At 46.8% G+C, this 288,358-nt stretch overlaps 1 protein-coding gene, 2 long non-coding RNA genes, 1 other non-coding gene and 1 pseudogene across 4 annotated transcripts; 2 read left to right on the top strand and 3 right to left on the bottom strand.

Annotated features, from left to right (window-relative positions):
- Window positions 1-39,936: 39,936 nt before the first annotated feature.
- Window positions 39,937-40,070, bottom strand: LOC145519310 (small nucleolar RNA SNORA70). Its single transcript, XR_014063717.1, has one exon. It is a non-coding gene; the product is annotated as a small nucleolar RNA SNORA70 (small nucleolar RNA).
- A 24,931-nt stretch (window positions 40,071-65,001) lies between these two features.
- LOC145516508 (uncharacterized) lies at window positions 65,002-135,134 on the bottom strand. Its single transcript, XR_014061434.1, has 10 exons — window positions 134,952-135,134; window positions 98,570-98,859; window positions 96,404-96,750; window positions 94,940-95,151; window positions 79,513-79,750; window positions 76,174-76,250; window positions 70,532-71,723; window positions 70,369-70,423; window positions 69,974-70,241; window positions 65,002-65,988 (listed from the first exon to the last, which is right to left on the bottom strand). It is a non-coding gene; the product is annotated as an uncharacterized LOC145516508 (long non-coding RNA).
- On the top strand, window positions 68,791-69,131 carry LOC145516337 (small nuclear ribonucleoprotein Sm D2 pseudogene; annotated as a pseudogene).
- A 1,059-nt stretch (window positions 135,135-136,193) lies between the features above and the next one.
- SFRP1 (secreted frizzled related protein 1) lies at window positions 136,194-177,823 on the bottom strand. The gene is made up of 3 exons (XM_081517732.1): window positions 177,064-177,823; window positions 172,109-172,186; window positions 136,194-139,588 (listed from the first exon to the last, which is right to left on the bottom strand). The coding sequence occupies exons 1-3, from the start codon at window positions 177,587-177,589 to the stop codon at window positions 139,266-139,268; spliced, it is 927 nt and encodes a 308-aa protein (XP_081373858.1). The 5' UTR covers window positions 177,590-177,823; the 3' UTR covers window positions 136,194-139,265.
- Window positions 177,824-258,742: 80,919 nt separating this feature from the next.
- LOC145517701 (uncharacterized) lies at window positions 258,743-265,725 on the top strand. The gene is made up of 3 exons (XR_014062273.1): window positions 258,743-258,847; window positions 262,500-262,703; window positions 263,407-265,725. It is a non-coding gene; the product is annotated as an uncharacterized LOC145517701 (long non-coding RNA).
- Window positions 265,726-288,358: the final 22,633 nt, after the last annotated feature.

The following is a 288,358-nucleotide window of genomic DNA, read 5'->3' as shown; positions in this document are numbered from 1 at the left end:
GTTTGCAACAACAACAAAAAATTCTCTCTCATCTTTGCTAAGTTTTTACATATGAATTTCATAACTCTTGGGTAGACTAAAAAAGCAATGTGAGGGCCTATGTTTTGATACAACAAACATACTTGCTTTCTCAGAATGCAATGGGATTCCACTGTAACAAGGATTGAAAATATAAAATGAAATAACCTAGACCAAAAAGAGAATTTGAAGTATCTTTGAAAGCAAGTGGATGGGATTTAGTTGATGAATAAAGGAAGCCAAGAAAGAGGTGGCCTGGATGGGCAGGTCTCAAAATGTGGGCTGTCTACAATGTCGTTATTATATTTTGGTGATAATACTAAGATCCTATTGACCTTCTTCACTTTGTGGACATTTGTACTGATGATCCAAAAGCAATGAATCATTGCAAAGTAAAAGTGCAGAGGCTTCATCTTGAATCTAGGCAGAGGTACCATACTGCCCCAGCAGTCATTGTATTATTCACCCCCACCTCTCACACACTCACAGGAAAAAAGCCAATTTCACCTGAGATGTTACAACAATTGTTGCAGGTTGAAACCATAAGATTACTAGTTATATTAATTCTTACCTTTAAGTTTTGCTATATAATAGAAGAGTCCCTTGGACTGCAAGGAGATCCAACCAGCCCATCCTAAAGGAAATCAGTCCTGAATATTCACTGGAAGGACTGATGCTGAAGCTGAAGCTCCAATACTCTGGTCACCTGATATGAAGAGTCGACTCTTTAGAAAAGACCCTGATGCTGGGAAAGATTGAGGGCAGGAGGAGAAGAAGGTGACAGAGGATGAGATGGTTGGATGGCATCACCAACACAATGGACATGAGTTTGAGCAAGCTCTTGGAGATGGTGAAGGTTAGGGAAGCCTGGCATGCTGTAGTCCATGGGGTATGCAAAGAGTCAGACATGACTGAGCAACTGAACAACAATATAATAGAATATCTATACAGAATTGTCTAGAAAAGCTACTAAAATACTCCTCCCCTTTCCAGCTACACATCTGTGTAAAGTGTCATTTTCTCTAATACTTCAAGATTGAATGCAGAAGTAGATATGAAAACCCAGATGCCTTTTATTAACCCAGATATGAAAGAAATTTGAAGACATGCAAAACAATGCCACTCTTCTCACTAAACTGTTTTGACTTGGAAACTGTAGCTATTGTTCATGAAAAAAATATGCTTTTTTTCTATTAATATGCAATTAGTTTATTACTGATATTTTAAAATAAATAAATAAATCATTATTTTTAAAATGTCTCAGTTTCAATTTCTGATTCAGTAAACACTGATAGATAAAACCCAGAGAAGTAAAAGCTCATTGGCATCCTCAATAATGTTTGAGAATGTAGAGTCCAGGGACCAACACATTTGAGAATATCTAGCCTAGATCATCTTTCTGTCTGTTTGCCAGTCCACCTGGAGACCTTGAGGGCTGAGTCACCTCAAAGGGTAAGACTGAGAAATGAAGCTGAAAGCTGAGGATTAATGATGGGTCTATATGGGGGACAGTTCTGTCCTACCTACTCCCTCATCATGGAGCACAGACAGATCTTTCAGAGTAACTACTGCTTCACTTTGCTCAGGATATCCTGGATTTTTACTAAAAGTCCCATCACCTGGGAAATCCCTCCTGGATGTGAAAAGTCCTGGTTTTCCATTGTGAGTGCAAGAGATTTGGGAGAAAGTATGAAACCCATGCAGTGCCCCCCAAAATAGAGACTGAAAGCAGCACTGTCTTTGGTATCGAGTGGACACGGCAGGGATCATTTGCCTTCATAGAGACTGTCATCGTCAGCCATTCATTCTCCTGCCCACTGCTGTTGGTGACCACCATTGGTGGTTCCCCCGTAGTTTTATCCCCCAAGCAGTGTGATTTCAGTGTGCAATTCAAATGCAGTGGAACTTCAACTTTGCCATGAAGTAACGTCTGTGCTTTGTATTGAGATCATATTTGTTTACCTTTTCACACTGTGAATATTGTGATCACGTTTCCTAAGAGTTCATGTCATCACCACGAGAACAATGAACGACTCGCACCCACATGACCCAGACATTACTGAACCAGACTAAACAGCCGGGTTATGTTCCTGACAGACAGAAGGACGCATACAACTGGATCGGGACATAAATAACCAAAACAGAGCATACTGTATGACATGCCAAAAAAAGTTTGGTCATGGTGGAGAAGAGGATGTGAAAGTTCCCCTGGAGATTGCTCTGTGCTCCCAGTGCAAGGGGCCTGGACCTCAAATATCTGTGATGAGACAGGCAAGTACTTCTAAATCCATCCAAAGCCTTTTGTTTCCCCGAAGACTCCAATGTGCAGTCAAAAATAGCTGAATTCTCTTGAGTATACCATGCAAAATTCCTCATAGTATTGCATTCCTCTTTTGATTACCCTATGAAATTGAGTAAAATAATAAAATTACTTTTGCTGACCATGAAGATGCAACTGAAATGCCCTGTGGGCAAACAAAAGGGAACATTTTGATCAATTCTGTGTTGGCCCCCAACACTGCAGTACTCCTCTCATTCTGTAAGATCTTACCAGGGCTGACATTCTCTATTGTGCATCAAATGAAGCATTGAATTGCAGCAACTAAAATATTCTCCCCCTAGCTCCCAGGCACTTTGATTTCAAAAATGGAACTTCAGATCATCTTAATCGACAATCCTGTCCAAATAAAACACTCTGCTCCTCTAGCCGCATATTTGGCAGGCAACACAAATGTCAATTCTGGCAAATTCCATTTTGTCTGTAAAGTTCTTTTTTAAAGCACTGCTTCTTATTTAACTTTTCTTGGCATATAGCTGCTTCACGGTGTGTGTTAGTTCCCACTGTAGAGCAAAGTGAATCAGCTGCATGTACACATATATCCCCTCTTGTTTGGATTTCCTTCCCATTTAGGGGGGTCCGTGTGTAAAGTTCTTAAGTTCTTACCAAAGAAAATGAAAGATCTCAAGTGTCCTTTGCACCGTGTACAGAATATTGCTTTAAAGAAATAGAGAGGTAAGGGGCTTTCCTGGTGGTTCAGTGGCTAAGACTCCCAATGCAGGAGACTTGGGTTCAATCCCTGGTCAGGGTGCTGGACCCCACATGCCACAGCAAAGATATTGCAGGCCACAATGAAGACCCAGAGCTGCCAAATAAATAAATAAATATATTTTTTAAAAGATGTGATTTTCTAACCTGTGTGATACTGAGACTTCTGAAAAGGTTTTTGATCACTTTTCACCTTCTTCAAAACATGCAGAAGCACTTAGATTTTTGATATTTTGTAGCAGTAGGAGGTCTCTTCTTGCCCACAAGACTGCTATTTGTGTTACCAGTCACTGAAATTAAGTTAAAAGTTTGGCTTTCCCTATAATCATGTTTTCTAAATGTGGGAGGAGAAGAATGTAGAAACACAGGATGTCTGGAAGCACATTGGGGATGAGGCTAGAGGAAAGGATTACCAGAGATTTATTTGCTGTTTCTACCAAACAGCTTGATGATCTGTGAAGAGCCCCCAAGTGTCCTAGAAAAGGATACCTTCACTGCATTAGAGTTGTTTGATGTGAAATGTAGGTTACAATGAAAGTCACACAACAAAAAGAAATGACTCAGTTTTTTTTTTAGAAATAAGATTAAAAAAAAAAAAATGGTTACCCGAAAAGAGCAGCCAAGTTAAAAAGGAGTTTCTCAGTTTGTTTACTCAAATCATAACATTTGAAATACAGTTTTGATTTCACAAACTCAAATTCTTTCTGTGCTTTTGAAACATTTTCCCCCACAAAGAGAGATTTAATTTATGATGGCATTCAATGTGTTTTGGAGTGTTTAAAAATGCTGGACATTTTGGAGATGGCTAGCCTAGATGATGAAATTATAGATGCAAAGGAGCTGATTAGCAAAGAGGTGATATGCCAGGAAAATCCATAGGTACAAAGTGAATGAACATTTTGGGAAAGCTGTCGACTAAGTCCTACAAGTCTACAGCCTGCTGGTGCTAGTAAGTAAAAACCCTATCTGTCACATGGCCAAATGCTTTTGTCAAGGGGTTGTTTAGCTTGAGGCCATTACACTGGCCCCCAAATCAGTCTAACATGGACGTGGACTTAACAAGAGCCCTGCAAGGCAGTGAGTTTTGACCGTGTTCAGTTTTACTTCTACATAAAAGAAAAGAAGTCTATTTTTTTTTTAAGCTGTAAACAATTCAAAGAAGCATTATTAGAAAAGAAAACAGAGTAAAAATATCAAACTGTATCAAGGGACATAAAGCATACATCATTGTCATTTTTTATTAAATATAGTAATAACTACTTAATTATTCCTATTGTATTTCCCTTTTTTAAAAAAGTAATTTTATTTTTTGATTTTTGGCTGCGCTGGGTCTTTGTTGCCACTTGAACTTTTTCTCTAGTTGCAGCAAGCAGGGGCTACTCTCTGGTTGTGGTACGTGGTCTTCTCATCGCGGTGCCTTCTTCTGTCTCTAGAGCACATGAGCTTCAGTAGTTGCAGCCATGGGCTCAGGAGTCACGGCTCCCGGGCTCCAGAGCACAGGCTCAGTATTTGTGGCACAAAGGCTTAACCGCTCTGTGGGATGTGTGATCTTCCCAACTCAGGGATCGAACCCAAGTCTCCTGTATCTCCTGCACGGGCAGGCAGATTCTTTACCACAGAGCCACCAGGGAAGCCCTCAGGCATATTTTAGATTCCAGTTTTCCACATGCGTATCTGGTGTGAGAGGCCAGGCTCAAGAGGCCTGGGAGCTGGGAGTCCTCCGCTACAGTTCTGGCTCTGCCATCCAAAGCTCTGGGGCCTTGGCGAGTGCCTCAACTTTCCTGGGGCTGTTGCCTCCCCTCAAAAATGCCCTGCTGCTTGTTAAGTCATGTCTGATTCATCGTGACCCCATGGACTGTAGACCAACAGGCTCCTCTGTCCATGAGATTTCCCAGTCAAGACTACTGGAGTGGGTTGCATTTCCTTCTCCATGTGTTTCTTTTTTTAAAATCTTCACATTTATGCGTCTTTGGAATATACAATATAGCCTAAAAAATTAAAATATACAATAAATAATTTCCAAAAAGGGTTAAGATAAATTGTATTGAATGAGATAAAAATATGACTAAAATATTAGAATACTATCACTTTGTTGTACAGCAGAAACTAACACAACGTTGTAAAGCAATTATGCCCCAATCAGTCATTTCACTTGCTCAGTCACGTCTGACTCTTTGCGACCCCATGGACTGTAGCACGCCAGGCCTCCCTGTCCATCACTAACTCCCAGAGCTTACTCAAACTTATATCCATTGAGTCGATGATGCCATCCAACCATCTCATCCTCTTTCGTCCCCTTCTCCTCCCGCCTTCAACATTTCCCAGCATCAGGGTCTTTTCCAATGAGTCAGTTCTTCACATCAGGTGGCCAAAGTATTGGAGCTTCAGCTTTAGCATCAGTCCTTCCAGTGAATATTCAGGGTTGATTTCCTTTAGGATGGACTGGTTGGATCTCCTTGTGGTTCAAGGGACTCTCAAGAGTCTTCTCCAACACCACAGTTCTAAAGCATCAGTTCTTTGGTGCTCAACTTTCTTAATAGTCCAACACTCACATCCATACATGACTACTGGAAAAACCATAGCTTTGACTAGATGGACCTTTGTCAGTAAAGTAATGTCTCTGCTTTTTAATATGATGTCTATTGTCATAACTTTTCTGCCAAGGAGCAAGTGTCTTTAAATTTCATGGCTGCAACAGTCATCAAGACAGTATGGTACTGGCACAAAGATAGAAATATAGATCAATGGAACAAAATAGAAAGCCCAGAGATAAACCCACGCACATATGGACACCTTATCTTCGACAAAGGAGGCAAGATTATACAATGGAGAAAAGACAATCTCTTTAAAAAGTGGTGCTGGGAAAACTGGTCAACCACTTGTAAAAGAATGAAGCTAGAACGCTTCCTAATACCATACACAAAAATAAACTCAAAATGGATTAAAGATCTAAACGTAAGACCAGAAACTATAAAACTCCTAGAGGAAAACATAGGCAAAACACTCTCCGACATAAATCACAGTAGGATCCTCCATGACCCACCTCCCAGAATATTGGAAAAAGAAGCAAAAATAAACAAATGGGACCTAATTAAAATTGAAAGCTTTTGCTCAACAAAGGAAACTATAAGCAAGGTGAAAAGACAGCCTTCAGAATGGGAGAAAATAATAGCAAACGAAGCAACAGACAAACAATTAATCTCAAAAATATACAAGCAACTTCTGCAGCTGAACTCCAGAAAAATAAACGATCCAATCAAAAAATGGGCCAAAGAACTAAACAGACATTTCTCCAAAGAAGAAATACAGATGGCTAACAAACACATGAAAAGATGCTCAACATCACTCATTATTAGAGAAATGCAAATCAAAACCACAATGAGGTATCATTTCACACCAGTCAGAATGGCTGCTATCCAAGTCTACAAGCAATAAATGCTGGAGAGGGTGTGGAGAAAAGGGAACCCTCTTACACTGTTGGTGGGAATGCAAACTAGTACAGCCACTATGGAGAACAGTGTGGAGATTCCTTAAAAAACTGGGAATAGAACTGCCATATGACCCAGCAATCCCACTGCTGGGCATACACACCGAGGAAACCAGAATTGAAAGAGACACATGTACCCCAATATTCATCGCAGCACTGTTTACAATAGCCAGGACATGGAAGCAACCTAGATGTCCATCAGCAGATGAATGGATAAGGAAGCTGTGGTACATATACACAATGGAATATTACTCAGCCATTAAAAAAAATACATTTGAATCGGTTCTACTGAGATGGATGAAACTGGAGCCCATTATACAGAGTGAAGTAAGCCAGAAAGAAAAACAACAATACAGTTTACTAATGCATATATATATGGAATTTGAAAGATGGTAACGATAACTCTATATGCAAGACAGAATAAGAGACACAGATGCATAGAACAATTTTATGGACTCTGAGGGAGAAGGTGAGGGTGGGACGTTCTGGGAGAATAGCATTGAAACATGTATATTATCATATGTGAAACAGAACACCATTCCATGTTCGATGCATGAGACAAGGGCTCAGGGCCGGGGCAGTGGGATGACCCAGAGGGATGGGATGGGGAGGGAGGTGGGAGGGGGGTCCAGGAAGGGGAACACATGTAAACCATTGTAAAGCCATTGACATGGCTGATTCATGTCAATGTATGGCAAAAACTATTACAATATTGTAAAGTAATTAGCCCCCAACTAAAATAAATAAATTTATTTAAAAAAAAAAAAGTAAAAAAAAAAAAAAAAATTTCATGGCTGCAGTCACCATCTGCAGTGACTTTGGAGCCCAAGAAAATAAAGTTTCTCACTGTTTCCATTGTTTCCCCGTCTATTTGCCTTGAAGTGATGGAACCGTATGCCATGACCTTTGTTTTTTGCATGTTGAGTTTTAAGCAAGCTTTTCCACTCTCCTCTTTCACTTTTATCAAGAGGTTCTTTATATTATGCTCCAATAATAAAATTTAAAAATATATAAAATTATATTTCTTCACACAGTATTTATTTAATCACTATCACTTTTAATTTCTTATTATTTATTCTTTTACTGTCACCTACTGTTAACTGCCACTGTTAACTAGTCCTATTGTTATTTTCTTTAAGTAGCATCATGTAGGTAACAGAAAGTAAATATTACAGAATAACCTCTAATTGCAAATAAGCTTCTGTTTTTCATATTTCTGTGTTAAATTATAACACATTTAGGTATAATATTATACTATTATGGGGTTTTTTGGTTTTCTTTTGGTTTTTGTCTAGTACATGTTGGGCTTTAAAAAAGAATTGATAATGCATCTCGTGTTGGGCTTTAAAAAAGAATTGATAATCTACGTTCATCTCCAACACTACATTATCTAAATATTCTCTAAATAAATCAGAGAATTTGGGGGGAAAATTATGTTTATAGTTGGAATATTAGTGACCCAGAATAAGGTCCTTTTTCAAGATGGAGATGGAGGAAGCCCCAGACTCAGTGAGCTGACCCCTTTCACTCAACTGACTACCATCTGCCAGTTCACAAGTCCAGCTTTGCCTCACACAACAGGCCTGGTGAGAATCCCTCTTTGACGTAGAGTCCTCGCCTGAATCCAGGCTCCTTACACAGTCTTACCAGAGGAAGCCTCCCCAGCTACACAGTCCTTTTACATCAAATATGAGCAGAAACTAGAGGTCACCAGCTTTACTAAGAAAATCAAGTATCTTCATTCTGAATAAAGTTAAAAAAAGAAGAGCCTGAAGAACCAGACACAACTCAGGAAACAGGGAAACACCTTGAAATCATCCTACCCAGAGGGGCTTCCCTGGTGGCTCAGTGGTAAAGAATCCATCTGCCAGGGAAGGAGGCAAGGGTTTGGTCCCTGATCTGGGAAGATCTTACATGCCACAGGGCAACTCAGCCCACGCGCCACAACTACGGAGCCTCTGCTGTAGAGCACGGGAGCCACAGTTACTGAAGTCCCACCTTAGAGCCTGTAATCCACACGAGGAGACACCTCCGCGAGAAGCCTGCTCATGCCAACTAGAGTCGCCCCTGCATGCCACCAGGAGAGAAACGCTGCCCCCAGCTGTCAGAGAGGCGCCATTTTCATCTCTATTTTTAAAGGGAGATTTTCTTAAATTTAGATTTACAGAATAAAATTTTTGATTAGGACTCGTCCTCTGGATCGCTGATTCTTAAGTTTGTACCAGTCCCTCTGATACACAGCCATTCTCTCTGTCATGTCTGTTACCACTTCCTATTGTTCCGCCTAAGAGTGCTTTACTTTGTATCCCCTGAGCTTGGCTTTGGAAGCCAGAGTGTTCTCTCTGACTTTTCCCAGCCAAGAGGCCCTGATTGTTGGAGTCTACGTCTGGAGGCAACTCGTTGCCTGTTTGAGGACCTGGGCTTTCTTACTAACTATCCCAGATCCCCTGTGACTGTCTGAAGTCTGATTCTCTTCCATCGCATTGCCATTTTCGTTCTGAGAACTGCCACCTCAGTGTAGTCCATTTGTTATCATGGATTGGCAGGTCCATGACTGATGGCAATTGACAGGGTCAGCCAGTTCTCAGTCACACCCACAGAACCTACCAATAAAGTTAATAGAGAGAATCAGGGAACTAGATTTTTTTCAGTTGATACTGGGGCAACTTTCCCTACCAACTACTCAAAGGAAGCTACCAGTTACAATCCCTTCCTCTTCCCCTGTGCTTCCCAGGTGCTGCTAGTGCTAAAGCACCTGCCTGCCAATGCAGGAGACATAAGAGACGTGGGTTTGATCCTTGGGTTGGGAAGCTCCCCTGGAGGAGGGCATGGCAACCCACTCCAGTATTCTTGCCTGGAGAACCCCATGGAGAGAGGAGCCTGGCGGGCTACAGTCCATGGGGTCACACAGAGTCAGACCCTACTGAAGTGACTTGGCATGCACAAGCACGCCTGTTGCTCTACCGAGATGCTGTCTTCTACCACCCAGAACTATCTTCTCCAGGTCTCCTCTCAGTAAGTGCCAGGTATGACCCTCCCTCCTTCTCGAACTCATGCCAGCTATATGCTCGGTCACTCCAGCATCAGCTCTTTCCTTTCTTATTGACTTGAGTTACCGAGGATAATTTAGAAATTCAATGGCTTCTTTGAAAAAAACTTAATACCCCTCAAACTGGATCTTCCTAACCCCTTTTTCTTCCCATTCTGCCTTTAAAATTCCTGTAGTCACTTGAGCTTTAGGCTCTCTGCTTCATCAAAAGCCCTCAAGGGACTTGTGCTTGCATGCTTAGTTGCACAGTTGTATCCGACTCCTCACAACCCCATGGACTGCAGCCCACCAGGCTCCTCTGTCCATGGGATTCTCCAAGCAAGAATACTGGAGTGGGTTGCCATGCCCTCCTGCAGGGGATCTTCCTGAAGCAGAGTTCCAACCAGGGTCTCCTGCATTGCAGGCAGATTCTTTACCAGTTGAGCTACCAGGGAAGCCGCAAGGGACTCAGGGACCCCCAAAATCAGCCACCCCAAGCAAAAGAGACTAATTGAAAATAAACTGAACACCTCATCCATTCAGATGAGCCTGGGAGACAACTCGACAGCTGTCTGACACCTCCTCAGCCTCTGGCCCAAAATTTAGTCCACAGCCTCCATAAGATTACGTTATCAGGGCAAATGAAAATCTTAAAAATCTCCTCTACAAATACTGGTTAAAAAGCTTTAGCCCTTGTATTGAGCCGATGGAAGATAACTTCTACCATCTACCAGAAGCACAATTTGAATAAAAATATAAAACGGAGCAAAGATGAGAATGAACTCGTATATACACTAGCGAGTTTTCTGTTACTGTGTATATGCCCAACTCAAGCCAAAGACTCCTGTTTGTATCTGTTTGTATGTTTATGTAATTATGTATATGTGATATTTTCTTACCTCCAGATGGTATGCAAAATTAATTATAGAATCTTTTAAAGGAGCCATATTCTAATTGGCTTAGAGAAAAATAAGCACTTATATAAATAAAATATTCCTAAAATTTTCAGAAATATAGAAATTAGTCCAAATACTTTCTAAGTTCACATGATTTGGGTAGATAAGACTAGTCTGATATCACTGACTTAATAAAAAACAGATATGTCTTCAGAATTGCCAGCATTGTATATAATCCAAGCATACATCTTTATTCTACCTGTATTTATTAGTCAAATAAGCTAACAGTCTATCTCTTAGTTGTTTAAGATTATAAAATTTATAGATTTGAATTTAATCAAATTGAGTCCCTGTTCTATTAAACTTTATCTGAGAAATAATTATGATTTAGCATATCTGCTATTGCTAAAACATTTATTATGAATATGTTTAGATATTTTTACTTCTTATTTTTGCAAAGAAGCTATAGATATTTGGATCTGTTAATACACATGTTCTTTCCCTACATTAAATATGACTGTAAAAATTGTGAGAGAGAGAGAGAGATATATACACCCATAAAATATGCTGATTACCATATATGCTGATATATGACAGACAATTCACGACGTTCTACTTCTTGGTTTTCTCTGTATAATACAGGTTACTCATGGATAAAAATTATAATTAATATATGGAAATGAAACTACTAGAAATAAGAAATGGAGGGGAAACAATTTTGTGTGCAAGAACATAAGATACGTTTTTGTTAAGGGAAGAAGAAAGTAATTTTATTCTAAAGTAATTGTTTAGAGGTTTGTTAACGGTTGTTCCCAAATGAAAAAGACAAAAGAAGAGGACAAAAATCTGAACAGTTATAGAAAGTTATAAAAATTCTGCAGGAAAAAAGAAAGTGGCCAAACAGGCTCAGATCACATGAATTTTTCTGTGAGGTTTTAAAATGAGCTTTAGTATCAGTAGTATACTGATGTAAAACTAGTTTTCTCTCTCTTAAAATGACTAAATTTCAAATAAATAAATAAATAAAATGACTAAATTTCTTGGGTCATTAGTCTGCACTTCATAAAAGATCACAAAAATGTTTTTCTTTACCTTGTAAGTAATCTATCAAGGAAATAGATTCTGTGATTAATAAGAATAACTTCCCATGTTATCATTCTCATGTCCTTGATTTTTTAAGAGAAACGAATTTTATTACCATTCAAAGAGCTAAGTTATTTTTTAAATCAAAAATGTCACTTCCTTAAGTGAGAAAGAGAGGCAAATACCATATGATATCACTTATATGCGGAATCTAAAATATGACACAAATGAACCTATCCATGAAACAGAAAGAGACTCCCAGACAAAGTGAGCAGACTTAGGGTTGCCACGGGGGAGGAAGGGCAGGATTGGGAGCTTCGATTAGCAGATGCAGACGAGCAAATATAGACTAGGTAAGCAACAAGGTCCCTCTATATAGCACAGGGAACTAAATTCAGTACCTATGATAAACCAGAATGGAAAAGAATATATATATTATATATTATACATTATACATATATATGAGGCTTCCCTGGTAGTGCTGGTGGTAAAGAACTTGCCTGCCAATGCATGAGACATATGAGACACAAGTTTGATCCCTGGGTCAGGAAGATGCCCTGGAGAAGGGCATGGCAACCCACTCCAGTATCCTTGCCTGGAGAATCCCATGGACAGAGGAACCTGGTGGGCTACAGTCCATGGGGTCGCAAAGAGTCAGACACGGCTGAGGCAACTTAGCGCACACACACGTTGTTATACATTAGCACCTAAACGTCACAACCACGAGCACCGTGACAGTTCCTGTTTTTATTTTGCCGTGACAGTTCTGAGGCCAACCATAAAAAGGTCAAAAAGCGAGAATGGAAACCCCTGCTCTTTCCTCCCAAATAACTGGCACAATCCTCCCACTGCGTAGCCCATGAGATTACCCAGCCCATAAAACCTAACCATGCCATATTTTGAGGCTCTGTCTCTTCTTTTAGATGGCCCACACTCTGCCTGTGGGGTGTGTTTCTCTCTAAATAAATCCACTCCCTACCTACCACTTCATCCCCGAATTCCTTTGTGATGAGGCAAGAACTTTAAATTCACCAGCAACATATCCATGGGAGATACCCAGAGAAAATGAGTAACTCTGAGATGGTTTAAAATTCAGGCTTAAATACTATCTCCATAGGGGGGAAAAAGGCAGGAAGTAGACCTCTTAGGGGAGAGTAAGTGACTATTAGGAAAGATGAACCGGCCCTTGGAAGAACAGAGAGAAGATACTATACTTTGTGACAAAGTTTGGGTATGGTGTTGTTTGCTAATCTTTTCTCCTATGATAACAGTCCCTCTTCCCTGGGTGGATAGAACACCAGGAGGAGGAATTTAGGACAACTGAGCTCCTTTTGAAGGATCTGTCTGTAGACAGGTGAGGGAATTCTCCCAGCATTTGCTGTTTTTCAAGTTCCTGCAGCTAAATAGCCAATATGCCAAAAGTGGCATACTTTGGGATAGCATGTCCTGAGTTTCTATGGTTATATTTTGGGGTGACACATTCTGTTACCAACTAGTGGCAACCTCAGGAAAGAAAAGGTTCAAAACAAATATGTTATCACCAAAAAGAATTAGTATAATCACATTGAAACTGTGAACTGTTTCCAGCTAGTGATTTACAAGGCGAGTAAATCATGAAGTGTCTGATAGATGTCAGTTCTTCCAAATTTCACAGTATCTTTCAGTCTCCTATGGATTCGTTGCTGGGTGCCATCAACTTTAAAAACAAAAACAAAAAACAACCCAATGGCAGAGTTGTGAGTTAAGTTTTATTTGGGGCCAAATGAAGACTATAGCCCAGGAGACAGCATTTCAGATAACTCTGAGAAATTGCTCCAAAGATGGAGGGGGAAGGTCAGTATACACATGATCTTGGTGAAGAGGGAGTACATGTCATCAAGCACATATTTTTTTTTTTTTTTTTGCAAGAGGTTTCTGTTAGTATCTCAGTTGATAAAGAATCTGCCTGCAATGCAGGAAACCCAAGTTCAATGCCTGGGTCTGGAAGATCCTCTGGAGAAGGAAATGGCAACCCACTCCAGTATTCTTGCCTGGAGAATGCCACGGACAGAGGAGCCTGGCAGGTTGCAGTCCATGGGGTAGCAAGAGTCGGACACGACTTAGCACTATCTTTTGTTGTTGTTGTTGTTAGTCACAAGGAACAGTCATCACCATGAAGGATTTTATTGCTTTTCTAGATATGAGAAGATACAAGAATATGGCTCATAAAACCAGCTCCTGAAAATATCTATCTGAAGACCTGTTCTGCCAGTTTTCCCAGAGCGTAGAGAGCCTCATTCCTGATCTCACCTCAAGCTCTTTTCAGGGGTTTGCTGCAAGTCAACAGCTGCTGCAAGTCAACAGCTGCAGCAGCACATGATTTAATCCTTGCAGAGGTAGATGGCAGGTGCCAATCTGTAGTTGACAGTCCCTTGGCATACAGTGTGCGGATCACAGAACCACTTCAGACAAAGTTGAGGCCACACATAGACTTCTGAAAAATGAAAGTGAAAATCACTCAGTCGTGCCTGACTCTTTGGGACCCCATGGACTATACAGTCCATGGAATTTTCCAGGCCAGAATACTGGAGTGGGTAACCTTTCCCTTCTCCAGGGGATCTTCCCAACCCAGGGATCAAACCCAGGTCTTCTGCATTGCAGGGAGATTTTTTACCAGCTGAGCCACAAGGGAAGCCCTCTGAAAAGTTAGGTAGATGGTAAATATTAAGTGGAAACTGATGGGAATTTGAAGACTTCATCACAACACAAAATAATTGGGAATTTCCCCTAAATCTTTACATCTGAACTTGAATGCCATCAGAAGACCATTACTGCAAAAACTGCCAGAACATTCAAAATACTTCCTGTCCTAGAAAGTAAGCTCTCAAAGATTGCTTAAAGTAGGAAGCATGATGGGGATAAGGAAACCCATTTCCTCCATGTTTAAGCAGAGAACTTAATAACTAACATAATTTAGCTCTTATATACCAGTACATCAGTCACTGTTCTAAGTGCTTTACTGCACTAACTCAAGTGTCCACACCACAATTCCATGAATTGCTACTACTGTCATCATTTTATAGATGAGTAAACTGAGGCAGACAGAGGTCCAGAAATTTGCCCAGCAGGTGGAGAAACTGGCATCAGACTTCAGAACACCTGGTCCCCGAAGTCCAAGCTCTTCCTCATGTGGAAAAGAGACATGAATAAGATTCTTCACTAGATTGAGTTCAGTAGTTGACAATTTACAACGTGCTTTCAAATCAGTTACCTCCTCCAAGAGTCATAAAACTGCAAGGTGGGCGGGATGAATACTGTATCCAAATTCCAACTGGGAAAACTGAGGCTGGGCAGGATCCGGTCCCAGGTCAAGTTGCTACTGATTGATTGTGGGGCAAGCCCAGTTTTCTGGTGAAACCACAGTTCAGTGATTTTTTTTTTTCTCATACATTTTCTAAGATAATATGTGGATTAGTAGAAGAAAATTAGAAGACTATTACTGTTCACTAATCTTCAGATGGGTTTCCCAGGTGGCACGGTGGTAAAGAATCTGCCTGCCAAAGCAAGAGATGCAGGAGATGCAGGTTCAATCCCTGGGTTGGGAAGATCCCCTGGAGGAGCGCATGACAATCCACTCCAGTATTCTTGCCTGGAAAATTTCATGAATAGAGGAGCCTGGCGGGCTACAGTCCATGGGGTCACAAAGAGTCAGACACGACTGAGCAACTGAACCCACGCAGACACACATGCACAGCCTTCAGATAGAATAATAATAGCTTCAAGCATTGTGCCGAGCTCTCTACCTCAACAAGTCCTCTCCACAACCTTATAGGGTAGACACTTCCCCCATTTCACAGGTGGGGAAACTGAGGCTCAGAAGTCCCACTTCACCAGGTCCCTCAGCTGTTTCTAGAGCTGATTCTAGCTTTTAGAGAAGACTCTGAAAACTAACCTATGCTTAATCATTATGCAGGTTTTACAAAACCTGATTTGGTGAAAACGATATGCTTCAATTTCAGGAAGTAAAGAGAGTGTTTACTGGCAATGCTGTTTCCTGATGGGGGGAAAAAGAATTTATCTTACAAAATATAATTGTGACTTTACAATCACTATTTCCTGTTTTCAGAAATGGGTGAAAGCAACTGGAGAGGTCAAGAGACAGGGTCGTTATTTAATTTGGCTTCATGTGTAAGTAGAGCAATGGAATTTAAGGAGATAAAAAAAAACCACCAAAAGCTAGAATTGCAGACAGAGTAGCTTGGGAAAACAAAGGAAATGGACAGAAGTTAAATCCCTATGGTGCACCACAAGCCCAAGCCTGTTTCCTCCTCACATCCCCCAGCCCAGTAAGCATTTTTACTTGTTTATAGGTGAGGAAACTGAGGCTGGGGTGGTTAAGAACTATGAACCCAGCCAAGGTGCCACGGGAAGGGAGGGGGGGTGAGGCTTGAACTCCCAAACCTAAGCTCTTTCTCCTGACACCCGTTCACCTATTCTTTTACGGCCCTGAAATACGCTTTCTCTGCCCCAAACTCCAACGTTTCAGTTTGTTGGACCTCAACACGCATTGGGTACATGAACTTGCCTTGGATAACATGATCACTCCAAATTAACGTTGCTGTTATTGCTACTATCACTATTATCGTTCTGACACCCATTGATCTACACTGACATCCTGTGCAAGGCTCCAAAGCCAGAGCTTGCGATGACAGACAGGTCGTGGGACTTGAGCCTAGCTCAGCATCACTTTGCTTGTCACTCCAACCAAGGGAGCCTGTCCAGGCCGGGACTTCTCTTACAGCAGACTTGGCTTCAGTTTGCAAAATTCCATCGTCACTGTTGGAGACACATTCTTAAGTGCCTACGTAATGAATCTGAATTCAGCCTTTGGGTTGTTAAGAGTAAGTCACTACCATGTTGAACTTGAAAATCAGTTCTGGTCTAACCTTGAATTTCCAAACATGTACAACAAAGAGTAACCTAAAAAAAGATTAACTTGGTGACGTCTGTTTTTATTTCCGCTTCTTCTGAGATTAAAAACTAAGTGCAAGCAATATGTGAAGGAAACACAAGAATAAGGAGGAAGTGAGGAAAACATCACCATTTAATAAGAAGTCTGGCAGTTTTTAGCCTTCCCTTCCCTCAAAGTAACATGTCTGTTATATAAATTGAAATACTGAATACACTTCTGACAGAGACCAGAAGGCTGGACATGTATGTGTCACCTGATGCAATAATTAGCCCATGTAACCCTTTCTCTGGGGTTTCCTGGTGGCTCAGCGGTAAAGAATCTGCCTGCCAATGCAAGAGGCTTGGGTTTGATCTCTGGGTCGGGAAGATCCCCTGGAGAAGGAAGTGGCAACCCACTTCAATATTCTTGCCTGGAGAATCCCATGGATAGAGGAAGCTGGTGGGCTACAGTCCATGGGGTCGCAAAGAGTCAGATAGGATTGAGGGACTAAACAACAACAGCACAACCACAACCCTTTCTCTATGATTCTTTTGATTCTGAGTGCTTCCTCCTTTGCAGAAATTAAGTTGACTAATTTATCTCCCTCACCAGGCTGAAAACTCCTTGCTGAGCTTAGTCGATTTATTCATGTCCAACTCTTTGCGACCCCATGGACTGTAGCCCACCAGGCTCCTCTGTCCATGGAATTCTCCAAGCAAGAATACTGGAGTGGGTTGCCACGCCCTCCTCCAGGGTATCTTCCCAACCCAGAGATCGAACCCAGGTCTCCCGCATTGCAGGCAGATTCTTTCCTGCCTGAGCCACCAGGGAAGCCTGAAAGCTTCTTAGAAGTAGAGATTATTTTAATTTTGTACCGTCAGAGTATTCTAATTTGTGCTTTAGGACATAATAGCCTCTTGACAACTATTTAAATGGATGAGTTAAGCATTCAATGAGTATTTAATGAATATCCACTTATCTCTATAGTCCTATCTTGACACTCTGGGGGATACAGAGAAAGATGAGAAGCCATTTCCATCTTAAAGGAGTTTAGAATTGAATAGGATGGGTAAGATAGACAAGACTTAATACAGACAGATAGATCAATAGGGGAAAAGTTACCATAAGTTCTTCATGTTCAAGCATGCTGAATGATGAAGGGGGAGATGGTGATCTGGGGAGGGCAGCCACCCTGCCTTGTCCCATCCAGGAAATCCCTCACATTGTCTAGCATTACGGCAGGTGGATCAAAGTATGGGGATCAAATCAATGAACATAGCGTCAGCAGCCAGATTTGAACGAGAACTTCGAGTTTATGAAGTCACACTCCTCATTTTACAGACAAGACTTGTTCTTTAGTAGGGCTCCTCCCACTTGGAGCATCCTCCATTTTTTTCAGCTGTCCCATCGCACTTCAACTTCTTGGCAAGAAGATACTTTCCTGACTCCAAGCACAGTGACCTTGCAGCGTCTTGTAAATCTTGGTTTCTTTTATTGTCTTTGTTTCTTTTCTTCTTCCTGCCATCCTCCCTGCCTTTCTTTCTTTCCCTTTTCCTTCTTTCTCTGCCTCCTTTCTCTTTGTTTGTTTGTTCCTTTCCTCTTTCTTTCTTCCCTTCTTTCTTGTCCCTTTCCTTCTTCCTTTCTTTCCTTTTCCTTTGCTTTCTTGGGTCTCCATTTTGTTAGTTACATATTGTACATACTATTAATTTACAGTCTTCTAGACTATGAAGCACTTCAAGGCAACAGTGAAGTACAGGAAAAATGATGGAACAGAACGAAATACCCACTTTCCAGGTTTATCAAAAGCTCGTATTTAGCCACATTTGCTTCAGCTCTTCATTCAAACTTGTGTCATAAAGATGTGCTTGGAAGGATAGACTCCAATCGTGGTGCTGTCCTTACATCTGAGACAGGAGGAAGTGGAGAAGCGGTGGGATGGGGCCCAAAGGTTGGGGTTTAGCTATTAACTTCCTCTGAGAAACTGACAACGGCCAAAACATCCTGGGACCTGATTTCTGCTCCCCCTGCATGCTCCATCTCCTCTTCCAATGTAACAATCAGATGCTTCTTTTTCTCCGGCTAAGGCTCAGGCACTGTGATATACCTTCTCTAACTCTTGTCTGAACAACCAACTTGTTCCAAGCTCCTGGAGGGTATACGAGCCACATCATACCCACATTTGACTTCCACTCAGTGCAGAGCCATATGGAACACATTGGAAGCTTATTTCGTTTTATTAAACTGTGCAGTTCCTATGAATATGGCATGTGCAGCTCATTTGTTTTATTTTAATAAGGGTTTCTCTCTCAAATTATTAACTTTGCAACGTCTTCATTCATCATCTTATGCCTAGTCTTCCCAAGAATGTTGTAAATGGAACAAGTCAAATTTACATACGAACTTGTTTCCAGGGGATTCCCACTACAACGAAGATGAAAAATGGCCACAGGCAGTTTTCAACCCCATCTGCACACACCATGCTTTGGGGACTCATTAAACACATTTTCTTTGCTTATTTGGAAGATAAACTGTTGCAGTGTCTCCGTGGTGGGGCAGATGTAATCTTCCCTGGCTGGATCCGCTGCCGATGCTCAGCCGCCCAATGGAGTTGAAAGTCTCAGAGGTCAATAACTCTTCCTATCATTTTTCATTAAAGGGCTTGGAACTGGCAGGTCCTCAAGGAATAATTACTTGGAATCTGGCATACGATTCTAGTTCACCCCCTGGGTTAGCCTTGAGCATTCCAGCCCAAAGCCAGCTCTTGACAGGTTTTTGTGGGAGTCTCACCTCACACCTTGGAACAACTGAAATGTCTTACGAAAACCACATTTCCAAAGAGTTCCCAGGCTGGGTGGGAGACACAAAACACTCCCCAAATCACCATGCACCAGGGTGGGCTGACTCTCCAGATGGGGCGGGGGAATGGGGAAAGGAGGGACCATCCTGTTGGCCTTATGAAATGGCTCATTTCAAACCTTGATTTCCAATAGGTTCAGGGAGAGAGCAACCAAGCTATTATTATTCTAAATGCCATGCTCTGGTGACAGAATCCAGCTCTTAAGTGCAGCCTCAGCCTGACCCACACACCTTGGGAACCTCGCTGTCCTTAACCAGCAGAATCTCATGGTCCAAATCTCGTTCCCATGGCCAGAGCTCAAGTTCCCACAAACCAGAGGCAGAATCAGGGTCTGGGGACTGGCATGAGGGAGCTAGGTGATCTCATCCTTTCAGACCTTGAACACGAACCCCTGGGAGCATTGGAAGCATTCTCAGGCAGAGACATGGAAGCATCTGCACATCACTCTGGGAACAAATTGGTTCCACTGGTTTATCAGTCTCTTGGGCTGCAAATAATTCAATGTGCTCTGGCTCGGATAAACCGAAAAGGGAGAGGATGAAAGAGAGCTGGATCGACTCAAGGAGGAAAAGACAGCTGAATCACAGCCCACGCCTGCCGAGGCTAGTTACCACTCAGCCCCAAGGGCCTCAAGGAACTTTTCTCCAGAGCAGTTTTGTTCAAAGGAAATAAAATTCCAACCACATATATGTAATTTCCAGTATTCTAGGAGTCACACTAAAAAAAAAAAAAAGCAAAAAGAAAGAGACAGAAAGAATCCAGTTCAATACTATATTTTATTTAACTTGATGGACGCAAAATATTATCCTTTCAACATATAATTAAAAGAATGAGATATTTTAAATCCTCTTTTTTTCCACACGAAGTCTTTGAAATCCACTGTCTGCTTTGTGCTCACAGCTCATCTCAATTTGCATAAACACTCCATAGCCTCGGTAGTTTTCGTGTGTTGAGCAACACAACTCTGGGTGCTGCCATTGGTCCAAATTATTACCAGCAATTCTTGATATCAGTGCATCTAAGCTCAAAATTCAAAATTTCTGGGAGACAGAGATGAAAATGGGCATTTAGTCTTCTGGCTGCCCACTGGATCAATTAGCCATGGCAGGGCAGGACCACTGCACATCGACATGGTGGCTGAGGGTCCAGACTTGGAGAAGGTGGGAGTGGGGATGGGGCCATGAGCAGGCAGCCCCAGGAAGGGGCAGCCAGGACTGATTTGGGTGGGCACTGGGGGTTTTCAGGGCTTCCTAGGTGGCACAGTTGGCAAAGAATCTGCTGCCGATGCAGGAGACGTGAGAGATGTGGATTCCGTTACTGGGTCGAGAACCCTTGGAGAAGGAAATGGCAACCCACTCCAGTATTCTTGCCCAGAAAATTCCATGGACAGGGGAGCTTGGTGGGCTACAGTCCATGTGGTCACAATGAACACACATGCATGCACCTTGCTAGCACGTGAAGTGAGTGCAATTGTACAGTAGTGTGAACATTCTTTGGCATTGCCATTCTTTGGGATTGGAATGAAAGCTGACTTTCTCCAGTCCTGTGGCCACTGCTGAGCTTTCCAAATTTGCTGACCTATTGAGTGCAGCACTTTAACAGCAGCTTTAACAGTAACAGAGAGTTTTCAAAGTCCCTTGGGAAATGTACAATGGAGGAGACTTGGGAATCACTAGCTGTTATCCTTATTTTTGCAGACAAGAACTGAGCCCAGAGCATCCATGGAACTAGTGTGTATATCAGCCTCTCTCCCTGTCATGTCGCTGTGGTTTTGAGGTGAGAGGCAAACAGCTCAGATGATGCTATTTCTCCACTCACTGAGAAGGTCCTCTGTGAATGCTCCCAACCTCCGAAGGCCGAATTGGCCTTCCCTAAACCCATAGAATTGGGTAGCTTTTATTATGAACCCCGATACTTGAAGACACTGCCTAGACCACTTCCACTCTTCTCAGCCAGCATCAGGCTAAAGGCCTCAGGGGTACTTTCTCTTAGCTTCTCTTCTCTCTGTCTAGGGAGCTCTGATTTATAACACTTGCCAATTTCGGTGGTATAAATGCTCCCACCGTGACCAGTTTCAAGCTACCAGCATGGGATCAATCTCTCTGCAAAAATCCTGAAATTTTTCATGTTGTTTTTCCTTTTTTCTTGCTAAAGTATAGTTGATTTACAAAATTGTGCCAACTTTAGGCGTGCAGCAATGATTCTGTTATACATATATGTGTCTGTATATTCTTTTTCAGATTCTTTTCCATTACAGGTTATAACAAGATGTTGAATGTCGTTCCCTGTGCTATACAGTAAGTCCTGATCATTTATTTTATATATAGTAGCATGTATATGTTCATCCCAGACTCCTAATTTATCCTTCCCCCCAGTCCCTTTCCACTTTGGTAACCACAAGTTAGTTTTCAATGTCTGTGAGTCTGTTTCTATTTTGTAAATAAGTTCATTTGTAATCTTTTTTTGTTAGATTCCACATGTAAGTAATATATAACAAAGACACACAGATGGCCAACAGGCACATGAAAACATGTTCAACATCATTAATTATTAGAGAAAATGTAAATCAAAATTCCAGTGAGGTAACTCACAGAACTCAGAATGGTCACCATCAAAAAGCCTACAAATAATAAATGCTGGAGAGGATATGGAGAAAAGGGAACCCTCCTCCACTGTTGCTGGGAATGTAAATTGGTGCGGCCACTATGGGAAACAGTATGGATGCTACTTTAAAAACTAAAAATAGAGTTACCATATGATCCGGCAATTCCACTCCTGGACATACATCCAGAGAAAAACTTTGTTCAAAAGTATGCATGCACTGCAGTATTCATTGCAGCACGATTTATAACAGCCAAGACATGGAAGCAATCTAAGTATCCATCAACAGATGAATGGATAAAGAAGATGTAATATATAGATGTAGATATAGATATATACACAGTATATATGTATACATATACACAGTAGAAAATTCCTGAAAATTTAACAGTCAGATCTGGTGACCCAAGAGCAAGCTGGACCCAGCATCCCACAGCAGCAGAACTAAAGCCCTAACCCCTCTTAGCCCTGTCCATTCTCCCCCTTCTCCATGTCCCCCAAGCTCTGCAGAAATGTCCAGAGCTGGTCAGAACATGGCCTGCCTCCCAGGTCAGTCTCTTCCTCCCAGCTGGATTCTTTGACATTTGGGTTCATGTTAAGTAATTCACAGGACAGTGGTGAAGATTAGAGAAAATCATTGTAAAGCCTGCTCATGGGAAGTATGTCACAAATGCCACCGTTCCTATTTTCCGATTTCGAATTTTCAACAAGTAAACTCATGCAGCGAGCCAGGATGGAGCCAGCTTTGAACACAGGGCAGTCCCTCCAAAGATTTCAAATTAAATTACCAACACTGCCCAGTTAAAGATGGTGTACACACGTATGACGCTTGCTTCCTTTGGAGCACATAGAGAGAGGATCACCAGGGATGAGAGGTGAAATTGCCGTTAGGATTGTGACGACACAGAAATGAAAAATAGGGCTTCTCTGGTGGTCCACTGGTTGGGAAACCACCTGCCAACACAGGGGACACAGGTTCAATCCCTGGTCAGGGAACAAAGATCCCACATGCCATGGAGCAACCAGGACCATGAGCCACAGCTACTGAAGCCCGTGCACCCTAGAGCCCATGCTCTGCAACAAGAGAAGCCACTGCAATGAGAAGCCCATGCACGGCGACAAAGTAACCCCCCCTTGCCACAGCTAAAGAAAGCCAGCACGCAGCAACAAAGAGCCAGTGCCACCAAAAATAAAATAAATAAATAAATAAAAATGTAAAAGGAATGAAAAATAATATTAGGTCCTGTCATTTGTTTCGTAGGGCTGCTGTAAGGAAATACTACAAACTGGGTGATTTACAATCACAGAGTTTATTCTCCTAGTTCTGGAGGCTTGAAGTCTGAAATCAGGATGCCAGCAGGGACCCGTTCTCTCCAGAGTCTCTGGGAGTGGATTCCTCTCCCAGCTTCCCAGGGGGCCCCAGGCGTTCCTTGGCTGTGGCAGCAAGATTCCACTCCCTGCTTCGGTGTTCCCATGGCATGTTCCCTGCCTGTATGTCTCCCATCCTCACCTTACAAGGACAGCATCATATTGGATGAAAGGTCCCATTAACTTCAGTTGACTGCGTCTGCAGATACTCTGCTTCCAAATGTGGTCATATTCATGTGTATGGTGTCTGCTCAGTCACTTCAGTTGTGTCGGACTCTTTGTTACCCTATGGACTGTAGCCCACCAGGCTCCTCTGTCCGTGGGGATTCTCCAGCCAAGAACACTGGAGTGGGTTGCCATGCCTTCCTCCAGGGGATCTTCTCAACCCAGGGATCGAACCCAGGTCTCCAGCATTGCAGGTGGATTCTTTACAATCTGGCTACCAGGGAAGCCCAAGAATACTAGAATGGGTTGCCATGCCCTCCTCCAGGGGATGTTCCCGACCCTGGGATCAAACCCGCATCTCTTATATCTCCTGCATTGGCAGGCAGGGTCTTTACCCCTATTGCCACCATAGGCACACTTTTTTTTTCAACATGTGTTTAGGAAGACACAATTCAACCATAACAGATCCTTTGTAAGATGTAGCCACTAAACATCAAATCCCTACAGGATATTTTCAGCCTTCCGGCCTTCTTTCTCCAACAAATAGAAAAGTGTTTGGTCTACTTGTACGTTAAATGAATATATTGTTGAACTCTGTTGACAACACGGAAGGATGTGAGCCTCTTCTCTTGGTCCATCAGTCAAACTTAATCTGGCAAAACCTTGTCTGCAGGTCTGTTCTCAGCAGGAGGACGCCGAGTGCACAGACACTAGACTTCCCTGGTCACACAGTGTAAGAGTCAAGTCCCAGAGCTCAGACGTGTGGAGTGTCTTCTGACCGAAGCCAGCCCTGACCCCTCATTACACAGACGAGAAGTTGAGGGCTCAGGGAGGAGAGGGGATTTCCCCCACACCACAGACAGAGCTTGAACCTCGCATTCTCCTCCTCTGCTCCAGGGTCTCGTGCACAGGAACAGTTGGAATCAAATGCAACCAGCCCCCTCGGTGGGGACGGGTGGGCAGTGCAGGAGGCAGTGTGGCTCAGCGTAGAGAGGAAGAGCGTTAGCTTTGGAGTTGACAAGTGACACCTCAACCCCTCTCCTTGGGGGTTCTGGAGACAGAACCCCGGACATGGATCAACCTAGCCTGGTGTCCGCCACCCAGAATCCCGGGGATGATTCCAATCAGTGTCTCTGCCAAATGACAGATGTCCCAGGCCTTCAAAGTCATGCTCCAATGTCTGGAACCGCAGATGTGGAAATTGTCAATATTAAGTATTACTGAAATTAACCACCCTCTCACCACCCACGCGGCCTCCAATCAAGCAGAGCCCGAAGGCCCTTGAATTTAATCGGCCCTTGATGGATCTGAGTGACCATCTCGGGGCAGTATTTTTTGGCAACTGTTCCGCAGCATCCCACAGCCCTTCACTGGTGACGCTTCTGAAAGGAGAGTGAAATTTGCCAGGGAAGGACAGAGAAGGAGGCTCTTGGTGGGAAGAATTCCCCGGGGGCCGGGAGCAGGGTGGGAGTGGAGGATGATGGCTGGAGGGAACCGAGTCTAACGGGTGAGTTAGTTCCAAGAAGAAAAGGTGCCCTGGGGATCTTCTTGCTTCTAGTCACCCCAGTCACCTGCCCTGCAGGAAAGACAGTTCACACAACTGAACCATCAGCTGGCTGATGGGGCTTTAGAGGAAGATGGTTTCCTGGTGTGGCGGAGCCCCTTCCTGAAGTCCCGGGGGGCAAGGTGGAAGGTGAGTGGGGGGCTCACAGGTGATGTGGGGGAAGAAGGGTCACCTGGAGAAGAGGGATGCTGCCAAGGAGATGAGATCACCGAGCTTCCCCCAAGTACATCCAGGAGACTGTGTGGGGACCCTTTGTCCCCTCTTGGTTGGATGGGTGGGTGCCTCGGTGCCCTTAGGGCACAGATTGCAGCAGTCATGGACAGGAAGGGTGTCTGTGCTGAGTGGGCAGAAATGGGCTGTGTGCCCTGCCTCCTTTGTCCTGCACGGTCTCTCAGAGGGGCAAGGGTGGCACACCATCACCCCAGCTCACAGTCCCCTCCTAAGGTCACCCCATCATTCCACATGTGTGTTCAGTCGCTAAGTTGTGTCTGACTCTATGTGACCCCATGGGCTGTAGCCTGCCAGGCTCCTCTGCCCGTGGGATTTTCTAGGCAAGAACACTGGAGTGGGTTGCTGTTTCTTTCTCTAAGGGATCTTCCCGATCCAGGGATTGAACCCACCTCTTCTGTGGAGTCTTTACCCACTGAGGCACCCCGGAAGCCCATCAATCCACAGACTGTCCTAAGATCTCTTCCGGCTCCAGATCACCCTGCCATGCCATCCTCCTGGCTGTCATGGAGGAACAGTGAAAGTGAAAGTCATATCCGACTCTTTGCTACCCCACGGACTATACAGTCCATGGAATTCTCCAGGCCAGAATACTGGAGTGGGTAGCCTTTCCCTTCTCCAGGGCATCTCCCCAACCCAGGGATTGAACCCAGGTCTCCCGCATTGCGGGCAGATTCTTTACCAGCTGAGCTACCAGGGAAGATCAGGGAGGAACAGGAGGCTTCTAACCCTCCCACTGGCCTTCGTCCATGGAGGCTGGGGAGCTCAGCGGATGCAGCCCATCCTGATTTATGGTATTTGAAAGCTGGACACCTGTGTCCCTAAAAGAGCTTCAGAAACCTGAGGGTCCCTCAGGGCTGCTCCTCTCGTCCGCCCGCCCCTCCCCCAACATCCTGCTGGGCCTTTTCCAAGCGGCCCCAGATTGCAAGCCAAGGAAGAGAAGGGCAGGGGACACGCTGTGCTCTCAGCCCTGGAGCCTTGCCAGGCAGTGACTGATCACCCCACTTCCGGCTCGTCACTCTCCTCTCCCTGGACAGAAGCAATTGTTCAGGCTTTCAGAGTTCTTGGAGAGAGCATGGTCTTCAGGGCTTTTTCTGTGCAGGGATCCAGATAAGGAAGGAAAACATCCCAAGGCCAAAACAATGAGGGCCTTTGTTGCTGACAAGTCTGGGGACTGCTGCGCTCGCTTGCGGGGCCTGGCTGGGTGGGGTTGGCAGGCACTATGAACAGGAGCCTGACTTCCCTCTGCAGCAACAATAACCTGGGAAGGAGCCTGTGGGGGGGGGCAGGGGCAGGGAGTTGAGGGGAGAGGGGATGATGGGGGTTGGGATGAGGGTGCTGGTCTGTGGATTCTAAGAGCAAGGCTGATTGTCACTCCTCTCTGGCACTGACTGTGCTGGGACTAAAGGACAGGTTGGGAATTTCCAGGATTTCACATTTTTAAATATTGCTTTTCTTCCTGTGCTCTTTCTTCAGCTCAACGATCATTACTTTTTTTAAAACTTTCTATTTTATGTTGGAGTATGGCAGATTACGGGCTTCCCTGGTTGCTCAGATGGTAAAGAATTTGCCTGCAATGCAAGAGACCCAGGTGGGGAAGATCCCCTAGAGAAGGGGATGGCAATACACTCCAGTATTCTTGCCTGGAGAATTCCATAGACAGAGAAGCCTGTCAGCGGGGTTGCAAATAGTCAGACACTACTGAGCCATTAACACTTTCAGTTTCATACCAGATTACAATGTTGTGATAGTTTCAGGTGGACAGCAAAGGGACTCAGTCATACATGTATCCATTCTCCACCAAAATCTCTCCCATCCTGGCTGCCACATAACACTGAGCAGAGTTCCATGTGCTGTATGAAGGACCTTGTTAATTATCCATTTTAAATGCGGCAGTGTGTACATGTCCATCCCAAACTCCCTGACTACCCCCCCCCCACTTCTCCCCTGGTTACCATAAGTTCATTCTTTATGTCTGCATCAACTCAACAACTATTGAGTAGCTACTACTGGCAGTAAGGGTTGTGGGAAAGGAAAGGAAAGAGCTGGCTCATGATGGGCTCTGGGGAGATTAACCCTGAATTACCTGAGGACACAGTCAGGGTCTCCCCTGAAATAGGTGCCTCACAGGACCCTGCTGATTCCCCTCAGGACCCTCCCTCAACCCCTCTTTGTGTTTAGACCTATAACTAGATTCAACCCCAAATGCCCAGAGACCCAGAGAAGAGCCCATGTTGCAGCTCAAGCCCAATAGTCCCTCTCGCACAGGGAGGACAGTCTTGCTCCCTTCAGGCCTTCAGCTGATTGGGTGAGGCCCACCCACGTTAAGGAGGGCAATCTGCTCTGCTCAAACTCCATCAGTCTGAATGTCAACCTCATCCAAAAACACCCTCACAGACGCATCCAGAATAATGCTTGACCAAACATCTGGGCACCATGGCCCAGCTAAGTTGATACATAAAATTAATCCTAAGGGTTCACTCTGTGTGAGTTTTGCATCCACACATTGTCCTTAAACCATACTTAATCTCCAAATGAAGACAGTAACAAGGTTACAGCCACTCTCCCCCGCCAATATGATACAACTATCTTTCAGGCAAGGGAAAGCATGCTAGCCCCTTCCCCAGAAGAGGATGCAAAGTCCTTGGGTGATGCTGTACTTCTCCTTGATACCCTGTAACTTAAATATGATGGTGCAACATTAACAATACTTAAATACTATGATACAAATTCAATACATCTTATGTTACGTAATAAGGAGATAAAAGAGGAAGAAAATAAAGTTATCTGCATATATACATGTGCACACACTAATACATTCATTACAAAACAAGGAGAAAATACTCATGACAGTAGAGTCTTCATTCCTGTGACTGGTCATGTGGCCATAGCTGGTATTTATAACTACCTTCTTCCACTGTTCATTCTGTATTCCTTTTGCTCTCAGCAAGCACCTCAGCTGGTTGTGGTTCTTAACTTGATGGAGTGAACCAAACCTTCATTCCCCAAGCCTCTGGGCCATTACTAGTCCTGTCTGGAGGGGGTTGCTGTACTTTCCCATCAGCCTTAATTTCAGGGCATGGTGATACTAACAGATGCCCTAATGGATCTCCTCCATTCCTGGACATACTCTTCCTCACCTCTGTTGTGAATAATTGTCCAATTTCTCCTTGGTAGTCCACCCATCTAAGTAGTATCCATGCCCAGCCCCACTGCAGACAGTTGAGACCTTGTATTTGGTGCTGGAAGCTGAGTAATTGAAGCTTGAACAATCTCTCCAGTTAGCTTTAATATGTATCCAGGGCTGTGATCCATTAACCCAATGGGAGAGGCAGCTAGGAAGCAGGCAGAGGGAAACACCTTGTGGTTAAGGCTGGAGCAGGTGGGCAGGAAGGACAATGTGTGTGGCTATATGTGCTTGGGTGTCTTGGATGAGGGGTTTGGTGGGGGAAAAAAAAAGAGCATCACAAAATCTGTCAAATGGAATGTCCCCATCAAAACTCTACCTTGAGCCATAATGTCACAAGAAATTCAACACAGGAGATAATATTTGTGAAAAAATAAAACTAGCCCTGAACTTGAGGACTGTGAAAGCAGAAGAGACTCTTACCAGGACCATGATTCAGAAGATACTCCCACAGTAGCCAAGAAAGAGACCTTTAAGTAAGGTCCCTGGAAGCTGCATTTCCTCCAGATACATGAAGAGAAAGGTAAGTATTGAATTTACTCCTGACAGCTGACAAGGCTTCAATTCTGTTGACTAACAAGTATGCAAGATGTTCCATTTCCCGATAAGCAAAAAAAAAAAAAGCAAATTAAAGGAAGACACCAGCTCGCACTCCTCAGAGTAGTCGATGTCAGACAAGGCTCTTGCATGCGAGAACTGGGTCAGCCATCCAGAGACACCATCTGGCAGTGAGTCTCTCACATCAGAAATGCATATGGCGGCAGGTAAGAAAGACCTCCCTTGGGGGAGGGGGGGTGCTCCTGAGAACACACATACGCACATCCAGGCTTGTGTATCAAACACATCGGATTAGGTGCATGTGGGGAGAGGCGATGGGACTAAGGATGAGAAATGAGTGGAAAAAACTAATAAAATAAAGTGAGCGAGGAGCCCTACAAGACCACTGCTGGGAGCGTGCCACCAACTGTGGAGTTTAATTAACTAGATGTGCTCCATCCGAAGTCCAATTTCATTAATTACCTAATTAATTAATTACCTTGACTCAGCCTCTCAGGGCCAGCTCATCCCTTGGCACTGACAAAAGGCAAGTCTGAACCTTCCAGGCAGGAGCCAGTTTCAACCAAGGCCCGCCTTGGATGATGTCATTATGCACTGTGAATGCAGATCATCTCTACAGGTAATAATATTTTTTAAAAAACTTTTTGTCGTTCTGATGAGTGAAGAAGGTACAACTGCACTGTGAAAGAAACACGAGGATTTAAAATATCAGATCTTTCTTCAAAAGTCAAACGCATTTTATTTTATAAAGTGAAAATTTAATGCCCCCTGTTGATGCCCAAGAAATCCCAAAACTGTCACCAGGTGGGGCTTGGTCAATGCGGTAGATAGGATCACAGCCCCCAGATGTCTGCGTCCTCATTCCCAAGACCTGTGACTGTGTGGCCTTACGTGGTAAAGGGACTCTGCAGATGTGAATAAGGTCAAGATCTGGAGATGGGGGGAGAGGATCAGGGTCATCCTGATGCCTGTGTAATTATGCAAGTCCTAAAAAGGGTGAGAAGCTTTTCTGGTTGTCATCAGAGAGGGAGATGTGACCGCAGAAGGTCAGAGAGTTGTGACAAGGTTGACATTTTTAATAAAGTTTTATTGGAATATAGTTGCTTTACAATATTGTGTCAGTTTCTGCTGTACAACAAAGTGAATGTGATACAGGTACATTTATCTCTTCTTTTTTAGATTTCCATCCGATTTAAATCACCACAAAGCATTGAGTAGAAAAAGTCCCTGTGCTAGACAACAGGTTTTCCTTAGTTATCTATTTTATATATAGTAGTGTATCTATGTCAATCCCAATCTCCAATTCATCCCACTCCCCTTCCCTCCTTGGTATCCATGTTTGTTCTCTATTTCTGCTTTGCAAATAAGTTCTTCTGTACCATTTTCCTAGCTTCCACATACAAGTGATATTATATAATATTTGTTTTTCCCTTTCTGACTTACCTCACTCTGCAGCGCAGTCTGTAGGTCTATCAACGTCTCTGCAAAGGGCACAATTTTGTCCCTTTTATGGCTGAGTGATATTCCATCTTCCTTATCCGTCCCTCTGTTGCTAGACATTTAGGTTGCTTCCATGGCTATTGTAAATAGTGCTGCAATGAACATTGTGGTGCATGGATCTTTTTTGAGTTATGGTCTTCTCCGGATGTACCAGTAGTGGGATTTCTGGTTTATACAGTAGCTCTGTTTCTGGGTTTTTGAGGAACCTCCATACTGTTCTCCATAATGAACCACATGGTGGCTGTACCAGTCTACATTCCCACCAACACTCCCCTTCTCCACATCCTCTCCAGTATTCATTGTTTGTAGATTTTTGATGTTGGACATTGCCAACTTTGTAGACAGAGGAAGGTACCAGAAGCTAAGCACTGCGGGTGGCCTCCAAAACCTAGCAAGGCAGGGAAAGAGATTATTCTCTCCTGGAATCTTCAGAATCTTTCCCATCCCCCAAATTTGTATGTTGAAACCGAATCTCCAAAGTGATAGTATTTGGAGGCGGAGTCTTGGGGAGGCAATTAGGTCATGAGGATGGAGCCCTCATGAATGGAATGGTTAAAAAAGAGACCCAGAGAGCTCCCTCATCTCTTCTGCTATGAGAGGGTGCTGCAAGAAGACAGCCGTCTATGAGCCAGGAAACAGGCCCTCAGTTCAGTTCAATTCAGTTGCTCAGTTGTGTCCAACTCTTTGCAACCCCATGGACTGCAGCATGTCAGGCTTCCCTGTCCATCACTAACTCCCAGAGCTTACTCAAACTCATGTCCATCGAGTCGGTGATGCCATCCAACCATCTCATCCTCTGTCATCCCCTGCTCCTCCTGCCTTCAATCTTTCCCAGCATCAGGGTCTTTTCAAGTGAGTCAGTTCTTCACATCAGGTGGCCAAAGTATTGGAGCCTCAGCTTCAGCATCAGTCCTTCCAATGAATATTCAGGACTGATTTCCTTTAGGATGGACTGGTTGGATCTCCTTGCAGTCCAGGGGACTCTCAAGAGTTTTCTCCAACACCACAGTTCAAAAGCATCCATTCTTCAGTGCTCAGATTTCTTTATAGTCCAACTCTCACATCCATAGATGACTACTGGAAAAACTATAGCTTTGACTAGATGGATCTTTGTTGGCAAAGTAGTGTCTCTGCTTTTTAATATGCTGTCTAGGTTGGTCATAACTTTTCTTTCAAGGAGCAAGCGTCTTTTAATTTCATGGCTGCAGTCACCATCTGCAGTGACTTTGGAGCCCAAAAAGTTAAAGTCTGTCACTAATTCCATTGTTTCCCCAGCTATTTGCCTTGAAGTGATTGGACCAGATGCCATGATCTTAGTTTTAAGCCAAAGTTGAGTTTTAAGCCAACTTTTTCACTCTCCTCATTCACTTTCATCAAGAGGCTCTTTAGTTCTTCTTTTCTTTCGGCCATAAGGCCATCTGTATATCTGAGGTTATTGATATTTCTCCCCAGACATCAAACCTGCTGGCATCTTGATCTTGGACTTCTAGCCTCCAGAACAGTGAGAAATAGATTTCTGTTGTTTATAAGCCACCCAGTCTATGGTATTTTTGGTAGCATCCCTAGAAGACTAAGATAGATGCTATTTTTAGACTATAGGCACCTAAAAAATAGACTCGAAATACACAAAGTGATTGCAAAGATCAATCTTCAAGGAGAAAAAGGAAGTCCACCATCACATTGGAATATTTTTCTTGATAAAAAGAACTCCTTTTTATATTTGAACAATCCAGAAGTCAATATATATATATATACACACACACACACGCATATATATATATATAATCAGGGATTTAGAAGACTTGTAAAACTCAGTGAACAAGCTAGGCCAAATAGACATGTAATTCTGCACCCAACATTAGAGAATTCATATTTTCCCCTCAAGAATGCAGGGTAGATTTCTAATATTTTATTATGGAAGTCAGTCAGCCTTTACCTACTCATATTATTATACTCTTTTTTAAAAAAAAATTATTTTATTGAAGTATAGTTGATTTCCAAAGTCATATTAATTTCTACTGTACAGCCAGGTGACTCAATTATCTATATATATATACACACATTCTTTTTCATGTTCTTTTTCATTAGTTTATCACTATATATTAAATATAGCTCCTGTGCTACACAGCAGGACCTTATTAGTTATCCATTCTCTACATAATAGTTTACACTTGCTAATCCCAAATCTGTCCCCCCAACCTTCTCCCTCTTGGCAACCACAAGTCTGTTCTCTATGTCAGTGGGTCTATTCCTGTTTCATAGATATGTTCTTTGGTGTCATATTTTAGATTACACATACAAGTGATATCATATGGTATTTGCCTTTTTCTTTCTGACTTACTTCACTTAGTATGACAATCACTATGTCCATCCATGTTACTGCAAATGGCATTATTTCATTCTTTTTTATCTACCCACATATTACTCTTGCTTTGTCCTGGCAAGGAGGTAATGAGAGCCTTGATTAAGTAATGGCTTATTTTTAAAAGGTCCTGTTGGAATAGAATTCACACTTGGAGTCAATAGGCCTGGTTATACCACTTCTGGGTCATGTGGTTTGTCGAGTTCTCTAATTCAGTCGCTTCATCTGAGCAGTGAGACACAAACCTCACCCCCGACATCAGAGGGTGATGATGAAGGCCATGTGAGGCTGGGTATGGGTTATCATTGTGCTTGTCATCTTCTGATCCAGTCTCTCCTTTTCTAGAGGAGGACTCCAAGGCTGAGCAGTAGGAGTGATTTGTAAAGATGACCAACAGAGGAAATTCAGATGTCAGCACCCCCCAGGGCAACTCTGTACCTGCCAGTGTTACTCTTCCCCAGAGAGAGAAGCTGCTGCTGCTAAGTCGCTTCAGTCGTGTCCGACTCTGTGCGACCCCATAGACGGCAGCCCACCAGGCTCCGCCGTCCCTGGGATTCTCCAGGCAAGAATACTGGAGTGGGTTGCCAGTTCCTTCTCCAGTGCATGAAAGGGAAAAGTGAAAGTGAAGTCGCTCAATTGTGTCCGACTCTTAGCGACCCCATGGACTGTAGCCTACCACGCTCCTCCGTCCATGGGATTTTCCAGGCAAGAGTACTGGAGTGGGGTGCCATTGCCTTCTCCAGAGAGAGAAGCATTCCCCAGCAATTCAGGCAAAGCTGTCCTTATTGTTCTTAAGGGACAGCGAATCTGCAGCACCTCAGTAAGAAAGTCAAGTGATCTGGTCTCCTAGCCAAAGGAGACAATATCCTTATTTTTCCAAATGAGCGTAAATGTCAGGACCAGTGATTGCTTGAAAGTGTTGTGTTCATTACTTTTTCATGAAAAGTTTGTTCTTCTGATGCTGCAGTGAAGATTGGCTTTCCTCAAATAATGGAACTTCCATGGGAATTGTTGAGCTAATTACTGAATGTGATTGACTTTTGTATGAGCAATTGGCAGTAAAAAATTTTTAAAGTCACTGACTTGAAGAAAAAGGAAAATATGAGATGCCTACTTCTGCTGCATTACTGAGAGCACTTCCTGTTATGACTCAAAAAAGGCTTTTTCTGACTAATGATAATGTTATATTAAAGACTACAGACTAAAATTCCTCTCAATATTAACTAGCATTCAAAAAAGGATAACAACGTTGGAAAAAATATTTAAAGTGTTTCAAAGTGTCTTTCATTAGACCAAAGATAGAAGACAAATTTTATGACAAATTCTGCCTAAAGAGCAAGAAATTAAATGACATATTCTAGGTTTTTAAATTAAGAATAGCATCTCTCCATAGAATTATATCTGAATTTATCAATTTTTATAATAAATTCTATGCTTCTTCAAAAAAAAAAATTTAAAAAGTGACTTGCTTATCCAAAATAGTGTACATAATATAAACAAAAATAACTTGAAATGTGTGAAAAAAAAGTAAGACAATCAAATAAATGAATAAACCAGAAAACAAATGGACTCCGTCATTGTAAATTCTCCGTAGGATTTGACAGAAGCTGTATCAGCCGGTGTGTTAGTCTTGTAATAGAAAACCCTGAGCATGATTTTAAACTTTTTTTGCCAACTGAAATCACTTATCTGTGACTTTATTTGATAAAGTAAAAGAAATGGTCAGACAACACACAGAAGAGAATGCAACGACTGCAAGCGCTGCTTCAAAATAGTGAGGCTTCCCCGGTGGCTCAGAGGTCAGGAATCTGGCTGTGATGCGGGAGACGTGGGTTCGATCCCCGGGTGGGGAGAGTAGCAGCACTGTCTGCGGGGTGGGGAGTCTTTCCACTTCTCCTCTTCCCCCATGGCTGCAATTCCTCCAGTGAAGCCAGAGCAAGTTTAGGGTTAAAATAAGCAAGCCAGACTTGGAGGGTACCGTGGGGACAGCAGAAAGGAGAAACACCACTGGGCGTGCTTTCCCAGGCAATAGCTCCCGGGGGGAATCCCTGCTCCGTGTTTTAACTCCCTTCCTCTGGCACGAGAGATCAGTGTTTTTTCACATGGTTGTTGCTGTCGTTCAGCCGCTCAGTCACGTCCAACTCTCTGCGACCCCATGGACTGCAGGACGCCAGGCCTCCCTGTCCTTCGCCATCTCCCCGAGCTTGCTCAAACTCACGTCCATCACATCGGTGATGCCGTTCAACCATCTCATGTCACGTTTCATAATGAAATTGAGATCCTCAGTAAAACATCGCAAAACGCTGTCATCCCAGTCTCTTCCCTGATTCCTTCTACCCATCCCAGGACAGACTTCAGGGACATTGAAGTAAAGGCAGATATTTCAAGGAAAATAGGCAGTGACTGACCTTTATCCGGCACCCAGTCTATCGCCTCACTGGATCATGAGGACAACTCAACGCTTCAACGTCTCACCATTTGACAGACGAAGTTCAGGCTCCTGTCGGGTAGCTCGGAAGTGGTGGGGGTAGGAGGCCAGCCCATTTGTCAAAGCCTAAGTTGTCTCCAGAGCTTCTTGAACTTACTCAGGAGTGAAATATCCCTAACAAGAGAGATGCGTTCACACACGTTCCCAGGTGCTCTGGGCTCCGCAGACACACCCGGTGGTATTCAGCCTGAATGGAATGTTCTTCCTGACCGTTTACTGGGCAAGTTCCCTGTCATGCTTCCAAATCAGCCAGTCATCACATCCTCCAGGCAGCTGCATCCCACTGGCTCCAGTATCACACTCCATGTGGGCACTCCCCTGGGTGGTACCACTTGGTTATTTGTCTGTGTGGTCCCACATGAGGTCACGGACCACATCAGCCTTGTGCATCTCCAGTACACTGCCCAACACAGCAGAACTGCCCGATTAGCGCTTGCTGAGTAAGTGCTGACTCAGCTAAACTTTCCAGTTCATGAATGGATAGCCTCTGGAACAGCTCTGCAAGCAAGGCACCAAAATGAGAAAGCAGGGACATCCCACACCACATCCATTCTACCCCACGGTGTTTGCACTCCAGCCATGCGAGCCCTTCTGGACTTCCGGAAATAAGCCACGTTCCCCCGACCACTGGGCCTTTGCACACACTGTTCCCTGTAAGTGTGTGTATGTGTGCTCAGTCGCTCAGTTGTATCCAACTCTTTGTGACCCTTTGGACTGTAGCCCACCAGGCTCCTATGTCCATGGAATTTTCCAGGCAAGAATACTGGAGCAGGTTGCCATTTCCTCCTCCCGGAGATCTTCCCGACCCAAAGATCGAACCCACATCTCCTGTGTCTCCTGCTTTGAAGGCAGATTCTTTACGACTGAACCATCAGGGGAGCCCTAAAGTATGCCACTTCCTCTTTGTCTAGCTCTCTGCTCATATCACGTTCTTTTAGCACAATGCATCTCCACCACATCATTGAGCATGTGATTCATGTCTGATTGCCTCTTACACAGTGAAGGCAGGCAGGGGACCTTTTTGTTTGTTTGTTTGTTTGTTTGTTTACCCTGGTGACCTGGGCACTTATCACAGTGGCAGGCATGTGATTAAAATCTCATTACATTGTGTGTGAACAGTGAAGAGAGGCTTCAGTGGAGACCTGTGTGGGGCAATTCCTGCGGAGAGAGAGAGATCATCTGTATTTAAAACCAAGTGGATTCCAGTACGTCTGAACCACAGAGAATGAGGGGGTGAATGACACAGGTGAGGGCCCAGGGTCTTCCAATGCATGTTAAGGCCTTGGACTTGATCCCTGGGGTCATGGGAAGTCATCAACGGGTTTGACGCAAGGAGGTTATTCTCCTGTTCCCACAGGAACCCCGTTCATCTGTGTCATCACATGCCACTGTGCCTTTGAAGGTGGTCTCTGGACCAAGGGTCAGCATTATACACACAAACACACCCAGTGCCTCCATGTTTAACCAAGTTCATTGTTCTCACCTGCTGAGGTCATTTTGCACCTTTGTTGTATTATCTTGCCTTCCAGCTCAGCATCAAAAGCAATTTGGGGTGATAGAAGCAGTCCCCGCCATCAGGAAATACTAGAAAACCAAAGGCAGATATGTTCTTAAAGGCCTCCCTCCAAGCTCCTGTGGTATCATGAAGGCCAGCCTTAGATTTCTTGGAATGTGACCCTTGTCTGTTACAGACTATGAGATAACTAGCCTCACCCCTCCTTACGCTATAATTTTATGTGCATGTCCCTTTATTTCTTTTTTGCCCTTTCTGCTCCTTTAGTTGCTCCTAATCTCAGTTTTGTTGTTATTGTTATTGTTGTTTAGTCTCTCAGTCACGTCCAACTTGTTATAACCTCATGGACTTTAGCCCACCAGGCTCCTCTGTCCATGGGATTCTTCAGGCAAGGGTACTGGAGTGGTTTGCCATTTCCTTCTCCAAGGGATCTTCCTGACCCAGGGATTGAACCCGTGTCTCCTGCATTGGTAGGTGGATTCTTTACCACTGAACCACCAGGGAAGCCCACTATATCCAATACCTTGTAATAAACCATAATAGAAAAGCATATAGAAAAGAATGTATATATATATATATATATATATATATATATATATATATGTATAACTGAATCACTTTGCTGTATAACGTAATTGTTTGTTTACAACAGAAAATCAAAATGATAGATTTACCTTGTCAAATTGAGACTTAAAGAAAACCGATAAAGCAGAAGGAGAGGGTGGTGTTGAGGACAACACTGCCAGGTCCTCGGCCAGCCGGGGCCATGGCCCCCCCAGGGTCCTCCGGCCCATCGTTGGGTCCACTCATTGTCTCCTCCTGTTTCTGCATCTCTCCTGCAGGGAGATGAAGAGAGCACCCTGGGGAGACATCCTGCTTCCAGGGGACCAATCCAGACCAATCCAGACCAATCCTCACGACCCATCGGATCCCATAAGGCCCGTTCCAGAACAGGGGGCAGCCTAGTCCGTGTCAACGTCTCAGCAAATCCACCAGCTCCTGGTCACCCCTGAGCCTCTTTCCAAGTGCTTATATGAACAATTTGTTTTAGCTGCCTTATCACAAGTATTTATGAGGTTCATCACAGGAATCCCTGGCGGTGTTGACCTCCCCACCTTCTGAGCGCCGCGTCTGCGGCATCGTGCACCCAGAGCCCCGCCTGGCTGCCCCAGCAGCCGGTCCTGTGATGAGCAGAGCCTGTGACCTCCTTTCAGCCCTTCCACAAAGGAGCAGACATCCAAAAGCAAACGTCTTCATTCAGGAGAAAGCAAATTCTTCCTGCCACTATTTTCAACTCAAAGAAAGTGCCAGAATGTTTTCAGATCGAAGGTCAGATGTAGATCACGGAGCACACTCCACTGGCCAACGGGTGCTTCAGGCCAACCTTCTGGGCACAAGTACCAAAGACCCCATCTCCGTCACCGGCCCTTCAAGATCATGCAAGGCTCTAGAGAAACGGCCACAAGAGCCGCAAAGAGACCCCTGGGCCCACATCGGCTCCAGGATATTTGTTCCGAGTCAGTGCACAAGGAACCAGATTGTCTGGACTCTCCCGGCTGGCTCACGGCTCTGCCCTTACCTGGGGGTGGGAACGTGCGGGGGACCTGGGAGCCTGATTCTATTACCATCCGACTGATGAAATCCAGGTGCTCTGTTTATTTCGGAGTGCAAAAACACACACCAAGAGCTTGAAACTTACATTACAGACAGGAAACGCACGCCAGCGCCTGAAACTTGAAGCGGGGCCTCTTCTCAAACAGAGGCTGTTTCTTCCCTGACGGATGCCCCTCCCTTTGGATGGAAAGAGTCCTTCTGCCCCCTCACCCTGGGCAGTTCCAGGCTCAGCTCGCTGTAAGTTGCGTATTTTAAACGTACTTCATCTTCCTTTCTCCTCACGTCTAAAAGCAAACGGTTTAAACTTGCTCCCAGGCATGCTGCCTCCAAAGACACAGTCCTCATAAGTGGCCGTGAGGGGATCTCCCCCTGGCAGTCCGGTGGTTAAGACTTCGCCCTCCAATGCAGGGGGCACAAGTTCGATCCCTGGTCAGGGAGCAAAGATTCCACGTGATCCCACATGCCTCTTGGCTAAAAACAAAACAAAACATAAAACAGAAGTAATACTGTAACAAATTCAGTAACGACTTTAAAAAAAAAAGAAACCTAACCATGAAAATCTCCCTAAAAATGGATTCTTAACACACAGAAAAAACAAGGGTGGTAGCCAGCCAGGGAGAAGGGCTGTGCAGACAGGCAGGGTTTGGAGGACAGTCATGGCCTTTTTAGGTCTAATTACCTGCCTATGCTTTTCAAGCACAAGGATTGGAGGGAGATTATTTTTTTAATTTATTTATTTTTAATTGAAAGATAATCGTTTTACAACATTGGTTTGATTTCTGAAGGGAGAATTTGTGGGTGGGTTTTCTGAGCCCTTCGCATTAAAGTGACCCCTCGTCCTTTGCTTCCTTGTCCTGCACTTTCTCTCGCATCAGTAGCTCTGTGGGGATTTTAAAAAGACAAACAGAAAGGAAGCATCTCTTTCTTCCTGCTCCTAATACGAGCCTCTTCAGTATTTTCATGAGGATGTGGCTAAGAAAATATAAAATCCTGCTTTCACCTTGGAATGTCTTTTTTTTCTTTTTCCAACAGGAAAGCAGGATTCATCGGCGGGCGTGAGTAAGGAGTAGACAGCGCCAAGGCTCTCATGGGTCCAGGACTGGTCATTTGTCCAGGAGGGCATCATTAGGGATGTATTTGACTCCACATCCATCTGGAATGGGCAGCTTTTCTGGCACCATGTTTTCAAATTCAGCCTCATTCAACTTTGTAAACCCCCAGTTCTTGGACTCGTGGATCTTCTGGCGGCCAGGGAACTTGAACCTGGCCATGCAGGCGGCCTTAGTCACATGTTCCTTGTTCTACAGCCTGGTGTGGATGGACATTACGACTTGGCCAATGTGGACCCTGACCTCTGCCCTGGGGCTCTTCAAAGGCACCACGCACACCTGAATGGAGCCTAGACTGGGGACAGCATGCTAGTCATGGATGTCCACCGGGAAGGGGTGTCTCCGGGTCCCTCAGGGCCAGCCGTGCAGGCAGCAGGCTACATGCACTGCCAAGGAGGCTGCTGTTTGCAGCCATTGCACACGGGGCCCCCACGAGGAAAAGAGTGCAGTAGACTTCATTGGCCGCAAACTCCTTGGAAGGTCTTAATGCCACGTACACCTTCTGGCACAGACTGAGGTTCCTTCATTCGGTGCACAGGACAGTGCCCAGGATTAGCCACAAGTGCTGCTCGTAAACACACAAGCCCACAGTGCGGGGCCTCAGTCTCCTCTCCTGTAGAATGGGGCAAGGACAGACGCCCTCTCAGCTCTTCCTGCCCCAGAGCTCCAGTTGCCACGTGTGCTCCTGGTCAAGGGGGCTGCCTGCCTGTCTCTGGAGCCTTTGCAAGGCTCTCTTTGGTATCCAAAGAATACAAGCTATGCAGGAAAGACAAAAAGGAAATTAGTGAAGATCTCATGGTGATGGAGCCATTTCCCAGCATTCAGTTGTAAGCCTTAAAGTTCTATATTAACAACCTGAACCAGGAGAGTTAGCTGGACTGAAGGGAAAAGCATCTAATCAGTGGGACAATCAGAGGGACAGACTCAAGGGTGTATCTGGAGAATTTCTGGAGACAGCCCTGCACAGGATTCCCGTGGTGTTGCTGACACCACAGTGAGCCATCTCCAGCTGACTTCTAGTCCTGATGTCTACACGAAAAAGAAAAAAACATCTTTTGGATCCATCTGTGTTACATGCCTCCTCCTGTGGTTCTGGACAGGGTCCAGGGACTGATGGATAACCAGGACCTAGGGAGAGGGTGGGTTGGGGGCTCCTGAGGAAGGGGCCTCCTCTGGCCAGTGGGCAGCCAGGCTCTGGGAGGTGAAGCCCCTTCCGCTGTCCTTCTCAGCTCATGACTCCCCCGTCCCATTTCACTGGCTGTGATTTTGAGTCCTGCCAGGTTTGGACGGGATAGGGTCAGGGAGGAGAGTTGAGCCAGAGGACAGTTCCATCTGCGGACAAGCGCTCCCACTCTCCAGCCTAGCAGTTAGTGAAAGCTGACCCTCTGATGGGGACCCCAGGGGTCCTCTGGAGATCCCCAAGCTGAGGTCCTTCAAAGGGAGCCACTCAAATGTGGACCCTGCTCTCCACCCTCGAACTGCTCTGCTCTTGGCCTGGGCTCCCTTCTCCAGGCACCACGCAGCATCAAAATGTCCCCTTGGATGCAACCTGGAACGGGTCCCCATGACTCACATGTGGACCATAGGAAAAAGGTCCATGTTCGGAGAAGCTCCCCTCCGCCCCTCTACCCCGCCTGTCCATCACGGTCAAGCAAGACAAGTCAAGCTCAGTGCATGGAATTCTCCACCTGCAGGGAATACGTATCAAGTCTTGAAAGCTGTCCTGTTGGAGACGTTCTCTCTCTCCCTCTCCTTCTGTGTCCCTCATCTCCAGGAAAGGAGGAAGCACTATCAAGTTGCTGATAACCTGCCGGGTATAAATCGTGCCCAAGGCTGCCCCAAATCCCCTTCCAGGTGACTGATGCTGGCAATTTTTTTTTTTCAGAAGGAAGTAATCACTGCCCCCAAAAGTTGAAAGTCTGGCAACTTTTTAAGGAATTTAAACTTAGTTTGTTTCCCCCAATTCAAGAGTTTGCCCAACACAGAAGTTTTATAGAAATAGAGGAAAGAAGTAAAGAAGGAGATTTGAAAGAGACAGGAAGAGAGAAAGGAGGATGGGGGCTGGGGGAAGAAGGGGCTTCAGAGAAGGGAAGGAAGTCTTCCAACTCCTCCTGAACCCCTATATGGTCCCCACCGCATCCCACAGTACAGAATCCCCAGGACCACTGACTCCCAGTGACCAGAGCTCGGCTGGCCTGGGGCTCCTTCCTCTCCATCCCCACCTCACCCCCATCTGCGCCAACCTCATCTGCACCCCCAGCCTACTCAGGACCTTAACCTGCAAACGGGGCCACAGAAGCCGTGGTTTCCCCTAGAGCGTCCTTCAAAGGCATCCCAGGACAGTGTGTGAGGCCAGGAGGAACACCAGGGGGAGCGAGACCATTCAGCCCAGGGAGGAGTCGCGAGCCATAGTCGGCTCTTTTGGGTGGTGAGTCACCTCCCCCCCCAACCCACAATACTGCCGGGTCCAGTTGCTCCCCCCACCAGCCCTGCCCCTGGACTCACTGCCCCTGTGAGTGCCCCCGTCGTAGTTTCCCCTCTCCAGCCCACCTGCAATCAACTGCAGCATCTGGGCATCTTTTTTCTGGGTTAATCTTATCTCCTCAGGTTGTGTAGACTCACTGGGGCCAAGTCTTTTTAGCCTCTGCTTTGATGAACCACTCCCAATACACACTCCCTGACTGTAACAACGCTACTGATTCCAGCACAAAGTGGGTCCCTCAGATATTTTCTGGAGCCTGGGAGCCCCAGCCCTGTGGCCTGCAGGTTGAGAACTGCGAGACCACAAGGTCAGACCTGCCAAGTCACAATCCGGACCCGAGCTGGGGCCCTGGCCGGAACTGTCCAGGCCTGTCCCTCCCAAGTCCCCAGCTTGTTTCCTGTCTTGGCCATCAGGTGGCACCACGGTTCCACTGGTCACCAGGACTGTGGCGTCTGGGAGGGCGGCTGTCTCATCCCGCCGCCGGGTCTCCAGCCTGCGTGGAGGGGAGCCTGGGGCTGTGACCGGAGCCCAGGGCAAGTCAAGATCAGTGCATGGAACTCTTCCCCTGCTGGGACAGAGGGGGCTGTCCCACCTTTCCCAGGGCATGTTGGTTACCCCTCTTTGGAGGATGTGCTCTGTGCTGAGCAGGTGAGCAGGAGTTCAGCAGAGCTCACCAAACTCTAACCAGAGGGCTCGGAAGCAGACGCCTGGGTGTACCACCGATGCTCACCTCCACTGGGCGTGCCTTAGTCCCTACATTTTTTCTTTTCATCCCCACCTGCCCTCACCCACTCCCCTTTCCCAATTCAGGCAGGAGAGTCCTTTGTATTTCCTACAAAGGTTTCAGTGGAAACCAAAGGGACAGGGTACCAAGAGGACCCCTCTGCCCCAGAAGCCACTTTTTTCTCAAGTCCTACCACCTTTTCCCCCTAAAGCCACTTTGACTCACAAGACTTTCCATTAAACTCTCAACAAATTGATGAGAAAAAAAAAAAAGTACTTATCTGGTACATTTGTTTTTGCCAATTGACCATCTTCCTTAAAGGCACACAAATCAGATGATGTTGAATGATCCTGATTTTGCATCAGTGCCCAGGGCTATGACCACAACCCCACTCAAAAGGGGTTGTGTCCCAGGCAACCTTTATTTACAAAAGCACCTCCAACCTCACCCTTGGGTCTGTGTGTCCTTGTGTTCTGTGTCCACGGTCGTAGCAACACATACCACGGAGCCTAACGGTGAGAAAGAAGAAGAACTAAGAAGCACAGCTTTAAATGATTTACCAAAAATTTAAAAGATACATTTTAATAAATGCAAACTGCGTACCAGCAATGGCAGGGCATACGAGGCTCATCTATAAGTTGAGCTTTATTTGGCGTTCACATGTTCCCCAAGGCAGCTTTTATATTTGAGAGTTCGCTCTCTCTTTCTCAGTCTCTCTCTCTGTTTTGCACACACACACACACGCACCTGTCTTCCTTGTCAGATGCCAGTTGGTCACACGCCAGAAGCCCTTCCCTGATGCCCCCCAACCCACCAAACTGAGTGCTGCATCACTCTCTGAGCATCTCAAACTTACCCTGAATCAGGACGGTCCGTGGCCCCGTCCACACCGTGAGCTCCCTGGGAAAGGCGCTGGATTCCACCCCTCTCTGGTGCTGGCCTGTGATCTGTTACACGCATGAACACATGTGCGTGAGGTGTGCGCACACGGACTCATCCCTTTTCACAGGAACTGGACCCCAGGGCATCTCCAGAGATGACAGGGACCACATGCTCCCCTGCAAGACTCAGGGGTGCTTTTCCAAATGCCAGGGTGTTGAGAAAGGAGCTTCCGTGGCCAGGGGCAGCCTGAGACCTATGCCCTGGGCTGGTGGACACCCAGACACACCACTCATATCAAGTCAGCGGGAGTCTGACTCAGAACGGCCCTGGGGCCCTCTCTTCCCTCTAGCGCCCAGAAATACCCTCTTGTGACACAACCCAGAGGCCCACCCCCTTCCTAACGGCCTCCAGTCTGAGAACCCACTGCAAGGAAATTGCCAGCTTGTGGGGCCCCTCAGCCGCAGCCCCTTCCCCTCCCAATTATCCGATCATCCGAGGAGGGCAGCTGAAGTTCTCTGCCTCCGGCCAGGCCAAGGCCTTCAAGCTCATCCCTCCCTCTGGGGAATCTGAACCCCATACCTGCTCCCCAGGGTGTTTCCTCTCACCCCGGGTCCTGCATTTTCTAGGATGGCAAATAAATACGCAAAACTGTTTTAAACTGGAAGATTACAATCCTGCTCTTCCTAGGTCATTTCTCTTTGGCCAGAGTGAGCAGAGACTTTGGTCTCTGCTCCTCTTGGCTTAATAAGGAGACTGGGAGGCCAGGGTTGCTCTTTGGGGAAGGTCCAGCACCTTCAAGGGACCAAAAGGGCCTGAAATCATCTTCCCACCGCCTCACCCACGGCTCCCTCTAAGCTTCCTCAGCCTTCTCTTTCTTCCCAGTACTTACTCCCGCCTGAATTATATTATATATGTATTCACTTGCCCGCTCATGATCTGTCTTCACCAAAAAGATGTCAGCTTCTGGAGGTCAAGAACTTTGTGGTATTTATCGCTGTAGCTGCAGAGCGCGCAAGAGAGCCCAGACGCGGGAGGAATTTGCTGTGCATTTGCTGAATGGGTGAGTGAATGAATACATGAGTGAGTGAACTAATGAACGAGTGAATGAATGAATGCATGGATGATCGCTCCTGTCCCTCTGCATCTCCAGCTCCATCTCCTGTACTCTCTCCTCGGCCTCTGTACCGGGGCCACCCTGGCCTCCACTTCCTCTACTCACGTGTCTGTCCCAGGATCCAGCACACTTGACATGTACCTGCCCCTTCCAGACCTCAGGAGAGCCCCTCCCGACCTGCCCCGAGGGGCATCAGGCACCCACCACATATGTTCCACCTACCTGTACCTTTTCTGCACAGCACTTGTCATCCTGTGCAACGTTATACTTATTAGAGAGATTATTTATTTACCCAGTGACTGTGCTCTCTGCCCAATTACCCACAATGTGTTCCCCATTCTTAGGGGTACACAACAGGTTCTTAATAAATAATTACATCTGATATTTATGATAGCAATGATATTTGTTATACCTAAGTCTTATTTGTGATGATTTTATCGTGAATAGACATTTCCTTCCAACTCTGAGTTTAGGGGTAAAGGGTATGATTTGGAGGTGGTGGTTTAGTCACTAAGTTGTGTCCTCCTGTGACAACCCCATGCACTGTAGCCCACCAGGCTCCTCTTTCCATGGGATTCTCTAGGCAAGAGTACTGGAGTGGGTTGCCATTTCCTTCTCCAAGGGTATAATTTTCAAAGATAGAAGTCACATCCCAGGTGACCAAGAAGTTTTAAAAATCTTTCTAGACAGACTTGGCTAAATCTCCCTACTTTCAGAAGCCAAAGCACATAGGATTAAACTCATTATTTTTCTGCTCTTTGCTCACCATGATGTTGTAAGTTGGTTACCAGAAGGATGGAGAGGTGAGATCTGGAATGGGAGGCAAGGGGGTGATAACAGGGAGGGTTTGCCAGAGAATGAGGTCAAGATAGTTAATTCCGAATTTTGGCCTTCCCTCCCTGGGGACTACCTCCCCACCCCCCACTGCTACATTAGGAAAGGACGAAAAACAAGCCCTTATCGCAAAACACCTCGGCAGTTGAGACTGTGAAAATGTCTGCTTTTCCTTACCGCCACGAGATTAGCAAGACAACTTGGATCCGATTTCATAGCGCTGGGAACATGCAGATATCGGGGGGACGGTGCCCTGCAATCCTCTAACCGTACAGATAAGGGAACTGAGGTCCACAAGTTACCCTGGTTCACAAAACTCAGCCCTATCTCTTAGGCCACTCTCTCGGCAGCAAGCTTTTGTTCCTCTAAATTAGCTAAAATTTCCAACGTCATTGTTTGGATTAGAATACGGTCAGTAATGGGAGACACGTGACTGCCTATGAGAACAATGTGTATGTTAATAACCTGTGGACCCGGGCCACAGATAGCAAGTCTTCATCTGTGTTTCCCGCAAGGCAGGGCTGGGGGGACATGGAGGTGAGCTTTAGGTAGCCTCCAGGCAGGTCAGGGGGCATCCACATACTCCCACCATTGTGTAGGTCTGTGAGATGCTAAGCCATCTAAAGCATGACACTTCACCACTGATCTCTACAACCAGGGGGGCCTTGGAACTCATTCAATGAGAACTCACCAAACATTTGTTCCAGGTAGTCAGCGTTTTGGGTTTGGGGGTGGCCTGGTCTCTATCTGGGACTATTCAGTTCTGTTCTATAGTGAGAAAGCTGCCGTACAGAATATGGGGAAATGGAGCATGGCTGTGTCCCAGGCAACCTTTATTTACAAAAGCAGGGTGGGGGTAGACCTGGCCCTAGGCCACAGCCTGCTAACCCCTGATCTAAGCAAATCTTTTCGTGTCCGACTCTTTGCGACCCCATGGAGTGTAGCCTACCAGGTTCCACCGTCCATGGGATTTTCCAGGCAAGAATACTGGAGTGGGTTGCCATTTCCTTCTCCAGGACATCTTCCCGACCCAGGGATTGAACCCGAGTCTCCCGCACTGTAGGCACTGTAGGCAGACGCTTTGCCATCTGAGCCACCACCCAGGTTCAATCCCTGGGTCCTTTTTATTTTAGCTTTGAAGAAAGTAGATCCACCAAACTTATCCTGACTCAAGAGGCATAGTCAAGGACCTACTTCCTGAACCACACAGCAGGCTCATGTCCTCTCGCTTCTGGATGGATTCAGCAGTCGTCAGGAGGAAGCAGGGCGTTAAGAATGAAACTGTGTAACTCAAATTGGAACTTGAACCCATGATCTTCCAGCTCAATCACAAACCTGGTTTCAGGACTTCAGGAAGCTCAAGTTCTTGATGTCTCATTGCAGAAAAAATTCAGTGAGAGACAAAGGGATAAATAAGAAGTGAATGTATTTAGAGAGAAACACACTTCACAGACATGGGCCATCTTGGAAGGCAAGAGGCTGCAGGATTTGGGGCTGTCCATTTTTATAGGGGTGGGTAATTTCGTAGGCTAATGTTTGGGAGGAGTATTCCAGCTATTTTGGGGAAGGAGTGGAGATTTCCAGATATTGGGCCGCTGCCCTCTTTTTGACCCTTGGAACTTCTCATGGAGTCTGTGGGTGTGTCATTTAGCTTGCTGATGTGTTACAATGAGCATGTACTGAGGCTCAAGGTCTAGTGAAAGTTAACTCGTCTGCTACCTTAGACCTATTTGGTTCTAATCATTTTCTTCATATCATTGGGCTATGTCATTTTTTTTAAAGGTCATTCCCTGCCCCATTCCCTCCTGTTTTAAGATCAGGACATTTATACTCTCCCATGTTCGTCCTAAGAGGTCTCTGCAAACTGCACAATTCCCTCTAACAAAGGTCCATCCTGGCTGGTCCCAGTACTGACCTGCCCTCACTCCTTCAAGCATGGAGGTGGATAAGACATCCCCGGATGTCAGCACTGGGGATCTACACTTTCACGCCTCTCCTACCCTCTTCCCACACCTTTGCAAAAGTTCCTGTATTAAATATTCATGAATATTACGAAATTGCCCAACTTCAGTGTGCCATCTGTTTACCACTGGGCTCCTGGCTGCCAAGATATAATATGCATCAAGTGACTGTCCAAAGCTCTACATGCTGTGATACTCAAAGGAGAAGAAGAATCTTCTCCTCGTGGGTCCAGCAGGGGTTGCTGACTCTGGCCTTGAGGATGGAGTGCGAAGATGAAGCCATGTCTGGAGGCAGAAGGAGGATGGTGTTATGTGTGTGGTGGTGATCAGCTTCAAATCCTTTGCCTCAAGTGAGCAAGAGGAGGAGGCCCAGGCAATGCAGTCCAGATTTAGTGAAAAGGCCGGGAAAATCTGCCCTCTGAATGGGGAAAGAGCCTGCCAGCTGCGGCCGCAGAGCCAGAGGAGGAGATTACAGGATTGCCTGCCAGGGTGGCGGGAGGGCCAAGCAGACAGAGGAACCCCAGTGTGCACCGAGACCTTCAGTCCTTCTAAAAGTTCACAGAGCAGTCCACAAAGGCTTGTGATTCTTCCCAAGGAGGTGTGGGGTCAGAGTCAGGACCTGGTATCACAAAGTCCTGCCTTGCCTTTGGAGGTCAGACTCAAAGCCCTAGGAGAGGAACCAGAGGCTGAAGAAATCTGCAAGAAACCATGGCTGCCAGGACACAGAAAGAAGGTCCTTCTCTCCTGGCAGATTGGTCACATGCATACAAGTCACCAAAAGCTTGTCCCCGCTCCATCCCCCAGTACAAACACAGAAACCAGAAGGAAGGCACACACAGACGTGCAAAAGCCAGGATGCGTCATTTCCAAGTGGATTACACGGCCCATTTAGCAGCCTTCACCATGGATTCCTCAGACACTCTTAGAGCCAGAATCCTATAAATTGGATGTAAAAGTCAGGCAGGTTTCCTGTAGTCTATCAAGCTGGTGACTCCCTCAAAGTAGAAAACAGAATGTGCCAGAGCTGAAGAGGGAGGAGATGGAAACTTAATGAAGTTAAGACTGGATTTAGAATGGGAGGTTGAGCACGCTGCTCACTCAGCCCCTGGGCAGGGGTGGGGTGGGTGGTGATGGGGGAAGAGGGAAGGTTCTGGTTCTTCTATTTGACCTTGGCCTCCAAGGCAGGAGATGTTGCCCCTGGTTATTTTTTATGGATTCACCATGTGCAAATTTATTTTCCTCCCTAAACTGACTACCTTTGAAATAGCAGAACTTTTGTTTATTCTAATATGTACTTCTTCCAGGAAGGTCCTTAGACTGGGTATTCCAGAAACTCTTCTGTCTCTTCTTCCCATCAGCTTCATAGACTCTGATCCCATTGGCTTTAGACTTTCAGTCGTCTGGTTGATATGTGTACCCTGAGCACCTACTCTGTGCCCCAGAGTAGATTCTCTGGCCCCTCCCTGCTCATTCCTCGGGGGGTTTTGGTTCTTCTTTCCTGTTCCCCCTCCCCTCCTTGGTTAACTTCCTAAACAGCCTCTTTGACCTGCAAAGATGCTATGAGTGTGTCATCCCTCTCTTTGGCAAATGAGGCAGTCGCCGTGGCGCAGAGATATTTTATTCTTAGGGACCTGCCTCTGGGCTGCAATCTCCTAGGGAGAAGAGAAGCATTATAGTTCGCAAGTTCAGGCTCAAATTCCACCCCCTCCTGCCAACCAGCCTGATGACCTTGGATGTGCTGATGGTGAACTATTCCAAGCCTCGGTCTCCTAATCTGGAGGTTGAGGATAACGCCACTTCTCTCAAAAATACATTGGGGAATTAAGTGCAAAAACTTTTGCAGGTAATGTGGGAGCCACTCTTAGACGCACCCAGACCGCTTGTTGGCAGATGCGTGGACTTCCCACTAGAAGAAGGCGTAAAACTACAAAGAAGAAACGACGGGGTGAGGAAGACAAGAAAGAAGGATTCCCTGCTCTGCTAACACCACGCAGGTCACGAGGAGAGGTCAACAGTAACCTCCTGCCCAGCACGCTGGTGTCTCATGGTGGGGGCCCTTCTCCCTTCCTCCAGAGCCAGTTTTCCTGCAGAGAGCCTTCCCGCAGGTAGGCAGAGAACAGGGCTACTTCAGAGCCATGAAAAGATTAGGGCTTTATATTCAAATAATAGGTTGATGCCACTTCTGACCAGTTGCTATGAAGTTGTGGGAGGCGGTGTCTATTTTCCAGCCTTGTCTCTCTCCCTCTGGCCTAAGAAAGAGTTCCCTTCTCAACCAGGACCTGGATGTGGGAGCTTTGATATATATGTAGGACCTGCCTGAGAAGGAAATTCTTGTCTAGCTAGAAAAGCTCAAAGCTCTGGAGAAGAAGCTGGGGGCTTGCAGAGGAACCTGGCTGTTCAAAGTCACTCCAGATCTGGGCGGGTGGTGGGCTGGAGTCCCGGAGGGCAGGTGTGCAGAGCCCCTCAACATCAAGGGAGAGAATTTGGTACCTTCTGTGCCCTGTGGGACACGACTGAGCGACTTCACTTTCACTTTCCCTTTCATGCACTGGAGAAGGAAATGGCAACCCACTCCAGTATTCTTGCCTGGAGAATCCCAGGGATGGCGGAGCCTCGTGGGCTGCCGTCTATGGGGTCGCACAGAGTCGGACACGACTGGGGCGACTTAGCAGCAGCAGCAGCAGTGCCCTCTGGGTGGAGTCCGCAGTGACCATCGTGGACCTGGGCTTGTCCCCTGTGGGCTGGTTGGCAGACGACTGTGCTTCATGGTCTCCTTGGATCATCCTGTAAAACAAAAGACATCCGTGATTTGAAACTTTCAAGAATCACTGAGTGGCAGGTGCTGGGAGTTTGAAGCCGCCACTGTGACCCGCCCCGGGATCTGCTCTCACAGTGAAGCAAGGGGCAGGAGGGAACTGTCAACTGAATAAAATGCACAACCTGAAAATGGAAAGCTGTGTTTTATTCAGTGAAATAAAGCACAAAGAGGTAAGGGAGGAGCCAGGATATATTGGAGATTTAGCAAAAAAAAAAAAAAAAAAATCAGGTAGTTGGAATACCAAAAGATTAAAGGAAATCAAGCATCTTAAGTAATAAATTTCACACTTTTCTCTGCATGGGAAAATGCAAAAGTTTGAACTCATTGAAATGATCCCTTAGATGTACACCTGTCTTATTTTTCTGCATCCTGAATCCCCTCAGGGTGCAGGGCAGAGGGTCAGAGGTGGGCAGCTGCAGTGGCTGATGGCTTGATGGCCGCAACATCCTTTGTTTGCTGACGTGGCAGAGGACATTATCCGTCCACCAAACCTTGGGGGCATTGCCTCCATGCTTGATCTTCACCAGTCAAATTCAGAACTAGGTCAGTTTTTCTCAAAGTCTGGTTCTTGGATCACCCCTTCCAAATGACCAAGGTATGTTGTGACAGTGCAGACTCTGGGGTCCCCCAGGCTGATCAAACGATCCTTATCTTGGAACCCAAGACTAAAGAATCACTAAATCTCTTCTTGATCGTTGGTCATATGACCATGGGACCAAGCAGAGATAGCAGCCAACTCCACCCACTTCACCTTTTCATCTTTGAAAGGATCAGGTCTTCAGCATCAGAGTCTGATTAAAATACCACTCACAATAAAATAAAAAAATACCACCCACACTTCCCTTCCTTAGCTGAAAGCTGTTGCCCATATTCAAGCCAGATCTCCTGGAGATAAGCTATTATCAGTCGCTTACACTTGAGTCAGGCCAGGCTTCAGATCCTTTCTGAGGTTGGATAGAAACATGAATGTGCAGAAAAAATAGGAGCAGCAGGAGAGGGAAGGAGGTAGGACGGGGCAGGGGAAGGAAAGGAGAGGGCAGAGGAATAAGGGCTTCTCCTGGGGTGAACCTTGTCCCTTCACAATTATCAAGTAGGAAATCAATCTTCAAAAATCTGCACGTGCCTTCCAAGACAGGGGGCTGTTTCCCACTTTGCTACAAGTTTGGAGTTTAGCACCTCCGGACTAAAGCCTTCAACTCTCCCTGCAATACTATGTACTGCAGACTGGTGCTCGCCAAAGACCTTCCTGCTCAAAAATAATATTTGTGGAGGGACGGAGCATGTCTCAGAGATGCTCTGAGCGGTCCGGAAGCTTCTTGCTCACAGGCTGGTCCTGTGTAACCAGCCGCACCCCATCCACAACCCCATCCATCCCTCACGTGTTGGCACTTCTGGGGGACACACCGGCCCCTTCAGACACCCCAGCAGGAACCAGGAAACACTGGAGGGGGTTTAGGGCAGTACTATGAATACCCCCTCTCAGAAAGGACTGGAGCAGGCACCGGAGCTGTCTTAGCCTGAATTTAGTGCTGTTTTCACTTCTGTTTGAAACGACTTGGACCTTCCTCTGCACTCCTGGGCCTCTTTAGCCTCGTTTTCCCAAAGATTCAATTCCTTTTTCTTCATGTATGGCATGCCACCCTCAGAACTCCCCAAACCCCCAGGAAACCACCCCCATTCAGTGCTTCTCCTGTGCCCCCACCCCCTCCCCCAGAAGCCTCCCCCCTTCTGGTCTCTCGGAGGTGCCCTGGCCCTTCCAAGGGGCTCCTCCCAGCAATTCTGCCTCTGGCAGCAGGACCAGTGAGCAGCGGGACCATTCTGGAAGGTGCATCCTTCCGCTTCTCAGGATCAGGTAGGAAATAGTACACAAGACCGAAAGGGCATGGGTCGGTAGGTCAGGTTCACTGAACTCCTTGCTCCAGACCAGGAGATTCTGGGGAAAAACAGAGAACAGGAGACATGATTTCTGCTCCCAAGAAGCTCAGAGCTGGATGGTGCTGACGACCCTCCACTCCACAGACACTGCTGGCTGTTTCAGGCAGAAGAGCTCAGAGCCCAGACCAGGTGACTTCAACACCCCTGTCCTTCTCGCCATTACAGAAAGGGAGACCCCCAGAGGTGACACAGCCCCGCAGTGGGACCGGGACGGGCCATGATGCTAAGTCAGGGTCAGATGCCCCAAAGCCCAGGGGCCTTCCTGCTCAGGCGGCTGGGCCACCAGTACCAGGGTGGGAGGACTGGTGCTGAGCTCACAGGGACTGGCCCTGACAAGCCGAATGTGGACTTGAGGAAAACCAACTCTTTCTGGAAGGGAGCCTGGGGCCCAAGTAGGAGATACACTCAAAGGAAGAAGGGCAAAGACTCTTTATTGCCATCGAGGGGCTGCTGAGGGCGGGAGGAGAAGGGGACAACAGAGGATGAGATGGTTGGATGACATCACCAACTCAGTGGACATGAGTTTGAGCAAGCTCCGGGAGTTGGTGATGGACAGGGAAGCCTGGCGTGCTGCAGTCCATGGGGTCGCAGAGAGTCAGACACGACTGAGCAACTGACTGAACTGAACTGAAGGGGTTGTTAAACTAGACAACACGATCAGGTGACTTTGTGTACATTAATCATCTTGCAGGGCTGGTACTCTGATTTATGTTAAAAAGTATATAGTCTTTGTCCTGGTTCTAGCAGGAGCTCCTAAAACCCTTGAAATTTCCTAGAGATGAGAGCCTTAAAAATGCCTTTTATTATGTTAAGGATGTGACTTTTGGGATGCCCCCATAGGATGGGGCCTGGTTGCCAGGGGACCCAATCATGTGATTGGAGGGTTGGGCCTTTCAGTCCCACCCCGACTTCTGGGGAGGGGAGAGGGGCTGAAGCTTGAATCAATCGCCAATGGTCAATAATTTAATCAATGGTGCCTGTGTTATGAGGCCTCCATAAAAACCCCAAGGACTGAGTTGGAGAGTGGCCAGGGTGGTGAAAGCATCATGATGCGGGGAGAGTGGTACCCAGAGATGGAGTGGATGTGCCCTTCACCACACCTCGCCCTCAGCACCTCCTCCATCTGGCTGTTCCTGGGTTATATCCTTTTATAATAAACCACTAATCTAGTAACTAGGGGCTTCCCAGGTCGCTCAGTGATAAAGAATCTGCCTGCCAAGCAGGAGACCTGGGTTCAATCCCTGGGTCAGGAAGATCCCCTGGAGGAGGGCATGGCAACCCACTCCACTATCCTTGCCTGGAGAATCCCATGGACAGAGAAGCCTGGTGGGCTACAGTCCATGGGGTTGCCAAGGGCTGGGCATGATTTAGCGAGTAAACATTCTAATAACTAAGTGTCTCTCTGAGTTTTGTGAGCTGCTCTGGTAAATGGATGGAAGCCAAGCAGGGGGCCCTGGGAGCCTCCGATCTATAACAGATCAGTGAGAAGCACAGGGGACAGTGAGGACTTGCAGCTGGGTCTGAAGGGGGCGAGTGGGCTTAGCTCCCTAACCTGTGGGATCTGATGTTATCTCGGGAGGCAGGGTCAGAAGTAAGCTGACTCACGGGACAACCAGGTGTTGTTGGAGAATTGTTGCTGGTGTGGGGAGACCCCCTTGCCACCCCCATTGGACTCGGTACCAGAACTTTTTAAGGGCAAAATTCAAACAGCACTTTTGTGGGTAGATGGAATTAGCTTTTCCAAGTGAGCCCACCAACCCCCTGCCCTCACAGCCCCTAGGATGAAAGGAATGTAAAAGCAGCTCCTTGTGATGCTTTTCTTCCTGAGACCCAGGTCAGCTGTCCTTTCTGTAGCAATGAGGGGGGTTCCACATTCAGCCCTCACTGTCCACCAACCTGTCCACGCCTTGGGCACCGCAGCTGCGAGCATCTCTTCCCAGGCCTGGCCCCGCCAAGCACATGGCTCCACTCCTGGGAAGTGCCACCAAGTGGCTTATCATCCAGCTGCATTTGCTGAGGGCCTGCTCTCTGCCAGACGCTGTTCCAGGCCCTGAAATACATCCACCGGCCGAACGCCGTCTTCTCCTGCAGCCTTCGAGCTATCAGAGAGGGACAGGCATCTACAAGCAGGTAGAAATGAGACGGCCAGGTAGGTTATCACAGGTGGGGAGCTCTGTAGATGGAGGGCCACTGGAGGCCTTTTAAACTGGGGGTTGGGGCCTGACGGACAGAGAGGTTTAAGCCTGCCTAGAAGCTGGAGGATGAGAATGCCCGGTGGAGGGGGCAGCTGGTGAAACGCTCAAAGGCAATCAGTTTCTCAGTTTGAGGAACCAAATGGAGGCAGACAAGGCTGTACGTCAAGAGCATGAGGGGGCCTGGTACTCAACCAGCAGGCACCAGTGCCCACATGCTTGGTTTTTGGCTGACATCTGTTCTGATTGGGCAATCGTCCACTCCAAACGTGTTAGATAGCTAGTCAGACATGAGCAGTCCCGCCCCATCCTGGAAGGGGTCATCTTTCCCTCCCTCACCGGGACACTCTTGATCAGAGAAGATGCACAGAACTTCCCTCTCCTGGTCAAGGATCACTGCTAAGTTGCTGGCCTTGTCAGGATCAAGCAAGATGAAATCACCAGCACAGGCTAGTACAGACGCACCAAGACCTAAAAAGTGACTCAAAGTAACCCAGGGCTCATTATGCCATGATTATAATAAATCAGCACGGCGGGTTTTGCTCCTCGCTCATGCCATTGTGTGCAGGGCCTTGTGGACCATTGCAAGGAGTTCGGATTTATTCTAAATGAGGAGGGGAGACCCATGGAGACTTCTAAGTGCACAAGTGAAGTGGACTGTTCGTACTTGAAAAGGTAGCCTGAGCTGCTCTTTGGGAGCTGGATAGAGGGCAGTGTCTGCAGTAGTTCAGATGGATGAAAATGCTGGCGTCATGGCAGTGGGTATGTGGAGAACAGGGTGTTAAATTTGGTCATTCTCAGTGACGGAGGGGCTGGGGGGGGGAAGGGATGAGAAATTAAGGACTCCTGTGGTTTTGGCCTCAGCAACCACGTGGACAGAAATTTCATTTGCAGAATATGGCAAGAGTAGGTCAATGAATAGTTTTCAATAAAAAGTGTCATTGATTGCCTCCCAAGAAACCATGGTTTCTGGAGCACAGCAAACAGCCTGGATTGTTACACATTAAGCCAGTCAGAGTTGTCTAAGCCACAGCAGCAGGCTTTCATCACACCCACCCCAACTGCAGATTTGCACCAGCAGGATCTAACCTCAAGGATTTTCCATGGTGCACAGAAGACTTACCCCTAATGCAGACAGTGTGTCCTGAGGGTGGTGGTCAGGAGTGGGAACTGCTCTCTGCTTCCAGACTGAAGCAGTTACAAAGGGCAGGGCCTCCCAGGGCTTAGAAAAGAACATCTCAGATGAGGTCTCAAGGTTTGGCTCTGCCTCCTTCACTGGTTTTTCCCCAAAAGACTAGATGGTTTTGGTTCAAGGTCAACTTGTCCTTTTACCCCTTCAGCTCATCAACCTCCTGTTTCTCCCCTCTAACCCTCCTGTCTCTGTGACAGTAGCAAGATCCTACTTTGAACTGTGCATTCGTACACAGCTCTTCTGCATGTGTGATCTCATTTGATCTTCTCAACAATCCTAGAGTTATCATTCCCAGTTTACAGATAAAATGCTGAAACTCACAGGCTATCACTTGTGCAAGGTCATAAAAAGAAAACTCATGGCTTTCCCCTAGATATGCCCTTCCTCCAGTTTTCTCTGTACCAATGATGGCACGCACCAGTTATGCAAAGATTCATGCCAGAAGCCTGGAAAACATTTTTGACGCTGCCTCTTCCCCAGCCTCTGTCTCATCAATGGCCAAATCCTGTCATCTCTGTCTCCTAACAACCCTCCCTGTCTCCAGCTCTTGACTACCGGCTGAGTCACCACTATCTCTCCCTGGGATGATAAGACAGCCTCTTATCTGGTCTCCCAAACACCACTCATTCTCTACTTGCATCCATTCTTGACGCCAGGTTGAGAATTGTAGCAGCAATGCAAATCTGATTCTGTCGCTCTCTATTTTAAAGCACTTTACAAAGTCCCAAAGTCTAATAAAAAAAAGAAGAAGAAGAAGAAGAAAATCCATAATCTGGTTCCCAAGCTCCTCATGGTTGAGTGCCTGCTACTTCTTCATCTTCATCACAGCTGACTCTTCCCCTCCACGCCTAAGTTTAGGCACAACACCTTTATTCCCTTCTCCAAAGATGCTAAACATCTCCAGTCTCAGGACCTTACACCTGTTGTTCCCCCTGTCTGGAATGTCGTTCCATTCAGTACAATATCACTTCATTTGGTCAGTTCCTACTTAAGTTCTGGGTCTCAGCTTAAATATTCCTTCTTCAGAAAAACCTTCCTGGCTTGTCCAGATGAGATCAAGTTGTTCTCTTATATACATTTATATTTCTCCCCAATGACTAGTATCACAATTAGAATTCATTCATTATTTATGCAATTGTCAAAGTTGTCTATTGCCACAAAAATGCGGCATCACAAACAGCTCCAAAACTCATGGACTTCACGCAGTCATCAGATTCTCATGGATCAACAGATGAACTAGATGTGGCAGAGACAGTGTATGTGCGAGAGGTATGTGTGATGTGATGTGAGCATGGTGTGTGTGTGTGGTATATGGGGTGTGTGTGTGTGTGTGTGTGTGCGTGTGTGTATGTGTATTGGGACAAAGAGTCAGAGAACAAAAGCAAGGAGCTCAACTTGCAAGCATTTAAAAATCCAGAGTTCTGGTTCTCCAAGTCTCTTGACTTGAAATCTTAGTGTATGTTAGATGTTTTGCACAAAATTTGGCTGTCACACTCAGAAACAATTTACTTATCCCATCTGCCCCCCCCATGCCATTTACTTTTACTTCCCAACAGAGCACCAACCCCACAGGGACTGTGATGGCTGTACGTCAGCACGTGAACTCTCAGGGTCTCTTTGCCTCTTCTATACAAGGAGATGATTAGACTCAGTGTGCATTTAGGCTTATTAGGCTAAGTGGTGTAACAAAACGCTCCCAAATACTATGACATATAAGTTGAAAGTCTATGTCTCTTTCTCATAAAATCTAAAGTTATGTAGTTCAGAGTAGCGTGTTAGTCGCTCAGTCATGTCCAACTCTTTGCAACCCCATGGACTATAGCCCACCAGGATCTTCTGTCCATGAAATTCTCCAGGCAAAAATACTAAAGTGGGTTGCCATTTCCTTCTCCAGGGGATCTGCCCGACCCAGGGATCAAACCTGGGTCTCCTCCATTGTAGGTGGATGCTTGACTCTCTGAGCTATTAGGGAAGCCACTGTTCAGGGTAGTAAATCAGCTCTAATCAAAAGGTCAGGGACCCCAGCTAGTGGGTCTCCTCTCCCGTGGTCACACATGTTTCCACCTCTGGATTTACAGCAACAGAAAGGAGAGACAGAAGAGTCAGGCTTTGCTCTTTAAGGAGATGACACTTAAAGACTTCACACCTCATTCAGCTCATAGCCCTCTGGCCCATGACAAGCTGCAAAGCCCCTACACGGCAAAGAAGGTTGGGAAGATCAGTATGTAAGTGGATCATAATTAGGCAAAGAAGGTTGGGAAGATCAGTATGTAAGTGGATCATAATTACAAGCTAAGAGTAGGGGAAATAGTGGGCCAGGGGCTCTGTTTGTAAATAAGATAAACATAAGTGTGAGAAGAGAGCCTACCAGAGACAAGTGGATCTTGAAAGTTCTTTTGGCTCCTCCAACAAGAGGCTGTGTTCTTCAGCCATTACACAATGTTTCCCAATTATTGGCTTCATCTCATTGTCATGTCTTTACTCCAAATAGCCCATCTTGTTTTTTGGCACATTTCACAATCCATGGCTTGCTGTGATCTTGAATCACTCTGACATATTTCATATGGATTGGCCAGCTTGTGTGCTTTTTTCTTCCATCTTTTGCATGACCGCTTGTAAAATCTGAGCTAATTAGCAAGCTTCATGTGGTTATGCTCTTTCTTTGATGACTTTTCTTGTTCTCTTCATTGCTATTATTCCCAATTATTGGTTGGCTTTTCACATGTCATGGAATCTCTTAGGTTATTTTTGGATTTTTCCCCCCTTCGGGAATCCTTTCCTAATAACTGACGCATGTATCTAGCTATGCCCAATACCCTCTTCCTTTTATTTCCCCCAAGGCTCACAGACCATAGTGTTCAGCCTAGGAGAAAGAATTAAGGCCAGGGCAAGAGTTCCCCATATCCCTTACCCTACCTTTCAAAAGCTGAGAGATTAAGGCAAGTCAGTATCAACAGAGGCTTGATTTTCTGCGGATTATTCCCCATTGCTTCTTTAGTCTAGAGCAGAGGACCCCAACCTTTTTGGCACCAGGGACTGGTTTGGTGGAAGGTGAAATTTTTCCATAGATCAGAGTTGGGGGGAGGGTGGTTTGGGGATGATTCTCATAAAAAGCAGGAAATCTGGATCCCTCACCCGTGCAGTACCCAGCAGAGTTTGAGCTCCTCTGCAACCTAATGTTGCAGCTCATTTGACAGAAGGCGGAGCTCAGGCAGTAATGTGAGCGATGGGCAGTGGCTGTAAATACAGATGAAGCTTCACTCGCTTGCCTACCACTCACCTCCTGCTGTGCAGCCCAGTTCCTAACAGACTACAGACTAGGACCAGTTCATGGCCCAGGCGTTGGAGATCCCTGGTCTAGAGGGAAATTTCAACACTTTAATACGTCATCTGAAAGTGACCATAGCCAGATCCACATTTCCCAGTTTCTTGCTGTGGTTTCTTTCTGCTAATCTTTGAGCCCCACGCACTGTTTAGCGCTGTCCAACTTCATTGTCCAACCAACACAGCCAGCCCAGCAGTAACGATGCTCTTGACAGCACTTCTGAAGCTTCTGGGCTTTCCTGGACTCAAGCCACTTTCCCTCTACTTTATTCCGGGATCCTGTTGCTCATGATGACTCTCTTTGTCTGGAAAAGAATAGGAACCTTGCCTGGATGGAAGGGACAAAGAAGAAAGTGGGCAGTGCTCAGGGAAAGGGGACAGAGCCAAGGAGAAAACTGAAAAAGAACAGAGGCTTGGCTGGAACTCAGGCTCTGAAGGTCATGGCCAGCAGACCCCAGGAGCCCGCAAGCAATGGCAGCCAAGGAAGGAGGTGCAGCCAGCTGGCTCGAGGGCCCTACAAGAAGAGAACTCCAGGCTGATGGATCCTCAGAGTGCCCTGAGTGGTACAGGGGAGAGGAGTGAGCCTCCATCAGCCAGGCTCTGGTCAACAGATGGAGGAGAGAGATGGAAGAATTCCAGACGTTAATTCCCAAAGTGTGGATGACAAAGACAGCCAGTCCTAAGGGGGCAGAGCTGGCCAGGACCCACAAGCCCGTGTGGGCAGCTCAGGAATGCTGCCTTTTGGTGGAGAGGGGACTGAGGGGACCTAGCACCCTGGGGAGGCTTTGCAGAGGTAGATGTGGGCATTCTTCACTCTGCTCCAGAGTCTGCTCCAGACCCGTCGTGATTTTCCGGTGAGTGAGTAAGGGGAAGATCAGTGCTACCACAGAAAAGAGAGTTCAAAGAGAGTCTTACATTTCTCTGTATCAGAGACTCAAAATGAAAAATAGTGATGGTTGACCTGAGCCTGATGTTACCCTGGCTTGAGTTTCATTCAGGATAAGGACAGATATTTGAAACAGTTTACATCAGAACTTAGAATTGGAAATACTTCTATTGCAGGTTGAAAAGCATGCTCAGAATCAATTCCAGGTTTAGCAGGAGAAGGAGGGTCTAGGGTAGTAATGCTTTCGATCTGTGGCAGCCTTCCTTCACCTCCGGGAAAGAATAGTGTCTTCTTCTTTGACCACATTTTCTTTTTTTTTTTTTCATAATTTATTTGGCCACACTGTACAGTATGCGGGATCTTAGTTCCCCAACCAGGGATTGAACCCAGGCCCCCTGCATTTAGAGCATGAAGTCTTAACCCCTGGACCACCAGGAAAGTCCCTGACTACATTTTCTATCAGAGATGGTGTCAAGGTCTGAGAATCAAGGTCACAGGATAGCCTCCTCTGCTACTCAAGAAAAAGCAGAAGCAGAACCCCTGTCAATCAGTTGAGGTGCAAGGTTACATGGGAGCGCAGAAGATTTGCATAGAAAGACTTGGAGACAAGACAGAACATTTATAGGCATTGTTCTCAGAAGGGCTGCCTTGCCAGCCCCTGCCCCCTGGCACTTTTAGAGGCACAAGTCGCATCCTCCACTTTTTTGCCCTACCACTTTCTCACTATTCTGGAGCATCTCAAACTCAAGAAGCCTAGGACATAGTCTCCAGGTCTTGGGTGAACAGAGAAACCAGTCAATTTCCCAAAAGTCAAAACAGACCTCAAGAAATAGAAGCAAATCCATCTGTGAGCCTTTTTACATTCCCACGAATATTTTGCAAATGAAATCAGATGAAAACTTTTTAAAATGTGTCTGCTTCGCAATACTGACAATTGCCAAGATATGGAAGCAACCTAAATGTCTACATACAGATGAATGGGTAAAGAAGATGTGGTATATGTATATACAATGGAATACTACTCAGCCAATAAAAATAATAAAATGCTGTCATTTGCAGCAACATGGATGGACTTGGAGGGTATTATGCTAGTGAAATAAATCAGAGAAAGACAAATAACTGTGTGACGTTACATAATCTGAAAAATATGACAAACTAGTGAATATAACCAAAAAGATACAGACTCAGAAAGAGAATAAACTAGTGATTACCAGTGGGGAGGGGGAAAGGGAATATAGGAGTTGATGAGGGGAAGGTAGAAACCGCTGGGGGCTAAAGGATGTATTGCACAACACAGGGAATACAACCGGTATTTCATAATAATTGTAAATGAGTGCAACCTTTAAAAATTGTATAAAAAATTTTAATGAAAAAAAATGTGGCTGCTTTGGAAAAAAAAAAAAGTACTTTCCAAAAAGATCATCTGCCTGTGTTATGTTGGGAAAGTGTTAGTCGCTGAGTCATGTTTGGCTTTTTGTGACCTCATGGACTGTACCCTGCCCGGTTCCTCTGTCCATGGGATTTCCCAGGCAGGAATACCGGAGTGGGTAGCCGTTCCCTTCTCCAGGAGATCTTCCTGACCCAGGGATTGAACCCCGGTCTCCTGCATTGCAGGCAGATTCTTTACCATTTGAGCCACCAGGGAAGCTCCAAATGTTGGGGAAAGGGTGCATAAAAGCAAGAAGCTAACCTTGGCATGTGTCCTGGTGATGGTGGCCCAGAGGAGCTGTGGGCTGACTGGGAGGTGAAGGTACGCTTCTCTCGGGACTAGCACACAGTATAAATTTACTCCACAAATCATGGGCTCAAGAAGCAGCCCGTTGCTTTATTTCTCTAAGCGATCTTCAGCCTCCCTCAACCTTCTAAGTCAGTTTCGATTCCTTTCAGATCATTAAAAAAAGTTCTCAGAGTTCACAGCATCCCAGAAGTGGGGAAGGGTCTCCCACCTCAGCCCTGCCTTCCCCACATTGACGCTTGAGGTCCAAGCCCGCCCGGTCCCTTCTGAGACCCAGGCTCTGCTAATCCCAGCCCCTCCCTCCAAGCCTAGCAGGGAGCCTCGAGAACCCTTCAAAGCTCTTACAGACGTGGCACTTCCTGTTCGCCCCAGATTTCTCCACACGCTTTCCATCCAGGGTCCCGGATCTCCAGTCACTGGGTGCCCTCAGAGCACAGGTTCCCACCCCCAGGGGGCCAGGATCTGTCCACCCGTCCACTCTGCGAATCCTTCCCTGGGACGGGCCCCTCCTGCCCTTCAACCTGACCTGGGATTGGCCAGCTCCTTCCCTGCACAAGCCTGTGCTTGTCCCTCCCCTGGGGTGAGGGGGGTCCAGCTCCCTCAAACACAGAGCCCTGCTGCCCCCGAGGGGAGGTGGGACATCCTGCTCATTCCTTCCAAAGGCCCCCACAGCCCAGAAAACAAGAGGGGATGGATTCCTGAGTCAGGCGTTATGGCCAGCACTGTATGGGGGGAAGGCGTCTCCCCCCATCTCCCCCAGAGGTGATTTTTCTGACTCCCTGCCTGATGGGGGGAAGCCTGGCATCCACTGTGATCTCCTCTTTCTGTTAGGGTTAAGGTCAAATGCCCTGACTCAGGGAACAGGGGAGGCGGGCTGCTATCAGGGAGCTGCGTTTCTCTGGAGGAGGTGCCTTTAGCTCTGCATGGTCTTCGGTCAGCCCTGGACCTGAGTCTGCACACCCCTGGGTGTCAGGGCTAACTTAACTAGTCTCAACCCAGTGCTCCATGAAGCTTACACTTAGCACAGGGGTCTCATGAGGAAGGGAGAAGTGGGAAATGCTTCTCACCCCAGGAACCAAGTCCCCATAGTCTGCCAGCAAAGAAGAGAGCCAGCATGCTTGAAGGATGTGACCCGGCTCAGCAGGCTCCGAGGAGGGTCAGGCAGGGACATTTCTCCCCTCTGGACAGTCTCTTCCTAGAAACCTCTTCCCCAGCTGAACTGACTTACACAGTTTACTGGAAAAACCTCTGAAATAGGAATTGAGAAACTTGAGCTACTATCCCATTAAATGATCTTTGAAGATGATTTCTCTTGTCTGGTCCTCCATTCCCCCATCATTACACGGCCAGTGAATTTAAGGCTCTTTCTTGGTCAAGAAAGAATGAGGAGACAAGCAGAGAGGTTAAGAAAGTAAAGTGTTAGTTGCTCAGTCGTGTCCATTTCTTTGCGACCCCATGGACTGTAGCCTGCCACAGTCCTCTGTCCGTGGACTTCTCCAGGCAAGAGTACTGGAGTGGGTAGCCATTTCCTTCTCCAGGGAATCTTCTGACCCAGGGGTGGAACACAGGTCTCCTGCATCGCAGGGAGATTCTTTACCGTCTGAACCACCAGATGAGGCCCTAAGAAAGTACAGTGAATGTTCATTTAAGCAAGGGCTTCCCTGGTGGCTCAGACAGTAAAGAATCTGCCTGCAATGTGGGAGACCTGGGTTGGATCCCTGGGTTGGGAAGATCCCCTGGAGGAGGGCATGGCAACCCACTCTAGTATTCTTGCCTGGAGAATTCCCATGGACAGAGGAGCCTGGCGGGCTACAGTCCACTGGGTTGCAAAGAGTCGGACACAACTGAGCGACTGAGCACAGCACAGCTTGCTCTGAGGGAGAGCGGGCAGACAGGTGAAGAGCTGCTGCCCGGGGACTCTTCGGCAAGTGGCTTATGAGGAATGTACAAATGAAAGGGCGGAATATTCACTGGGGAGGGAGTCTGGGGACCAGCGTCCCTGAGTTTCATCCCAGCTGCATTTTCCTGAGGGGAGGAGCAAGTTTATCCCTATTTAGCTTAGCTCAGAGGTGTCAAAGTGCATCATGGGCACTTCTTATCTGTAAGGCCCATCTTATACTGAGGGCACTCTGAGCAGCAGGTTACATTCAGACTCAGGAGACCCCTGCCTTTCCCGACCTTTCTCCGTCCGCCCCTGGCACCCTTATCAACCAAAATGTGTGGCTTCCTGTCAATCTGAAGGTCCCTGCTCCTGTTGTCTGCCGATGGATCCCTGCTGTGTATAACATGCGTGGTTTCCTGCCCTGTGGCCCCTGCCCCCATTTCCCTGCTCATCCCTAGCTATCTGCCTGCTCTAACAGAATCCCAAGTTCCACTTACAGTAGTTAGACATCACACTAAGAAAGATGGATAAAACTGCTGTGCAAAGTACGAAGAAGTACACAAACGTAAATAGAAGGAACAGGAGTTCTGTTAGGTTTGAGGGCCTATGGACATGAGTTTGAGCAAACTCTAGGAGATAGTGAAGGACAGGGAAGCCTGGTATGCCTCAGTCCATGGGGTTGCAAAGAGCTGGACATGACTGAGTGACGGAAAAACAACCTCTTGTACTCAGATCTTGTACTCAGATCTTTGCTCCTATAACAGGCCCTGCACAGAGAGTGTAGGGGTCTCTAGAAGGATGCTGGGAAATGATAAGAACTTTTCTTGATACAAAACCAATGTTTCCCACTCTGTCTTGACCGGAGAGGACAGACGGACACCTCTAGGCTTTCTAAACTCTCAACCATGGTTTCCAGGAGCTTTCAACAATTTGCCCGTTTAGGCTGAATCTTGAGATGATCCTGGTCCCCATTCCTCTGGAGTCCCCCAGAGACAGCCACCCACCCCATGCTGACCCCCCTGAAGCCTTCCTCCTTCCCCAGTCATGTCCAGCCACGTGCCCAGCTCTGGGGAATAAAAAGAATTGATGAGGAATGGTGTTGGCACCAGGGATCCGGGGAAGGACAGGGAACATTGGTTCCCCTAGCCAGAGCAGACTTGGACTCTAAAAATAGTTTCGTGATGTAAACCCTAGAACAAAGTCTTCTTTGGCTCCAGGAATAAAAATTCTCCATTTGGAATTCAATCGAAGGCTTTGTTACAAATACTGTACATGACAGAACCTATGAATATCTCTAGCTAATTGCTCCCAGTTTTGTAATCTCTGTGGCAAGAATTCCAGCCAGGTCAATTACAGGGAGTGGGCGTGCTTTATGAGGGGGAGGGGGACCCAAGTTCCTGTAAATCAGGTCGTGTTTGGCTTGGTACCCAACTCAGAAGCCTGTTGTGTGACTTGCTCTAAATGCTCTGCTCCCAACCCAACCTGTTGGGATTCTCAGTCTGTCATGGTGGGAGTGGCAACACAGAGTGGGGAGGGGACACACAGGGACACTCACTTCATCGAGGCTTCAGATGAGGCACGGTCTCAGACCGCAAGCAAGTTTTCGTGAGTTTGGTGAGATGCAAGAAGGGGTTGCTGAAAGCCCCAGCTGTATGCTTTGTAAACTGGATCAATCCAAATCTACCATCTGGTTCTTATTAGGGAAGCTCCAGGACTGAGGTGGGGTAGGTGGCTCCATCCTCCCCAAAGGAGACCCAAGCTCCTCACCGTCAGAAACGACGGATATCGAGAATTCAGAAAATGGCGGCCAAATCATTTGGTCCATGGCTCTGGCCCAACAGAAGACTTACTTCAAATTCGTATCTGCAAGGGCCCCCCTAAGTGTCAAACTTTACGAAAACAAGTCTGCATCCCTTCTTCCATGATGTAGCACAGGTCGGGGCTGAGCGACTGAGAATTATTGATCTGTCGCTCCAGGAATCATCTGAAACAGCTAACATTAGTGAAGGTTAATGATATTAAAGTTTAGAAATAGTCTCAGGTTGGAGGGGGAAGCAGACCATCCCACCCACACATAGACTGAAGGGCGAGTTACTCACAGCCGAGCACAGTGGTACTTAATCTGGCTGCTCTGTTGTTCAGTCGCTCAGTCACGTCCGACTCTGCGACCCCCTGGGCTGTAGCCCTCTCGCTCCTCTGTCCGTGGGATTTCCCAGGCAAGAATCCTGGAGTGCATTGCTATTTCCTTCTCCAGGGGATCTTCCTGACTCTGAGATTGAATCCCATTGCAGGTGGATTCCTTACCATCTGAGCCACCAGGGAAGCCCAGCCTGGCTCCATACTGTTCTTTAAATGAAGTTGAAAATTCCCCTTCAGATCTTAGTCCCTGATTGTGTTGGTTTTGTTTGCTTGCTCCGTTTCTTTTCTTTAAAAAAAAAAAAAAAAAACCTTTTATTTTATATTGCAGTGTAGCCAATTAACAGTGTGGTGACAGTTTCAGGTGGACAGTGAAGGGACTCAGCCATACGTATATATGTACCCATTCTCCCCCAAACTCCCTGCCCACCCAGTCCGCCACATAACACTGAGCAGAGCTGTCTGTGCTGTACAGGAGGTCCTTGCTGATTATCCATTTTAAATATAGCAATGTTTGCAAGTCCATCTCAAACTCCTTAAGTATCCCTTCCTCACGTTCTTCCCCCGGCAACCAAAAGTTCATTCTCTATGACTCTGTTTCTGTTTCATAAATACAAGATCATTTGTATTATTTCTTTTTAGACTGCACATATAAGAGATATCATGATATTTCTCTTTCTCCGTCTGACTTACTTCACTCAGTATGACAGTCTCTAGGTCCACTGGTTTCTTTTCTAATTAATTATTTTAATGTGCGAACTTATTCATCAAGAATTTTTTAAGGGACTATTATATCTCAGGACTAGGTGCTGAGAATTCAATAAAGAGCAAGACTGGCCAGGACACCTGCCTTCTTGGAGTTTACCATCCAATTGGATGGTGATGTCGCGGGAGGCAGAGCTCCTCAGAGGGTACCAGGAGATGCTGCCTCGTAGATGGTGGCTTGTTTTGTTTGGAGGTTTGACTTTGCTTTGTTTTGGAAGATTGGCCTCTGACGATGGTGGTTTGGGATATAGTGCTTTCAATATGATCTTTACTTGTTTTGTTCTTAATCAATGACATCTTGGGCCGTAACTGAAACCTCCTCTTGGCTAAAACTACGTGAATGATCCATCCCAAATTGCTTGGAAATGTCGGGAAGACAAGCACATGGGCTGCTGTCACCAATTTAAATCAGCACTTGAGAATAACCCATCAGTGACCTCTGAGGCCAGACGCCATGGATTGTGGTCACCTTTTCATTGCCAGGCTCTGCAGTGGTCCCTGGGGAGCATTCGTCTAGGTGACTGCCCTGGGCAGAAGTCTCTTCTTTGGGGTGATGACATCTTTGCAGGGATTGAGCTGGCACCTCATACCAAGAGTTTAGATCTAAAATGAAAGGCACTTAGAGGGAAGGTTTGCACAAGACTTTTCCAAAAACGTCAGTTGCAGACGTGCAGAGAAGCTCCTATGGGAAGCTGTGGAAACTGTCGGCTGATTGAACACTCTCCCCAATGTTTTCTACACAAGCCGGGGAGAAGCTGCTCATGGGACACCCCTGGCCTGTATAGACTCTGGAGGCCACAGCTAAGAATCACCATTTAACCAGACCTCCCAGGTTAACCTGGCACTCCACCAGCCTTCCTTCCCTCCACGTAACAGAGCCTTTCCTCTGGGCCTCCCAACTGTGCATTCGCTTCCTTGGAGTCTCAGAAACCAGCTTCCAGGGAGATGCTGAGCCTGGAAAGAGCGGCTATCTGAGAGCATCATGTTTGACCAGCCATCACTGGGACTTGCTCATGAATACAGTGTGGGCAGAACACGAGCCATCTCCTAGGTTTCCAGTCCACAGCATCATCTACCCATCATCATCGTCTTCTGCAAACCTAGATGTGGGGTTTTTTTATTTACCTTCTGAAGAAAATCAGTTCCAAGCATAGAGTTGGCGGGATTCCTAAAAGCTGTTAATATTCATCCTTCACCATGTTATAAATCTTCTCTAATGTGTCCTCTTACGAGAGCCAAACAGACAGATTTCATATTCCTCGCTCCTTCCTCTTCTCCCTTCTTTCTTCTCTTCTGCCTCCTCGCCTCCCTCTCCCCGCTAGCAGGGGGGAGTGCGAAGGGGCACATGGGCCTCCGACTTTCTGTTTGTGCATAGAAATTACTCTCAAGGCAACAATTTTCCCAACAACGATGTAATTATGAAATATTACCCAAACACATTGGGTATTATTGAATGTGCCATTTCTGGATCCTGGCCAAAGGCTTTGGCAGAAATGGGACTCAAAGGAGGAGAAGAGGGAGAAAAATTATGCACACGTCTCCCTTTCCGCCCTGCTGTTGAATTAAACCACATGTAAGTTTTGTAGCAGCACACAGCAGAAAGGAACAGCTCCAAAACACATGTTTCGGAGCAGAGATCTTGTCTAGGGGATTTTGAAAATTAGTGGCTGAAACAATAGAACGTGAAGTCAGGGCATGTGGAAGTGATTGAGGGCCACTGCCATGTACAGTAAGAGCTGTTAATCAGCGCCTCACTACTGGCTGCTTGGAGACAGGATTTGAGTAAACACGGACCTCTGCTCAATCACTAAGCTGAGGGTCGTGAGGACCCCGGTGTCAGGGATCCCATTTACCCTTGGGAAGGAGGTAGAGTTAATGACGATGACGAATTCCTTAGCAGAGCAAACCCTAGATGGATGCTAGAGCAGAAACCTCATCCACAGGGTAGTAATTACATGTTCTCAGGGCTCCGAGGAGTCCTGGCACTTTTTCCAGCCTCGAGAACCAAACCATTGCCAAGAAGCACCCCAAAGCTAGGGTGTGTACAGTCTCCTTATATTTCAGTCATTCACCCATTGGTTCATTTATGAATGCCTTTATACATATATTTAAGCAGTACTGATTGAATAACTACTATGAACACTTACTGTGGACCGTGTAAGAATTTGGTCTCTACTCTGAAAAGACCTACTACCTAATGAACATAGAAAACCTGTCATTATAACCAGTTAAATTAACCATAGAAGACATGGGCTCTCCCTTGCTCTCTCTTCGAAACACCAAAGCAAGGCGGAGATGGTAGTGACTAGAGGGCGTGGCCACCACCATGAGCCTCCTCAATAAGTCCGGGAGGCAGATGACCCTGGAGGAGCTGCAGGAGTGGGAGGAGGAGGAGCTGAACGTGGGGCCACTCTCCGTGCTCATGCAGTCGGTCAAGAACAACACTCAAGGGCTCATCAACCACTAGAACAACAGAACGCTCCTGGGCTGGGTGAGGGCATTCGACATGTGCGGGAGAATTTGAAGCAGATGTGGACCCAGGTCTCCAAGAGTGGCAAGGACAAGAAGTCCAAGCCAGTCAACAAGGACCACTGCATCTCAAAGATGCTCCTGTGCAAGGACTCGGTCACCACGGTCTCGCAAAACCCACTCATTGCTTGCAAGTAGAGGCCCCCTCCCTGCCATCAGAACTTGCCTTCTTGTTTTGTGAAGACCCGCCCTTTGTACTTGGGATAATAAAGTCCTGAGTTTAAAAAAAAAAAAATAGAAGACATGATATCAGGAAACATATGTGTGAAAAGTAAAGTAATAATGCAGACAAGAAACTTTCAAGGAGTTTAGGAGAGGGTGCCGAGATTGCTGTGGTCCAGGGTCACCTGAAAGGCATGAGGGTGGAGCCGGGCTGTGGATGGGAGGGAAGGAGGAGAAGAGGAACTCCAGGTGAGATAGGCCAGCCTGAATGTGGGCGAAGTCCTTCTTCTTTTGTTCCATTCACATATAAAAAGCACACAAGAGCTTGGCCATCCAGGACGAGGCTGAGCAGAGGAACCTGACACTGACAAGCGCTGCTAGAAAGGATGGCCAGTGATGGTTTCATCCCGGCGGGCCCTAGGCTACTCTGACTGGTAGTCTTTGTAAGAGGAGGAGCTTAGGACCCACAGAGAGATACCAGGGCTGCGCAGGCGCTGAGAAATAATCTTGAAGAAGCAGCAAGCATGGGGCACCTGCAAGCCAAGGAGAGGGGTCTCAGGACACACCACACCCACTCACACTCTGGTCTTGGACTTCCGGCCTTCAGAACTGTGAGAATATTAAGTATTACTGTTTAAACCACCCAGTCTGTGGTACTCCATAATGGCAACCCTCACAGATTAATACATATGGCTTTTCTCATTTCACTTGCTGATGTAAAATATATTAACAAATATTAAAATGTTAATTTGTGTTTGCAGTCTTAGGATAGACCAAAGTGACTTAGGATGACTTAACATTGCTTTTTAAAAACATACTTATCTCCCTTTGGTTGCCCTGGGTCTTCATTGCTGCTTGTGGGTTTTTTCTAGTTGCAGAAGGGTTACTCTCTAGTTGTGGTACACAGGCGTCTCACTGCAGTGCCTTCTCTTGTTGCAGAGCATGGGCCGTAGGGCGCAATATCAGTAGTTGTGTCTCTTGGGTTTAGTTGCCCTGAAGCATGTGGAATCTTCCTGGACCAGGCATCGAACCTGTGTCCCTTGCATTGGCAGGTGGATTCTTAACCACTGGCCCACCAGGCAAGTCCTAAACGATATTAATCAAGACAGAAAAGTGTTGGTACAGGAAAAGAGAGATATAGAAGGGATTAGACAGTCCAGAAACACATCCGGACATTTATGGAAACCTGTTCCATGACAGAGAAAGTATTCACCGTTCTGGAAACAGGAAAGGATGAACAAAGTAGGTCAAATTCCTCCAGAGAGAATCTGAAAAAAGAAAACCCAAATGACCAATAAATATATGAAAAATGCCCAACCACATCAGCAGTCAAGGAAATAAAAAAGACCACAGTTAAATACTATTGCGTAACTTACAATGTCTGACAATGCGATGAATCGGCAATAATATGGAGCAACAGGAACTCATATCTTCTGTCAGGAATTCAATCTGAACAACCACTTTACAGATGGATTTAGCGATATATATAGTCAAGCTGAAGATGTACGAACTCTGTAACCCAGCTATTCCATTTCTATCAATCTATCATAGAGAAACTTGTGCACCAGTTTCACTAGAGGCTCAGAGGAAGTGCAAAATGTTCAAACAACACTATCTGTCATGGGAAAAACTGGACATTTTGTCTAAATTTCCATCAATAGGCAAATTTCTGCCTTGCTTCTGAATTCTCAACACTTACAACAATGCCTGATAATACTGCTCTAGAAATATTTGTTGCATCAATAAATCAGTGTAAAAGAAAGATGTTCCCAAGTCCTTCCATCCATCAGGAATCTAAGTGGGAAAAGAGGGCTTTCAATAGAATTTTCCATGATGTCTCTTAGTCTGTACAGTCTGGGGTTCACCTCCTCAGGGTCTAGCAATTTGTGATTTATCTCTTCTATAGCAAACTAAAAAGAAGATTCTTGTAGCTTCTCATTTTTCTGCCTCCACTATTACTACTAAAAATCACCATCATGGCCTTCTGGAAAAAGAATTCTCTCCCCTGCAGGCTTTGTTACCTATTGGAAAAATATTTCCTACCAAAACACATCTCCACCAAAGCAAGCACATTTTCTAAAATGTGACATAGCTCTCTCTGTATCTATCTATCCATCTAATCTACATGTATTAATGTATACTCTTACTCATGTGATCAGAGATATCAGTGCTTCTGGTGCCATATTTGTCAACAAGCCTGAGTGATTAGTATGAGTTCCTGAGGCTTGGAGACTTGTGACACTACCAATTGCAGGTCAGCGTCAACAAACTTCCGTGGGGACATTGATGCTGGGGGGCCTCGTTGACCTGTCCCTTCAGGATAATCCACAACAGAAGCTTCATGAAATCCCTGGCCCCAGAGTCTCAAAAGGGGTGCAGAGAGTTACTGCCTAATGCAAGTCAAGCCATCCATCAGTGATCCACATGAGCTATCTGCTCACAGGGCTTCCTTTTGTGGGAAATCACGTTGATATCCAGAAGACTGGGCTGTGCTGTATACAGCTTATCCAGGAATTCTTCACATGAAAGAACTGGCTAGACGCTTTGTCTGGTAGCCTGGATTTAATCCTGAAATGAAGAAGAAGTCAGGGGAAGTGGGTTTGTGCCAGACTAGCCAAGGGAAGTGATCAAGATGCCGGGGCTAATCACCCATATTCCTTTCTCAGGGATCATATCTGGGGAAGAATGTCTTGGTTTTGACCTGCTTCTTCTCTAGATCTCTCCTGATTGCGGTTGATTATAGCTCCTTGGGCATCAATCATGACTCTAAGCCAATTAATTGCAAAACACTGATAAACAGACGTTAGGATTTCTGACTGCGGATCTGGTTTTATTGTGTGGATATATCTCTACACGGCCTGCATTGTTCCCCAAAATTTTTACTCAAATAGTCTTAAACAAAGGTATTGCAGATGTTCTTAAACCAATTAATTGAAGGAGACTAGCCAAGAAAACTTGTCTGGTTTCTCATTTGCTATATAACAACTAAAGTCATTCTTGTTGAAGTACTAAAGAGGAAACATCTTAAATCTTGCCTAATATTTCCAGTCAGACTTAGATAAGACCTTACAACACAATCAAGGATGCATTCTGAATGTTTCTTAATGATGCTTTTTCTACACCTACTTTATTCTCCTTTTTACCACCAGTGTTCGCATGGTAGGAACCATGGAGCTTGAATCAGGAAATGGGCTCCTGATGCCAAAATGATGTGAAAGTCAGTGACATGGAAATCCAGAATTAGACAGACTGATATGGCACTGCCATATAAAGCTATTTGGGGTGTTACTTTTCATAATTTCTCCCTAACCTACACACCACTACAGTATGGAAATGAGCTTGGAAAGATCGGAAGTAAACTTCCCTAGGTACAGCTGCTAAGTAGAGCAATAATACAACCCCAGTTCTGTCTGTCTTCCTCCCAAATCCACCACACTAAGCAGACCATTCTTCAAAACGGCGGCTGTAGCCATGGTCCCCTTTTCAGAAAACTGCTCAACGCAACACATCCATTTGGAGAACAAACCTTAGATGCTTTCTCGAAAGCACTGTCCTGCTGAGGTCATTATTACCTCTGGCCAAGCTGAGTGGAGCAGGGGTGAACCCTGCCTCTAGCTTGCTCAGTTGGCCATTCAACAGGTTGACCGGCTGCCCGTGAAGCAGCTCAGACCAAAGCACATGGCCCAGAAAGGACAATTAACTTTGTACAGTCAAATGCTCCTTCTATTGGACTTTAACAGAAAAGACAGGAAAGAGAGTCAATAGCTAGTTTTGTGGGGAATGGGGAATACAAAAAAACACACAGAAAGAAGACAGACCACGAGGGCCCAAGAGTGAGCAGTGTTGACGAGAAGCTGCAGATCTGAGACAGCAGAATAAAACATACAAAGGATGGAGGGCGGTGGTCTGTTGGTAGTCACCTGTGTGCCGGAAGTGGAGAGGAAGGCACTCTGCGTCACCGGAACCGTGGGGACCAGGAAATCCCAAGGCCAGCGAGCAGCGGGCGGAAGGCAGAAGGCAACCTGGTGACTGCTGCTGCTAAGTCGCTTCAGTCGTGTCCGACTCTGTGCGACCCCATAGACGGCAGCCCACCAGGCTCCACCGTCCCTGGGATTCTCCAGGCAAGAACACTGGAGTGGGTTGCCATTTCCTTCTCCAGTGCATGAAAGGGAAAAGTGAAAGTGAAGTAGCTCAGTCGTGTCCGACTCTTAGCGACTAGAGCTGCATAGTTCCAGTTCCCAAGCTATGTTCCCGTGTCTTTGAGGCCAGCTCTGCACCTTTTTCTGAGAGTGCTATGACATCCCTGCCTCCCCTGTTACACATGTATTCTTGCTCTGAATCCAGATCCCTGAGGATCAGCGGATGCAAGCTGACCAGTACCCTCGCTCCCTTACACCATGTTCCTCTCAGGGATGAGCACCTGCTCAGCTGTCTCCTGCTCCTGCTGTGGCCTGGCCAGGGGACCGACCGTAGCATCTCTGCTAAGCTGGCCAAGTCTCAAGTCCTTGCTGGTACCCAAGAGGGGCCTCTGGTCACAACTGCTGGAGATGTAGACCCCGTGCATCCTATGACACAGGGACAGCCTAGAAAGAGTGCGAAATGATTTAACTAATGCAGAAGGGGTGGGTGGTTCCCCACCCTGCTTTTTGCTCCTTTATGGGATTGTGGGCACCTGCTTGTCTGAGATTCCTGATGGTCTGTGCTTTGGAGATACACACTCAGGGTGGCCTCGTGAGTTTTGCCTGAACTTGAGTGTCTGCTGGCTTCCTGCGTGTCTTGCTACTTGCATACAGCCAGAACTCAGCAGATGGTTTCTGATCAGGAATAAAGTTGAGAGGAGGGAAATGAGGAAGGATCAAAAACTCCATTTGAGACCCAGAAGAACAGGGGGCGCTGTTATAAAAGAACATGCTTGTCTTCCTCCTCAGGGCCCTGGATCTGCCCCAGAAAGAGGATCCCCCTCTGCCCCGACTTGAATGGGGAACGGCGGCCAGCAGCACATTCAAGACAGAGGACCAGGCATGTCTTTTGAACATCAAAGAGCCCACGAGCTTCCGGGTGACCTTGGCGGAGGGAAAGAGAAACAGGGAAGCCCCAAGCCCCGTGTTGATGGTATAAACATCAAACGGGACCCAGTGGAACATAATATTTCCCTTTATCTCCCGACTCCAGGAGTCTTCAAACTGCCCGCTGTGCCCTGAAGCTGGGGAATTAGGAAGGAATTGAGATGTCTTTCTTCATTTGGAGAGAGAGAGCAATACAGAAATTATAACTCATCTGAGGAAAGCCTCCTAAGGGATTTTCACCTTCCCTGTTCTGGGGAAAGTTTTTCTTCCAAGAAGTCTCACTCCCATCATTGCAAACCCCTGGCTCCCTGCTCTGGGGTTTCTGCCTCTCTGTCACTTTCATTGTCTTGGGACTCAGCGCCTAGCCCAGGGACTTGTCTTGAGACAGCACTAATAAGTATTTGCAAAATAAAAGCATGATGAAGGAATAAAAGAGTATCAGATGTCTTGTTGGAGGGGGCAGAGTATAAGCACAGTCAGTCCATCAGCATTTTATCATTTCACTCAATTTTGGTGAATCTATACTGTACACCAGCCAACTGCCTGTGTGTGTAGGGGGCAGACAAGAAGAGCCTTAGACATAGGACCTACACTCAGGAGCCTTCAGTTTACCCAAAGAGATAATATATGGACCCAATTACAGGAATGTGTGCAGTGTCTCAAACTATCATCCAGGGAGCACCAGTTAAAGTTGCAAGTTTCCCAAGCCCCATTCACCAGGGCTTCTGATTCAGATAAGGGCCCCCAAATCGAACATTTGAGCCAAGTCTGTATGTAATTCAGAAGCTGATATAAACCAGTCTACTCTTGGAGAAACACTGACATGTGGGGAGAAATAGACTCACTGGGAAGGTATTGAAGCTCTTTCCTGGTCTCTTCAATGACCTCCCGTGACTCCTGAGACCTTTCCAGCATCCTCCCTGCCCGTACTACCTAGCCCATGATGACTCAAAGCTCTAAACCCTGTATTAAACGGATGCGCTTGGATCTCTGTGCTTTTGTCTCTGGCAGAAAGGTTGAGATGTCTCAGCAAAGCCCATTGCTTGGGGGCTAGGAAACATCTTGGGAGAGTCAGCTCCATCCCCCAACTCCAGGCCCCTGCTTTAGCTCTTGCAGGATGTCCTAAGGGAAGAAGCAGCCAGTCACAGTGGGCTGGGCTTTCAGAAGTGAGGGACACAGAGAAGATGGGCTCTGGAAAGCTGACTTCCCTTCCCCATCCTCCTCTGAGTCACCTGGAGAGCAGTGAGTCTCTGCATAGCACCTCAAAGGACCATTTTATGAAAACTGTATAATCATTAGGAAATAAGCAGCATTCCTCTAGGACACCTAACACTGAAGAAGAAGGAAGAGACACTCCGCTCCCGCCGGCCCAGGTCACAGCTCACAGCCTGTGGGGGCAGAAGCACCCAGGGGGCGGTGGCAGGGGGGAGGATGGGACATGGAGAAACCACACAGGGGGCACAGCCATTCACCAGCACCTTCAAGGCAACCCTGAGAACCTCCAGAAGCACCAGGGAGGAGGTGGTGTAGGGTTACAAGGTCATCAGTGGGGCGACAGCCATTTAAATTTGTGTGAAGACTAGTTGTTACCCCCAAATGGACAAAATTCTACAATATCTCCCAAATCCACCTGCACGTCTGCCTTTGGATGACGATTCACCATCATGTTGGATCTTCCTGTCTCTCATTTCTTCCCTCTCCATTCTACTCACTGTACTGCAGCCATAATTATCTTTTTAAACTGTAAGACAGGTCATATTTCTTCCCCGCTAACTACAGAATAAAGTCCAGGCTCCTGCAGACCCTTCAGAGCTTGATTCAAGCATAAGGTCCTCCAGGAAACCGCCTCTGGCTTCCTTGGGTAGAATGGGACATCCTCCTTTGCCTCTGCTCTATTTTGTACCTTCTTTCCTTGAAGCTGGCATCACATTTCATGGGCTTTATTTATTTACCTGATTCTCCTACGCTGGAATCTCTTGATGGCAGAGCCTGTGTCTCTCATTCGTCTCCACCACTAGTGCCCAGTACACTACAAGTTTAACAAACGTTTTATTCAATCATTCATTCATTATTGCCCTCATATCAACCCCATCCAGAACTATTACCTCCTTGTCCTTAAGTATGCTTTCATTCACATCATTGAAACTTTGTTTCTCTTCTTCCCCTTGCCTGAAATGTTTCTATTCTCTTTTTCATTCTTCTTTTTACTTCTTTAACTTTTTCTGTAACCAATCATTGCAATACATCAGATCTTTGAGAGAATGACCCTGACATTTTTGGTGGTGTTTCTGCAGACTCTTCCTCACAGTGCCTTGGTTTTTTGTGTGGTTTGTAATTTGGGGTTATGAACTCATGTTTGGTAAGGTGCCCCAGGGCACTACCAATCAAGAACCGCTTCAAGTTAACTTTGTAGCTTGTAGTTTGCTGGATGAAGCAGGTAGTATAAGGTTAAACCCCAATCCCAGGTGAGACTACCTACAGTAATACAATTCACAAAGGAAAGAGTTTTCTTTTTTTTTTTAATCCAGAGCCCAACTTGATAAGACAAGTTTCTCTGTTTTTCTTTGCCAAGAACCACATTCTCCTAGACCATACTTTCCCTGGGGATCTTGTTTTATGTGTATGAGGGTTGTGTCCATTCTATCTTCTTACCTTGTATGGGCTCAAGATCAGAAGATTGATAAAAGGCATTCAACTCTAAGAGCCCAGATCAGAGATTGGCAAAGTGTGGCCCAAGGCTCAATTCCAGTTTACTGCAGGTCAAGCCCTCCTACACCTGTTCTTATGTATTATCTCTGACTGTATTCATGCTACAAAGCATTGAGTTGTTGCAACAGAGAACCACATGGGCTCTGAAACCCACAAATATTTACTATCTGGCGCTTTACAGAAGATGTTTGCTAATTCCTGCTCTAAACCACAAGGACTATCAAAAGCACCAGCAACTCTTACCTTTTTCCAAACTCAGTGATGCATTTCAAAGGAATTTTGATTCCAGATGGTTTAGCTGTATTATATGGGGAGATTTCCTAGGATGTCTAGTCTACCACATTGCCAGAAGGTGAAATTAACCTCTTCTTCCTTTTTAGCCTTTCAAAAGTCTCAAAAGGTCCAAAACAGAACCTCTCTCCTTCCCCAGTGATTTCAGTTCATGGTATCATTCCCGATGCTTCCTACACCCTTTGCAGAACCTATGGTTCAGCAGTTCATTGTATGTGTGTGTCCTCCAGTTTGCATCGAGCAGGTAATTATTCTCATTTGTGAGGCTGTCAGCACCTTGAGAACAGTGTTTATCATTTAGATCAAGACCTAGTATTGTGAATTTAGAGAACTGGAGCAATCCTCAAGGGCTATAGAACTCTAAATCTGGCGAGTTAGAAAAGCAACCTTGGCAACGGAAAATGAGCTGAAGGCAGAAATGAGTGGTTAGGCTTTGGGTTTAGATGAAACAGTCCAAATTCAAGTTCTGTCACTTACTAGCTGCATGATATCAGCAGTTAGTTTCTAAGTTCAGGTCACTTCATCTATGAAAAGAGAATGACATAACCTCCGTGGACAACTGGGAGACTTAGAATGGATGCACAGTATCTGATAGAAATAGGTGACCAATAGGCCATTATCATGTTGTTATGGAAGCAACTTGTTTATTAATGCTCTTGATAGTACACTTGAAGATGGCTTTAACTATTCTAATACTCGATGCATCCAAGCTGGAATTTGATCTGCATTTATATCCAAATTTGGAAACCTAGACCCTGGATAGGGAAATGGCAACACACTCCAGTATTCTTTTTTTTTTTTTAAATAAATTTATTTATTTTAGTTGGGGGCTAATTACTTTACAATATTGTAGTAGTTTTTGCCATACATTGACATGAATCAGCCATGGGTTTACATGTGTTCCCCTTCCTGGAACCCCCTCCCACCTCCCTCCCCATGCCATCCCTCTGGGTCATCCCATTGCCCCAGCCCTGAGCATTTGTCTCATGCATAGTTGGGGGCTAATTACTTTACAATATTGTAATAGTTTTTGCCATACATTGACATGAATCAGCCATGGGTTTACATGTGTTCCCCTTCCTGGACCCCCCACCCACCTCCCTCCCCATCCCATCCCTCTGGGTCATCCCATTGCCCCTGCCCTGAGCCCTTGTCTCATGCATCGAACATGGAATGGTGTTCTGTTTCACATATGATAATATACATGTTTCAATGCTATTCTCCCAGAACGTCCCACCCTCACCTTCTCCCTCAGAGTCCATAAAATTGTTCTATGCATCTGTGTCTCTTATTCTGTCTCGCATATAGGGTTATCGTTACCATCTTTCAAATTCCATATATATGCATTAGTATACTGTATTGTTGTTTTTCTTTCTGGCTTACTTCACTCTGTATAATGGGCTCCAGTTTCATCCATCTCAGTAGAACCGTCTTGCCTGGGAAATCCCATGGACAGAGGAGCCTGGTGGGCTACAGTCCTTGGGGTCACAAACAGTCAGACATGACTTAGTGACTAAACAACAGCAACAACAGACAAAGAGCATAGGAAACACAGGAAGTGAGGAGCTGGGAAGGATGCATTCCTAGATCTTACAAAAATCAGACTCCCAGCATCTCAGGTCTGACCACAGAATTTCTGCAGGGCTGGGATATGAATTCACCAAACAATCTAACCCACTTAATCAGTGAAAAGTGCTCACTGAGTTGTCACTGTGACAACAATCAAAAAGTGTGGCTGACCGCTACTGTAGTAGATAACTCATTCTTGTTTTGCATTTGGCATTGGCCTCCTTAAGCTCTGTGGGTGTCAAGACCCACCTTTCTAGCAGCCCTGAGCTCTGCTAGCTAGTCCTACCCTTTAGAGAAGAACAAATTCATTCACCTCTTCTTTCCTTTCTCTTAGCATTTGTAAGAGGGGGAATAGGACCCAAGGCAAGAACTTAAAAGAAAGGTGTGGTAGCCTGAGATTGTAGCCCTTACCCCCAGGGTGACTTTTGCCTACAACTTCAGCACTGGTATGGGGCTTCTAGAAGCCTACTCTCGATGCCCCAGGGAAGGGTTTGGACTAGGAATGGCAGGGGAAGAAGGCTCAGATTTACTATGTTCCCAGTCACGCAAGAGGTACGAGGCATTTGCAGCTGAGAAAACTGGTCCTTCTAGGCACAGGGCTTTGATTTCTTAACACTGGGCACATTTGCAGTACCTTAACCTCTTTAAGATCTTGCCCGTGACTGGCACAACCCCCAGATCACCACGCTGCCCCTGACCCCCTGGAACTCATCAACACCTACCTGCTTCATGCAGTTTTCTCTTCCAGACAGTGAAAGGGATTCCTAGTCCATCCTCACTGCACTCAAACATACTCTGCCCAGATCGTTCTCCCCACTTCCCAGCATCCTCCTGGTCCATCAATTCCAACTTGCTTGATTATGAATTTTTAAATCTACTTGTCTGTTTCTTGCAGTGTATAGTACAGGTGTCCTGTGTTTCTTGACTATTTCATCCATCGTTTAGTAAGATGTTTTGCACCTGACAAGGGAAGTTAAGCAATCAGGAATATGTAATTCCTGCAGTTTTCTTTTTTAAGAAGGTAACTATACTTTTCAAGTAAATAAAGTAGCAATACTATGGTTTACTAAGCCATCTAGAGTGATTTATAACAAGCAATGAAAAAAATTGCAATTCCAACTTTCCCAATACATAAAAAAGTATTGCAAAAAGAGATCAAACCACAGTAGAAAAATGACAAAGAATATGAATGGACAGCTCACAGGAAAAGATATAAAAATGGATTTTAAATATAGGAAAGTGCACACAACCTCATTCATATGAGAAAATCAACTTCAAACTATATCATCTAACAGTTCTGTTTTTTTTTTACTTTCAGACAGGCATAGATCAAAAATATTGATAATAAACCCTGTTGGCAACTTTGTGAGTAAGGGTGTGGGGAAACAGTCCAGCTCATGAGCTGATGGAAGGAGTGTCAAGTGTGATTTGGCAGTATTCATAGAAATGAATCCAACTTTGTTCAAGCACTTCCATTTGCAAGAACTTATCAAACACATGTTTTCCCACATATACATGAAATAATATATTCACAAGATTATTCATTGTAGCACTATTAATAATAGCAAGGATTTGGGTATAAAACCTCAATGTTCATCAACAGAGAACATTGCTAAAGTAAATAGCAGTATAGCCATACAATGGAATACTATGCAGTTGTCAAAAATGAAAGGGAGTTAGTTCTTAGAGAAACTTTTTATATTGTTACGAATATATGTTAAGTGAGAAAAGCAAAGTGAAGGACAATTTGTAATATACATGGTTGTCATCTCTACCAAAAATGTTGGGGAGAGGAGAATATATGCAGATACTTTTATATGCAAAGACTGTCTCTAAGGATACATAGATAGTCGACATGGGTTGCCTCTGGAGAATAAAACTGGATGTCTGGCAAAGAGAGACATCTATCGTTTTCTCCACCTTCAGAAGCAAAACAACTATGGGTGGTGGTGGGTAGAGGGAAATAGATGTTATAGATATTATCTATAACACCTTCAGTCAACCACTGCTGCTGCTGCTGCTAAGTCGCTTCAGTCGTGTCCCACTCTGTGCGACCCCACAGACGGCAGCCCACAAGGCTCCCCCGTCCCTGGGATTCTCCAGGCAAGAACACTGGAGTGGGTTGCCATTTCCTTCTCCAATTCATGAAAGTGAAAAGTGAAAGTGAAGTCGCTCAGTCGTGTCTGACTCTTCGAGACCCCATGGACTGCAGCCCACCAGGCTCCTCTGTCCATGAGATTTTCCAGGCAAGAGTACTGGAGTGGGGTGCCATTGCCTTCTCCGTCAGTCACCCACTACACTTACAAAAACACAATTTTGGACAACTCCATTTTTGCAAGGATTGTCACATTAAGTTCTTTTTACTTTGTAGCTTTCTTTATGGACCTTTATTAGCCCAAACCCATGAGACCTACCCTCCTGCAAATATCTTCAGCCCAGCCTGGTTCCAGCCTGCACTCTGAGCTGTATCAACCTTCCTAAGACACCTAAGTCATGTAAGGGAAACTGGCTGCACTGATCAGCCTGGAAAGTGGACAAAACATTCAACAAAGAATTGCATGTGTGCTCTGTGAGAGTCTCTGGGCTAAGTGACCTGTGGGAGAGAGGATCTGGCCATCAGGGAGCCTGCAGAGAGGTAGAGAAGCCACGTAGGGCCCAACATGGCACATGACACAAAATCTGCACAGACAACATCCAGTGGAAGTTCACAGCAGGGAGAGGCTCCAGCTAGTTGGAGGAAGCAGTAAGATATGAATCTGGTCTTGCAGGAAAGGTAGCATTTAGACCCATGGAGAAGGGCGAGGAGAGTCTGAGCCACATGAAAAGATGCTCAATGTCACTAATTATTAGAGGAAAGCAAAACTGTGATGAGGTACCACCTCACACTGGTCAGAATGGCCATTCATCAAAAAGCTTACAAGTAGCCAGTGCTGGAGAGGGTGTGGAGAAAAGGGGACCCTCCTACACTGTTGATGGGAATAAAAATTGGTGCGACCACTATGGAAAATCATATGGAGGTTCCTTAAAAAACTAAAATAGAACTACCATATGATCCAGCAATCCCGTGCTGTGCTTAAACACTCAGTCCTGTCTGACTCTTTGCAACCCCATGGACTGCAGCCCACTAGGCTCCTCTGTCCGTGGGATTCTCCAGGCAAGAATACTGAAGTGGGTTGCCATGCCCTCCCCCAGGGGATCTTCCTGACTCAAGGGTCAAACCCATGTCTCTTATGTCTCCTGCACTGGACTGGCACATGGGTTCTTTACCACTAGTGCCACCTGGTAAGCCTATATATATATATGTATATATATATATATATATATATATATATATATATATATACACACACACACACACACACTGGAATATATACATACACACACAATGGAATATTGCTGCTCAGCCATAAAAAGAAATGAAATAATGCCATTTGCATAAAATGGATGGACCTAGAGACTATCATACTAACTGAAGTAAGTGAAAGATAAATATTATGTGATCTCACTTATATGCGGAATCTAAAAAGTAATACAAATGAATCTATTTACAAAACAGAAACAGACTATAGACATTCAAAACAAACTTCTGATTATCAAAGGGGAAAGTGAGTCACTCAATTGTGTCCTACTCTTTGCGGGTTACCCCATAGACTCTACATTCCATGGAATTCTCCAGGCCAGAATACTGGAGTGGGTAGCCTTTCCCTTCTCCAGGGGATCTTCCTAACCCAGGGATTGAACCCAGGTCTCCCGCATTGCAGGCAGATTCTTTACCTACAGAGCCACAAGGGAAGCCCCAAAGGGGAAAGTGGGGAGAGTAAATTAGGAGAAGGTGTGAACGTATACGGGCTTCCCTGGTAGCTCAGCTGGTAAAGAATCTGCCTGTCAGTGCAGGAGACATGATTCAATCCCTGATCCAAGAGGATCCCACGTGCTGCGGAGCTGCTAAGCCTCTGCGCCACAACTGTTGAGCCTGTGCTCTCGAGCCTGGGAACCGAACTAGAGAAAAGCTAGTGCAACAGCATAGGCCCAGCACAACCAAAATAAGTAAATAATAAAAGAATAAAATAGATGAGCATTTACTGTATAATACAGGAAGCTATGTTATACTATCTTGTAATGACCTAAATGGAAAACTGTCTGAAAATCTATACATATATAACGGAATCAATTTGCCATACACCTGAAACCAACATAACACTGTAAATCAACTATATTTCAATAATAATTTTTTAAAAAAAAAAAAAGAGAGAAGAGCTTCAGCAGAGGTGACCATCTGAAGCATCTGGATGGGACCCAGAGCCCAGGAAGAGCTTGGTGGGAAAGAGCTAGGATAATAACCGTAAGACTACCATTTCAATGGAGTTCTTTCCTGCAATTGGTCACATGATGACCCCTTGATTTGGACACTTCACATAAAGCAACTAGGGCTCACAAAGATTGTTTGAGGTTAAGTCACCCAAGGTTCCTCAGTGGCAAAAGTTGGTTTCACGTTGGGAAACTACATAGTACTTTGCATGAGAAAGCACTAAAAATGCCATAAACAGGTGCTGGTTGGCACCCCGTGGCTCGAAGCTAATTTCTAAAGTTCTTTTCTGAAGTTTTAACATTCCCCTTGAGTAAATAATTTTCCAATATTAATTTGCATGATGACTCATTTCTTAAGGTTAAATTTCTTCTGGTAATTCCCAAGTTAAACTTCAGCCTGGACCCTCTTAGAATCATCCAGATTCTGAATTACTAGGAAGTGAACTATTGTCTATTCCTTCAAGTCAGGTGGCTCAGACCAGTCATTCCAGCCCCATCATTTTCACAGGAATTTGTTCACTGGTTTTGTGATGACTTCAGACTAGTTAGGTCATGCACAGGGAGACCCTTCATTTTTGTCTCCCTTTTTTGTTGCTGTTATCACTATTTTATTTTGTTTTGCTTTTCATGAGGATTAAAAGATGAAAAATGATTCTGATCCTTTAGGAGAGAAGGGACTAGATTTCATTTTACATCTATTCTGAAATTTCTCCTCACCTGATATAACTGTTGATGTAACTGAACTGGGTCAATTGCAAATAATCTCTTCCTGTGAGATGCCTGAGGTTGGGAGCATGGCTAAGTTGCTTCAGTCATATCTGACTCTTTGTAACCCCATGGACTGTAGCCCTCCAGGCTCCTCTGTCCATGGGATTCTCCAGACAAGAATACTGGAGTGGGTTGCCATGTCCTCCTCCAGGGGATCTTCCCGACCCAGGGATGGAACCTGCATCTCCTGCAGCTCCCAATTGCAGGCTGATTCTTTGCCACTGAGCCACCAGGGAAGCCCTGATGTTGGGTAGTGGTTTGCTTTGATTGTTCTTATATTCTGATTTCTGTTCCCCTATTAGTGAGTGGACTTTCTGTTTTGTTTTATTTTCTCTTGACTTGCTTTATCTGAGGTCAGGGAGCGTTGCTGGGTAAATACTCTAGAGACAGAGCTCAACATTGGACAGAGAAGACCTGACTCACAGGGTCACTGCCCTCATTCATGTCCTGGGTTTTCTGAAGACATCTGCTAAATGAGAGAAAACATCTTCACCCATGTGAATCTAGAACTTCCCAGAACTCCAGGGTTTCCTCACATCGTTACCCAGAGAGGCACTTGGGGGCAGGGGTGCTGACCAGTTCATCCTCACCCTCATCACAAGATCTGGATGAAAACTACACGGTCGGTTTTTATTATTCCTGGTGATGTTCTACAGGCTGTGTGTGGACAGCCCTACTGAACACTGAACCATGGCTCCCAGGTTCCTGCAAGCCTCCAGTGACAACATGTGCATCAATCAATTATTACATAATCTCATTTTAGGTCTGCTGCGGTTTAAAGACAGCTTTTAAGATATTTGTTGTTGATGCATTAATTCATGGCCAACAGCTGGGTAACTCATTCCTGAAGGAAGTCTATCTAAACTACATTCTTTCCAGGGTGCACGTCACAGTCTTCCTGTACTTGGAGGCCCTGGACAGCACTTAGCCCTCTGCTTGGGGGCCAATTTAAACTGTGAAATCACCAACACAGAAGCATCCAAAAGGTAAAAAGACATGGCACTAAATAGATCACAAAAAGGATATCTGTTTACAGGAGGAAAGAAGGCAGAGAGGGTCTCCTCATTTGACCTCCGCTAGGAACATGCACATCAGAGACCCCTATTGTTCACTGGCAGGTCCACAAGTGACCCCAAAGCACCACGAGTACTGGTTTGGGGTGATAAATAAATTTTAGCGAATAGGTGAGCTCACAAACTCAGAATTCGCAAATAATGAGCACTGGCGGAATATTAAAAGTGCCTGTGTGTGTGTGTGTTTACAGAAGGAGTGAAGGGGGCTGTCCGAGGCTACGCACTGTCAGGCTGGTGTCCAGCCAGATCGAGGCCACGACTATCTCTTCAGTGCCTTCCTGTGGACGAGAGGTGCCCCCTGGCAGCCTCAGACTCACGAGTCACAGCTGAGGAGCAGGCATAGGAGGGGAGGAAAGGAACCCCTTCCCTGAGGGTGTGGAGCTTCGCCCAGCATTACCTGGACTGTGCTGAGAGAACACAGACAGCATGCCAGGCCCTTCCCTGCCCAGGGCCCTGCACACTGCAGGCCAGATGCTATGTTGTAGACAGGCCAACTCTGTCGTGAAACAGAAATGAGCCCTTCTAACCAGCCTGTCAAGGAACCTCAGAAGGGTCCTCTTTGTCTGTATTTCCCTCCTCTGACCCATCTTTTGCTCCAGGTCTTAATTTCCCTAAAAGCCCCTGTTTCCAAGGGCTGTTGTAACAAATGGCCGCACACTGGGAGCGGGCGGGCAGCGGGAAGTTACAGCAAGGGAAATTTGTCCTCTTACTGTTCTGGAGTCCAGAAGTCTGAAATCAGGGGTCAACAGAACCACGCTCTCTATGCAGGTTCTGGGGAAGAAGGCATCTTTATCTCTTCCAGCTTCCAGTGGCTCCCCGCCCCCCTGGGGGCCCCTGGCTTATAGATGACAAGATGGCTCATAGCTTCAGTCTCTTCCTCGTCCTTATGAACACCTTCCCTGTGTGTGTCTCTCTTCTAAGAACACCAGGCACTGGGTTCAGGGTCCACTCTCATCCAGTGTGTGATCTCATCTTAACTAATTACATCTACAAAAACTCTATCTCCAGATAAAGTCATATTCTGAGTTTGCAGATGGACCTGAATTGAGGCATGTGAAAGCATTAGTCGCTTTGGCCGTGTCCGACTCTTTGTGACCCTATGGGTGTTCTCCAGGTAAGAATACTGGAGTGGGTTGCCATGCCCTCCTCCGGGGATCTTCCCAACCCAGGGATTGAACCTGTATCTCCTGCACTGAGAGTGGATTCTTTACGGTCTGAGTGGAAAGTATATTCAATCCACTACCGCATAAAATGAAGTCAGGGGTACATCCCGATAATAAGGACCTTGACAGTCATCTGACCTCCTTTGCCCAGAGCTCGAGATTATTCCCAGGGTTTCCACAATCACTTCCTCCCAGTTTTAGGGGCTCTTTGGTCCCGTGTCCTCTTCAGGCTGAAGGAGTTTGAATCCATGGTAGCCCAGGAAAAGAAAGAGAAGGAAAAACAAATGGCAGCCATAAAGAAAAACACTAAAAATACTTCACCTTGAAAGTTCATGCAAATGTGTGCAACCTCTTCAACAACATCTTAAAGTTTGCTGGGGCCCAAGGACAAATTCCAGGACTTAGAATTGCAACCAGAATAAAACAGGTTAGACATTAATGACCCCTTTGGCCACAGTGTTTTCCACGGACTCACAGAAAGAAACACGGCAAAGCACACCTTCATCACACAAGCTCTGACACATTCCCTAGATCAGCTTGCCCTTTCATCTGCTCTGAGCATCAGGATCTTGACCATGACCTTGAAATAAGTCCAGCTGGGTCAGGTATATTTCTGCCTACAATCTATCCACCAATATCTAAGCTTATGTCCTTTTTGAAAACAATGATATAATTTTTTGAGAATGATTCCATCTACTGCTCTGTAGAGTAAATAGCAAATCCAGTTGACTCCCCAGCTTTTCTGACTACTCAGCATCCTCCCACCCTCCCCCATCTGTCCGGGTGTCCCAGGTGGATTTCACTTCTGCCTCCAGGTGGACAGGTGAACCGAGACCGACCAATTGGAGCACCAAATACTTTAGGCCATGGCAACTGGATGAAAGCTGAATATCAGACCCACTGGTTAACAAGAAACCATCAACCAAGTCCAGTTTACTTACTCTGATTCAATCATGCAAACAGATTTTTTTTTTAATACACAGCCTCCATTGGATAAAAGTTCTCAGTTACTAAGACAGAACTTCCCTCCTGCTTCTCTTCTTGAGAGGGTCTCTGGGTGAGAAAGGGGCTAGCACACCCTGCACCCACAAGAATGGAGGGTGCCTTGTACTTGGCATCCTCCAGAGTCTGGATGCCCTCCCTGTCTACCCAGGGCAAGTCTGTGGTGTAGATCTCTTGCTGTTCTTGCTCAGATTCAAGTGTCTACCCCAGGCTGGCCCTGGCCCCACCTTGGCCGCCACTAGGGGCAGACGTTGAGTCTCTGCCAGCCCACCATCTAGTTCAGTGTCCTGCAAGTCCAACGCCAACCCCAATGGCGGGCCACGTCCACTGCCGCGGTGGATGCCACGACGGGTCTCCTGGCTGCGGGTGACAGAAGAGGAGGCAAGCCTCCAGGGCCTCCCGAGACCACCCTGTGTCACAGATGACCTTAACGTGGCTGGGCGCCAGGGTGGTGGGGGGCAAACTCTGCCTTTCATTGCGACCCTCCTCCAGCCTGATGTCTCCGCCCTCACCAGCGCAAGCCTGGGAAGGACAGGTCAGCCGACGTGAGTCCAGCTGCTCCCGGTCCCCACTCTGTCTCCTCCTGCCCGCATCCTCCAGGCAGCACACACACTCGGCCTGAGCTTCAGAATACACTCACTCTGAGATTGTGTTTTCTCCTCCGCCCTCTCTGCCCTCTCCCCCTGCCTCAAGTAAAGCCAGGCTGTCCTCTGTGCCGTGAGGAGCTCTCTGACCCCAGATGTCCTGACTCCGTGGCTGAAATGTCAGAGGGGGCGGTAAACAGACATGGACGTTTGTTTTTCAAGACAATGGTCTCACTTCCACAGCTCTGTTGTTGTTGAAGGATCTGATTCTCAAAATCCGGGACTGACGATTAAGTGGTTCTTCCTCTTCACATTTCTTAAATAACTTTTCTCATTTCCTCTGTGGCTTCCCACCCCCGAACAGAAAAATGTTCAGAGCCCAGCCGTCCAAAAGAACTTTCGCAAGCATGGAAACGCTGTCCATCTGTTCCCTGCAATCCAGTAGCCGCTGGCCAGATGTGGCTCTAGGGCTCCAGCGGTGTGGCTGGTGGGCCTGAGGATCTGACTTTGTACTGTATTTCATTTCAATTCATTTAAAAGGCCCAGCCTGTCACTACGATATTTAGACAGCACAGAACTATAGTTCTCATCCTCAGCAAGGCAAGGGGAAAAAAGGTTCAATAATCACCATAAAATCCGATACCCCCAGGCCTCTTGAAGATGGTTGCGTCATTCTGCAGCCCTCATTCCAGGGCAAGGGCTCTGTGTGGTTAATTACTTCACACTCGGAACTTTCCATCCTCACCCCGAGACACAGCTGCCTGTGTCTGGTTCTGTAGCATTCCACACTCCACCAGAGTCCCTACTCTGCAAGAGGTGCAGGCCATTTCCAAGAAACAGGTCCTTAATCTAGACCCCCTGACTTCCTCATACAAAAATCATCATCCTCATTTTTTTGTTTGTATGTTTTCTCTTTTTGAGAGTTTTGTTTTTTTTTTTTTTTTCTTAGCATCAGGTTAGCCAAAACCTCAGGAACCCTTAGGAGGAGGGTCAGTGGATAGCAGGAAGCAGCTCGTGAAAGCCTGATCTCCCAGGGCGTCAGAGGGTCACAGGAGAAGGGAAGCCTGCTGGTTTGATGTATTTTCTCTGGAAAATGTCGGTCATCCTGATCTCTTTCATCCTGCAACCCTGTAGCCACCCGTTGGACCAACCTCCCCCAAAGCTGTTGGTAGGGAGAGGGTCTGTGCCGGGTCTTCATCCTCTGAAGACCCCCAACTTCCAAGACACACCTCCCTGCCCTCTGAGTGCCCCCAAGACCTGGGGGCGCGGTCCCCTTCCACATCCCACTGAGGATGTTTCCTGAGCAAAAGCAAGTCCAGGGGGGCCGAGACCTGCCCAAGGCTACTTCCCCAGGAAGAGGGTGGATCAGCCTGGTGTGCACGTCCCCCGGGTTGAGGTGCTCTGGGAAGAGGCTCAGAGTTCCGAGTCCTGTGGGGGCACGCTATGTGGGCTCCCCTGACTCACAAGGCCCTCAGACCTGCTTCCCTGGAGCCTCGTGGGGAGAGGGGTGCAGCTCCCTCAGCCACGCTGCCCCCGGTCCTTCTTTTTTCTCTTTTTAATTGAGGTATAGTGGATTTATGATGTTATATTGGTCTCCGGTGTATAACACAGTGGTTCAATATTTTTGTAGGTGATACTCCATTTAAAGTTATTACTATTGACATACATACACTACCATGTGTACAACAGATAGCCAGTGGGGAGATGTTGTATAACACAGGGAACTCAGTTCGGGGCTCGGTGATGATCTAGACGGGGGACATAGGAGGAGAGTGGGGGGTCCAAGAGGGAGGGGATATAGGTATACTTAAGACATACATGTCGTTGTACAGCAGAGATCAACACAATATCATAAAGCAATTATCCTCCTATTAAAAATAAATTTTAAAATTAAGTTATTACAAATGAACTTATTTACAAAATAGAAACAGACTCACAGACTTAGAGAATGAACTTTGGGCTACTGGGAGGAAGGGTAGGGAGAAGGGATAGTTAGGGAACTGGGGATTGACATGTATACTCTGCTGTATTTAAAATGGATAACCAACAAGGACCTACTGTGTAGCTGAGGGAACTGTGCCCAATGTCCTGTAACAACCTAAATGGGAAAAGGATTTGAAAAACAACAGATACATGTACATACATGTAACCGAATCACTTTGCTGTACACCTGAAACTAACTCAATATTGTTAAACAACTATCTTCAGTTCAGTTCAGTCACTCAGTCGTGTCCGACTCTTTGTGACCCCATGGACTGCAGCACACCAGGCCTCCCTGTCCATCACCAACTCCCGGAGTTTACCCAAACTCATGTCCCTTGAGTCGGTGATGCCATCCAACCATCTCATCCTCTGTTGTCCCCTTCTCCTCCTGCCCTCAATCTTTCCCAGCATCAGGGTCTTTTCAAATGAGTCAGTTCTTCGCATCAAGTGGCCAGAGTATTAGAGTTTCAGCTTCAACATCAGTCCTTCCAATGAATATTCAGGACTGATTTCCTTTAGGATGGACTGGTAAACAACTATACTCCAATATAAAATAAACAGCTAAAAATAAAAACTAGTTATTACGAAATAACGGCTGTATTCCCAGGGTTGTATACCCTTGCAGCTTAGTTCTTTTATACAGAGCAGTGTGTAGCTGTTAATGTCCGACCTCTCTCTTGCCAAGGCTGCTGACCAGAGGCCTGTAGTGGGAGGGAGGCTTGGAGGCTAGGAGGTCGCAGCCATTGTCCTCGCTGGGTGACCACAGGCAGGCCAGGCCGGCCTGCTCCTCTGTCACCTGCCTGCCCCTCGGTCCTCTGCAGGGAAAGCAGAGATGCTGACCTTGAAGCTCCTTCATCCATCCTTCACTGAGTGCCCACTGTGTGCCAGGCATTCTGCCAGGAGCTGAGAAGATGCTCAGGGCAAACCCTCAGGGCCCTGCTCTCAGAGAGCTTACTGTTCAGCTTGCAAACACAAGAAGGAGCCCGCTCAGCTGTGCCGGGCACACATGCACGGGCACGCACACACACACTGTCAGCTCTCCCTAAATGTTTGTTTACTCTGCATAATTAACACATACTCCGGGCTGCTGTGAGGAGCTGTGGAGATGGTGCAGGATGAGCACTGTGTAAACACTAAAGGGATTACACACACGTCCTTCCGGGGTGACCCGATTGTGGCCGGACGGGAGCAGGGCTCAGCCAGGCAGGCAGCTCCCTGTGTCCCTGCGTCTGGTGGGAAGGACGGGCCCCTGTCCCTGGAGGAGCCCTGGGACAGAGGACAGAGGTGGGATTTGCAAGGTTCACTGCAGATGCCTGTGGGGGGACAGGGTTTCCCCAGACTCGGGGCAGAGAGGTCCTTTCAGGCAAAGAATATCCTCAGGCATGTAGGGGGCAGTTGGTTCAGGTGGTCGAAGTCTCCAAGTGTAGAAAGCAGAATTCTTTGCAATTCATATAAAGTGGTTTTTTCTCCAGGTCTCCAGGTCTGAGACGCAGGGTTCTGGACACTGGCTCTCACGTCTCTGCGCTCAGCATCCACTGAAGGCTCTGCTCCCTTCACTGCCCTGAGGACACAGGCCTCTCATTTCCTAAAACTGCTTCATCCTTTCTGAACTCAGCTTTGGTAAAAGCACAGAAACTCTGCTGCCATCCCCCAATGCCTCGCCCCCCAGGGACCTGCGTTCTTTCCTGTCAAATCCCTTGCATTCAGGCGACCATGGGTCCATTTGAGAGCCTGAGCATTTGCCCGTTTTCTCTGCCCCAGGCAGGTACCAGCGACCAGCCTTGGGTGGTGGGTGCGTGGATGGATCTGGGCCCACAGGGACCTTCTCATTCTACAGAGCAGTTCATCTCCAATGACAGGACCACCATTCTAAAACCACTAACCCACGAAAGTGAGCCAGAGCTCCAGGGGTGCCTGAGAAAGGGCACTGTCAAACACACACAACACACACACACTACACACACGTACACATCACACACCGTACACCACACAGACTACACACCACACAGACTACACACACCACATATACCACATACAACATATACACACCACACGCCACACAGAGCACATACACCACACATACCACATACACCACACACACACCACACACACCACACACACCACACACACACCACACACCACACACACCACACACACCACACACACCACACACACACCACACACCACACACACCACACACACACCACACACACCACACACACACCACACACCACACACACCACACATACCACACACACACCACACACACCACACACACCACACACCACACATGCACAACACACACCATGCAAACTACACACACACCACATGTACACCACACAGATCACACATACACCACACACAACATACATACACCATACACAACATACATACACCACACACAACATACATACACCACACACACAACACACAACACATACACCACACACAACATATACACACCGTACGCCACACAGACCACACAACACACACCATAAAAACTATACACGCACCACATGTACACCACACGTAACACACACAACACACACACACTACACACACGTACACATCACACACCGTACACCACACAGACTACACACACCACATATACCACATACAACATATACACACCACACGCCACACAGAGCACATACACCACACATACCACATACACCACACACACACCACACACACCACACACACCACACACACCACACACACACCACACACCACACACACCACACACCACACATGCACAACACACACCATGCAAACTACACACACACCACATGTACACCACACAGATCACACATACACCACACACAACATACATACACCACACACAACATACATACACCACACACACAACACACACCACATACACCACACACAACATATACACACCGTACGCCACACAGACCACACAACACACACCATAAAAACTATACCCGTACCACATGTACACCACACGTAACACACACAACACACACACCACGCAGATCACACCTATACAGCACACACCACAGACTACACACACACAACATATACACCACACAGTTCACACATACACCACACACACCACACATACATCACACACATACCACACAGACCACACATACATCACACACACACCACACATACACACCACACACATACCAAACGCACCACATACACCACGCACAACACATACACACCCCACACCACACAGGCCACACATACACAACACACACCAAACTACACACACACCACATATACACCACACAGATCACACACACACCACACACAGCACACACTGCACACCACACACCACACATACATCACGCATATACCACACAGACTACATACCACTCAGACCACACATATATACCACACACACACACACACACACACACACCCCATACCACATACACACCACACAGACCACACATACACCACATACACCACATTCATGCACACACCACACACATACCACACACATATCACACATACATACACACATAGCACACCCCTCACACATACATATACCACACACCGCACACACACCATACAATTAAGCCTCCATGGTCTCTTCCTAAAAGCCACTTGAGGCACAGCTAGGACTTGGGTTTGCTCTCATGACTCAGAGCCCAGCCTCCCCTTGGCCCTGGCTGCGGGGGGCCTTTCCCTCTCCCGGGGAGGTGACCTGTGCTGGGAGCTGCGTGGCCCCAGCATACGGCCTCTACAGAGGCCTCATTGAATTCAGCTCAGTCCGCGAACGAGCAGGCAGCCACTCCGGACACACTGGCCCACGTCCAGCAGCAGCGGCCACGCACCTCCTAGCAGTGAGCCCACCTGCTCCCCCAGGCCTAGGCCAGGCACTCGCCCGGTGACCTCAGCAAGCCCTCCCTGCTCCTCTGCCGCCAGCCAGCCTCCCTCCAAAGAACTGAAAAGCAGAGATGTCCCCCTGAACCACCCTGCACAAGCCCCTCACCTCCACCCCGGCAAAGCCGTAGTCCTCCTGGTCCCTCAGGAAGCTTTCCCGGGACCGTGGCACCAAGGCTGGCCGGACCAGAATTACCTGCAGAGCTGGGCCCACCCCCAGGGGACAGTATGATTTAGAGGTCAGGGCTGGGGGCCAGGCACCTGTTTGAGAATTTCATCAGAATCAGCAGTGTGTTCACGTCTGTGCATGTCTGTGGCGGGGGGGGGGGCGGGGAAGGATGGTGGGTTTAACATACCTTTACCAGGGCCCCATCGGGGAACCCCCGCTTCTTTCCAGCATGATGAGATATAAGCACCCAGGAAATGGAAGGCAGTTTGGTGGGCTGGAAAGCAGATCGGGTTCCAAAGTCCAGCTCCTCATCCACTAGCTCCTTGACCCTCAATGTATCACTCCACTCACGGGCCTGCGTTCCCTCTAGTCCAGGCCCGAGAGTCTACCTGAAGCCATCTAAGATCATCCCCAGCTCTGAAAGTCCATGGCTCTTTGATATAGTGACTCAGGCCTCTCAAACAGAACAGAAACAGAACTGCTAACTGCCCCATGCTCTTGGTGCTTTAAAATCTGCCATCTTGGTTTAAGGCCATCAAGGGAAAAATTCAAACTGCATTTTCCAAGGAACAGAAAAGATTAGAGGCCTCCCAGCACAAGGAGACAAGAAAAGGCTCTCACTTCTAGCGACTTCCACAGCCCAAGTCTCAAGTCAGTCTCAGCCCGACAGACAGTGTTGTTAGACTCTGATACCCTAGACTGCCTTTGTAAAAATTTGAAATGGGACTTCATCTTGGCTTCACTGGGGTCCCTGTTGCTTGCCAAGTTCACAGGAAACCATGGGGTTAACACTTCTGGCCTTCTTCCTTTTGGTTTTGAGTACCAAATCCTCAGTAGTTTTTTTTTTTTTAATTGGTTTACAATGTTGTGTTAGTTTCAGGTGTATAGCACAATGATTCAGTTTTATATACATGTATATACATGCATATACATGCATATATATATATATATATATATATAGTTTTTCAGATTCTTTCCCCTTATATGTTATTGCAAAACTATGAGTATAGTTCCCTGTGCTATATAGTAGGTCCTTGTTGGTTATCTACTTTATTTATAGTAGGGTGTATATGTTAATCCCAAACTCCTAATTTATCTGCCCACCTTTACCCTTTGGTAATCAGAAGCTTGTTTTCCGTGTCTGTGAGTCTCTTTCTATTTGATAAGTAAATTCATTTGTATCATTTGTTAGATCCTACATATAAGTGATAATCATATGTTATGTGTCTTTGACTTACTTCACTTAGAAGGATCATCTCTAGGTTCGTCCATGCTGCTGCAAGTGGCATTATTTCATGCTTCTATTACAGCTGAGTTATACTCTCATTGGTTTTAGAAGGAGCCTCACTGGTCAGAGTTGAGAACTGCTGAAATGGAGACACCTTTTCTGTGGTCGGTTTGCAGGGCCTGGGTCTACCAGATGCTGGTCACCATCCGAGACCTGCAGAGGCTGATAAGGAGGTGAGTGATGGTTTTCTGGGGAAGTTACAAATCGATGGAGTTTCCAGGCTGAGAAGTCTGCCCTGTCAATCCCTGGCTCAACCTCAGAGCTGTAATTGGGAGCAGATGGCCTTGTGCACCCACAGGCCAAATGGAACAGGATGCGCCCACAGCTCTTGTCCATCATCAGTTTGCTCTCAGACTGGCAATAGGAGCTTGACAGGGAGGCTCAGGACAGAAAGAAGCTGAGGGCTGAGTCAATTCCCAGAGGTGTCTCGGCCAGGCTAGGAGAGGACGCAAGCTCTCCAGAGGAGAGAAGAATGGTCTTGGGAGCACTGAGGGTGAAGAGCCGGTTCCTACAACCAGCTGAGGTCTTTGGGACCGAAGTCAGCATGCTGCCTGCAGCCATCTGGTGCAGCACATCATCTCACACACATGTCTTCTAGGGTCAATATGGCCCCACTGGCAACTGGCAGATGCATCATCAGCACGGCCACCCTGGGGCGGGAGGGCCCTGGGGCAGCAGCCCCCAGCAGCTGAGCTCATCTTCTGGCTTCAGTGAGTTCTTCCTCCCTGGGATCCCCCCCAACACACACACAGTGGGCGGGAATGTCCTCTGCAGAGCACGTGAGATGGCAGGCTCTCCCCATCATTGGAAGCAGTCAGCCACAAGCGATGAGGAGTTGTGGGAGGGCATGTGGCCTCGTTGGCCCATTGTTGAGAGCCAATTGCACCTCCAGGAACGACAGCCATTCTTGGCCCCTGTGGACGGCTGCACTCTGGCCCCAAGGGAAAGGAACTTGGCTCAGGGAAAGGCAGAGTTAGGGAGCCTGTGCTGAATGCTGCTAAGTCTTCCCACCGGGGTCTCTCTCCCCCGCTGCCCCCGGGCTAGGGACACTCTACAGCACTTACCTCTCTTCATAAGTTTGTCCCCCCTCAGAGGTCTCCCAGTGGCTTCCTAACAGAATGGATACCAAACTGCACCCCTGGATTAAAGTCACTCAAACGTGGTCCCACGTGACCGTCCCAATATGTCTGCCACCACTCAGCACAGATGTGGTCCCGGCTGACGCCCCACCTCACCCCGCAGTCCAAGCCAATGCTCGGGCGAACCCCACCCTCCAGCTCTCACCCCAGTCATTCCACGTGTGAATTCTGCTCCCCCAGCCCCCACACCTGTCCACGCTACCCCATTCTCTTAGCCAAGTATGAAGACCCAACTCTCCGAGAAGTGGTCCCCAACCACCCCAGCTGACACTGACCTGCCTCTTCTCTGAAACACTCTAATTCTTCTCATGTGAAGAGCTTCAAGTCCCAATGTAGCCCACACTTGAAAGTGAAAGTGTTAATCGCTCAGTCCTGTCCAATTCCTTGTGACCCCATGGACTGCAGCCTGCCAAGCTCCTCTGTCCGTAGAATTCTCCAGGCAAGAATACTAAAGTGGGTTGTCATTCTCTTCTCCAGGGAATCTTCCCGACGCAGGGATCCAACCCGGGTCTCCCATATTGCAGGCGGCTTCTTTACTGTCTGAGCCACCAGGAAGCCCGGTAGTCCATGCTTGGTAGTTGTATAATTCCCACTAGACTGTCAGCTTTGTTGTTCTTATTACCTTTTGGTGACAAAGCACAGCATACAGAATCTTAGTTCCCCAACCAGGGATGGAACCCACACCCCCTGCTTGGGGAAGGTGGAGTCTTAACCACTGGACCACCAGGGAAGTCCCTAAACTGTCAGCTTTGAAGGGGAGAAAGTCTTGGAACTTTTTAAAACATTATTCTTGTGAATGAAGGAACTCCAGACTCAAGTGCAAGGATCCTAGGCCCCTGCCATCCTCTGAGCGGCTTTCCAATCTGAAATTTCTGTGCTAGGGTGGGATGTGGGTGGGGCTGGCCTGATGAGAGGGGTCCTACTCAAAACCCCTCACTCGGGCCTTGCATACATCACCTTCAGTCAATCTTGCCCCAGTTCTTTGCCACAGAATTGCCCAGCTTGCTTCTGGGTCGATAGCTAACCTGCATCACTGCACAACTTGAAAGAGCACCGTTCATTTAGACTGCAGTGTGACTTAGAGTCTTAGATTTGCTCAGTGCAGAACCTGCACAACCACACAGGGCAGCACTGTGCACTTCCTGTGGCCATGTGGCCATAAGTCTGTGTTTTTAGAGCTGTCCAACTATGGCCACTAGGAAGAAATAGGACACCAGAGATGAACTGAGCTTGGAGTTTGGCTGCACAGCCTGTGGCCTGAGAAACAGCCAGCTTCTCTCCCTGGCATGCCTTAGCTCGTGTGCCAGGAATCACACTGAACCACCACCTGGCATCTGGTCTTGCCCTTCCTCCTTCCTCATGATGGAGAAACTCTGGGCCAGGCTTGGGTCCCAGCGAGGGACCAGAGGCCGTCTAGGTGCTGCCTGGGATTCTGACAATTAACACAATCTGGTTGAAATTTTGCCCCCCTCGCCGATCTTAGAAACTTCTGAATTCCAAGTGAGTTCCCAACATCCCGGCTCCTCTTCATTTTTTTCCACCCCAGAGAGCTTCCTGACCTCATGGGCTACCCACACCCTTGTGGGGACCGAGCCTTTAGTCTCTCCATTAAGACTTTCCAGACGGTGTGTAAGCAGGGGCCGCTCGACAGCAGGCAGGAAATTATCAGTAGAAGTGGAAGTGACAGGGTGTTTAGCAAACACTAAACCAAGGAAGCTTGAAAGGTCTTTGAGCATCGTTAAATAAACATTTAGGATGACTGAGAGGGCAGCGTATAAAATGGAAAGGAAAGTATAAACACTTTCTGTGGGTGGGGAGATCTCTCTCTTCCATCGTCTCCAGGCCATAGGGCTGCGAGGATGCAAGGAGGGATCTGAATGAAGCTATCGAACCCTAAAATGAAATTCCCCTTTGCAGGCAAAGCACTGATCAGCAGACATTCCGAGCAAAGGTATGAGGTCTCTTTGTCTCAGCAGTCAGATTTGGCTCAGGTATTTCTGCCCTGAGATGCTAGGTAGGCCCAGGTCTAGACAATCCTGGGAGCCCATTTGACTCAGGAGACCTCACCCTCCAGGACACCCTAGTTGGAGAAGCAAGGGGAAAACCAGTATGGGGACTGGATGAGCCCAGCTGAGTGCCAAATACATTAGTTAAGCTTCAAAACCGCCCCCATGACATACGTGTTCTCACCAGCAGGGGAATCTGAGGGGAGTTAAGGTTGCCCAGTGAGAGGTGAAGCCAGAGCTGGGACCTCAGTCCGTGTTCCTGCTCCATCCCCCAAATCACCAAGAAGTATCACAAGAGGCCCCCACCAACCTCTTCCCAGGGGGGTCAGGGGGGAAACAAAGACTGGGAGAGAAAGGGGGCATTGGGGGGCCAAGCTCAAAGTGATCAGAGCAACCCACAGAGTGACCGGGGCACCAAGGGCAGAGATCACAGACCTGGAAGCTTCAGGAAACAGTCTCTGCTGGGCCCTCCTCGCTTTTCCAGGGGTTCTCAGCGCCTGGTTTGCAGAAGGTTGATTTCACACATGGCTCCAATCAACCCAGGCAAAGGGCAGCGAGAGCAAGCCTGAGTCAGAGGAAGGCCAGCCAGCCTCGCAGATGTCAGGGTGGGTCCTGGCAATGTCACCATGAACAGAGCTGGAAAGTCTGCCCTCGTTTTCTGCCATGGGGGCTCCAGGCGGCTAAATAATCCTAGGGCTTCACGTGCTCCTGATCTCCTGAAGATACTGAGGACACGGGCACAAGATCAGAGAGTGTGTCTGCTGAGGACCAGCCCTCCAAACACACACACACACACACACACACCGCCCTCTCCCATACCAACCAGGAATGCTGAAAACACCAGGCCCACCATCTCCCCACTAAGGGCCTTTGGCTGTTCCTCTTAGATTTAGTAACTGGAGGACGTAAGAACTTAACACAGTAAAACAAAGCAGAGCGAGGCAATAAATAATAATTCAATAAGTGCAAGAGCAACCAGCATGGAGCCAGTTGCATCCAGCAGCGATCCCCCCGCCCCCCACCCCCAGAGCCTCGGTGAAGGGCGTGTATGGTCCACGTGTTTACAGACTCTTTCCACATCCCCAGCTGCTTCTCTGCCTGCCTCCCCACAGCTGCCTGAGGCTCCCCATGAAGCAGGGAGGAGCAAGGAGCTGCCAGCATCCAGGAGCCCTCCCTGCATCTGACTCCTGGAGTCAGCCAGCCTCTTGCGATCTATCCTGTGGCCCAGGTTCCCTCTTCATTCCCAGCTCCGGGTCCCCTCGGGGGGGACTTTCCTCCCTCCCTCCTTCTGTGTCTCTGCAGTCTCCTGCACTCCCCCAAGGCCCAGCTCCTCCTTCCCTTCAGGAAGATTCCCACCCCGCTGCCAGCTCCAGGGACACCCCCTCCTCCCCTGGGCCCCCCTAACCTCAAGCCTGGAACTTGGCTCTCTCCCTTCCCTCTGAGAAAATGAATTCTGACTCCTCACTTAGACCCTGGCTGCCTGGGCTCAGAGGCCACAGCTGCGGTGTCCCTGCCGCCTGGCACGTGAGGGCTGCCTAGTTGGCCGGGAAAGGAATCTCTATCTTTTCTGTTCTGTGATGAAGTCCAACCAGCAGCTTGACTCTTGCTGGATGGGCCCTTCCAAGATCTAAGTAGACACGCTCCAGGGACCCCAGACCATTGATGAAACCTTGGCGCCTGTCCAGATCAGCCAAGCTTCCACCTGGATCTCCGAAATCAAGCTCTGACCTAATTACTCTTGTGTTGAATTCAATCCCAATGACACCGAAAGTCAAGAAAGAATTTAAAAACAGCCTTCCCTGTGACATGTTGAATCAGTTATGAACTTCCACAAACAGGGTTCCCATCTTCTCCAAATTAGAGTCATTTTTATAGTATAGCACAAGGACTCAAAGAGCCTCTTGTATGATTACAGCAGCTGGCAGGATCGGTCTGAAGACTCAAACATGGACGTTTGCTTACTTGGCCTGGGATTTTTAACTCTGCTTTATTTTAAGGCAATGGTATGTTTTATGTGTGAGGCGGTCTCCACAAGGTCATGTTCAAGATGCTGTAGAAGAGCCTGGGTTGGAAACTGAGTTCCCCAAAGCATCCAAGAGGACATGGAGGGTGGAGGCCAGCTGTGTGCAGCTGAGAGGCACCCCAGTTGTGCGCAGAGGAAGGGTCAGGCTCTGAGTCAAGACGTGGGCTTCCCTTCCAGCTCTGTCACCAAGACCTGTGTGACCTTGGGCAAGTCACTGAGTCTCATGGAGTGTTTATTGTTATTCCTGTGAAAAATACTTGTATAAGTTTCCTGGGTGCCAAAACACCACCAACTGGGATCTTAAAATGACAGGAATGCATTCTCTCATAGTTCTGGGGGCTAGAAGTCCAAAATCAAGGTGTCACCAGGGCCAAGCTCCACCTGACAGCTCTGGGGGAGAATCCTCGCTTCTCTTGCTTGGCAACTTCCAGTCGTTGCCAGCTTTCCTTGGCTTGTGGCCGCGTCATCCAATCTCTGCCTCCATCTGGAATTTGGAGGTCAATTTTATTTTTCCATTTGATTAGGGACAATTGATTTAGTTGTTTGGCAGGTTAGCGATTCAAAAGAATGGACTAGAGAGAGGTCATGGGGGAAGAGGAAGAAGAGGAAGAGTCTTGGTCACCTCCCCCTACTTTTCCCACAGCCCATCCCTGCAGTGGGAGTGGAACCTGAGCGTTTCCAGTCCTGAAAACTACTCTTTCAGGGAGAGGAGCCAAGATGTTCCTTGAGGAGAACTGACTACAACAAAGTCAAGAATGCAGTATTCCTCTGGGTCATCTGATTGAATATGGACATATTTTTGTTACACAGAATCCAAAAGGACCTATGAATGATACCATCTCCTGAATGAATGTCAACATTGGGTGTAAGTCTGCTTTTCAAGGTCTCTGGGCTTCCCTGATAGCTCAGTTGGTAAAGAATCCACCTGCAATGCAGGAGACCCCAGTTCAATTCCTGGGTCAGGAAGATCCCCTAGAGAAGGGATAGGCTACCCACTCCAGTATTCATGAGCTTCCCTGATAGCTCAGTTGGTAAAGAATCCACCTGCAATGAGGGAGACCTGTGTTCGATCCCTGGGTTGGGAAGATCCCCTGGAGAAGGGAACAGCAACCCACTCCAGTATTCTCGCCTGGAGAGTTCCATGGACTGTATAGAGTCAGACACAACTGAGCGACTTTCACTTTAACTTTCAACAAATATTGGCAGATCATTATAACTGCATAGACCCATTTGCCAGGCAAAACCTATTATTAGAATAATCATCTCCTGGCACTAAGTGTCAAGGATAAAGAGTGGCACACAGCTGGAAATGTGGGCACCGAAGAGCCACACAGCATGCAAACACGCATCTGAAAATGTGATGGCCCCTCACTGATTTGTGTATCTTTGAACAGCTCTTCAGGAGACTCAACCACTGGTTGAGGTCCTCCTGGATTCGTGTCAAGGCATGACTGGTTTCGCAGCAGCTGCAGAAATAAGTGGTGAACATGACTGGGTCTTGATGCTGCAAATTTCCATCCACAATTTTCCAGGAGATTATTAATAGCAGCATAACGGCTCTTAGCCCTGAACAAGAAGATTGGCTGAAGGGAAAAATGATCCTGAAGTCCTGACTTGGGACCCTCAGGCCTCCTTGCCTCTTTTGGAGATGACTTAGATGTTCTGAGTTGAACATCTCTTAGTTTCTATGAGAACTGAAGGAGAGAATACGTGTGTGTGAAAGCACCTTGCCAAGTTGAGACAAATATCGTGGATTTTTGGATGGGCATCAAGAATCTGAGACAAAGCTTGACAGAGACCTTGCTTGGGGGAGACATACAGAGGGATACAGTCACGTGACTAATCTCCACCCTGAACCCCAAGCTCCCAGTCACATCGGGCTGGGTCTTACGGCTTAAAGCCCAGATGTCGGCATCCACACAGGGCAAAGCAACTTGTTTTCATTCTCAGGGCCAGATGGAAAGGTCCTTGTTTCTCAAGGTGTCAGCATTTAAAAGAACAATAGGGCTTTGGGAAGAGCACTTTCCCAGACTGTGAGACTATGGTGGGTTTCTGCGATGTCAGCTTCGGCAACCCAGAAGTAAAGCCGAAGCCAGATTCCTTCGACACTCAGCAAGTCAGGGCAGCACGCCAGGCGCTGCCTGCCTCAGCTCTTACACCATCATTGCCTGTGCCTCATCCCATTTCCACGGGAAAGATGCCACGCACAGGGCAGCTCCACATGCTGACGGATCCCCTCTCAGGCAACTTCAGCTCATGGGCCAGGTGAGTTTTAGCTCCATGATGCAAGACATTGATGTCTTCTGCCGAGCACCCCTCACCAAATTTACAGGTGCAGATGGTGAGAGACCAGCGAGGGCTCTAGTTCATCCTCATGGGTTCTAGGTCATCTGTGTAGGTCCCTGCTCGCCCTCACTTCCCCCACTGATGGAGCATCTTTACAGACTGACCACCTAGCCGGTCATGAGCCAGCATCAGTTTCACAAACCAGAGCCTCTCATAGAATCTCATAGAGTACCCACAATAGCCCATAGCCAATTCCCACGATAGTCCCCTGTCATGTAGAGCCCTATGTGGTTCTGCTTCTCCGGCTGAACCTTGTCTCGTACAAAATTTGGTACTGGAAAGTTCCAGGGGAACAAATCACAGGAATGGGTTCTCTGAACTGGCTTTCTGGTCTAGATTTAAAGGCATTAGTGGTCTTGTCTCCAGTGGTAAAGCGCATACTGGTAGGCCATTGTGAAAAGTAAGTGAAAGCGTTAGTCCCTCAGTCACGTCCAACTCTTTGTGACCCCATAGACTGCAGCCCACCAAGCTCCTCTGTCTTTGGGATTCTCCAGCCAAGAATACTGCAGTGGGTTGCCATGCCTTCCTCCAGGGGATATTCCTGACCCAGGGATCGAACCCAGGTCTCCCATGTTGAAGACAGATTCTTTACTGTCTGAGCCATCCAGGGAAGCCCCATTGTACTCAGTGTCAAAATAGTACCTAAGTGAACGAGTCTTTTAGTAAACAAGTTTTTGCTGCCACGAAAAATTTTAGTGAAACTAAGAAATGTAGTGCAACTGTTTGTTTCAAAGTGTAGTGGAGAAATAGGGGAAGGAGTGAATGATGAGATCAGGGCTTTAAATTTCCAGCTCAAGGTTCATACAAGCGACTCAGCTTCTGTTATAACCCTAAAATGATCCATCTCCTATAGCCACCAAATTGAGGTTTCTAAGAACAAAAACTAAACCAAAGTCTAGATCTGCAGGCGGTTAAATTGTAACATGGATGGAACTGTCACTCTCAGGGAGTCTCTCACGTTAGTTAGAGCCTCGACTTCGAAGAAGTGAGACTGAAAGTTGGGACAGAGACACTTGAGCAGATCCTAAGCCCTCAGTTCTGCCACACCTCCTTTCCAGAACTTTCACCCAGGAGTGAGGAGGGTAGTCTCCCCTTGGCCAAAGAAACGATGCTGATTTCACCTGCCTGGCAAAGGATTATGCTTCCCCAGCTCTACCTCACCCTTCTCAGCACATCCAGATTTATGGCCAGACTCAAAACCCCAGGTTTCAAGAGGATGAAGTACAGGGAGGGATTCGTGATGAAGTATGATGTACAATGAAAGAACTGCATGATTTTGCCAATTTATGTTGATAAGAACCAAGGAAACATGTGTGGAATGGTTCCAAATGCTGTGGGATCAGATTGGAAGGAAAAATAAGGTTGGCTCAAGCCAACTTGATTGATATGGACCACTAAGCAGAGATTTCAGATCCAGTGTGTTTGCTCTAGGGGCTGGGAGTGCCCTAACAGTTTGCACAGTTGGTGGAGAGAAATCTGAACCAAAAGGTGGCCCACGTTACATGTGGCTGAAAGGCCAAGATTGCCATGGCACATTGCAGAGGGATGTTACTGGCACGGTGACAGGTCTTGGGTATCTGTAGGACCGATAGGATGGGCCACCCACTGACGCCTTGATCCATACAAGCCGAGAAGGTCAAGGTCTGAGAAACAGTGGACTCATGGACTCTGCACTCATTCCCTACTAAAGCCAGTTCACTATCCAAGAGACGCTTGAAGGAAGGGGAGGCCAGGTCTTTTTGAGGAAGGAACTGCTACACCAAAATAGCCCTGTGAATCTTCCTCCTCATTCTCTCCAAAGGCAGCTACACACTTGCCAGGGAGATTGAACTTTGTGGAAGGAGAATAATCAAGTTGGGGGAGAGTACTAGACAGTGATTCTGAACTGACCGTAATTCCTAGACACCCAAAACCCCACAGCAGTAGACTAGTCAGTGTAGAGGCTTGTGGTGATCAGAAAGTGCAAAGGGATTTTGGCTCAGGTCCATCTCGTGATGCGGGGTTCTCAGACCCCAAGCCCAGTCTATAGCTATCCCCAGGCTGGGAATGCATAATTGGTATATACACTCAGCAACTGGCTGGATCCCATGGAGTGAGGGCTGTTACAGTAGGGAAAGCTGAATGGAAGTCACCATACCTGCCTCTATCTACTAACCCAAAGGCAATATCAATTTCTAGAGAAAACAAAGAGATTAAAACCACAATTGAGAACTTGAAAGATTTAAGGGTGGAGATTTCCTGCTGCACCCACTTTGAACCTGTGCAGAAGGAAAATGGATCTTGGAAAATGACAATGGATTATTGTAAACTTGATTACATGGTGACTCCAATTACAGTCACTGTTTCTGGTGGTTTTTATTTGACAGGGGAAACAATATATCCTGTAGAATCTGTATATAGTTATTGACTTGGTTAATGCTTTCTTCTACATACCTATATTAGTTCCTAGGGCTGCCATAACAGAGGACCACAACTGAGTGGCTTAAAACAGTCTCTGAAGCCTCTAAGGGAGGACCCTTCCTTGCTTCTTCCAGCTCTGGTAGCCCCAGGTGCTGCTTGGCTTGTGGTAGCATCACTCCAATCTCTACCTCCATCATCATGTTGGCATCTTCCCTCTGTGTTGGTGCCGCCTCAGGTGCTCTCTCCTATGTGTATCTGAATCCAAATTGCCCTTTTCTTATAAGGACACCAGTTTTGGTGGATTAGAGCCCAGAGCCCATCCTAACGACCTCATCTCAACTTGAAGACATCTGAAAATGCTCTATTTTCACAGGGACTGGAAGTTAGGGACTATATATATATATATATGTAGTGATATTTGTGGGCTTCCCAGATGATGCAGTTGGTAAAGACTCTGCCTCCTAGAATCCCTGGGTCGGGAAGATCCCCTAGAGAAGGAAATGTCAAGCTACTCCAATATTCTTGCCTGGGCAATTTCATGGACAGGGGAGCCTGGTGGACTACAGTCCGTGGGGTCGCAAAGAGTCCAACGTAACTGAGCGTGCATGCATATATATATATATATATATATATATATATATATATATATATACAGAGAGACAGAGACAGAGATAGAGAGATAGCACAATTCAACCAATTACAGGCTACCTTTGCCTGTAATTAAATTAATGTAACAGGATTATAATTTTAAGAGAATAAATTGATGGAAACCTACAGACAGTACTGTTAATGGCTCAAACTCTTCAAAAATGAGGGTCTGTTTCACCACACTAGGTAGGGAACCACAACCAGCCAAGGTGCTTGCCAAGAACAAAAGGAATAAATATGCACTGAGAAATGCAAGCAGATACATATAAATAATAGTTACAACCATGCACACAATTGCAGAATGAGAATTGGAATAGTTATAAATATTTGTTCTTAGTTTGATAAGAGTATATTTGTATATATAGTAACCAATCCTTTTCTCCCCAGAAGTTCTGGGTTAGCACTGGCCTCAAAACACGTTTTGTGTGAGATCATAGAAGCAAAGCTGGAGACTTACTCCTTTCATGCCCACAAACACACGCTGTCTTCACCTGCTGACTCGCCGGGGTGATGGCGAAGCAACTCCATCACCAGCCTGATCGCTCTTCTACCCGTCAGTTCATGGACCAGATGTGTTTAGCTCTGCAATCGCATGCCAGCTTCTCCTACCCATCATCAGAGATGGAAGCTTAGAGGTGACAAGGGATCAACACAGATTCCAGCCCGTTTTCTTGGCTTCCAGATCATCTGTGTCCATTTCCGTTTATCCTTTCTTCTCCCGTTTTATGTATTTTTTTTTCTTTTCAGTTGCCTGCCTGCTGACATCAGACTCCAGCACCAGACAAAGAGGCCACAACCTCTTAACCTTTATGAAATAAAAGTCATATTTTTACAGCAAGACAAGAGAAATTTATACAAAATTCTTCTCCACCCTTTGGTCTCCTCTGCCTCGCTCCTCCCCTCCACAGTGCACCGGGTATCTGCATCAGGGATCACTAAACCTCCCCCACTGGGAGGAATAACTGCTCAAGCGTCAAGGGCAGCATTGACCTAGCATCCCTAAGACAATTCCTTTTTGAACTTATAAAGGGTCACATGACCTACCGGGATGATACTTAGATCCGGGTTATGTGAACTGTCAATAATACATCATTGATGTCCAGCCCTCTATCTCAAAAAAGTTATACAAACTGTGTCTAGACTTGTAAAGGGGGAAGCAGTTCTCAGAACTTTCTGAGATGCTCTTTCTGGGTTACAATCCTCAAATTGGCTCAAATAGGATTTTTCATTTCATTCTTAGATTGCTGATTAATTTTTTGTCAACAACTTTTCACCAACTCCCAGAATTGTGGGAGGTTAGATCCCCACAATAAATTTCTCATATATTCTAGTGGGTTCTAAGTATTTCACTGTAAGAATGTTTGCCAGAAGCAGTTTCTCCACACAATTAATTGATCATAAGACAATTTTGATCATAGAAAATAAAATAAAGGACATAACAAACCAGGAAAAATTAGTAACAAAATTTTTAAAAGATTTTATTGTGAAATGAAAATACCAAAAAAAAAAAAATTGAATACATTAAAATGTCTGCAGGTTCATGGCAACACTGCCCAAATAATTGATTTTAATTTGTGGATTTTTGTCTCAGCACTTGTCTTCCATATCTTTCCTTCATTCATGGTCTTACACATTTTTTTGCTTGTTGATTTGCCTCCTAGTTTGGCATTGCATGTCTCCTTTTACCCTAAAATTTATTTCTTCATTAAGGCAGGTATCAGTTTCCAAATCCTAGGATGTACATTTGTAAGTGAGCTCTGCATCTCCTCATGAAAGCTTCTACACCACTGTGTGTTCTTGGCAGGTTCTAACATGTCTGCTGATAAACGTTCCCCAGTTCTATGGGAAGTGTGGTTTCAACTCTGTGCTTGGGAGATCCTCATCCTCTTCCTCTTCCAATGCCATGTATTTCAAAACATGAAACCAACTCTTGGGGCAAATTGTGGTCACCCGTCAGCTCAACAGAGCCACCAATAACATCACTGAAGAAGTACTAACATTACAATGCGTTTAAGTTTCATGTTAAATTCAGCACCTGTTTGATAGAGCAACATTGGTCCAATGTCAACGACTTTGCAGAATCAGGTTTTTTTTATTTCATTTTTTTTAATTTTTTGCCAAATAAAACAAACAGCTGCTATAACTGAGCAGTATCCTATAACCAAGGAGGAGCCTTCCCAAAACAACCACCACCCACGTCCTCCACCTGCCTTTTGTCTATAGAGAACTTTAGTCAAAGAATAAATTTAATCAGAGAAGTGAGAAGATGCAGAACGAAAGGAAAACAGTCAAGCAACACAAAATAATAATACTTTAGCCATTAAACAAGGGCATTTAGTTCTTACTCAAGGACTATAGGTGATATTCTGAGCCATGTCCTTTGAGCTGTCTTGCAGGTACTGAAACCCCCCTCAGGTGGAAGACGTTAACTCTATGCTGCCCACCAGCATGTAGACCCCAGACCAGTTGGAACCAGAAGGTTGATGTTGATTCCCAGTTGCCTCACCACCAACCAATCAGAAAAACGTCCATGAGCTGACCACGCCCTGTTCCTTGAACACTGTTGAGACTCCACACTGCCCCTTCTGGGGCAGGACACACAGTCTTGAGGGCATAAGCCCTCTGTGGCCCCTTTTGCCTGGCAAAGCAATAAAGCTTTCTTTCTAAATACATCACCCAAAGCTCTGTCTCCCAGATTGAAGCCGGCACCAGCGTACAGAGGCCAAATTTCAGCAATACTTATCACTGTATTCAGATATATCTTAAGGAAACCAATGATACTTCCTTTCTCAAAGTCAGTTATTAAGGATTTAGGACCTAATATCAGAAGTAAGTTCTTTACTATGTGTGTATATATATATATATACAAATTTTTCCAGATTTCCCTGGAAGTAAAATGAATAGATGAGGGACACTGCTATTCCTCATCGATATATGAAACATACATAATTGGTAGAATGTATCTGGGCTACATTGAAATATTCCACCACTTGTCCAGTCCTTATATTTTACCAAATCATCTAAAGCCAGATTCTATGAAAATATCAATTTCATGTATGTCATGTTCTCTGTTATCAGATAGCAAAAAAAAAAAAATCATCATTTTTAAGAAAATTACATTTATCAGAAATCAGGTTAATCATATCTTTTGGGAGGAAAGAGAAGGACTTAATATCTCCTTCGGTTTCAACGTCTAATTCTGCCAATATTGATAAAGTTGGTGAAGACAGCAGGAGAAAACAAGCTGGTGTGTCCAAGTCAGCCAATGAATTTATCATTAATTCTCTCGAAGACTCTTGTGAATTATGAGCCATGTCTTATAAAGATTTGTGGTTCTGAGGGGTTGAGGGATGACTGGGTTCTTGGAAGGATTTGCAAACTAATATGTTATTTTCTAGTGTGGTATGCAATTCGACTTTGTATGCTCTAATTTTACACTTCCAGTAAGTTTTCTTATCTTTGTCTTATCAAGTCTATACACAAGGTTATTATCATCCACTATTTTAAGTTGGCCAAGTCTACAGCTCTGTAGAGACCATTATGAGGCCTGAGATGTATATTACATAAAAAGAGGGGACATACAGCTGCTATGGAGAACAGTATGGAGGTTCCCTATAAAACTAAAAATAGAGCTACCATATGATCCAGCAATCACATTCCCGGGCATATATTCAGAGAAAACCATAGTTTGAAAAGACATATGCACCCCAGTGTTCATTGCAGCACTATTTACAATAACCAGGACATGGAAGCAACCTCAATGTCCAAAAGGAATCCATAAAGAAGATGTGGTACATATATATAATGGGATATTACTCAGCCCCCCAAAAAGAATGACATAATGTCATTTGTGGCAACATGGATGGACCTAGAGATTGTCATACTGAGTGAAGCAAGTCAGGCAGAAAAAGATAAATATCATATGATATCGCTTATATGTAGAATCTTTGAAAATGCTACAAATGAACTTATCTACAAAAAGTAGAGTTACAGATGTATAAAACAAACTAATGATTACCAAGAGGTAAGGAGGGGAGGGATCAATTGAGAGACTGGGATGGACACATACACACTACTCTATGTAAAATAGATAACTGATAAAGACCTACTATATATAGCATTACTCAATACTCTGTAATGGCCTATATGGGAAAAGAATCTAAAAAAGAGTCAAGATTATACACATATATGTATTTGATCCTTTGCAGCAACCTGAAACTAACACAACATTGTAAATCAACTAAACTCCGATAAAAAAAATTTTTTTAATGTGGCAACAGTCCATCACACTTCAAAAAAAGGGGTGCAGTGTGGGGGAGAGTATTGCATCCTTGGAGAAATGAAACCCAGCTGTCAACCCATTGCCTTATCTTTTATAGAAAAATTACTTTATGGCCAATTAGTTGTGCAGCGAAGCGGCCTGCGGCAAAGATGTTTATGGAGAAAATATGGATACCATCCTAGCAGTTCTGGTCCTTTGATTGAACCCTGCTGACACAATGCTGTCCCAGATCTTGATCTGCCAGCCTTAAAGGCACAGAGAGGCTGTAATCATAGCCATTGATCCGGCTGTAGAGGCTGCCCACTTTGTCAAACCTACATGCCATGGTGGCCATTGAGTGCTCCATGTTGAGATGGTTATGGTTCACACCTGTGCTTACCCCGAGGCCCAGTTGTTAATGTTTACCTTGTGGACACCTTCTCTTAAATGTATTTTGTATCCAAAAATTGAGTTTAGTTGGGACCCATTTAATTGTTTTCCCATATGTTATGGCTGAAAGGTAATCAAAGCTGCTCATCAGAGGCACAGGCCTGCACTGCAGTCCTGCACTGAGATCATTCCAGCCAAAGGCAAAGAGAGCTCACAGGCTGGCCAGCTCTTCCAGGAGGGGGAGTTGTCATATTGCCAAGTTTCCCTCAGAAAAGCCTGTGGGAAGAGAGGATGTGAAGATGGGTGAGCCCCCAAAACATTCCCAGTGATTTTCATCAATAGGGTCACGACAGTCCTCAGCAAGGAGGCAAAGAAAGAATGGGTGGAGGTTGGTGAGGGGGGAGCAGGGGCTCTCCTGCAGCATGCTGCCTAAAGGTGAACATGGAAGGAGGCTGCCTTTCTGAAACAGCAGGAGAAGGTGTCCAGGGCACTCAGAGAAGAAGGCATAGAAGGCTCGCTGTCGAAGCAGGACAGACCTGAGGTCCATTGCCAACCCCAATTCAGCTGGTTAACTCAGCAGAGCTTGGAGACTTGTGCAGAAAATCCAGAGAAAAGAGTCACCCCAGCCAGAGCTCTGCAGTGGAAGTGAACAGAAAAGGTTCACGTGCGTGCATGCTAAGTCGCTTCAGTTGTGTCCAACTCTTTGCAACCCCATGGACTGTTCACCAGGCTCCTCTGTCCGTGGGATTCTCCAGGCAAGAATACTGGAGTAGGTTGCCCTGCCCTCCTCCAGGGGATCTTCCCCACCCAGGGTCAATCCCATGTCTCTTACATCTCCTGCATTGGTGGGTGAGTTCTTTAACACTAGCGCCACCTGGGAAGCCCAAAGAAGTCATGCCATGAGTTATCTCCTTTAAAAAAGAAGAATGACAAAGAGATCTTAACAATAGCAACACTTGGCATGAGTCAGAGACCTCACTCAAGAGCTAACTCTGTTCTTAACTAAGTTTGTGATCCTGAGTTGATGGTGTCACTCTTGGCTTGAAATTGTGAAAGTTGCTCAGTTGTGTCCGACTCTTTGCGACCCCATGGACTATACAGTCCATGGAATTCTCCAGGCCAGAATACTGGAGTGGGTAGCCTTTCCCTTCTCCAGGGGATCTTCCCAACCCAGGGACTGAACCCAGGTCTCCCACATTGCAGGCAGATTCTTTACCAGCTGAGCCACCAGGGAAGCTCTTTAAATACAAGAAGGGCCATAGGGGCTTCCTTGGCAGGGATGCTAAATAGACCAAAGATCTGTACTCCACTGCCCCAGTCTAGGCTCTGCCGGAGAGGCAGCCAGGACTACATCTCCCAGACCCCTTCATCATTGGCTCTCAAGTGGGACAATGAGTGGAATTAGTTGGATGTCTTCCAGACTAAAATAGATGAGAAATGAACGTGCCTTGTCCAAACTCTCCTCGCCTCTGTCCTGGGAACCACATGTCCAGAGCTCCCATCAGCTCATGTCCCTGAAACCTCCTATGGAGCAGTGCCCAGTCCCCATGAATAGAACTCTGTGTGAGTGAGAAACAGCCCTTTACGTTCAACAAGTGAGATGATAAGGTTTCACTGTCAAAGCAACTAGAATGAACTGATACAGTCTTGAACCTACATGTTTATGACCAATTAACTGTTTACAAATACTTTAATTTTTGTGCTTAATTTGACCTGAGAGTGACCGCCCTGTGAAATAGGTCAGTAAATTTTTCTTTCGTTGAACCTTGAGCACCAGCCTCTGCCAGCTTCAAACTTTTCTTCTGCAGCTTCCTCTCCTCTCCCAACTTTCATAGAATTGAAGAGTCTTAGGATCTTGCTCTGGATTAGACTTTGGCTTAAGGGAAGATTGTGGTTGGTTTGCTCTTCTGTCCAGACCACTGAAACTTTCTCCATATCAGCAATAAGGCCAGTTTGCTTTCTTATCATTCATGTGTTCACTGGAGGAACACTTTTAATTTCCCTTAAGATTTTTTTCTTTGCATTCATCACTTGGTTAACTTGCATTAACAACAAGTTGCATTCACAACTTGTTTGTTGCAAGAGGCCTAGCCTTCAGCCTGTCCTGGCTTTCAACCTGCCTTCCTCACTAAGTTCATTTCTAGCTTTAGATTTAACATGAGTAATATTTGACTCTTTCACTTGAAACACTAAGAGGTCAATGTAGGGTTACTAACCAGCCTAAGTTCAATATTGTTGTGTCTCAAGGAACAAGGAGGGAGAGAGATGAGGGGATGGCCCATGGGTGGAGCAGTCAGAACTCACACAACTTTTGTCAGTTGAGTTCGCCATCTTATATGGGCGTGGTTTGTGGAACCTCAAAATAATTACAATAGTAGCATCAAAGATCACTGATCACAGAACACCATAACAAATATAGTGATAGTAAAAAAAGTTTAAAATACTGTGAGAATTACCCAAATGTGACACAGAGAAGTAAAGTAAGCAAGTGATGTTGGGAAAATATGCTGCTAGACTTCCTCAAGGGAGGGTTGCCACAGAGCTTTATTTTGTAAAAATCATACTATTTATGAAGAGCAATAAAGTGAGTTGTGTCTGTATACTGAGAAGTTTCAGAAGAAAACTTTAAGTTTAAGAAGATTGTCACTCAAGGTCTCTCTCCCCTCCCCAAGATCACTACCACTAACATCTGTGTGTCTTCCCTTTTAGGTTTTTCTCAGTGGATATTATAAATACAAACTATTTAACAATCCTAAAGGAAATCATCCCTGAATATTCATTGGAAGGACTGATGCTGAAGCTGAGGCTCCAACACTTTGGCCACCTGATGCGAAGAAATGACTCATTGGAAAAACCCCTGATGCTGGGAAAGATTGAAGGCAGGAGAAGGGGGCCACAGAGGATGAGATGGTTGGAAATCATCACTGACTCAGTGGACACGAATCTGAGCAAACTCCAGGAGATAGTGAAGGACGGAGGAGCCTGGCCTGCTGCAGTCCACGGGGTTGGAAAGAGTAGGACACAACTTAGGGACTGAACAACAACAGCAGCAAATTTTAAAATCAAATCTAATGAATCACATGGTGTGTTTTATTATTCTGCTGTGTTCTCTTAACATCCGATGATATTTTATTGCCATTAAATGCTTTTTCAAAATACCATATTTATAGCTGAATAATATTTTTAGACCTTCAGGTTGTTTATAATTTTTAACGATTAGTCAAGGACTGTGATGAACATCCTTAGACATAAGTCTTTAATCACATTCTGATTATTTTTTAGGAGTTACTTGGAAGTGGTGTTACTGTGACAAATGACAAATATTTTTAAGAAAATTCTTACGGCTAAATTGTTTCCAGTAATGTTGCATCGATTTATAGTCCTAACAGCGATGGCTTCATGTGGAAACACTGCAAAAACAAGTCACTGTTTTAAATGTTTTCCAGATTAATAGGAGGAAATGATATCTCATCATTTTGATTGATATTTCTTTGATTAATGATTCTATTGACCAGTTCTTAGGTTTGTTGGCCATTTGGATTTCTTCTATGAATTGCTTGTTCATTTTCTTTCATCATTTTCCAGTTTGGATGTTAGTATCTTTTTATTGACTTGATGTAATTAAGGCTCTTATTCTTTGTCAAATTTATTGTGAGTATTTTTTGCTATTTTTTTCATCTTTCTTTTAATGTTTATTATGGAGGGATTAAAAAATAATACAGACAGTTTGGGGTTTCTTGTTCGTCTTATGTAGTTAAATCTGACAGTTTCCTCTATGACTGATCCCGTGGCTTTATGTTTAGAAAGCTCTCCCCAACCCAAGATCAATTAAATGTTCCTCTGTTGTTTCTTTTAAATAATTAAGAAGATTTATAAAATCATAACATATAAGAATTGGAAAAACTCTATGTTCTTCATCTTATAAATGAGACAGCTCAAGCTTAGGAGGTAACATAACTCAAAAACCAAAAGACAGCCAGTTAGTAGCAAAGCCAAGATTTTATTTCCAATTAAAAGTATAATTAGCACACAATAAAAGTCACAAATCTTTGGTATTCAGCTTGATACATTTCAACAATTGTACAACTTTCATAACTACCACCCACACCAAGATACAGAATTTGTCCACCATCAACATTCCCCACTATATGACTTTTCATTATAGACTATATTTGCCTATTTTTGGATTTTATAAAAATGGGATCATAGAGTACTTTTGTGTGACTCCCTTTGTTCACTTACTGAGTATAAAATGTTTAGGATTCATTCATGTTGCTTGGCCTGTAAATAGGTCATTCTTTTTCATTGCTGAAAGTACTGTGAATACACTAGTAATTAATCGTATGAATATACTATGTAAATATAGTACATTTGTTCATTCTCCTATTTATCAGTATTATCAAGTAGTTTCTAGTTTGGAGCTTTTTTGAAAAAGACTGATGTGAATATTCTTGTAGAAGTATTTGTTTATGCATGTGATTTCATTTCTCTTGGGAATGGAACTGCTAGATCATCGAATAAATGAGTGTTTAACATCTAGGGTTTTGCAATCTGCCTCTAAAAAACATGCCCTAAAAACATGCCCTAAGCTATTCAGACATGTTGGCCCCTAGAGATCCAAGCATTAAGAGATGGAGTTCAAATCCTAGCTCCTCCATGTCCTTGTTGGGTAAACTTGGGCAAGTTGCATCACCTCTCAGGCCCTTGTTTCCTCATCTGCACCAATCCGTTAGGTTATTATGGAGATGCGTTAACACAAACAGAGCGCTCAGAATGGGACTTGGCACATGATCAGTTCTTATTATTATAAGAGAATGTGTCTGCATTTGCTCTCTTGGATACTGGATTCAGAGAATGGTTCTCTCAAAACCAGTGGGAAAGGCTTCCCTGTTGAGAGTATTTAAGGAAGAAGACTGCCCGTTCCCACAAATTCAGCTGGACCTGCCACCTAAAGGCCTACGGTCTGGACCCAGGGTCCTCAAGCATTCCTGCCGGCTCTGAGGCGCTCATTCTCTGGTTCTTGCACTTGCCCTCGCCTGGTTCTACATACACTTGGCCTCTGTACCTGCAGGTTCCACATCCGTGAATTCAACCATCACTGAGCATCCTCGGAGTTTGATACCCATGGGGGTCCAGGGGGCTTTCCAGGTAGCGCTAGTGGTAAAGAACCTGCCTGCCAATGCAGGAGATGTAAGAGACACAGGTTTGATCCCTGGGTCAGGAACACCCCTGGAGAAGGAAGTGGCAACCTGCTCCAGTATTCTTGCCTGGGAAATCCCATGGACAGAGGAGCCTGGTGGGCTACAGTCCACAGGGTCACAAAGAGTCAAACACGACTGAAGCTACTGAGCATGCATGGACACATCTGTATGATGATGAAGAAAATGATAAATACCATGTTCAGGATACAGGTCATGTCATCTGGGGCCAATCCGCATGATAAATGCACTTTATTTGTAGAGTGTAACTGAAAGTACGGGGGGAAAGATGTTTCCATTCCATATTCATCCAGTGACCATCAGCTGTCTGATGGTCATCACTGCTATAGACTCAGGGACCAGACAAGAGTCCCTTTGTCACTTGCATCCTTCTTGCTTCTGGGGCAGAAGCCCCGGTCTTAGGAGCAAACAGCTGACAGCTAATGAGGGCCTGGAGGTGTTGGGGGAGGGGAGGGGGGGAGCTCGAGCCCACCCTGGTGGAGTGCAAGGCCAGTTCAGCCTGCAAGGTCCTGGGAGAGGGACAGGGAGGCACAGTGTTGCAGAGGAAAGTGAGGTTTTGCATCTAGGTGACCCAAACAATGGGGCATCAGGACGAAAAAGAAGAGAATCCTGCTCCGGGCCTCTCCCTGTAGCTGAGCCAAGTTCTGCAGAGACTGGATGGTGTGTTCCCTGCCCCTAAAGAGCTCGCAAATTAGTTGTGACAAGCATTCATTCACCAGCCGGTTCAACAAACGCTTTCTTTGTTTTTTAATTTATTTTTTTATTGAAGGATAACTGCTTTATAAAATTTTGTTGCTTTCTGTCAAAGCTCAACATGAATCAGCCATGCTGCTAAGTCACTTCAGTCGTGTCTGGCTCTGTGCGACCCCATAGACAGCAGCCCACCAGGCTCCGCCGTCCCTGGGATTCTCCAGGCAAGAACACTGGAGTGGGTTGCCATTTCCTTCTCCAATGCATGAAAGTGAAAAGTGAAAGTGAAGTCGCTCAGTTGTGTCCGACTCTTAGCGACCCCATGGACTGCAGCCTACCAGGCTCCTCCGTCCATGGGATTTTCCAGGCAAGAGTACTGGAGTGGGGTGCCATTGCCTTCTCCGCATAGGTATACATATATCCTCTCCCTTTTGAACCTCCCTCTCATTTCCCTCCCCATTCTACCCCTCTAGGTTGATACAGAGCCCCTGTTTGAGTTTCCTGAGCCATACAGCAAATTCCCATTGGGTATCTATTTTACATACGATAATGTAAGTTTCCACGTTACTCTTCCTGTACATCTCACCCTCTCCTCCCCTCTCCCCATGTCCATAAGACTATTCTCTATGTCTGTTTCTCCATTGCTGCCCTGTAGATGAATTCTTCATTTTTCTAGAGTCCGTATACATGCATTAGAAGACGACATGTATCTTTCCCTTCTGACTCACTTCACTCTTCTGAATAAGCGTGCTGACATCCGCACTAGAGAACCCATCTTCCCAGAAACCCAGGCAGAACCTGACGCCCAGCCCCCGCCAGCGGAGATGGGAGGCCCCGGGGCCCAGACAGCAATGAACCTGAGAGAGTTACGAGGTGTCCTCGCCTCCCACCCGACTCAAGTACCTGAGCGTCTCTCCCTTAAACATTGTTAATTCCCCACATCCTGGGCCCTCGCGGCCTCAGCCCCCAGGAGCAGCAGGCCTCAGCCATAACTTTGCAAACTCAAAACATCCACTCAAGGAAGATAAATTTCTGGCTCGGGAAGGGCTGTTTTAAAGGCTCACCCAGGGCGGTTGGCTGCTCCCGGCGAGACTGAGCATCAGCCTGGAGAAGGGAAGAGTGTGTCAGCGCGTCAGGGATCTGGGTTTCAGTCTCAGCTCTGCTGCTAACCAGCTGGGTGACCTTGGGCAAGGGCTTAGCCTCTCTGGGCTTGTTTCTTCACTGGTAAAAAGACACGGTTGGAGCTCTCGGGAGCAGCTCTTATCACTGGATCATTTCCTAGGGCTACCGAGGGGCCACCAAGGAGCTTAGGACAACAGAAATGGAACATCCTACAGTTCTGGGTATGCAGATGACACCATCCTTATGGCAGAAAGCCAAGAGGAGCTGAAGAGCCTCTTGATGAGAGTCAAAGAGGAGAGTGAAAAAGTTGGCTTAAAACTCAACATTCAGAAAACTAAGATCATGGCATCCGGTCCTATCACCTCATGGCAAATAGCTGGGGAAACAATGGAAACTGTGACAGACTTTATTTTCCTGGGCTCCAAAATCACTGCAGATTGACCCACCTAGACAGCATATTAAAAAGCAGGGACATTACTTTGCCAACAACAAAGGTTCGTCTAGTCAAAGCTACTGTGTTCCCAGTAGTCGTGTATGGATATGAGAGTTAGACCATAAAGAAAGCTAAGTGCCAAAGAACTCATGCTTTTGAACTGTGGTGTTGGAGAAGACTCTTGAGAGTCCCTTGGACTGCAAGGAGATCCAACCAGTCAATCCTATAGGAAACCAGTGAATATTCATTGGGAGGACTGATGCTGAAGCTGAAGTTCCAATACTTTGGCCAGCTGATGCGAAAAACTGACTCATTGGAAAAGACTCTGATGCTGGGAAAGACTGAAGGCAGGAGGAGAAGGGGATGACAGAGGATGAGATGATTGGATGGCCTCACCGACTTGATGGACACGAGTTTGAGCAAGGTCCGGGAGCTGGTGATGGCCAGGGAAGCCTGGCGTGCTGCAGTCCATGGGGTCGCAAAGAGTCAGACACAGTTGAGTGACTGAATTGAACTGAACTGAACAGTTCTGGAAGCTGGACGTGCAAGATCAAGGGGTCAGCAGGGCAGTTTCCTCTGAGGCTGTGACAGACTCTGTCTCAGGCTCCTGGTGGTTTGCTTGGATTTTCTTATAGAAGCATCTCCCAAAGTCTGCCTTCACGTTCACATGCATTCTCTCTGTGTGAGAGTGTGTGTGTGTGTGTGTGTGTGTGTGTCTTCACACAGTTACTCTTTTTCTAGGACATCAGTCCTATTGGATTTAGGGCCCACTCTACTCCAGTATAACCTCATCTTAACCACTTATACCAGAATGACCCCATTTCCAAAGAAGGTCACATTCTGAGGTGCTGGGGGTTAGAATTCCAGCATGAATTTGGGGGAGATGACACAATTCAACCCATAATGACAACCCTGAATCTCTAATTCCTCCTCCCATGGGGCTCTACCTGGACCATAATGTTTGTTTATCAAATAGGACATTTTGAGAGTGACAAGGGTCACCATGAACAATTATGAGAGACAACAGGCGTAACTGGGAACTGACCCAGGCAGACTGGGACGTATGGTCCCCAAAGGGCCTGTCGGGTCCAGCAGAGGCATCTGCCATAGGCTGGAAAGCAGGGCTCGGGACTCTGCTCCTGCTTCCTGTTGGTCACTCTGCACCAGGCTGAAAACCACACCCTCTCTCAAAATGAGAAATGCACAGAGTGGAGGGTGGGGGAAGGCAGGAAATAGTGCCTGGGAAGTGCCGAAGGCTGGGAGAGGCTGGCACTGCGGGTGTCCACACACGGGGAGAAAAGTCCTCCCATTTCAACTCTTCCCTGAGATCCAGGTAAGGACTTGAGCCCAGGTGACACCTGCAGGGTGTATGTGAGACCATGTGATGCGTGGAAATGTCCCCTCGATGAGTTTTCAGTCTTTCCTGAGTGACACTGATTCACTCAGAAAAGGGAGCAGTCAGCCTTCCCTGGTGGTCCAGTGGTAAAGAATCCACCTGCCACAGCAGGAGACACGGGTTCGATCCCTGGTCTGGGAAGACCCCACAGGCCTCAGAGCGACTAAACCTGTGGGCCACAACTCCTGAGCCTGCACTCTGGAGCCCACGAGTCACAACTACGGAAGCCCACCGGCCCTGGAACCCATGCTCCCCAACAAGAGAAGTCACCGCAATGAGGAGCCCACGCAACGCAGCTACAGAGTGGCCCCCTCTCACCACAGCTAGAGAAAAGCCCGCGTGCAACAGCAAAGACCCAGCGCAGCCAAAAATAAATAAGTAAATAAAAATTATGTTCAAAGAAGCAATGAAAAGAAGGCAGTCAAGTGCTCTAATCAGGAGGTTTCTAGGTGGGTAAAAGTTACCTGAGACCAGAGGAGCGAAGACCAAAGTGCAAGGGACAATGACTAGGCAGCCTGAGGAACACAGGCTTCATCAAAGGGACAATGACGAGTCAGCCTGAGGAACACAGGCTTCATCAAATGAGTCCGTAAGTGTCCTCTCTTCCTCCGTTTCCTATTTATGGATTCAGGTCGTTTCTTCTTTAAATGTTGGATAGAATTTTCCAGTGAAGCCACTTGGGTCGGAAGTATTCTTTGTGAGAAGGCTTTAAATTATGAATTCAGTTTCCTGCACTGATTTAGATCTACTCAGATTTTTCCTTCTTCCTGAATCAGTTTTGGTTGTTAATGATTTTTTTATTGCACTTCCCGGTCATCTAGGATGTCAAATGTATTGGTATAAAGTTGAGGAAATAATATGCTCTTATTATTCTTATAATGCTGTGGGGCTTCTAGGGTATTCTCTTCCACGCTAGATATTGGTCATTTCTGTCTTCTCACTTTTTTTTCTTGATCAGTCCAGCTAGAGGTACATCAGTTGTATTGTTTTATGCAAGGAACCAGCTTGGAGTTTATAATATTTCACTTTTTTATTCTTTATTTTTCATCGGTTTCTACTCTTCTATTTGTTATTTCCTTCCCTCTATTTCTACAGTCTCAAAATGAACACTTAGGATTTTAGACCTTTCCTTCCTCATGTAACTATTTAAAGCTATAAATTCTCCTCCAAATATTTCTTTAGCTACATTACACCTGACAAATTTTGGTGTTTTGCAGCTTTAGTTTTACTCTGTCCAAAATACTTTCCAATTTTCCGTAAGACTTTTTAAAGTGCATCTCTTGTAGGTAGCATATGGTTTTCAACTCTAGAAGTTCTATTTGGCATCTTTCTCCTCATTCTCTTCTTATTTTTTACTAGATCTTTGAGCATATTGAGCATATTTACAATAGCCCTTCTATTTAAATAAACTATTTTGAATAACTTAAATTTACAGAAAAGTAAAGCACATTTGTGCTTAAAGATAAGTACAAATTCCCTATTTCCCAATTCCCAGTTTCTCTTAATAGCAACATCTTACATAACTATGGTACGTTTCTCAAAAGTAAGAAATTAACACTAGTACATTTTATGGACTAAATGCCAGACTTGACTTTACTGGATTTCACCAGTTTTTCCACTAATGTCTTTTTTTCCTGAATCCAGTCCAGGATATCACACTGTATTTGGTCATAGGAGTTCCTTCATTCCCTCTGGAACACAGTCCAATATTTATCCACCTTTCCCTGTTCTCAAGATCTTGACAGTTTTGCAGAGTACTGGTAAAATACTGTCTAGAACATTTCTCCACTGGCGTTTCTCATGTTTAGACTGGGGTTGTATATCTTGAAGAAGGTGCATGGCTTTGTAAAGTATAGATACGGACATGATCTCTCTCTCTTTCCAGGGTCAAGCAGTGGGGCTCTGGGGTGAGAGCAGAGGTCAGGCAGAAAGTTCCCAGAAGAGCACAAAAAGTGTCCCCTAGAGCTGAGAAGTCCTAGGGTCACATGTCAGACTCTCAGCGGTAGACCTCCGAGGGCAGAGGGTGGGTATTCATTTAGAAAGGCAGAGTGATGAGAGGGCTGCCCTGGGAGTGGCTTCGAAGGCCAGGCTTTCCCTCTGGGCCAGAAAAAGTGACTGGGAGAAGCCCATCTAAAGGCTGGGCTCCAGGAGATCCAGGCAGACAGCTCTGGGCTCTACTTCTAGAAGCAGTACCTGATGGGGATAGATTGTCAGCTGGAAGATGAGGGTCTCCAAGGGGAAGGAGGAGGATTCCCAGTAATAAAAAAAAAAAAAAAATGCGACAAGAGTCTAGTGGGAGGCACCATCCAAATTAGAGGGCCCTACTGCAGACACAAGAAAGACAAGAACTTCACACACTGGGGGGTCCCAGTGGAGGAGGAGGCAGGGCAAGGGGAGGAAGAGACCCCTGCCCTTTCTCCCCGGTAGGCTGCAGAGGCTGGAGGGAGGTTAGGGGAGAGAAGTCGAATTTGAATAAGAACTTACCACTGTTAGATAGTCTGGACTCTCATCCGTGAAAACAAGACTCCTCCTCTGTACCCACAAGGGACCAGAAAACTATGGAAGCTGCCTGAGTTCTTAGGATCGGATCCAACCGGGCAGGTGGGAAAATCAACGGTCAGAAGACAAGAGTCTCGTTTCCTGACTTCAGGACAAGTCCGGTTCATGCAGCAAACCAGTTGCAAATATGTGGAAACGGTTTACAGGAAAAGAGCTGGGACGCCAGAGAGTCAAAGACACAGGGCCGCTGCAGCTGGCCTCCCCTGAATCCACACTGGTGGCCTTGCGGTGGCCAAACGAGGGTCCAGACATGCCACCCCTGAGGCGGGGGTCGGAAACGGCACCCCTGCTGTCACAGACCCCGTAGACGCGGGCCGGCCCCACTGTGCGGCTCCACACGGCTGAGTAGACGCTGAGTGCCACGAGCAGTCCATCGGGAGAGGGGAAGCAGGTCAGGCTTCAGACCACAGACCTTGGCAGACTGTGAGGGAGAAGGGGGCTCATTTCAGGAAGGACCACGGGGGTAAGCTGATGGGGTGCTCCTCTAACTCTCTGTCATGAAAGACCAGTGTTTTTTCTTTTTTTTTTTTTTAACTTTTTTAATTTTGTATCGGCCTACAGCCATTAACAAAGCTGCGATAGTTTCAGGTGAACAGTAAAAGGACTCAGCCATACATATCCATGTATTCATCCTTGCCCAGACTCCCCTCCCATCCAGGCTGCCACACAGCATTGAGCAGAGTTCCCTGTGCTATATGGGAGGGCCTTGCTGGTGATCCATTTTAAATGTAGCAGTGTGTACATGTCCATCTCCAACTCCCTAGCTACCCCTCTTCCCCACTTTCCTCCCTTGCAACCACAATTTCATTCTTTTAAGTCTGTGTGTCTATTTCTGTTTTGCAAATAAGTTCATTCGTGTTTTTTCTTTTTTATATTCTGCATATAAGGGATGTCATATGATCTCCTTCCTTCTTTGACGTACTTTACTCTGTATGACAATCTCTAGGTCCATCCTTGTTGCTACAAATGACATTATTTCATTTTTTATGGCTGAGTAGTATTTTATTGTATGTATGTACCACTTCTACCTTATCCATTCTTCTTTCTATGGACACTTAGATGGCGTCCACATCTTGGCTGTTGTAAATAGTGCTGCAGTGAACACAGGGGTGCATGGGTCCTTTCAAACCATGTTTTTCTCCGGGATTAAGGCCAGGAGTGGGATTGCAGGGTCTGGTGTATCAGGGAACTGTATATTTTGAAAGCTATCATAGAAACAAATTGTTAGAAAAAAAAAAAGTGAATAAACACAAAACGTACAAAATACAAGCTCAACATCTGTATCCTTAGATTCGCCATGAAGTCACTCCATCAACTATCACGCTCTGCAGGTATTTCCCACGTACAGTGACAGCCCTCCAGGATCTTGCTCTACGTAGCACTAGCTGGGTCAGTTCTATAGTAGCCACTCGCTTCCCAAGCAGCAGTGGACAGACCCAGGCTGCGTCTTCCCTCCTCCCTGACGGCCGCTCCAGGCTCCTTGAAGTTCTTTCTCAGTAGGTCGGTCTCCGGAGCATCAGTGGTTCCCACGGCATCAGCTCTTCGCCCTGATGCTGTCTCTCGGTGTCCAAGCTGTCCCTCCTGCTGGGACACCCTCTTCCTGACTCGGCCTGTCCCACCCTCGCTATTCTCTGGGGCCTGACTCCACGCCACCTGCGCTCCTCTTTCCGGCATGCTGGATGGCATTGTTCTGAGGCTGCTCTGATCTGGTGCCCCCCTCTTTACACCAGCCCTGTGGTCATTAAGTCCATGTCCTCCCTCCCGGGGCTTCCCAGGTGGCTCAGTGGTAAACAATCCACCTGCCAATGCAGGAGCCACAGCAGACGTGGGTTCCATCCCTGGGCTACAGTCCATGGGGTCGCAAAGAGTCAGACACAACTGAGTGACGGAACACACTTCCCTTTTCTGGGAGACGGCGGGATACTTGGGGGCAGGATTCATTTCTGCTTTTACCTTTGCTGCCTTCATAATAGTGCCCAGGGTTTACCCAAGAAAGTTGGCTTTTATCAGCAGTTGAAAGCAACAGAACAGTCTCCCTCAGTCTGCCTGGAGCAGGCCGGGCGGAGAGAAATGGTCGTTTGTCCATTCTTCCTACCTCCGGGGCCAAGAAAGCCCAGGTCCCAATTGCCCCAGGCCAGAGAAATCCAGCAGCCCTAAGGAAAGGGGCTGACTGCTGAGGGAACCCTTTGGAAGGGCTCTGCGCCTCCCAGGGCTCTCCAGAAAATGAGGCTGCCAGCAGCCGCCTGCCTCAGTCAGGCAGGACGCTTCCCTTCATCTCCCTCAGGCCCCTCCCTGCCCAGCGGAGCGTCAGAGATTGAGGCCCGGTTGGCCCGAGCTGGAGATGCGGACCCGGCAGCTGGAAGACAGGTCGCAGTGCGTGAAGGGAAGCACTTTCGTTTAGCGTCTCGCTCCCATGGCACGCACAAGGCTTGATTACAGGGTGCTGAGCTGCGGGAGGAATGTGCCGCGTGAGCTGGAAAACCCATCGTGGCTTGTTTGTTTGTTTGTTTGTTTTTCCAGCATCCAAGGATGCACTGGGACAGAGGGCGGCACGCGGGCAAAATGCGCCACATTTCAACCCTATGGGAGCTGACCCGTGTCCCTCTGCAACTCAGAAAGACTGTCACCCCTTCAGTTCTGCTGCCCAGCCGGCTTGAAGGCCTCAACTCAGAGGCCGTTGGAAGAGGGTGACTGAGAAGCCTGAGAGGCAGGGCAGCCCCTAAAAGGACCTGGTCTGTCGAGGATCCTGACCTACTATAGCACGGACAGACTCCCGACTGCAGTCCTGCCCGCGGGAGGGTTCCCGCTGAATCACGCCCCAAACCAGAGTCTCCCAGCCAAGGACTGTGTCTGGCTATGAAGGGGAGACAGGGAAGATGGGAAGGTTGAGGGTGGGGCATCGGAGGGGCCAGAGGGAGAGCTATAAGGGAAGCCGATGCTTTTGTGCCTTTGAACATTTTTATTGAAATACATATGACATACAACGCTGTGTAAAGTCAGGTGTGTGACATGTTGACTCGGTACACATGTATATTGTCATATCATGGCCATTGTAGTAATAATTAACACCTCGATCATGCTATATATAATTATATATGCTTTTTAGTAGGTGGAATAATTAAGATCTAGTCTTTCAGCAAGTTTGATGATTATCCTATGCCACTTTTGTTTATATTCACTATACCGGCCATTAGATCTCTAGGGCTTATTTACTACTCGCTGTAACTTTATACCCTTATACCTCGTCTCATCCCTCAACACAAAAGGCGGGTTGGGCCATGAGAACATCACGCTAAATGAGTTGCACAAAAAGACAAATAGTGTGTGATATCACTGAGATGTGGAATCTGGAAAAGCCAGACTTGTAAAACTGGAAAGTCATTCAGACATAGAAAACAAACTTATGGTTACCAAAGGGAAAAGGGAGGGATAAATTAGGAATTTGGGGTTAACATATACACACTACTATATGTAAAATAGATGAACATCAAGGACTTACTGTATAACACAGGGAACTATATTCAATATCTTGGAATAACCTATAATAGAAAGGAATCTGAAAAGCATATATATAAACACAAATATATATATAACTGAATTGGTCTTCCCTGGCGGCTCAGCTGATAAAGAATCTGCCTGCAATGCAGGAGACCTGGATTTGATCCCTGGGTTGGGAAGATCCTCTGGAGAAGGGAAAGGCCACCCACTCCAGTATTCTGGTCTGGAGAATTCCATGGACTGTATAGTCTGTGGGGTTGCAGAGAGTCGGACACGACTGAGCGACTTTCACTTTCACTTTCATAACTGAATTACTTTGCTATACACCTGAAACTAACACAACATTGTAAATCAACTGTATGTCAATAAGAAAATGGAAGATGATTTTTTTTTAGTCATCTTCATTTTAAATTTAAAATTTTAGAATCATCATTTTAATTAAAAAAAAAAAAGAATGGAAAAGAGAAAAGACAAAAAAGAATCAGCAAGGAAAAAAGGAAAATAAAGAAATAAGCAGAAGCTGTGGGGAAGAGACGCCAAATAGGAGGCGATGTTAATAGAGCCTATTACCTCTTGAGGGACAGTGTTGCTTGGATGTGGCCCCTCCAAGAAGGGGCCTTTGGTTCAAGTTGCCTCTTTCTCCCACCAGCAAGGAGCAGGGCCACACAGGTGAGCCATGAGCTTCTCAGTGAAGCCCAAGGCAATCCGATTCCTTTCTCTTCCCAGCACAAGTTCTGGGGATCCAGGGGGCAAGTTCAGGGCTTCACCCCAGTCCAGCCAGGGTGCTGGGAAATAGTGCCATCTCACACAGCGCAAGATGTCTGCTGAAGCTGGCTGGAAAGTACATGCGTGTGTGTGTGTGTGTGTGTGTGTGTGTGTGTGTGTGAGTGTACATGCATGTGTGTGTGGAGGGACAGATGAGGAGGAGCTCAACCCCCCGGGTTGGAAAATCTTGCTCCTGAGAGTTCTGCTCACTTTCGCTTTGGGCAGAGCTGTTTTCCTCTTGTAATCCCCAGTGCAGTGAGCAGAGGGGGTGAAAAAAGCACCCCGGGAGGTTTTCTTCCATGAAAGAGGCCACGAAAATGTGCAAGGAATTCAGAAATATGGGACGGCTACACCCGTGGCTTCCAACTCACATCTTCCTGGGCTCTGGAAAACCTCCTTTGTCCCAGAAACGCCCAGGAGAAATGGAACCATGTTTTTTAAAAATTATTTTTAAATGTGGTAAATATACATACCAAAACTGACCATCTTTTTTTTTTTTAATTGAAGTATAGTTGATGTCCAACATTGTGTTCATTTCTGCTGTCCAGCAATGTGGCTCAGTTGTACACATATATACATTCTTTTTCAAACCCTTTTCCATTAGAGTTTATAACAGGATATTGCATATAGTTCCCTATGCTATACCACAGGACCTCGTTGTTCATCCATCCTGTATATAATAGTTTGCGTATGCAAATCCCAGACCCCCACCCCATCCCTCCCCTCCCCTCATCCTCCTTGGCAACCACCCATCTATTCCCAAAGCTTACCGTCTTAACCATTTTTAAGTGTAGAGTTCAGTCGGGTTGAGTACACTAGCTGTGTTCCCTTTTCATCTCACAAACTTGAAACTCTGTACCTGTGAAACAAGTCTCCATTTTCGTGGCCCCTAACCCCCCGCAACCTCCATTCTGCTTCCTGTCTCTATGAACATGACTGTTCTACAGATCTCCTCTAAGCGGAGTCACGTGGCACTTGTCATTTTGTGGCTGGTTTGTGGCTGAGACAGTAAAGAGTCTGCCTGCAATGCAGGAGACCTGGGTTCCATCCCTGAGTTGGGAAGATCCCCTGGAGAAGGAAGTGGCAACCCACTCCAGTATTCTCGCCTGGAAAAATCCCATGGACCAAGGAGCCTGGGAGGCTACAATCCTGGGGTTGCAAAGAGTCAGACACAACTGAGTGACTCACACTCTGCTCCTCTGTTATTTCACTTCACATAATGTCCTCAGGTTTCATTGATGTTGGAGCGTGTGTCAGAATTTCCTTCCTTTTAAAGGCTGAAAATATTCCATTGTATGGATACACCATGCTTTGTTTACCCACTCATCTCCTTTTTGGCTTTTGTGGATAACGCTGCTGTGAGCGTGAGTGCACCAATATCTCTTCAAGACCTTACCTTCTGTTCTTTTGAGTGTACATCCACAAATGGAATTGCATAAATCACATGGTAATTTATTTTTCATTTTTTGAGAAATTGCCACATTATTTCCCACAACCACCCCCCAGCTTGTAGTTTTGATTCACATTTTCCTGATGATAATAGTGATGTTGAGAATCTTTGCATGTGCTTACTTGAATATCTCTTTGGAGAAATGACTATTCAATCTATTGCCCATTTCTTACTAAGGGTCTCTATTTTGTTGTTTTTGAGTTGTCAGAGTTCTATATATATTCTAGGTCTTAACCCCTTATCATGTGTATGTTTTGCAAATTCTTCCATTCCATGGGTTGCCTTTTCACTCCGCTGTGTCCTTTGGTGCACAGAAGTTTTAAATTTTGATGTAATCCAATTCATTCATTTTTTTTCCCTTTGGTTTCCTGTAAGAAGAGGACTTTAGCCAATTTCAATACCATGGCTATTCTCAAGCTATCTTTAAGTGAGAGAACAAGATAACACCCTGTGCTGATGTGTGTCCTGGATCTCAGAGCAGTCCCAACAAGCAGACGTGGACCAGGACAGAAGCTGATCTTCTCTTTCTGTTGTTTTCCATGTCAGAATTTGCATGAGGTTCTAAGATATCCTTCTTTTTCTTTTCCGCAGAGACCTGTGTTAAACTTAGGAGTTTGGTTTTTGGCTTCTTTGCTTTGTTGTCGCTGGTTGGATTTTGTTTTGATGCTGGGTTATTGTGTTGTTTTTTTTTTTCCGTGCCTTATGAGTACACATTTTCAAGTTGTACAGCATGAAATTCTAAAGAATTAACTTCACATGTCAGATCCAAAACAAGCCACTTACTTAGGAGAAAACATCCCAGGCTTTCTGGCTGGTTCAGATCTCCATTACTTGTATCATCAGATGGGATCCTTCTGAAAAATCAATAAAGGGTCTCCAGGGAAGTGAGCCAAATGTGGACATTTAACTGCTCTGAAAGATAAGGAGCTGAAAGCATCTTTGAAGAAAGAGCTCAGCGTGCAGGTCTTGGCTCTGCACTTTATGAGTCCTAACTCTGTTTGGTGTCAGTTGCTGGGTCCTCTGCCAAAGAAATACTGGAAAGCCAGCTTTCTCCTAATTTCCTTGGTATGTCAGCAACTGATGGACACTTTCTGTGAAGCCAGACCAACCTTTAATACATTCCAATCTACTGGCATGAATTCACCACTTTCCTCTCATAATGGAAAAAAAACAAAGCTAGTTTAATTGAACTAGCTTCAACCCAAAGGAGCCCCAGGAGGTGAGGAAGCACTCCCTCTGAGTAACTCTCTTTTTTTCTGGGGGACCCCATATAGGATCCCATCCGCTGATTCAGAAGTCCAGGTATTTCCATTCATCCTCTTTCTAAACCATGAAGACATGTTACCCAAGTACTGGCAATACAGTGGAGGGGGTGACCCAGAACTAGCATCATGCAGGTATCATATGTATTACAATGCGTAATATAAGGTACAATGTATATTACAATAGCACACCTCACATGCCTACAAACATGCTAAAGGGTTTAAAAGACACTTCAGGAACAAGAGGGACCCGTGAGACAGGCTTGGCACTGCACAATTTAACACCTCACTATACATCAGGTATGGCGGACACTTGCAGAAGAGGAATCTGTGGTGGGGGGGGGAGCCCCCCATGGCCTGGTAGTGAAACCACATCACACACACAGACTCCAGCACCAGTGCAAGCACACAGATCCCAACGCCAACTCCTGCACACTCTGACACACACACACACACACAGCATCCATACACACCCTGAAAAGAGATGTGTTCTCCACACACCAGCTCAGGGCTTATTATGTTCAGGTTCTTCCACTGAAGGAAATAAGAAGTGGACAAAAGCCCATGGCTTCCTAAAGAGGTTTGGTGGCCCAAGAAGGCATGCCTGGCTGATTTTATTTTTATCAAATTATTGTTGATTTAGAATGCTGTGTTAGTTTCTGCCGTACAGCAAAGTTACTCAATTATGTGCTGTGCTGTGCTGTGCTTAGTTGCTCAGTCATGTCCGACTCTTTGTAACCCCATGGGCTGTAGCCCACCAGGCTCTTCTGTCCATGGGATTCTCCAGGCAAGAATACTGGAGCGGGTTGCCATGCCCTCCTCCAGGGGATCTTCCCAACCCAGGGATTGAACCAAGGTCTCCCTCATCGCATGCAGATTCTTTACTGTTGAGCCACTAGGGAAGCCCTGTGCAGCAACCTGTACAGCGAAGTGATTCAGTTATACATACATAGATTATTTTTTCATATTCTTTTCCATTATGATTTATTACAATATGTTGAATATAGTTCCTTGTGCTATCCAGTAGAATCTTATTGTTTATCTATTCTGCATATATATTTGTATCTTTTGATCTCAAACTCTTACTTTATCCCTCCCCTACCTCCTTCCCCCTTCGGTAACCACAAGTTTGTTCTCTATGTCTGGGAGTCTGTTTCTGTTTTGTAGACAAGTTCATTGGTATCATACTTTAGATTCCACTATAAATGATATATGGTATTTGTCTTTCTCTTTCTGACTTACTTCACTTAGTGTGATAATCTCTAGGTCCACCCATGTTGTTGCAAATGGCAGTATTTCCTTCTTTTCATGGTTGAGTAATATTCCATTGTATGTATTTATCATATTTTCTTTATTCATTCATTTGTTGATGGACATCTAGGTTGCTTCCATGTTCCAGCTATTGTAAATAGTGCTGTTAGGAACATTGGGATACAGGTATCCTTTTGAATTAGAGTTTTCTCTGAATGTATGTCCAGGAGTGGGATTGCTGGGTCATTTGTTAGTTCTATTTTTACTTTTTTAAGGAACCTTTATGCTGTAATCCAGAGTGGGTGCACCAATTTACATTCCCACTAAGTGTAGGAGGGTTCCCTTTTCTCCATACCCTCTCCATTGGCTAAATTTATAATAAGTCATCATCCTTTTGCCTTATTCCAAACATGTTGTATGTGTAACCCATAAGAAAATGCACCCTAAACTCCTGGAACGGTTGGGCTTCTTGGAGGAGTAAATTAGTGTCCATGGGACGCGGTCTCTGGAGTTTCAGATGAAGGAGAGAAGAGACAAGCATGGAGTGTTCATCCCTGATTGCGAGTGTTCTTGTGGATAAGTGTTTATTCCTGTGAACAGATGCTCACCTCTCTTTTCATGGACTCTGGCTCGTTTCCAGCACAGGTCAAATTCAAATGTTTCGTGCTGCCTGGACAGTAACTAGGCCATAAGAAAATCCAGGTGATTCTGATCAGGTCTGGAAACACAAGGCTTGTCCAGTAGAGATCTGGTTGATTCCAAAGGTAGGAATTCTTTGCCTCTGATCCAAGTTTCATTCCCAATGGCACGCTGCTTCCCGGTTCAAAGTCAAGACCTTCCATTCCTTCTTCCCACCTACCCACCTCACAAAAGGTCATATGGAAAAAAAAATGGTTGGCTCAGAATAGAGGCTCTGAGGTTTGTTTGTACATCACCCATCCCTTGTAAATCAACATTTTTAATGAGTTAAGTACACAGTAAGAAACACAGGGGTCACATTCCTCTGAAATACTTGGGGTGGGGATGCATTTAGCTTAATCCCAAATCAGGAAATAAGCCAGGCCCTTGTCACGTCTACTTTGTCCCCACGTTTGGCCCAGCATACGGAGCTCACAGCCCTACATCCTGTTGCTGGTGGGTGAGAGCCGCCTGACAGCCTGCCTGGGTTGGGGGCGCGGGAGGGGGAACACCTGGCTGCATAATCGATACCAACAACACCAACTACCAACCATACCAACAGCGCCCAGACGGCCTCCCTGGCAGGCGGGCAGGCAGAATAGGAGGCAAGCGATAATGAGAACAATGAAAGGGTCTGACATGGAAATTTCAGTAGGAAACAAGCAATTACATGAGAACAAACATTCCCAACGCCACTCACAATCATCTCAACACATCACAGTGATTATAGAAAGGAGAGCAACAAATTGAGACTCGGAGCTGTTTGCACTTTGAAAAAACCATCCTCCTGGGATGGCGCTGTGACCCTTGCCGGGCACATGTGTGACTCTTGGGGGGGGGGGGCGGGGGTGCTTTTGAAACACATGAATTTCATTAGACTTGATTTCAAGCTGGATCTCTTTCCCTTGCAGTTGAAACCTCTTCTCTTGGGAAAAAAAAAAAAATTACATTTCTATCTACCAGGCGGGGAGGAGACAGTGAGTCAGAAAAGAGGGACGACTTTCTCTGGGCCTGCTGTAGGTTCAGTGGAACCCTGATAGGAAATGTTCAACCCCAGAGAAGAATGGTCCCCAACGCAGAGCTGGGCTCTGTGGCTCAAGACTGGAGGTAGGATCACAGGGAAGGAGGGTCTAGGTTGCAGTTATTGAATATTTTGCTAGAGGCTTCACAAAGGCCACAGCTGACCTACTTTTCATCAAGATTCACAAGACAGTCAAGCTAGTTCCTAGGGTTTTAAAGGTGAGTTCTTTCCTTCCAACTCATTAAAGGGAAATAAAAGCAAGTATTTGGGTCTTGCTGTCCATCTCAACTGTCCCTGTGTATTCTCCATCAGGGGATGCCTTCATCACCCCTCTCCCACCTCCACATCTTCAACAGCCTGCAGAGAGGCGGCATCTGAAAGCAAGGAGGGAGCTCGAGGTAGTTATGGGAGAGCACAGAGAGTTTACACGTGGTAGGGGTCCATAAGCCAATGGCAGAGCTGGGAAGCTCTAGGAAGCTAGGGGCATCCCTGGTGGCTCAGACGACAAAGAATCTGCCTGCAATGTGGGAGACCTGGGTTCAATCCCTGGGTCAGGAAGATCCCCTAGAGAAGGGAATGGCTACCCATTTCAGTATTCTTGCCTGGAGAATTCCATGGACAGAGGAGCCTGGTGGACTACAGTCAGTGAGGTCGCAAAGAGTCAGACATAACTGAGCATCACAGGCTGGGGTTCAATTTTCCTCTAGCCATCTCCAAGCTGCCTCTTCCTCCTGCACTTCCTCTTCTGCAGTGGCCTTGGGGGTCTCCCCCAAGCCTGGCCCAGCCCACAGTCTGATTTGCTGTGCTGGAGGGGAACATACTGTTGCTAGATCATACTGATTGGGGATGGGAGGTAGTTTAAGGGTCTCAGCTGCAAGGATGGGCAGCCAGAGCTGGGTTCCCAGTGGCCTCTGCCGCCACCCTTGGGAGGGAGTGATGACCCCCGAAGAGTCCAGTTAATTCTGGGGAACCTCCCTTGGCTGTCTCTGGGCCACACTGTGAAATACGCACTTGGGTTTTGGCATTCGATGCCTTTATTCCTTCAGACAATGGGCTCAATCTTCTAAGCAAAGAGGCTAAATTACCCAGATCTGCACAAACTCTCTGGGAGACTATGGGGCAAAAATGGAAACTGAGACCCTTAAACTACTTCCCATCCCCAATCTTTTCCCAGGTACAAAGAGTACGGTGGAGGTTGGTGTGCATTGTTAAAAAGTACAAGAGTCGTGGGATCATGTTCAAGATAGGGTCTCCTTCTTTCTAATTCTCACCCTCTCTCTTTTTTAAGGAAATCTAAAGTGCAGTTCTGGGGTTTGATGGCTTTTTTTATCTTGAAGTCCTGACTTTCAGGGAATCTCAGAGCAGCCCCCAGCCCAGGATTCCACCTGGCTGGCTGATGGACTGCTAGGCTCCTGGAGTGTGCGGTTTCAGGGCTCGGGACTCGGGAAATCCAGGTAAGAGAGAAGGTAAAACCAATCCTTGTAGCTCATGGATGCCTACAGCAGAGCTCTGCTGAAATGCCGGAGGGCAGGGCCACGAGATTGCAGAATCCTTCACCCCTGCCCCATCCACCAGCTCACGCACTCAGGTGATGGGAAGGTCATCCTAATTTAAACCACGTGGTGGGGTTTCAGCTGTGGAAAAATTGCTGGATCCTGTCACCTACCTCCCACCTCCTGCTTCCCTCCCCTTAAACACACACATGCAACTTTCCTCCCTTTATTTAAGCAAACAACTTTCTCCGTGATTAAGTACAGCCTCCACTTATCTAAATAGTCCACAGATGTATAAAGACACAGGCGCTCTGGGCTCCTATTTGCAGCCTGTTCTGGTACCCATCTTCCCCAAACCTACAAAGAGCAGCCTTCCTGGGCCTTCGCTGACAGAAATTCCTCACGCCTGGTCCCCCAGTAAATCAGCCCTGTTGGGCAGGCTGGCCTCAATTTATCAAAGAGGTGGGATTTCCCCTCCAAACACCCCATCCCCCCACCTCCTCCACCCCTCTTTCCGTGGCCTCTTCCATAACCTGAGCTTGAAGCTGCCCAGATGTGAGCATCGCAACATGGAAAGTTCCCGTTCTGTTCTCAAATCCTGATATTGTTGGGTGGTGGAGGGGAACCCCAGCTGGAGGTGAACTCCAAGGCCCCCGCAGTGGGCCGGGCCTGGTGGGGGATGAGGGGTGGGGGAAGGTTGGTTAAAGGGCAGAGGCAGGATGGCTAATAGTTTGCTGAGCAATTTTTTTTTTTTTTTAAGGAAAGGACTTTGGGGGAAAAGAATCACCCCATGCCAAGCTAAGACAAGAGCGAACTTTGAGTGGACGGAGAGAATGGGCTCGCAGCTTTGAGTTTCTAATGGCGACTCTCGCATTTTTTCTTTCCACCCCAAAGTTTGGTTACTACTTTTGAGTCCTGACCCAAAAGACGGCATTAGTACCGCTGGGAGCCCGGACTCTGCTGAGTGGGCGGCCCTTCTCCGTGCAGCTTGGAGCCTCCCAGGACTAGCAGCATCAGCCCCGCCCCTCACTCTGCAGCCAATCAGAAATGCAGAACTCCAACGGGCTTCAGATCTGTCCAATCAGAACCTACATTTTAACGCGGTCTCCAGGTGACTCACAAGCACATTTGAGTTTTGAGAAGCCCCCTTGGAGAGCCTGATGGACCCGCAGTAAAGGAAAGAGTTAGGTTCATCACCTTCCTGGTGTACCTCTTTTGATTAATGCCTAATAAGACTAGAACTTCAGACTTGGCTGCCGCAAATACGAAGCGTGTGAGTAGGAAAAAGGAGGGATGCCGTGTACGCTCAGTCCCGTTGAATACTTTGCAACTGTAGCCCACCAGGCTCCTCTGTCCATGGAATTTTCCAGGCAAGAATACTGGAGCGGGTTGCCATTTCCTACTCCAGAGCATCTTCCTGACCCAGGGATCAAATTCCTGTCTCCTGCCTTGGTAGATGAATTCTTTACCACTGCCCCACCTGGGAAGCCCTGTAGGTAGGGAAAGGAGATGCCAAAATAATTGTCCACCTCTCAACCCCAAGCCCCTTATGCCCTACAGGATGTTATGGGAAGAACGATCCAGTGGACCGCTGGCGTCTGGTAAACCTGGATCACTAGTTCAAAGCTGAGATCCTAAGGCCCCAGGGAAAACCTCCTGAATCTGAATTTCTGGGACTGGGCAGCAGAAACCACACGTTAGCAAGCGGCTCGGTGACACATGCTAAGACTTAAGAATGAGTCTCCTTATTTCCTCCAAGTACTGTATGATGGCTGGTACAGATTTCTCTTTCTCAGGAGAGAAACTGAATTGCTAGCACTTGTGGCTTCATCATTGCCTTAGAACACCCACCTACTTTGGATAACATATTGATCCTTGATCTCTTTTGGCCCCTGAGTTGAAGAGCACCTACCTGTACGATTCCTACAAGAGGTGTGAGTGCTGTGCAGCCTGAGGGCAAGGCTGCTCTTCTTGGTGCTCCAGCATCTTTCAGACATGAGGCTCAAGCAGTCCTGACCCTTGTACACCCCAAACTCCAGGGTGACACCAGCTGCTGAAGCTAGAATGCCTTCATACACACACTTCAGCATCTTTCTGGTGATCTGATTTTTAAATAGTCACAAGAGCAATGAGAACATATGGGTCATAACGGTGGGGTTCCACTGGGATGACATTGACATCCACACCCAGCTTAAGAGATTTTTCTTATCAGCCAGAGGAAAACAAAAAGGAAATGTCAGTCTTTTCCTTGGTCAGGCTGGCATAAGTATGGGAAAATCTTTTGCTACTGGAGCACAACTTAATGGAATTTTTGCAAGTCCTCATACCACGCCTTAAAAATAGGGTCTCTGTGCTTAGGTGTGGTCTTGGGGTCACTTGGGAAAATTTGCTCACTTCTGGACAAAACTGCCAGTTGTCTGAGGTTCGGAAGTGCCTTGTTAATCAGGAAACAACATGAAGTTGTCACTGTCATTGCTCACAGAATACAAAGTCACACTGAAGAATTCCTTCGGGAAGAAATCTGTAGCTTAGATGAGACAAGCTGGGCTTGTCAAGTGCACTGCCTGGGTCCAGAGGGAGGACCCAGACCTTCTAATTCAGACCTTGTTCCCCCAGGACTGGGTTCTTGTTCCAGCAACACCAGTGACCTGGAAGCCCCAAGCTCTCTGAGAAAACCTAGCCATCTCCCATTTGAGCATCTCATCTGTTAAAACAGGGAAGATACGGTTTCCTCTAAGGCTCACTCCAGATACCAAAGAGTTTTCAAATCTTAGTTGGAATTTTAACATTGACTTTCTGGAGGGGAAAGAGCATCTGAAACCATCAACATAGAAAAGAAACTCAGGCAGGATTGAAAAATACATTCTTGGAGAGCAAATATTTAACCTTCTCTCTGATCTGGAACACACAGCCAGGAGAGACTTCTGGAAGTGATTCAGGGGAGCAGGTGGTATACATGGGATGGGGTGCTGGTGCCTTGGGGCCCCCAGGTACTCTGCCATCCCACCATGCCCCATTACCATTTGAAAAGCATTGAATGGGGGCCAGAAAACATCACTGGAAAAACTGAAAAGAAGGGGTATGTGTGTGGCAGAGGAGGGTAAACGGTGTGCCATTGCGGGGGGGGAAAAGTCACCACGCACATTACCACTGATTAATTGAGTGATTTTAGTCAAGTGAATATTGATACATGGCAGGAAAAGCATGAAAATAAGATGAACACATACGGGAATTACTATTAACATAAGTGATAACATCAAAACATCTGGTAAAATGCAGATAAAAAAAAACACACAAATGAAATGGAATGTAAAACATTTTCACAGTATTCCAAGCATTTATAAGAGATTTAGGCTCTATAAGAGGAGTGCTACACGGAGGAACTAGAGGAAACAGGAATCTTGTCTGTGTCCTATGTATCTGCTGGTGACAGGTCAGGGGGACCAGGACATTGTTCCAGGGGAACCTTTTCTGAAACAGAGCATCTAAGCCCGAGGCATCCACACACTTATGGCAGAGCAACTGGGTCCTTGGAGTCTGCTGAAAAAGACAGATTCTAGGTTTGCACAATGGCATCTCTGTCATTTCCCAGATGCCTTAGGGAGCCCGTGGTGCTAATTTACAGCCACTCAAAGCCAAGGGTGACACAGGATATTCTAAAAATAAAATATTCTTGGAATTCTCACCTCACTTTCTGTCTGCTAAGGAAAATACTAATACTCTTCAAAGATTTAGCTGACCCATGACCTCACTGGATTCCACCCAGGATGATCATTTTAAACCTTTATGAAGACGATCTTTGCACTAGCAATGATTACCAAATCACATACACATCCTTCTGGAAAGGAGTGAGCAAGCCCACGAATCTGCAAGTTGGTTTTGTCACACCCTTTGTTGAGAAAAACAGTGGTTTGTGATCAAATGCAGTTCTGGAGCCAGAGCCTCCCTTCACCCTAAACTGGCTGACAGGTTACAGCCCAGGCTGTCTCATGTCCACAGTGAACCTCAGGTCCAGGGCTCTGTGGCCGGGGTAAAACCTGCAGTTGCAATTCACATTTCCAATTTATTCTGAACTCTTATCTGAAAACACTGGTTCCTACCTGAGAATTCCCATTTAGAGTCTACCTATTCACTGATAACCTTTCTAGAGTAACCGCTGGGCCCCACGCGAAGCTTTCCCAAGGCCCCCACCCTGAAGAGGCCCTGTTACATGACACCCTCTGTCCAAACAAGCAGATACATGAGCACGGAGTTTTGGGTTAATCAAAACTAAGACCCAGATCCAGGCTTTCGTGAGTTGTTCTGAATTTCAGTTGACAATAGGAAAGGAGGATATTTCTAATTCACTAATATATATATACACACATTTTTTAAAAAAAATCATCCAAAATTACAGGCAAATCACATACAATCCCTGACACTTTATGATTAAAGGTCAGAGAGAATAAAAAATGTATTAAACGATGGATCACTAATTGTCAGGGGTTTATTAGATCAGGATAACCCTCAAGTAGGTAACGAGGTTGGCAGGCTGGTTTTCAGACTGTAGTTTAGGGAAGTTAACAGAATGAGCCACGGGGCTGATGAGTCCGAGTCCCACTGCAGCATCAGATTCACCCAGAGGGACAATCACTAAAGTCCTTGAGATGTTACAGAGAATTAAGAATCAGACGTGAGGAAGAAATTAACATTAATTTGGGGGGAGGGAATTACTTCCTATACATCGAACAAGAGGAGTCAAGTTGCTTCCATGAATGGGTTTATGTACATTACTTATTAACACAACGGCTGTGAGAATTATCTTAGGGCCCTCGGGGAAAAACCGCAGTTGCTTTGCTTTCGAAATTCCCTCCTTGGAATGGGGACCTTTGTAGCTTAACTTTCCCTCTGCAGAAATGAAAACAAAATATTTTGTTAAGTGCAGGAGGACAGGCAGGCAGGCTATTCTGAATGTCTCTGATCTCTAGGCAATCAAGTTCAAAGGAATCCATTCTTCACAAGAAAGACGGGAGTGGGACGCACTGTGAGTTTACATTAGCGTTGTCTTGGGCCCAGGGTGACCCAGAACCCCTCAGGAAGGAGAACCACAGCTACGCTTCCAGGAGAATCCACCTCCCACAGAAAATGCCCAGAAAGACAGCTGCTCAGCTAGAAAGTGACCTCAAAGGCACGCAGAGTCCCCCATCTTGCCACACCGTTCCAAATGCCCCATGGAGACTTTAAAACAAAAAAATCTTGAAGAGTCAGTGGGTTTGTTGGTTGCTTTAAAACAATGTGAAACAAACAAACAGGGGAATTAGATTAATAAGCTCTTCACCCAGTGACAGTTTGCCCTAGAGTAGCAATTTGCTGGACTGTTCTAAATTTTTTTTCTGTTTTTCTCCTTTAACTTTTTTGTTGTTGAAAACCACTAACAATTGCCTTCCCAGTCTATGAGTCATCACCTCTGTCACCCAAGGCAGGCCTGTGCTGCCCTCCACGTGTCAGGAGGCGAGATCACAGCCGGGTCTGATGGTAACCACCTCCAGGGCATCCAAGACAGGCTGGTCCGTGTCAAGGACCACACGGAGGGGGGGCCAGGCACTGCACTCCCTTCGGCTATTTCTCAAGCTCCCCCTGCCCCCACCGGTCACTCTCTGGAGCTTATCTTCATGGTGAGTGTGGTGTTGTGTTGGTTTCTGTCTGAACAATGGACAGAAAGAGAAATTCCTCTGGAACGGAAAGCCATGCCTTTTGCCAAGAGTTAGACTTTTCTAGTTCCAAAGGCATAGACTAGCTGATAGGTCCATAAATGGTTTGCAGTGACACCAAGCGCGTGGCGGAAGCTAGCGTCTGCTGCCCTCGCTAGCTCTGGCCGCCAGCCCCCTTTCTGGGCCGGCAGCGTTTCCTATTTAGTGACTGTGTCTCCGGTGGACCCGGCCGGCCTGTACTCTCCCTTTCCCCCCGGGGACGTGCTGCTCCACGTGTAGGTCTTGAGAAGTTTCCTAATCTAAGTGGGTTTCTCACTCGGGCGTGCGGCTTTAAATATTGGCTCTACGTGGGGGCGCTGCAGCCTGGGGAAGGTAGGAGGGTCACGGAAGCTGCAAAGCAACTGGGTTACGCTGCCCTCCACCTCGAAGGAGCAAGGGGGTGGGGGGGAACCGCTGGGGGTCCAGGGGCGTCCGCTCAGCCCTCACCCCCCCCCTCACCCCAGGCTCCCTCCCCAACCTGCCCCCCCTTCCAAGAATCACTTGAAGACCGACTGGAAGGTGGGACACTCGTGATTCTTCATCTTCTTCATGAAGTTCTTGAACTCCTTGTTTTTCTTGTCCCACTTGTGGATGGCCGTGAGCAGGTACTGGCTCTTGACCTTGCGGCCCATGATGAGGAAGTGGTGGCTGAGGTTGTCCAGCTGGTGGCAGGGGCAGTCGGCCCCGTTCTTCAGGTACAGGACCAACTTCTTCAGCTCCTTCTTCTTAATGGGCCCCAGCTTCAGGGGCTTCTTCTTCTTGGGGACAATCTTCTTGTCGCCGTTTTCCTTTTTCACTTCTTTGATTTTCATCCTCAGGGCTAGAGGGGCGAGGGCAGGGAGGGGAAGAGGAGAGGAGAGAGTTTTAGAACACGGCTTTTCAAAAGAGTGGGGAGCAGCTGGATAGCACAGGGGGCTCAGCTCAGGGCTCTGAGATTACCAAGAGGGGTGGGAGGGGGCCGGGGGAAGGGAGGTCCCAGAAGGAGGGGATATATGTACACATACAGCTGATTCACTTGGTTGTACAGCAGAAACTAACAGGACATTGTTAAGCAATTATACTCCAATTAAAAAAAAATAAAACACGGCTTTTCATCCGCAACCACAACCCACCTGGGGGCTGAAGAGCAGGAGAAAAAAAAGCAAAGAGCACCTCAAAGAGGGAGACTGTCTGTATCTATTCTACAGATAAGGACCAAGGTCTCAGGCGACCTTCTCACAGATTCTGCCCGTTAGTTTCGGTGTATCTGATGGTATCTTAATAGTTGCCACAGGATGCTATGAGCAGCTCAAACAAATGTTCAAAACCAAATCACGTGTTTCTTTTTGAAAACTCTGGGACTCAGACTGTCATGCAATGCTTCAAGAGAAGAAGGGGACCCTCTAATCCAATCAAGGCCATAAAATCTAATGGTACAGACCACGGCACTCAAAGCAAAAACTTACCCTGAGTTTGTTGTTTTGTTTTTTTTAGGAGAAAGTTATTGGTTTAGTTAGTTTTTTGTTTGTTTTTTTTTTTAACATCTAAGGATTTTTTAACATTTAAAGGACCTAAAATTCAGGCTCTGGAAATAAGACAGACAAGCCCTCTGTGTGTGCTGCCAGCAAGGGAAAGCTAACTGCATCAAACATCAGTGTCCGACTTCAGCATTAGGACCATGGTTCCAACCACGGTGCCTCCAGGAAGTTCAGACAGCAGGTACCACTGACATGCTGTCCGCCACTCATCAACCACTAGATGGCGCCACTAATGGGCTATCGTATCCACAGCGTAGACCTGCAGAACCAAACTCAATTTGGACCTTTCCACCCACTGAAGTGAGTCCTGGTGGGGGTCTGATGGATAAATCCAGGTGGCGGTTCCTCAGATCCAACATGAGACCCAGACTTCTTCCATTCTCAGCCTGGCCCCCTGCAGGGAGGGAAAGCCAATCCTTCGGCCAACTCTGCCTTCTCATCTTTCTGTCTCTACGGAGCTTCAGCCAACAGTGCTTGGGTGTTACTGTGTGGACAACACACTCCCGTGCTGGCTACACAGGGTTAACTGCGGAGGGTAAATTAGCATGGAGGCATCCTGTAACTGGAAATGCACCAAGAACACAAACACGGCATCCCCATAACAATCAGCTCCGCTCAAAAACTGGCCGGCCAGGGATCGCCCCAAAGGAGTTGGAAACCATTTCTAGATCCTGGTCACCAGATGGTATGTCCATCCTCGAAATTCCTCTGAATTCCAAATCACCAAGCCCTCTCTTTTAAACAGCTCCAAGCTTCCACCCACACTCCATGAGGAAAGACTTGAATCTGAGCTACAGAACAGTAGCTAGTGATTAGGAAAGCATCTGGATGTCAGCAAGTGTGTTGAGTATTCTCCACCCACTTCCTCCATGAAACCTAATAACTCCACATGGAAGGCACAATTATTCCCCCCATTTAACAGATGAGAAAACTGAGGCGTCAGGGTTACCTTTACTTGCCCAGAGTCACTGATCCTAAACTTAAACTCATGGACTGAGTGTCCACTTGTAATGACCATGCTGTGCAGCAGGCTGAATTGCAACATTCTTTATAATGAAGCTGACGTTTCAAGCATTGATTAAATGGACCAAGAAAATAAGGGAAAACAGTTAGAATTAGGGCTCTCTTCCCAGGTTCACCCACATTTCAAAATGGCTTTTACTTAATGAAATGGTTAAGAGTTCCTCCCGGTTGAAAGGAGCTATTCCGGCCAAGGTAACACTGCATTAGTGATGGTTTTATTATTTAATGTTTAGCTGAGTAAAAGCACATTCTTGGCCAACCCAAGAATTAGGAGGAGGGAGAAATACTAGAACAAATCTTCAAGGGATGTGTCAAAGTCAGGAAAATAAATGTGCTCCCATCACCTTCTCTTATGGAAAGGTTCTAGATCTGCAGCCTCTGGGTCCCATGTAACACCCCAGGCCCTCAGCCTGGATGAAAGACTTCAGTCCCAAGGGTGGTAGAAGTTTTGGGGACTAGTCCAAGCAGCAGAGGGCTAGCCCGAACCCCGAAGGCTGGACAGACCTGCATACACGGGGGTGTGCTGAGCACGGTCTCCCAAGGAGCTCCTGGCTTTACCCTTCACCACCCCTGCCAAACCAGTCACTGCCTAGCCCTGCTGATTTCACTTGACTCCTCCTCCCACTCGGACCCGGAGGAAGAGGCAGGAGGACCTGCAGGTGGTAAAGCATCAAATAGGAAGCAGCACAGATCACCTTCTGGGACCTGTGCCCGCTTACTCGTGTCCAAGACTTTGCGATCCCACAGACTGTACAGCCTTCCAGGCTCCTCTGTCCATGGGGACTCTCCAGGCCAGAACACTGGAGTGGGTAGCCATGCCCTCTTCCAGGGGATCTTCCCCACCCAGGGATCGAACCCAGGTCTCCTGCATTGCAGGCAGATTCTTTACCGACTCAGCCACCAGGGAAGCCCAAGAATACTGGAGTGAGTAGCCTATCCTTTCTCCAGGGGATCTTCCTGATGCAGGAATTGCCCCAAGGTCTCCTGCATTGCAGGCAGATTCTTTACCAGCTGAGCTACCAGGGAAGCCACGATGTCTGTCCAGACCTGCCCAAACAGGCCCACCCGGCTCGCTCCCCTGGTTGGTTTATAATCCTTGTACCTGGTGGGTCACCTGTGCAAATCTGTAGCTCACTGAACAAGAAAGTTCTCATGGGGACGAGCCCGAGAGACTCCCCGCCAGGCTTGGTGGGTTCGGCTCCATTTCTTTCCACCCCCTGTACTGCGAGGACCCACTGACCCAAGGAAGGCAACCAGGATTTCAGGGAGGCGAGGCGGTGGGGACGCGTGTCAGGTGACCCTGGACTACTTCCCAAGGTCTAAAGCCATGATTCCAGTGTTGCTGTAGGAGTGATCAATGACATCACTTGGGGGGTAGGGGGAAACAAGTGCATTTCCGGGGACAACTGGGCACCTCCTTTTCTGCAGAGAAGTGAGCCATCATCTGGGGGAAAGAACCCCCCATATGCCGAGCCCAGGATGGGCACTCTCTGTGTGGCTCCTGACATCACGCACAGCAACCATCGTTCTTACCGATGACAGTCAAGATGAAGGACTCAGGGTAAGTGGTGACAACACGAGGCCACGCTCTGTAAGATGAGCCTTGGGACTTGAACCCACATCTGACCCCAAAGAGCACGCTGGTTCCCACTACACCATGACGAGGTTTCAAATGCTAGTGCTCCAGTGGAAACTATTTCCCTCTTTTGATTGTGTTGCTTTTAATCACAACTCAAATCAAAAATTAATGTTCCTTTGCCATGACCGTGTCAAGGAATTTGGTTTACATAGGTGGGGAGAGGGGAGGGAGAAGCCAGTGATGGAAATGTGTTTTGCATTAGACTCTCCGCTTCTTGCCATTTGGCTCACTTTCTTTTTTTGAGGTGGGAAAGAGGAGGCACATGTGGCCAGAAATTACTACCATCTTTTCCATCTTCCAGGGGTTTATTTTAGCGATGCAGATTACCAGCAATGTTTGGATAGGCGATTAGCCGTCCCAGGTTGATTTCCCCCTGCCTTGTGGCCATGTGTGCAGCCCCCCACCATGCCACAACCAGGGGCTGCTGGGCTGGGGGGCGGGGTGGGAGGTGGGGGGCTGACCCCCACTTCCTCTCCTCCCGGGGACAGCCCAGAGCCCCAGGGACTTCGCCTGTGGACTGTGTCTGCATCGCACACGGTGCTGGTACTCAGGTAGGAGAAGCCCTAGGCTGGAGCGGCTGGGCTCACAGCTGGGGTGCAGCTGGAGTCCCCGGTCCTGGGTTCAAGCTGTGTTCCATGTCCAACCACAGAATCTGGTTTCCAGCTCCCAGAGTCTGCATTTTCCATCTGTAAAGCGCAGAGTGCCGTCTGGCTGCGGGCCCGGCAGGTTGACCAACCGGAAGGCCGTGCTGGGTGGTCCTGGGCTGACAATGACACCCACCCCCAGCACCGCACCCCCCACCCCGTCCCTATGCTTCTCTGTCTCCTCCCGGGGCTGTCTCCACAGGTGATGAGTCTACGTCTGCCTCCGGCCCTTGATCTCAGCTTCCGGTCACAGCCGGACTCTGAGCTAAAACAAAGAAACAAACAAAAACAAAACCCTTATTTGGGTTTGTTTTTTCTTTTAGCAACAACTTAACATCCTCTGACAGTAGAATAGGACTCCTGCCTCTCACCTTGCTGGTCACTGCCAGCAAGAATTCAGAGACCAGATACTATGAAAACCCTAAACTTAAGGTCACAATTAGGGCCATCTGGGTCTTTCTCCACAGCCTTAAAGTTAAATAACCCTTTCTATCAGAGAGCTCAGCACGAAGTGCTCTGTGATGACCTAGGGGGGGGGGAATGGGGGCAGGGAGGGGGGAGAGAGGCTCTGGAAGGTGGGGATATATGTGTACAAATAGCTGATTCATGCTGTTGTACAGCCGAAGCTACACAACATTGGAAAGCAGTTTTACTCCAATAAAAAAAAATTAAAAACAAACACAATCCCCTTCTATTCAGATAGACTTAGAAAGCTTCATTCCATGTGCAGTCACCAAAACCATATTTTTTTGCTTACAACTGATCCTCCCTCGGTAGCCTCCCCACAAGGCCTGGACATTTTCTGAGGCTGAAATGAGCAGAGGAAGTTCATTACACTCAGCCCAAACCCACACTGGCTTCAAAACCGTCTCTTTCTCCTGACCTGCTTATGCTAATGAGGCCGCCATCCTTCCAATCACCCGGACAGGAAGCCTGGATGAGAGGCCACAGTTGGCCAAGGGCCAGGCATTTACAGGATCCACAGTGAGGAACTGCGGCAGGAACACAAGAAAGGGCCCCGAAGGGGAAGGTGGGGAGGGGGCTGAGTCAGTCCCCAGCTTTGTGACTCATCTAATCACCGATGATAATCATTACAGTGAAGAGTGAAGTACAGAGAAAAGGAGAGATGGAGAGACCTTCCCTGGGGAGTTCCTGCAAAGTCATCGGAAGCATGGATGGAAAACCAGGCAGCCCAGTGTCTCTTGGGGAAGGTGCTTCATATGAAAGCAACACTCCTTGTTCTCCCTTGCTGTTGAGTTTAAAGATGAGTTTGGGACCAGAGCGCTGGCCTTGGCAATGGTGGGGGCGGGAGAGGGGGCGTTACTGATGACCTGTGGGAGCCAGAACCAGAGGGGTCGAGGGAGAATCCCAGAGAGCTTAAAACCAATGGGAAGGAAAGACAGAGGTTTTGCATCCTCACAACCACCAAGCATCTGGAATGTTTGTGAAGCGTTACCCTTGGCCACTTCTTGCCAAACATCTTGCCGAAGATTGAGCATACAATCATTTCCACTCCTCTAAAATTACAGTTTAAAAAAAGTTATAAACATATGCAAGAAAATGGTAAAGAAACGAGGACATCACATTTAGTATAACAGAAAGCAAATGGATGGTGGATCCCGGCTTGACGAGAGAAGAAAAGCAGAAACCCAGCTGCTGACAGAGGGGGCTGAGAGCAAGAAAGCAGCCCATTCACACGGCAGGACCCAGAAATGCCCGCGAGCTAGGGGCCACCGGGTGCTTCTGAATGGAGCACTGTATTAAATATAGGAATGGATAAGCCTGCATGGATGCACCCAGATCCACGAGCCGGGCCGTGAATCCAGATAACCACTCCTCACCCACTCCAGCAGCAGCCAAGAGCTTTATTCTCTACAGAAAGTTCGATCCAGACCGACTGGGCTTGTGTACACCAGACACACAGGAAGATGGGGTGGGAAGGAACAGCCCTGACGGCTAAGGGTTCAGTGAAAGCCTGCAGTGAAGAGTGAGACTCTGAGCTACAGCCCCAATCAGAGGATCCCGGAGGGTTCCATCTGAAGAAACTAGCAGCTCCAAAGAGAAGACCCACAGCTCCCTCCAACGAAATTCCAAAATGAGGCTCAAAACTCACAGGGCAGGCATACATACAGAGTTCCAACTAAGTGATTTACTCTTAAACTCAAAAGGATCAGCAGGCATTTAAAAGAAAGGCTCTAAATGTGAACAAGAGACTAAAACATACAAAACACACAGGAAAAAATAGAAATCAGAGATAACACAGACAAGGTAGGCTGCAGAAGAAACTTTTTTACAAGATAACAGAAGATACTGTATTCACAAAATGAGAACAGAATTCTTTGGAAAGGAATGTTCAGAGAACCCGAAAAGAATTTGCAATTTCAAAAGGTAAGAGCAGAAATAAAGAATGAAACGTATGTGCTTTAAGATAAGGGTGGAAACATTTCCTAGAAAGCTGAACAAAATGACAAAGAGATGGAAACAGGAGAAAGAAAGATAAAAGAGAGGCTCAACCCAGGAGGCCCAACGTCTGAATAAGAGAACCAAGAAAACAAATAAGAGAGAACCAAGAAAATACCAAAGAAATAATACAAGAAAATTTTCCATGAAGAAAGAATACAAGCTCTCAGATTAAACAGTGCCCACGTCAGGAAGATCCCCTGGAGGTGGGCATGGCAATCCACTCCAGTATTCTTGCCTGGAGAATCTCCATAGACAGAGGAGCCTGGTGGGCTACAGTCCATAGGGTCACACAGAGTCAGAAATGACTGACGTGACTTAGCACGCACACATGTAACAGGTCAATGAATGGGTTTCCCAAGCGGCTTAGCGGTAAAGAATCCACCTGCAATGCAGAAGACTCAAGACACGTGAGTTCGACCCCTGGGTCAGGAAGATACCCTGGAGAAGGAAATGGCAACCTGCTCCAGTATTCTCGCCTGGAGAATCCCATGAACAGAGGAGCCTGGTGGCTACGGTCCATTAGGTCGACAGTCAGATGTGACTGAGTGACTGAGCACACACAGGTCAATGAATCATGACATCTTGAAACACCAGGGATAAAGAGAACTTACAAGAATCCTCCAGAGAAAAAGACAGGATACACCTACTGCAAAGCACCAGGCATCAGAATAGCACAGGATTCGTCCACAGCAACTCTAGAAGCTGAAAGATAATGGAGCCATGCTTTTAAAATCCCCAAATTCAGGGAAGAAGGAATAGTTAGGATGTTTGGGACCCACAGGTATATACCGCTATATTTAAAATGGATAACCAACAAGGACCTACTGTGTAGCACAGGGAACTCCGCTCGATGTTACATGGCAGCCTGGGTGGGAGGGAGTTTGGGGGAGAATGGATGCATGTATATGTACGGCGGAGTCCCTTTGCTGTTTACCTGACATGATCACAACACTGTTAATTGTCTATACTCCAATATAAAATAAAAGGTTTTTTAAAATATTCAGTACTGAGCCAAACTATCAGTGGGGGTGAGGAGAAGAAAGACAACTTCAGATGATTTAAATAAAAAGTCTTTCATGTGTCTCTTCTTGGGAAACTGCTCTAAAAATTCAGAATACAACCCAGGATCAGGAAACTAAAGCTCTAACGTAAGATAAAAGCAATGGAAGCCTTAGAATGGTTGTCCAGGACAACTGTGTGATGGGCTTAAAGCTCAACCAGTGCAGACTGGAACAGGAGGAAAGAAGGGTCAGGCAGATTGGATGAAAGCCTGCAGGAATGTTTGGGGCTGAATTCATAACATAAGGAACCAGGTAAATAAAATAAGGTAACTGCTATCTCAGGGAAACCGTGTACAAGAAAGGAAATATAAATGTAGTACACACACGGCTCAACTGTAAACTATATTTACATAATTACAACAAATTAAACACTAAATATCAATTTAACCAAAAATGTTAAATTGAAAAGAATGGGAAGAAGAGAGAATAGACTATAAGATAGACATTACCAATCATAGAAAATCAATAGTGTCTAAAAATTAAGAATTTGATAAAAACTAAAAATTGTTTAAAAATGAAAATTAAGCAAAAGATAAGTCTTTGTCTTCAATTGAGCATCAATAAGTAATGTCTAAAAATTAAGTTAAAATTAAAAAATATTAAATAAAAAAATAATAAAAAATAAAAATTAAGTTAAAATTAAATATAGTTTGCAAATGAAGCAACAAAGGATTCATCTCCAAAATTTACAAGCAGCTCATGCAGCTCAATATCAAAAAAACAAACAATCCAATGAAAAAGTGGGTGGAAGACCAAAACAGATATTTCTTCAAAGGAGACATACAGATGACCAACAAACACATGAAAAGATGCTGCACACTCATTACTAGAGAAGTGCAAATCAAAACTACAATGAGGTATCACCTCACACTAGTCAGAATGGTCCTCATCAAAAAAATCTGCAAACAATAAGTGCTACAGAAGATGTGGAGAAGAGGGAACTCTCTTGCACTGTTGGTGGGAATGTACATTGATACAGCTACTGTGGAGAACACTGTGGAGATTCCTTAAAAAGCTAGGAATAAAACTGCCATATGACCCAGCGATCCCACTACTGGGCATACACCCTGAGAAAAACATATTGAAAAAGACACATGTACCCCGTTTGTGTTCAGTTGCTCAGTCGTGTCTGACTCTTTGTGACTCCATGGACTGTAGCCCACCAGGATCCTCTGTCCATGGGATTCTCCAGGTAAGAATACTGGAGTGGGTAGCCATTCCCTTCTCCAGGGGATCCTCCCAACCCAGGGATTGAACCCGAGTCTCCTGGATTCTTTACCATCTGAGCCACCAGGGAAGTCCAATCCAATGTTCACTGCAGCACTATTTACAATAGCTAGGGCATGGAAGCAACCTAGATGTCCATAGACTGATGAATGGATAAAAAATTTGTACATACATTACCATGGAATATTACTCAGCCATAAAAAGGAATGCAATTGAGTCCATTCTAGTGAGGTGGATGAACCTAGAGCCTGTTATACAGAATGAAGTAAGTCAGAAACAGGAAAACAAATACAGTATACTAATGCACATATATGGAATCTAGAAGAACGGTACTGATGAACCTATTTGCAGGGCAGGAATAAAGGCACAGACATAGAGAACAGACTTTGGACACAGCAAGGGGAGGAGAGGGTGGGACAATTTGAGAGAGTAGCATTGAAACATATACATTACCGTGTGTAAACAGATAGCTAATGAGAAGCTGCTGTATAACACAAGGAGCTCAAACCCGGGCCTCTGTGACCGCCTAGCAGGGTGGGAGGGGGTGGGAGGTCGGGGGGAAGTTCAAGGGGGAGGGGACGTGTGTACTCATAGCTGATTCCCGTTGTTGTATGGCAGAAGCCAGCATAATACTGTAAAGCATTTATCCTCCAATTAAAAATAAATTTTAAAAAACTAAGTGTGGTCTTTATTTACTCCGTTTTGCTAACTATCATAAAAAAACAGCTAAAATAGCTGAAAATTACTTCCTCTGGGTTGTGGGAATCAGTGGTTGGAAGGCATTGGGCAAAGGCCTGCAGTTTTTTGTTAAAAGCCTTTTAATACTATTTGACATTTTAAATTGCATTTATTCTAAAGCAAAAAACTTAGATTTAAAAAAAAAAAAGCTTGCTGTCTAGTAAAGAGCTGAAATGTATATAAAATGTCAATGAATCACAAACTGGGAGCTCTTAAAAGAAACACAAAGATTACAATTCCAGGCCCTTCAATCCCTATTCAACTAGAGCAGCTTGGCTTCACTCGGGGCTTCTCAGGAAGGGTTTTGTTTGAGTAAGATTTCTACTTTTTCCACCATTCATCTGAGAGGAGGAGGTAGCCTACAGAGTTTGTCAACCGATCATTTTTCAGATTAAAAAAAAAAACATCAGGTTAGCTTGCGGATTATTTACTTTGAACAGGAAGGGATGTTCAACCTGGTTCAGCTGAATTGCCTGCCCAAGGCTGAAGGTACTCACAAGCTCTGCTGGGAACCCTGCTCCCTGCCTCTCAGTCAGAGATCGTTACTTGAGGTCACAGGGCCTCCCAGCAAGGAGGAGGAAGGCATGGGGTCCTTGCAGATTCTGGGGACCACTGGCAAGCCATCAGATACACTGTCTCCAAGAGATGCTAATAAAAAATCCTCCTGGGGCAAGTAAACCCTGACATCACCTGATTCCTAGTGACTTGCTCTCCTAAGTTCCTTTCTCTGGCAGACAGGGCTGAAGTTCCCAAACAGAGGATCTGAGCAGCTGGGGTGGGGATGACAGGATTGACTAGCTCTTCTCCAAGTGTCCTGTTCGTTCCCGGCCCCCAGGACCAGGAAGGGACCACAGTTTACATCCCCCGTCCCGCCCAGCCTCCCTTTGGGAAAAAACCTGTTCAGAGATCGGACCTCACTGTGCAGTAAGACAGAGACGACCTGATTTTCTACATTCTGGCCCCATTTTCACGAGTCTCTTGCGTGGATGACCCTGAGGCAGCAAGTGCTGTCATCCCCAAAGCCGACTGTGCAAATGAGGTTCGGTCATCGCGCTGGGTAAGGGCGGGGCCCGGACAAGCTGCGACTCCTTCCAATCCTCCGCAGAGGGTCGGGGCAGCAGCATCGGATCCAAATGAGTCCTACTGACAAAGCCCCACATAGGCCGCTTCACAGACCTCTGTTCCCAGCAGGGGCCGGGGTTTGCATCATTAATGCCTTGAGCAAAGAAAAGGGGCTTGCGCTCGGTCACAGTAACGCAGACTCTCTCCCTCACCACAAACCACACATGGCATACTTACATGCATCTACTGACTACAGGACAAATGCTACCAAAAAAAGAAAAAGAAAGAAAAACCCAAAGAAAACAAACAAACAAAAATGATTGAAAGCAGCTTTTTTCTCTCATTTACAAAAAAAAAAAGCAGACGTAGAAAATGTTCCTGAGCAATTTATTTGGGGCAAATTATTTCATTGAAATTGTCCTGTTTTCTGGATCCCAGATATCTTGGGGAGTTGGGGGGGGTGGTTAAGGCAGGAGAGTGGATTTCACAACTTTATGGCCCCAGCCCCAACACACTCACAAAGCCCTCACACACACAGCCGGGCATGCAGCGTCCGTGCCAGCCATCCAGAATCTCACTGCCTAATTGCTTGATTTCATGGACTGTGTTAAATACCCACTGATTGAAGCTAATGGTGCAAAATGCAAGCCCCACTTTGAGAGCAAAGGGATGCCCGGTGTGGTTTTATTTGGGATGGCGTGTGCACTGGCGGCCCAGGCAGCAGGGGCTGGGGCCCCTCACCTTCCCAGGAGGACCGCGTCCCCAAGCAGGAGGCAGAGGAGAACAGGAGACTCGCTTAAATAAAGTCAGTCATGAGGATTGATGGAATCTTGGCTCCAAGTTCAGGCCAACTGGCCAAGGCAAACAGTCCTCCTTCCGGAGGGGTCACTGGTTTTCCCTTCCCCTGCATTCCAAACCCCAGGATTCGCCCACATGGCCTGCTGGAGTCTGCAATGGTCTCTTGGACAGAAAAAGATGGGGACTGGGTTTCAGAACCAGGAACAGCTAGCTCACTAGCTATGAGCTAGTCTGGACTCAGAGATGCTCCAGAGAGGGGTCCTCACGATCTTCAGGGGGAGAGCTGGTTAAAAATGCAGATTTCCCAGAAGCCCCCACAGCAGCACTGGGATGGGGTCTGAGAATCTGCAGTTCTAACCTGTTCCCAGGTGATGTTGATGCTGCTGGTCTGGGGACTACACTTGAGAACCACCAGTTCAAAGGGTTGGAGGGTGGGAATAAGGCGGGCTGTTTAGTCGATCACCTTGGTTATTCATACTGTTGCATTCTGAGGACACTTGCTTCAATGGTGTTTAAACTTGCTGGAGGCCCAGGACAGCCCTCCAAACTCGTTAAAGCTCAGGCTGAAGTCAGCATGGGCATGTCGGAGACCCAGCTGACCTCGAGCAAGCGGGTCTAGTGCCGTTTTCAAAATCACTGAGGTCTCAGGGGCTGCTACCCTGCAGGAGTGGAATCTTGCAAAGTCAGGAAAACCAAGACTTTGACAGCAAGAAGCAGCACATTTCAAAGGGAAGGACTCTAAGCCCAGAATCGGCCGACTCCAGCCTCTGGTTGGGACTCCATCATTAACCTCTGTACCAATCACTTTACTTCTCTGGGTCTTCATGGAGCCGCTTGGACCAGTTCCTATCGACGATGTCCATTCCAGCACTGGCCATCTGTCTAAACCTTCACGTCTCCTTTCTCTGTCTTGAAATCCAGCATAGATCCTCCAGGGAAAAGAACCCTCCACCTTGGGTGGGACGGGCTGCTCTCGCCTGCTCACAGTGTCCAGGGTCCCCGCTGACAGTGGCCACAGACCAGCCCACAGAGAACACAACGGCTCAAGAGGCCAGCGATGGCCGTGGCATCATCTAAACTCAAAAGACAGCCCCAGTAAAGCATGTCCCAGCTTGGGGGCAGGCAGGTCTTCACAGAATCCCATCTCACGGATACTAGGAGATGCCCTAACCCCTCAGCTAGGAGATTCCCACATCGGCCATGACTGTCACCTCTGAGAACCGGCAAGAGGCATACCTCAGCCCTTCACCATTTTTCTAGCTGATCCCTCTGAAGGCAGACGATGTGCTCCAGGCAAAACTGCTTTTCCTATCCATCCTTCCAGTCAAGCTCCGGGCCATCTTCTTCCAGAAGCCTCCCTGGCCCAGTCCAGCCTTGACCTTCACACCCCGCCCCCCACCGTCTGCATGGTGACTCAGCACAGGTGGTCGTGGCCGTGAGCATGCCTTCCTGCACCCTCCCACGTGAGCTCCTGCAGACCTGTCCATCTCCCCAGCCCCTTCCATGGACTAGGGGGTGCCCTACATGCCCCAGAGCTCAGCTAACACTGACTGGATACACCAAAGAACCAAGAGATGTAAACAGGACAGGCTGTCCTGAAGGTCACAGTCTCACTAGTGAGACTAGTGTTAATCACACGAACCCTGGCTTCAGCAGCAACAACGTTGGCCAACAGATACTCAGCAGGCCAGGCCCTGGTCTAGGCTCTTTCACACGTTAAGTCGCCGAACCCTCCAGCCACCCCATGGGGCAGACGCTTCTGATCTTACTGATCAGGAGGGATCAGTAAGGTGGGATGACTTGAGACGCTGGCCGAGGTCCCACGGGTCAATGGCAGAGCTGGATTTTGATTCCTGGGAGTCCAACTCGTAAATAATCTCAAGGGGAAACTAACTATGTCAGGAGGAGTGAGGCCTTGGCCGGCACCGTTCCCCACCTGAAGAACAGACGGTGCTCAGCTAAGGAACAAGTGAACCAACCTTGTATGCGTGCCGGGCAGGCGGCCACTGCACCGTGCGTGTGTGCGTGCGTGCGTGCGTGCGTGCGTGCGTGCGTGCGTGCGTGCGTGTGCGTGCGCGCGCATGCGCATGCGCGTGTGCTTAGTCACTCAGTCATGTCCGACTCTTTGCGACCCTGTGGACAGTAGCCCACCAGGCTCTTCTGTCCATGGGATTCCCCAGGCAAGATTACTGGAATGGGTTGCCGTGCCCTCCTCCAGGGGATCTTCCCAACCCGGGGATCAAACCCTCATCTCCTGTGTTTCCTGCATTGCAGGTAGATTCTTTACCACTAGCGCCACCTAGGAAGCCCTTATCAATGAGATTAAAAAATAAATTAATAAATACATCAACAGACCTCCCCGTAGCTGTGAAAACTGCTGCCCTCAGGGTCAAATGGGCCCAGAGGAGGCTCCCAGCCAGGAGGGGCGGGTGCAGAGCACAGCCTCTAGCAGGAGCCTTAATTGCACTTCTGATCTCCTAGAGAGGGAGAGAATACATCCGTGTTGTCTAAGCACCCCGGCAGTCAATGCTACCTCAGCACTAGCAAAGTCATACAAGCCGAGCTCAAGCCCGCTGCAGATACAGCCAGAGTCTCCTGCAGAGAGTACCCGCCACCTCTGGTGAGCAGGTGGATACTGGTAAGAACAGACTGGTATTGTCCATACCCACAGGGTACACTGGGTAGAGGCTCCAGTGTCCATCAGGAAGAAAATGCAGGACACGTATCTCATCGGATAACCGCAGCCCTTCTTCCTGGAGGTCAGACATCCTTCCACATACCTAGGAACCTCTCGAAAGAGTAAGGGTCAGTCGGGCTCTGGGAATAAGAAGTGGCCAAGTCCACGCAGGTCCAGGGCCCCCTCCTCCAGCCCAGAGGTCTTTGTGGACCTGTTTCTATGATGGAGGGCAGGGTAAGATTTTCGTTGAAGAAAGGTTCTGCTTCGTGGCACGGGTGTGTTTAAAGGACACAGAGTCAGGACACCGAAGCACATTCTGAGAGCAACATGGGGTTAGAGAGGCCATCTGGCCAAGCCATGTTCCAGAGATCAGTGAACAAGGGCTGGGAGGACCCTGGTCTCAACCTCCCACAGCTGATCGGGCGCTGGAACCCGGGCCCCCGCTGCCCCCTCCCCTCAATCCCCAATCACTATCCTTCAACACACACTCCGTCTCAGAAAGAAGACCCCAGCCCTGCGGGCTCCCACCCCAGAGGCCAGGACAAAATCTCTCTCTCTCTCTCCCTCTCTCTCCCTCTCTCTCCCTCTCTCTCTCTCTCTCTCTCTCTCTCTCTCTCTCTCGGATTCAGCACTTCCTGCAAGAAGCCCGGGCTGCAGTGAAGGAGGAGATGGGGGCAGGGGTCGCTATGCCGGCCCCCCGCCCCTTCAAGGAGAGCTTGGCCCCTCCCTCTGGCCCAGGACCACCCATCAGACAGAACAGTGGGCTGAGGCCTGGTACCCCATGCCTCCCCAGCCCAGGACACCCTCGTTGAGCAATCCTGGGGCCTGCCCAGGTGAGTCCCCGACCTGCCTTCCTCTGGGGGCCTTTTGGGGTGACCCAGGGGCTTGAACAGAGGGAAGTGTTCCCACACCTCCCCTCACTAGAGAGCCCCCCACCCCAGAAATGGGCTGTCGGATCTCACACCCCTGACGACCACACCCAGGGGGATGCCAGCAACCCCGAAAGCCACTGCATGAGTAGCTGCGTGTCAGTGTCTGTGCTGCAGTTTTGGGGTGCAGGCCCCCCTGGAATTTCCACACTGAGGGCTCCCAGGGAGAAGCAGGCAGATTCTCAGCTCCGGGCAGGGCTCCTCATGCTAAGGCCCCTGGGCCCAAGGAAGGAGCACAGAGAGTTCTCAGCTGGTGGATTCCACCCACCGACCCACTGAGAAAGGGGGTGACTGGGGTGGGATTCCACCCACCGACCCACTGGGAAAGGGGGTGACTGGGGTGGGGATGTGAACAAAAGCAGAGGAAAGTGCTGGTGCTCCCCAGTGTCTGACCATCAGAGCGAGGAAACCTGCCAGAAGACGCATTAGGTCCATATAGAGAGGAGACTGCAGGCGAAGAGCTGTCCGCCACCAGCAAACCCACACCGGCCACCACGCAGCCTTCTTCCAAAGCAACCGGCCGGGCTCCGCGACCTCCCCACTCTGCACACCCAGTTACACAACTGGCAAGGCCAAGTCCCCGGGAAAGCTGATCCCCGGAGCGGAGCGGGGGGGTGGGGGGGTGGGGGTGGGTACCAAATGGTCCAACCTACAGGGAGGAAAGGGCAGGTAGGAGGCCCGCCAATGCCTCCATTCAAGCTTCATCAGCCTCCTCCCTGGCAATCGGAGGACCAGTCCTGGGAGTCAGGGCCTCCAAACACTCTGGCGTTCGCCGCAAAGACGCGCATATCGATGGCTTCAAGGCTCCATGGTGCCTACCGGGGCCAACTCTGCCCTCCTGAAGGGTCTATGTGTGAGGTCGGACTTGAGGCTGGTACCCCAGGATGCTGGCGCCCCTGATGAGCTGGGGGCCCCAGCTGCTCCTCCACCGTCCTACAGAAAATCACGTAAAGTCCTCCTGAGAAGGAAGGTTCGCCCCACCCCCAATATAGCCCCCTCCCTGGGGAAACCACCCACAGGAGTTCAGCCAGCAGGTGCCCCGAGGACCCCCGAGCCCTGGACTCCGAAGGGCTGGAAGGGACCAGAGGGTTGTGTCTCCCACCTCCTGCCCAGTGCGGACAAGAGACCATCCAGCCGGTCAACAGCGCCTGGGGTGGGGACCCCACCACCTTGTGGGTCAAGGTTTTGTTGCCTCAACAAGCCGGGGTCTATCTGAGCAACACAGCACACGACTTCCCTTGGCGGAGCAAGCGGGTCCCAGCTCTCAACCATCGTCCCCCTGGCCCTTGTCCTTAGGGGCAAACGCAGCCTCATCATTTTAAAGAGGATATAGGAAGAGAATCTCCAGGCCCCAGGGAAAGCGGGAAACACCCAACCTTGACCCCATGGCATCAAAGAATGATGCTTGCAGCCCACAGGCGGACGTTTCACAGCTCCTGCGTACGCAGAACACCCGCTGGCGGCCGCCACCGCCAAAGGGATGCTGAGCACTCGCTCCGCTCGGCGGCATCAGCGCAGGAAACTAGCGCACAGGGCCTCCGGATCACGGTCTGTCACATCCCACGTCATCTCGCACAGAACTTTGGGGGTTTTAATAATTTTATTTACTGATTTTTGGCTGGGCTGGGTCTTCGCTGCTGCTTGTTCTCCAGGAGCGGTGAGCCGGAGCTACTCTCTAGTTGCGGTGCGCAGGCTTCCCTTGTTGCGGAGCTCGGGCTCCAGGGCGCACGGGGTTTCAGTAGTTGCCGCGTGGGGGCTCAGTAGTTACAGTTCCCGTTCCCGGGCTCTAGAGCTCAGGCTTAGTAGTTGTGGCACACGGGCTTAGTTGCTCCGTGGCTTGTGGGATCATCCCCGGGTCACGGATAGAACCTGTGTCTCCTGCACCGGCAGGCGGATTCTTTACCGCTGAGCCACCAGGGAAGCCCAGAAGGCTTTAGTTTTGTTTTACGGTTGAGTGGATATTTTGTTTCCAGGGGGGCAAACTTGAGTCACAGGGTGGTGAAGCGGCTGGCCCAGGCTGACACAGTAGGTGGTAGGACCAGGCCTTGAACTCGTGTCCGTCCGACGCCCCAGGCCCTGCCTGTTTCTCCCGATGGACTTTGTTTTTCTGTCCCAGGGATTACACCAGTGCCCTTTATGACAATCCCTCCGAACTGCTGGAATCCGCCAAGGAAGTGGCTCTCGCCCAGAGAACCAGCAGTTCTAAATGGACTTGCTGCAAGCACTGAAACCTAACAAAATCGGCCTGGCTAGCACTGGAGGAATAAACAAAACATGGGAGACTGGACCGCAGAGACAGCTGTTGGGCGTGCCCGGAGGCCAGCTGCCCAGGAGTCCCTCCCGGGCTCTAGAGCCTTCCCGGGTCCAGGGTGGGGGGAATCGTTGGCAGGTTCTGGAAGGCGCCCCTCTGGAGCGATGGGGGGTTGGGGGGGTGGGGAGGAGAAAGCCTCTGATGTTCACCCATGGAGGCTCAGCCCCTGGAGGGGTGGCTAGCAGGCATGCTCGCCAGGCAGTCACGCGGCGCACAGCCCCGCACAGGCGTGTGCAGCGCACGGCTACACCCACCCTCCACACATACTCAGACGTGAGTCCAGACGCACACACCGCGCTCGCACCCCGTCCCAGGCCGCCCCCTGGTCCCGGGCCTGCAGCCCCCTTGCCTCCCCCCTCAGGAGGCCCCAGACACCTGGGCCGACGCTGTCCCCGGCCGGCTCCCCCAGCGCCACATGTCCGCCACTAACGAGGTCTGCAGAGAAAGTCAGGGGGGTTTACGACGGCTCGTAATGACCGCCACTCTCGGTAATGACCTGCGCTGCGCTGACCCGCGTGCGCGCCGACGGCAGACTCCGGCTCCCGCCCCGCTGCGCCCAGAGGTCTCCCGGGGTCCTGACCGCAGCAAATGGCCCTGCCTGGCTGCCCGGGCCGCGTGCTGAGCTCATCCGAACAGACCGATAGGGTCTCCTTCCAGCGGGTGGCCCGGCCCCGGCCAGAGCTGCTCTGAGCCCACAGCCCCACCCCCCAACATCTCCCCGCGACGCCTGAGGTTTGCCGTCACTGCTGTGGATGACTGGAGCATCTCCCCCTTCACCTTCCTCCTCCTCCTTCTCCTCTTTCTCTCCCTGCTCCCTACCCCAGGCCTTTACTTTAAAATGGGCTCCCCACACCCAGGACGCCCAGCAAGACAAAAAGCTCCTTCCTTCCTCTCAGCATCCAAGGCCCGAGATGACCTTCCCCGACATCAGCCGTCTCATTTCGAGACACTCGCCCCCACATGCCTTACAAGCTGACCACAGAGGTTCACCACTACCCAGCACCCGGGTGACATCAGGCCTCTGAGCCATGGAGAGGCCTCCCCTTGGAATATTCTTCCGACATCCACCTTTTCAGTCTGCCGAACTTGAACCAGCTCCTTGGCGGACAGTACAAGGTGTCTTCTCTCTGGAGCCGCCCCCATCTCCCACCTCCTCCCCAGGAAGACCTGCTCCCTCCTCTGGGCGCCCGTGGCCCCAGGGCTTCCCTCCTACAGGGATTTCAGCATTGATGACACGATCTGTTGTTTGTCTGTTTTCTCCCCTCCATCCCTTCTAGAAGGTCAACCATCTGAAGGCAGGGACCACACCCCAGTCATCCTGCCCCACTGCACATCACCCGTCCTGAGTCTGCACAAGACACAGCCTCCATTCAATTCAATTCGCCTTAGACTAACTCAAGCACCTGGCTGGTTCCATGACCCACTTCCCTCCTGAGAGCAGGAACACCACACCAACTGGCACAGAGGTGCTGGGTGCCACGCCCCTGAGAGGCAGCACATGAGCCCCTTGGTGGAGCCCCCCCCGAATGATGCTCTGGCCTCAAGCTGGCTCTGAGAAGAAAGAGGGGGAGGTGCCCTGGTTCTCTTACGAGCTCATCTGGAGACACACTGTGCCCCCCCCAACACCCCACCCCGCCCCTAGTTCACCTGCACACTCACCAGCTCCCACCAGCTCCACTGAGGCCTGAGAACACGGGCTGCTCACCTCCAAGAGGTAGCTCGTGTGGGTGTGCCAAGTCACTTCAGTCGTGTTTGAATCTTTGCAACCTCATGACTGTAGCTCACCAGGCTCCTCTGTCCATGGGATTCTCCAGGCGAGAACACTGGAATGGGTTGCCATGCCCTCCTCCAGGGGATCTTCCCCACCCAGGGATCGAACTCATGTCTCTTAAGTCTCCTGCACTGGCAGGCGGGTTCTTTACCCCTAGCGCCACCTGGGAAGCCCCAGGCCTTCTCACTGAGAATCCAATTTGAAAAGCTGCACACGAAAAGATGGGTGGAGGCGCTCCCACTAAAAAAGCACCTGTGTGCTGGGAAAAGCTACCTTCTGGCTGAGGTTTGGCCTTTCTTGCTGAGGGCAGAGCACCTGCAGGGAGGAGACAGCTGCTCTCTCTGGCTTTGACCATGGGGGACTCCCCTCCTCCCAGACTCTGGGAAGAAACGATAACAATCACTTATGTTTCTGGATGGCTGTGGATCCCAAAGCCAGCAGAGGCAGCAAGGGTATCAGCAGGGCCGTGTCCTCAGCAGAAGCCCAACACTCATCTGTTGGATGACATCTGTGCAAGAGTGCGTGCCTTTGGTGGATCGTTAGAGTTTTTAAAGAAAAACACAGGCACGTATCACACCCCTGTCTTTAAATGAACACATGCTAAGAGTAAAGAAAGGTGCTGTCACCCTAGAGGCTGGGTGCTCGCTGGCACCTGGCACGTGGCGGGCATCTGAGCCTCCACGTCTCAGAACTGAGGCCGACCCATGACTCTGGTCAGCCCCTCCCTGTCATGGAGGCGGCTGCAGGTGGTCTGGAGGCTGCCCTCATGGGCTCAGTGGCACAGCAGGACCACCTCACTCCCCTGGCCGGCGGGGTCTCTTGCCTCTGGCCCACGGCCAGGCTGGGCAGGTCACTCCTATAACACATCTGCTCACTCCAAATCCTGCTCCCTCGGGGATCCCAGCACCCTTCCAGTGGGGTACCTGGAAGGGACCGCCTCCTCGCTCATGCCTCCACTCAGCCCTTGAGTCCCCCCTCCCCGAGTTTTGGCCAGTGTGAGCCCTAACAGGATACCGAGTCAGCTGCCAAAACACAGAAGACCTTCTCTACCTGTGATTTACCTGAATCAGGTTTTGTCAACTTAAAAAATACTATTTGACACCATACGATATGACTTATATGTGGAATATAAAATATGACACAAATGAATTTATCTACAAAACAGGAACAGATTCCTAGACATAGAGAACAGACTTGTGATTGCCAAGGGGGATGGAGGGTGGGGAGGGATGAATTAGGAGGCTGGGTTGAGCAAATGCAAACTATTAGAGACTGGATAGACAACAAGGTCTTATTGTAGAGCACAGAGAAGTATATTCAATATCCTAGAATAAACCATAATGAAAAAGATGTATATATATGTATAACTGAATGACTGCTGTATAGCGAAAGCTAACACAACATTGTAAATCAGCTATATTCCAATAAAATAACTTCTTTAAAAAAATTTGTTCAGTTGCGTTCGACTCTTTGTGACCCCACGGACTGCAGCATACCAGGCTTCCCTGTCTTTCACCATCTCCCAGAGTTTGCTCAAACTAATGTCCATTGAGTCAGTGATGCCATCCAACCATCTCATCCTCTATCACCCCTGCTCCTCCTGCCTTCAGTCTTTCCCAACATCAGGGTCTTTTCCAATGAGTCAGCTCTTTGCATCAAGTGGTCAAAGTTTTGGAGATTCAGCTTCAGCATCCATCAATCCTTCCAGTGAATATTCAGGGTTGATTTCTTTTAGGATTGACTGGTTTGATCTCCTTGCTGTCCAAGGGACTCTCAAGAGTCTTCTCCATCACCACAGTTCAAAAGCATCAATTCTTTAGCACTCAGCCTTTTTTATAGTCCAACTGTCACATCTGTACATGACTACTGGAAAAATCATCGTTTTGATTGACTAGATGGACCTTTGTTGGCAAAGTGTTGTTTCTCCTTTTTAATATGCTGTCTAGGTTTGTCATAGCTTTTCTTCCAAGGAGCAAGCGTCTTGGAAATTTTAAGTACTAGTAATATTTGTTTGGGGCTTCCCTGGTACTCAGACGGTAATCTGCCTGCAATGCAGGAGACCTGGGTTCAACCCCGAGGTGGGGAAGATCTCCTAGAGAAGGAAATGACAACCCACTCCAGTATTCTTGCCTGGAGAATCCCATGGACAGAGGATCCTGGCAGGCTACAGTCTATAGGGTTGCACAAGAGTCGAACACAACTGAGTGACTAACCCTTTCACTTTCAAAACTTGTTTTGAGTCCTAACACCTTCCCCACCCTCCTCTCCTGACGTCAGGATGCCTTTCTTGACTGCCTGTTGTGCTGCGCTGTGCTTAGTCGCTCAGTCGTGTCTGACTCTTTGCAACCCCATGGACTGTAGCCCACCAGGCTCCTCTGTCCATGGGGATTCTCCAGGCAAGAATATTGGAGTGGGTTGCCATGCCTTTCTCTAGGGGATCTTCCCAACCCAGGGATCGAACCCAGGTCTCCCGCATTGCAGGCGGATTCTTTACCGTCTGAGCACCAGGGACTGTCTGCAGTCATCTTCATTTCCTCCAGAGAACTGCTCTGGATGTATCCAGCTCCCCGTAGACCCTGCCATCCCACAGGCCTGCGAGTTAGAACCCGGCGCCAAAGTAAGAAAGCGGACAGACGAGCCTGGCCCTGTCCTGTCTCATCCTCCAGGTCCTCTGATCTGCTGACCCGATCGGGAGCTGAGACCACGGGAAGCCATAGACACAGACTGAGGCCCGAGAGGCCCCCGTGGAGCCTGCAGGAGGAGACTCGCTCTGCGGAGGGGCATCCAGTAGCTGCTGAGGGTTTCAAGTGCTTACTCCAGGCCCCGTGTCTAGCTCTGCAGCCACGGTCACAGAAGTAGGGATTTCCTTCAGCCCTAACCCTAAGGGCTTCCCTGGTGGCTCAGAGGGTAAAGCGTCTGCCTGCAATGCAGTAGACCCAGGTTCAATTCCTGGTACGGGAAGATCCCCTGGAGAAGGAAATGGCAACCCACTCCAGTACTCTTGCCTGGAGAATCCATTGGACGGAGGAGCCTGGTAGGCTACAGTCCACAGGGTCACAAAGAGTCAGACACGACTGAGCGACTTCACTTTCACTTTCTTTCACTTTCAGCCCTAAAGCCAGCTCCAGAAGCCAACTGGATTTGCAGGGGAAGACACAGCAGCCGGTGAACTCATTTTCTGAGGGCTCACAGAGAGCAGAGAACTTGTCTGAGGGCCCCCAGGGAGGAAACGTCCCGGGGAGGCCCCTCACGGAAGGGCTGGAGAAAACAGGAGAGAGAAAAATCCCTCTGGTAATCCCGCCTGAGTGAGAGCAAGCCTGGTTTAGGGAAGCTGCTTCCTAGTTTTTCCCCGCTGCCAAAGTACTGTTTTGGAATCTCTCTCCAGCTCACAGACATCCTTTCAGAAACTGTGGTCGATGATTCCCCTTAATTCCTGCCCTAAAGAAATACTCCTTTATTCCTCTAAGTATCTGCAGGCCTGGAAGATTCCATTTCCTGCACGTCAATCCCTGAAGCTGTCGAAGCAGCCAGGCCTCACACACCCACAGCCCCTCCAACGGCGAGGGGTGAAAGACCAATGCCATCTGCTCTCAAGACTCAATCGTGAGCGCAGACCCCCCCATCCTAAAGCCCTGACAGGTGAACAAACGTCATCTCTTCTCGGGTCCTTGCTTCTCCTCCCTGACCCACGAGGGAAATCAGGATTGGCAGGATCCAGCACAGAGCCTGGGTCACAGGTGGCGCCCGCAGACAAATTCCAACTCAGCCATGCCACGAGGACCCCGACCAAGACCAAGGTAATCCAAAACTTCCAGGCTCTGGGGCTGAGAACAAGCAGCTGATAACTCAGCCCCTCCCTGAAAGGTCACTATAAACATCGGCCGCAGTATCTTCCTCGGGAGACCTACAAGCTCTGGCTTCCTCCTGCTCCATCATCTCCATTCATCCATTCATTCCCTCCCACGCTCAGACAGGTCCCAGGCACACACGCCACTCTCACAGGGCTGGACCTGCCCCCCCTTAATTCCAAATGAAGCCCCCCAACCCCCAAGGAGCACAGCCAGAGACCCCAGGAAAGTATCTCAGCCTTCTGAGACCCTACTTCTAGCTCAGCAGAATCCAATAGGCACCACCCCGACCACCACACCCCAGCTCTCAAATCATTCAACACACCCAGCCCCCTGCCAGTTGGGTTCAAAAGGTCTCTGTTTGCAGAGGAGCCTAAACTGGCCACTTCTGGACGGGCTGTGAGTGCAAGGCAGGCAGGCGTGGCCTGAGGCTGGACCCCTCTGAGCCAGGAAGGCCGCGGTGCCAGCACTAAGTGGCACTCAAGCCCCGGGAGGCCCACGACGTGGGGGCAGCTCCAGCACACACGTGGACTCTGCCAGCCCGTGGGCCTGGTGGCCCCACTGGCCGGGCTGCAAGGCCGAGTCGGCCGGGCTGCAAGGCCAAGTCCTCCGGGCTGTGGCGAGAGTGACAGCGCTGGTGACAGGCAGGCCTCGGACACCGCAGAGCTGTAGCTCAAATATTTATCGTATGCATCTGGCTTTCACACGGAATTTGCCAGTTACCAGTGTTTACCTTGGTAGAAATTCACGGGAAAACTTCGTCTGAACAGGCCCGGAGTTTATTTTACTGCCAGATAAACAACTTTCTTTGATAAATCATCCATGTGACAGTGTTCCTGAAAGACTAAACAAAGATTTCAAGTGCAATCTATAGGCCTTTGAGAAGCCTTCCAAAGCTAATGCAGGTTTAATTGGCTGCTCCAAGCAGGCTGGGGCAGAGCGAGGGCCTGACGTCTCTTTGGCCACTTGCTCTCCTTTGAAAAATAAATACGGACTGGAGCTTCTGGCTCATTTCTGCAAAACTGGAAGAAATTAGCCAATATTTAAATGCTCATTTGCTTCTGAATATGGTCTATGTTTTGGCTAACGGGCGTGTATATCACCACTATCACAACTGCTGCAGGGAAAAAAAGTGAAAAACTACCCAGAGACAGTGCTTGGGAAAAGTGGACTACCCCAAGGGCTGAAAGATCTCCCTTTTACTCAAAGCATTATGAGCAGAAAAACTCTTATCAGGAATAAGATTTCTAAAAACCACTCCAAAACAAAAGAACAAAGTTCCGTGGGCGTGTCCTGGAATTAGCAAACACTCAATCCAAGCTCCGTGTGCCCTGTGGTCATCATTGTCCAATGACTTCAGTTTTACAGCGACTTTAGGGTGTCATTTAATTAAAGCCTGGACTGCCTAACTTCTAGTATGTGTAGGGTTGCTTTTTGTTTGGTTTGCCTGGGTTTTGGTTTGTCTTTGGTTTTGTGAACTTTAGCACCTTGAAGCCATGTCAAGCTTTTTAAAGTTCTCCCAAACGGGTTTTGTGCGAAGTCTCTCTGGTTTAATCCTCTACTAACCAGAAACCCATCAGGACATTCCATTCCATTTCCTAACATTTCGTACCAAGCAAGCTGATTTTATTAGCACTCCAATCCTCCTACCGAGGCCAGTTTCCACCCTGAAACAACTCTTTCCTATAAGAAGAGATAACACGGGTCACGACTGGATCCGCTGCCATGGTCCAGGAACTGAATCCACTTGACTGACCCAATTCTCCTCCCAACACAACCACACAGGAACCACTGCCCATAGACGATGGAGACAGGCTCAGAGAGGTTAACAGACTTCCTCGCGGTCACTCCGCGTATAAAGGTGGGATTTCATCCCAGTCTCTCTGGCCCAAAGCCTGTGTTCTTTCTGCTGGACAGCACGGCTCACCTCATGACAAAGAAACCAATGGACTATGGATCCCCTCCCTGTGTCAGGCACAGACATCAGTCCTTTTATACCAGGCAGACTCTGAAAGCACCCAGTGCCCCTTCCCGGAGAGCTTCCTCTCCCACTCCTGGCAGAAAGGGAACGCGATGGGCATGAGGGGACATGAAGGAGGAAGGGTGTGGAACCCGAACCAGCTACCCACCTTAGAGTTGCTGGGAACAAAAACGGTAAGGGATGCCAGGTGGAGTGGCCTTGGGCCATCTGATGAGTAACGCCTTTATCTGTAAGCTGACAGCCCTGGACTGGCTCATCTTGAGGTCCCGTCCAGCCCATCAGATCTTCACAACGACAAAGGAGTGTGGAGGAGCAAGACGGCACCCAAGGAAATGAGTGAGCAGCCCACCTCATCTCAGCTCATCCCTTACCCCCTCCTTCCGCACCCACCCCCAGAAAGGCTCCAGGGAGCACAGGTGAACTTGAGGGTAAACCCTTCCCTGCGCCCCCTTCTCCATGACTGTTTATACACACATCGCATGATAAGGAGGACACGATGCTACGTGAAATAAGCCAGACACGTAACAGGACAAACAGTGCAGGCTTCCACTTACATGCGGTACCTGAAATCGTCAGAGTCCTAGAGACAGAAAGTAGGGGCGGGGGGGGGCGCCCCGGGACCTGGGGGGGGCGGTCAGTGCCTGGGCACAGAGTTTCAGTTTGGGATGAAGAAAAATATCCCAAGAGGGACGGTGCTGCCTGCATCACACTGCATCACAATGTGAACGTTTTGGACGCCACTGAACCAACTGTACATCTAACAGTGATGACAGGGCTGCATCTCATGTTACGTGTATTTTATCATGGTAAAGCTTCCTTTCTTTTTTTTTTTTTTAAGGAGAGCAAGGCAGTGGAGCAGAGCCACTCAACAGGAGAATCACAGGATGGCAGGTTGAAAACCATGTCAAAGGGCACCCAGACCATGCCGTTTGGCAACTGACCATCTCAAGAAATGACCTCGGCAAAGCTGCACTCATCACCAAAGAGGGGAAGTCATCACGTCCTGATCCAACAGTGCCCCCACCTAAAGCAACCATCCCAGCAGGATGCCAGACACGGGGGAGCTAGCTGGAAACAGCGCTTGGTTCTGGAGAGGTTTCAACCGAGACCCTGTGAGCTGCAGCCCCGGCTTCTCTGGTGAAGGGAGGCCTCGCTTGCCGGGGACAGAGGGCTGGGCTGGGTTAGGCTACTCCACCCCTGCCAGGACCACCAGGATGGACAGTCAGTGAGTCTGGTCGGTGTGGGGGCCCAGGCCTGGGTTCCTTACACCAGCTCATCTGCTCCTGAACAACACCGATCCTGGGTATCAGCTGCCACTTTGTGGGGAAACCAAGGCCTGGAGAGGTTCCTGAGACTTCCCAGTGTTGCCAGGTGTACGAACCGGGGCAGGAGAAATGAACTCAGCTCCCGGGGTGCTGCCCTCAGCCAGCCGTGGATCCTGGCTTCTGAGTCCTCTCTCAGTTCAGTATACGTCCTCAGGGTCGAGTATGCTAAAGACAAGTGTTGCTATGGACTTCCGCCTCATCTAAGTATTTCCTGCCAGGAGACAAGGGGAAACTCGACTCCTTTCCCAGCTTCTCCTCATGGCTCCTTGACATGGCTTTGGAGGGCAGAGTGGCACCCATCTGCCCGGGGCCTGATGCCCCCAGTCAGGCCCCCAGCTCTCCACTCTGAGTCTGTGGGTGAGCAGGGCCTCACCATCACGACCCCCCAGGCCCATTCAAGGGCTTCAAGGGCCCTCAAGGTTTCAGCCATGGTCTCTGCACAGAACAAGCCACCCCTGAGTCCCTGGAGGACTCAGGATGGACCGCAGGCTGAGAGTGGCATTGCCAGGGCACTTAAAGGCTGACTCTGTGTTTCCCTGAACATGAAATTCCACACAACTCCTTCCAACTATTACCAGATCTGTGGATGGGCTGTGTATTTCAGAGACCTTCAGGGACAACAAAAACCAGTTGCTTTCAGCCCAACAACTCCACCTGGGGTTACCCTGCCTTCATCTGTGTGTCTATTTAATTTTACTTCAACTGAGTAAATCAGAGATAAATCAACTCAACTAGATTTCTGGATATTAGGATTTGTTTGTATTTTTTAACATATGCACTCAGTCACCCAAAACAGGGCATGTACTTTCCCTCAAATTTAATAAACCAATTGCACATACTTGTTTCCAACCATAATGGAAAAGAATATGAAAAAAAATATATATATGTATATATAAAAGTATATATATGTATACGTGTATACTTATGTATATAAAGTATGTATAAGTTTATATACAAATCACTTTTCTGTACAGGGGAAATTAACACAACACTGTAAATCAGCTACACTTCTTTTTTTTAAAAAGAAGAAAACTGAAAAACAAAATAAGACCAGTGTTCCGTTTTTTGCCTACAAGGTGCATTTACTACCAGAACAATATCACTTGTCTATTCACCAAGTTTCCATAAGTACTAGTAGAATGTAATAGTAGCCAAAAAAGAGACTATTGGTCAGGTCCAAACAGACAATGGTTAGGTCCAAAAAAAAAGGCCACCCTGTACAATGAGTTGAAATGTAAGTCTAAATTATCCCAATTTGTATTCATCTGGGGATACTTTAATATTAAATAATTTTTACATTGTTTTTCTCACTTAAATACAGTCCAATCTTATGACTTAAATGTACTTGTGCCCATTTAACAATTGTGAATGCTCAGGAAAGGCACTTTATGCACACTGTAGAAAATCTAGGATTTATACTCAGAAGTGTACTTCCCATCATAATATTTTTGAAGTTAAAAAATTCCTATATTCATCTATCTTTGTGGGTGATGCATCCTAAAATCAAGCTGTAGTTACTTAACAGAAAATCAGCTGGAAATTAAACCACTTAAAAAAAAAAAAAAAAGAAGGCCAATTTCCATCTCCCAGTCATATCCTGTCTTCCATACATGAGTCCAACAAACTTTTATTTTATGTCTTTGGAACTGTGCAATTGTCGATTTAAGTACACACAGGCCTTGTTTTGTTCATTCTAAGACACAGATTCTTTTCACATTTTAACACGAAGGATGTGTCCCCCTGTAGGCAAGTGATGGACGCACATGTGATAGACGGCACATCTCGCAATCAATGGGTGTCTTACATTAGGTAAAATATGGTACCAGAGACAGACCCTGCTCTCAAGCAGCTTACAGACGCTGCAATTACCCTGCTGGCAGCTACATCTCCTCCTCTGCAGGAGGAAGCCCAAGGTTTGGCTTGGAAAGGCCGAGCCTACTTTTTGCGAGTAATCAAACATTCCGAGTAAAACTCTGCGCCTCCAAACAGTAGCCCAGCCAAGACACCTTGAAAGCAGAGTGAGGAAGAGTGAGAACAAATTCGAGAAGGTCCAGGAATCGCCGAGAATGTTTCTTCTAGGAAATACTCCCAAATGCTCATGGTGAGAGCCGTTTTTTGTTTTCCTTCCTCTTTGACTCAGTTTAGTGTTGCAATGTACAGTTTTACTCTTTGTGAGGAAACATATAAATGAAAAAAAAAAATGTTCAGAAGGCAAGAAAAATTTCTAGGGGGGCCAAGAAATCTTTTTCCACAGCCAGAAAATACTGGACTAACAAAGCAGCCACCTGAACTCTCAGAAAAGAAGAAGCCAGCACAAGAGGAAGCTGTGAACTGTCTTAGCAGAAGTATACGATTCTGCCCGTTTCTAGCAGAAAAGCTTAAGCGTGTTTACGGATCCAGAAGCTCTGAGAGAGTGGCCAGAGGCGGGGGTCCTAGCCCCACAGCCATCATAAATCAGACCCTCCCATCCCCAGGATAAGCTGGGCTGAAGGAAAGATGGTTATGGGCGCTGAGCTGTTAACAGCAGGATTACTAAGTGTGGCAGCTCGCAAAGAATATATTGACCCCGTCGAAGAGAAAACAGCGGCACCCTGTTGTCACGGAGCAGGAAAAGCAGACCCAGAGCAAGCAGCGGGAGCCAGGCGTCCTGAATGGAGCCCAGCAGGCACCCTGGCCGCCACGCTGAATTCAGAACCTCTGCCCTGGCTAACTTTTGCTGCCACACATCTGGGGCTTGATCCGGGCTGATCCAGCTGCATTCCTGAGCATCAACCCACAGGTGTTTCTACTGAGGCTTTTCCCTGTCGGTGGGGGGGGGGGAGGAATGTACTGTCAACAGCGGAGGTATAGTGGAGGGGTGGAGAGAACGAGGGGGCAGGCAGAGCTTCGAGAGTCACAATCGCACCTCCCGGGGAGGCGGTAATGGGCCCAGCAAGCAGTCTGACGGTGACCGCTGGCAGGAGAGGGCTCGGGAGTGCTGACCCCGAAGGAATGTATCCCTTGTTCCCCGAGCTCCCAAAGAGCCTTCCAACAAGCTGATGTCTTCCCACCAGGGATGTCAAGGCCGCTTAATGCAAAGTTTGATCCCTCGAGTGGGGAGTAAAGCATTCTTTTTCTTCTCGGCTGTGTATCAGCTTGCCTCGCTGCATTTCTTTGTCTCCTAACTGAATCCCATCAGCGTGGCTCACTGCCTCCCTCACTTGAAATGAGCTGAGCTAGGAAACAAGTTTCTCAACAAGGCTGCATTCTCCAGGGTGCTGAGGAGGGCAGAGCTGAACTCAGCCCCTGCAGAGAGAGAGAGAAAAAAATATCCTCTCTATTGCCTTATGAGAATACAATACACACACACACACACACACACACACACACACACACACACACACAAACCATAAAATTCTCTCCTGCATCCAGATAGGGAAGTCTGGCGTCCAGCCCCGAGGCTGTTCATCTTAAGTGGGAAAGGCAGCATGTCAGAAAAAGAACACCAGGGAAGCAGGTCAGATTCCTTCTTTGTGAAATAAGTGGACTTGATAGGATGACCCAGAGGACCCAGGAGAACTCCAGAGTTCTATGCACTCAAGAAGGAAATCATCTCTGGGTGAAAGGAACACAGTCCCAAACTGCTAATCAGATTGGCTAAGCCCAGACTGGTTATGAAAATAAGACACACTCCTCGAGCCCCCGCACTCAGGGGCAGATGGCCAGCCAACCCACTGGGCACCCACTGGGTCGTGGGGAGGATTCATCTCCCCAGGGCGGTTACCCCAGCCCCCTGCAGACCCTTGCCCTTCACTCAAAGGTCAGCTTTCACATTCACATTTGCCTCTTCAGCCCACGCCTAGGGAATGACTCTAGATTAACGAGCTGCCACAAAGCCCCTCAACAAACTCAGGTTGGTGAGTTCCAGGGAATCAGAGCCGGAAGACAAATGATTCTCTTCCCAAAGCGCCAGCACATCTTTTGCCCTGCATCGCCAACAGCGCCCCTTTCAGGCGGCGAGTTGTATGACTCCACGATTCTCTAGGAAACGACCGATTCACATTTGGTCCGGGTTAAAAATGAATTTTTTTTAAAATTAAATCTTCAGCTATGCTAGGTCCATATTTGGGGACATGGAGTCTGGCATAGAGCTCTGAGCTCAAGAAATGCTGAATGACCGACTCGACGCGTGAATCAGTGACCAGGCACCGCCTCCTTCGCACACGGGGTCCCGGGAGATGGGATCCCAGCATCGAGCATCCGCTCATACACTACCTTTCAGAGATGGCTCTAATAGGATTCCCTGGATTTGCTGAGACGTCAGGGAGTCAACTTCTCAGAGTGTGGTGATTTACACTATCAGAAGGGGGTTGGTGAAATCTAAAAGCGGCCGCTGAGTATTATCCGACCCCTCTGCCCAACCCCCACCCCGGCCCCCGACCCCCTCTCACTCCCACGCACCTCCCACCGCGCCCCCACCCCCGCCCTGCACAGAGAAGGATGCTTTGGGATGACGGCTGCATGCAAGCTGATCCTTAATGCCCCTCCCCCCTACCTTTTGCAGCAAAAGGTTTCTGGTGAGGACTTCTGAGAGATTTTATTTATGGCCTTTTACTCAATGCCCAAATGCCTCTTTGAGAAGGAATCTTGTGTCATCTGAGGAAGCTAAGCTTGTCGCTCCAGCAGGTGAGGGGCCATGCAGACCCACCAGCCTCGCTGGGCGTTGGGGTCCCCTTGATGGAGCAAGAATGTGAGCCTCAGGAAGCAAGTGTCACCCAGTCAGACAGAAGAAGGGTCATCAGAGTTTGTAAACACTGCTGCAGGTGCTGTCTACAATTTATTTGAAATTCATTTAAAATGGCAACCAGAACAAAGGACGCGACTCAAACACAAGCGGCAGAAGGCAGGGCAGACAAACCTTCCTAGAGCTCGTCCACCAAGAACCAAAGAGGCAGGTAGAGAGACTTAATGCAGAAATAGGGCATGAAAAACGTGTGCATTCTCAAGGAGCTCTCTGGGCCAACTCCTGCCTGCAGTCACGATGACAAATGCCCTGAGACTACAAGTGTCACATGTACCGTTTCCTTCAGCTTTACATGTGTGCAGCTCTTCAACAGCACTCTGTCAGCATAAGGCCCTTTCATGCGTGTTACTATGCTTGGTTAATGAAAACCCACAATAGGTAGCCCTGGATGGACATAAAGATTCCCTTTACCTACCATTTACACTTTTCCTGGGAGGAATTCTGTAAGAGATCCAGCCTCAGGGACACCATGGCTGGAATCGTGAGAACTGGTCCTTAGCAAAACAGCCCTGAGTGTTAAGTCACTCAGTCCTGTCTGACTCTTTGTGACCCCATGGGCTGTAGCTCACCAGGCTCCTCTGTCCATGGAATTCTCCAGGCAAGGATACTGGAGTGGGTTGCCATTCCCTTCTCCAGGGGATCTCCCAACCCACGGATCGAACCCAGGCCTCCTGCACTGCAGACACTCTTTACTGTCTGAGCCACCAGGGAAGCCCATTACATGTTTCCTGGGAGGAATTCTGTAACAAATCCAGCCTTCAGGACACGATGGCTGGAATCGTGAGAACGTGTCCTTAGCAAAACAGCCCCAGCCGCCTCTATTTTGTATGTCAGCTCCATGCAAAACAGAGGCAGGCTGAAGGGAGTCGACTTTTCAAAAGGATGCAGTTCATGTCTACTTTTCCAGAGGACACACTCCTGAGGTGTCAGAGGCTCCATCTTCTGAGGAGCAGATGACAGTGACCACCCTTGAAAGGTCCCCTGAGATCAGGCCCCAGGCCCATATCCAGCCCTCCTCCTGGGGCTGCAAATGTGGACCCAGAATTCCCTTTTAGCCTAGAGAGATTTGGGAAGAAGGGAGGGAAATTCCCCCCACTGTGGGGATGTCATTTTACTTGCCAGGAAGCCCCCGAGAGCCCCTGCCCCCATGGCCCTAAACGCCAATGACCCCCCTCCCCGATCCTGGGTGGCGTGGTGCTGACACCTAGGGGTGGATGGAAAAAGAGCCACGCGGGAGGCCGGCCCAGCAGCCTGGTTTTCCCCCAGCTTGCCCCAAATCTGCCTCCCTCTACTCCCAGAGAAGTTCCTCCCAAACCCACCCAGTGATCCCACAGACGGAAAGGCAGAAGCCAAGTTTGACCTTTTATAAAAAGCAGCCAGTTCCCCACCCTATCAGCCTGAGGAAAGCAGCTGTCTGGGGAGGATGGAGGGAGAGAACACTCATCTCCAAAAAGAAGCTCCAAAGGGTTCTGCTCCAGGGACTCAGACCGGGAGGAGCCAGGGATGCCCAACCTCCCAGAGGCAGCCTGGGCCGCTTTCTTACCAAACTCGCTGGCACAGAGATGCTCGATTATGGCTTCGGATTTCAGCTCATTGTCACATGGAGGACACACAGTCGTGCCTAGGAAAGGAAAGGGGAGGACAGAAGCTGAGTGATGGGGGGCAAGGATGCTGGAGGAACTGCCCCCGGGGCAGACAGAGATGAGCCTCGGGACCAGGCTGGAGAGGGGTAACGGTCTTCTGGAATTTCTGAAAGACAATCCCAGAAAAGACGAGTCCTGGAAACCAAGGCAGACATCGAGTTCCTTGAAAATTCAGGGACTAGAGCTACTGAATATGGTACAGCTATTCAGATCAACATTACCTGGGGCTGAATGGGGCAGGTCCTATGAATCGTGTCTTGATGTGGTGGGTCCCTGGGAAAAGCCGACTTGTAACCAAACACTTCTACCTGTTTTTTTTTGTTTGTTTTCTGTTTTCTCCCCTCCCCTTGAAATACCTGCCTGATTCCTGCCCCATTCCTATTCCCAAGCTCCCCGATCCATCTGACCAGCTCTCCATGAGCCAAGAAAGAAAATCAGCCAGACTCACAACGTCCAGCCACAGGCCCTGAACACCCCTGCCCAGAAGGGCCGCTGCAGTGAGATCCTGCGGGGTGGGGAGCAGGAGAAGCTGGGTGGGGGCTGGGGGGCTGCTGCCAAATGGAAGGACTGAGTGGGATGGGGAGACCCTCTGTTGGCGTTTTCACACCGTGAAGGGCTTTGAAGAGGAGGTGTGTGTGCTGCAGGCATGGGGGAACTGGAGGCGGCTAGGCCCCGGGGGGAGGAAGCTTTGGAAGCCAGGGCCAGCGGAGCCTCCCGGCCAAATGCTGCAGATGCTGGAGGGGCCCTCCCCTGGGAGGTAAAGGGGCACCGTGGAAGAGCTGGGAGAAAGCCACCCAGTGGAATCGCCAGAAGGGGAGGCGGCTTGTCACCGCCACCGCCATCCCACCATCCCACTGTCAGCATCAGCATCATCTCCATCATCTATCAGACATCTTGGAGTTTTATCCAGGATGTAGGAAAGCTTGAGCACATCCTAAGGGGCCCCCATCCAGCACAGCACTGGAGGCCATGAGCTTTGGGGAAGTCACAAAGGAGGAAGGTGTGCTGAGCGACCTCCACTCCCGTTAAGGCTCTTCTTCCTCCCCTCCCCCTCCCTCTCCCTCTCCCTCTCCGTGGCTCCTACGGCGGCTGCAGCATCTCTTTCGCCCTAGAGCACTTCTGTGGTCCAGAGAAATGGGCAGAGCCTCCCACAGCGGACAGGGCGTCAGCTACAGCACGGAGTCAGCTACAGCACTCCAGGGCCAGTGCCGCTCCCCAGGACACAGCTGGTCCCCAGCACCTGGGAGCGGATGCCTGACCATGCCCCGCTTCCAGGCAGGGTCCCTGTGAGGCCCAGCAGAGGCCACATGCTTTAGTCTTTGCTGGCAGACCCCTCTCCCACCTTGACTCTGGGCCCAGGGCCACGCACTGTCCAGACTCCTTCAGTAGCAGGAACCACGGCCGCACTCCAAGCAGAAGACAGTGGGACTATCTTTGGACCCAGAGGCTGGAACTATGCTTCTCAGCCGGAACTTAAGATCGGATTCCAGAGGTCGTGTTTCTGACAAAAGGGAAACGCTTACCCGGAATTGTGCATTCTGGTTCTGGTTTCCATGGGCAGAAAAGTGGAAAGGAAATCCCACCGTATGGGAGGGACCGTGGTACCCGCCTGGGGAGTGTGGACTGTGCTGGGGGGCTTTCCTAGTTTGGGTTAAAAAAAATTTTAATGGAAGTTATCAATTTCAATGAATATAATCTGGCCAAACAAGCGGCAGGCAGGACTATCCGAATACAAACACCGGGTGCCCTTGGCTCACGCACACCACCTTGCCTGGACACCCTGAGTTCCCCAACCTGACTGGCAGCCCAGGGCTCTGGACACCACTCGGGCATTGTTCTCAGTCCCATGGCCACATCTGGCCCTCAGCATCTCCCGGGGGGGGCAGGAGCTGGCTGGGGTGAGCTCTGTGCATCTTCCCCAGTCCGCCTCTCAGCCAGCTCCGTAGGGCAGTACTAATCTGTGGCCTCTCCGGATTGTGCCAGGGCGGGGGGCGGGGGGAGGGAGGCAGGAGGAAACCTGAGCACAAAAAATCAAACCCACCCAGCCAGTCATCCATCAGAGAGGCAGGACGAAATGGCTGTTTTCAGATACATTTAAAATGTTCCAAGTGAAAGAAACAAAAACCAAAAGGTGTTGCGTTTCACCAATATTTAAGGCGAAGAGTGCAACACTGGGATCAGAAACACGTGGGTTTTTTTTAAATCAATGCACACACATGCACACAGTACACACACACACACACATATACACACAGCAGGTCTTCCCTGGCCAGCTCCTCAATACAGGGAAGGGACCCTAAGGAAGGCTCTCGGGAAGAAAGAGGCACCGTGGCCTCTGCAATCTGTGCCTGAAACAGTCAGGCTGATTTAACACACAACATGCCTAAACAACAATAAAATAAAACTAAAAGTATGTGCTCGTTCATGGAGCCTGAATCAGTAAAACCTGGCAGGGAGGAGGAATGACAATGTATCGGCCTGGGAGTGCACGGGTCTAATGCAAGTGCAAGATTGAGAAATAACTTTTCTGGGGAAAAAAAAAAAGTGCCTCTCCCATAACCGATGCTGAAGCAGCTGGAGCCTCAGCTTTTTGGGGGTGCAGGGGAGCCTCCTTTGACTCATCTCATTATCAAGTTTATCTTAAATGATGTGTGGCCCCAAAGGCCTGCCCCAGTACCCTAAACAGTACTTGCCCCAGTATGTGAACAGAAGCCAGCCAGCCGGCATTCGGAGACACGTCACTGCTGTGAAAATCCCATTTTAATTTTACAGAATAAAAAGAAATAAAGAATAAAAGTGGGGCATGTGTACTTGGTCGCCTCCAAAAGTACCAGTTCTTATTCTGGAGGCATGAGCCATAAGGGATGGGGACCAGGAGTCTGGTCTCTCCCCCTGACATACGTGCACACACACACATCCCTCCCACTTCCAGCCTCAGCTGACAGCAGTGGCCACGCAGCCCCAGGGGACGCCTTTTGGGGGTTCCTCCCACTGAAGGGGCTGCAGTCCCGGGTAGGAGCAGTGCCTCCCGCAGAACCTGTCATCAAAAACATGGTGGGGAGAACCAGGTCCCAAGTTCCACCCCAGACTTGTCCCTTCCCGGCTGCGTGGCTGGTCCAGAGTGGGCTACCTGAGCGCTCCTGGGACAGAGGGAGGAGGGGAGATGGTGCAAAGGGCAGACTTTGGGAGGGGGCCAAGGGGGGTGGCAGCCAAGGAGTTAATGGCTCCAAAAAGACAGCATGGATTTTGGTTTCCTTCCCCTCAACCACCCCTGCCTCTGGGGGGTCAAGCGGAGAGGATTCTTGTTTGTGCATAAGGAGGCACCCCAGCCAGTCCCCCCACCTGCCAGTCCCCTTGGAAGGTTTCTGTCGCCTCTTGTACCAGACAGGGGCAGCTGGGGGTGGGCACTGCCCCAGCAGAACTGGCCGAGGTCTCTGGGGGTAGGGCTGGGCTTCTCTCCCGGGAGGGGAGAAGGAAAATCTGTGGGTTCTATCTGGACACAACGCCAAGGGCTTAGTCTGCCCCAGGTACCGGCAGCATCTCCCCGAAGGTGAACCCCGTGCGCACCTCCAGGAAGGGCGAGCATGGGGCCCAGACCTCGGGCTGTTGACCTGTCCACCCACCGAGCCCATCTCCACGCACCCACTCTGGACCTATCTCCGCCCTCCCTGAAATAAGCAAAGGCATTCAAATTTCAGGGTGCCCTTCCTCGGACTACCCCACCCTCACTCTGGGGAGCCTGCCCGGCGGGAGACATTCCTCCTCCGGCATCACTTGGAGATAAGCTGAGCCAGCAAGCAACAGGTTTTTCCACCCCCACCCCCCCTCAACACCTTAAGCGCTTTCCTCCAAAAGCCCTGGAGACGCGGGTCCTGTGCTGGGTGCCCTGGGTACATGGCTGCCCACCTCTGATCACTGGCAGCTTTTGAGCCTCAACTCTGCTTCCGAAGAAGTCGGAGTTGAATTCATTCCTCTAAAACTCAGGCGACCGTGCTGGGGTGTTGGTTTGTTGGGGATTTTCTTTTTCTTCTTTTGGCTTGTTAACTTGTTTTGCTCCATCTTGTGGCCTGGGGGTAGGGGGTGGCGGGGTGATATGCCTTCCTCCCCCCGTCAAGAGCCGCCCTTTAAGCGGGAGGGGGTTCCGAGAAAAACCTCCTGTCCATCCCCGGGGCTGTTAGGAAAGTCTTCAATTTGCGGTCCCCGCTCCCTAAGGAGAGCGGAACAATGAGCTAATGACAATTTTATCTTTCTAATTATCCGAGGATTTGTGTGAATGGGAGAAGCAGGGGGTATGCAAGAATGAGGGAGAAGAGTCTTTCCACCCACCCCCCTCCCTCAAGTCTCCCGAAGCTGTTACCTGAAAGAAGGAAACAGAAAGCCTTGCAGTTTCTAAACTTTTTTCCTCGGCTCGTTTTGCGCCAGTCCGGGAGCTACTTGGCTGAAAGACTAGCTAAGAAAAGCGTTTAAAAAAAAAAAAAAAAAAATCCTCCTCGAACCTAAGAATATAAACAAAGCTGCACCTTAGCATTTGCTCGGCCTTCCTGAGCTTTCCAGATTCAGAGTTTGGGTTGTGTTTCCCGCCCCGGGGCTCATCTCGTCTGGGGGATTCAAAGCTCCGATGGGGACTCGGTTCCCTCCCCGGGGAGAAAAGCGCTCTCCTGGGACCCGGAGCTAAAGCTTTGTTTCCTGGAAACTGGATTCCCAGGGCAGCGGCTCCACGACCCGGAGCGGGTGCGCGCGCGGGGCTGCCCCGCCGGGCACCACCTCGGACTGGCTGGTAGCTGTCGAGGCCGTCGGGCAGGGCCGAGGGCACGTCCCCAGGCCCGGGGCGCAGCCCGGGGGACCCCCGCCTCACCTTGGGGCTTGGAGGCCTCGGTAGCGTTGGGCGGGGTCATGGCGATGCAGACGTCGCCCTCGGGGAACTTGTCGCACTTGAGCATCTCGGGCCAGTAGAAGCCGAAAAACTGCATGACCGGCTCGCACGAGTCGCGCACGGCCTCGCAGAGCCAGCGGCACGGGTAGATGGGCCGGTCCAGGCAGACGGGCGCGAAGAGCGAGCACAGGAAGACCTGGGTGCCGATGTGGCAGTTCTTGTTGAGCAGGGGCACCCAGCTGCTGGCCTGCTGCTTCACCTCGGCCATGGTCTCGTGCTCCAGCAGGTTGGGCAGCACCATCCTCTTGTAGCCCACGTTGTGGCACAGCCGCAGGTCGGCCGGGATGTCCACGCACTGCGGCGGCTTGGTGTAGAAGCGCCCGCTCTGGTAGGCGCCGATGTCCGACTGGAAGCTCACGTAGTCGTACTCGCTGGCCGAGCCCGCGGCCAGGAGCCCGGCCGCCAGCGCCAGCAGCGCGCCCGCCGCGGCCCAGCGCCCGCCGCCCATGCTCGGCGTCCCGGCCCCCGCGACGCGGGGCGTCCTCGGTGGTCTCCCTGCGCGCGTCCCGCCGCGAACTTGCAGGAGCCCCCCCGCCCCACCCCGCACCCCCCGGCTCCGGGGACAAAAGGCGCCGTCCGCACCCGCGCCCGGCTGGGCGGCCGCGCGCTCCTGCCCAGCGCTGGCGGGGCGGCCCAGGAGAGCTGCGCGGGGAGGCGAGCGCGCGGCCCGAGTGCGGCCCAGGCGCCCGAGGCGGCGGGACCCGAGTGCCCGGCGCTCCCGCGGCCGAGCCCTCCGAGCCGTGCTGGCCAATCAGCGCCGGCCGCCGGGAGCGCTCCGGGCCCGCCCGTCAGTCACCCGCGCGGCCGGCCAATCGGCTCGCGGGCGGGAGGGCTCGGCTCCCCAGAACTCAGCGGAGGTCAACACCCCTTAAAAAACAAAACCAAAAAAAAAATAAATAAATAAATAGAAGAAGGAAGAAGGGGGGAAAAACGAGGAAAGACAAAAAAAGAAAGAAAGAAAAAAGGGAGAGAGGGGATGGAGAGAAGCGTGCGGAGGGTAAAAGGATGCGCAACGCTGCAGCTAGCTTGAGTCAGATCTCAGGAAAGCAAGGACGCTTAACAGTACTTGCAAGTCCCTGAGATAATCAAGGCTTTTTTTTTTTTTCTTTTTGACACTTTTCCCTAACTTAACGCAGCAGCAGACTGCTTTCTCGGTGTTGTTCTCTGTGTACGGGAAGCGGCCGTTGCCGGCGGACCCGGGCTCGGGAAGGCTGTAGCGAGGGAGGTCTGCCTTTCCATGCCCGCCCGGCGGGGCTCGGCTCCCGCAAAGACTCGGGGGAAGGTGGAGTCCGGCTGTTTGCTGGCTTTAAAAGGCAGCCGCGTTTCCAGGTGGGACGACCGGATGATAGCCCTCTGACAGTCCCGAGGCAGTGTGGAAGGGAAGGGTGCGCACAAAGGTGTTGATTTGGAGAGGACAGTTGTTTTTTTTGTTTGATTTTTAGAGAAAAAGAAGAAGGGGAAAAAGAGCCCCGCTCAAGGCCCAGCCCGACAGCACGTCTGTGTGTGCACGCATATGCACATTGACATGTTTGTGGTCTAGAAAGCCAAAACATTAAAAACACATGTGCACTTATCAGCGTGGCTTGTGTAAATATCAAGTCCATCACTCAGGCACACATGCTACATTCAGAGCCGGCCCAGGAACCTCAAGTCAAAAACCAAGGGTTCCTGTTCAAACAGAAGGTGAGAGAGAAGTCCCAGCAGAAACAGCCCATTCTTTCCATCCAGCCCACCCCCTGCACCTCCAACTACCCGGGGAACAGAGAGTGGTCCCCCTGCCACCCTCTACCTCAGAGTCCCTGGGAATTCTTTGTAATGAGGCCCAAGCTCCAGAAAGCTGGGAGTGTGACCACGACCAACCCCAGGGACAGGCAAGAGCAACAGCTGTCCCTGAGGTTGGCTGGGTCTCCACACTGCCTGTGTCCCGAAATGTGGGGTGGAGAAGGGGTGCAGAGAAGGCTGCAGACCGCATCTGGGCGGTGTAGCAACACCCCAGGTGGCAAATGGGCCACAGAGCCCCAAGCTGAAGGCAGACACAGGAGGAGGCGCTGCCTTGCTGGAGGAAGCTGACTTTGGACCCTGCAGACCACATTTCTTGATGGACAGATTCCAAGCCAAACGATTTGAGTTTTTCAATGAAGAGAGGCTCTTAAACAGTCCTGCGCCTAAAGACATAGTGATGCCACTGCGCACCCGGGAGCGTGTGCCGGTGGTCAACTTCTCCATCATTTCTAAGCCGATGAAAGGTGCTCTAAAGCAAGAGGGGCAATGTGGAGGAAAAGAGATGGGGGGAGAGCAAGACTCCTTCTGGTGGCAAAGGGTTAATCCCTCAACAATTGGTAATGCTCAGCCCAGAAGCTGGGGAAGACATTCCTCACAGACAGAGAAGAGACCGCAGGAAACCAGGCAACTGTGTCTCAATTCAAGGGGCAGTTAGAGAAAAATGCAGTTTGGTAGGGGTCCTTTTCTCTCCTCTAGGCAGGCCCTCGGTCCCAAGGCAAATGTGTCTGTTTACTCCCCGCAAAGAGTTGTGTTAGCAGATAACATCGTGTCACCTCTGGATGCAGGCTTCGCCCTGCCCTCACTCATGTCTGTACTGTTTCCCCAAATGGTGGAAGGACCTGTACGTCTGTCCCATATGAAAATTCGGAAAATTAGTTCATGGGACTGCTCCTCCACCAATGCTTGGGGGTCTCGAGTCAGGAATAAATGTCACAATTCCATTCATGGGAGGGCCTAGCCTAGGTCTGGTTGTTTTCGATTGATCACCCCCAAACGGTCTCAGTGAGAGGCCTCTTGGGGCACCCAGGAACATGACTGTCCCAAGAAATACAGGGGGTGTGAGTGCAACTAAGCCCCCAGAATCTTAAACTCAGTGTGTTTCTGGCTCCTCCCAAGGCCCAGCTGGAAAGGCAGGGCCCAAGTCTCAGTCCCACTGACAGACTTGAACCCACACCGAGGCTAGGCTTCTACAGTCTGCAATGCTTAGAGTCATTTCACGGATGTCCCTGGTGGCTCAGAATCTGCCTTCAGTGTGGGAGACCTTGGTTCCATCCCTTGATTGGGAGGATCCCCTGGAGGAGGGCATGGCAACCCACTCCAGTATTCTGGCCTGGAGAATCCCCGTGGACAGAGGAGCCTGGTAGGCTGCAGTCCATGGGGTTGCAAGGAGACTGGGTTACAAAGAGACTGTCAGCCCCAGTCAGTTCTCATACTGTAAGGCAGCGCCAGGCAGAATAGCCTGAACACTCGGTATTTTAGAGGTGAATGCAGCTGTTGGGGTTTTGCGGGACAGGGAAAGGGGGAGTTGTCCTTTGTCATGTTGTCAAAACTTTGCACTTCAAAACCCAGTCTCCCTTCCTCTAGGCAAGAATTTGTGTGTGTGTGTGTGTGTGTGTAGAGGAGAAAGTTCTAGAAAAAAGAGTCTTTAAATATGTTATTGACATGACAGAGATCTCAGAAACCAGGGGTCTCCAGAATGGGATCGTGAACCAGGAGGCACACCTTTCCTTCTTGAATGAACAGGGGCAAAATATACCTTCACATTTGTGTTTTTCATTTCAAATAAGTTCTTATTTTTCCCACCCTGCCAGATGCTTGTACAAGAACATCAGAAGTACATCCCCTGTTGCCTCAAGTCCCCAGCTTAAGGAGGCATTCTTCAGCCTTCCCATCGCCCAAAGCTGACGGTCAGGCCAAGCAGGATCACTGTGGAGCCTCCCAGCACCTACACCCAGAGCTCCTCCCTGCCCTTTGCTAGAAAAACAGCAGTTGGGACCTCCCTGGTGGTCCAGTGGTTACGACTTCCCACTTCAACTGCAGGGGGTGTGGGTTCATTCCTGGTCCCTGGTCTGGGAACTAAGATTCTGTGCTACCCGGTGCAGCCAAAAAAAGAAGAAGAAAAACAAGGAGGTGGGGAAAACTTTCTGGCGGGTTTTTGTTCTTCTTTTTTAATATTTTTTATTTTATGTATTTATGCATTTGGCTGTGTCAGGCCTTCTAGTTGTGGCACGCAGGCTTAGTTGCCCTGCAGCATGTGGGATCTTAGTCCCCTGACTGGGAATCGAACTTGCGTCCCCTGCGTTGCAAGGCAGATTCTTAACCACACACTCCCCAGAACTACACTCAGTGCCCTCTCAGTCAGCCAGGAGTGGGACAGCAGGGCGGAGGCGAGGGTCTTCTGCCTGTGGCTGGGCAGTGATGGGTCTGTGGCCACGTGGAGAAAAGCATCCTGACCCAGAGTCAGGAAACACAGGGTGTGGCTTCAGTTCTGCTCCTTATGGCTGGGTGACTCGTACTCAACTCCCTGGGCTGAGTTCTCATGTGTAAATCAGAGCAGTTAATGCCTGCCCTGCTCCCTTAGGAGGTACCATCTGTGGGTTCTCAGTGTCCATTGTCACTGAGGTACACAGGTAGGCTTCTAAGGTCTGCAACGTTTAAAGAAACATACCACAGACTTCCTTGCAGGCCAGTGGTTCAGACTCTGAGCTTCCAACGCAGAGGGGTCGTGGGGTCCAATGCACCTGGTCAGGTGACTAAGATTCCACGTGTCTTGGGACCAATAAATACATAAATAAAGTGGCATTCCACACAAGACAACATCAAGCCCAGTAATCTTCTCGCTTGGATAAGCATCTTTTCCACTCTGCCTCCATGGAGGTACAAATGCCCTGTGGTTCTCAAGCCCCTCTGACCCAAGAACTGGCCTGACTTGCTGTCTGGGGCTTGGGGCTGTCTGGGAAGAACCATAAACACTTGGGGTTAAAGGCATAGTCCAGCTCCATCTCCTCCCAGGCAAGCACCCCTCTGCATCTTTCTTTTTATCCACTTTTTATTGTCCTAAGAACATGTAACATGAGAGCTGCCCTGCAGATGCATTCTTTTATTTAGTTATTTATTTGGCTATGTGCGTGCTCAGTTGCGTCCAACTCTTTGCGACCCCCTTGGACTGTAGCCCCCCACCCCCCTGCCCCAGGCTCCTCTGTCTATGGAATTCTCCAGGCAAGAATACTGGAGCGGGTTGCTATTTCCTTCTCCAGGGGATCTTTCCAGCCCAGGGATCCAACTCGTGTCTCCTGCATTGGCAGGTGGATTCTTTACCACTGAGTCACCACTGGGTCTTAACTGTGGCATGGAAGATCTTTGGTCTTCACTGTGGCTTGAAAACTCTTAGTTGCAGGATGCAGGATCTAGCTTTCTGACCAGGGATTGAACCGGAGGCCCCTGCATTAGGAGCTCAGAGTCTTAGCCACTGGACCACCAGGGAAGTCCCTCCAAATGCATTCTTAAGTATCCAGGACAGGACTGGTGAACCTCTGCACCACACTTGATGGGGGCTGGCTGAGCACCAAGCTGCAACCACTGGCTCCTTTCACTTCTTGGGGACACAGCCACCAGGCTCAGGCAACGTCATTGGAATAGTCTTCCTTTCCTGAAGGGAAACTGTGCTCCCTGTGATTTCTGCTCCACAGGCCACCCTAATCTAGCAGCAGTGGACCTGCCCTGAACCTCAAGATCACAGTCACCCACTCCCTGCCCCACCACTCAGACAGACCCACCCTTTCACTCTCCAGACGAGTCTTTGTCAAACTGGGCTGGGCCTTTTGTATTCACTTAACTACCTTATTTATAAATATATACATTGTAGAATTTCTATACTGGCTTCCAGGAAAGAGGAGATTAAGACACATATTTTTAAGTTCAAAAATTAATTTATTTAATTTACTGCATTAATAGAACAAATGAGATGATCATAGGATCATCCAGAGAAATGAAGGAGAAAAACTAACAAAATTCAGAATATACCACAATTTACAAAAAAAAAAAACTGAATACACAGAATATGAATTCTTCTCTGCATATATATATTTCAATAAAAAGTTAAATACATAAAACAGTCTAAGGCAGCCTAAATGACTCAAGAGCTCTAAGCTAAAAGTTCTTCCAAAGCTTCAAGTATAAGTGTGTAGTGAATACACATATTTTTAACTTAACATTAAAAAATCTCTAATGGGTTGTTTCTCTGATTAAAACCCTCACAGACTTTTTGACTGTCCACAGGAAAAAGCCCAGACTTCAGTACAAATCAGGATCTTGTCCTCCAACATCCTTCCAGTACCCCACCTCCACCCTCCAGGTCACGCATGTCATTTTGTCAGTAATACCCTCCACCTTTGTACAAACTTCCCAGATTTAACAAATGAAGGTATAGGATGCCTGGTAAAATTTGAATTTCAGATGAACAAGAAATTTTTTTTTAGTATAAGTATGTCCTAAATATTGCATAGGATATACTTATACTACACCTTATACCTGTTTATGTGAAATTTAAATTGAAATGGGCACTGTGTATTTTCACATGGCAAACCTACCCTCCAGCATTGCCTCATCCCAGCAGCTTTGCCTGATTCCCCTCTTGGCCTATCACCTTCCTTCTCCACCCCTAGTGGGATTAACCATTTGCTCCACAGTATCTGTGTACACTTCATTACCACACCCTTTGTTTTAGAACTGCTAGCTTTCGGAGGTCTTCTACGTGGCTGGGAACTCTTGGAGGACCAGGATCTTATCTTATTTTGTCTCACTTATCCTTGCAGCCTCAGCATCCAGCATGGTGCCAGGCATACAGTAAGTGCTCAGAAAGTCTCTGCACCCCCAATAAATGCATAAATATGTAGTACAAGGAGACAGATATGTGAAGGATCCAGGCTAAGAGAGGTATATCCTCAAACATCGATTTTACACTGTTTCCTGAGAACTAAGGCAATGAGTCAGCATGAATAACTCACACAGTTCTCTTTGATCGCAGAGGAACTGATCCTCAGCGTCTTATACTGTGAACAGAGTGACCACCCAGTGATTCCTAAAGGAAGTCAGTCCTGAATATCCATTGGAAGGACTGATGCTGAAGATGAAACTCCAATACTTTGGCCACCTATATGAAGAGCCAACTCATTAGAAAAGACCCTGATGCTGGGAAAGATTGAAGGCAGGACGAGAAGAGGTGACAGAGAATGAGATGATTGGATGGCATCACCGACTCATGTCAATGGACATGAGTTTGAGCAAGTTCTGGGAGATAATAAAGGATGGGGAAGCCTGGCATGCTGCAATCCTTGGGGCCACAAGGAGTGAGACACGACTGAGCGACTGAACAACAGCAGAGTGTGGGGCTTTTGTAAGATGTACTGATACATTGTCGTCTTACAGTTCGGGAGGCCAGAGCCTCTCTGGGCTACAGTCAAGCTGTTGGCAGGGCTGTGTTTCTTCTGGAAGCTCTGGGATTTTTCTGTTTTTTCCAGCTTCTGATGCTGCCCGCATCCCTTGGCTCCTGGCCCCCTCCTCCATCTTCAGAGCCAACAGTGGGGGGTTGGGCCTTTCCCCTGCATCCCTCTAACCCTCAGAGTGAACTTTGTGGGCAGAAGCCCATCCAACTCACCTCTCCAGGGGGTCTGCACCAAGTAAGCTGCTCAGTAGCCAGTGGGCATGGTCTGTGGGGGAGTGGGTGAATGCCCTGGAAGATTCCTGGAGAAGAACTGAACTTCCTATAAATCCCATGTGGACCCTGACCCCCCAGATGCTAACACAATTGTGTTAAAAAAAAACGGCATTTGGAAGCCAAAGACCTGGGATCCTGGGAGCCTCCGACAGCACTTCAGAGTGGAGGAGGGTCAAGAGACGGTGGACGAGGCTTGGCAGCGGTGAGACCCGCTGCCAGGTCCTGGCTCAGAGCTCCGGGCTTTGCTTGGCCATCACAGAGCAGGGAAAGTGAATCCTTAGGAACCACTCCCCTCTGGAGATCTGTCCCGGCAGTGACAGTGAAGTGGCACAGGCTTCCATCATAGGGGCCCATAAATCTGCTGAGATGGCTTCCCAGGGGGGGACGGGCAGCCAGCGGGGTGTGCGAGGCGGAGCCCCGCGCCCCACCCTTCTCGAGGGTTTGATATAAACGAGGCGCCTGGGAGAGGATCGGCGAGTGTCCATCAGGTATGGTGACCACGCTCGCGCTTTGAAGGCATCAACTCCCTGATTTCCATCCTCAGCTGAGGGTCCCCTCTGCCAGTGTCCTTCTGCCTGAAGAACGCATCAGGTCTTACAGGCGGTCCTCACCTGAGCTCAGGCACGTTGCCCCCCACCCACCCTCCAGCCCCAGTAGTGACTGCCCTTCTGCAGTCTTTCCCAGCTCTCACTCCACCTGCATTATCACCTTGGGGCCTCACAAAAGCCTCAGAGCAGGCAGAGCAATTCGTTATTCCCCTTGAACAGAAGACCCAGAGGCTCAGAGTGGTGGGCCCCTTACTAGCAGCCCAGCCATTATTGCGCTCTGTGCTGGACAGACTCAGGTCAGGAAAACCCATCTTGGATTCCAATCCTGTTGACTCAGCTTAATTGCCTTTGTGAAATGCCCGTCTCTGGGGAGAGAAACCCAGAGAGCCTTTGCTGGCATTGACATCTTATCATACGTTCATTTATCAAGTTCTTCCCAGAGACCAGCTAGAAGGAAGCAATGGTTTTGAAAGAGGGAGGGATGGTGAGATGGGTCTGAAGCAGGGGCGAGTGCATGAGGTGTCTTCCTGAGAGTCCTGAGGGTGGGGAGCAGAGTGCCTGAACTCAGGTGAGCAGGACCTCTAAGACAGCATGCGTTCTTCAGGCAGAAGGAGACTGGGAGAGGCGCCTCCCAGCTGCAGATGGAGATCGGAGGGTGGTTGGCTTCAGAGCACCAGTGCGGTCACCATATCTGATAGGCACTCACCCATCATTTCCCACAGAAGAGCAGGACGAAGCTGCGGGTGCCTGCGGGTGTCAGAAGTAGGGTGTGGGGACTGCTGCCAGGAAAGGGAACCCGGGGGGTCCTGGGTTGCCAAGGGGACTACGATGCTCTGAACCTGCAGCTGCCAACGAAACACATGCAGCTGACCTTCCATCATGTGGGTGCCCAGAAGAAAATCTCCAGGGGAGAAAAGACTGCGAATCATGCAAAGAGGGAGAGCTCGCTACGCTGGGGAGAGAGAGAAAGAGAGGGCTGTATCAGAGCTGGTCCATGATGTAAGGCAGAAGATCTGTCCACGGTCCTCTCCAGGCCCTGAACATCTTGAGAGTTACAAGGTTGCACGGTCTTCCCCGGGGGAATATTAAAAATATTTAAAAACCATTAAGGCATGACCAATCAGGTCGTATGCCAGGTAGGAAGCCCCTGTGGAGTCCTGCCGCTGTGCTGCTGCACCCCAGCACCAGGGCAGTCCCCATGGAGGAGCGAGAGGATGCGCCCTTTCCCAGAATGCACCACGCTGCCCCCTCAGGCCCAGCGTCCTCCCAGCTGGTACCCAAGATTCAGCTTTCCGTCGTTTCATGTTTGGCCACTCCCTGCAAAGCCAGGGTGGTCCCCTGTCTGCCCTTGTGCACCACGGCTATCCAGGCAGCCCTCCTCAAACGCTCTTTGCTTGTCTGCACGTCTGGAGCTCCTCCAGAAGCTTCTTGAAGCCAGAAACTGTACCCTTTTCGTCCTTGCATTTTCCATACTTAGCCCCCTGCCTGCCATGTCATAGACATGGGATCCCTGAGTGAGACAGGTCCTATGACCCAGCTCTGTGCAGTCAGAAGTAAGTGCAGGTTGGGAAGTGGGACACCCTGGAAAGCATTTTTAAAACAAAGAGCATTAGGGAATTCCCTGGTGGATTAGCGGCTGGGACTCCTCGATTCCACTGCTGAGGATCCAGTTTCAGTCCCTACTCAGGAATTAAGATCTCACAAGCTGCACAGCAAGCTAAAAAAGAAAAAAAAAAAAAAGCAGCCTTAGGAGGCAAGCACCTTGACCCTCCCTCCACTATTCTGCTGGCCTGGAATTCAGATGTGATGCCAAGAGGTACAGCAGCCATCTTGCAACCATGAGGACCATAAGCATGTAGATAAAGCCTCACATACTAGAATGTAGGGACAGAAAGATGGGAAGAACCTGGATCATAAGCAGTGACTTGAGTGGCTTACCCCAGAATTCCTGTTGGGCCAGACCTGCAGTCTCTCTGCCTCACTTGTTGAAATTCAAAATCATTCTGGTTTTCTCTTTCAAACAGCTAGAAACAAACTGAAGTGACCCAAGTCTCTCATTTAGAGACTCTCACAGCAGACAGGAAGCTGGAGGGCTGAACATTCTAATTTTTACTGCCTCCTGGGACATTACTATTCGCAGTCTGGTCCCCAGACCAGCAGCATCAGTAGCTTCTGGGATCTTGTCAGAAATGCAGACTCTCAGGCCCCATCCCAGACATATTCAATCAGAATTTGCATTTTAACAAGATTCTTATAGGCATGTTATGCATATTTAAGACTGAGAAGTACCATCCTAAGAAACTCGTCTTTCTTCTGTTTCGATACCTATAACTGCACAAGAATCCTCTGTCTAGGTGTCAGTGGATTTGTCATGCACAGGCACCCTCATTGCTCTGTATCCCTTGATTTAGCAATCCACTGGAAGGGGCTTATGGACCCCTACTTATCAGAAAAGAAGACTGAGTCACAGAGAGGCTTAACAGCCACCCCACGTATAGAGCATCCAGACAGTCCTTTAGCAATGAAACCAAGTTCACAAGACAAAAGGGTGGACAAGCGACTTTCTTTCCTTAAGGAAACAGCGCAGGGGTGCTACAAGGCAAAGTGCAGGCAGCACAGAAGTGGTGGCCTTTGGTCCCTCCAAGGCTGACCGCACCAGCCAGGAGCACTTTCTCCCCCACTCACTGCAGTATAAGCAGTTGTGTATCTGGAGACTTCTGTAATCTTCCAGCAGGTCCAGAATCTATATTATGTAGTATCTGTCCCTAGATAAGCATGCCCTTTTATAGATCCTTTTAACATTTACAGCGTTACAAGAAAGCCATAATCCCCAGACCCCAGGAAAGCCTAGTGTATCCATCCAACCCCTTTGTTCTTGACTTTCAACTGTAGTCTATTAACCAAACTGCTGAATACATGGTATAAGCTCCATCAGTAACAACTTCCCAAGTAGAACCTCTCAGCCTTGGAGTTCTTCCCAAGTTCTGCATGAGCTCCTTGGGTGTGAATAGTTTTCCAGCCATTTTCATCCATAAATATGCAACCGACCACTTCCTGAGGCGTCACGTAGTCCTTACAACCATCACTTGTGTCTTCTTTTACGGCCATTATCATTGGCACCTTGACTGGAGAATAAACTATCCTTTCTGGAAGATGACACGCTCTGCATCCTTCAAGATTTCAACTCAGCTTTGGGGGTTCTATTTCCGGCTCCACTGCAAGGAAGGTGCCTCCTCGTAATCAGTGGGGATTTCAGACTGAGGGTTGATTCCATCTTCCCTTTTCTCCTGACACAAGCTTTGTCTGAGCTGGGTCCTGTGGGGAAGCGGGCATCTAAGATGTGTCCCCAGACCCTTACAAGCATAGAGATGGGAAAGAAAGACCCATCAGACATGACTCAGGGGGCTGGTGTAGGCAGAGCAAAGTTGGAGAGAGGGCGGTGGGAAGAGCCTGTCACACCCTGTTAGGAATGTGCTGTATCTTGAAGCTGCGTCCGTCCATCTCTTGTCCAGCATCTCAGGGAAACCAATGGGCATGCCAGGAACTGGACCCCAGAACAAGCCCCTCAGGACCCCACCTCACCCCCACTGTGGTGTTCAGCATGCAGAGACCCCGTATTCAATCTCAGACCCATCCTTTTATCATCTGGGAATCGCTCTCTCTCCCCCCATCGTTCTGTCCATTCCCTTAACTAGCTAACTAACAAGGAGTCTCTCAGCCTTCTGGTACTGCCCCCAAAGGTTGGGTAGTTGTTACAAGAGTAAGTGTAGTTGTAACAGATTAAAGGGGGTGGCTGGCAGGAAGAAGCAGGACATCCTGAAGTCCAAAGGAATCACACTTCCACGCCTCTGTCATGCTGGAAAGTCCTGCAGCAGTGGGCCACACCTGGCCTTCCCTGCCTCCTCCCTGGCTGAGGTCCCCTCTAGCCCTCCAAGGTGAAGGGAAGCCCCAGATGGAGGTCCAGTTTTGCAAAACCACAGGGAACCAGACATAGTCTGCCAAGACTACTCACAAAGCCGCTTCTCTGCAACGAAAGGGCGCATATGATGAATGTGTCCGCCCAGGCGCCCTGTCGCCAGGCCCTCTCCCCTTATCTCTCACACATCATATTTCTCTCAGTTCGGGCATAACTGACCCTGGAACCAGAGATCTGCAGGCAGCTCCAAACAAATCCCGTGACCCCTCTTGTCCTTGGAGATGGAATGTTCTTGATGGGGAATGGATTGCAGGGCAAAGGGGCTGCTTGATTGGTGGCTGTGCCCTGCAGAGTGGAGGTGAGGGAGGCAGGGCTGGACCACCAGGGCGATGCTTCTGGTTCCACCGAAGCTCCCCAATTTTCCACTCCATCCCTGGCTCTTGGACTGGGCTCCTGGCTGCTCTCAAGACCCTTTCTTTCCTCTGAGGGGGTTCCAGATGGGATGCCTCCCCCACCTGATTTACTGGGACGCTCCCTGGGAGGTGAGGCACCCCCCAGCCCCCAAAGGCTGGCTCTGCAGCTCCGGCGCTGGGGGAGGGGGCGTCTGCGGAATGCAGGCCCCCTCCCCACGCTCAGAGGCCGGACCGCAGGGCACAATAGAATACATTAGTCCCGCAGCCTTTTCAGCTCTGCCTCTTTGCGAACAATGGCGGCAACTGAGCTGATTTTTGCCAAATGACTGGCTTTAGTCCATTCGGAGCAGGATGGAGGCCTCCAGACAAAGTCCATATTCAGGGCTTCCGAAGGGGGTGGCTAATGGGCACGGGGGCACCAGCCCGGGCTACTTCCTGGGCCCCACACTCCAAGCGTCCCAGCACCCAGAAAAGAGCCGGGAGGCAGACACCATCTGGTCGGGGCCAGCCACCCCCGAGACTGGCGACCGCGCTGCTGCCCTGGACGCAGGCGAGGCAGGCTCTGTGTTTAATTTGCGAGGCCTGGTACCAGTGGTTAACCCCAGAACAACCTTTCGTATTGGGAGTTTTATTTAGGAAAAACCAGCTCGGCTTCTGGGAGGAAACGGTGCTGTAATAACATCAGCCAACAGCTCTGTGATGAGAAGACTCTCGTTCCCCTGCCTGAGCAAACCAGGGGACCTATTTCTTGGCCTCTCTGAGCCTCAAGGCCGTAATTTGGGAGGAAGTCAGCAACTCACTCTGGTATTCTTGCCTGAAGAATTGCATGGGCAGAGGAGCCTGGAAGGCTACAGTCCATGGGGTCACAAAGAGTGGAACACAACTGAGGGACTAACATACACACACACACACACACACACACACACACATGGCCTACTTAAGCTCTGCTGCTACTGCTAAGTCACTTCAGTCGTGTCCGACTCTAGGCCCTTTCAAACCTTGACATCTTATGTAGAAAGAATACTCTGGCCACACCTGGTTTCCTTTACATCTCATACTGCATTAGAAACTCCCCAAACACCAAGAAACTCAAAAGCCCAGTGCAAATGTTAGTGATGATTATAACCTTTGGCAAAGACCAGTGTGAAACCAACAAAGCCATCACCAAATATATGGCTGTTCGGATGTGATTTTTCGTTGTTCCTATAATGACTGTGTCAAGCTGCAGAGATGAGAGAACCCCCCATGGGCAGAGAAACAGGTGCTTTGAAGGACCTGAAGCAAGAGAAAGAAGGAAGTGATACAAAGTACTAATGTCGCCCCCACAGACCTGGCCTTCTCCCAGCTGGTTCTCTTCTCTGCCATGGATGTGCTCTGACCCCCACCCCCCGGAAAGAGACAGATTTAGCTCTTCTCTTTGCATTTTTCTTCTTCACTATTGAATTATCAATATGGCAAACACAAGAATTCTGCCTAGATTTTTGTGCACCTTTAAAAGTCATCCCAAGCACCCAGATCTCAGGTATTGAACATGAGGCATCTCAGGCAGGAATGCTTTCCTGCCACTGACATTACCTGCTCGAGGAGGTCTTTCCTATTTCAAAATGTACCCGGCCTTTCTACCACAACCAACCCCTTAGCCTGCTTTTTTGTTTTTATTTTTCCCTGTTTGATTTTCCTACCCACCTCTTATGATCTTCTAACACCCACATATTTTTTTCTCATCTATTTTATTGTCTGTCTCCCTTCATACCGCCACCACCGCTTCTCAAGAGCGAGATTTGCATCAGTTTTGTTGACAACGGCATCCCATAGAACGGTGCCTTGGAGCCTAGAAAGTGCTCAATGCAGAAACTCTTGCTGAATGAACAAATGAACTAATGATGAATGAATGTGAAGAATATAGGATACAAATGTATATGTAGTATGATGCAAATTTCACAGAAAGAATAGAAGGAAGAGAAAGAAGGAAGTGATACAAAGTACTAAGCATAAAATAGATAAGAAGCAAACATTTATCGTAGAGCACAGGAAATTATACCCAGTATCTTGTAATAACCTATAATGGATTACAATATGAAGAAAAATGAATCACTTGCTGTACATCTGAAACTAACATAATATTGTAAGTCAACTGTACTTCAATTTGGGCTTAACCAGATGGCACTAGCAATAGTGGTAAAGAACCCACCTGCCAATGCAGGAGACATAAGAGACACGGGTTTGATCCCTGGGTCTGCAAGATCCCCTGGAGGAGGGCATGGCAACCCATTCCAGTATTCTTGCCTGGAAAACCCCAATGGACAGAGAAGCCTGGTGGGCTACAGTCCACAGGGTCACAAAGAGTCAGACATGACAGAAGCGACTTAGCATGCACACATGCATGCTTCAATTTAAAAAAAGAAAGGAGGGGGACTTCTCTGGTGGTCCAATGGTTAAGACTCCATGTTTCCAATGCAAGGGGCCCAGGTTGGATTCCTGGTTGAGGAACTAAGATCCCACATGCCACGTAGACAAAAAATAAGTAAAATAAAACATTAAAAAAAAATAAAAATAAGTAAAACAAAAACAAAAGGAGGGAAAGAAGGAAGGAAGGAAAGAAGGGAAAAGATAACTAAATACTTGAAAATAGGAACACTGAAATATTCACAGCCTCTGGTTTTTGGAATCACAAGTGGTTTAAACTTTATTCTATCGGCTTTTTTTCATTTTCTAAAATGTCTACAATGACCATATGTCACTTTGGGGGGAGGGAAGTGTAAGAGAATAAATATCACTGTTAAAGAAAAGAGGTTGAGTAAAGAGAACACCATAACCATTTTTCTCAGCAAAAAGAACATGGTAAGTCTCTAATACTAGCCCCAATGACATAGGTTCTTAAAAATCTTGCCTCATTTGAAGCATCAGGTAATTACTGCAAAAGCCTTCGTGTGGGAGGGGGTGAGTGATGGCTCACATTTTCTGAATAATTGCCCTCATTGTCCGGTTCACACTGCCTATAGAATCATATCTGCATTTCCAGACCACACAGAAGCAAAGTCTGGAGTGAGAACTCTCTCGCCATCAATCCATCAACAGGCATTTAATGAGCTCCTACTACGTGCAAGGTTCTTGCTGTGGCTCATTGCTCACTCTTGGGTATGTGGCCTCCTCACAGCCCCCTGAGACTTCTCACCATCCCCATCTGCTCTCCTTGGGCTGCCTGCCCTCCTGGGGCACCCCAGGTCCAGTCTGGTCGTCCATCCGTTGCATCCTGCATCCCTTAAGGAACAGACCCTGAGCTTGGTCCACCTGCTCCAACTCTGAGCTGGAGGGAGTGGGGTGGGGGGGGGACTGCAGCAGCAGTCCCTGGTGATGCCTCTGAGCTGCCTCCCAGCCAACTTGCCTGGGTCCCTTCCATCCTCCTGGCCATCGTTGGATGACTCTCCCATGGGAAGAGGCTGAGGGGGGAGCCGTGGAAGGTCATATGTCTGTCATATCAGGAGAGAGCTTGGCGGTCACCCTTTCTCAGCAGCAGGAATTCGTCCTGTAATAACTTGCCACACGAAACACACCTCTCCTGCTTGGACTGGACTGTGTGTCCCAGGATGGGAAGGCCGGTGAGAACCCTGCCCCCATGCACTGCAAGGAGGGCCCGCGTTTCCTGCAGAGCCCTCGGGGTGTCTGCTCTCAGGAAATGCTGGACCAGCAGGGTGTCACCCAACAAGAGCGGGGAGGCAGAGAGCCAGGGGTTCGGACCCCCTGGGAGCGTGTCTGGGCCTGTGGCGGGACCCAGCGAGGCAGCAGGGATTTCCTGCCAAGCTAATGAGGGTGCTGGCAGTGTGCAGCCATCACTGGCAGGCAATCTTGGCTCTAATTGGGATCCAGCCGTGCCTCTTCTGGAGGGCGGCAGCGCCTGAGAGCAGGGCCATCCACCTCAGAAGCTTCCTGCCCCGCCTCCAGGCCCCTGGGAGGGCATATACCTGGGGCACCCCGCAGCATGGCACCCACCTCCCCAAGTACCCCTCTTCCCTCCCCTTCCCCCACATCAAAATGCCTTCCGTAGCCCACCCAGGACACCTGGACCTAGGTAGACATGGCCAGCTTGTCTGAGAGCCGGTCACCCCGCTGGAGAAGAGACCGGCTTGTCTGAAGGCAGGTAGCCCTCTGGAGTACTCTGTGCCACCCACCTGCCAGGGTTCCGATGCCCAGGTGTGCTGCTTCCCTCCATCCTTCCACCATCTCCTGCAGACGGAGAATTGCAACCAGAAGGAGAGGAGCACGGCTGGTGCTCCCAGCTGGACCTCGCAGCCTGGGGACCTGCTATAGGGGATCGGGGGGAGGACCCTCAGGGCTGCTGGGGCTTCCATGTTTCAGGGAACTTTCTCCAGAAGGAAGGATGATTCCCCATCTTTCAGGGCAGGACCAACACTTGATCAGTATCTTGTCTTGAGAACTTTATTACAGTCCTGGCCTTTCCATCATCCATTCAGCTACTCCATGCTGGGCCCCCAGGAGGTCCAGGGGATGGCGATCAAGGCAGACACAAGGCAGACCCACAACCAAGGTAGCCCAGCCGCAGCCTGAAGCCCTTGTTTGCCTTCCACCAGCTGAGATGAGATTCAGACTCTGATTCAAGGAAGGTTTGCTGAATACCTCCTTTGTATCAGACGCTTAGAGGATCGCTGGTACATTGATGAGCGTGGTAGGACCTCAGCAAATCTGGGAGGCAAATTAGTTCTGAAGAAACAGAGGCTGAGGCGTTAAGTGATTTGCCCAAAGTCACTCAGCGGACCAGTAGAAGGACCCAGATCCAGGACTCCGAAAGTCTTTGACACCACGTGGTGGCGGGGTGGGGGGAGGGGAGCTACTAACTGAAAAGGTTAACAAAACTTTTTGAAATCCCTTTTCAAGTCCCAAGTTCTGTGCTGCTAGATACTGCACCCAGGAATCAAAGGTTCTCGCTTGCCCGGGTACCACTTCATCTCCTCTCCGTGCCGAAGAAGATGCCCCATCCCTCCCAGCAGAGGACCATGGCACCCTTGGGACTCTTCCGACATCTGTGGCTGCAGCCCATGGGGGACACCTTCTACGAGGGCCATGGAGGTGGACGTTTGGACTAGCTTTCCAATCGGTGCTGCTTTTCCCCTTCTGTTTCTCTTTCTTTCCTCCTTTTTAAAAGGAGAGCAAGGTCTCTATTGTATCCCATTGTGAACCCGCTGCCGGGCCGCTGGGTTTTTCCGCCCCCTGTCTCATTAAGATGGATGGGGTTGCTGCCTTATTAATAATTGGGAAGGTCGTTCTTTGTTTCTCGTTCCTCTCCTCACTAACGAAGCTTGCTCCGGTGGCTCCATAAAGAACTTTGCAGCCCCGGGCACACCCGAGCACCTCCCTGCGTGGAGGGCACTGGCTGCCAAGGCAGGTTGGCCGGCCAAGCCTGAGAGTCCCTAACATGCCCCGCTCCAGGGCTCTGGCATCACGGGAGGGAGGGCTGCCATCAGGCCGCCCCAGGGAGGCTGTTGGACCCGCCCGGAAACACCCAGGGCGTGGAGGAGAGAACGCAAGCCAAGTCCTAGGTCTGCACGGCTGGCTCCGGGCTCCATTCTCCTCACTGCGCCTCCCCAAGCATCTCTAGTCCTGGGGCAGACAGGCATCCTTCAAGGCACTGGGGCCGCCGTCGTGAACAAAGCGACCAGTTGCCTTCTTGCCCGACCTTCCAGTGGAGAGAGACCAGGAAGGAACCAACATGCCAGGAAGCAGGACGTTAAGAAAGTGGGAAGTGCTGTGGGGAAAAGAATCAAGCAGGAGGATTCGATCTGAAAGGCTGGGAGAAGTGACATTTCCCTGGAGAGCTGGAGTAGGACAGTTCCAACGTCCCCACCAGGGGGCAAAGCCCCCCAGGACCTCGAGTGAAACAGTGAGAGCCCAGCACATATTTCATGGTGTGGGGCTGAGAAATAGGCAGACTCTATGTTGGGTTAAGTCAGGACTAGAGGGGGAGGGGGCTGGGTGGTCCACGGGAGGGAAGATTGGACTTGGGGCAAGGATGGGGCGGGAAAAGAAGCGCCCAGGCCTGAGTCAGGAGGGTCCTGTACCCGATGGATGTGGGTGCTTGATCACCCGCCCCCCGCCTCACTCCCAATCCTGCCGCTCTCATCCCGCGTGGATGGGGACCCGAGTCCCGCTGTGGCTGCAGAGCCCAGGAGAACAGAGAGGATTCAGGGAGGTAGGCACATCCAGGTAAAGGACTCCATTCGAGAAAGGTGAGGCCTCACCAGCTTGCCAGCAGTTTGCACAAGCCGTTGGCCGTATAAATTATGCTCCGTGCACAAGTTCAGACTGCGTCAGGCCTGCCTTTTCTGCCCCTCCTGCTGACGACATGGGTGTCTCTTCTCAGAAAACACGGCAGAATTCCTCTAAGGGCACAGAGCCCGCTCCCTGTCTGCCCTTGAAGTGAAAGTGAAAGTGTTAGCAACTCAGTCGTGCCTGACTCTGCGACCTCGTGGACTGTATCCCGCCAGGCTCCTACGTCCATGGGGATGCTCCAGGCAGTTCCCGGAGCGGGTTGCCATTTCCTTCTCCAAGGGATCTTCTCGATCCAGGGATCAAACCCGGGTCTCCTGTTTTACAGGCAGATTCTTCACCATCTGAACCACCAGGGAAACCCTGCCTGCCCTTATTTACCCCCGTAAAAAAAGGCAGTAAGGAGAAAGAGGGGAGATGGTATTTGCTTTCTGGAATGCTACTTGATTTTCTTCAAGCCCCCCGATTTTATGTCCTGGGCTTATGAAGCAAAGCTTATTCACACAGTCAAAGGATACAAGGGTCTCTCTGCTCCCAGGGATGTCCCAGTTTGAGGGATTCTGGCCCCGAAGCCCCACCCCCACCCCTGCCACGTCAAGAAGATTAATGCTCTTTTTCCAACCTGTGAATGGGAGGCTGGGCTGTCACTGACCTCCTCCAAGAAAAGGGAGCCGCATGTTTGCATGGGACCGAGGGAGCTTGGCTGAGTGCACACACATACACACAGTCACGCACACACACATGCACATGCATGCACATACACACACACACGCATCCTCCCAGGATCTACCAGCTGCTGCTGCTGCTGCTGCTAAGTCGCTTCAGTCATGTCTGACTCTGTGCGACCCCGTGGGCTGCAGCCTACCAGGCTCCTCCATCCCTGGGATTCTCCAGGCGAGAGTACTGGAGTGGGTTGCCATTGCCTTCTCCGAGGATCTACCAGGCGAAGCTTTTATTCTCCACGTAGTTTTAGGGTTGCATCAAAGTTTATTATAGCCTCTGAGTGAAGGGATTACACTGATCCTCTCATAAATCTGGGGGCTGGCAGATCCCATGAGAAGAGGACCTGGGTTCTGGCCACTTTAGTCAACCCCAGAGTGGGGTGGCAGACCTCCACCATTCTTCTTTTGATCCTGCCCCTAGAATTCACCAATGAGAGAAAAAGAGCAAATTCCTCTAAACTTGATCAAGGGCTTCCCATTCACCAAGCACCATGCAGGCCCCCAGGGGTGCCGCCCGCCCTGGGCCCACCCTCAGGGTCTGCCCTGCCTCCCCCCTGCTCTGTTCTCCTGCCTCAGGGTCAGGCTGGCTTCTCTCCTCCTGACCTCACCGTGGAGGTCGGGTTTTAGAATGGTCTTCCTGTCTCTTAGCCCCGCAGACTCAGCGTGGATGCTGGAGTCTGGCTAAGTCCGCACCCAGTCACTCGCCAACCTCTGTCCACCCCTCAGCTGTTCCTCATTTGATTTTAACACGATGTATACCTGCTTTTGAGCATGTTTCCCCAGCCTAAAATAGTAACAATCCTGGTAGCTTCCTACAAGGATGCATTAATGCAGTTAGAAGAGGTAACGCATGGAGAAGCTAACAGTACTTGTCAACGGTCCTCATCCCCTGCAGAACGTGAGTGATGCTTCTTCTTTGCCAGATTGCAGGACCCTCTGAACAGCTACTGCAAGTGACTGAGATGTATTCATCTTTATTTCCCCAGCCCCAGCTCTGGTGTAGACGCTGGCACACTTAACAGGTGGATGCTTGTTCAGTATTTGTGAAAAATACTCTGTATCCATCCATTGCTGGTCCTTGGAAGCTGGCAGCATACAGATTTGCTGACCTAAGGAATCCATTCATCCTGAGGTGTCAGGGCCCAAGAGTTCCGTGGGTTCCCCTTCCCAGGTAAGTGTTTATACGCTGGGGCCCGTATAGTCCTTAAACCAGAAGAGGGTCTAACGGTGCCCAAGGCCCAGGGCAGTGGTGGGGGAGAGATAATTATTGCGGACAAAATAACTTTTCACACTTAAGTATTGTAAGAACTAAGCTCACCTCTCATTCAAAAGGACAATCATGACTTGTGGTTGCCAAGGGGGTGTGGGGAGGGATGGAGTGGAAGTTTGGGGTTAGCAGATGCAAACTATCATATGAAGAATGGATAAACAGCAAGATCCTACTCTACAGCACAGGGAACTATAGTCAATATCCTGCAATAAACCAGAATGGAAAAGAACATGAAAAAGAATGTGTATATGTGTGTATATATATATGTGTGTATATCTGTATATATATTGTTGTTCAGTCACTCATTCGTGTCCAGCTCTGCAATCCCATGCACTCTAGCACACCAGGCTTCCCTGTTCTTCACTATCTCCTGCAGGTTGCTCAAACTCATGTCCATTGAGTCGGTGATGCCATCCAACCAGCACATTCTCTGTTGTCCCCTTCTCTTGCCTTCAATCTTTCCCAGCATCAGGGTCTTTTCCAATGAGTCAATTATTTGCATCAGGTGGCCAAAGTATTGGAGTTTCAGCTTCAGCGTCAGTCCTTCCAATGAATATTCAGGGTTGATTTCGTTTGGGATTGAGTGGTTTGATCTCCTTGCAGTCCAAGGAACTCTCAAGAGTCTTCTCCAGTATCACAATTCCAAAGCATCAGTTCTTCAACACTCAGCCTTCTTTATGGTCCAATTCTCACATCCATACATGACGACTGAAAAACCATAGCTATGTAAGTATACACATATATAACTGAATGTGTGCATATTTATATATAAAGATATATAACTGAATCATTTTGCTGTACAGCAGAAATTAACACAAATTAAATCAACTATACTTTGATAAAATGCATTTTTTAAAAAAGGACTGTCATGGCTAGGACATGTACATCTACCAAGCAATGCCTCTCTGTCTCTGACAAAGTTTAATTGTGTTAAACTCTGCCTCCCTTGGACAAGTTCTTCTGGTCAATGTTTTCCTTCCATAAGGATGACCCATCACTTAGTCATCCAGTGATGTCTGGCGGGGCTTTCTCCGTGGATCCTCACCTTAATGGGAGTGGCTCGCAGTGCTGGGACAGGAGAGGAATGACTGGGCAAGTCACAGCAGGCACCTCCGGGTCAGGGAGCTACAGTGGGTGTGGAGTCACCCACTGGGCATCCAAGAGGAGCCATGAAAAGCCCTTCTTGGTGTTGCGGTCCCTGCCAGCTGTGTGTCAACATCGCTCAGGACAGGCACCCTCTAGCCAGAAACCCTGTGTGGATCCTGACTGCCTCTCCCAGCAAAGCCTAAAGTCAGGGCCCTCTGCAACTTGGCTCCAAACTCCCCCCCCCCCATCTTTATCTTTGCTCATCCTCCTCCACGGCCAAACCGAACGGCTCCCCTTTCCCTGGACACCCACAGACTTCCCACCCTCCAACCTTGACCTTTGCTGTTTCTGTTCCTTGACAGGCTGATCCTGTCCCCCTCCATCAATTGAAACCCCATCACCTACCCTTCCAGGTTCAACTCACTCACCTCTCTTCCTGACCGCATCAGCAAGACCTCTTCCCTAAAAGCTCATGGTTATGCTCTGATCTACAGCCCTGCTGTTTTCCTGCTTTGCTTTATGTGGGTCTTTATCTCACCCATCTTCCTAGATTGGAGGCTCTTAAAGGGCAGGGACCTCATATTGTACAGTGTCATGGATGGATGGAAAAAGGGGGAAGGAGAAACAAGGAAGAAATGAAGGAAGACACAGGAATGAACAATAAACAAAAGGCCCCTTGCCTCCTAACCAGAGAGGCCCGGCCCACTGAAGACGCCAGACTCGCAGCCCTTCTCTCAGGGGCTCCCCCCCGCCCCTCCCCGCACCTGGTACCCGTTTCAGCCGCATCCATCACACAGACCTGGGATCACCAAACAGAAAACGTGCAAAGACAGAGCAGAGGTGGCCCGGCCCCATGAGATCCCCCTCCTCTCCAAGGGCCACTGACCCCACAGGAGATCAGCGGGGGACAGACCCACCTGCTGGGCCCCTTTATTCCGTGGCCCGGACACACCCCGGGAAGGTAACGTGACCACACGCAGGACTTGCTGGTTGTCAGTGACGATGGCAGATACACACTAAACCGATGCTGAGTGACAGGCACAAAAGCCGCCTTCCACAGGATGCTTCAGTTAACCAGAACTCCATCAGCCGCAATTCTCATCCCACCGAGGCCTCTGTCTTTTCGATCCGAGTATCCTTTCTGCAGAAGAAAGAGAAACAAGCCAACAAAACAAACGGACAGTAGAAACTGTGGTCAAGAACAGTTCCAGGAGAAGAGAAAAAGGGAGGGTTTGTGGTGCTTTACCATCCGGAGTTTCAGAGGCAATTTCAGCGGACGCAGAGGTGGTGAGTCTGCTCCAAGTCGGCCAGCTCAGCAGGTCTCCTTCCCCCGCTGCCCCGAGCCTGCGCTCGAAGCTGGAGCCTGCCTGTGTCTGTTGATTGACTGATTCGCAGAGCCACACCCCAAGGATCCAGCTGACCCCGTGTCACAAGGCTCGCTTTGGCCTCTCTGGTAACTGGAGGATCCGCGGATCATGCCGAAGCCACTGGGGCGGCAGCCCAGCCTCTCTGCCCAGGAGGAGCTCTGGAGCCCCGCAAACACCTGGCTTAGTCCCTCTCCCTTCAGCCACTCTCTACATGACCTCTGCAGGTAGAAACCACTCTGCCTTGGGCTCCTTGTCTGCAAAGCGGGGTGATAATAGCATACCCGAGACTTCCCCCAGCGGCTAGGACTCCGCACTTCTATTGCAGACGCGTGGGTTCGATCCCTGGTCGGGGAACTAAGATCCCACATGCCACATGACACAGACAAAAAAGAAAAAAAAGCAATAACCTACCTTTGGGAGTCCACAAAGACTAATGGAGATAACGTATAAGTGTATCTAACACATCCAGGAGCTAAACAAAAGCTGGGCTTCTTTCCCTTCCACCTGCATGCCAAACCTCTCACACCCCAGGCCCCTGGCCATTCCTCTCAGGAAGTTCTGTCTGCAGCTCTCCGGGCCTCTCAAGGTGAGATGCTCTGATCCATCACTCCCTGAGAACCCCTGCCCTCTGCAGTATGGGACGGGCACCTCCGCTCTGAGCCACCCAGGCCCCACAGCTTGCTCCCCAGTGCCTCTGCCCAGCAGTGACCTCATCGCTGGGGAAAGACAGAGCTGAGAGACAGGAGACAAAATGGTCAGCCCGTGAAGTCCTCCCCCAGCCCCCTCGAACCATGCTTCTAGCCTGGCACAATGCCAGCTCCATCACACTCCGAGATCCCTTCCTTAATCCTTATGACTTATGGACTGACTGACACTGTCCCCTTACAGACAAGGAAACTGGGACCCAGAACAGTAGCTTTCTCAAAGTCACACATCTCATAAGCGGTGGAACCAGCCTTGGTGCCCACGGGGTCTTTCTGCAGAGCCCTGAGCCTGGGGGCACTCTGTATCCCCAAGGCTTCAGGCAGGAGGACGCCCTCATCTCAGAACTGCCTTGGGCGAGGACCCACCCTAGGTAACTATTTTACATTTACTCTTTTCAATTCTCACAGCAAGCCCACACTTGCTAGGAAAAGGTTTACTTTTCCTATCAGATGAGATACTTTCCTATCTAGATGAGAAATACTGAGGTCCAGAGGCAAGAAGTGAAACTGGAAGTCACAGAGCTTGCAAGGGGCCAAATCAGATTCATCTGACTCCAAAGCCCATGACTTCTCTGCTGCCCCAGCTCAGAGGTCAGCGTCAGACACGCAGAGGAAGCCTGAATGGCCACACCCTCATGATGGCTTAAGAGGTAGAGAGACCCCATTTGTTCAAGCTCTCCCCAGGACCCCCAGGTACGAACCAAACCCCAGCCCGAATCTCACTGTTCCATGACCTTCTCCAACAGCCCAGTAATTACATGTCTTCAGTAATGAGCATGTTATCTGGGACTGGCGCGCACGCAGTAGTGGACAGTTTAACTGGGCTGCCTTTATCTGGGCTGAACGGTCTGTTGGTAGAGACCAGAGCCCAGAAGGACTGTGACAGAGGAAGGGACATGGATTTGGCAGGAGGGGGCATTGGATGGTCAAGGCGTTGTCAGGATGACTGGAGTGAAGAAGCCTGAGGTTGGAGGTGGGATAGCCAGAGAGAGGGTGCCCTGCGCAAGTGGGCAGCACCCAGGCTGGCCGAGTGCAAACCCCGCCCCAGCATTGAGAGCGCCATCACTCTGCTAGCGGGGCCAGTGATGCCCTGAGTGCCGCTGCTGTTATCACTGCATCTCTATAACCACCACCCCTTACTTAGGTATCTGCATCACTTATCCATCTTCTTGACAGTCTCCCCAGCCCTAGAAGTCACCCCATGAATGCAAGAACCACTGAATCACAGAGCAGCCCCAAAGCAGGTGCCAACCCAACTCCCTGGAACCATCCCCTCTTATAGCAAAGCACAGACTCCTCAGCTGGGTCTTCATACCCCAGAAGCTGAGACTCTGCTCTCACCCAGCGAAGACTCCTGAGTGGGTGGACAAAGACGCTGCCCCTTGGGGCCTTGCAGCAGACGGCCATCCCTGGCCCTTTAAGGCACCTCGTGGATGGAGGCTGATGGGTGCCCTGAGCTGGCAGAATGTAGCCCCGTCTGCAAGGCTCCCTGGTTGAAGGAGCAGCTCTCCTGTGCTCCCTGGGGGTGTCTGTGATATGCACACTTCTTCCTCCGCTGCACCCACTCCCAGCAGACTGGGGAATCTGGTAGAGACTGCTCGCACTTTGCATCTTGTGATGAGAGGCCAATAAATATTTATTGTTGATTTCAAGCCAGAGGTTGGAAGAGAGCAAATGGTTTTCGAGAAAGTGTGAACAAGGGGCTTCCCTGATGGTCCAGTGGCTAAGACTGCGCACTCCCAATGTAGGGGGCCTGGGTTCCATCCCTGGTCAGAGAACTGGACCCCGCATGCCACAGCTAAGACCTGGTGCAACCAAATAAATAAATAATTTTTTTTTTGAAAGGGTGAATGAGGGGAGGAGCAAGGAGAGGGTGGGATGGATGGAGAGAGTAACATGGAAACTTACATTACCATATGTGAAATAGATAGCCAATGGGAATTTGCTGTATGACTCAGGGAACTCAAACAGGGGCTCTGTAACAACCTAGATGGGTAGGAAAGGGTGGGAAATGGGAAGGAGGTTCAAGAGGGAGGGGACATATATATACCGATGGCTGATTCATGCTGATGTTTGGCAGAAACCAACACACTTCTGTAAAGCAAGGATCCTTCAATTAAAAAATAAATAAAATAAAAATTTTGAAAAGAAGTGCGAACAAAATAAAATGAGATACACAGCTTGAGAATGATTCGGGTACCAAAGCATGGCACATCCTGATGCAAGAATGAATTTTCAGTTGTAAAGACATTAGAAGCTCACTTTTCACAGCCTCTCAAGGATAATGGGCATCCCTGGTGGCTCAGAGGGTAAAGCATCTGCCTGCAATTCAGGAGACCCGGGTTTGATCCCTGGGTCGGGAAGATCCCTTGGAGAAGGAAATGGCAACCCACTCCGGTACTCTTGCCTGGAAAATTCTGTGGACAGAGAAGCCTGGTGGGCTACAGTCCACGGGGTGACCGAGAGTCAGACATGACTTAACGACTTCACTTTCATAAACAGCCCTGAAATGTAACGGGACGACTTCTACATCTGGTTGATGGCAGACCGTCGACTGGGACGACAGAACAACCAGGCCGCGTGTCTCCCATCACCAGAGGCTTCTTCACATGGCGGCACACACAGGTTCTGAAAACGGGGAGAGAGGACCAGTCCCACCGCACAGGTGCTTCTCAGCCTCTGCTGGTCTCCCAGCAGCCAGAGCAAGTCACGTGACAAAGCCCAGGCTCTGAGGGGGAGGGCAGTCAGAGAGCAGGCCGGACGGGGTGAGTCCAGGGAGGGGGGGCCGGACGGGGTGAGTCCAGGGAGGGGGCAAATCGTGGCCACTCGGGCACCCACCACTAGGGGACGTGAGCCACCAGGCTGTCTTTTATTTATACACAGTCTGACGGGAAGCATCAAGAATCTCTCTTCCTTACCTGACTTACAAGAGATGGCCAATTAACAATGTCTTAATGGTGTAAGTGAAAAAAGAGAGAAAGAGAGAGGAAGAAAGAAAAGAAAGAAACAGAATTACTGAATAAGGAGTGAGTGAGTGAACAGTGAACAGAAGTCTAACACTCAAGGTGCCTAAAGAAAACTGAGTTGCTCAGGCCTGGAGGAAGACTCTGGAATTTCAAGAAGAAGCTGAAGAAAGACATGCAGCTGTTGAATATACAAAGTCATTAAAGAAATATGATGTTTGGGAAGGAAATGCTTACGGTGCAGTGAAAGGAGACTGAACTCATCATCAAAACCCCTAATTCCTCAAACTTTATTCCTTCTCTAATCATAATGGAATTAATGAATTTCCTCACTTTTTAAATTTCAACTCATATTTACTGAGCACCTATTTAATGCCAGGCATTGTCATGTTAGTTGCTTCGGTCATGTCCGACTCTTCACGACCCCATGGACTGTTGCTTGCCAGGCTCCTCTGTCCACGGGATTCTCCAGGCAAGAACGCTGGAGTGGGTTGCCATGCCTTTCTCCAGGGGAACTTCCCGACCCAGGGATTGAACCCAGGTCTCTGGCATCGCAGGCAGATTCTCTACTGTCTGAGCCACCAGGCCCCAAGCTCATGGCGCTGCCAGGTGGAGATCATCCCCATGAGTCATCTCTGCACCTTTCAGCAGCTTGGTTTCCCACTCCAACTCTGAAGCCTGGCATCACACCTGCCCTGGTTGGGAGACACTGACTCAAGCTGCACCGTCAGGCTCCCGCTATAACCCTGGAGGGCTTCTCAGGCAGCTGTTGGGACGCTCGGTCCAGACCTGGTTTCCTGGGCTGACAGGTTGGAGGCCCCTCCCTGGTCAATATGACCCCCTCAGCCCCCATTCAGCTCTAACACTCTAGGATAAGAACAGGAACCATGTCAAACTCCTAGTGAGGCTTCCATCACAACCAGTTATGCTGTGCCCTGCAGATAGCATGTGTCCTCTGTCACCAAGAAGGCCACCGAAGAACACGGAAAAGCAAGCAGGATCTTCAGAGCATTGCTGGGCAGATCTCCTTGACATGGCAAACCTGCCCTCTCCAATCCTTCTAGCCACCATCCTGTCAAAGAGCTCCGCTTCCCCAGAAAAGACAAACAGCCCAGCCACCCAATTCAGAGCTCTGTACTCCAGGGATAAATGGTGGAGGCACAGCTCCCAGCTGAGCCCAGTGGACCTGGGTAAAGAATAAAAAAAGAGGCAAAACGTTAGGCAGGAGATCCTGACAACTGCTCCCTGTCAACCTGGCGCAGCACCAACCACCTCCCCAGATCTCAAGGTAGCTCTCTGCGCCCCCTGACCTCATCAGGGTGAGGATAAGCGCTCATTTTGTTTTTAATTTACTTTCTCCTCCCCCCATTTATTTTATATTTTAACCACACAGCATGTGAGATCCTAGTTCCCCAGCCAGGAACTGAACCCCCGGCCCCTGTGTTGGAAGCTTGGAGTCTCTCAACCGCTGGACCTGCAGGGATGTCGCCGAGCACTCTCTTGACCCCCCTCTCTCCCTGCCTGGACTTTCCTGGGCATCTGCTCATGAGAGCCCTTGCTTCCTCCTGCAGGCCGTGCACCCCTTCTTTTCTTACCCCTCCCTTTTCTCAGCCTCCCCCCACAGGCTCCATCCTCTTCACCTGCAAACACCTCACACCTTTCCTGGCCCCAGCTGTCAGCCTCGTAAGACACAGTCCTTTGTGATTCTCTCCCCCAAGCAAGCATCACTTCCTAACTTCCCTGCTGACCTCCAGTTCCCTGCAGGCAGACTCAGACTGTGAGACTGAATAGCATCATCTTTAATAGCATCACATGCTGGAGAAAGGAAATGATCTTAACATTACTGCTTAAGGATCCCTTCATCTTCCTTCCCACCCCTCAACACCCACACGATTAGATGCCAACTTCTGTCTGTCACCCTGCATAATAGGTGTGGAGCATCCCTTTCTCTTCATTCCTGTAACACCATCTTCCTTAGATCTTATGAGAAGCGTGGTCAGCGGTCCTAGTTTCCCTGCCTCCCTTCCCACCACCAACCCCTCTTTAAATTCATGGCCTGTTTGGGGCCAAGCCTTGTATCTGTCTATATTTGATCTTCTCACACTCCATTCATCCTGGAAGGATTCACCCCTGCCCTGCTAAATCCTTCCCAGACTTTGAGATTCTGCTCGGTGGGGTTTCCTCTAGAAATCCTCTCATCTCCTTCCCTGCCCCCCTCTTACCACTGCCTGCCCCCGTAAGCAGGAAGTCATCCTCTGGATTCATGGTGCCCTGTCCCTGTTCCTGCCCTAAGACGCTTATCGCTTATCGCTTTCTGCATTGTATCCGAGATGGCTGCATATTTTTCTGTCTCTCTAATGACAAAGATTCCTTGAAATATGTAATCGAATCCTTTATATCTCTATTGCCCTCAAACAATGAGGGTGATGCCTTTGGATAGATTTGTTGAATGAATGAATGAATGACTCGTGCCTCTAGCGTTCACAGAAGGCAGTTGCAGAGTACTACCTCACGAGGAAGGGACTTTGGGATCTTGCCCAGAAACAATTTGGTGATTGTAAAAGTATCACTTGAATTATTTGCCAGAGCTATGTCTCTTGACAGCCATCTGCAGCCACCTCTGTGTAGAGGCAATGAAATTAAAATCTGCTGTATTGAACCAAATTCCTCGAGCAACCCTCCTGTTACACCCCCACCCCCACGTACAGAAGATGGAAAGCTGTAGCTCCTCTGTAATTTCTTCCCAGAGCTGTGAACGGTCACCCCACAACCCTGGCTCACCCCACCCCCACCGCAACTCAGCCACTGAGCTCATGTCTTCTGGCCTCATTCATTTTCTAGATAGATGGAGCAAATACCTAGCGAATATTATTTATGACTTTGTGATAAATAAGCCTTTTACAGAAGTTATTCAAGGAGTTCTGGGGAATTTCAAGGATAACTTTCAGCAAGTTTCAAAGGTCAGGTCAGCCTGGGATACTGAGCCCATAGTATTTGCCGTTCGTTCATCTGTTTTGAATTATTGGCCTTACCCAGCTTCAGTCAGCTCTCAATGGACTGGCTGTGCTTTAGCTCTCTGGCTGTATTTTATTTCTATAGTGGGGAAAGGGCTTTAATAATTATTATTTGTGCTAGGCTGACAGTGGGAGAGAAATAAAAGGGATCATAAATGAAATTTAAGCTCTAGCAAATGTGCTGGAAAAGATGAGCTCTATCTGACCAGGCACGTTGCCCATGTGTCCCCCACCCCCGGCCACGCACATGGAGCTGTGGTACCCCCTCTGTGCAGAGGTGAGAAGGCACCAGGCTGAGCTGGCAGCACAGAGGTGGGGTCATAAGGGCAGGGCTTTCCCAGAGGGCCAGGAAGCAATGGACTAGCCCGGGACCTCTTCTCATATATGAATGTACATCTGATCCTCTGCAGATGCTGCAAACAGAGCTTCTTGGGAGCAGAGACTGTGTCCCACTCTATTCCGAATCCGCAGAATCTAACAGTCTGCCGGCATATAGTAGGCACTCAATAAATATCAGATTAGGTGGGATGAGACTGGATTAGATTGGAATGGACTGGGTTGAGTTGGGTTAGGTTGGGCTGGGGTGGGCTGAGTTGAGTTGAATTACATGGAATCAAACCGAATTAGGCTTCCATCTCTCCTCTACTCTATCTGTAATTTCTTTCCACAAAGCCTTTTATTTTTAAAAATTTTCTTCACTTTTGTTTTTGTTATCATCGGCTTTTTTTCCCCCCTTCTGGTCTATTTGTTTAGCTTGGTTGTTTGGATTTGATTTTGATTTACCCTGAGAATGAGTTTGTCTGAGAAGTTTAACTTAGAATCTAAAGGTCTTCACAGATAGATCTAGACCTTTCTTTCTAGCTAATTCAGCAAAATTCATTTTCCATTCCTGAGACCTAAGAATATCAGCCCATTTTTATAGAAATGGTGTGGAATAAAGAAGTAAAGAATATTGTCTCATGTTACACCCTTTTACAATAGTAAAATTTGTTTCACCTTGTTATATTTTTTTAAGATGGCTTCTTCCTGGTATACTCTACTAGTTTGAAACTCTTTACTTGGCATTTTCCAAATGGGAGCATATAGGTTCTTTTACAAAGTGCTTGGTGAAGTGAATTGACGACAGAAAGCCTGATTTGTCCACCTCTTTGGCTGTTTGTTTTTGACTCCAGAAGGTAAAAAAATATCTCCCCCTCTGAGAAATCAATCAAGGGCTCCCTTTGTCTCTAGACTGAGGAACTTTCTGCCAGATTCCCTTCTTATAAACATCTGTCCCTCTCACTTTACATGGTAAACACAGCCTGATGAAATGCTACTTTGGTTAAGGTTTAAAATCAAATTATATTTAAATGCACTAGTGGACGTTTAACGGAATACCTCCTACAGTATGAATACCTCTCTAATTTACTTCCTATCAAACCTGAATTTTTCATATTGAATTTTCTCAAGGAATAGCCATCTCCTCTTTGCTCTTCTTTCAGAAGAGACAGCTAGCAGAGTGGTTCGCCTACAGTCTCCCTCCAGGCTGAGGCCCTAGGAGGGCAAGCCTGTTTGCCAGAGTTTCGTGCAAATCCACCTGGGAGCCTGACTCTGAAAGGGAGGTTCAGAAAGAGAAAGGGCTGAGATGATTCATTTCCAAAGAGGTCTTTAAATCACCACGGAAGTGTCTCTGCCAGAGGTGCAATGGGATGGAGTAGCAGGGAAAAGGAAATAAGAAATAAGTCCACTGAGCAAGAGAGGTGGGAACCCCATGCAAGGACCTTCGATGTCACTGACTTGTGCTTGCTCCTGCATCCAGCACTGTGTGGGGTCAAGGGACTGAGTTGACAGGGTCCCCAGACTGTTTTCCTGATGAACCTTGGATTTCTGCAAACCTCTCCAGCTTCTGGATGCAAACCCTCAAAACTCATCACCCAGGTGCGTGAAAACATTCTCAGTCTTTACTTACCCCACACTGAGAACCCCATACATTATACTCCCTTCCCTTCAAGGGAATCGAGTCTGTCGTCACTCAGACCTGTTGCACAGGTAAAGCAGGATGGGGAGGAGAGGCTGCCTAACATGGTGAGTCCTTCAGATTGATTTCATGGGGAAAAGCACCCTTTTAGTAAGAAGGAGAGAAAAACATGATGCTGTTCCCCTAGCACTTCAAAGCATTTGGGGCCAGCTGCACGTCTTACATCAGCTGAAAAATCCTTTGGATCATAGAATTTCTGCCTCCTTCTAGGTCTCTGCTTTATCTACTGTTCATAGACAGTGTTCTATTTCTCCTACCTCTTCTGGGGTCCCCCTTCTCTCTTTAGCTCCTTCCCTGAGACAAGGTTTTAGGGCCAGCGCCTCATTTTTTGTGTGTGTGTGCTGATCACCTGGCTGATTAACAAACAATTCCAAAACATCGTGGCTTGAAACAATAATTTGTTACTATCTCTCGTGTGTCTGTTGATGGGGCAGTTGGGCTGTGCTTATTTAAGATGTCTCCTGGGTTGTATTTGGATAGAGAGGGGTCAGGGCTGAAGTCTTCTAACTGCACAGTCTGTTCACGGCTTAAAAGCAAGACTCGAGGGGCAAGTGTTGGTAGAATGCAAAGGTTGCTTTGTTCAGAGACTGGAAAGTGGGGAGAAGGCAGACTTATGCCCAAAGGCCAATTCCTCTCTCATCTCCTCCCCACCTATCACAGGGCCAGAGCTTTTAAAGGGGAGTTTCCTGGGTGTATAAGCAGAGGAAGGAGACTACAGGCAGAAAAGAACAGTCAGCTCTGACAGTTATCTTGAAATTGGTCATCCGTGGTCTGATCAGCAGCCTCTTGACTGTTTTGAGTCAGTTAATCTTTAGTTCAAGGGCTAGTCTGTTCCCATTTCTTTGAGGCCAGTTCTTGGAACGGGGTCAGCTTGTATCATGGCTACAGTCTAGTCATCATGTAGTTAACTTCTTCCACCAGTGAGGGTTTCAGCATCTATAAAACAGCTCAAAGGATATGGCTCAGAGTGTTAAGGAGAACCTTTGAGGAGGAACTCAGGGTCCTTGGTTTTTCTTAATGACTCAGTCATTATTATTTGATCTTATCTGACTGCTTTCCTTTGCATCTACATTTTCTCACTTCTCTGATTAAATGTATTCTTTGACTCAAGTTTTTCTACAGACAAAAAGCAGGCAGAGGACATGGGGATGGGCAGTGGCTCCGTCCTGGGATAGCCCCACAGGGTCCTGCTCCATTTCAGCTGGATGGCCGACAGCTGGCAGTTGGCAGTGGACAGATGGATGACAGTTGCCAGTTGACTGTCAGCTGGAGGTCAGTTGGTTAAGGACTGGAACAACTTCATGTGGCTTCTCCATATGGCTGCTCATAGCGTGGTGGCTGGGTCGTGAGAAGGAATGTCCCAAGAAGGAGTGTCCCGAGAAGCAACTATTCTAAGAGACCCAGACAGAGAAGCTGCAAAGTGCTCATGACCTTGCCATAAGAGTCCTTGAAAGTCACTTCCACCATATTCTACTGTTCGGGTAAGGCATTAAGGTCAGTCCTACAGGAGGGGAATCCGAGTCCAGCTCCTGATGAGATGAGAAGTATGCAAGTGCCAGGGAATTGATAGCAGCCATGCTTGAAAACTTGCCACAGGGCCATGCCGTAATCTTATCACAAGATGCTAAAACCTTTTTGTTAATTTCTGATCCTGTGCTGCTCTCTTCCTTTCCCCTCAGACTCACAACCCCTTCAATTAATAGCTCTTACTAGGACCCCTGGGTTGAGAACATCCCCTGGAGAAGAAAATGGTAACCCACTGTGGTATTCTCGTCTGGGAAATTCCATGGACAGAGGAACCTGATGGGCTACAGTCCATGCAGTCACAAAAGAGCTGGACATGACTTAGCGCGCACACACACACAGACACACACACACACACAGAATGTATCTTTTGTGAGTCAGTCAAAGCCAGTCTTGAACTGAGCAAAGCAGATTTTGACCCAGGGAATGACTGCCTGAAAACCACTGGAGACATTTTTTTGTTCTTTTTTAAGTTATTGGGTTTTTTAAACTGTCAGAGAAAGTCCATGGGTCACATACACTGCAGAAATTTTCAGGTGTTCCCACCATTTTTTTTTTTTTTGAGAAACCAAATGACAGTCATCTTCTGAGGTTCTCCTCTGGACTTCTATTTAAGGGTGAAAAATCAAAAAATAAAAGGGGAGCATGGGGGAAAGTGAAAATTCAACTGAAACTGAGGAATTTTGGGAGTCTGTATAATTCTAATACCTTTCCGCTGGAAAGAAAAGTGAATCTCCTGAAACATCAAAGCTCTGTAGAAAACAAGAGAGGTTTAGACTGAAAATCCTTGGACTGTCCACCTCTTCCTGAGCTGCTGCAGGCTGAGGACAGGAAGATCAGCCGCTCACTTACTCCTGTAAAGTAGAAAGGAGGCTCTTTCCTGGCCTATCTGGCCTGCTCTGGGTTCTCCCTGAACCATCCAAGACATCTCAAACCCAGGGTCTCTCCCCCCACTCCTGAGAATGACTGCCTGGTGTGTGGGGGAGGGCAGGAGGTGTGACACAGGGAAGCCCCTCACCCATCCATCCACTCATCCAACTATCCACCCATCTATCCATCCACCCATCCACTTACCCATTCACCCTTCCACCCATCCACCCACCCATCCATCCATCTACCCATCTACCCATCCACTTACCCATTCATTCATCCATCCATCCACCCATCTACCCATTCACCCATCCAGCCATCCACTCATCCACTCACCCATCCACCCATCTACCCATCCACTTACCCATTCACCCACACCCATCTACCTACCCATTCACCCATCCATCCATCCACCCACCCATCCACCCATCTACCCATCCACTTACCCATTCACCCACACCCATCCACTTACCCTTTCATCCATCCATCCAACCATCCACCCACCCATCCACCCATCTATCCATCCACTTACCCATTCACCCATCCATCCACTTACCCACTCATCCATCCATCCATCCACCCATATATCCATTCACCCATCCACCCATCCACCCATCCACTCATCCACCCACCCATCCATCCATCCACCCATCCACTTACCCATTCACCCATCCACCCATCCCCCCATCCCCCCACCCACCTACCCATCCATCCATTCACCCATCTACCCATCCCACCACCCACCTACCCATCCATCCATTCACCCATCCACCCATCCACTCATCCACCCACCCATCTACCCATCCACTCATCCACTTACCCATTCACCCATCCACCCATCCACCCATCCCCCCACCCACCTACCCATCCATCCATTCACCCATCCATCTACCCCATATACATTATGTGCTTCCAGCTTTTTGAAAGGCAGAGGTGGACACAGTTTGTATTTCACCTCACAGAAACTTTTTTCATTATCCCCTAGGAGGCCCCCGTGTTCGAGGGGAAGAGTGCCTGACGGGGAGTTCTCCAACCTGAGGGCTCCCCTGTTTCTCCACCAACAAACGGTATGACCCTCCTGGGGCTTAGCTGGGAAAAGAGATGGTGCAACTACCTAATAATAATCTTTAGCTCTTTTCCATCTCCTAATTTTTCTTCGGGCAAACCAAAGGCAGGAAGACCTGATGACACAGAAAACCGCTTACCCCCTTTATTCTGGCAGGATGCGCCCCCAGCACCCACAGCCATTTGAAGGGACTTCCTTGACCCCAGCCCCCGTCCCTGCAGCACCAGCCAGCCTCCTTTCAGGCCGCTGTGGGCAGCCAAACCGAGGAGGATGAGTTTGCAAACTTGCTGCTGTGGATAAAATCCACAAGCTGTTTTCCTAAATGGCCAGGAACTGGCGTTTGGGTGAGACTGGGGCGAGAGTGGGGCCCTCTCTCCGCTCTGGAGGTCTCTATCTGCTTTAGCTCTTAATCACTAGATCGGAAAAGAGGGGGAGGGGTGAGCCGAGGAGGGGGAGGGGAAGGTAAAGGGGAAGGGAGAAAAAAACACAAAAACGCAGCATCAAGAAAAAAAGAGCCCCTCACTCAGGTCCTCTGGGACCCAGGACTCCATTCAGAGCGCTCAGAAAATAGGGTCAGGCCTGTCTTGTGACCTGAGACCCCAGAGCTCCTCTGTTCCCCATAATTATCTAATACAGCACTCTCCCTGCCAAATACAATGAAACAATTTGTCACTTCAATTATCCGTCAGTCAACAGCGAGGCCTTTTCAACAGGCCAGCACATGTGTTTGGAGAGCTCGTCAGGGAGAGCCGGCTCGCCAGACCCATAACCATGGAAAATGGAACCTTTGTTAATGCTGGTGCTTAGAAAAGTAAATCCATTCAATTTCTCTCCTTCTCGCTCTCTCTTCTTTTCTAAATGCCTTCAGCTTGGAATTTGCACAAGGAGCTGAATTGGTCCTGCTCTGAACCTTCAATGACTGGCCAAAGGATTTGCATGGGGAAGCAGAAATTAATTCTTCCTTTCGGGGCTTTTTCCCCCTGGTTTGCTGTAATTCGGTGTTTAGAAGCGAGATTACACCGTGCGTTACAGCGGGTTGGGGGTGATGAGGCGCCGGGAAGTGGGCGCTCGAGGGGGCTGAGAGGGGGTTGCGTTTTGTCAGCTTCCCCAGTTCAGCCCAGCCAGCGACTCCTGCCCTTCCCCGCCTCCCCGCACTGGGGGGTTCCCCCTGGGATCGCCACACTCTCCCCTTCGAGGTATAAAGAGAAAGGAAATCCCGTCCAGGGACCGGGCATCCCTTGGAACAATCCCCGGATTCCGTTTCTACGCAGACCTGGGACTGTTACTCCTGGGAGGGGACCCACCTCCTTTACTGGGAGGAGGAAGCAAATCTGTGGCTGAATAGCTGGGCCTCAATGGGAAAGTCTATACCTTCCTGTGATTTCCCGCAATAGTCTGACTTTAAATACTCATCCCCCCCCCAAAAAAAAAATACTCATCCCAGGGTCAGATCGCGCGGTGAAGCTGCATAATTCTCTTTCGGGTTGGGCATACAAGGATGCTATTATTAATACAAAGTGTGTCAGCAAGGGCACCAAAAACCCTTCCCCGTTCACAGCAGGGCTGGCACCTTTTCAAGATGGCAGCCCAGAGTGGGCACACAGGTGTCTGCCCATCATAGTGTTGGCTGGATCTTCTACCTCGATTTATTTTAATTGCACTATAGTTGATTTACAATATCGCATTAGTTTCAGGTGTATAGCAAAGTGATTCAGTTATTTTTTTCAGATTATCTTCCATTATAGGTTACAACAAGATATTGAATGTTAACTCCCTTTTCTATTTTATGAAAAATAGTTTGTATCTGTTAATCCCATGCCCTTAATTTATCCCTCCCCTCTCCCTTTACCTTTTAGTGACCAAAAGTTTGTTTTCTATGTCTGTGAGTCTATTTCTGTTTTTATATAGATTCATTTGTATCATTTTTTTGATCCCACATATAAGTGATATCATATAATATTTGCCTTTCTTCATCTGATTTACTTCATGTGACAATCTTTAGGTCCATCCATGTTGTTGCAAATGGTAATGTTTCATTCTTTTTATGGCTAATATTCATATCCATATAAATATTATATATATATGGCACATCTTCTTAAGCCAATCATCTGTTAGTGAACGTTTAGGCTGCTTCCATTTCTTGGCCATTGTAAACAGTGCTGCTATGAACATTCAGGTGCATGAATCTTTTCAAATTAGAGTTTTTGTCTTTTGGGGGTATATACCCAGGAGGAGGATTGCTGGATCATATGGTAGTTCTATTTTTAGTTTTGAGGATCATTTCCTTGTCCATAGGGGCTACACCAACTTACACTCCCATCAAGGATATATGAGGGTTTCCTTTTCTCTACACTCTTTCTACTTATTGTTTGTAGACTTTTTGATGAGGGCCATTCTGACTGATGTGAAGAGACAGCTCATTGCAGTTTTGATTTGTGTTTCTCTAATAATTAGCAATGTTGAACATCTTTTCATTTTCCTGTTGGCCATCTATATGTCTTCTTTGGAGAAATGTCTATTTAGGTCTTCTGCTTATTTTTTGATTCAGTTGTTTGGGTTTTTGATATTGATTTATATGAGCTATTTATACATTTTGGAAATTAAGCTTTGTTGGTCTTCTTTGCAAATGTTTTCTCCCATTCCATTGGTCACCTTTTCATTTTGTTGATAGTTGTGGTGCAAAAGCTTTCAAGTTTGATTAGGTCCTATTTACTTTCTTTTGCTTTTAGTTATTTTGCCTTGGGAGATGGATCAAAAAACATTGCTATGATTTATATCAGAGGATGTTTTGCCTATTTTCTCTTCAAGGAAGTTATCAAGTCTCACATTTAGGTCTTTAAATCATTTTGAATTTTTTTTTTATTTTTATTTTGCATATGATGTGAGGGAGCATTCTAATTTCATTGATTTACATGCAGCTGTCCAGCTTTCCCAGCACACTTGCTGAAGAGACTGTCTTTTCTCTATTTGTATATTCTTTCTTCCTTTTTCCTAGATTAATTGACTATAGGTGCATGAGTATATGTCTGCGTTCTCTATTCTATTCTGTTGATCTGCATGTTCATTTTTGTAACAATACCATGCTGTTTTGATTACTGTAGCTTTGTAGTATAGTCTGATGTCTGAGAGGGTTATGCCTCCAGCTTTGTTCTTTTTCTTCATGATTGCTTTGGTAATTCTGGGTCTTTTGTGATTTCATATAAATTTTAGGATTATTTGTTCTATCTTGATTGTCTTTATAGCAATTTTTTAAAAATACACTGTGTGTGTGCCAAGTTGCTTCAGTTGTGTCTGACCCTGCCACCCCATGGACTGTAACCCCCCAGGCTCCTCTGTCTATGGAATTTTCCAGGCAAGAATACTGGAGTGGGTTGCCATACCCTCCTTTGGGGAATCTTCCCGATCCGGGTATTGAACCTGAGTTTCTCATGTCTCCTACATTGACAGGCGGGTTCTTTACCACTAGCGCCACCTGGGAAGCCCCTAAAATACATTGTTCTATAGGAAAGCAAAGTGTGCATTTTAATTTTATACATATGATTTCATATACATTGGAGTTTAACCCCTCTTTAGATGCTTGCAGGTTTTTGCATATACTCCTCCCAACCCGAGAGTCTGTCTTCTTCCCATTCTGCCTCAGCTCCTGGTCCACATAACAAGCCTGAGGTGGAAACCTGTCACTTTCTCCTTCTGCAGATGGCTTCCTTCCCTTCCATCCAGCCCCATAACCCTGCACCGCAGGAAGAAGGCAATTTGTTTCTTTTTTTCCAAGCCTTGGAATTCTGTACCCAGCACATCTGTGGAAAATAGATCCCTCAAGATTTCAGAGCAGATCTCACTCTGTCTCCCCAGGGCCTCCAGGGCTTCTCGGTCGCCCCAGGCTCTGGTCTGATCAGACCATTCTCCCCTCCGTGCTTTCTTTCTGTCTCATCCCTGCATATTCACTCCCTTCCTCTCTTCTACCGTCTTCTCTGCTCTTCTCCCATCTCTGCCCTTCCTCCCTGTTCCCTGCCCGTCCTTCCTCTGTATTGTCCTGCTCTCTTATGATTTTCTGCTTCTTTCTCTCTTTTTCCCTTTTCTGAGCCTAGAGAATTTCACAGGCATCGCTATAGCACTGGGTTGCACAAACAGAGAAATCATTCTTTTTTTTTTTTTTTGCTTTCTTTCTTACTTTCTACTTTAGAGCTAAGGAAAATATAAGCCCAAGAGGCGAGGTTTTAAATTCAGTCAGGAAGTCAGGAGTGAAACCGCCAAATAAATAAATCACTAAGTAGCTACCAGGTGGACCCAGTCCCAGCCGGGCGCCCTCACGGCGTCCCCGCCTGCCTCTCGCCCCGGAGCAGGCTGTTCTCCTCCCGGTCCTCTCAGGTGGCGGATTCCTCTAAGGAGGGATCCTGGCAACCAGCCTGAATGCGGCCTGGGGGCTAACTGGGTTTTCTTTTTTTTCCTCCGGGGCTGTGAGTAGAACCTCTTCAGCTCTTGAGGAAGAGTCCATCGTGGGGGACATGACAACAGGGGAAGAAAACAGCCTTTCTTTCTGGACAAACACTCTGTGTGCAGAACGGACCCTATGAAATGACCACTCACTTTGAGACGCTGCACACCTACCCCAAATGGATTAACTTCTCGGCAAAATTATTTTGGAATGTTTCCAGAAAAAAACATATATCATATATACATTGCAAAAATGTGGCCTGTATTACTTCCTGGTAGCCCCGTATGTTCAAAGGGGTTCCTTTTCAGTAAGTCCACGCTTCATTCTTACCCCTTTTCAGGTGTGATTCTGATTGCTGCAAGACTTCTTCCCCAAATCAGTTCTACCTTTACTATAAGAAAATTAGCAATGCTTCAGGGCCCGTGAAGAACCGGGGCCCAACTCTGAAAGGAATTCGGAAAGCAGAGGATTTCCAGGGGAGCCAAAGGCGAGGCGGGATCAGGATACCTTAACAAGCATCCTCTGTGAGCATCCTGTGTATGAGGCTCCCAGGCCAGTGCCAAACCGCAGAGCTGAAGGAGGCAGGCGGGAGATCACAGCACAGCCGCCAATGCGCAGAGGTAGGGTCTGGAGTTGGGGAAGCAGCCGAGGCCAGCCTGTTTTCCCTGGGCTCTGGGTCAGCCTTGCCAGGGCTCTCACCTCCCCCCCTTCCTTACCCCCCGCCTCTCTGTGGACCGACTCCCCAAACTCCCCAAACACTGACACTAGTGTTTAACCTCTCCCCTCCACCACCTCCACTGTCTGCTGCTGGGAGATAAAGGCGACATGGTTGCCCTCTCTCCTGGTCTCTCCCCAGAGGAGAGGGGCCAGAAAGAGTCCTGAGCTGAGTGGGCATCGGGCTGGGCTTTGACTAATCCCGTCTCAGGCCCTGCACAGTTCAGAGCCATCTCCCAAGGAGGCCCAGCCAGTTCTGTCTCTCCGAAACATAATCTTTTTGATTGTTTCATCCTGCTTTAAGATAGCCACAATTTCTCCTTACCACAGCCATCCAACCCCTTCCCCAACCCCCAAGCCTCGAAAAGAAAAAAAAAATATGAATGTATTTGAAGGGAGTGATAACCGCACACTACAGTAAATGCAGGAATGAGGGCTAGCCTGTGGGGGAAAGGCTTCTTCCCAGAAGGAAAAGAAGGGGTCGCCCAAAGGAAATAGGTCCAGCTTTGAATCCATGGGCCACCATCCCTCTGGTCATCCATGTATTTCAGAGACACTGGGGGACCAGGGGACCTCCAGTCTGAATGCCACGTTTGCTTAGGTGGTCGAGGTTTTGAATTTTTTTCTTAGACTGTATCCTATCTAGCTTTGTCTGGCTATAATCACAAATGTCCAAAAATGGCAATGTGTACCATTTCTCTTGGGTGACTCCATAGAATAAATATTTTACATACAATTTACCCAAAATGACTTGTTGAAAACAGCCAAAATGCAAATTGACCACCCTTCTGAGAAACAGTGAATAAAGCTTCTTGGGTTGTGAAGCCAAGTCGCTTAAAAAGCTACAGTGTGAAAACTTAAAGCACACAGCTTCCCTGAACTCAACATGGATAAACCATTTTAAACTATTTTTACCCATGAGTATTACCGACACGAATGGAATTTTATGACTTGCTTTATAATTAATTATCTGCTTGTTATTAAAATTCTAACTCAATATAAGTGCTATACAATCGTATTAAAAAAAATCGAAGTTTTGGGGAGAAATTGCCACCAAACTGGGAACAAGGAGCAAAGGGCAGTAAAGGCCAGAAGTCACAAAGCCTGGTCTGCTCCCAAAGAGCTTTATCATCCAACTACTTGAATGATAAAGTAGTTATTAATGATAAAAATAATAACTCATTCATAACATGGAAATAAAAATAGTGAGTTGTCTTGCTTTCAGGTCTGAGTATCAAAATGTGAGTCTGCAAAAATTCATAAATTTACAGATGAACCTAATGCTGTGCCGACCCTAAATACAGATTTTAAAGAATAAAAAATGAAAGATATTATTTTTTTAGTCTTTAAGGCCTCTAAGTAACCGTGAATGTGTATACGTTTAAATGTATATACATATATTTATAATAAACATATCTTTGTAATGTATGTATCTATACACACAAGCATATATCACATATACATAGCCATGCAAGTCAGAACAAACATAGCTACTCAGAATCTTGCCTGCTGTTTTCTAAGCAGGCTCCCTGGACCTGTGCAAATGTGAACTAAATATTTGCAATAGATTTTAATTCCTCTCCCTGAACACGGAGATGTTTTATAGTCTAATCTGAAATGTTGGTTTCACAATATAATTGCATTAGATTCATGTAGACTTTAACTTCGGGGAGAATTTTTTAAACTTTTATTTGATATTGGAGCAGAGGTGATCTACAATGTTGTGTCAGTTTCAAGTGTACAGCAAAGTGATTCAGTTATACGTATACACAGATCCATGCTTTTTCAGATTCTTGTGGGGGAAATTTTCAATTTCTAAAGCACACGAGAGGGAGAGAAACAAGTGTTTTTCATCCTCCCATCCATGTGGCCATCCAGCTTTTTTTGAATGAAGTAAAAATGAGCACTAAGGGGGATCAGACAACATCATATAAAACAGGAGGTAGCTTCCAAAGAATTTTCCAGGAGGAAGTTCAAGCATTTCCCCACAAATAGCCATCTTAGCAAGTAGAGAAGATACAACTCTAAGGAAAAAGCAAAATCCCAAAAAACTAACAGGTGTTTCAATGGCCAGGCGAGGAGGACGCTGTGAGTCCTGATCTGGGGTGGTTTTGAAGAACAATGCGGCCATTGGCAAGTACTTGTTGGGGCCACTGGGCTGTGAAAGACCCCTGATAGACATGCAAATGTGAAGGGGCCTGAATAGACTCAGCAAAGCTGGGTTTCCACAGCCTGGGCGGGGAAAGCTTTCGGAAGATAGCTGAAAGCATATGCCCTGAGCCAAAAATAACGTTTGCGCTGTAAGAACCTTTAGGTAGAGCTGAAACAAGCCATTGAATGTTTTTTTTTTTTTAAGTTCCATTGGAATCTGAAAGGGCAGCAATAATGCAAATCTGAAGTTTGCCTTCGTTAATTGGGTAGAGATTCACCAATTAATGGTAGAAAGGCAGAAAACTATTTTTTGGTTACTACTTTTTTTAAAAAAGAGACTTACTGATAATTTTTTTTTTAATACGATACTCCAACATCGAATCTGACAACCAGAAACACAAAACAAAAAACTAGGAAGGCCTCTATATATCCTCTTTAATTCACCTGAGCTGAGATAAACAGCTGAGATCGTAAGTTTAAGGTTATTTAACACTTAGGACCAGGTTAGAGAGTCCAGCGGAGCCTGGATCAGTCTTTTCTTGACCTGATCAGTGAGGGAACTGCCCAAGGGGACACTCCCAGTTCCTTCACAGGTTCAGCCCTAAGAAATATCCCTAGGAAGGGGTCACTGTCTCGAGGAACAGCCAGGAACCCTGCTCCAACGGAGCAGAATGAAGTAAGCCTTCCTTCTCAAGCCAGCTTCCGAGTGTCTGCTATTAACCTGATGATCCAGAATTTTGGCTTCCTGCCCAGCGAAATGAAAATTTACAAACTGCAAATGTCTTTTATTATTAATAACATTTTTATTGATTTGGAAAATGCACCTGGTGTATTTCTTCCTACGTTCTATGTTGACATTTGTTGAAATTGTTTCAGGGCTGTGTATAGGTTCCTGTCTCAAAGGAAGGTGTAAAAAGAAATTTCGAAAGAAATAATAACGTGTGGATGAGGGAAGCAGAATGTGAGCTGGAGCTGTGGAGAACGAACTACTCAATTTTTCAACTTTTTTTCCATCGAGGTTCACAGGCAGTGAAAGCATTCTTCCTAAAAGGAACAAATGATCAGTTGAAATGTTTAAATAAATATTTTGACTAAAAATGTGTTTCCCACACATACAGATAACAGTCTGTATTTTTGCAGGGAACGGCTGACAACCCTATCATAGATTTTGCTTTATAAAGTAAATAATGCCTGAAAAGAGTTTGGGAAAAACCTCTCAACCCTCATTGTCTTCGTCCTGATTCACTAACATCCAGGAAATGAAACAGTCATTTCAAGTGTTGCCTGTTTTGTTTGGTTGGTTTAGGGGATGGATCCTGTTCCCCTCCACCCCAACCTTCCCTTCCAAACTTTCTTATTTATGTCTGTATTTATGGCTGCGCTGGGTCTGCATTGCTCCTTGCAGGCCTTCTCTAGTTGCCGCGAGCCAGGGCTGCTCCCTAGTTGCCCTGTGCCAGCTTCTCAGCTTCTCACTGCGGTGGCTTCTCTTCTTGGGGCGTTCGGGCTCTAGAGCGTGGGATCAGCTGTTGTGGCCCACAGGCTTCGTTGCTTCGCAGACCAGGGATTGAACCAGTGTCCCCTGAATTTGCAGGCAGATTCTTAACCACTGGACCACAAGGGAAGTCCCTTAGACTTTTTATATCCATTCAGAAGGACATCACAACCCACGGAGTCAACAGTCTGCAAACCTGGCAGGTGCCATGTCGCATCTTGCAAAGTGTAGTTCCCATAAGTCATTTGTCCCAGGCCTGTGACAAAACAGGAAATGCTCAGCCAGAAGGACTTACAGGAGATTGTTTACTTTCAACTACAATGTTAGTCTAGTCCACCCAAAAAAACAGATAATGGAATAGGAGACTAATCACATTTCAGGAGAGAAAAATTATCCCTTAGGAAAATATGCTAAATTGTGGAGATGTAGTATTTAGCATTCATAGAAAGTGCTATGGTTGGGTTGACCAGAAATCCTTCACTTTACCTGCTGGAGAACTTAAAAAATGCTGTTTGGAGGTAGTACCACAAGTCCATGAGAAGAAAGAAAGAGCCACTGCAGATAGCAGGGTGGCTCAGTCACTTCTTACTTTAAAAAAAAATATGCACTTCCTGTCTTTTAAAATAGGACCTTAGAGATATCTATACACTTTGGCAATTATGGAAATATTTTTCACAAAAATAAAGTCACCTTAATTCTTTATGCCACCAAGCTCACCACTTGGCTCATTGAGTACCTAGTCTCTCTCAAAAGAACTCACAGCGGTGGCCCTGGTGAACCTTGCCCAAACCGACACTGCCTTCTCCATGTGTTTAAGCCTGAACACATGCGCAAGGCTTCCTCTATGGACGGGGCGATAAACTAGAGGACACAGATCTTAAGACCTTCAGTAAGAGACGGAAGACTGAGCATGCGTATTATTTTCCTCATCCTGCCCCATAAGACAGACTCTGCACAGAAGCAGAACATCAAAATGTTGTTGGACTGACTCCTTAATCGTTTTATCATGACTTTCTCTCTTTTTTTTTTTTCTTTACAGTCTTCGGCTTAAAGTCTGCTTTGTCTGATATAAAGATGGCTATCCTTGCTTTATTTTGGTTTCCATTTGCATGGAGTATCTTTTTCCATCCCTTCGCTTTTAGTTTGTGTATGTCCTTAAGCTGAAGTGAGTCTCTCATATACAGCTTATGGTAGGGCCTTGATTTTTTATTCATTCAGCAGCCACAATGTCTTTTGACTGGAGAATTTAGTCCTTTTACATTTAGTGATAGAAACTTTCTGTTTCCATTTTGTTATTTATTTTCTGTCTATTTTGTAAATCCTTTGTTTCTTTCTTCTTCACTAGATCTCCTCTTTTGTGATTTGATGATTTTCTCTGGTGGGATGCTTAGTGCTAAGCTTTCTCTTTATCTTTTGCATATTTACCATAGATTTTTGCTTGTGGTTACCACATGGCTTACTTAAAATATCTTATATTTGTAACAATATATTTTAAGCTGATAACATCTTAACTTCTAACACATACTAAAGCACAACATTCTTACTCTCTTCTCCCAATAGTTTATGATGTCACAATTTACATCTGTTTACCTTGTGTATCTATTAACTAATATTGTGGTTATATTTATTTTAATACTTTTATCTTTTAACTTTTATATTAGATTTATAGGTGACTTATCCACCACCATATAACATTAGAGCATTCTGAATCTAAACTATATATTCACTTTTAACAATGAGAGTTATACTTTCATATGTTTTTCTGTTACTAATTAGTGTCCATTATCTCAGTTTTTAAAATTCCTTTAACATTCCTTCTAAGGCTTGTCTAGTGCTGATGAACTCTTTCATTTTTGGCTTGTCTGGAAAACAAGGTACTTCTGCTTCAGTTCTGAAGGACGCTTTTATCAGGTAGAGTATTCTTGGTTGGAAGTTTTTTTCTTGCAACACTGACTATACCATGCAATTTCCTTCTGACCTGTAAAATTTCTGCTGAAAAGTCTGTCAATAGTGTTATGAGGGTGTCCTTGCACATAACAAGTTCTTTCTTGCTTGCTATTTTTAAGAGTCTCTTTTCATCTCTAACTTTTGACAATTTAGTTATAATGTTTCTCAGTGTGGGTCTCTTTGTAGTCCTCTCATTTGGAATTCTTCAGGCTTCCTGGATTGGGATGTCCGTTCCCTCAGGTTAGGGAAGCTTTTAGACTTGGCTTCTTTGAAAAGCTTCCTGCTTCTTGCTCTCTCCCTCTGCTCTTCCTGTGAAAGCTTTAATGTGAATATTGGTTCACCTAATGATGTCACATAAGTTCCTTAAGCTATCTTCATTCTTTACCTTTATTTGGAACCTATTCCTCTGCTTATTCATTTTCCTTGATTTTTTTGTGTTCATTTCTGCATAAGACAGCCACCTCTCCCAGTCTTGCCAGAGGGGAAAGAATGTAGGAGACGGATCCTATTGTTTAGCCCATTTTGCACTCTTGGTTTTCTTTAAACCTTTGTGATTGTCTGAACCACCTTTGTTCTTAGTAGCTCTCAGTAGGTGATACTTTCCCAAGACCTGTCAGTGTCCCAAAGGACAGGATCAGAGTCATCGCTTAGATGCAGACTGATTGGAAGATGACCGCTCAGGCAGCAGCTTTTTTAGTATGCAAATAGGATTCTTTCAGAGGAAGGCTGGGAGGTGAGCATTTCTCTCAACTACAGCACTGAGCCCTGGGTGGGGAGGGGGCTGGTAGCCAGTTAAGAAATGTTTATTTGTTTGCCACATCTTGTGGGACCTGCAAGCACAAGCCCCATTGGCCACCAGAGCCAGGCATTCAAAGGGTGCATCCTTCAGTCTTCAGGGAGAAGCTGGGAGTGGTGAGTTCCCTGCTGGCTGTGTGACACTGTGATCAGGGTGGGGTTTATAGTGAGAATATGTCTCAACTTTCCCTACCCATTTCACAGTAGGTGTTTTCTCTTTCACTTGATGTGTATGTAGGAGTCTCTCAGCTGGCTCCTAGATTTCTTTCAGAGGGAGTTGCTCTGTGTGTAGCTATAGACTCAGTATATCCAGGAAAGAATGTGAGCTCAGGAGCCTCCTTTGTCACCATCTTGGACTGAACCCAAAAGGTTTCTTTTAAAGAGCAAGGGGAGGGGAGAGCAGATAAAAATCAGAGAGAGAGAAAAAAGGAATTAAAGTATTAATCTAAGAAGTTCAAAATCTGACAGACTAGAGAAAACCAGGAAATTAAAACTTGAAAAAATGATTCTAGAAAGTTGAGTTTCCATGTTAAAAGGCCCCACAAAGTACCCAGAAGAGTGGCTGAAAGTACTGATATATATGCCTTAGGATATATATCATCCTGATGTTTTAGAACACAAGCTAAAAGGTCCCAAAAACTTTATAGAGAAAAAAGCAGCTTTCATATAAGGGCATAACATTGGAATCAGACTTCTCAACAGAAATGTAAAAGACAATTGCCATAATTACTTTAAAACTCTGGGAAATAATCACAAAAAGTATACTGCTCTTTTTTCAGTATATCTTACATCACATGTTATATATTGTCACTCTGCTTATTTAACTTATACACAGAGTACATCATGTGAAATACCAGGCTAGATGAATCTCAAGCTGGAATCAAGATTGCTGGAAGAAATATCAACAACTTCAGATATGCAGATGATACCTCGCTAATGGCAGAAAGTGAAGAAGAACTGAAGAGCCTCTTAATGAGAGTGAAAGAGGAGAGTGGAAAAGCTGACTTGAAACTCAACATTCAGAAAACTAAGATCATGGCATCTGGTCCAACTTCATGGCAAATATAAGGGAGGAAAGTGGAAACAGTGACAGATTTTATTTTCTTGGGCTCCAAAATCACTGTGGATGGTGACTGCAGCCAAGAAATCCAAAGACACTTGATCCTTGGAACGAAAGTTATGACAAACCTAGGTAGCATATTAAAAAGCAGAGACATCACTTTGCTGACAAAGGTCTGTATAGTCAAAGCTATGGTTTTTCCAGTAGTCATGTACGGATGTGAGAGTTGGACCATAAAGGCTGAGTGCCAAAGAATTTATGCTTTCAAATTATGGTGCTGGAGAAGACTCTTGAGAGTCCCTTGGACTGCAAGGAGACCAAACCAGTCAATCTTAAAGGAAATCAACCTTGAATATTCATTGGAAAGACTGTTGTTGAAGCTGAAGCTCCAATATTTTGGCTACCTGATGCAAAGAGCTGACTCATTGGAGAAGACCCTGATGCTGGGAAGGATTGAAGGCAAAAGGAAAAGAGGGTGGCAGAGGATGAGAGAGATCAAATCACTGATTCAACGGACAAGAATTTGAGCAAACTCCAGGAGACAGTAGAGGACAGAGGAGCCTGGCGTGCTACAGTTCATGGTGTCACAAAGAGTCGGACATGACTTAGTGACTGAACAACAACAAACATCACATCGATAGAAAAATTGTTGACTAGTTCCAGTAATGGTTGTGTTGACTTGATGACCCACTCAAGTTGATATCTGCTGATTTGATTTTCTCCATTGCACAAGTCACTATATCTTCCTTTGTATTTGATTGGCATTTTGTTGGGAGATATTCTGATATTACATCCATATTCCACTTCTCACATCAAACTTCCCCCTACCAGCCTTAGGAGTCAATGACTACTCCCTACCTATATCAACTACATTTCTGGTGTCTGCTAACTGCTACTGTCAGTTGACATTCTGCTTATCAGAAGAGATTTCCTTTCTCCTCAATTTGTTTTCTTACACTACTATGGATTTAGGCTTTATTATTCAATAGATTTTAACCCAAGACTTTCATTGTTTATTTTAATGCTCATATTGATAGGGATAGAGTAGGGTAATCAAACAGTTAGCTTAGAAACCCTATTTGTTCAGTCGCTAAGTTGTGTCCAACTCTTTGTGACCCCCATGGGCTGCAGCATGCTAGGCTTCCATTTTTCACTATCTCCTGGAGTGTGCTCAAATTCATGTCCATTGAATCGGTGATGCTATCTAACCATCTCATCACCTGCCGCCCTCTCCTCCTCTTGCCCTTAATCTTTCCCAGCATCAGGGTCTTTTCCAATGAATCGGCTTTTTGCATCAGGTGGCCAAAGTATTGGAGCTTCCACTTCAGCATCCGTCCTTCCAATGAATATTCAGGATTAATTTCCTGTAGGATTATAGGAAATCTTACAGAAACTCCACTAGGGAATTGTAGGCAGAGAACTTTAGGGGGCTTTGGGACAATAAGACTAATGATTACTGAAGAAAGTCATGGGAAAATTCTGAAACAATGTGGGCTTGCTTGACTCATAAAGTAAAACAAGTCGCTTAGCATCAAAGCCAGATTGGGTCGCTTAACAATAAAATCAAGTTAACTTGCTTAGTAGCAAAACCTTGCAACAGAAGCACAAGAGATACCCCAAAACAATAAAACAATGGTAGCATGAGACCTGCCCAGTGAGCTCAGTGAGTTAATGACTGCCAAAACATGCTCCTTGGCCCTTAAGGTATTTTCTTTGTACAATGCTCCTCCAAAAATGAAGCAATAATTGAGACTAAGGCCTACAACCTGCCCAGTGACGTTCATCAAGTTAACGATCCCCCAGGACATGCTGCTGATGCTGCTGCTAAGTCACGTCAGTCGTGTCCGACTCTGTGCGACCCCATAGACGGCAGCCCACCAGGCTCCCCCTTCCCTGGGATTCCCCAGGCAAGAACACTGGAGTGGGTTGCCATTTCCTTCTCCAACCAGGACATGCTTGGCATACACAAGAAACAATCATTTGGAAAGGTGACTTTTCAAAATGAAAGACCCTCATTGTAATGAGACCTGAAGTAATTCTTCCAAAGTGTTATTACAGTCCTGGCCTGAACATATAGGAACAAGAAAACTTCCTGGCCCTACCTGGGGTTGGGGTGAGGGGTGAGAACTGTTGTTGGAAGCGTGATGTCTACTCAAGAAAGACAAAGAAGGTCTTCTCCCCACTCCCCTCTCTTCACTTGATTATAAAAATGTAACCCGCTGAGTAATCGGGAGCAGCCTAAGCCTTGGCTGTCTGTCTGTGAACCTTACGAGCATCCTATTCTAATAAATCACTGCTTGTCTGTCACGTTGCCTCTTGCTGAATTTCTTCCTGCACTGAGACAGCAAGGACTATAGTGCCATATGGAGCTGTTCGGAGCCCTGGAAACAACGCCTAATGATTTCAATATTGCCCTAAATCTTGTTAGTTGGAACCTTTCACCTGGCCCCTGTTTCTGTTACATGCTCCCTTTGCCCTACTTCCTACCACAGTAAGATATTTCAGGCTCATTTTGTACTTTCCTTACCCCTGCCTAAACTTGTTCATTTCTCCAAGGAGACAATATCTATATAATTGTCACCATATCTATGTGGAGACTGTATATATTCCCCATAAGTTTATGCTGATATTTCCAGACTCCAGTAATAACACCTCAGGGTACTTTTAATTCCCCCTTCCCATAATGACAAGTCCCTTCTCATCTCTCTTTCTCCCTGTTCGTCTGCTTGTCTCCTCTCTTTTTCTCTCTCTCAGTTTTCTCCACCTCTCCAGTCCACCTGATAGATAACATGACTGAGACCCCTCCTAAAATTTGCATCACAGCTTCAATGAACCAAAGAGAAATAGATCTCTCCTTATCCTAATAATTCCAGAAATTGCAATGAAAGAGTGAATGGCCCAGCCAGGTGCCCGCAGTGGGGCCTGGAGGCGGGCTGACGTGGTGAAAACCTGGCACTGTGGATGGATCACAGCAGGGCCAGCCTCAAGCAGAGGAGTGGGCAGTTTCTAAAAGGGGTGGAGCGGTGAGGAGGGACAGTAGACATCACCCCTGCTGAGGACGGAGCACCCCAGCAGGTCTGAAGTGAGAATGCAGAGAGAGATTCTCAAAGTCTTTCGGCAAGCTCTGAGTCCACATAGCTATTATTCGTAGATTCCAGAGCAAAGGAAATAAACCAAATGAGGTCTATGAGAGGAGACAGCAGCATGAGAAGAAAGGAAACTCAACCCAAAGATTCAGGGGCAGAACATACCTCTGAAGATAGTTTAGTGCAAATTCAGGGGACGAATTTCTCTTGTTATTTGCCAAAGAATGCAAAAACCGAAACAAGTACTCTTAAGAATATGACAGGAAAAGATGAAAGGGTAGCAAAATGAGGTGAAAAGAAACATGACTGAGATAAGAAAGAACTCTAAAGAGACTGCAAGTGTATCAGTGAATCAAACTAGAGTACAGAGGAAAAATCTGAAAAGAAATTTATGCGAAAAATTCCAAGTTATGTGCGTGAACCTAGATCAGAGTCCTTTGCCAAATAAGCCCCCCTCAAATATCTGTAGTACAAACAAATAATCAAGCCTAAGGATTATTTGTCATGAAAAATGAGAACTGGAACTAAAGCAAGAGCTGTATATGTATGCAAAATACATATAATTAAAATACATTAAAAAGCTAGGGGAAAAAGAGATGTAGGAATGCATACTAAAGGAGTAAACAATATTCAAGGCAAAAATCAATAAGCAATGACCCAAGTATAACCATACCTTAGAATTTTTACATTATTGGATGCAGATAAAAATCTTCTAAAGATCCAAGAATAATATATATATATATGTTTAAAAACAGGTTATCTTCAAAGGAATAAATACAAGACTTTTAGAATTCTATACTGCTGTAATAAATGTCAGATGAAAAGTTTTACACAGTTTTGAGAAGAGGAGATTATACCCCAAGAATTACTCTCGGGAAATTGATATGTCATGTAGGAAGGAGAGATACGATCACATGAGCAAGGGAGTTGAACATATATATTCTTCCTTAGAGAATCTTAAAATATAATTCAATTAAGTAAAAGCTTACAAATGGAAAAGTTTGAGATAAATGTCAGAGGGCAGTTACACCAGACAAAGAAAGGGTTAAGTAAGGCTGTTAAAGGTTCAGTATAATTGGTGCAAGTCTCCTTAAATAACCAATTGCAAATGTTAAAAATTACTTGCGAAACGGAGGATGCACAATGTAAAAATAACAACTTGGAAACAATAATCTGATGGTTTCACAGATGAATTCTTTCAAACTTTAAAGGAACAGATAATTCCCATGCTTTTTAAACTCTCAGAGCATAGGAAAAAATGGAAGGCTTCCCAGTTAATTTTACAAAGTCTGCATAACTCTCAAATCAAACCCAAAGAAAGCACAAAAAGAAAAACTACAAGGCTAATCTCACTTGTTATTTTAATCTAAAAGTCTAACTAAAATATTAGTAATGGAATCCGGCAGTATATTAAAAGAATAATACTCCATGACCAAATAAGGCTTATTCCAGGAGTGAAGAATGATTCAATCTTATGAAATCAATATGTATTAGTACAATAACAAGTCAAAACATATGAATATCTTGAGGGAAACCTAAGAGGTATTTAAAAGAACTTTACCACCTCCCCCCCAAAAAAGAATGTTACAGTTTCTGATTTGTTTTAAAGACAGTACACTGGAAATAAAAGGATACTCCTTTAACCTAATCAAGAGTATTTACTTTGGATCAAATTCCACTATTACATTTGTTGAGACAAAAGCTAAATCTTTAAAGTCAGGGACAAGATATGGATTTTAGCTATCACTACTGTTTATTAATATGAAAGATCCAACCCATGTAATAAAATAAGAAAAGGAAATTACAGAAATTACGTCTAAACAAAGAAGAACACATTACTTGCAAATTATTTTACTTTTTGTCTACAGCATTGACTGAAAACCAAGCAGAATTAATTAGGAAGGAAGATGGGTAATTACAAGTACATATGCAAAAATCAATATCTTTCCTATGTCCTACCATTACAAATGCAACAAAATTGTAAACAAAATACTTGAGATTCTACTTGAACAAAGTTGTTGGTCTCTGGACAAGATGGTTCTATCAGTTCCTACTTGGACACATTCCTCATCCGTGATGGATAAAAAATAAAACAGAATACTACAAGAGCATAGCTAACTCAAAAATAAGTATCCCTACACATCAGAACTGAAGAGAAACAGGAAGAAATATAGAAAGTGGGGAAGCTCTGGGCCTGCTGAGTGTTCGTTCATCCAAAGACAAGCAGACAACCCCAGAGTTCAGCTCCTTACAGATTAAGGGCCCTGGAAGCGCCCTACCCAACCAGGGGAAGGGAGGCAGGCTCACTGCTTGAAGGCAGGAGACATGACGTCCTCAAAACCCTGAGGGAAGATGACTGTCAGGCCAGGATCATAACCATTACTCAAGGGTGAGGACAAAGTAGAACATTCCAGGCTTACAAGAAAGTTTAAGACTATATTTAACAATCCTTCACTCAAAGAACAGTAAATGACGTGAGTGAACAAAAAGACGAGCAAATCCAGAGGGAAGACATGAGATTTAACAAATAATAATGAGCACTAAAATGGGTAGGTTTATTGGTAAAGCCAACAATTAGCTATATAACATACATAGCCCAAGAATACTGGAGTGGGTAGCCTATCCCTTCTCCAGTGGATCTTCCCGACCCAGGAATTGAACCGGGGTCTCCTGCATTGCAGGCGGATTCTTTACCAACTGAGCTATCAGGGAAGGACCTAGCATACAGCTGTACTATATATATATATATATACATGGAGAGCATACTATATAACATATAGTCACATATACAATAACTATAATTAATGATTATAGGTAATTTTTATATTTGAAACAGGTAAAAATAAAAACTGTACACCTGAGATATCCAGTACAGTAGTCACTAGCTCTCAGTGACCACTGACCTCTTGAAATGTGGCTAATATGAACTGATTATGTATATGATGAAGCATAAAATGGGGCTTTCCAGGTGGCTCAGTGGTAAAGAATCCATCTGCCAATGCAGGAGATGCGGAAGACATGGGTTTGATTCCTGGGTCGGGAAGATCCCCTGGAGAAGGAAATGGCAACCCACTCCAGTATTCTTTTTTTTTTTTTTAATTAGTTTATTTTCTATTTTTTAACTTTACAATATTGTATTTGTTTTGCCATACATTGACATGAAGCCACCATGGGTGTACATGTGTTCCCCTTCCAGAACCCCTCTCCCACCTCCCTCCCCATCCCATCCCTCTGGGTCATCCCGGTGCACCAGCCCCGAGCACCCTGTATCATGCGTTGAACCTGGACTGGCGATTCGTTTCACGTATGATAATTTACATGCTTCAGTGCCATTCTCCCATATCGTCCCACCCTCGCCCTCTCCCATAGAGTCCATAACACTGTTCTATTTATCTGTGTCTCTTTTGATGTCTCACATACAGGGTTATCTTTACCAAATGACTAAATACCATATATATGTGTTAGTATACTGTATTGGTGTTTTTCTTTCTGGCTTACTTCACTCTGTATAATAGGCTCCAGTTTCATCCACCTCATTAGAACTGATTCCAATGTATCTTTTTAATGCCTGAGTAATATTCCATTGTGTATATGTACCACAGCTTCCTTATCCATTCATCTGCTGATGGGCATCTAGGCTGCTTCCATGTCCTGGCTATTATAAACAGTGCTGTGATGAACATTGGGGTACACGTGTCTCTTTCAATTCTGGTTTCCCTCGGTGTGTATGCCCAGCAGTGGGACTGCTGGGTCATATGGCAGTTCTATTTCCAGTTTTTTGAGGCATCTCCACACTGTTCTCCATAGTGGCTGTACTAGTTTGCATTCCCACCAACAGTGTAAGAGGGTTCCCTTTTCTCCACACCCTCTCCAGCATTTATTGATTATACCACTCCAGTATTCTTGCTTAGAAAATTCCATGGACAGAGGAGTCTGGTGGGCTACAATCCGTAGGGTCGCAGAGTCAGACACAACTGGGCTCACACACACCAAGTGTAAAATACATCCCAGATTTTGAAGACGTTTTAATGTAAAATATCTCAGTGATTTTTGTATTGGTTGCATATTGAAATGATAATATTTTGGATGAGTTAAAGGAAATATATATTAAAATTATTTTCACTCTTTCTGTTTATTTTTTTTAAAATCGGCTATTACAAAATTTAAAATTACCTATATGACACTCAGTGGCATTGCACCAGATAACAAACTTAAGACCATGGGACAGCAAGGCAGGAGAGAGGATTATTCTTGTATAAAAGTTGTCAACATTTGATAAATTCTCTGCCATGTTTGAGAAGAGGAAAGATACACTGAGTAACTGTAGACTTTGTTACAAAAAATATACGAAAGTGAAAGTGGAAGTGTTAGCCACTCAGTCAAGTCCAACTCTGCAACGTCATGCACTGTAGCCCGCCAGGTGCCTCTGTCCGTGGGATTCTCCAGGCAAGAATACTGGAGTGGGTTGCCATTTCCTTCTTCAGGGAGTCCTCCCAACCCAGGAATCAAATCCTGGTCTCTTGCATTGCAGGCAGATTCTTTACCATCTGAGCCACCAGGGAAGCCCCTAAAAATGTATACCAAAGTGTACAAAAACAATGTATACCTGAGTATGAATGTTTCAAAAGAATGGAAGTGACGCCTAGAGTTTCCAAACAATCTGAGAAAGGAAAAAAGGAAATATAGAAAAATTCATTAATACTTCAAAGGGAGGAAATAGGGGGTACAGCAAAAAAAAGAAAGGGAAGATAAAAAGACAGACAGACGGTAGGGGAAAGTTCCAATTTTCAATAATTATAAAAACTGTAATCTCAGCTATTAGGGTCAACTTTCTTTGGAGCACATGTGCATATAAAAGAGACTTCTCTACCCTCAACATGGAGACATAATTTTTATTACAGATAAAAATTTTATAAAAATTGAATATATCTGAGATTTCAAAGATAGCTTCAAGTGATTTCAAAGGATAAATATGACAAACCGTGTTCTCTGATCTTGGTGCGATTACTAATAGAATAGAAAGCAAGAACAAGATATGTATGTTTGGATTTTTTTTTTTTGGCCATGCAGCTTGTGGGATCTCAGTTCCCCAACCTGGGATTGAATCAAGGCCATGGCAGTGAAAGTCTGGGATCCTAACCACTAGGCCACCAGGGAACTCCGTATGTTTAGAAATTTTAATGGAATCCTAAATAAATCATGGAATAAAGACAAAATTAAAATGGAAACGTTAACTATTTGAAGTGGATAACGATTAAAATGGCACACAATGAAAACTAGTGAGATGAGTTAGACCGAAATTATAGCTTTAAAGCCACTCTGTAAAAACCATTTAAGATAAAAAGATAATTAGAAACTCACAAAGCAAGACAGAATACTAATTATATATCAAAGAAAACAGAAAGAAGAAAAGAATAAGGTTAGGAGCTAAAGTTATTAATAACTAAATAGAACACAAAGAAATCATAGTATCAATAGCATTGAAAATGGGCTTTGTAAATATTAATAAAATAAATCTATAGTAAGAATAATCAAGAAAAAAGAGAAAAGACAAATCAGCAATATTTAGAACAAAAAGAGAGACACAATCTCAAACTAGTAGAGTTTTAAAAAAATCACTAATGTGAATTCTTTGCTAATAGATTTGAGAATTTAAATGAATTAAATAAATGTCTAGAAAATTAATTACTAAAATTGACTTAAGAAATAGAATGAATAAGCAAAAAAACAAAAGTTTAAAGAAATTGAATTGGTAATCAAAAGCCTTCCAAGAGGCACAAGGCTCGAGTGTTTTATGGATGAAATTTTCCAAAACATTAAAGGGATTCATTTATGAAAATGTTTAAAAGAAAAGAGAAGGGAAACCCTGTAATGTATTTTTACTTTGGAATGAGTGTGTGCGTGCTAAGTTGCTTCAGTCCTGTCTGACTCCTTGTGACCCTATAGACTGTAGCCCGACAGGCTTCTTTGTCCGTGGAATTCTTCAGGCAAGAATACTGGAGTAGGTTGCCATGCCCTCCTCCAGGGGAATCTTCCCAACTCAGGGATCGAACCTGCGTCTTCTGTGGCTCCTGCATTGGAGGCAGATTCTTTACCACTGAGACACTGGGGAAACCCTTACTTTGGAATACTATACCCTTAATGCCAAATGAAAGTATGATTTGACATCTGAAGACTACTAGTGTAATAAATCACATTAATTGATTAAAACAGAAAAGTTGATTATTTCAATGGATGCTGAAAAGATATTTGATAAAAGTCAATACCTATTCATGCTGAAAAAAAATTGGGAATAGGAAATTATTTCCTTAATTTCATAATCTATATTATTAAATGTGATCCAGAAAACCTATTAAACATCATAATTAATGGCACAACTTGAGAAGCATAAACAATAATTCAGGAGTGAGACAGGATATCTACCATCATCACCTGGATTTAACACTATACAGGAAGTCACGGGTAAGACAACGAGAGAGAAGAATAAAACTAGTAACAATTGGAAAAGAAAATGTAAAACTGTCTTTATTCCCAATTGATGGTTTTCTACATGGAGAGCCAATCTAAGACTTCTAAAAATTGTTATAACTGATTAGAAATATCAGTAACATTTTAAAACTAATAATTTATATTTCTACTGGCAACTACCAGAGATTATAATAGAAAAATAGATCCTATTCACAACAGCAATGAAAACCATAAGAATCTATGTATAAATAATTTATGTAAATAGTTGAATATATAATTATGTAAATGCAGCAAAAAGGTATAAGACATTTATTGGAAAATTACGAAACATTAAGAAAGGATATGAAAACACTAAGAAATAAATGCTGAGTTCATGGATAAAAGACAATATTATCAAGATGCTAATTCTACCCAAATCTATAAATTGAATACAATTTCAGTCAATATTCTAATACAATTTTTTGTGAATTCGATAAGCAGATGTTAAGTTTATGTAAGGAACAGAGGATCACAAATAAATAAACACAAATCTATAGTAATTAAAAGAAATATTGCCTTAGGGATTACACACACACACATCCATACACACAGACAATAGTCCGTTTAGAGGGTCCAAAAGCAGACTCATACAACCTAGGAAACTAGATATACAATGCAGGTGGCATTATGCGTGAATAAAGACCGATCATCTAACAAAAGGTGATATCATTTGGAAAATAGATGCACTTAATTCTTCACACAAAACAATCCATTCTAAATGTGTAAAATCAAAGAGGTTAAGCTTTTAGAAGGCAACACAGGAAATCTTTATGATTTCACACACACCAAAAAAAAAAAAAATCATAAGGAAAATGTTGATAAATTTGACCCCATATAAGGTTGAAATTTGGTATTTTTGATGCATAAAGCTAACAAAGGATTAAAAATCTGCATTCTTAAAGAAGTCACAAATACAATTTCTAAAGAGAAGAAATTACCATAGAAAAATGAGTAAAACATTTGAGCAGGCAATTTAGAGAAGAGAAAATATAGTTAACAGACAGAAGAGGGGAATTCCCTGGCAATCCAGGCTAGGATTCCAAGCTTTCACTTCTGTGGGCCTGGGTTCAGTTCGGGTCAGGGAACTAAGATCCCACAAGCCGTGTGGTGTGGCCATAAATAAATAAATTTGTCTTAGACAGAAGAATACTTAAACTCACCAGTAACAAAGGAATTCGGAGAAGGCAATGGCATCCCACTCCAGTACCCTTGCCTAGAAAATGCCATGGACGGAGGAGCCTGGTAGGCTGCAGTCCACGGGGTCGCGAAGAGTCAGACACGACTGAGCGACTTCACTTTCACTTTTCACTTAAATGTATTGGAGAAGGAAATGGCAACCCACTCCAGTGTTCTTGCCTGGAGAATCCCAGGGACGGGGGAGCCTGGTGGGCTGCCATCTATGGGGTCGCACAGAGTCGGACACGACTGAAGCGACTTAGCAGCAGCAACAAAGGAATTAAAACTAAACAATAGTGAATAGTTATTTTGCAGTCATCATATCCCAAAAGTTTGCAAATAAGTGTCGGCAAAATAAGGGAGCAAATGGAACTATCATATATGGTGATTATTAATTAATAATTAATTATTTAATGATTAATTAATTATTGATAATAAGACCTAATAATGTAGGTCTTCGACTCAGAAACTCCATTATATATATATATATATATATATTCTAAGGAAACTCACACACATATGTATACACAGAGACATACAAAAATATTAATTACAACAATAATAATAATAGAAAAAAATTCGGAAAAAAGTAAATATCTATCAACCAAATGAACAGAAAAATAAATTACAATATATGTATTGAACTGTTATACAGCAGTTAAATTAACTGAAGCTACACACATCCACATTAGTTGCTCTCAAAAACATAACACTGATTAATAAAAAAGAAAGCTGCAGAGTGATACACAAAATACTACTACATAAAATTTGAGACCACGCAAAATAATACATTTTATTAGTACATTCACATTACGGTTGAGTCAAAAGGTGCTTGGAAATCCTAAACGCAAAATCCAGGAGAGTGTTCCTCTGGGCAGGGAGAAAGTAAAGTCAGGAGGCTTCAGCTGCATCAAAAATGTTTTCATGTTTTTTAACACCTGAGGTAAACATCCACAAAAGGTCAAGATTTGAGGAAGCTGGGTGACGGATATTTCTCTAATATTCTCTACTGTAGTGAGGTTGGCTTTAGTCCTGGGCATTTGAATCAAACAGGAAGTGTATGCTGAATTCAGGAAGATGTCATTACATAGCTATCAAGGGGTGGCCAGAACATACAGATTCAGAATATTAACAGAATCGGGCTGGAAATAGAATTATTGAACGTAACTGCATCTGAAGCAAACCAGGTAGGAGGCAGCAGATTTCATGTCAGACAGTAGGGTTCATTAAGGGCTTAAACTCAGAAGAGATCAGTCCCTTCCAAAGGATATGAACTCAGAGTCCCTGTTCTCTTGTGACTCTCAAAAAACTGTGTGTGTGTGTGTGTGTGGCGAGGGCAGGGTGGTGGCTCAGTGGCTCCAGGAGAATAAGATCTAGCATCTGGAAAAGAATCTCTGTCCCAAGAGCAACTATAGTCTGCTGAAATGTCTCCTGCGATCTGACTGGGCTAATAACTCTAATTGGCTAGTAATAGCATAAGTTTTTCTTTCACAGGTGTCTTTTTAACCCTAGGGAGGTTTAGAACCAAATATATGGGTGAGTAAATAAAACAAACTCTCACATTAAAACCGAGGTAAGAGACAGTGGGCCTCTGGGCCAGACACCTGGTGGTCGTCAAATGGGAAAAAACTGAACCTTTGTTCTCCTCCAGACACTCCAAGGACAAAGCTAGTGGTAAAGCTGAGCTCTGCTAAAGCAAAGAGATAAGGTGTCCACTCCTGAGGTCAAGGAAGACGTCCCTGTCTGCCCATGCGCAAGAAGGCTTCCTGGGGGTCAGGGGGGTCCCACCCCATAATAAGCACAGACATGCACCCATCAGCCTCTATGGTGGGATCTGTCTTAGCAAACAGTTGTGCACGCATCTTGGGGAGGATCATGGACCTGTCAGGTGTGAGGAAGGAAACAAGGTAATTGGCCAAAGGTAAACAAACACCGAAAGGACTGTCCTATATGGATGATTCACGTCTCCTCCATGCTGCGCTCCTCCTGGCCCACACGCCTGTGTGTGTGTGTGTGTGTGTGTGTGTGTGTGTGTGTCTGCCTAGTGTCTGGCGTACTGGGCTCCTCATTAGAGAGGATGCCCATACCCTTTCTCTCTCCATGTGTATCCCTGCTCTGCTTCTGAGTTGGATAAACAAACTGTTTTCCTGTGTGCTCTCGCATGCATTGCACTGTGTCTCTAATAATAAACTTTGTCCCTGTTTTTACAGGTTTTTGACCCCTGGAAACATTCTGGCTTTCAAATAGGAGCAAGAGCCAGGGCCACTTTGCTTCTCCTCTCTAGCCCCAGGTGGTCTAGTGGCTAGGACTCTTGGTTTTCATCCAGGTTACCCAGGTTGAATTCCTGGGCAGGGAAGTAAGGTCTCTCTTCAGGGTTGCTCACTGCTCTCCCTCCAAGATCAACACTTTTGTGTTTACATTCGAAAATAGGTTTTAGTATCACTGGAACAATCTGTGTGTGTCTGCTGTTCACAGTGATTGTAGGATTAAGAGTTTTGGCATAGAGAGAATTTAGCAGATTATAGCTGTGATTCCATTTTACAACATGCAATTGAGTAACTGATTTATAGTTGTAAGTTGAAAGGTATAGAGACGTCAACTGGGTTTTTAAACAGCGCTGGAATGTTTTTAAAGATTTGCTATATTTATCAGTTTGTTCTATCAGACTTAATACGCTTGTTCAGGTACTTGGGAAGGTAATGCTTTTTAGAGGCATTTGAAGGCTGAAAAGAAAATCAACTATGTTAAACTTATAAATACAGCTTTAATGATTGAAGGAATTTAATTAACTGAGCTGTAAATGGGACTAAATGTTTAAGGGGATATGTTCTATTTACCCTGCATTAAGTAAACTTTAATCAAAGGAAAATTTAAAATTTTTGTACTTTACTAATTTTATAAGATTTGTAAGTTGAACTTAAAGGATTAAGGAAAATCTAGGTTTTCGTTTGCAATTTTAATAAATCAAATATTAATGTTAACAACCTGCAAATAATCTTTCTATGCACATAAGCTATCCTCAGGAACACCTAAAATCTCCACTAATTTCTGCTTCCCATAATGGTGGAGTAAAGTAGGTGGTAAATCCTTTCCTAGATAATAATAATTACAAAGTATGGACAAATTATTTTTTAAATAATCAACTATTTGAAGTAACTGGTTAATATGTCAGAGAAGATTATAAATAAATAATTTATTATAAATAACTATAAGATTATAAATAAATCTTGAAAGATTATACTTGCTCCAAGTAAGACTTACAAGTTGATGGGTTTTGGTTTTGTATTTTGTTGTTTTATTTTTGTCTTCCCAAAAATAAAGTACTTTTGACAGTACTTCACAACCCTTATGGCTATGGACGTAAAAAAAAATTAGTCTTACCAACTCAAAGTGTCAGGGGAAAGAGTTTAGGGATGGCAGAGCAGTGGAAATTTAGGATCAAAATCCTGGGAGCAAGAGAATTGTGGAAAGTGTGAGAATAAAAATTTGTATGCAAACTCTGCCATGGTGCTTCAATGACCACAAAACTATGCGTGTGTGGGGTGGGAGAGCAAGGAACCTAGGAAAAAGCTCCCCCCGACCACCTCCCCCGAACAGGCCAGGTCCAAAATGCACAGCAACTAGGAACTGGAAGAAATGAGCACATATATTAGCTCCTGCACAGTACAAAGGAGGCAGCGTTTCTGGTTTGATTAGAGGCAATTTACTGTATCCTAGAACAACAATAGCAACAAAACTCTCAGAAGAAGGTAGAAGAATACAGAATTACTACATTTTACCCACTCTACTCAATTTGCAACCAAAATTAGATAGGCAAAGAAATAAGAAAGTAAAGCAGTCAACAGAAAATAACTATGCATGGGCCAAGATTTTGAATTTGGCAAAGATTTCAAATCACTTTTATGAATGTGTTCAAAGTATTCAAGGAAAATAAGTACTAACAATTGAAGGAAAATGTGGTTCTAATGAGTGAACAAACAGAAAATCTAAACAGAGGATGTAAACCATTAGAAATTAATCTGTGAAAAAATAGCAAACAATCCAATGTATGCGTAATTAGAGTCTCAGAGAGAAATAAAAAATATTTAAATAAATAATGGTGAAGTTTTCCAAATTAAGATAATCAAGTCAAGAATTTCAACAACATTAAGCAGGGTATATACAAAGAAAGCCACATCAAGGTACATCCCTGTCAACTGCTGAAAGTCAAAAGAAGGAGAAATCTTGATAACAGTACAAACACTTTAGAAAACAGTTTGATAGTTTCTTTAAAAGATTAACATATAAGCCTACACTTACCATATGACCCAGCAATTCTGTTCCAACATATTTACCCAAGAGAAATAAAGCATATTTCACACACAGATTATGCAAGTATAATAGTAAAGGTCTCATTCATAATAACCAAATACTGGAAACAATACAAATATCCATCAATAGGTAAATAGGTAAAATATTTTGGGTATATCCATACACTGGAATATTACTCAGCAATAAACATGAACCAGTATCTAACATGGGTAAATCATATGCACAAAAGATATATATTGGGCTTCCCTGGTGGGCCAGTGGTTAAGAATCCGCCTCGCAATGCAGGGGACACCGTTTCAATTCTTGGTCCAGTAAGATCCCACAAGTCACGGGGCAGCTAAGCCCAAATATAAGTGCCCTACAACTCCTGAGCCTGCACTCTGGACCCCATGCTCTGCTACTGGGGAGCCACTGCAATGAGAAGCCCAGGCACACAGCTAGACAATAGCCTCCGCTTGCCAAAACTAGAGAGAGGCCCTGCCGGCAACAAAGACCCAGGGCAGCCCTCTCTCCCCAAAATATATATATATGTGTGTGTGTCATTTGACATTCCAGAAAAGGAGGACAAATCTATAATGACAGGGTGGTCAGCTGAGGAGTGCATACCGGAATTGGAGGCTGGGAGAGGTTGACTGCAAAGGGTCAGGAGGTATATGAGTTATCTCCCGCTTCATAATCAATGCTAGCATTTACTAGCTATCACCTCTCAGTTTCTGGCCCTGGACATTTCACAAGTCTGCAGTCACAGTTCAGCTGAGGCTGCACTTCTCTGAAGGCTCAACCAGGAGCGGGCCTGCTTCCTAGCCCACTCAAGTTGTTGTCAACAGGATCCGGTTTCTTGCAGGCCTCTGTTCCTCCTAAGCTGCTGGCCAGAGAACGCCTTCAATTTTGGCGGCCTGTGGGCTCTCCATGGGGATGCTCACATGACTGAAGCTGGCTCTGTCAGAGAAAACAAGCAAGAGGGCAAGAGAATGCGGAACACCAGCAAGGTGGAAGTCACCAGTGTTTTGTAACCTAATCTCAGAGGCAATGTTCCATCACCTTTGATGTGTCCGGTTGATTAGAATGAAGTCCCTGGGTACACCTCACACTCGAGGGGAGGAGGTGACACGGGGGAGTGTCTGCTAGGAGGTAGACATCAATAGTCCTTTTCAGCAGCTGCCAACCTCAGGAAGGAAGTGCACGGGCTGATGGAAATGTATATCTTGACTGGAGATAAAACACATCAAAGGGTGTGCTTAGAATGGGTAAGCACATTTTATTACATACATAGAGCTAATTTTTTAAGTTACTAAAAAAAAGAGAGATTAAAGCATAATTTCAAAAAGTTTCGGTGACACGTGGAAGAAGCTCCTCTTTATCTCAGCTCAACTCAATAGTTGTTAAAGGAATTAAATCTTCAAGTACAAATAGAACAGACAATAATAGTTTCAGAGGTTTTAGGAGAGTTTTAGAAAACTGTGTGTGTATAAAGCCTATTGCCTCTCTTAGCAGAGCAGAGAAAGATGCAATCCCTGGCAGTAAGTAGTACCTTTGAGAAATAAGCCAGTTTATCCTACCATACCTGAAAGTACCAGAGACCATGTAATGTGGGGCTGAAAGTAAGGGGATTGATAAATAAACAATATCTATAACACTCGGACCCTCAGATTCTTTTCCCTACCAAACAATATCTACACTCACTCCATTCAAGAAACTGGAAGCTTGTTCTCAGGAGAAGATCCAGATTGAGCAAAATCATCACCAAATGGCAAGAATGAGGCATGATACTAAAAACAGACTAAGCTAAAGTCCAAATGCTGACCTTCAGACTCACAGCAGCCACCCCCATTTCCTCCTGAAACGTGACTGCCAGGCCAATGCTCTCGGACAAGAGACTGAAAATTTTTTCAATAGAAAAACCGTATTAGCACAGGAAAAAAGATCTATCAAAATGCCAATGTTGTCACTGTAATCTCTGCCTAGAGCGCTCTATAGAAGTGCTTCTCAAACTTTGAGGTGTTTAGGAAGCCCCTGGGATCTTGTTAAAGTGCCAATTCCGGTTCAGTAGGTCTGGAGTGGAGCCCCAGGGTCTGCACGTCTAACAAGCTCCCAAATGATGAAGATGCTCTTTGTCCCAAGGCTCCCTGGCCCTCCACCTGCAGGGCACAACCTGAACTCATACGTGGCATCCTTGTCTCTTTTTTGGCATGAGTCCCCTATATTGACTTATCCAAACTCACTTCCCAGTGTCATCTCCCTCCACTACATGCCTAGCCCTACTCCAGTCCAGTAAACTCTCCTCCCTCTTGCCTGAAATGCACGGTTCCTTCCTATATGAGACAAGCACTCTCTCCTCCTGCAAGGTCAGGTCAAGCTTCCATTACCTCCTCTCTGAAGTCATTCCGAGTTTCTTTGGGCAGACTTCACGTTGCTGCTTCCGTGTTTCCTAACATCCTGGTCTCACCTACATCACCAGACTCGTCTGAAAGGGCTTCTCTGGTGGCTCAGTGGTAAAGAATCCACCTGCCAGTGCAGGAGACATGGGCTCGATCCCTGATCTGGGAAGACCCCATTTGCCTCGAAGCAAATAAGCCCACGCGCCACAACTATTGAGCCTGTGCGCCAGAGCCTGGGAACCACAAGTCCTGAGCCCACGGGCCACGACTACGGAAGCCCGTGGCTCCTAGAGCCTGGGCTGCATGATGAAGAGGAGCCCTGGCTCGCTGCAGCCAGAGAAAAGTCTGTGCAGCAACGGAGGCCCAGCACAGCCACAACAGCAAATAAATAAATATGCACATGCATTATTAGTAAATTAGTATGCCTTTATTTGTTGGCTTACATAACAAAGACTCTCTCCTTCAGCAAACTTGAATCAGCCTCCTCGGAGTCCCATTTCTGACTTTCTGCCCTGAACAGTTAAGTTTAGCAAAGAATTAACCTGTCTCTTAGTAATTCTCCATCCACCAATCTCCCATCCTGCTTCTTGGCTACAAATCCCTACCTTTCTTTACTGTATTCAGGTTTGATTCTAATCTCTCTTCCCTGCCATAGAAGCCCTATTCTATTACCCGCCTTGAGTAAAGTCTTCCTTACCATCTTTAACAAGTGTTTTGGTTTTTTTTCCTTTAACAGTTATGGTGCCATGACTCAGATAAGATCAGATTCATCACTGGACCCCCAGACCTCTTACTCAGGAGCCTAAGTGGGCACGCTTGAAGACTTTATCTTCATCCCTGGCCAAATGATCCATATGGCAGTCCTTTGAAGCATGTTAGGAGCAGATGTTTATTTTTAGGATTCTGAGTATACTCTCTGAAGCTGGTTTAGAGTCCCAGGAAAGCAGCCGTTTGTAAGAAGCTGAGTTGGAGACCCAGGCTTTCTGTTTGTTTGTTTGTTTGAAAGGTACCTGCTGGGCTGGAAATCTTTCTTCATCACCATGTGTCTTGCTATTGCTGACCTGATTTGAAAATGGTTGTCCACATAGAAAATCTGCATGTGAATGTTTTAGCAGCCTTGTTGCAACTGCCAAAAACTGGAAGCAACCAAGATGTTCTTCAGCACGCTGAATTGATGAACTGTGGTACATATATATTATGGAATGTTATTCTGTGATTTTAAAACATGAGTAATGAAGCCCCCGAAAGACATAGATGCCCTTAATGCTTATCGCTAAGAAGGCAGTCTAAAAAGCTGTATAATTCAATTACATAACATTCTGTATAAGGTAAAACTGTAGAGACAGTAAGAATATAAGTGGATTCAGGGAGATAGGGAGAGTGTTGAAGCAGAAGGGATTTTTGAGCTATGAAACTATTCTTATGATATTGTAATGGTGGATACATGCCATTATGCATTGATCAAAACTCACAGAACTTTATTGCACAAAGACTGCATAAGTTACACCTATGAGTGATATTATACGGTATTTGTCTTTCTCTTTCTGACTCACTTCACTTAGTATGATAATCTCTTGGTCCATTCATGTTGCTGCAGATGGTATTATTTCATTCTTTTCATGACTGAGCAATATTCCATTGTGTTACATATACCACATTTTCTTTATCCATTCCTCTGCCAGCGTGGAACATCTTTTAATGCCAGGAAGTTAAAAAATGCTCAGGAAAATGCGCACACACACATACACACACACATTGATGATTGATGGGAGTGTGTTAAAGAGACACAGTAGCCAACTGAAAGAGCTCCCAACGGCCAAAGCTGGAACAAGTTGAGCTGTAAAATAAAGTAGCACTGAATTATAACCTAAAACATAAAAGAAATACCCATGAATCCATGCTGACATACACAAATGACTAAATAAATAATTAAGATGAGACAAATTCATTCAAAAAATAGACAAGAATTCAAAAAAAAATTTTAAGTAAGTACTGCACGTGGCCTCAAGGAGAAAGAACATAACTCCCACTCTTGAAGTGTGATCCATGCATAGTGACTTATTTCCAAAGACTACAGTATACAAAGGGGAAAATAAAAGCTTAACTTCACGGTGGAGAGACCTGACAAACACCGTCTCGAGCTGGGTGATCAAGGTCATCATCAATGGTGACAGATCATTTTGATAATACATACTTGTGATAAGATGTGATGACATGGAGTCTATTTGTGGTCTCCTACCTGAAAGCCATACGCATGGTCTAATCACAAGAAAAACACTAAACAAAATCTGATAGAAAGGCATCCTACAACGTATCTAACCAGTACTCCTCAAAGCAATTATACTTCAATAAAGTTGAAATAAAATAAAATACATTAAAAAAAATGACAACCTAGATGAACCTAGAAGAAAAGCTATGACCAAACTAGACAGCATATTTAAAAGCAGAGACATTACTTTGCGACAAAGGTCCATCTAGTCAAAGCTATGGTTTTTCCAGTAGTCATGTATGGATGTGAGAATTGGACTATAAAGAAAGCTGAGCACCAAAGAATTGATGTTTTGAACTGTGGTGTTGGAGAAGACTCTTGAGAGTCCCTTGCACTGCAAGGAGATCCAACCAGTCCATCCTAAAGGAAATCAGTCTTGAATGTTCACTGGAATGGCTGATGGTGAAGCTGAAACTCTAATACTTTGGCCACGTAATGCGAAGAACTGACTCACTGGAAAAGACCCTGATGCTGGGAAAGATTGAGGGCAGGAGAAGTGGACAACAGAGGATGAGATGGTTGGATGGCATCACCGACTCAATGGACATGAATTTGAGCAAGCTCCAGGAATTGGTGATGGACAGAGAGGCCTGGCATTCTTCAGGCAATGGAGTTGCAGAGTCAGACGTGACTGAGCAACTGAACTGAACTGAAAAAAAAAACGAGTCTCCAATGACAGAAAACCCACAGTGCACAATGTCATGAAACCGAGGAGGAAAGAAAAATCATGTCACATGAGAGGGCTCCTGAGATGAGACCAAAGTGTCCGCATATTTGGCTCATAGCGGTAGTGATGACTTTGATGGCAACAGTTTCAGTGCCGTGATGAGGAGGGAAACCAAATAGTACTCTTTACTTTTGTTGGAACTGAAAAATCACAGAGCCTTTCATGGATGGAAGAGGATTCATTCATTTATTTATTCATTCATCCATCTGCCTGCCCTTGCTAAGCCCCAGAGTCAGAGCTGGTGACTCACAGATCAATAAGGCCTCTTTCTGTAGGTGGTCCCAGGCTAATCATAGCCATTGCAGGTGTACATATAATTGCAATGAGATGTAGTAGCACAAGAAAAGAGGGCTCATCAGTGTAGCTTGGGTCATCAGGCTGGTTCTGAGGCTTGCATTTGAGGTGCTTTGGAGACCTCTAGAGGAATATCAAGTAGGCATCTGAACGTGTGGGTCTAAAGGTCCACAGAGAGGTCTGGGTTGGGTGCGTTAATCTGCCTACAGAAAGCACTTGCGTGGAGAAATCTGTCTAGTGAAGGAGTCTATGTCAAGAAGGGGAGGAAGCCTAAAAGAATAGCTTTGGGGATCTGACATTTAAGGACAAAGTAGATGATTGTGAGCCTGCAGGGATGGAGGAGTCATTAACTCCCATCACTGCTAAGACAAGTCAAATGGAGATTCGAAAATGTTGAGTGGATTCAGCAAGAGGAGATCATTCTAAAAATTGCAGCCCTCTCTTTCTTTTCACAGTAAATCTCCCAACCTACCTATATCTTTCCCCATCTTCTCTTAGGCACGTTTTGAGCCTCTATTAAAACCTAAAAATTACAGAAGAATTTCCTGTTAGCCTACACTTAAAAAAAAAAATCCCAAAAGACTAAAAACAGAGTTCAGTGAGTGATGGATAAACTAGAATTAAAAAAAAAAAAAAAGCTACACTTGATAAACAGAAGAAAATTGCATAAATTTTAATTGAGTTCTAGAACTCCCTCAAGTTCATAGCCCTTGATACATGGCAGGAGATAATCAAATAATGTGGGTTCAAATAAAAAATTTCTTCCATATTGCTTGTTAAGTGAAGAAAACAAATCTAACCATTTGCTTATATGTTTAAGAATCTATAATAAATAGGGTATTTGGCAAGCTGCCCACTGACTACAAAGGTGAGTAGGAATGGTCCTCAGCTATCTGAGACCTTGTACAATCCATTGTCCTCCTTCAGAGCCTCTGTCTCTGTCTCTCTTTGTCTCGCTCCATCTCTGTCTCTTACTATGTTTCTCTGACTCTATCTGTCTTTCTCTTTGCCTTCCAACATACTCAAGGTTTTCTCCACGTAAAGGAGAAATGCTTGACGTTGCCTTCACCTCTTCTCTCTGGCTTCCCTCTATTCTCTTTGAGAAAGGCTGTAGCAGTGAAAGTTCTCAGTTTAATCAACCTCAAATTTCCGTCATTTTCCTGAGCTTGCAACCCAGTCTCTGCTATCAAGTTCTGTACAAGAGCCCCTTCTCCCATCCCATTCATAAATAATAACTCTTTTATTTCACAGAGAAAACTAAAGCAATCAGAATAGACCTTCTACATGTTCCTGCCATCAAATCTGCCCTAAGGCCACTCCCAGCTGTACATAGGATCTTGTTGCCTCTTGTCTAACCAAACTCTCCTGTTAGCAATTGCCCTCTCCCTTTTCTCCATCATTTTTTTGTACCTACTGGATAATTCTCAACAATATGTAAATATTCTGTAATATCTCCTCATCTCTAAAAGTGAAACCTTTCTTGACCCCACATCTCTCCACCTACTGACCCATTTCTCTATTTCCCTTTACAGCGAAAGCACTTCAGAGAGTGGTCTCCACTCCGTGGCTTTCCTTCTCCTCTTTCCATTATCTCTTGAACCTCCTCTAACAAGACCTTTGCTCCCAGTAATTCCCCAAACTGCTGCTGCCCAAGTGCAATGGTTAATTTTTATTCCAACTTAGCTGAGACACAGTGCCCAGCAGTTCGGTCAAACACTATTTTCAGTGCTTCTGTGAGAGTGCTTCTAAGTGCTTTTAAATTAACTTTTAAAACTGCGGATTTAGAATAAAGCAGATTACCCTCTGTCAGTGGGTGAGCCTCATCCAATCACTTGAAGGTCTGAATAGATTGACCTCTCCTGAGCAAGAAGAAATGCTCCAGCAGATCACCTTCAGATTTGGACCACAGCATCAGCTCTTCCTGGGTCTCCAGCCCACTGGTTCACCCTGCAGATTTGCACCTCCCAGCCTCCATAATTGCATGAGCCAATGCCTTGAAATAAACCACTTTCTATATATACATATATGTCCTATTGGTTCTATTTCTCCAAAGAACTCTGACTAATACACACAGTCACCAGGAACTTTTACCAAACCTAGATGTCAATTCTCTTAGATCAACTTTCACCAGCATTTGACACAATTAAATCACAGCCTCTTTCTTTAAGTATGTCCTATGCTTCTGCTATCTGGTATATTTAAAAACTGCTAAGAGAGTAGATTCTAAAAATTCTCCTCACAAAGAAACCCCCCCTTTTTTTGGTGTCTATATAACCAAACTTATGGCGGTAATCATTTCTCAATATATGTAGGTCATCAGTGCTGTGCATCAGTTCTATCTCAATAAAACTGAGAGAAAAATGAATGTTCTATGCTTGTTACCAGTTATTTGTTTCTCATGGTTTTCCCCTGCATTACTGACCACTGCTAAGGCTACTTATGGGGCCCCCTCACCTGCCCCAGAGCTCAGTTCCCAGACTCTTGTCTACTTCACCTACACTCCATCTCTGTCTCCAGAACCTGGTGCAATGGTCTCTCACCATTGCAGTTGAAGAATAGATCAAGAAGGGAAATAGAACTCTAAAACATTTGCAAGGGCAAATGTCATCCGGTGACTTAATTCTGTTGTTGTTGAGTTGCCAAATCATGTTCAACTCTTCCTGACATCATGGACCTCAAGCACTCCAGACTTTTCCCTGTCCCTCACCATCTCCTGGAGTTTACCCAAGTTCTGAGCTGAGAGGTCTTCAGAATTCCAAAGGAAGACTCTAGCGGTAGGATTTAAAGTACACCATGGTCAAACACTTCAAATCATTTCAAATCATTCCAAATAACAATATAGGAATTAACATCCCATACCATTTCAGGAAAAGATTTGCTCAGCAATTGGAGTATGGAAACAACTTGTGGGGTTAATGTCTGAGCAGATCAACTCATTCTCTTCCTTTTTCCTTTTAAATATCATCATTCCCAAACTTAACAGTCATATGAAAGTCTGAAAGTGTTAGTCACTCAGTCATGTCCGACTCTTTGCAACCCCATGGACTCCTCTGTCCGTGAAATTCTCCAGGCAAGAATACTGGAGTGGGTTGCCATTCCCTTCTCCAGGGAATAGTCATATAATGATGTCCAAAAGTCATGTTAACTGAGCTAGAAAATCCAGTGTGAGCACAAGTTGTGTCTGAGAGCCTTCTTCCTGGAGAGAAATGAATGCAGGGACCTGTCTCTCCTTCCAGAAAGATCCCCTCTGGTGGTCCTTTCTTCCAGCTGACCTATGAAGAGAGTCCAGAACAGGAAGACGTGGGAGGAAAGAGAAAAAGGAGCAGAAGTTTCTGGCTTGTTCCCTGGGGAAGGCCTCCTTGTTCAAAGAAGTGACTTTTGGCCAATGATGTTTCAGTAACAGTCTTTCATGGAGTCGCAAACAGCAACAACAACAAAAGATCTATTTATATGATTTTTCTCTGGAGCGCTGGAGGCAGGCAGCTGGGATGCCTAGCCATCTGAGTTCCTAGGATTAGATCCAACAGAAGAAAATAGAATGTGAACAGGAACATCAAGGCTATACTAATCATCATTAGTGCTGTAAAAAAAAAGAACTTTCCATTAGGTATGACATTCACCAAACACTCTGTGTAAATCTCCATCCCATGCTTCTATCTGTTTTGTACCAGTGGTGTGCTGGAGCTGGCCCATACTGGCTCACGAGTATCAGCCATTAAGTATTCAGAGATTTTGTGATCTCATTGTTAAGGTCAACCGTCATTAAAAACTAACTTTTGTAAACTTAGTCATACAAATGATATCAGTGATATCAAAAGCAAAGGGAATAAATACTCAAAAGTGACCACTTCCTAATTTTTTACTGCATTGTTTCATCTCATGTTTTGCTTCTATTTAACCTGAATGGCAAAATGCCACTGAATGATATGTCTACTATGTATCTCTTCCTGACTCTTTGTTCAGTGATTAAGTGAATTCAACATTAGTGCCTTGAAACTGACCATGAAACTAGCCATGGTGGGAGTATTTCAGTTCAGTTCAGTCCCTCAGTCATGTCAGACTCTTTGCAACCCCATGAACTGCAGCACACCAGGCCTCCCTGTCCATCACCAACTCCTGGAGTCTACCCAAACCCATGTCCATTGAGTTGGTGATGCCATCCAACCATCTCATCCTCTGTCGTCCCCTTCTCCTCCTGCCCCCAATCCTTCCCAGCATTAGGGTCTTTTCCAATGAGTCAACTCTTCGCATGAGGTGGCCAAAGTATTGGAGTTTCAGCTTCAACATCAGTCCTTCCAATGAACACCCAGGATTACACCTGGGAGATTGGCCAACACTTTGGTAGCATAGTGGGGGAGCTTGTTGTTGAACTTTTACCAACACTCCCAGCCCCACATTTTCCACATTGTTTCATTATCCTCACTGGCCCCTGGCCTTTGGATTTTTGCTCAATCCCGCCTCTTCAATGAAGATTTCCCTGATCACTCCCAGCCTACTATGACTCCCTGCGCTGAACTCTCATTGCCTTTGGCTTCCTGTAAGCTTCAACCAGCCCTTGGTTAAAAGTTCAAGGAAATACAACAAACTTTTTACATGACTATATGGCAGCCCACTCCAGTACTCTTGCCTGGAAAAGCCCATGGATGGCGGAGCCTGGTAGGCTGCAGTCCATGGGGTCAAGAAGAGTCGGACACGACTGAGTGACTTCACTTTCACTTTTCACTTTCATGCATTGGAGAAGGAAATGGCAACTCATTCCAGTGTTCTTGCCTGGAGAATCCCAGGGACTGGGGAGCCTGGTGGGCTGCCGTCTATGGGGTCGCACAGAGTCGGACACGACTGAAGCGACTTAGCAGCAGCAGCAGCAAGCTTTTCTTCTGCCATCGTCTAAGTAGATTTTGTGCTCTTTCAGGACAGAAGTTGAGGACACAGCAGATATTCAACAGACATTTACTGAATGGAAATTTCCACATGGAACTTCCTAGTAACTTGACCGGGTCCCAGTTTCCAAGGAGCATCTACCCAAATGAGGAAAAGATGGACACTGACCAACTTAGATGCAAAATTTTCTTTTTGTAGGACAATTTCAATATTATCTGCTTGAAATGTCTCTAAACACTCAAAAAGTCACTCTGATGCTGCCTCTGATGAGAGTAAATTAGACCAAGTGTGTCTTTTTTTTCCCTCACAAAGTGATTCTTGGTTTAGAACTTGATGAAGATAGACATCAAGTTGATTTCTAAAAGATGGAGGGGAAAGGAAGACTCTGGGGAGGGTCTAGTCTACCCCAGCCTGGTATCCCCAACCCCACCCCAGCTCAGCAGCTTCCAAAAGGTGCTGTGACTCTGGGGCTGGAGCCTTCTCTCGGGGTGGACTGGTGGGGGGTGCCCCGCAGTGACACCTTGCCAGGGAGCAGCTGGTGGAGGAAGAGGCACAGGAGGAAAGCTGGCTGCGTGAAGGGAAAACAACTCTCTGGGAAGAAAAGGGGCTCCAACCGCAAATGACATTTGGCATTTGCAAAGGAAGCAGCCATAGACGGGAGATCACAGCTGGTTTGACTTACAAATAACAAATCCAATCCTGTTTCTTGCAGCTTGTCTTCTCTCTGTAAACACAGACGAAGCTATCCACAGATGCAGGTTCAAATTACCCTGGTGTTCCAGAGCTCAGCGTGGGGGCCTTGGGGGTGGGCTGCAGAGGAGTTGCTGGATGGGTCTTCTCCCCGCTCTACCCCACCAACTGTGGGTGATGCACGGCGGGGAGAGAACGCAGCGATGGAGAAGGGAGACCAGGTGGGGGTGACGCTTGAGGGGAACGAGGGCCTGAATCTTATCAAGGGAGTAAGAAAGAGCATCAGGAATTAGAGAGCTTCCCTCTCCCAGGACCTTTTGGGAAAAAGAATTCTAGTGAGTTGTTCCAGCCCCAGCAGCATCTGCTCTATTCCATAAAGATGCTTGCTTTGACAGCTTCTTGAGATTCTGGTCGCTGCCAAATGCACCCTGTAAATCCACTTATTGCCTTTGTTTTTTTCTTTTTTCCTCTCTCTCTTTTTCGCTTCTTTCTCTCTTTTTCGGCGGGGGTGGGTGAGGTGCAAGGTGGGGATGGGGAGGGCTTGACTTTTAGCCAAAATGACCCATTCTAGGTAGGAGAAACAAATCCACAGAGTGAGTGTCACCAGTGGCCAGAACTTGTTTCCTAAAATTGCTGAGCCAACACACATGCCCTTCCCCTATTTGCTTCTAGAGAGCAGACCCTCTTTCTCAGAAAGCTCTGCTCCTGAGACAGTGGATCTGGAAGCTGCTCAAGTCCAGCTTTGCAGAGAGGAACTCGATCATCCCTTTTCCCTTCTCCCAATGGCCCCATCATTCTCCAGAGCGCAGGCTTTTAGGAAATGGCGTCACTTCGGAGGAAATTCACTTTGGGAGCTCCTGCATTCCTGACGTGGAATCCGGGAAAGTTTCAGGGTCCTAAAGGGACTCACCTGGATCTCGCACTGGGTCAGTCCTGGCTGGCTCCTGCGTTCCCCTGAGCTGGGACAGACCTCCCCCGTTGTGTGACCTGTTCCTCCTCCAGGTCTCTACTGGTGGCTTTGCCCATTTGCCCCCACTCCCGAGGCCAGAGGCGGGCCTTGCTAATGCTCTAGCAGCCTGGGACTCAGGGAGGCTGGGCTGCAGCCCAGGGATCTTCCCTCCCCCGTTGTTGTCTGGAGCTCCATCTGGTTGGGAGGTTTATCACCCGCTGTTATCTCTGCGTTCCTCAAGGCATCTTAAACCTATTAATTCCTTATCTTGTCATCACAGGCTAAATGAAAGCATCCTCTGCTAGGCTGCCTCCCTTTGGAACAAAACTCTCTTACCTCTTGCTCACCCCCACGTCCTTGGCCTCTGTGTGTTTCTTAGAACTCCTCTTCTAGCTTCCTGCGAAGTGCTTTGGTTTAAAAACCCCCTGAGGAACCTGCCCAGGAGAGGGAATGCCTGGAGAAAACGCAGAGGGGCTGGCTCCCCGATGGGATATCCCCTGGAGGGACACCCTGGCTCCTAAACGCATCTCCCAGGCCTTGGAGGCCTAAGCATCGTCCATTCCAGTCTCAGTGCTGTGACCCAGGTGGATTTTTCCAACATTGGGAGCTCAGGGCTCCTTCTTTGTTTGTTTGTTTTTGCTTCGGCCATGCCTTGCCCAAGGCATTCGGGATCTTGGTTCTCCCACCAGAGATGGAACCCATGCCCCCTGTACCAGAAGCACACAGAAGCTCCCTTTTAACTGTGAAAAGATTGTAAGAGGCTTTTTGCAGTTAAAAGCATTCCCTACAGTGGTTCAGTTCAGTCCAGTTGCTCAGTCGTGTCCGACTCTTTGCGACCCCATGGACTGCAGCACACCAGGCCTCCCTGTCCATCACCAACTCCCAGAGTTTACTCAAACTCATGTCCATTGAGTTGGTGATGCCATCCAACCATCTCATTCTCTGTCTTCCCCTTCTCCTCCCGCCTTCAATCTTTCCCAGCATCAGAGTCTTTTCCAATGAGTCGGTTCTTTGCATCAGGTAGCCGAAGTATTGGAGTTTCAGCTTCAGCATCAGTCCTTCCAGTGAATTTTCAGGACTGATTTCCTTTAGGATGGACTGGTTGGATCTCCTTGTAGTCCAAGGGACTCTCAAGTCTTCTCCAACACCACAGTTCAAAACATCAATTCTTTGGCGTTCAGCTTTCTTTATAGTCCAACTCTCACATCCATACATGACCACTGGAAAGTGAATAAACTAGGATGTGGGGGGAGTGGGGGGCGGGTGCTGGAGCCGGAGGAGACAGGAGAACTGTTGTGCTGGGGGTCCCTGCCCAGTGGTGCCCCAAACCTGGGAGGCCGGACAGTCAGGCCCGCCATCCATTTCTCTTGCCTCCTTGCTCAGAGCAGATGGAAGGTGTGGGAGGCAGTATAGTCCACCTCTCTGTGCTCCAAAGGGACAGACCCTTCTGCAGGGCGGGATTCGGTGCCTTCAAGGGTCAGGTTCAGAGACCAAAGAAAAAAGAAGGGCTTATCTCTTTCAGATTCCTTTCTGGTCCCAAGGACCTGTTTCGTTTTTTTTTCCTGCATCCCCTCAGCCAACTGCCCTCTGGTCTCATTGCCCAGCTCTAGGGCCTGTAGCCCCTGAGGCTGCCACTGGCAGGTGTCATGGGTCAAGTGACCCTTGAGACCATGAAAGACCCACCCCTGCAGTGGGAGTGGGTGGATCTGTCTCTTTTCTAGCCAACCCCGAGTACCTGCAGGGCAGTCGTTGAATCACGCCTTTACCATCCGAGCCTCTTTCCTCAAGGCCAGCAGGGATGCTCACTGTCCTAACGCCTGGTCCTTTGGACCTGTCAGCCAACCTCTTCCCACTCCGTTCCTCCCTCCATTCCAAAACCTTGCTCCATGCTTTCTTCATCTCTCTCTTCCTGTCTCACCGGCCACTTCATCTCAGTTTCCTTTGCTGGACCCACCCTTCTTTCCAGCTCCTAAACGGTGCAGAGTCCAGGACACGGTCCTTAGGCCTCTTTTTCCTTTGTCTTCCTCCTCCTCCTCTCCTACTAGATGAGCCCCTCCAGTAGCATGGCTTTACGTACCTGTAACTGCTGGGACTTCCAGATTTCTCTCTCATGCGGGGGGACATCTAGGGTGAACGTGGCAAGGAAAGGATGCATTTGGCATGCTTCAGGAAGAGACAGGACCTTGCTCTTCTCTCTGCCTTCCTTTCCTGCCGCTCACCCTTGCCATGGGGTAAACAGTGTTCCCCCAAATCCGTATCTACCCAGAACCTTGGAACGTGCCCTTGGAGACTGAAAATAGGCAGATGTAATTAACCTAGCATCGACATGGGATCGAGTTAGGATGGCCCCTAAATCCAATGACTGGTGTCCTTCTAAGAGGAGAAGAAAACTCAGAGTGAGACAGAGAAGGCCATGGGAAAACAGAGCAGGGCAGAGGTTCGGTCATGCAGCGTCAAACCAAGGAGTGCCCGGGGCCAAGCTCGCTGGAGAAGGAAATAAGGAAGGATCTTTCCTTACAGCCTTACAGGAAGTGTGGCCCTGATGATACTTTGATTTCAGACTCGTAGCCTCCAGAAATATAAAGAGAGCCAATTTCTATTATTTGAAGCCACCAAGTTTTGGGTAATTTGTTCTGACAGCCCTCAGAAACTCAGACAACCCTTATGCCTTCATTTGGTTCCAGCCACATGGGTTTCCTTCAACTCTGCATCTGGATAAGGAAGATGCCAGAAGGGTTGCATCAAGATGGAAGGAGTCCCGACCTGAGAGACGGTGACTTTGCCCACGTCCCTTGACCTCCCTGAGCCTCACACATTTCCCTTGTGTATCAGACAAGATAATTCCTACACTTCCTCTAGTTCTGAGAGCTGACGATTCTCCTAATCAATGGTACAGACCCAAATGCACATGGTGAGGGCAATTCTCCTTAGATGACCTTGGGTTTATCCAGAGCTGAGGGACCTGCTGCAGACGTGTGCAGTGGAAAACGTCCCCCCCTCATCAGGCACCTAAATGCCACAGGGAGCTGGACCAGCCCCTAGAAAGAAATCTGATCCACATGTGCCAAACAGAACCATGTGGTACAACTGTGTGCATGTCCTCTCTACAGTATCAAGAGCTACTCATAATCAACATCTCTGAATGTGAAGGACTGGTCATGTTATGAACACTTACTCTTGGCACCAGAAAATCCAGCAGCAAGCCAATGGATTCAGATACACACTTGTTATCAACTTTAGTTTTCAAGAACGAAGCCTTCTGATGGGAGATGGGTTTTGGACATCCTATTCCAACACACTCCAATACTTTGGCCATCTGATTCCAAGAACCAACTCATTGGAAAAGACCCTGATGCTGGGAAAGATTGAAGGCAGGGGGAGAAGGGGACGACAGAGGATGAGATGGTTGGATGGCATCACCAACTCAATGGACATGAGTTTGAGTAAGCTCTGGGAGTTGGTGATGGACAGGGAAGCCTGGTGTGCTATGGTCCATGGAGTCGCAAAGAGTCGGACATGACTCAGTGACTGAACTGATTTCAACACAGTTAGTTTAAGACAGGGAGAGGGGTAATCAGAGCGTTTTAGAGGCAGGAGAGAGCTCCTCGAATCTGCCCCTCTCTTCATCAGCAAGGCGTCAGGGCTCCAACTGCTGAGGTTATTCGCTCAGGCAACCCACTCCAGTATTCTTGCCTAGAGAATCCCATGGACAGAGGAGCCTGGCGGGATACAGTCCACAGGGTCGCAAAGAGTTGAACACGACTGAAGCGACTAAACACGCATGCGTGCATGTGAAGATGAGCTGGAAAGAGTCCGTCTCCTTTCCCGGGAGCCCCCCCACCCCCCCACACCCTATGCTCCAGTACAAGTTTTCCGCACATTCTGCCGACTTCAGAGCTCATGCTGGCCCAGGGTCTTCTGATCTGTGCTTTTTGCTATGGAGCCACTTCTCCCCCCTCTACTAATGGGGAAGCTGCCTGATGTTATTTTGCACGGAGCCACCTTATAGCTTTTAAACCGCAGAAGTTAAGTTCGCAAGATTCTTTCCCCTTTATTTATTTATTTATTTATTTTTTACGGCTCTTCAAAGACAGAAAACAACAACCATTTCCAATCTGATCCAAGACCACAGGATTGTTTTTAATTCCATTCATCAGTATCTCATTCACCCCAAGAGACTATGGGATGTTTCCATATTTACATAATGGGCTCATCATTTTAAGCTCCATAGGGCCCTTTCTGACATGGTGGCAATTATGTTTCCCTGTAAGCTTCCAAGTTTACTGTAAAGGCCAAAAGGGTCTCAGACACCCAGAAAACATACTTTTTATGTTTTTATAAACTCTATAAAATTGTAATTGGATCAAACCTTGCATTCAAAAGCACATTCTTCAGGAATATTTTATATGCACATAAAACATCGAGAAAATGTTAACATTATGATCTTAACTGTTTGCACATTGGAACCAGCTAAAAGTTAGGAAAATGCAATCCATCTGTTCTCTTCTTTGAAACTTGATTATTCTGAGAGAACAGAAGAGCGCCTGGGGGAGTTTGACACGGCCTCTCCTGTTATCAGGTGACATGGGTGTGGTGGAGGGGTGGGAGGGGAAGGTGGTCCCACTGCGGGCAGCTGCACCCCTGACCTTCTCTCCAAACTAAGGTTTGGCCAATCCAGAAGCCTCGGCTCTAATGCTGCATCCTCCAACAGGCCAGGCAAAGAAGGGTGTTCCTGGGTCCCCATGGCTGGACTCTGCCCTCGGGCACCTGAGGAGCTTCTGAGAATCTTTTCGCCTGTCCTGGCTAATGCCCAGGGGCACCCGGATGGAGGGAGACACCCAGGTTCTGCTCCAGCCCTTAAGTCCTATTTGTTCCAGACTCTCCATTAGGTGTTTATTAGCCTTCATTAGCAAGTGCTAGTGGCCTAATTAGTTCAAGCTGAGTGGGGGGGCGGGGGTTGGCAGAAGTGGGGGAGGGGGGACGAGGAAAACTTAAAAGCAGTAGTGCAGTAGTGGACCACGTGCTTTCTCCGTGGAGCCCGAGCCCCCAGCTCCCCCGTCTGATCTGTTAGCTAGCAAACTGGGTCCCCCATCACAACGTTTACAAAGTGCTTGGTGCACACAGGGAGAAGTTCCCTGGGGAGGGTCAGTCCATGCTGGCAGAGAGGCTGGCTCCTCCTGGCCTGCTGAGAGGCCCTCTCTCTGGAAGAACAAAGCTCGTTCCTCCACAGCCACGCCCATAGGTGATGGGGACCAGCCCACCAGGGCAATGCAGGCCGAAGGCAAGAGGGTTTCTCCCTGGAGGCGGGGGGTCTCAGGTGGAGAAACTGCCCTGGAAGGGCCACCAGGTCCCCTTTGCCCTCAGCTTTGAAGGGGACCCGCGGGTCTGAGAGGTTATCGGACAGGGGTTCTGACTGTGCCAGTGAAGAGGATGTTGAAATGAAGTGAAAGTTGCTCAGTCGTGTCCGACTCTTTGTGACCTCACGGACTACACAGTCCATGGAATTCTCCAGGCCAGAATACTGGAGTGGGTAGCCGTTCCCTTCTCCAGGGGATCGTCCGAACCCAGAGATCGAACCAGGGTCTCTGGCATTGCAGGCAGATTCTTTACCAGCTGAGCTGGAGTAGATGCCTACCTCTTCTCCAGTGGATCTTCCGGAAACAGGAATCGAACCAGAGTCTCTTGCGTTGGCAGGCAAATTCTTTACCAGCTGAGCTACCAGGCAGTCCCTAAAGAGGATATTGCTCCATCGCTAATAAAACCCAAGCAGTAGTTCTCAACTCTCCGTCTGCCAAAGAATCACCTGGAAATCTGTTAAAATGCAGACTCCTGGGCCCCAGGCACAGATCCAGCAGGATCTCTGAGAGTAAGGCCCAGGGATTTGCAGCCCAAAGTCCACAAGTGTTTCCTAAATGACATGCTCCAAGACTGCTGGGGAACGATGGTTTTGTTTTGTTTTTTTAATTACTTTTGGCTGCTCTGGGTCTTCGATGCTTTGCAGGGCTTTCTCTAGTTGCAGAGAACAGGGGCTACTCCTCATTGCTTGCACAGGCCTCCCATCGTGGTGGCCTCTGTCTTTGAGGAACACAGGCTGTAGGTTCCCAAGCTCTCGAGCGCCGGCTCAGTAGTTGTGAAGCACCGAGGCTTAGTTGCTTCATGGCAAGTGGAATCTTCTCCCACCAGGGATGGAACCTGCGTCCCTTGTACTGGCAGGCTGATGCCTCGACACTGTGCCACCAGCGATGTCCCAGAACAATGTTTAATAAAGATATCACTCACCAAGTCGTCTCCGCTGAGTTCCTACGATGTAGAAGGTACAGGGGCGGGGGTGGGATGGGGATGTATGTGGGAGTACGTGCCTGAGACGGTGGGGGACGCTGGAGAGGAGACAATCAAGGAAACAGGAGGCCAGCGGGTGGGAGGACCACTGAGCTTGAGGTCAGGGGTGGGGTCCGTGAGGGAAACACACCATCGCCCCCACTACCACCACCTCCCAAGGCAAGGTGGGTGAGCAGGAACTCGCGGGAAGGGCCTGTGACCCCATCTGGGGGAAAAGGGAAGACCTCCCAGACAATATAGCATCTGTAAGTAAGTAATTGTTAGTTGCTCAGTCATTTCTGACTCTGCAACCCCATGGACTGTAGCCCACCAGGCTCCTCTGTCCATGGGATTCTTCAGGCAAGAATACTGGAGCGGTTTGCCATTTCCTTCTCCAGGGGAATCTTCCCAACCCAGGGGTCGAACCCAGGTCTCCCACATTGCAGGCAGATTCTTTACTATCTGAGCCACCAGAGAAGCCATATAGCATCTGAACAGGAGCTGAAGAGAGAAGACAGCCCGGCAAAGGGCGTCCAGGGCAAGGGGCACCAGGCACAGGGAGGTGACCTGGGTCGTGAACACGGTTTACAATTGTTCATGCACAGCACCGGCAGAGGGGGCTGTGAGAAGTGGGGCGAGGGTGTTTGTGAAGAGAGAATCTGGCTCCAATTTTATGTAAGAAACGTGGGAAGTCCCTGAAAAAGACTAAGATCTTTCTAGCTCTGGTTTGGAGAGCGAGTTGGAGGAGCTCAAGCCTGGAGGCAGGGCCCAGGGGCTGATGGAGTCATTTCTCTCCTCAAAGCCCAGCAGGATCTGTGCCCAAGGCCAGGCCACCTTGCTGACCTTCACAAAACTGGGCAAGTTTCAGAAGGTATCTCCTCTGGTTCACCAGGCATGTGGCCCATCGGGCGGACCACCAGCTGACAGGAGTTCTCCCTCCTGGTCTGGAGCTTCAACATGCAATGCAGCTGGAAAGAAGACACCATTTCCCTGGTGGAGGAATTCCTGATGAAGGGTAACAAAAATTCTGTGCAAACTGAGAATAAATATGCTGTTTCTCAGCTGCAAGTTCCCTCTGAGAGATGACTAACCCACGAGAAGATCCTCAGACCTGCTGTTGCTTGGGTTTCTGTGATTACCCCTGAAACACAGGTTGACCTGGATCCCAGTCCCTGCCCCACCCCATGTCTGCTCAGACTTTGCTGGAATCACCTCACTAAGTTTCTCCCTCTAGTCTTCCACTCTGGAACTATGCATGCTCCCGCCATTATTAGCACCCAGAATAGAAAATAAAGAGCACTGAGGAATATTCCAGAGCCAACCCGTCACCCATCACTCATCACCCCAGGCTTACGCAGTTAGGTCTGCTTGCCCCCTCATGGTGAGGCCAATCTACTGACATGGGGTTGCGGTGAAAGAACGTATAGCATTTCTTGCAAGGTCAAACGAGGCGTCCAGACAGCTAGTGCTCAAAAGACCAGAACTCCCTGGTGGCTTTCAGGCAAATGTTTTTAAAGACAGGGGGAGGGGGAGGGTTGCAGGATGTGTGACCAGCTCATGGATGTTCTTCTGATTGGTTGGTGGTGAGGTAATCAGGAGTCAGCATCATCAGCCAGAAACTTTCTGGTTCCATGGGGTTTACATGTTTATGGACAGCTTGCAATTAACTTCTTCCACCTGGTAGGGGTTTCAGTATCTGCAAAGCCGCTCAAAGGATTTGGCACAGAATGTTATCAATAGCCCTCGAGGAAGAACTAAAAGTCCTTGACTTTCTTTTAATGACTAAATTATTATTATTTTGTCTTGCTTGACTGTTTCCCTTTGTTTCTGCGTTTTCTCACCTCTAATTAAATTTGTTCTTTGGAACTCAGGGAGGGCCTAGGAGGCTGCAGTTTTTCTACAGACAAGAGGCAAGTGCAGGACCTGGGGTGGGGGTGGGGGGAATGTCTGTCCTGGGAAGGCCCCTGAGGGCCCTGCTCAGTTACATACTCAGGTAGCCAAGCTGATTGCTTAATTCCTGCCCTTAGAAACTACCTCCAGCGTGGTCGTGCGCGGAGTCTGCAGGGGGACACTGCACACTGCTGCCACCTGTCCACTGCCCGGCTGAATAGGCAAAGGTGCTTCCTGCCAGGGGTTGGCACGGCCAGGCAGGGTTTCCTGCTCCTCCCTTCACCTCCTCTCTCTCTTACTGCGCCCCGTCTGCCCCGGGTCCCCACAGCCCCATCAGCACACACAGGCGTTCTGATCGGCCTGATAGTCAAAGGCAGCAGGAGTCAGAGCTCACCTCTTGCTGCTCCTGCAGCCACACTGCCCCAGGCTTCAGCAAACACCAGGCAGATGGTGGAAGATGAGCCCCTGGGCTCTGGAGTCAGAGAAACCTGGGTCCAAATTCTCCTCTCCACTTGCAGCTCTGTAACCTCAAGGGAGGCATTTCATCTCTCTGGCCTCAGTTTCTTCACCTGCAGCGTGCTGATTATAGCTTGTGACCACCTTTGGTCTGTTACGACAATGAAATTAAGGGGGGGGGAGTGAGTATAAATTTCCGTAAGTCATTAATTCTCTGTAAACCTAGATTTCCTCATTCAAGAAGCAGAAAAATATATTCATCTATTCTCAATCATTGATTTGTGGAGAACAAACAGATAATATATATGGAAGCACCTGGCGGCTCAGTGGTAAAGCATCTGCCTGCCAGTGAAGGAGATGCAGGTTCGATCCCCGATCCAGGAAGATCCCCTGGAAAAGGAAATGGCAACCCACTCCAATATTCTTGCCTGGAGAATCCCAGGGACAGAGGACCCTGGTGGGCTACAGTCCACGCGGTTGCAAAGAGTCAGAATCGACTTAGCGAGTAAAACAACAACAGCATACTGTATATGATTTTATATATGTAACTGTTATTAAACAAATTCCTATCTGTATGTTGCAGGTATTGTAGTGTTCATTACTTTGCAGTACATATATATTACAATGCTGTGTAATACAAAGAAAATGAATGTCTAAACTGTAGAAGTATTTAATCCCAAAATGAAACACATTCAGAGTATAAATAAGCTTTAAAATGGTAATAGTGCTTTCTAAATCTCAAAGGAATTTTCCTGTACATTCCATCAATTAAAAGATATCAGGACACAGTGGGTAAAGTCACAGAGACCTGGATCTAAATTATTGCTTTACCGCTTATTCATATTACAACCTTGGGCAAGTTAGCTAATCTCTCTGAACTAAAATTTCTTTTTCTGTGACATGATTAGGATAATGCCTACCTCACAGGGTTATTAGCAGAGCTAAGACCAGAGTGAAGTAAGCAAAACACTTGAATCAGGCACAGAATGCAAAGGAGCACCAAAAAAACCCTCAGCAATCAGATAAATAACATTTTCATGCATTATTTTTAAAAATTAAAGTTAATGTAAAGAGATGCATGATGAAAAACTAGGGTCAGTATCACTGGTTTTTCCTTTTGCTTTATATTACAGTACAACTCAGCACAGCTCTGGGTGTAACTAAGTTAATAATAAACTAAATGATACAATAAATGTTGACATCTAGAATAAAGCATGTCACATAGGAAGGGCTCCATGAATTTTTGATGAAGGAAGGAGTTGATGGACCAATGATTATTTCCTGTCTGAGACTCAGAGTTGCTGCAAGAGCAAGAGATGATGAGTATAAAACTTGCATTATAGAGCGAGTGATATTCAGTTGTAGAGAGTTTTCTTTTATCTACAAAATACTTTCCCCTGTCCCCATCTTTCCATCCTCATAATGAGGTAGCTGGACTGGGATGTGTACATTTCACACATGAGGAATGAGTAGGTGAAGTGAAAGCCAACGACGAGCCAGAACACATACCCTCTTACTCCTAAGGACGTGCTCTTTCCAGCACGCTCCGCTTCACCCGTTCACATCTCACAGGCACTGTAAAATCGTGATGGACAAGACTGAAGATGCTGACGTTCACCTCCAGCCACGCCCCCTGGCCTCCCATCGCCCACTGCTCAGTCTCTGGATGGACAATCCCACAGCAGTAGGCGGTGGTGGCTGATGCTCTGGAAGGAAAGGCCTTCCCGTATCCCCGCTTGATCCCGATCAGAACATCCTTCCAGAGCTGAAAACAAGGTACGGAGAACTGGGAGGGTGCTCCTTAGGGGAGGGGCTGTCATCTCGTGAGACGATGCTGTGACTCGTGGATGCTGGAGGGAAGCTGATAACAAGGAAATAAGAACACCGGCTACTTCATGTGGGATTGCCTAGCTCAGGTTTACTGTGAACCGCCTGTGATAAAACAGAGTGGGGACTCCTATCACACACGTGCACATGGGTAACGAGATCAATAGCATAAGAAAGCTTATGATGAGAATTCAGCTGAGCTCTTTCCACTTTGTACCACCTATTATGCCTCTTCCTGGGACAATCATTTAAAAATATGTATATATTTATTTACTGTATTTTTTTGGCAGTGGTGGGTCTTCGTTGCTGTGTGTGGGCTTTCTCTAGTTGTGGCCAGCGGGGCCTGCTCTTTGTTTTGGTGCGAGAACATCTCCCTGGGGGCGCCCTCTCTTCCTGCGGCTCACCGGTCCTGGTGCGCGCAGGCTCAGCAGTTGCGGTTCCCGGGCTCCAGAGCACACGCTCAGGAGTTGTGGGCTTAGTTGCTCCGTGGCGCATGGGATCTTCCTGGATCACGGATCCAGGGAGAATCAGGGCTCGAACTGGTGTTCCTTGTACTGCAAGGCAGATTCTTCACCACTGGACCACCAGGAAACCCTGGGACAATCACTTGTAAAGTCATTGGCTTCTTCTCTTTCTTCTTATGAAACTAAAGCGAATGCGTCACGAAGACCGCGAAGTCTCACTGCAAAAACTGGTAACTATTGAAGACCTATTGGAACCATGTGAACGAGGAGGCTTTAAGTCACGTGCTCTCATCTGCTCCAGGTCATCTCCTCCCAATGTTGGATATTCACGCTGTGATTTTTATTATTATTGGTTTCCTTTGTGTCTTTGAATAATATAAGCATCTGTTTCTCGCTCCATCAATTCTCACAGCACCCCCTGCCTTATGCTTGTGCAGTGAAGGTGTGGGTACCTTCTCCAGGCTCATCCACATCTCACCTTTGGTCAGGTAACTCGACTCAAATTGACAGACAGGGTGCCCCATCCACCCAGCAGCCACCTCCGAATCTACCACGCTTCAGTAACTCTAAAATCTGAAAACCAGCAGCATTTACATCAACATCGCTGGCAACATAGTGTTCAACTGAAGTGAAATGTTAGTTGCTCAGTCATATCCTCTTTGCGACCTCATGGACTGTAGTCAGGGGCACCTCTGTCCATGAGATTCTTCAGGCAGGAATAATGGAGTGGGTGGCCATTCTCTTCTCCAGGGGATCTTCCCGACCCAGGAATGGAACTCAGGTCTCCTGCATTGTAGGCAGATTCTTTACTGTCTGAGCTACAGGGGAAGACAAGTGTTCAATTACGGACAACAAATGTGCCACCTGCCGAAGCATATAAAGAATGAAAAAGACAAGGTCCCTTGTGATCAATATGATCACAGTCTGATGATGAGAACAGAGCCCTTCTGCTACACCAGCAGCAGCAATCCCCAGCTAAGTTTGTTGTCCTCCCTAGATGCGTGTCAGAATTTGGACTCATTCACTCACGTAACGAGTATTTATTGACTCTGTATCATGGGCAAGGCACTCAACCAGGTGCTGGGGCTGCAGAGACTACAGAAGGGGGGAAAAAAAAACATGGCCTTGATCTTATTTCATGCAGGAGACATGTATAAGCAAATAATCACACAAATCTCTAAATAGTATCCCATATAGTATGTGGTACAGAATGGCATAGTGTAGTACATAGAGATTTGAAATAAAGTTACAAATTGTGATAAAGGTCATGAAGGAAAGGAAAAGAACTTATAAGAATGAAAGGCTTCCTAAATAGAAGTTTCATGAAACAAGCGGATGAATTTTTCTAAGCTCCGAGGACTACGTATTATGGGGATTTTCTGTTCCTTGAAAGGGTGAATGAACTCACTCTTCCAAAGCATGAACCAATTTACACTTCCACCAGCCCCGTTTCATGCACTCTCCCAATGCTAAATATTGTAATTTTTAATCATTACCAACTGGGGAGGCAAAAATAACGGTAATCACAATTTTATTTTCATTTTATTTGACAACATTCATTCAACAAATAGAGAATGCCGCAAAGTCATTATACTACATGTTGGTGATAAAACTGGTCTGATACTTATGTTTATGGATCATATAGGCTGGTGGCCTTTGTTTTTTGTTTGTTTTTAAAAGTTACAACATTTTCTTCAAAAGTTTTTAGGCTATTCATTGCAGTTTGTTTCTTGAAGGAACATTTCTATTTTTTTCACATACATACACCATGAAATGCACATCATAGCTATGATCTCACTTTGATATGCTGCCATGGAACCTTTGATAATTCTACATAATTAGGAGAATAATATACATGCCAGTTTTCCATGACACCTTTCCCTGGCCCCCTTCCCTGCCTTCTCAGCATCTCATGTCCCATTCTCTATATGCCCCAGATAATGAAGTAAAAGTCAGTCATGTCTGACTCTTTGCAACCCCATGGACTGTACAGTCCATGGAATTCTCCAGACCAGAATACTGGAGTGGGTAGCCTTTCCCTTCTGCAGGGGATCTTCCCAACCCAGGGACTGAACCCAGGTCTCCCCCATTGCAGGGGGATTCTTTACCTGGGTAGCCACAAGGGAAGCCCATGCTCCAGATAAGCCAAGTTCAAAAACTCATGGATATGCTTCCATATTTTTCTCTATAATCAGATGATCCTGCATACACACACACACACACACAGAGGCATGCCCACAAGCACATACATACACGTGGGACATTTATCTGATATCATTTGTTTATACACACTTTTCTCCATCTTGCATTACTCAGAAATTTCCTCAGGGAAATCGCTCCCAGTCATGTGGTATGGCTCTCTCTCTCTTTTTTAATGGTTGCACAATATTTCATAGTGTGGGTGTATCATTACTAATTCAACCATTTTCCTATTGACAAAGAATTCACTTTTTTCCTCCAATTCTTGGCCACTACAAGCAGTGCTGCAATAAACATATATGTGCTCATGAAGTGTGTGTGTTGGCTTTTAGGCAATAAATTCCTGGAAGCATAGCTTGTTCTCAAAGGGTGTATAACATTTTAAATTTTAATAGATGTTCCCACTTGTTTTCCAAAAAGGATGTAACACTTTGCATTTTGTAAACATGAGTGTCTTTCACCCATCCCCCTGAGGATAGGAAGTTTGAGTTGTTTTAGTTTTGCAAGTCTGATAGGTATAAACTGATACTTTATTGTTGCTTTACATTGCATTTCCCTGTTTACTAAGGAATCAAAACATCTTTTCATATAGTCTTTTACTATTTGTCTTCTAAATCATCTATTCAAACACACTACCTGCTTTTCTCGGGCTTGGTATGTCTTTCATCAATTTGTTAAGCTCTTCATATGTGACAGGGCTTCCCAGGTGGTGCTCGTGGTAAAGAACCAGCCTGCCAACACAGGAGACATAAGAGATGCGGGTGTAGAAACTAACTCTTTGCCATCTACATTACTAATGTTATTAACCTATAGATTTTGTATACGAAAGTGTGTTCTATACAAAATCTTTAAATTGTTGTGTAGACAAATCAGTTTCACTTTTGTTTTGTTACTTCTGGGTTTCCAGTCTTGGTTGCTAGAATCTCCCTAACTCCTGTAGTCTATGTCTTTTTATGCAAAATTTAAATTTGTTCTTTTACATTTGTCTAACGTTGTTTTTAATGCATCTGGAATTATTTCTGTATTTGATACAAGAATGGGGTCCATTTTTTTCTTCCAAATGGATGTCCAGTTATGCCTGCACGTTTGTTAAAGAGCCCATTATTTTCCCTCTGAATTGAACCAGCACCACACTTGTCTTATGTTAAACTGTCATCTATTCTGATGTCTAATTCTGGATTGTTCAGCCTGTTCCAATGACTCACTTGTCTCTCCCTATGTATATACACCATATTGGTTTATTACAGAGGTTTTATTGTGTCTGTTGCATATGAAGCAAGTTCATATCACTCTCCTTTCTCGTAATATTCTTATTCTTTAACATTCTACCATGTAAAATTTAAGATCATTTCATCTAGTTCTAAAACAAGCCCATCAAAAATTTAAATTGAAATTGCAATAACTGACATGTCAGTTTGGGAGGATTATCATTTTTATTATAGTATCCTCACATGCAAGAACACAATGTGACCTTCAGACCCAATGCCTTCTAGTAATAAATTTTTACATAGACTCTGGGTCTTTACTGTTAAATAAAATTGTTACTATTTTCATTTCTACAATCTTTCTACTTTCATTGCTATGTGTTTATTGTTAAATAATGGAAAAAACTAGCTTTTTATAAATTATTTTTCACTCAAACTCATTTATTAAATCCAGTAGGTTTTTACCCAATATTCCTTGGATTTTCATAGTATAAGATCTTATGAGTAGCAAGAAGAGATGATTTTTTTCTGTTCTTTTCTAATACTTGTGCCTGTTTTTTTAATTTTCTTGCCTTATTACATTTACTAAAATCTCTGAAATAATGTTAAATAATAACAGTAATTGTAGGCATCCTTCTTTCTAGTTTTTTAATTGTTACTGAAATTGTCTTAGTGTCTTCATTTTAGGGTAATATTTGCTATTGGATTTTGGTAGTCTTAAAATTTAAGAGTTTCCTCTTAAATAGGAATACTCTTTTTATTAATAATGACTGATAGATGTAATTTAAGGCTTTCTTGGCATTTAGTGTTATAGTCAGATTCTTTTAATCTGATGAGTTAATTTGCTGTTCCACTTTTTTTGTTAGCTTTCTATTTCAGTAATTCTCTTTTTCTTTGTTTCTAGATAGTAATTTCCTCTTAAATTTTCTCTTTGGTCCTGGTGTTTCTTGTTTCAAACAGTTAATATTTGTTAGCCTCCTTTAAATTGCTTATTTCTAATTTTATTGGTTCATCACTAGTGTCCTATTGGGGAGCACCTTTCTACCTGCTAGATGGGGTGCTGCCCTACCATGAGCTGTTAAATAAAGCCGATTAGATCTTCAAAAAGAAGTGTCCTATAAAATTTCTACTGTTTTTTAAAAAAAAAAAAAATTTCTACTGTTTTTATTTTGGTCAATTTTTAAGGAAGGTTTTATGAACAGATAAAAAGTAATGTGTGGGGAATAGTGTCCACTGATGGATGAATAGATGAAGAATATACATGTATATGTAACAGAATATTATTCAGCCATAAAAACAGAAATTCGGCCATGTGCCATAATATGAATGGATCATGAGGGCATTATTGTAAGTGAAATAAGCTAGATGGATAAAGGTAATACTACATGATCTCCCTTATATATGGAATCTAAAAAGGAAAAATCAAGCTCGTAGATACAAGGAACAAATTGGTGAGTGCCAGATGTGGGTGGTGGGGAGTAGGCAAAATGGGTGAAGAAGGTCAAAAGATTCAAACATCCAATTATAAAAGAAATAAATTCTAGGGGTATAATGTACAGCATGGTGACTATAGTTAATATTGTACTGCATATTGTATATTTGAAACTTACTAAGAGAGTAAATCTTAAAGTTTTCATCACGGAAAAAAGTTACAACTGTGTGTGTTGATGGATACTAACTAAATGTAGAAATCATTTAACAGCATATGGTGATGGTGGTTTGGTAGCTAAGTAGTGTCCAACTCTGGTGACCCCATGGACTGTAGCCTGCCAGGCTCCTCTATCCATGGGATTCTCCAAGCAAGAATACTTGAGTGGGTTGCCATTTTCTTCTCCAGGGGATCTTCCGGATCCAGGAATCGAATCCAGGTCTCCTGCATTGCAGGCAGATTATTTACCGACTGAGCTACAAGGGAAGCCATTAACAGTATATACATGTATGAAATCATTATACATGCATCAAACACCTGAAACTGTTGTATGTCACATCTTAGTAAAAAAAAATATTGCAGCAACATGGATGGACATCGAGATTATAATATTAAGTGAAGTAAGTCATACAGAGAAAGAAAAATATCATATGACATCACTTATATGTGGGATCTAAAAAATGATACAAATGAACCCAATTACAAAATAGAAACAGACTCACAGTCACAGAAAACAAACTTACTGTTACCAAAGGGAAAAGAGGAGGGAGGGATTATAAATATGGAATTAAGAATTAACAGATACACACTACTATATATAAAATAAACAACAAGGACCCTACTCTAGAGCACAGAGCCCTATATTCAATATCTTGTAATAACCTATAATGGAAAAGAATCTGGAAAAGAATATATATATATATATTCATGTATACATATGAGTTACTTTTTTGTACACCTGAAACTAACATAACATTGGAAATAAACAATACTTCAATTTAAAAATGTATGTGTATAGAATGTATGTTCTTTATTTTAAAAATTCAATGTGCTGATTGTGTCAAGGTTATTGATGCCATTATTCAGTTCCTCCACGTTCTTTTAAAACCTGATACTCAGATTCAAATGCACGAGAGGCAAATACGGAAGCCCTGGAGGCTCGTTTTCTTCTCCTTTTGAGAGCTGCCTCGACTGGGCTGAGCCAGTCTGCCAAGAGACAGGTGGCTGGCATCACTCTTGCCGTGTGAGGCTGTGCCCTGAGCCCTCGCTGTGCAGACCCCTAGCGTTGATCTTGGACCCAGGATATCCCTAGATGCAGCTCTAGTGACCTGAAGAAGCTAACCCGTAAATCCCTAGTGTGGTGTGAGAGTGTGCGTGTTCTTTCTGGAGCTCTCCGGGATGGCCCACTGACCGTGCAGCAGCAGATATCAGGACCCATAGCTCATAGTCGGTAAAGAATCCACCTGCAATGCAGGAGACCTGGCTTCGATTCCTGGGTCAAGAAGATTCCCTGGAGAAGGAAATGGCAACCCACTCCAGTAGTCTTGCCTGGAGAATCCCATGGACAGAGGAGCCTGGCAGGCCACATACAGTCCATGGGGTCGCAAGAGTCGGACATGACTTAGTGCCTAAACCACCACCTGCTGTGGAATAATAAGAGCTTATTTCAAGCTGGCAAGGCCCTCATGTTCCTCCCGCGTGCAGGGGTGTAAGAGCCGTTTTGGTAAGAAGGGCCAAAGAGAAGCTTCTGAAACAGATCCCAAACCCACCAGGAAGTAATTCAGAGGCAAGAGTTCAAGTCAGGAGGAAGGGCAGATATTGGTGTCCCCATCAAAGACTTAAAGGATACAGGCAGGAGGTTGCCATCCTATCTCTGTTTAACTTATTCATAAGGCCCCTGAAGAAATCAGATGGATTAAGGCAGGTGACAAAGGTCTGCTGTAAACTTAATCAAGTAACAGACTCAGCTAAACCTTCTGGTGTGATATCTTTGCTGGAATAGGTTAACACAGCCCCTGGCACTAGACTTAGCAAATGCAATCTTTTAAACCCTGGCTGTAAAACAGCTCAAAAGCAATTTGCTTTTACATCAAGATGCCGGCAGTATATACACGTTATCATCCCCCAGAGCACTGTTAGCTCTCTGACTTTCTGTCATTGTTCTGTTGCAAAGCAAGCAGGAATGAGCCTCAATAGGAGGCAACATTTTGTCTCCAAGCATCCCTCAGAAAGTAGGGGGTTGCCTTACATGTAGCTCCTTACAAATTCCCAAACATTATCTAGTGTCTCTCAATGACTTCATTTTTAAATAATAAAGTACTGTTTAGGGAGGACACATAAGCAGAAGAGACCCATTAATACTGGACTTGGATGTCCAGAGGTCAACTGTAGGATCTGTTCAAAGAGAAGCAAAAAGAAAAAAAAATAATACTCTTTAATTGATTATAATTCGAATACATAATGATTATATGTGTGTATGTGTTTTTTCTGTCACTCTTCACTAGAATGTAAGCTCCAAGAAGATAGGAAATGTGCTCACCTGCATATTCCTGCACCTAGAACAGTGCCTGGCACATAGAAAATAAAATATATTTGTGGAATGAATAAACAAACTCCTGGGGATGTGAAGTCACAATTGCAAATGTTGGGATTTGATGAGCTTCTAAATATCATTTTGAAAACAAGAGAACCAGAAACTTTTTTATGCAAAAAACTGTTCATGGATGTTCATAACAGATTTATTGATAAAAGCTAAAATTCAGAAACAGCCCAATGTCCTTCAATGGGTAATGGCTAAATAACTGTGATTAACTCACACTACGGGCTTCCCTAGTGGCTCAGTGGTAAAAGAATGCCTTCAGTGCAGAAGACTTAGGGAAGATCCCCGGAGGAGGAAATGGCCACCTATTCCAATATTCATGCAGGGAAAATCTCATGAACAAACAGAGGAGCCTGGCGGGCTACAGTCCATAGAGTCACAAAGAGTCAGACATCACTGATCAAGTGAGCACACACGCATGCAACCCATACTACAAAATACAACTCAGCAGTGAAAAGCAATGAACTATTGATACAGACAATAATTTGGATGAATCCCAAAGGAATTATACAAGTGGGAAAAAAGCCAGTCACCCAAAATTATATAGTGTATGATTCCATTTATATAACATTCTTGAAATGACCAAAGTATGGAAACAGAGAACAGATGAATGCCAGAGGTCAGGGACAGGCAATGGGAGGGTGGGAGGTAGCTGTGATTATAAAAGAGTCACAGGAGGGACCCCTGTGTGATCCAGCTGTTCTATAGCTTGATTGTAATGGTGGACATACAAATTTATATTTGTAATAAAATCACACAAATCTGAACACACACATACACACAACAGTACACGCAAACTGGGGAGATCAGAAGATCAATAGATCATATTGGTGTCAGTTTTCTGAGTATAATATTGTAGTATAGTTTTGCAAAGTGTTACCATTGGAGGAAGGTGGGTAAAGTCATTTCTTAAAACTTCATATGACTCTACAATTATCTCAAATTTTAAAATGTTTTAATACAAAACAATATATAACAAGTAGGCGGTGGAGAACACACGTATATGTGTTCACACATATGTTCACATGTGAATGGGAAACTGTAGCCTGAATAAAATTTCCAAGAACAGCATCGTATCCAGATTCTAAAGGTACTATATCTCAAACAACACGATGAAAGTAGGATGATGTGCTCCTAAAAAACGCGCTTAAAAAAACTCAGAAAATCACTCTAGTTAATGACAATGCCGTTAAATTAAAGATACTTGTAAAATTCTAGAGAATGCATTTGAGTCTCTTCTGATGAGGTGGGTGAAACTGGAGCCTATTATACAGAGTGAAGTAAGTCAGAAAGAGAAACACCAATACAGTGTATTAACGCATATATATGGAATTTAGAAAGACGGTAACGACGATCCTATATGTAAGGCAGCAAAAGAGACACAGATGTAAAGAACAGACTTTTGGACTCTGTGGGAGAAGGAGAGGGTGGGATGATCTGAGAGAATAGCATTGAAACATGTATCTTACCATATGTAAAGCAGATGACCAGGGCGAGTTCAATGCACGAAGCAGGGCACTCAGAGCCCATGCTCTAGGACAACCCAGAGGGGTGGGGTAAGGAGGGGTGAGGGAAGGGGGTTCAGGTTGTGGGGACACATGTACACCCGTGGCTGATTCGTGTCGATGTATGGCAAAAGCCACCACAATATTGTAAAGAAATTATCCTCCAATTAAAATAAATAAATATATTTTTTTAAATGATAAATAAAAAGATACTTGTAAAAATCTGTAAAAATATATTTCTTAAAACATGAGAATTAAAGAAAGTCCTACTTGGAATTAACGTGTTATCAAACATGTGAAATTCAAAATGTATAAAACTAAATCAATAAATGATTGCGGGTAGACATGTGACTATTTCATTTACTTCTAATAACATGTTCAAGCATTTAGGAATCTTTTTATTTGTAAAATGAGAAAGTCATCTTCTGTTTCAGATGGCCTATATATTTAAATGTGTAGAACACTACTGCTGTGAAAAATTAGGCTCAAAAGAGTTATGTGAATGTTTAATACTACAAGGTGTTAAAGTGGCAGAACCAGGATTAGAACCTGGGTCAACTTGACTCTAGACATGGAAGGATTCTTATGGGCCTTTAAGTTCTAAACCTTCAAAACCTGATCATGACATTCCCTCAATGACATCATCCCTCAATGACATCATCCCTCATCATCCCTCGACAACAGTGTCCCTCAATGACAACCCAGACTCACCCCCGCCTCTTCATTTGTTGGCCAAGTATACAACGTGGTTTCAATTTTCCTAGTGTATTATGTGGGATTTTGAGCCGCTTTTCCACAGTGTCAAACATAGTTCCTTCATATCTCCCCATGCATATTTTGTATTAAGCTACAGATCTTTGAATTTAGGTGGAAGTTTTGGAATATGTGTGAATTGTATACTTGCAACCACACGCAAGAATCTGAACAAAATCATCAGTGTCTGGCTGGACTCAAACCTTAACTGAAGACCCTACTCAAAGTCTCCCCCTAGAGGCTCAATGGAAAATTTGATGTTTTAGCGTCATTGAGCAAAGATAGCCTAAAGTAGCAAGAGTCCACAACTTCTCTGTAGCTGGTCAGATAATAAATATTCTAGGATTTTGGGGCCATATGATCTCTGCCCCAGTTACTCAACTCTGCCCTGGTAGCACATAAGTAACATATAAGTGAACAAGTGTGCTGTGTTCCAATAAGATTTTATTTATGGATGCTGAAAGTTAAATTCCATATATTTTTGACATGCCATGAAATATCATTCTTATTTTCATTTTTTCCAACCATTAAGAAATGTAAAACCATTTTTAGCTCACAGTCCATACAATGACAAATGGCAAAGTAAAGTGGCCTCTGACCATAGTTTGCTGATCCTTGGTACAGGAAAAACAACACTGGGGTTAGAGTCAGAAGCCCTGAGTTTGGGAAACTGTTGCTTCAGTTGTACGATGTGAAACAGCGGGCAAAGCAAATGAGTTCAAATACAACTCTGAGGAGCTCGATTTACTAATCTATTTTTAAAAAAGCAATGGATGAGATTAAACTTAAAAGCCCTTTCAACTCTAAAAACTCTAGAGTGGTTTCTGTTTTCAGCAGTATGGCAGACCAGATGAAGTATAAATGCCTCCTAATACAAAAGCACATAAAAATACCGGACAATAAAAAATATTTTAAAAAATATGACTGAGCTGTCAAGAGCATAAGGAAATTCATTAGAGGCCAAAAATGCCCCCAAAGAGACAAAATACAAAGAGTCTTCAAAAAGTGCTCAAGTTCGAGGTTTTCCTAGGAAAACCTGCCAATCTCTGGCTCCCTCAAAGTTCAAATATGATAGGCCTCACGTGGAGGCAGGAATCAGGGTGGTACCAAATGGCAAGTCAAACATGAGTCCTTCACAGTAAGTAAGAAGCCCAAAGCTCAGCTTTGAGCACCAATGAGCAGGGGAAAACAACCCAGGCATTAGAAAACTGGGTGGGAATGGAAGAGAATTTCCTCAAACTTAACAAAAGGATGCACGTAAAAAACCTAAAGCTAACGTTAGGCTTAGGGCTTCCATGGTGGCTCAGCAGTAAAGAACCCGCCAGCAATGCAGGAGACCCAGTTTCAATTCCTGGGTCGGGAAGATCCGCTGGAGAAGGGAATGACTACCCCCTCCAGTATTCTTGCTTGGAGAATCCCATGGACAGAGGAGCCTAGAGGGCTACAGTCCACGGGGTCTCAAAGAGGGGTACACGACTGAAGCGACTTAGCAGGCACATGTATGCTCACTCCGTGGGTTCTTGCCCAGAGTGCGGCTTCTGCAGAGCCAGGCTCCAAAGAAGCACACACCTTCTCTAGCGCCTTCCTCTCCAAGTGCACAGAAGTGGGCAGCTTCCTCTGCAATTCCACTCCCACCCCGCTTCTGACACTTTGTAGCAAAATACCTCCAGCTCCTGCTGGGCTCACAACTTCTCCAGCACCCTTGGTGGTTACTAGTCAGTGGCCAGTGATGTGCTTTCCTGGCTTCCAGCACTGTGGATTTCCAGCAGGTTTTTCCAGCCCTGCCCCTCAGCACCTTCTCTGCTCTCCAGGGAGCCACAGCCCTGCCCTGTTGCATTGGTTCTGCCTCTGCCTGGGCAGGGGAGTCTTTTCTGTAGGTGCTCTGTATCAGACGAAGGATCAGTGACTGCATCTTGTAACTCGTCTTTCTCTATTCTATGGAATTCTATTCACTTCTTACTAGCCAATTCCTCATCATTCTAATCTCTTCTTAATAATTCTTTAAACTCTCCATATTCAAATTATTGTGTGGTCACTTTCTCTTGATTGGACCCAGACTTATATACTCTGGATATACTTTTATATACTTTTGACTAACAATTGCACTTTAATATACTAGAATCAATCAGTAGGAAAATTTTTACATTTTCAGTTACACTTACAGGAACTTCCCAGGTGGTTCAGTGGTTGAGACTTCACCTCCCAAAGCAGGGGATGTGGGTTCAATTCCTGGTCTGGGAGCTAAGATCCCACATGCCTCATAGAAAAAAACAAAACAAAACAAAACATAAAACAGAAGCAATATTGTAACAAATTCAATGAAGACTTTTAAAATGGCCCACATCCATAAGTAAATAAATTCTGTTTACAACCACATCAAGAAATGAAATATTCAGGAACAAATTTAACAAGAGATGGGCAAAACCTCTTCATTGAGAACTACATAACTTTGTTGAGAGAAATTAAAGACTTAAATAAATTGAGAGATACAATACGTTTATAGACTAGAAAACCTAGTATTTTGATATATCAATTCTCCCTAAATTTATCCATATTTTTAATTCAATTCTAATAATAAATCCAGCAAGTCTTGTTTTATAGGAATCAACAAGTTAATTCATAGTTCTATATGGAAATGTAGAGGTCTAAAATAGCCAAAACTATTAAAAAAAAAAAAAAAAGAACAGTCTTACATAACCTGACTTCAAGACTTATCATAAAGTTACAGTAATCAAGACAGATTAGTACTGGCACAAGAATTAACAAACAGATCAATGAAAAAGTATAAAGGCCCAGAAATAAAACCATACTTATAAAGTCATTTGATTTTCAACAAAGATGCCAAAGCAATTCAATAAAGGAAAAAGAAGTCTCCTCGATAAACTGTTTGGGGATAACTGGATATTCATGTGGCGAAAGAAATAAACCTCAGTTCCCATCTCACTCTATGCCAAGAAGTTAATTCAAAGTAGATAAGAAACCTGAATATAAAAGCTAAAACCATAGAGTTTTTAGAGAAAAGTTGAGAATATTCTTGTGACTAGGGAAGAGACTAAGATTTCTTAGGACACTGAAAGCAATAATCATAAAAGAAAATGTTGTAAAATTGACTTTATCAGAGTTTAACACTTCTACTGGGCTTCCCTTGTGGCTCAACTGATAAAGAATCCGCCTGCAATGTGGGAGACCTGGGTTCGACCCCTGGGTTGGGAAGATCCCCTGGAGAAGGGCACAGTTACCCACTCCAGTATCCTGGCCTGGAGAATTCCATGGACTGTGTAGTCCAGGGGGTCGCAAAGAGTCAGAACCGAGTGAGCGACTTTCACTTCTTCACTTCACTTCAACACTTCCACTCATCAAAGATCACAGCTAAGAAAATAAATAGGCAGGTCTGCCTGCAGGTCCATGTACCCTCCTGAGAGCTGAACTCCCGGAAGAGGAGGCAAACCCCAGACCACTGAGAAGTGTGTGCACACCCCTCCATGACCATCACTACACATTGACACACAAATACGTACATGAGGTACATGTGTGCAAGTTTATTCATTCACCAAACACTCACTAAGGGCTTATCAGGTGGGGAATAGAGAGACAGAGTAGAAACACTCAGTGTACTGTGTGCTAAGTCACTTCAGTCCTGTCCTACTCTCTGCGAACCAATGGACTGCAGCCCACCAGCTCCTCTGTCCATGGGATTCTCCAGGCAAGAATACTGGAGTGGGTTGCCATGGCCTCCTCCAGGGGATCTCCCTTAACCAGGGTTCCAACCCAGGTCTCTTATGTCTTCTGCACTGGCAGGAAGGTTCTTTACCCATAGCGTCACCCACACGTTCATATAGTAGAAAGAGAGAGAGAGAGAGATGTTAACCAATGTATCATACCAGCCAGGAAATAAAAACGAACCCTCTGGAACCCTATAACAGCCTGCTCCCCTGGCTCTGAACTCAGAGAAGCCCATATTAGTGTCCCCCACCTCCCCTCTTGGCCCATTCCACCCCTGCCACATGCCAGAGAAGCCACCTCTTTACCTGCTGCCCCAAGCTCTACCAAGCGAGCTCCCGTCTGTCCACCCCGGCAAGGTAAGCTGTCCCCTTCCCTGTGGGGTGGTGGTGCTATTTTCCCAAAACTCTGGAGGGACCCAGGGGTCTCTGCAACCCAGGGTTCTCCAAGGGCTACCCCCACCCCATCCAGTATCTCTCTGAGCTTTCTCTTCTGCAGGGGCAGGCACCAGCTGGTCCCTGCTTTCTCTCTTACTGCCCCTGCCACCCATACCATCTCTGGAAGCTGCCTCCCTACCACCTGCTTCTGGGCGGGACACACTCTCTGCCCTCTCTCACCATCCATGAATGTGACCACTTAAGGACCACATGTCAGTGGTTCCTGGGGGAACAGAGAATATGGTGGAGGATGGGGTTCTGAACATTTCAGAGCTGTAGGCTCTTCTCACACCCGCAGCCTCTGATCTTCATTTTTTCCATCACACAGAGAAGACCCCTGAGCTGTTCCTGGCTTGATTTGCTTGGTTTCACTCTTCTATAATATGTTTCTTTAAGTAGCTGCCAGGATTCAGAAAGTAAGAGATTGCGCATTTAAACAATCTGAATTTCCAGCTTGTTTTGAACAACGGTAAGCTCTGTCCAGGTGGGCAGCGGTGATTGGCAGAGGAAGCTGCTCTAGCCTTTAGAAATGGAAGTTTAACTCTGAGACAGGTTGGGACCTGACACCCTTTGCCGAAGTGCTTGCACCTGGACAAATGTCTCCTTGAGTAGCAAAATGCAAAGAAAGTATAAGGGACTAAAAGTCACTGCGTGCATGCACAGTTGGAGCAAATGATGGATGAGAAGATGCAAAAAGACCAAAAGCTCAACTGCCACTTCTAAAGAGCTGGGAGCAAAAGCAGGGTACTGCGCATGCCCCCTGTACTCAACATCAAAGAAGGGAGGGTGGCAAACCAGCTAAGCCACCCCTCCAGCCCAACCCCTGGACATAACCCTTCCCTCACTCCATATGAGGAACTAGGCTGCTCCACTTAGGAGAGTCAGTGATGGGGCAAAGGAAACAGTTATTTATTTTTACTCCCCCCCACTGCAACCGGGGTCCTAATAAAGTCTTGCCTGAATTTCATGTCTGGCCTCTTGTGAATTTCTATTGATTAAGAAGATCAGGAACCCTGGTCAATAACAGAGTGACTTAGATTAAAGAAGGTTCTTCAGGCAGAGACCGGTGCCTGGGAGCAGGCCAGACCTCGACCCAACTTGAGGAAGAGGCTCTTGGCAACGTGCAGGAAAGGGAGCTCTTTTCTCAGCAGAGATTTCCAGGCTTTGGTAGGGGTGTTATGAAGTCCCTTCTGACCCTGAAGAGCCCGCTGCCATCAGACGACTGCTGCAGGAGACAAAGACATCACCCAGGGCGGGAAGACCCCACAGAGCAGGGAGCACTCCTTCCGGGTCTATAATAGCAGACGACAGCTTCTGTTTGATTGTGGTTTGAAGGAAAGAGTTGGGTTTAACTGAATTTTCACCACCAGCAAGCTCCCCTGACTCACTCACCTGATGCCAAGTCAGCGCTGCACAGGGAAGGGGGGAGGTCAGCCTCCCTCAAGGACCCCCCCCCCCAACCTCTATCCTCCTTGGGGGTAGCAAATCTATATTTAACTCCCTTCCTCCCCCTGTGGGGCAACTCCCAGCTGTAACCGGAGAGCTGGAGATGCCTTTTGCCAACAGGAGAATCAAAGTAGGAAAAATTATAAGGCAACTTTCCTGGTTTCAACTTGTCCCCTACAGAAAGGAAATAGGTTTTAATATAAGATCTGAGAGGCAACATGTTTAATAAACGGCAGAAAAAATGTACTCTTGGCTGGATACTAGCAGGATGAGCTTTGGGATAAAAGGAGATTTTTTTTTTTCTTTAAAAAAAAAAGTTAGACATGGATCCAAAAGGGGGGCTGGAATCCACCTCCCACCCTCCCACCAAAATGCTCTCTCAGCAGTTGGGAGGACTGACCCCAACTCGATCCCAGATACCATGTAAAAGGCAAGATTAAAGGCTTTTCCTGCAAAAAAATCCTTGTGCAAGCCAAGCTGTCTCTAGTCTCCTTATGATGGGTCATCACTGAGACACTGACAAATCCCATTCTCCCCACGCTGTGGGGCCTCTAGCTGACTGTGAGGGAGTCAGCCTCAGAGGTCAGGAAAGGGATATTTCATCATGCCCACTCCACCCCCAAGTGAAGACATATTTCATCCTCATATGCCTCAGCCCAGTTGGAATCTACCGTCTAGACAGTTTTCAGATAACAACCATTAGAGACAGCAGAGGGGAGTGCATGTGATAAGCACTTCTCTCGTAAGTTTTCTGGAAAGCTCTCAGAAGGCCCCTCTGATGAGCTAGTGAGGGGAGAGTGTCTAGTAATACATTCCCAGATGCTGGGGCTCACTTTACTCATCCCTGGAGCCCTCCCCCGGTCCCCAGAGATGTGGCAGAAAGAGATTATCCTCTCCCCAAAGCTTGTTCAGAAATGACGCCAAAGGCAGCGGAGTGTGTGTACACGTGTCAACCTCAGTCTCCCCCCAGTTGCTTCACACAGCAGATATTTACGAAGGGTCTACCAATTCCTCAGGCATTTCACAGGAAACAAACGACCTACCTGTGAAAAGCCCAATCAAGACCTTCTTCTCCTGAAACTGAGATTCCTAATAGAAAGTCTGGTAAGCTTTCCTTCAGAGAGAGGACCATGTCTAGTATCATAGCACCAATAGTTCATGGGCTTCCCAGGGGCCTCTGTGGTGAAGCATCCGCCCACCAATGCAGGAGACCTGGGTTGCATCCCTGGGTCAGGAAGGTCCCCTGGAGAAGGGAAAGGAAATCCACTCCAGTGTTCTTGCCTGGAGAGTCCATGGACAGAGGAGCCTGGCGGGCTGCAGTCCACAGAGTTGCAAAGAGTCAGACACAACTTAGCAACTAAACAGCAACAAATCAATAGTGTGTATATGTCGATCCCAATCTCCCGATTCATCCCACTCCCCTTGTGTGTCCATCTGTTTGTTCTCCAGTTTGTTCTCTACCACTGTGTCTCTATTTCTGCTTTTTAGATGGTTATATTAACGCTGCTTTTCTCACAAGAGGAGCTGGAAGCGCTATCAAGCCTCTGATTTGATACCAGAGTCTAATTCTAAAGCTTCCCTGGGAAAAGGAAAGAACAGCTTATTGTTGCTGCCTCGTTCTTCCCTGGGGGTGGGAAGAATTATGTGCCTTGATCCCAGGGCTTCTGTCTCTCTGATGAAAAGACTCAACCCTAAATCCCAAGGTGATCACCTGGAGCACAAATCAAGTGAGAGTCTACCTCTCCTGGTGCCAGGATGTGGTTTCTAGAGCCTGTCAACAGTGTTGACATGGAAGGGGGAAGGTGAGCTTCAGCCAAGAGCATCAACATTCTGATACAATGGTGGTGGTCACCGGACAGAGAGAGGACGTGCTTCCCCGGCCGACAGGTCTGGAGCGGCGACTAAGAGTGCCTGCTCCCAAGGCTGTGTGAGGACTGGAAGAGGAGGTGTGCCCTCCACCTCCCTCAGGGGTCCTTACAGGGGGCATCCGGCCTCTGTTCCATGTTCCAAGTCTCTCCTGCAGCAACAGACACTTGGGATCCAGGCTTGGAATCTGATCCCCTTCCAAGATCTCAACAGGCACTTGCAAATTGAACTTGGTTCCAAAGGGCAACCAACTGGACAAATCCCAGACACCAAAGATCCAAATGGTGGCAGAATTCACTTAGGGAATATCCCCATTGGTCTAACTAACTCTCACATGCTGAAATATAAATGACTGATTTAGAGCTAAAGGACATGGTTGCTAGGTTTTGATTAAGAATGAGCTCACTACTATATGACACAACAGTCCCACTACTGGGCGTATGCCCTGAGAAAACCATAATTCAAAAGGATGCATGTACCCCAATGCTCATTGCAGCACTATTTATAAAGGTCAGGACATGGAAACAACTTAAATGTCCAATGACAACTGAATGCATAGACAAGATGTGGCAACTACGTACAATGGAATATTACTCAGCCACTAAAAGGAACAAATTGGGTCATTTTTTAGAGATGTGGTTGGACCTAGAGTCTGCCATACAGAGTGAAGTAAGTCAGAATGAGAAAAACAAATATCACATATTAATGCATATATGTGGAATCTAGAAAAATGGTACAGATGTACCTATTTCCATGGCAGGAATAGAGATACAGACATAGAGAATGGACATGTGGACTCAGAGTGGGAAGGAGAGGATAGGATGAATTGAGAGTTGCATTGGCCTATATACACTACCATGTGTAAAATAGAAAGCTAGTGGGAACCTACTGTATCGCACAAAGAGCTCATCCATCCATCTGTCTCTGAACAGAAATGCACATAGAAATTTAAAATAGAAACCAACAATGTCCTACAGCATACCACAGGGAACTCTGCTCAATAACCTGTAATACACTAAATAGGGAAAGGATTTGAAAAAGAATAAATATACATGTATTAAATATAACTGAATCACTTTGCTGTATACCTGAAACTAACACGATATTGTAAATCAGCTAAGACTGTGCATGTCTGTATTAGTCTCCCGGTCATGTCTGACTCTTTGTGACCCCATGGACCGTAGCCCACCAGGCTCTTCTGTCCATGGGATTCTCCAGGCAAGAATAATGGAGTGGGTTGCCATTCTCTTATGGACTCAGGGATCGAACCTGGGTCTCCTGCACTGCAGGCAGATTCTTTACCATTGGAGCCACCAGAGAAGACCAAATCATCTATAGCCCAATATAAAATAAAAATTTTATGAAAAAAGAAGATTAATTGGATGCACTGAGAAAAAGTTATCTAACCTTTAATATAGAAAAAAGACAAAAGCTTAAGAAAATTTTTCTTAAAATAAATCTCCTTTGTTTTGTTAAAAAATAAAAAAGGAAGAAGCACACATAAAACAAGATGGTACATTGATTGATTGATGTAAATGTTGTTGCCAGGGGCTCACAGGAGCCTTCCCTGTGTTTCTCCACCACCAACCCATCCAGGCAACGTGGGTCACACTCACAAAGAGACATGCTGAGTACCTGCCACCTCCCTGTTCTGGACTGGCGGTGACCTTGGCTCATCTCCAGAGCCCCTGTCACGTGCCTACGCCATAGTACAGGCGTCCCTTTATCATCCCTCACGGGGACACACAGAGGCAGGGATAAAGAGTCACCTGAGCTGCCCGGGCCCCCACCATGGCCCCTGCAACTCCCTTGCCCAGACACCCACATTCTGCCCGGAAGAGAAGAGAGACAAGGAGAATTTCTGTCTTGGCAGCCTTGCCACGGTCACCCCCGTGTCACACACAGACCCCAGGCAGCATTGAGCTGCAGGAGCAGATGGCAGGCAGGAAGGAGGCAGAAGAAGCTGGAAGAAGAGCCTTTGTAAGATGCCCGGGCCCTCGGTGTATCAGATATCCTGTAGTCCCCACTGGGGGATAATCCCCGCTGTACAGAGCGGGAAACGGAGACACAGAAGAGTTAACAACTTACCCAAGGTCACAGCTCCTCAATCTAGAAGGAATACTCAAACGCAGGTCCTTTTTATGCCAACCGCGGGGCTAGTTCTGCCTCATCACGTGGCCTCAGATTTGCTCCTGCAGAAAAGTCGAGGGACAAGGACTGTGAAAGTGTTCCATGAATTAAGTTCTGCACAAATGTAAAAGGATATAATTGAGAGACCCCAAGGGACATGCCACTGTTTCTCAGCGTCCTGGCATCTGGTGGTAGCAGATGCTACTGTACGTGGGCTTGACCTTGCTCGTGGTGTTCCATGGATCCTGGTGTGACTCCATTTGGAGGCAGAATATGTGAAGAGCCTTGGAGACCAGCACCTTCCTTTGCATCCTCACTTAGTTCAGCTTCACAGGACCAGCAAAGAGGACGCTCAACCCCCAGTCACCAACTGCATCCAGACCAAGACCTTGGTGGGTGAACTTCCTTGGTGGCGCAGCAGGTAGAAACCCGCCAGTCAATGCAGGGGACACGGCTTCAATCCCTGGTCTGGGAAGATCCCACATGCGGTGGAGCAACTAAGCCCGGGTATCACAACTTCTGAGCCTGAGCTCTAGAGCCGAGGAGCCACAAAACCCGAGCCCACATGCCTAGAGCCTGTGCCCCAAAACAAGAGAAGCCACCGCAATGAGAAGCCTGCACACTGCAAGGAAGAGTAGCCACCGCTTGCTGCACTAGAGAAAGCCTGTTCAGTTCAGTTCAGTTCAGTTGCTCATTTGTGTCTGACTCTTTGCGACCCCATGGACTACAGCACGCCAGGCTTCCCTGTCTATCACCAACTCCCAGAGTTTACTCAAACTCATGTCCATCTAGTTGGTGATGCCATCCAACCATCTCATCCTCCGTCGTCCCCTTCTCCTCCTGCCTTCAATCTTTCCCGGCATCAGGGTCTTTTCCAGTGAGTCAGTTCTTTGCATCTGGTGGTCAAAGTATTGAAGTTTCAGCTTCATCATCAGTCCTTGCAATGAATATTCAGGACTGATTTCCTTTAGGATGGACTTGTTGGATTTGTGCATATCAACAAAGACCCGGTGCAATCAAAAATAAATAATTTAAAACAAAAAAAGACCTCGGTGGACTCCCAACCATACTCTGGTGCCTGGTCCTCATGTGAGTGCCAGGGGCCTGTGCTCCTCTGGAATAAGGGCCTTTTCCTAAGCCCCATGTGCATCCAGGGTGTCCTGCTTTGGGCCCAATTCCCTGCACCCATAGGAAATTTCTGCCTTGAATTCCCTCAGTGAGGAAGCTTAGAATTTAACCTGGCACACAGAACAGATTCATGCACCCACAGATCCCCCCAAGAGCAGCTTTCCTGAAGCCAAGTGGAAGAGCCTTACAGCAGGCTGACTGAAAATCGAGACCACAGTCCCCACGCTGTAGAAGGCAGTCAGCTGGTTAGGATTCTGAGATTCACTCTTCAGTCGCTGTGTGACTCAGGAGCACTTGGTTGGTTCCCCACTTCCATCCCTTTTCTTGTCCAGGCTTGTATCTGTGTTACCTGTATAATTACCTAATGATGAAGCAGTCACTTGTTGTAACTCTATATTACATACACATACACGACATTTTAACCCCTAATATCTAGTGGAAGGCACAGATCAGAGAAGTTAACGGGTAAGATAAGTTGTCCTGAGACACGAAGCTCATAAGTGGGTGCTTGACTCATACTCAAGTATTCTGCCTCCAAAGTTTGTGGTTTTTCCGTTGGCTGTGCTGCGGTCTCTCCTCTCTGCTTTCAGAACACGAGTTCCTTAAGGACAGAGTACGCGTCCTTTGTTTTGCTTCCAGAAGCCAGTGTAAGCTTCTGAAGGAGGAGAGAAAGGAGGGAAGAGAGGACTTCTAGGAAACCCATGCTTCCTGGGTGCACTGTGGTTCCATCGGTCCTTCTTACCAAAGGCCCCCAAGCAGGAAGACGCACCCAGATGAGGCCTGCCAGTTGAGGGATGGGGGAAAGGAACCACAAGTTTTCTCTCCCCCCACCAGCCTCCACCTGCTCCCCCCCATTCCTCTACACATCCTCCTTCCTCCCCCAAAGCCTGGTGTCTCTGCTGCATGTATTTAAGGAGCTTCGTGCAAACATTGATGTTGAGTTGGGGGAATAGCTCCAAGGCTAAAGCTGATTTTCTATAGGTGCTTTGACTGATTTGCCACGGTGTCTTAGACCAGGAGTCCCCAACCTCTGCGATCTAATGCCTGATGATCTGAGGTGGAGCTGATGCAATAATAATAGAAATAAAGTGCATAATAAATGCAATGAGCTTGAGTCATTCCAAAACCATTCCCGCCCCCGCCCCCATCCATGAAAAAATTGTCTTTCATGAAATCGGTGTCAAAGTGGTTGGGGACCACTGTCCTACACAACACATGATAGATTCTCCTGAATATTAGGCCAGTCACTCCCTCTCTGCTGCTGCCCACCCACCCAGGTCTTCCCTTGATGACTAGACCCAGCTGACTCCTACCAGGGGGCACTGTGGGGACAGTGCTCCAGTTAGTCTGGGTCTTTGGGGGTGATGTGAGATGAGTCTCCTTGCTCAGATGTCTGTATTAGCAAAAGCACCCCCGAAGGAGATGGGCGGTCCCACCGTGGAATGTGTCCAGAGCCCTGGATGCAATCCAGGTACTGGGGGAGCTGAGCCGTTAGTCCTGCTGTCTGATTTCCATCTGGAGAGATTGACTGAGTCCATGCCTTGAGGATGGGGCAGGCGTGGGAGCAGGGAGGAAAGGTTGAGTCAGACAGATGGGGTGTCAGCAGACTGACCAACTTGTCTTTGCAGAGAGGGAGTTTGGAGTGGTCCCAATCCCCTCGCTGGTCTCCTTGGTCCCAAGGAGAAGGAAGCTGCTCTGCTGACCCCCACCTCGAGGCAATCCCCAGAGGGGGCAGGGCCCCTCTGCTCCCTGTGCAATTAAACAGGTGCCACTGTGACCAGCACCTGGATCACTCCCGTCTGCAGTGCGCTAATGGGCCCTAATGGATCCCAGCTTCTCAACTGCCAAAAGAAGGCATTGCCAGCATCCCAGGCTGTCCCAAGACAAAGAGGGAAGGATGAAAAATGGACATATTTTGGAGTGCGCTCCACTTTGCTGAAGCAAACCAGAAGGAGAAAGGCAAAGTTCATAACCAAAAAGCTATCAAAGAAAGATTTGAAGACACACACAGTGCAAAAGAAGATGAAGGGTCAGCATGCTGGCAATCAATTAATCAAGAGGCCCCCTGCTGAGCACTTCCTGGGGCACAGAGAAGAGCTAGACTAGTGGGTCTCAGCCAGGAGAGGGATCTTGTCGGTTTAATTCTGGAAAGTGGGAGGAAGCCTGAAAACGCTCCCCTTCATTCTCCCATACTCAACTGCAATCAAAAACTACAGTTAGATTTTGTAAAAGGGGAAATTCTTAAGAAGTAATTTAGCATCTCTAACCTAAAGGAGCTCGCACTCTTAGAAACCAGACTTTCTCATCCTAAATCCTCACCGTAGAGGGAAGAAAAACCCCAGAGGTCCCATTCCCTTGTTTTAAAGGTAAGAAACCTGAAGTCTAGTGAAGGGAAGAGACTTGTTAATGAACCCAAGTCCAACTTTGCTTATTATAAAAAATACGCTTTTAATATAAAACAGAAGAGATCCTAGCCCTGAACTGGTTGCCTCTATAGGATGTACGTGTGTGTGTGTGTGTGTGTGTGTGTGTGTGTGTGTGTGTGCACGCGCGTGTGTGTGTCCTGGGCAGCACAGTGGTTCTGAGTCAGTGGACTGCAATGTGGTGGTGTGTGGCCAAGCTTCAAGCCATGTGTGTGCGTCAGGGCGGCGGGGGTGGGGGCAGGTTTGACAGCAAGTCATGCAAGATTTTAGTTCCCTGACCAGGGATTGAACCCACGCCCCTTGCAGTGGAAGAACAGAGGCCTAATCACTCGACAGCCAGGGAAGTCCCCTCCAGGCCATTTTGGATCAACACAGAGACACATTTTTGCAGCACTGGAAGGGATGCAGATCTGAGAGAGTGGTGAAATGCGGCCTGGAGCCAGGGACAGCCTACCGTTGAGTAAGAGTCTGCTGACCTGATCTTCCCAGAGCTTCATCTCATGAGTAATTGCAAAGGCACAATCAAGGCAGAACACAGTCCTGTTCAAACAGCACCGTGATATCAGAGGCTGTCCAGAGGGATAAGGCAATAAGTGAGAGTGCAATTTGATCCCTCCAAGAGGACTGCAAAAATTCTAGAATTCACAGGTGAACCAAAGGCATGAAAAACTTACTGATGAGGGATGCACAAGACAGACTGAGCCACTACACTTGGTTCCAAAGGCCATGAGACCTGGCCAGAGCAGAGGCTGGGAAGACTGACCCCAGCTAAGTTGTGGGGCCTCTCTGGCCTCCTTTCATCAGCTGCCCTCCCCCACCCAGCTCCCTGGCACACCCCCAGCTGTCATCTGCCCAGGCAGGTTCTCTCCAACCTGTCTTCTCCTTCGCTATCTGAACCTGACCCTTTCAGCTGTCATTCAGGAAGAACTCGCGTATGCATTTACACTAAGATGTTTATTAGACTACTTACATTTCAAGTTTGCCATCTACACAAAAACACCCTGATCCTGACATGTAATAACAGAATTTCAGACTTAAGTGCTAGGCCTTCCCAAGCGCCCCTCAAATCATCACTGTCCCAGGTGTGAACACAGATCCCCAGCTCTAGAGCAGTTGTGATGTCATGTGTTTTTGTAACTACCTCCCACCCTCCCTACATCATTCACTTAATTTGTGGCCTGAGTTTATGCCCTTAGTGTCTAAATTGGAACCATATTCCAAGATCTGGCTTTCTTTCTCCTCCTTTTTTTTAAAAACAACAGCTTGGGGAGGGATAAATTAGGAATATGGGATTAACAGATACACACTACTATACATAAAATAGATAAGTAACAAAGATTTACTGTATAACAGGGAACAATATTCAATATTTTATTGTTTCAATATATAGGCAATAGCCTATAATGGGAAAAAAAATCTTTAAAAAAGTATATAACTGAATCTCTTTGCTGTACCTGAAACTAATACAGCATTGTAAATCAACTATACTTAATAAAAATTGTTAAAATAATAGTTTTGTTGAGACATAATTCACATACTATAAAGTTCACTTGTTTAAAGCACACAATTCAATAAATTTTAGTGTAGTCACAGAGTTGTCCAACCATCACCGAAATCAATTATAGAACATTTTCATTAGACTGAAAAGAAATCCTATAACCATTAGAAGACCTTGCCCATTTCTCTCCAGCCTCCTCGGTCATAGGCAACCCACGATCCGCTCTGTCTCCATGAATTTGCCTGTTCTGGACATTTCATATAATGAAATCATATGATACATGATCCTTTGTGACTGACTTCTTGCACTCAGCCCAGTGTCTGCAAGGTTCATGCGTGTTATAGTATTTGTCACTACTTTGTTTCTTTATGGTCCAATAATGTTCCATTGTATCACTATGACATGATTTATTTGCTAATCCATCCGTTAATGGGCATTTGGGTTACTTCTACTTTTTGGCTATTATGAATAATTCTGCTATGAACATGCTCATACAAGGTGTTGTGTGGACATGTGTTTTCATTGGGCTTCACAAGTGGTGCTAGAGGTAAAGAAGCTGGCTGCCAATGCAGGAAATGCAAGATATGCAGGTTCAATCCTTTGATTGGGAAGCTCCCCTGGAAGAAGGCATGGCAACCCACTCCAGTGTTCTTGCCTGGAGAATCCCACGGACGGAGGAGCCTAGTGGGCTCCAGTCCATGGAGTTGATGACTGAAGCAAATTAGCATGGATGCACGTGTTTTCATTTCTCTTGGGTTTATACTCGGGAGTGGAATTTCTGGGTTTTGTGGTAACTCTATGT

Source organism: Giraffa tippelskirchi, chromosome 8, assembly GCF_054371585.1.
Source record: "Giraffa tippelskirchi isolate mGirTip1 chromosome 8, T2T-mGirTip1v1.2.pri, whole genome shotgun sequence".
Lineage (NCBI taxonomy): Eukaryota > Metazoa > Chordata > Mammalia > Artiodactyla > Giraffidae > Giraffa > Giraffa tippelskirchi.
The sequence above is the reverse complement of the archived record's forward strand: the minus strand, read 5'-3'. Positions and strand labels throughout refer to the sequence as shown.

Coding starts and splice junctions, on each gene's coding strand:
- SFRP1 (XM_081517732.1), bottom strand. CDS start 177,589: ATGGGCGGCGGGCGCTGGGCCGCGGCGGGCGCGCTGCTGGCGCTGGCG. Junction 172,187..177,063: donor CGAGGCCTCCAAGCCCCAAG/GTGAGGCGGGGG, acceptor TTCCTTTCCTAG/GCACGACTGTGTGTCCTCCA. Junction 139,589..172,108: donor TCTCTGTGCCAGCGAGTTTG/GTAAGAAAGCGG, acceptor TCGCCCCTCTAG/CCCTGAGGATGAAAATCAAA.